Raw genomic sequence first — 270,048 nt, 5'->3', positions numbered from 1 at the left:
ATCATTAAATCTTACTGTATGGTCTCAGATGATGAAGCCAAAGGCCGTGTCCAAATTGCATGCTTTGAAGAGCTAGCTGGCTCCAACCTTATACCCAACACCATCCACTTGTTTGTGAATCCTCCCGAAGCCTGTTTGAATACCAAAACCATCAGCCCAAGTATTTACATCAAGTCTTAATCGTTGTGGCATAATTTTCACAGTTGACTGAATGCATTGTCCAGTGCCTGCAACCCTTTCTTCTACTACTTAATCATTTCCTCATCATCCTCGTACCTCACTGAATGTGAATCACCAAGTAAATCAAGCGTGAAATGTCGCATGATCTCTGGAAATTATGAAAATATGTACAGGATCACAAACATGCCTCTGATGAATGAAAATCTACTCGATTCTCCATCACTACTACTACTCACAATAGAATTTCGAGGACCGAGGCACTCATAAATCAACAGTTGTATCCATTGAGTGTTTAAACGCCATTCTCTCTCGACCCCCATCTCCACCATATGTGAGGCTGAACCCTAACTTTCCAACCTCGCCTGTTGACCCCCAGAAATGTCCATGGCAACCAAGGGGTTTTCAAATTTTTCTACAGCCATTGACCTCATTCACGGCCTTGTCCAAGCCCCCCTTCCTCCCCCACGCTGTAGAAGACCAATCAAAGATGGACACAGGGCCAACACTCACGAGTAGGAGATCATCAGCAATAAGGACTCTATCCTTAGGACGGCAGCATTTTAGGCGTACATGGTACCCTCACCCTGGGAGCCTTTCTCCCCCTCCCCTTCCTCTCTCGATACCCTAAAAAAGAAAACGACCCTTTCTCCCACAACAACACAATATCCTCATTTACTGACGCCCAATCCCCACGCATCTTCTTACCCTCTCTCCTTTAGCAGTCGGATATATTGGCTACAAAGCCTCGCAGAAATAAGCATTTTCAGCAGGAGGCATGAAGTCTCAACGTGACACAGTTAGTAGCATGGGCGTCCCCAGCAGGGGGAGGGGGAGAACGTGAGGGAGCAGCTGTTCCCCTCTAGAAGCAAAAGTAAATTTAGTTCAAAACATAATTTTTGAATAAGTTTTCTACACGTACAAGAAAAGTGATATCAGTATAAAACATGTACATAGTTAAAATGAATTTTTTTTTGAGCAAATAATGTAAACACTAAGAAAGTGCTGCAATAATTTTCTTGAAATCTTGGTTTCTTAACCTTTCCAGTGATATAACTTGAACGACGGTGGCTTGTGTAAACATGTACTGAAATGGACGCAAACATCGTGTGACAACAATAGACTAATGTTAAATGATGATAAAACCCGAGTGACATTGTTTCCTGTTAAGCACAGTCTCCAGGAGAATGAACTGCTGCAGTGCAAAAATGATAATTTTAATAATGTGGAATCCACTCTTGAGGTCCAGGTACTGTTAGAGTTTCTAATGCTCAGAAATATATTTGTTTTCCAAGTTTTCGGGGAAGAGATAGCTAATAGGTCGAAGGACTGACTTCTTGTAAACAGTAATTTTTAGTGTAGTTTATTTCAACGATACTTTGACCATTAATAGTAATAAAATGAACAAATTATTCCTACGGAGATTGTACAGCATTTTCATGAAGTATGTCTCACAGGTGTGTTTACACAAATCGTTTCACTGGACTCTGAGATTTTGCTATTTGTGAAAATTTGGTGCCTCTACTGATTGGGTACAATCCAGCATCACACCATCATGTGGACAACCTATCATAATCCTCCTACCCTTTGACTAGTCAGGAATGGGTGCCCCTTCCGGGAGCTATTTAGCATTATTCTCTCCAGTGCAGCTCAAGGGGTCAGTGAAACATGCAAGCCTTTCCACCCTAAAGAGGTCTCGGTAATAGAGTGTATTCATTAAAATTGTAGAAATACTGGTGCACTTTCCCTTTAAATGTATATGACAGTCATTTGAACTCAAAGAACCATCATCGGGAGCAAAACAATGTATTTATGCAAGAAGGTAGATAAAAATACAAATTCTTGGCTAACCTTCACAGTAGCAACTAGGTACTCGAAAATTTGAGTTGAGTGGAGTAGTTGATACTCGTCTTGAGTGCTTTGAGTGGCATTAAGAATGAGAGCAATTAAGAATGTCGAGTAGTTTCGGTTACAGAGTTGTCGATGTCAGTAGGTTCAGAAATCTGCCGTCAAGAAGTGCTATCATAAAACTCATGTAATAATATCGTATTTAAAGTCAATAAGTCATTCTAATGTTCAGCCGCACAAGTGTGTAGCAAAATGTAATTTTCTGCTGGCAACATTGCTGTAAATTGGAGAGTCACAACCTTCTGCCTGAAATTGTAAAACAATTGGTTTATCTGCATGAGAATTTGAGAGGATGAAATATTACCTGATTTATTTGTGTAAATGATGTTTATTACAATTGTGCCAATGCATTTACTCGGGGATCTTCCTAACAGTTTGGATACATATATTAATTAAATTAACAACATATTACTAGAGGTTAATTAAAGTCAATTGTACTAATATAACTGTTTAAGATGCATTTTTTTTCATTTGTATCCTTATTCTGACACAACTACCATCGACGTTCCTTATTATCTTTTGGAAAAATGATAATATGTTGGTGCATGCATTTAAGTATTGCCTAGCTCAGAAATTACCAGACTCGACTCGATACTCGCGAGTAGTTTTCAACTTGACTCGAGATCAAAAAGTACTACTCGCACATCCCTAATTCACAGGGGCCACGATTAGGGTCAAGTTTATTAGCCTAAAAAAGCTGTGTGTGCACACGTGTGACTGTAGAAGTATGGCTTCCTATTTTGGGGACTTGATATTTAATAACAATTGCATATCCTCTTTGAAAGTGCAATCTTACAAGCCGATAATACCTCTAGCAAAGATATCCCATGCCATCATGCCATCAATCTAGTCAACTTCCTATCTCAAGACTACCGGTTAATGCCTTTTGAATATCCATTAGCAGAAAAAATATCCTTGTACTTATCAATAAGAATGATAATTTTTTGTTGCGAATAGAAATTTAGGGCTGATGAAAACTACCAGTTTAAAATTTCTAAGTAGGCATTACCCTATATGGTTGAGAAACCTGGCTTTTTGTACCTTGAATAAAATTTAAATGTGTAACTCTACTTTCCTACTATTGAAGGATGATTTATGCTTATAAAGCCAAATACTAAAATATCACATATGTCCTAGACCTACATTATGTTGTGCATATATTATTGGCACATTAAAAATAAATATTTCTAACTTGTACAGCATAATTAAATACACGAAGCATAGTAATTGTTTGAAGTATTTTTACTGAAAATTTCCTTTTGTAGATAATTAAATGAACTTCCTTAAAGATGTGCATTGGAAAATTGGCATTAGTATGAGGCACCTTATGTAATTATGATGTATTTGGAGAAATCATCATTAAAATTTATTCCATATTGACAGGATGTTATTGATTTATTGAAATTACCACAGCAAGAATGCCTGTAGTCTCATAAAATGTACACTTTGAGCATTGAGACATGCAAGTATGTTCACAGGGATTAGCAAATTATCTTCGAATAATTGTATGTGTACTTATTTAGGTAATATGGCAGTACATACATGCTCTCCTGCCTTGTATGGCTAACAAGGAGTTATCTTATTCTCAACTGGCTGAAATTTATGCATGAATTTTGGAACTACTTTTGAAAAAATAGTAATTCACATGGGTCATAGATTTAGCTCGCCAATGCCATATGGTATATCCCTAATGCAATTGTCATTTAATTTTTCAGCCAAATTTGATGACTAGTTGTACTTGCAATGCTACCAGATTTACTATTAATAATTTTAACTCATTTTGTAAAGTATTTACAATGAGTTTTACATTCCTGCTCCAAATTTTATGAGCCTATGCATCATCTCCATTGAGATTCCCTACCATTAATCCTTTGCTAAGAAACAGGGCACTCCTATTTTTTTAGGCAAACTGAAAGGGAAAATAGTCATCACACTAAAATTATTTTCCCACAAACAGCAGAACAAGTTGGCGGCATATACACCGATAGAATGAGATTTTATCAACATACCATATTTTACTCTCCCAGTTACTCGATGATTCAACCCATGTTGGTTTGGATTGGTGAGGATAGACCTCTCCCCAGACTTAGTCATCTGCATTAGGCATCTAAATTCCACAGATTCTGGGCAGGGGGGCCAGTTCCTTTCCCAGGGCGACCTGGCGCTTCAAGGATCCTGATTTGGGGTGTCCCAAGGCTTCACTGGGAATTTAAACCCTCAACCCTTTGATCAGCAACCAAGCGCTCCATCCACTTGGTCACCACGCTTCTGTTGTTTTCAGCAACAACTTGAATGGCTTTGTCTCCCAAATACATTAATTCATCTCCAACAGTTTTCTCACCGGTGGCTCAAATCAGGTATTGCTTTAACAGTAGGTACATACTATAGGAAAAGCATTTTCTGAAATTTACAAATGATAAAGATAGTATACTTTGTAGTACTTAAAATATATTTGGGCCATGAAACAGGACATATTCGGAAGGACAATAAAATTTACTTGAGTCAATTCAAAAGGGGGATCCATCGGTGGAAGTAGAAAATATTCAATGAGATTGGGGAAGATGCACAGAGAAAAAATCTCCGGCTGTGGCACTGTGCGCACGATTTGCACTGCTTGTAGCATCATATGCTCAGCAGTCCAGCAACACCTTGTCCGGTAGTATACAAAATTATCCACAGGGAAGAATGACGCCTCGGTAGCTTAACTGGCTAAAGCACTCGACCGGAAATCGGGGGATCCAGGTTCGAGTCCCGGTCAAGGCGAATGATTTTTTCTCTGTGGATCTTTCGCATGATTGTGCATTGCCGTTGACTCCCGTATAAGTTATCACCGTGGCTAGTCCCGGTACATATACTTTAAACTAGAAATTGGGGACATTAAAGAGGAAGGAGATCTTGGCTAGAAAGTTTCTTCGGCACTGGTGTGATTCTCTGCATGATTCCTGATGTTAGTTTCTACGTGTTGTCTTGGACAACAATTTCAGTCCAAAAATGCTATAGCAGTAGATAAGAATGCTACGAGGGGGCTTTGAGGGCTTCAGGCCCCCCTGAAATGTCCAGTTTTCTCTTGTGACTACCCGCAATACGTCTGCTAAGGAGACCACTATCTCTGGCCACGTTTCCTCTGACACTCCAGTTTTTGATATAGATATGTTTCATGATGTCTGCCCATGTACAACGATGCATTTTAACTTTCAGCTTTATGCAAATGAAATACGTAGCTGACTTAATGCTTTTCCAATGCGTGCAAATTGACAATCAGTGTAGGCAACCCCCACATGCCTCGCAAGCATCCCCTAAAGCAGAGGTGAGCGAATCGTGGCCCGCCACAGAGTTTGTGACGGCCTGACACCAAATTTAAAAAAGTGATAGGGTACACTGATCTCATTAAATTGATTATATAATTAAATGTGCTAGCAGCTAGAAATCTAACCAATATAAAATTAACCAAATAAATAAGTAGATTAGAACTACCACTATTGTTTAATTTGTATTATACAGTTCATATTTTTTCTGAAATTAAATATAATGTTAACTGATGAATACAATCATTGTAAATGGTGCGGCCCTCCGATAATCCTCCGCTCATACAAAGTGGCCCTGGAGCCCATACAATTGCCTACCCCTGCCCTGAAGCAAACTTCTGACTAGCAGAGTACTCAGCAAAGGTGTTAAACAACCATAAATTATTGAAAAATCATAAAAATATTTATTTAAAAATCAGTGGTAATGTATTAAGTTGACAATGGACTCTTGCTAAGAAGAGGTCGTGGGATCGAGTCCAGTGGCCAGAGTAATGGCGGGGGACCTCTTGAGAAGGCTCCCAAATAACCAGGGGAATGAGAATACCTGGGTTACTCCTCCACAAAAAAAAACTCAGTACAGAGAGTGGTTTAAAATATTCTTACACAACTCACAGCATGGAAAACATTTTCTTTTTGTAGGTGCGAGAAGGAAAGGGTTAAGATATGTAAGGGTAGAGCTCACTTCTATCTAAGCCACTTGGTTGTGAATGTCACACACCAAGTCCTTTCTCTGGGCCACCTCCCTCTTCGAAGACTTTGCTTTGGGGGTGTGCAATGGCTTCACCCGGGATTTCAACCCAGGACCCCCATATCAGCAACCAAGCCCTTGGCCCATACGGCTACATGCTCCCACAAAGTCAACATATGCAAGCAAATACATAACCATGAGTATGCAGAGAGCTTGTGGGCAATCTGTCAATAGATTGGTATGTTGAGGTGGGGAGAGGCTACGATGATTTGGAGATGGGGTTCATTTGAGGGCATTCATTTATTAGGGATATATGTACTTAATATGTATTGTACTTCCCAAACATACCGGGGGAGTGGGAGGTTTGAACACCTCCCCCCCTTTTTAGATTTTTCCTTGATGCAAAAGCATTTCTTGAGCTCGGTGCCGAATGATGTTTTCAAATGATTCCTGCACTTCAAAAGATGAGCTGCTTTCCAATCTTCTGGGTTTTGCAAAATAACATAAAATTCCAAAAACAATTGTTGTAGACAAAACAAATTAATAGACTGTTCATCTTTTAAAACATCAACACTCAGTCATGTGGCCTGGCTTGCCTCTAGGTAGCCCTGGTCAAGGGACTTACCTCAGCAGTATCAATTTGAAGAATACAATTACAGTACTCAGCTATACATACTCAAGAGTCGTGTTGTTGTGGGTTTATGGTACATAGTGGCTAATAAAACTGGAAATTATTAGACACTAAGTAGTATTTATTAAACTTTGATTGGTAAACCTTCCAAAATTGGAGTTTTCAACTTCACAGAAGTTATAATTTTGGCATACAATCAAACTTGGCTATAACAATCCCACTCTTTTACCAGTTCCTAATTCATAACTTATGTAATAAGTAGTTAATACTTCACCGAAATGCATCAGGAGATATTTGTATTTTAATGAACTCGGTTCTCTGCTTGGAAATGTAATACTATTAAAATGTAGCCATGGTAAACTTCAAAAAAATGTTCATTGATTGTTCTTTGTGGTCCATGAAAACACTTTCATTACACTTTGGTCTATTGAACTTTAAAAAATTTATGGGGTAAAAAACTGGCTAAAGATGTAAGGATTTAAAAAATAGATAAATTATTTCAGTTGATTAGCATAGCCTAAGGTTAAGATAGCCGCAGGAGCCAGTAAAATGCTTCATAAAATCTGTGTGTCAGTCTCTTGACACACTATTTGTCAAGTCCTCATTTGTAAGCATTAAAATGTTGAAGTATCTCTATAATGGAGTTAATATTGGAATTATTCTGCTTGTACACTCATAGTTATAACCTACGAATACACTTTGAAGGGGATTTTTGAATTGTTATGAGCCACAAGGTCCCGTACATATAGAACATTAATCACATTTCATTCCACCTCTTTTTCATGGAAAGAGCTTCATCAAAGAGGTGCATTTTCCTGAACGTATAAGGTTGACTCAGGCCTGAACCTTTTCACATGTATTTGAGAATTTCTTGTCTAGGTATGCAGTCACTTTCAACAGGACCCAAACTCTTGCACCCAAGATTCGTATTTTGCTGCATCTTCTTTTGCCACTGAACAGCGACACCTGGCGATAGCTTCCTCAAAGTCTTTGTTTGTCACTGGCAGCTCAACTTCTTCTCTGCGCATATTCCGAATTTCTTCTGGAGTCATGCCTTCCACCTTTCGGCGCATGCTCATCAGCGCTGCATCCCTATTGGTGGTAAATGGCAAAATTAATTTTCAAAGCAAGATTCATCTCTTGCTCGAAGCATCAATTTTTAAATTAAATATTGCAGCCAAGAAAGCATATAGGAAATTGCAATTCACAATGGCCTCAGGGAGAATTTTGATTATAAATACTTTTTGAGCAGCTATCACAAGGAAGGAGTTGACAATCTTTCAAGTTACCACTGCATACATGCTGTTATGACAACGACAGTTTCACTCTGTATCCCATGAGTATCTTCAGACCTAACTGCCTGGATCACCAATTTTGTAGTCTTTTATGTGAGTTTATTCTTCCTGTGAGAGCCGTGATTGGTCCATATAATGCCTCACTGGTGTGGCAAAGAATTCTCTTCAAGTCCTCTATCTTCGAATGTTGTTTTACTTCTACTCATATTGGCATTACAGATGAAAAACACAATTTGAAGGCATTGGCTGCTGCAAAGACTTATGCGCTGCACCAATGATGCATTATATACAAAAATTTTGACCAATCACAGCTCCAGATCACAGAGGTACAAGAACTAAAATAAAAGGCAACAAAATTGGTGATCCAGGCACTTTGCCCTGAATTCATGCACATACTTAGAGTATACCGAGAGAATCTGTTGTAATCATACCAGAACATATGGGGTAATTGCTTGAAGGATGCCCAACCCATCGTTCAAGCCTATGCAGCGAAATAATTGAGAGTGATGGTAGAGGCTCACTGCTCAAAATAGTGATCCTTCTCATCATTGTTTTGCATATGAAATCTGCAAATATTTAATAATGCTGTAAAAAGCATAAGCTTTTCATTTAATCTCCAGTTGATGAGCAATTTTAGGGATAAATGTGACATGAGACCACCTTAAGAATTCACTGGTCAGTGCAGAACAATCATAATTCCCAAATAACTCACTTTCTAAACACCTCATCTTCATCTGAAGGATACTTGCATATAATTCATCATGCATATCCCATGAATGTGCTCTACAAGTTCTCATAAAATTATTAAACATGCATTTAATACACAGTAAATTGTAAAATTATCTAAGTTAATGATGGGGTTGATAATAATGGAATTGGGTGGGTGCAATGGCTATTGTATTGGCTTCCCACACTGTGGTGTCGGTAGAATGTTGACAGAACCTATTTCATAGATGTTATAAGGGTTGTGTGCCAAACTAGATGGAGTTGCTGGCATGCTCTGGTACTGGAATTACTTTTCATGAGACATCTAGCCTTTCACAAACTCTCAGTATGGTGTATTCTTTATTAAGACTGTTTGGTGTTGTGTATCTGTGTTTCAAAAATCTCCATGATTAGCCTGGAGAAATATCTCCTTTCCCTCGCGCTGACCTTGGCTTCTTTGAGATTCACTGAGTGGCCAAGTTCACTTCATGCATGATCTGTGTAGATCCCCTAAACATATTATTCTTGGTCACCCTTTTGTATCCTTGAGCAGTTTTTTTCATGACCAACACTTCTCTCTGACACAATATTTGCTGCCAGAGCATGGGGCTTGATGCACTCCATGGAGTTCTTGAGTTGGTCTAAGTTTTTCATGACATTCAATATTTAAAAAAAGACACATATGATCTTTTCTGAATTCAACTGAAGTGGTTTCTGTGCATTGATCTGTCGTCCAAGTACCAAGTCTTGACAATTCCTCTCAGGACGAGGGGTAGTAGTTCATTATTCGCTGTGGTGTGTGCTACTGAGCACACAGTCGACTAGAATTTTTAGTGATTCTCATCATCTGAGAGAAAACACAGTTTCGCACATGCTCATTCAACGTAAACTTTGAGCTGTGCATTAGACCCCACTGCCCCAAATACCAGCGGTGTTTCTCTCCACTCAAGGCAATAAAGATTTTCCTATAGGATCCATTTCACATGAATGGCTTAGTGCACTGCCAGTGCCCTCCATTGAGAAGGACCTCCACAGTGCCCGGCCCACGGAATGCTTTCATCGGGCCCGCACACTCGTTTCAAGTAGCGCACGATTCTCGCTCGTTTAACTCTGTGAGACGCCGCTTGGAGCATTGCAGCGCTGTACTGCTCGTCAAAGTCGCCTTCAACTGTTCGTAAATAAGAAATACGCCAGCGGATAATTCAATAGACGTTGGTAACGAATACTTAAGTCATCGGCAAATTTGCTATCTGGCCCTCGGGGCGATTCAGAACTTGGAATGTGGCCCTCGTGGCCTAGTAAATTGGAGACCTCTGGCCTTGGATATTCCTTACGTTTCAGGTTACGTTGTCCCTCTTTTCTCTTGATGCTTTTCAAGACTACATCTCTTCATTATCCATCCCAAACAACATCATACATCATTTTTTGAAAGATATCAATTCCATATCACCAAAGTCACAGTCACATATCTGTCCCTTAGGTGATAACATTAGATGTGTCAAACTTTGTCCAGTTAATATTTTTCATTGGTAGCAGCATATCAAATCAATTTTCATAAATTGATGGCAATATGATTTCTTCTTTTTGGCATTAAAGTGGTATCATCTAAGGTAAGTGACTCCTATTTTCGATTAATATGATATGACTGGAAAATATCACTTGGATGGTGAAAAAAGTTATCATTTTCAAAGTAAATGCCTTATTGCTTGCAGCATATTTTTCACTAATATGTGATACATGCATTAACAATGTTCGTTGTGTTTCTACTGAATCACAACCATCAAATGTTTCATTTCTTTTTGTAGTCTCAGTCACATAAATTTAATGTGTACAGTTGACTAATGTAGCTGCAAGAGAAATCTTCTGGCTTGGATGGTGGTGTGAAGCCTCTGCATTCACACATCTCTGTGCGTGTATTTGCTGTACATAGTGTCCCCTAGTCTCCCATTAGCTTTTCTGCTGACGTTGAGTTCCAGGAGAGGTCGATGTTTTTCCTTTTCAAACTCCACCGTGAATTAGACTTCGTGGTAATAAGAATTCAGGTTCCATATGAATCTGTCTAATTCAGTCATACCATGTTTGAAAATTATGATGGACATTTAAAGCCAATAATCAATAATTTATGCCTCTCTACAAACTTACGTTGTTAAGAAGATATCTATTTAATATGAGATTTAAAAATACCAAGAATTCTTACCGGCAAACATTGCTGATGTCTGACCCTGTATATCCTTCCAGCTTATTGGCCACTGCCTCCAGTTCCAGGCTTTCATCAACAGCCACACCTTCCAGGCAAAGCTTTAGCAATGCTATTCTGGATTCATCTATGTAAATCAGACAATTACTAATTAATAAAGAGGTAGTTGTCTCCATCACTTAGAAAATCATGTACATAAATGCACCATTGATTCACAGCAATCTCATTTAGTTCATTTTAGTATAAAATTAAGCTTTCAATTAGAAGGACTAATTTCACAGCCAGGTAGAGCCTTTGAATACCTCCATCTAAAATATCATTGGAAAACCATATCACTGCACCCCTAATGCGAGATTCACTAGCCAAAGACTAAGTGACGGGTGAGCTGTAACTATTGTGAGTGCTTTTCTTTCAATTGACCCCTTTATAATCTCACAATAATCATCATTTGCCCTCAGGGTTGCCTATCCCCCAAATGCTGATGCCACATTCCCTCCAGGAATTCCAAATTTTTTTCCCTTATGGCAACAGACCTCAATACTTCCACTCAGGAGATGACCAGATAAGGGCCACCCATACTACAGATAAGAAACGTACAAACTTGTTTTAGCCACCATGCTACACCTTTGTACCTATTGAATCCACAAGGGCGTACCCAGGATCAAAACTGGGGGGGGGGGGGGAACAAGTCATGGTTGTTCAAGTTGTAGGGAAGATTTAAGCATGGAAAAGGTGAATGAATTCAAAATTTTAAGGAAACTGCAACAGCTCTTTATTAGTTTTTAAAATTATTTGCGGGAAAAAGATATTATTATCCTTAAAGACGTTTGTGATTTTTGCTTATAGGGGGGGCAGCTGCCCTCTCCTGCCCCTCGCTGGGTACGCCCATTTGAATGCAGCTTGGTTTGAATTTCAAGAGAGAAAACTTGATTGAGGAATTTCGGTAGTAACAAACAGTAAATTTAAATTTCAGCAGCATATAAATGAAGTGTAGAGCTAAATTTAGGAATTGCATGGATTTGCTGTGTGCACCATTTGAAACCAATTTACCAGTATACATAGACAACCACACAGCATGCAATCCCTCCCGAAGCAAATATTCTGGCTACATGCTTGTGGGTGGCACCATGCATCATGGGTGGGCCTGATTACTCTTGTTTCACTGTGTGTTGACTAGCATTGGCCACCCCTCAAGACAGAAATAAAATTGAAATTTGTGGGAAAGCAATTTTTGTCATACTTTGGGCTGATGCACAGAGTGAACATAAAGTGAGATTAATTGGCTAGCAGTCTAGAAGTTTTGACAATCTTCGAACCCCAAATGAGGTTGTTCACTCACCCCCAAAATCCTAATTAATTCAAAGAATCTAGAACATGGAAGGGAAAGTTAAGTCATGACAGAAAAGAAATCTTGCCCAATTAGCCATTTTGTTGTAAGTTTAAAATTGGAAAACTTCTAAGTTGTCACATACTTTTCATAAGTTACTGATGTCATTTGAGTTTTGATTCATTCTTTTGTTCAGGGAGAACGGCAGATTGTGATAAGGAATAGCTCAGGCAAGAGTGCAAACATCAACAAAACATGCAAGGCCCATGAACGATGCTGAGGCATGACAACTCATGCATAAATTTGCGAGGTTATCAATTTATCTGCTTGCTATCTATTTATGTGTTGCTTTGGATTCTGCCTTTGCCTTATTAAAAATAATACAAATTTCAATTGTTGCGAGAATGTGAATTTCAGTAGTCAAGGTTTTGCCATAGTTCTGCACAAAATAGATGAGTATGCCTTACACTTGAGAATTTAGGGTAATATAAAGGGTTAAGGCGATTGATTTTTCATTTCAAATATCTCATGAAGTAAATGCCTGATGAAAAAAACAAAAATTATACATCTGTTAAATCTTAAAACTTAATTGCAATCATAAGTAAAGAAAAATTGGTGATGGGGTCGATAATCAATGATCATGAAATTGAAATCTATGCTGCTTCCTCCACCTGAAATCTTTTAAGTAATCTATGTTTTAGTTGCATATAGCATTACACCCATGTCTCGTATAGCGCAATTTCGATTAGCGCAATTTCGATATAGCGCAAATTCGTTCCTCGGGGAAACATTGCAACGCAGTGTAGCCTAATCAAAAATCTTAAACGCTCTCGTGATAAAACGCGTGAACTTGCGCTTAGTACACACGAAATTTCTATCATTTTACGCATATTCATATTATTGCTTGCCTCAAATCTTCTTTTTTGTTTATATATTATTCGAAATCCATTGCTGTGCAATGGCCAAAAGTATTACTCGTCATTGGGTCAAGATAGCCGGCCTACCGAAGTAATTTATCTCGTCTCCTTAACAGAATAATAATGAATAATTTAGATCGTTAATTAAGCGTGGGGCTAGTAGAAATGAGTTTTTTTCAGCAATACGGTTTGAGACGTATTTTTGCCGTCATAGGTAATCGGGCGATTGACTTCCAGGTGGAGAGTCTACGCTAAAGCCTTCAAGGTCATCGGTATTCACAGGGGAGAAATGGAGCGGTGGCCGAGTGGCGCATGAATAGCATCAACACATAAAAGGTTCCGCTATAGAGTCTCAAACACAATGGCTTTGTTCCCTCCCCGCAGTCGTATGCCTTCTACGTCTCAGGAATACAGTTCAGCAGTGGAAGGTGATATAGATAGAGCCATACAGAGTAAAAACCAAGAGAATATGACAAAAAAATAGGAATGCGTGTAGAAAATCAAGAATTTATCAAGAAAAACTATAAACCTAGAAGAGGAATTGAAAGAGGTCAATTGCTTTGAAAATGGAGAACGTCAAAGCGATATTGCTCGGAAGTTTAAACGCACGATGCCTTATTCTGAATAAAGACGAAGTTAAAACATCAGTGACCTCAGCCGCACCAACTTCAGCCAAGCGGTCTACACATACAGAAAGTTCATAGTGAATCAGTACAAAAAGACGAAAGTGGTAATCGCTCCGAGACATTTAGTGAAAGCTCCGGTTGGTTCCAGAATTGAAACGGCAACCAGGTATTTTCAGTGCGGCGACATCAGGTGAATCTGCAAGTGTTGATAGCGCAGTCACCGCAACATTTTCTGATGAACTCCAAGCTGTGATTGAAAGTGGCTCCTTTCCCCCTCAACCAGTTTTTAGTGTTGACGAGACGATATTGTTTTGGAAAAGAATGCAATTTCGTTCATTCATTTTCAGGGAAGGAAAACCTGGGTCAGGTTTCAAGGCATTTAAAGACTGTTTCACGTAGCTGCTATAATGACTCGGAGGACTTCAAATTAAAATGATTTATCATTCTTTAACTCCGCTAGCTATGAAATGGCATTCAAAGTAGCATTTTCCTGTCATTTCGATGATCGACAAAAGGGCCTGGGTGACATAATAGTTGTTTTTAGACAAGTTTGAAAAATCGTCAACTGCCGGCAACGCATTACGATCCCCTGAGATAGCAGATGTTAGCCCACCCGCACGACAGGAGGGAATTTAAAAAGCACGTAAGAATTTTTTTTAACGTGAATAAAAGTCTTCAAATGCGTGCATACCATCTTTAAAGATGTTTTAAACTATAAACATTTATATAAATAATGCTTTCTAAGGCTATTTATGGGAATATATATGTTTTAGAGGAAATTCAATACCCAAGACCTATGCTACCAGGAACGCATCCCTATCTTCCCAATGTTAAAACGCTCTCGTATAACGCAAATTCGTATAGCGCAAAGACCCCAAGGAACGCATCCCTTGCGCTATACGAGACATGGGTGTACTATAAAGATTTTGACCATTCCCTGCCAGGCTTCCCTTGAGTTACTATTGAATATTTGCCAAGAATTTTACCTAGCATTGTAATAAGATGCCAATTGGAGTCTCACTGAATAGCATTTGAAGTCGTGTGAGATGCCATATGGAGGCACCTGTCAGGGAATATGTCGATCAACTTGTAGACTTACCATCTGGCAGGGGAATGTAAATTCTCTTTTCAAATCTTCTGCGGAAAGCTTCATCAATATCCCACGGATGGTTTGTGGCAGCTAACACCATAATGGTCTTGCCATCCTCATTCCTGAGCGAAAGAGCAGAAATTATTTTCAAGAACTGAGCAAACAAAGCTTATCATGAACAAATATTAATTCAGCAGAGCTACTTAAATGAAAATAGGAGTACCCTCGACCAGTTATACAAGGGAGAATGGAGAGGGTGAGATAGATGGAGAGAAAAAAAAGGAAGTTCTAGAAATGGTGGGAGAAGAGAGAAGAGGGGAGACTTATAGATGAGATAGGAAGGAGACGGAGAGTTGGTGTAATTTGGATGGAGCGAAAGTTGAGCATGGATGGGATGCTAAAAATTACGTTAGTGGGAAGGATGTTGGGTAAGCAGGAAGGGGGGAGGGAAGATAATAGGAAGTATGGTTAAAAAGAAAGGGAAAAGGAAAGTTATTGTGAATTAAAGGGGAAAGCATAGTGCAAGAAGGGGATAGGCTATGGTGATTTGCTAAATCCACAATGTAAACCTAAACTAACGAGTAAAATACATTGATAATTAGTGATAGATGTGATGAAGTCCACTATAAAGCTAAAGCTAGACAAGATATCGATGGCTAAGTTCTAACAACACGTATCTCAAAAAGAGCAACTTTTCAGGAATGCAAAAAAATTATTATTATTTTTACTCATAACTGAAATTAAAAACCAAAAGTTCATAAATCTGAAAAAGAAGCATTCATTTTGAAACAAAGAGTTGTTTTTTGTTTGTATTTTATTTTTTAAATGTTATTACACTTTTAAGATACCTGTCTGAAACTGGCCAAATTTCAGGTACGTGTTGTTAGAACATAGCCATCGATTAAGGACATTTCTACAGCTAAAAAGATAATGAGTGATCTTACGTTTCTGAGTTAAGGCCATCCATCTGAATTAGAAGCTCAGCCTTGAATCGCCTAGATGCCTCGTGCTCCGAGTCTGATCCCCTTTGAGAGCACAGCGAATCAATTTCATCAATGAAGATGGTGCTGGGAGAGTATGAGCGGGCCTGTGGCAGAAAAAAAAACATTTGAATCAAAGCGCTGATATTTATCTAACACAATTTGAAGGCAGGGGCATGGGTGTATCTGCAATGGGTACCACAGCAACTTCACGTGATCTCTGCAAGGGACCTAACAGAAGCTTTGACACCCCAATTAATCTACGTTAATTTTTCTTGTATAAAGTGTGCGTTACGATTAGTTTTTTAAGTAAATTTCAAAGTTGGGAGGCAAAATTTGAAAAGTTTATTTAAAAATTTATTTTTTCAAAATTATAACATCACAACCAATGTTTCATTTTTTTAATTTGTTGCAGATTCTATCAACTTTATTATGCTGAAACTGCACACCAAATGATTTTCCTCATTATCAGAGATGATGCAAGAATTGTGTAACAAACGAACCAGCATAACTCATGGGTCTGGAGTGGGTGTTTTACTGTCATATCTACTACTGTAATGAAGTGATTACCTTAGAGCTTGCTCCATCTGAGGCCATTACAGAGGGAAAATTCTTAGTAAGTATAGCATTCAAATAATTGCGTACTACCGCCGAAAGGCAGCACCACCTGGAGGGAGATAGATGGAGGACCCTTGGCACCAGTAGGGTAACGGGACCCCAGGGATTTGGTGCCCTTACCCAAAAAGTAGTGTTCAGGAGTGCACGAGAGTCAGACCTGCCAGACCACATGTGAAGGTGTCATTGAACCTTCGGCCATCTGCTAATTCGCATATATTCCGAGTGCGAAAAGCTTCTATTTGTGTCCTAAATAAACGCATATGTTGTTATAATGAATGCAGTTATTTCGATTGACATGAGCCTCGATAACCCTTAAAAACACTAAAGTAAGCATGAATGATCTACCATCTGAGTTCTTAAAAAAAGACAAGGAAAAAATGCCTGATGAGCTGTATGGCGATGAAGTTCTGACAGGTGCTGAGAATGTGTGCCAAGTTGCCATGTTAGAGGTTACTGCCCAAGAATATGTTATGTCGTATTATGTACGAGAATAAGCAACAGTGACTAATATCTGTTAAAGATGGCAGATGACAATTTTGAAAAGAAATGAGAAATAAGTATAGGACATAGAAATCTTAATGCCAAAGAAAGATTAGCAATCAGAGATAAATGATTATAAATGCAAATTACCATTTCGAAGAGAAGTCTCACTAGTTTTTCGGACTCTCCTCGATATTTTGACGTTAATGTTGATGAGGAAACATTGAAGAAGGTTGTTCCACACTCTGTAGCCACAGCTTTTGCTAACATAGTCTTCCCAGTTCCCGGTGGGCCAACCATTAACACTCCTTTCCATGGTCTTCGAATACCCTAGAGAGAGAGAACACATCCTATTTTAGAAATGATTGTAAATAATTGTTCTGACCCTTAAGTCTGGCTTGGGAATAAATTCACAGACACACAAAAAGGAATAACATTCAGAAAAACCTCTTTACATCGCAATGGAGGGGACCAAAATTTGGGCAATTTGATGTATGGAGGTTCAACTATTGAGAGGTTTTAGTGATATGCACCATTTTTTCATATCCTTCGCAAATGAAAGGCACGACTGTCTTTTAAACCATTATATTTATGTATGTGTTTAAACAATTACATGCATGCATTTGGGAACATAAATTTATTATTTAATAATTACAGAAGGCGAGTGCTATCGCATGATTTTTACCATGATTCGAGAGAAAGCAATGTGATCTCTCTTAAATTCAACGGTTACTTAAAATGATTAGGATAGTTGGATAGCTTTTTTTATTTACTGTTAGGTATGCTCTCATATGGAACAAAATGGCCATAATTAATGATTAACTTGAAAATTACAGCATTTTAAAGGTGTATTTTAAAAAATAAGGGTGAAACATTTATCGCTGAAAATGTCATTCCATGTATGTAATTGCGGCTGCATTAATGGTCTCCAGTTGTCTCGGTATGATTTGCAGAGGTAGTTGGGCCATCTTGGGGGTATCTCCTTGGTATGATAAGTGGAGGTTTTACAAGATAAAGAGTATGAAGTATGGAGGTTTACGATGTAAAGAGGTTCACAGTATAGAGGTTTTACTGTATATTGTTGGGTGCTGATAAAGAGGAATGCATAGACTGTCCTAATATAAGAAGCAATAGTTTTCTTGTGTGTGGGCAATGACATTCACATTGACCAATAATTGGAATTTGTACCAGTATTGCAAATTTGAAGTGTTTAGTGGATGGAAGGAAAAGATTAGTGACAACGAAAAAATAAACAGTCCTCATTAAGCCATTCCCTTTAAGTAGATACTTAATAAATAAAAAAATGTGAAGGTTGGTCCCCAATTTTCATGAGTTGGTGGCATCACTAAAGTTCTGCCTCATCTGCACATTCAGGGAGAAAATTTCAAGTGAGGGAAGGAATTGATAAAAAATGTTTTAATGACACGAAATCATATGAGGCTCATACAAATGGTCTAGCAGTAGTATATTATGGGGGACTTGTTCTCCATGAGTTTATGATATCAACTTATCCGTGAATGGATTAAGGCCGTCAACATTGTGTTGTAGATGGCTGGAAAAGTAAGTGACAGTTGGAAAAATGGAAAAAAACATGGGTCTCTTTAATTTTAAACTTTATAAAATTTGCATTAAGGGAGCATTCAAGTATTTTGCAAGCATATTTTTGGCCATTTATGACCCCTTCGCCCCTGTGGTAAACAAAAATAAGCATTTGCTGAACCATAGGCAGATCCAGGGGGGGGGGGGGGGGGCACGGGGGCACGTGGCCCCCCCCCCCCCAGACCAAATATCCTAGATTTTTAATACGGTCCCATTATCATTGCGTTCGTTTTGTATGACGAGGTATCCTTGTGCCCCCCCCTGAACAAAATCCTGGATACGGCCTTGCTTGTGCCCCCCCAGAAAGAAATCCTGGATCCGCCCCTGTGCTGAACAATTCCCTTCACCCTACTTTCTTGCATGTGATTTTCGTGATATTTTATGTATACTTCATGCAATCAAAATAAAATATTCTACACCATATTTTAAGTGTACCTTAGAAATATCATGAGAGTGCTATGTATGACAAAACATACTATTAAAATCATTTAGTAAATATTGTTTATTTATGAATTATTATTATTACACGTCGTGATAAATCTTATTCGTGTGTTCTTTAGACGGTACAATGCACTCCAATTGATCGCTCTTCATTTCTTTGCAAAAGAATTCAACCTTCCCCATTAAATAGTCAATGCTGTGATCATGCCCCCCAAATTGTCAGCAAAAGTGAACCCCATTTACACTGTCACTGAATTGCTTCCCGTGGGATTTTGCTCTGAACTAGGTCCCACAGGATTTGGTTCTCAAAATAGTTCAGAGAACATATTGCCCCATTTTGATTACTGTTATACGTTTGGGACATTTTGCCAGTTTATTCCTTAATAACATGGAAGAAACAGCTCTTTGGGCTATAGCCAATGCTTCCATAGTGATTTCAGAAAGCTGCAAAGATCCGCAAAAAAATCATCGATGGTGGGTGGAGAATTTCTAATCACAGAGGACATCAAATGGGCATACTGTTCAATTTTCAAGTGATTAAAATATTGAAGATTTTTGACAATTTTTTTCTTTACTGCCGTAAGCAAATAATTTACAATCAGCTCAGTCCATGGACTGTCTCCATCATAAGTGGAACCCATCGTAAAGCAGGAGTCAACTGTGTATGAACTAGTCTTTATAGTAAATTATTTTTGTAAACTATTGTAAAATTGATGTCGCTAATTCCATGTACAAGGTCTTTGGATAAAAATGTTTATATGTAATTAAAAAAAAATAAAAGATTAAGCTCTCAGTTTGCAAATTGTGATCAGTGTGAGACATGACATTCTGCTAACCTTGAAGAAGTCTGGCATGAGGAGAGGCAGGACCATGGCCTCTTGCAGGATGGCCTTGGCCTCCCTGAGTCCGGCGACCCTCGTCCACGGGATGCCCGGACCCCTCTGCAGAATCTCCCTCTCCAACGCCTCCACCATGTGCGTCTCAAAGCCAGAGACAATGGGGTGCGGGCCCCCCCCTCCGCCCCCTCCTACCGGATGCGGCCCCCCCCCCTCCGTTCCGCTCCTCCTTCTCCTCCTCCCCCGCCACATCTGCTGAGCCTCCGAGCTTCTTGATGGCCGTCGGAGCACGGTGCAGCGTGGACCTGCCTTGCGCGCCATTTGATCCGTTCTTGCTCAAGGAGGTTTTTGGGAGTCGTTCGACAGATCGAGACTTGCGACTTCCTGCCATGCTGGGGTGAGAATGCGACCTGAGACAGCGAATCAACATCTAAAGCTCTACCATTAAAACAATTGAAATTTTACGTGTGGAAAAGTGCTTGCCAAATCAAACGTATGGTGGAGCCTCTCCCTAGAAGAATACATACATGCATGAATGAGAAATGTCTAAAGTCAGAGGTGCTTTGAGAACAACACTTTTTGTAGAAGGCAAAACTATCTTTACGGCATGAACAGGTTTCACTTTAATTAACAACATGCAGTAAATGCAGCACTCAATGTTCATCATCAATGCAGAGGCAAACGATGAACTTGCTAACAGAAACTAAACACATCAATATCAGGAGAGGATTGAGCTGTGATTGCAAATTTTCCATCAATTCTATTCATAAATATTCAATTTTTTTGGGTGATCCCTTAACATTTTATTTGCTTAAAAGTGTAACATCATTTCTTTCACCAATAAATAAGACAATTGTTCTTTCATTTTGATCAAAATATAAAATTCATTTATTGTTATTGATGAGCACTCAAAAAATTAAGTTTCTGGATTCAATTCTTAGATTTTATGCTTCTAAACTGGGGTAAGAAGCACAATGTTTACCATGCTAGAAATAATAGTGGTCAAAGCATGCAAATATTGTGTGACGAAAGCACAAAAAAATTTGAAGTCCATTGACTCATGGCAAAAATTAACACACACTCTAGAAATACAAAAGGGGGAGTGCAGAGAGGGAGAGTAATTAATATTTGAGCCACTCTGAGCATACTCCTCCCATTGATAGGTGAATGGCTGTAAAACTTTGTTTTCAATTCATAAATTTCACAGCCACTAAAACTTGTACTTCATACTGTGCAGTAGAAAGACATACAGCTCAAATTTCCCCCTTTATGTCAGGTGAACTGGTGGTAACTTTTGCAAAATTTATTCCGCACATACCTAGAGCGCGGGTTGAGCGAAGGCAGGGCAGGCTGTATTTCTGGGTCTCTTTTCCGTAATGAAGCTATCCACTTTTCTGACGTTGAGCTTTGGATATTTGTGCTAGTATTATTTTGATTGTTATTGGTTTGAACTTGCTTGTTGGCTACCTCCTCCCAATTCGTTTGGCCAACTTCACTTCGAGAAAGGACAACAATGACAAATGACGTGAGAGTTCTAGTAATGTGGCACATACAACACCATAATTATCATGAATTAGTGATTAAGTGAAAAGGCAGGAACCAACTCTAAAATATTTTAATCTTTCCATTAGAATGTCACACTCTTATGAGGTGGAGGCTACATTATTTTCAAAAACAAAGCATGAGTCATTACTATTATTATTGTTATTATTATTATTATTATTACAAGTGTAAGGGGATTCCCATGAATTAAATAAGCACACTTCATTTGGTAGGCTGCCACTCATCCAACATATTTCCAACATTTTAAACCAATGTCTGAATGTCAGGAAAAAATTCCCAAAATGTCCAACATTTAGAGATATTATGCTCTTTTAGAGGAAATTTGGTTCACAGGAAGATTCATGCTAAATAATAGTAAACCTCTTCCAATGGGCACAGCAAGAATTATGACTGTGGTATTTTGTGGGCACATGCTGGATAAGACTAACAATGAGTTGGAAAAAATTACACCAGTGAGGAATAGATCTGAATGTGGAGTACCTCAATCTTGGAACATGGGCAGAAGCAAAATTCACATTCATTTCATCGGGAAAAAAATCCCTTGAACAAGGAATATAATCACAGACCTTTGGCTTTCCCAAAATAATTTTTTTAATCATGGAAATCCCTCATTGGATCAGGTGCTTACCCAGCGTACCAACATCAAGAAGTTTTCTTGGGTTGTCCACTGGGTCAGGGATTCCATTTTGGCTGACGTTTCTATCCTTAGCTTGAGGATCTTTTTAAAAGCATTTTGATTTTCATCCCTTTTGGATTTGTCCGTCTGATAGAGGTGCTCTCATGGGTCAAGTGATTTACCATGGGTAAGAAGGAAGTATGTCAGGGAAGCCTCCTGATTGCTGACATTTTTCCGCCTATTTTCCAATCTCCTCTTCTTAACCTTTTCCCATTCTAAAGACGTAAATACACGTGTGGACGTTTCTTGACCCGGGAGACGAAAGCGGTATATTTCCGTCTGAGATTTTCGTGACCAAGAGAACGAAAGCCGTATATATACGTTTTCTAGCCCTCCCCCTTATATGACGGTCGCAGGCATACGACGTCTTTGTTTCCGGACCCAACACTGCAGGGTTTAGGCTTTACCCTCAGAATCCGGGAGCAGGTACCCTGACCCCTCCTCTTTTATTACCCCTCTTAGCAGTAAGGGACAGGGGTCATACAATTGTTTATCCAGTCAGTTTTCCAAATAAATATTTGTTCATTTCTCAAGAAAAATAAACTAAGAATTGAATTATTTGTCTTTTGAACAGTATTTGCAATTTTTAAACGAAATTCTACGACAAATATTAACTTATATATCTCGAGTTCTGTATAAAAATTGACATGGAAATTGTTGCTGAATTAAATGCGTTAATATTGACCTTAGAACTTCGTTTAAAATTTGACAATGCTCAGAAAAAAATGAGGAATTCAATTCAAAGTCTGCAATTTACGTGTAAGCAACAATTATCCATGTATACATATAAGCAATACATAAGTTGACTGCGAACCAATGCCGCAGGTATGGTGGTAAACCTGGAAAGGAGGGAGTGCACCAACTACTCTCGGAGTCCGAGATAATGCTGAGTCTCAGTGGGGGGGGTCGAAAAGGTTCCGCGAGCCCCTTCTTAACGAATGTCCTCCAAAAATGCTCCGTACCATGAGAAAGAAGAGTCTCTTGGGGCTCAGTACAGCAGTCAGGCTAAGACGAAAACTCCCCCGTCTCGAAAGGGTTAATGTTACCCAAATAGATGCCCTGTTAAAATGTCACCCAAATAGATGCCCTGATGCAGTGGACAACCAAGGAAAACTTCTTGAAGCAATCCCCCATTGTTTTGAACACAGTTCTTTCTATCTGACAAGTTTATTGGGGTAGGGTCAGAGGTATTAGTTGTGGCTGAAGCTGCATACCTTGGTGGTTAGCCTTGACGGGTGCATTTGTCGACTGTTTCTCGCTGCTGCCCTTGTGTGCCCGACTGCTCTTGTGGTAGTAGTGGTGGTGGTGATGGCCCTTGGTATTACTGCTCGCCTGTCGACTTGGCGATGGCCTGCGATGAGTGGCCGTGATCTTGGTGAAGGCAAACGGAGACGCAAATGAGTCAATGATGAGCGAGTCCATCATCCTGGCCATCTGGTGGAACTGCGGGTGAGGCGCAGCGGCGGCCACGGGGCTGTGCAAAAGAAGAGGAGAGTTGAAGCCTCATTCACGACACGTTAACAAGATGTAATGATGCAGCTGATAACTCAAAAAGAGTATCTGTTGGTTCAAAATAAATTAAAATGGCATAACTAGACTACATTAGGATCATTATAACAGATGAGTAGTGAAGTATTTAGGATAGCCATTAGCGGTAAAAAGCTCCAATTTCTCTGGAAAGTGAATGACAGAATGGAATAATGTGTTGTTTAGCATGAGAGATTAAAAATACTTTGAGCCCTCTAAAATTCATGCATGGCTTGGGTTGTGATTTTAGGAATATACCATTAATTGGTATAGTTCTTAATGCTTAAACCCTCCTTTAAAACAACTCAATAGCTGGAGAATGAGGACACAGATTGAAAAATTGATAAACGGAAATAACTTCATTTTAGTTAATATATCATAATCGGCAAATAAAAACTGTTGAACGAGCCAATCAGAAGACATTGAGAGTGTAGAATAAATAGTACAATTGGGGAAATACCCGAGGACATTATATCCCCAAGATGGTGACTGCACACAAATGATAGAACTGGTTTGAGAGGATGAATAGATGAGGAAAGGAAAAATTGAATAACTACATAATCAAACTGTAATTACATATTCAAAAAGTGCACCTATTGCATCACAACGATTTAAAGTGGGGTAAGAACTTGCCTTATGACAGGACAATTCAATCAGACACATCATGATGCGTGATGGTCATATGAAAATAACCATTGAAGGACAGGTGGAAGGGAGGAATGGCAGAGGAAGGCCATGAATGAAATACATACATATATGCAACAGTAGATGAAGGATGTAAATCAGAGAAATTAGTATGTAAGTCGTCTCCAAAGATTATCCGATTGGAAGATTGAGTGGAGAGCTACGTCAAAACAATCTTAGGATCATCGTCTACTGATGATGACATACCATTTGCCACTCTTATAGTCTGTTCACTTCCAAAAACTCAGTAAAAGTGAAATCCCTTACTTCCCAGCCCTACCACCAGAATTAGCGTGAGTATACCTCCTTCCTGATTGACCTGTTTTGGTTATGGATCACATGTGTAAAACTTATGCAAACTTTAAAGAGGCTGTATGTTTTTGCTGAATGACAATCAAATTTTCCAATTTTGACCTTGTAACCATTACGCAAGTCCATCCCCAAAATCAAACGCATTGAGCACATAGAACTAGTATATCTAGAATTTTCACAGCAGTAAGGTTTCAGGAACACACGAGCATTTTGAAGAATACACAGTTTCAACTTTCTTCCATTGCCACAAATTTCTTGCGTAAAGTCAGCCATGGAATCCTTTGATGAAGTAATGATACATAATAATAGCTAAAGAAGGACAATAATACTCAAGACCTATGAAGTAAGCAATAAAAATCACTAGAATACCGAACAACATGCATGGATACTCTCTCCATAGCTTGTGGAGGACGGTTCTTCAAGAAAGGTTAAAAACGTAAGCTGCAAGTCCATCTTTGCCTCCTGTCTACGGGGAATCGCTTCGATTGACAACCAGAGTAACTTTCATCTAAAGCAAGGACTTATTTGAATAGTAAAACATATAGACTAGTCTCCCAATGCCATGAGAGTGAAAAGCTCTTCATTTGCTTTTCACAGAGAAATAAATATATTTGAAATTAACAATGATAGTATAAATATATAATCTGTCATAGCATAAAATAATATATTGAATGAATAATTGATATGAATCGTTTGTATATTCTGTGGCGTTAACCATTTATAAGTAGTTCATTGCAGTTCATTTTGTCGTTGTTGTTTCCTGTGCTGCTGTGTTTTCGGACAGCTTGAAAAGAAACAGTGATTATTTTACATAATTTCTTTTGGTTCTTTCGGACCAATTTACACATGCATCGTACACCCTGTCATGAAAATGTCTCACGGCGAGATTTTGCAAAGAAAATGGCTATGAATTGTAGAAAATCACGAGACTTTGAATAGAATGTGCACCTCCTTTTCTGAAACAGCACTGGTAGTATGGAAAAATAAAAGCGTGATTAAGGGAATGTAGAAATTTAGCGCTATATTTATATCAAGGAAAAAAAACGCTTTTTATAATTAATGGAGTCGAAAACAAAAGCCAAACATCGCAATTCATTTGAAGAATTCAGTAGATGGAGGGGAAAGAGAAGTAACGAAGAAGAAAAAAATCTAATTCATTCAGCCTTTCTCTCGTACATTTGAAATAATGAAGACTTGAAAGTTGCAACCGGCTTTTCACGAGTCGGTGACATCATTAGAGTTCCGGTTTATAAAATTCTTCAGCGAGAACCTTCCATTGAAGGACTGAATTGCTCACAAGAGTATGAAAAACATCCAAACACGAGAGGCCCATCCATGGAAGAAGGAGTTGCCAAGAAGTGGTGACCCTCAGCAGGAATGCTTGACGTCATCAACTTATCTTCGAAAAGGATGAAGCCGCTGGTTTTTATTAGAAATAGGTCGAGGAGTAGGTGACGGATCAAGAAACGGGAAAATACCCGTCTCTTTATTATTCAAGCTCAATCAAAATCGACAGATTAGAAATAATTGATGAACGATCCCATTCAGTGCTTAATTTTTATTAAAACAAACATATAATAAATTAAAAAAGAGGGCTACTTTATTATTCATTAAAATATTTTCATATTGCTTTCTTAGAATATTACTCAACATAAATGTCGTCATATGTAAATAAAATACCTACATCATCCCTGAGAATTTACCACCATGCATGCCACACCTGAGTTGAACGAAGCCTAACTCTGAGGATGATAAGCACATTAAACTGTTCTGGACAGGATCGGAGGTGAATAAATATTAAGAAGCATGATCATTCATCGAGTAAAACGGCCTTAAAAAACATGCTTCATTTTCATTCGCATGATCATGCATATGATGGAGAACTCTCCGAATTTGCCATTTTACACGATGAAGGAGAAGGATTTGGTTCTTTCCCGGCGAATGCTGTTGATGAAATCTTCTCGGGAAATCAGCCGGGTGATGATGGCCGCGCGAAGGACATTCACGCGCATGATCATTCGAGTGACCTTGTGCAATTCTTTGTTTAGGAACTCGCACAAACGTATCAATGGGGAACATGCATGAAATTTGTTAATCATGCTGGTAAGTCTTACTGAATAGACAATTTTCTCACGAGTCCAAATATATGTACCAAAACTCTCCTTGTACCCCACAAACGTCATTAAACGCTAACTAAAAATGCTCGAATATCGCTCTAAGTCACGTGACATGAAACGCATTCTGACGTCATCGGACGGTACACCATACAATTCGCTGAGAGAGTGGAGCGGTGGAGCCTTATATGCAAGATATCCAAGTAAAAATAGCAATTATTTTCGCCAAATTTGCGTTTGAGCCCCTGAATAGACCGATTTTCTATGTACTTCCTCAGTCTGCCGTGTGTCAGTGTGCCGTGACGTCACGCTCCGATGGCGTCGTGTTTTCAAGCAGCCGATGAAGTTTAATTTTTAAAGACTCATAGCTCAGCTAAAAAACATTATTCATCCGCCAGACTTGGGGTGAGTAAATTTCAGTAAGGGACCTTCTTATTATAGTACTTTTAAAAAATTATGCATGTTCCCCATTGTTGCGATAATTTTACGTTCTAAGTTGAAGCAGCATTTGAACTTTTATAAAGAGAGAGGAATATAAACGATTTTAATTTCTCACGGTGAATTATATTGATGATTTTTTCTCGGGTTTTCGACCAGGTTAACTCATATAATAATATATATTATATGAGAGGAATATATTTTTACATTCCCCAGGTACTGTTAATATATCACTTCTGTCTTTAAAATTCAGTGTTCAGAGGGCTTGCGCTCATGTTTTCTCAATATTGAAGCAAGCTTACGTAAAATATTATTTAATTATTGCCCGAAGAATCATTCAGGTGAAGTCTCGTCGGAATTTAAACCGGATTAAATCAGTATATACCACCCTGCACTATCGCTCGGATGACTTATCTATCGTCACCAGGGCGAGTGAACAAGTTTGAATTAATTAAAACCGTTGAGATGTATCCATAAACAGTCACAATCAGGTTCCTCCTCATTGGCTGGGAAGATCTTGGAAATTTAAATAAAGAAGAAGAAGTTATATCGTATTTTATTTCCTTCAAAATGGAATTCCATGAATCGCTTTGTTTATAACTTATGCCAAACTACTGTCCTTCAGAAGAATTTTCAGCAATGGTGCAATAAATAGCATATCTTAGTCTAATATCCTGAACATGTTCTCCTATTCTGTTTTTTATGGTTCTCCCGTTTTGCCGAAAAAGGTGCGGTTATAAGTTTTACATGTGAACTAGTCAACTCCCTCAGTTTGTAGTTTTTCCCGGCCTTTCATGCTTGAACTAAGGAAATCTTTTGTTTTAAGCACCATCACTTAAGCAGGGTTTACAACAATGTACTATGAAAGTTACTTATTGCCGAAGTTATCACCCATGCGGAATCACCCCCGTATTATCAGATGAAGAGATTATAGCAAGGCATAGTAAACGCTCGTCCGCGGTCATCATGAATGCAGAGGCGTATGAAAGGGGGAGGGCTGGAGGCCCGGACCCGCCCACCTCGGAATGTGGTAAATTTTTAGTACACCAGCTCAGTTGCGGAAGTATAAAAATGTTGTTTTATGTTTCTATACAGGGGCGCCGACTTATAAAAAATATTGGGGGGGCCCATATCCGAGGTCTTGCCCCGGGAAGAGGTTAAATTCAAAGTGTGTTGCAGCACCGAATCACTATCATGATTCACACCACCTGATTTAGTTAACCTGCTTAACCTTATAATAATTTGTTTTAACACATTGTTGAATTTATTTTAAAAGGTAACTATTGTCAAACATGGGAAATAAAAATTACCAATATATTTTTGTGATTTCACAAAGCATAGTATAACCTAATTATTTTCTTGAAATATTGAGGGGGCTCCGCCCCCCCAAACGAATCTTTGAGGGGGCTCGGGCCCCCTCAGGCCCCATGGAGTCGGCGCCACTGTTTCTATAGTTTCAGTTTTCAACTTAAAAGTAAGAATTTGTTTACTGGATTAATTTTGTTTATAGTGAGTCTATGGTAGGTGTGCTGTTAAATGGGCCATAATCATAGGCGGATCTAGGGGCACGGGTTCCCCCCCCCCCCCCCCAGACCATTGAAAAATATAGAAGATTTTAATAAAGTCCCATTATCATTGCGTTCGTTTTGCATTACGAGGTATCCTTGTTCCCCCCCCACCCTCCAGAACAAAATCCTGGATACGGCCTTGCTTGTGCCACCCCAGAAAGAAATCCTGGATCCGCCCCTGGCCATAATATGAAAATTAAAACTAATAGTATGAGTGGCACGTTATTGCGTTCTATTTTTAAAAAATTCTGGTTCGTGTTGACGGTTTTTGATTATTCAGCCTTGATGAAGTTTAAAAGATAAAACGAAACGTTGCGGCGAGGCAAGTTTGTTGACCAAAACCTTAACAACTACGAAGGAGGATACATTTTCAGAGTTAAGCTGTCCATGGCTCACCGGTTACTGATATCGACGTACTCATTATCCATCGAATAGTTCTATTGCACATACTGAATTTTTTAATTTCACATTTATTTGTATATGAAATATCATGAGGTGTGTCCTCGTCTAAACTTAATTTTCTCAACCTCACATTGTTGTTGCCTTCCCCCCTGAAGAAATAATCCACTTCTGGTTATGATTCCATATGTATTCGTACAAGACAAGGATGACCAGAGTAAATTGCGCCATTAGGGTGAGAAGGAAGTGCTGAGAAAATCCCAGCGTCAACGTTAGCCTGTCCTTTATGAGGCTTTTTTATGAGGCGCCAATGAGATGACGGCTTAACTCCCGACGGACGGAGTGTTGCGCTTCAAGTGTCCACCACACAACACTCAAGTGGGGACGGGGCATTCTCCAAAAATTCTGTGCTGCCACCGGGATTTGAATCTGGGCCTAAGGGGTTCGAAGCCGAAACTCGTAGCCAACTACACCAACCTGATGCCCAGAGTGAATCAAGCGAGTAAAGCAAAAGCGCTGTAGGAACGTCCTCATACGTTGCGCGAACGTTTGCTCAACGATGCGAATTTCGAGACGTTGTCGCAACGCTTTGGCAGCGAATAGGGTCTGCAAGGATGAGTCAAGGGAGGAATGAAAGAGGGAGGAGACAGAAGCCCCCCCCCCTGCGTGGTAAGCAAGAAGAGCTCAACGCCACTGAGCTAATTGCACACCTGTCGACTGTCCTTTGAATCCGAGAAGTCTTTGAAGATGCTATCGCCACGCGATACATACTTATACGTGCAACCTCTGGAACTGCAGACATATACATACATTAACTAGTGCCTCGAAGAAATTGATACGGGCGCAAATAAACGCGCGAATTCCGAAATAATAAAAAAGCGCTATCGCATAGGTTTCTGCATTCATCAATCCGAAACAACACATGCGTCGAAATAGAAGCCTTAAAAAAAGAAGCCAATGACCTAACCGTTATATTTCCAGGACACGAATATTTGATCCAATCAATTGAATCGATAAACAGATATGACAGATACCTTTAAACACGCTTTAAAATATGGATGGATGCGCAACAATGAAAATCTAAAAATACAAGCGCGCTACAGCCATAGATATCCTATCAATACATGCAAATAATTGACTAATAAAATCAAATCTGATATTGTACATGAATGAAAAAGATATGGAACTGAAGTTAACGACTAGATACATACAACATCCAACAGTGGTATTTCACACACGCAGTAAAATTTGCGTCATTGGCAACATTTACAAAACTTTAACATGATTCAGTATTTGCGATAATGTAACTTGCAATATTAAATTTAGAATAATGTAGTATAATATTCATATTTACTAAAAAAATATTTCTGCAAAACATTAAATGGATAACAGTCCATTGCAAGCTCCATGCATCCAATATTTTCCTACCCATTTAACAGAATAAATCTTGAAGGAACGCAAAACATACGCTTTTATCAGATTTTTTATGGTATCAGTACTCTCAGCGGAGAAGAAATCTGGTGACCAAGAGGTAAAGTGTGTGAATTCAATTGGATGATCACTCACCGGAAGAAAGGGTCATTGAAGAATTCGTTGATAATAGCATTAAACGATGCCATTGTCACGAATGTATTCGCAAATGCTGGAACCCGTGTACACTGAAACACTTTTACAACACGTCCGACACTGATGGGAGGGTCACTTTGGCACCTGACGAGAATCGCAAAGCTCTCGAGTGAGGCAGCCGACCAACCAACGGCCGAAACAGAGCGACTGTGGCGGCGCCAGGCGGCGGCAGGAGCAACTCGAGCGACAATTGTGACGCGTACGCAATCAATAAACAAACGCGGTTTCTTTCGTCAAGCTGGCTCCGCACGACCACAAAGCCGCTTCATTTTGTCTCAGCGTATTGCGATGATTGACACATGAAATTTAAGATCGCTCTGTTGAGAGTAACCATATACAAACCCTTAGAGAGTTCAGACATTTGGTGGTGATTGAATGAAAGTAAGATCGCCAGGACTCTGGTGGTATCGGCGCAGACGCATTCAGAACGAGACGAGATTTATGGCATAGACAAATTTCCATGCGGATTGGATAAAACACTCGGGTTCCCAACCGGGTCAGATTTGGTTCGCAAGAGGTTTTGACGCGGGAAAAATCCACCAATCAGGTGGATTGGTGGATTTTTCCCGCGGATCCTTCTGGTGGAGCAAAATCTGACCCGGTTGGAAACCCCAAAGTGTTTCAACCAACTTACTCACTCGGTAATCCTTAAGTTTTTCGATGAGGAGTCGGGCATTCTCTTTAAAACGACGACTCATCTAGTTAGCGCAATGCTCCGTCTATAGAGAAGAGACAGCCATATTCTAAGTACGGAACCACATGTCCATGGTCTTCTAATACACTAGGAGATTGTTAAATGAAAATTTCTCCATGTTCATCCAATACATTTATCGGAGCCTATGCTCGATTCAACTTAGGGGGAATCAAGGATTTTTTTCTCTTGGTCACAAGGGTATGACAGGCAAACGATCTCCTCATACTTGAGATTAAATACAAGATAAAACAATTAATGTACGAAGTATTCACTTTATTTTCATATGAAAGTTATTAATGTGAAATTAAATGATTGAGGCTCCGTAATACACAGAACAAAGCAAACGTAATGATAACAACATAAAAAGTTTTGTCTATTTTTTAAGCGTCAGGGAGGATCAGGAAGCTGGACGTTTACGGAAATTCCATCGAAGATACTTCACTGCGTCAACAAAACGTCACCAATAGCAAATGAAGTGACTAATTGTTGTCGTATAGACACCATGGAAATACGCTATTGTGTAAAATAGCACCATTGTTGGAAACAAAATCTCCTCTAAAAATTTATACCACGGCACGCAGCCAGTAAAGACTTAACTCCGGGGAAAATGGTCCAGATATTCTCATTTGAGATTCTTCCATCATGAGTTTGGGGAAATGGTTACATGAAGTAAAAAAAAGATATCTAAATACCTTTTACCGAAGAAGTTACTAGTCAACATCTAAAACTCGAATGCTTGTGCCCTATTAATATTCAGCCAGTTTTAGGGAACTTTTAAAATATTCAAAATGCGGTCATACTTAAGTTTTTTAAACTAATTAAGTTAAACTTAGAAGTGACCAAACGTATTTTGCTCTTGGCGGTATTCACACAAAATTATTTTTGAAGGTATTTTCAAAGTGTAAAAATGAGCTGATTTCAAAGCGAATTGATTGAAGGATACTTTTATCACACTTTACTATTCCACATAACATCAGAATACCAGGTCACTACAGAAGACATACCCTAATTTTCAATTCACATCGATTTGAATGGTATAGGTATTTAAATTTGTTGAAAGGAAATTGTCGATTGAATAGCATAGGCCCAGAAGGCATTCTAACAAAAGAAGAATCTGCGTAAAGATGAGAATATCAGCATGGGGTTAATTAAACAAGTCTCTTTGTGTTACATACATAGAGCATATTTCTCTAAGGGGGGTGAGACATGGGCGCTGATGACAGCAGAGTGAAGAGTGGAAGCATTCGAAATGTGGTACATCCGGAGAATGATGAAGATTAAATGGATCGAACGAGTAAGTGATGAGGAAGTGCTAATAAGAGTAGGAGATAAATAGAAGCCTCCTAAAAACCTTAAGCAGAAGACAAGGGATAACTTAGCTGCCCACATTACGAGACATGATGGCCTGATGAAAACAATCGTGGAAGGACAGGAGGAAGGGAAGAAGGGCAAGGGACGGCCCCGAATGAGTTACATATGACTGATTAAAGGATGTAAAAGAGAATAAATACGAAAGAAAGTATCAGCAAATAGGAAAGTGCATTGGAGAGATGTGTTAAACCAATCTGACGATTCTTGACTTATACAATTATAATCTGAATTTGAATAAAATTATAGCATAGTAATTACTAGCACGTAATTAGAAGGAGAAAAATCTGAAATGAGATATTGCGACACTTTGAATTTAATTTCAAGCTGTGGGCTGTAGGTAGGCGTCCATAAGCAGTCGCATATCATGCATACCGTGGCCACGAGTCAGGAATTTGTGGTCATCAACCCCGCCCAGCTCCATACACTTCACAATGAAATTTTCATGAGTTTTTCAGAGAGTTTAGAGCGCGAGAAATGAGTTCTACGATCAATTCCACAACTAAGGAACAAAATTTTCATTTATTGAACTCAATTCCCATTCAATTACTACTTTTTGTGCATTAATTTGCGTTTTTGACATAAACAGTTAGTGCTACCTGAAATTGATTGTGCTCGAGTGAAAATATTTCGCAATTTCTTCTTTTCCTCCCCCATTCTCTTGTTTTAATTTCCAGTGAATAGACACGATAATTTGAACAAGAGTAAAATATCAGCGATAGCTCCATACCCAAGTAAAGCCAAGGAATTGCGCATTTGGCCATCTTGAGGGTGACGTCTAAAATTGCACTCCACGGGATATCGCGCAACTTTGATTTTTTGTCAGTTCATGAAATTCGGAAGAGATTGGTAGTCGGGGGATAAATTACTTGGATGCCATAAGACAATTTTCCACCTTAAAACTAAACATCCGTCATTCCAATTTTGGGAATCATCCCTTTTGAAATAAAACATGGGAGTCGGCCATATTTGTAAGGCCTGATAGTGGCTTCAGCGTGACGGTTCATAACGACTAGCATTCATTTTTTTTAGTTCAGTGAAATCGCACAACAGTCGATTTGATTGGAAAAAAACAGTCGATAAAGCACAATAAGAGCATGTTTTTACATTCGAGTTGCGAGTGAAAACTACTTCATCTACTTAAAAGGGAATCCTTGTTGACACCTTCACTTAAAGGATAATGTACTCACTATATAAAGGCTCTCAAAAACACTTTCAAATTTTGAATGACATGTATTTATATATTTAAAACTACTTCAGAAGATACCAACTTATGAACGCGTTAACTTTGTTTGAACTTACTAACGCGTATAATATCTTGAAAATTAAATGGGTAACCGGAAAATTCCATTCCACAGAGGAGAAATAAGTTCCATTGACTGGGATTCGAACCCGTATCTCTCGATTTTTAGTGGAATTCTACGAACCGACGAAATCCTCTCCGGTCACTAAATGTTCATCCCAATGGCTATGTTATTCATATTATTTTTCGATTCCGCTCTCCAAACATCAGAGCGCTCTCTTTCCTACCGAATTCCCTCGAGATCACTGAATTGATATACATACACAAATTATGTTATAATATTATTGATAATCCATAATTGGTCGAATTATTTCCATCCACTAGGAATACTAAATTATTCTACATAAAATAATGCAGCAGAAATTTAACTTTCAATTCCCCAATAACTAGGTTCCTTCGATCATATAATTCTGTGATTACAAATGTTGACAGTCATAGCGATACTCTTGCTGTTTTTAAGAAGACGAGTGCTAAACTATTAATGAAATAATATCCCGATCACAACCGCACATGTACAACAGAAGATGCACAATGTATCATGTAATAACCTTTAGTATGTACATATGAATAAATCTAATTTAATGTATGTACAACTTTAATTTTAATAACCTACTCTTGATATATTTTCATTGATATTGTTCTTATGATTTTATTTTTTTTCCAAATGGGCTTATTCCATGAATAAATATGATAATTATTACCATTATTATTAATTCACGGTTTTCTCTTGCCCAAACTCTCTTCCTTTGTTTGATCTTGATGTTTTCTATTCATAATGATCTACCCTATTTTATTAGTCTATCAGTAAACCAATGTAAAGACCTACATGCTGTTTTCGATGGTTGGATATACATTAGGGCGGATCGGAAAAATCGATTTTTTTCAAATCCATCTGGCCCAATGAAAAAAAGTTGTGGGACCGATCAAAAATAAGGCCTGAAAAATTTGAGACCTGTAGGTGAACCCCTGACCCTCGCTCAAATGCAATTTAGGGGGGGAAGGTCGAAATTCGTAAAATATAGTATTTTATGGTCATTTCCTATAGATTTTGCCGAGTTACTGCCCTTCTAGGGCAAATATTTTGTGCATTTTGACGTATCTGTCACCGTTTAGCCACAAAATGCCTAATTTGAGTCCGCGCCCGCGAAGAAAATATTCCAACGCCCACGCAGCGTCGCGGATACAAGAGCCGCAAGCCGATCCCCTCCCCTCCCCGCTCGCTTCTACCCCTCCCACGCCTCCAATACAGCAAAATTCATCCCGCGTATGCTGTTAGGAGGTCATTTATCTTTGATAATATAAATCGGAAGATGGTAGAAGGTAATGAAGGAAGCTTAGTGAGACGACTTGTCCCTTATTAGGCGCCTCGTCGGGGTTAAAAAAATCGATGTTACCAAATTTTAGAGAAGTGATGAAATATTTTTAGATCCGAGAACGCAGGAAAGGAGCCTACGGTCCATAAAAAGGCCTCTCGAGTGGCTATGAAGGTTTGCCAACTTCGGATATGCGCTCCAATTTCGGCTTTGTCCGACAGATGTGATTAAATGGATTTTGGGCGAAAGCCGCTCGCGTCCCCTCCCCGCAAGCTTCTCCCACGCGCCAAATGCACCAAAATTCACACCAAGTGCGTCTTACTTCGTTAGTGTAAATATTTAATGTTTCAGTATCGTCTGCGGTGGAACAATCTCGAGAGAATTTTTCAATTACCTGCTTTCCAATCTGTATTTCTTATGTCAGTGTCATTCCTCGTCTTTCGATGTTGTCAACAAAGTTTTGGTGAATTTCTTCACGGATCTCTCGTCCGTATCTATAATAAAAAGAAATATTTAACTTCAAATTTGAAAGTTCATCAATAGATTTTTGAAAATCCACAGCACTAAGGTCAGATGTAGCCGGAGGTACTGTGGTCTCTCTCCAATATGTCATCAGCGAGTAGTCCTTTAAGTTGATATTAAAATCCAGCTCTTTAAAAAATCTCGGATCGGCCGCCAAACGCATTCTTGCAACAACGCAAAATTCGGTCATTAGATTGCCCTCCCAATGTTTATACCGCAAATCTAAGTCAACTTAGTGCAATTAGCAAATAGACCTCTGTAAGGGATGAAATATGATTTGATGCTTTCCCGGCGAATGATGTGGGTAAACTCTTCTCGGGATTCAACGAAATTTATCCCTGATAATGAGCCCCAAGTCGGAGCTTGAAACGTTTGCCATTATGGAAAAATTAACCCGGTGGGAATCCCGAGAAGAGTTTACTCACATAGCAAGGGATGTTGGAATTATGCTTGTAGCATAGGGATGATGCCTCCTTTTTTGGGCGGTATTCACCATTGCATTCAAATCCTTTTTATTTTTGTGTATCTAATTTTCACTCGGAAAGGAATCGAGGATCGCAGATTTTATAACTTTTGCTAATCCTCCGACGGGGGAGGCAAACCCAAAAGTGGGACCCTGGTTCTTCAACTAACATCACACATTCCCCTCTAAACTTGGATTGATAAGTACTCTTGCCTTTTTTGTCAGACAAAAGTATAGTCTTCCACTTCATAAAAATGTAGCCGTTTGATGACACCCTTTCATACCTCTCTTTTCGTATTCACAATAATAAGCATCTTTTTCTGTCTACGTAAGTAATTCTTGCAAACTACCTTGGATGTTTCTTACGAAGTTATGATTTTTGCGTCAACTAAAGTTGCGGGGACGATCATTGGTTTCTTGGTTCTTGCATATACCTCTATCACACTTGGCAGACGCATTTTCCACGCAGAAGTTCCAGTTTGAGTTTAGTCCTGAATTTTTATTTGATGAGGAACGTAGAGATAAAAATCGGGTAATTTCTCTTCAGTTTAATTTTCTTCGGATGAATTGATGAAGAAAATTTTTGATACTTTTTTCCCACACAAGAATTGACGATGTCGACTCAACGCTCTCCGACGATTCTCTTTTTTTCCTAAGTTGTCGAGTTTCTTTAAGACTCAATCCAGCAGCCATCATCTTTAGTTTCATCCGCTGGTCTCTCAACATACTTCTTCATTGGGGGGAACATTATACTCCTTCTTGCACTTACACGCAAATATATCGCATAATTTCAAATGTTATTTCAAAAGTGCTTCAGGTTTGTACTTAAGCAATAACCCTACTTTTGGCCTGTTCGCATTTTCCGTAAGTTTTAGTACTTCCTGTTGTACCACTAAATCCATTTAGTGACACACATAATGGAAGGGAAGCGTCACCATAGTTCGCACACCTTTATAGCCACCCGAGAGGCCTTTTTATGGACCTTAGGCTCCTTTCCTGCGTTCTCGGATCTAAAAATATTTCATCACTTCTCTAAAATTTGGTAACATCGATTTTTTTAACCCCGACGAGGCGCCTAATAAGGGACAAGTCGTCTCACTAAGCTTCCTTCATTACCTTCTACCATCTTCCGATTTATATTATCAAAGATAAATGACCTCCTAGCAGCATACGCGGGATGAATTTTGCTGTATTGGAGGCGTGGGAGGGGTAGAAGCGAGCGGGGAGGGGAGGGGATCGGCTTGCGGCTCTTGTATCCGCGACGCTGCGTGGGCGTTGGAATATTTTCTTCGCGGGCGCGGACTCAAATTAGGCATTTTGTGGCTAAACGGTGACAGATACGTCAAAATGCACAAAATATTTGCCCTAGAAGGGCAGTAACTCGGCAAAATCTATAGGAAATGACCATAAAATACTATATTTTACGAATTTCGACCTTCCCCCCCTAAATTGCATTTGAGCGAGGGTCAGGGGTTCACCTACAGGTCTCAAATTTTTCAGGCCTTATTTTTGATCGGTCCCACAACTTTTTTTCATTGGGCCAGATGGATTTGAAAAAAATCGATTTTTCCGATCCGCCCTAATATACATTGATTAGTTAAGATTTTCACATGATTACGTAATTCATTCATATTATTATTATTCATATTATTATTATTCTCTCCCTGAGGATCTAAAACAGAAGGGCTCCATCCATGCATTTAAAAATAAATTATAATTGGATTTACTCCATGGAGAGCGAAAATAAACTCCTACGAAAAATATAGCCTACATATTCCGTGTGTAGTCAAATTTCAATCCTTGTTTACGCGTCATTTCTTTGTTATATGTGTATCAAACAACTTTATTGTTATTACTTGATATTTTCATGAACTATGTGCTTTGATGAGCCAATTATTGTAAATTGTGTTTTTGCTCCAAGGGTTTACCCAGAGCATGAATAAATATCTATTCTAGTCTAATTCAAGTTAGCTACATAATGAAACTACGTAGCCGATTTCATTCTCGAGCAGTGCTGGAGAAAGCACTCGATACAGCAAGAAGTAGATGTGCTGTCGCATTTATACATTTTTCCTTTGACCACAGAGCCTCCTAGAGGTCGCTTTATTTACGGCCACGAGTGGCTTGACCACTCATATGAGCCGGGTAAACAATACACCACTTGTACGTTGCGCTTGCTTGCGTCCATCGTTACTGCATTGCATATTACGCCGGAATCGAGTACCTTGGACGCGTTGAGTTGCACTCGAGAAAGAGTCGCTCATTTCCCGAACATCAACTCGACCCGAATCCGAGGCATTAACAAACGCTGCTGCTCTCAGACTGATTTCCCAGGAGATAAGAAAAACATTCGCGTCCTTGACAACGGAGTGTCTCCAATTACTGGGGCAAAAAATAGAAAGAAATCCGATATTTTGAAGGACTAGCGCAAAATGTCAGAGGGACTTTGCGTCATTTTGTACGCCGAGTTGTCGTTAAATCGAAAAATCTTTTTTAAAGATAGATAAATTTATCGGATGATAGAAAACCATGGTACGACATAAAGTTTTAATTAAAAAAACCTCACAGAAATTTCAGATTTTTGAAGGGCTAGCATGAAATGCCGTATGGGTTTAATGCGTCATTTCACGCGCAGAGCTCTCATTAAATTCGAGAAATCCTATTTTAAAAAATCTATAAACTTGAATGAAACTCAATTAAAAATCATTTATTGACACAATAACTGGAACAGAGGTCTATTCGTTATTTTTTATAGCGCCGCAACGATTTTTTGCGTAACGTAAGTGATTTAAGGACATTCTCAAATTCTCGAACCACAAATAACATAATGGGTTAGATTATGAAGGACTGGCGTAAAATGCTATAGGGCATTCATACGTCATTCTATACGCAGAGCTTTCGTTTAAATCGAGTAATCTTTTGTAAAAAAAAACATAGAATTACCAGATTCTTCCTAAAAAGTATATATAATATGACACAAAAACTCGAACAAGGCTCTATTTTTGAAAACATGATTATCAGGAGTGCGTTGGTTATGATTTCATCATTGAAATTCGAGCGATGGACGAAGTTGAAAAGAAAAATTTTAGAGAATAGCACAGGCGAAGAGAACACAAAGAAGAATCTACACACAGCTGTGGAAATAAACACAGCAATAAGGAAAATAATTATTATATACTACATCTGGAGTATGTTTCTATGCGGGAGCAGGATAAGAACGTTGACAGCAGCAGAAAAGTAAAGAGTGGAAGCTTTCGAAATGCCACCGAAGGATGATGAGGATCAAATAGATAGACCAGGTAGGCCATGAGGAAGTCCTTAGGAGACAAGGGAGAAATGAAAAACTCTTGGAAAACCCCAATTAAAGACGAGAAAACTCAATCGGATAAAAGATAGCCACGACGGTCCGATGAAGACAATCGCGGTAGGACAAGCGGGCGGGAAGAAAGGCAAAGAAAGTCAGATATAGTGAGTTCTATAAAACAAGCTACTAGGGATGTAAAAAAAGAAGAAATACGAAAATATGGAAAGAATAGCAGGCAGGGGAGCGGAGTAGGGAGCTTCGTCAGACCAATCTCTGCATTGATGACTCACGACGATGATCACCGCGAAACACGTTTTGACTGTCAAAAGGCTGAATCACACGATAATTTTATCCGTAATTTCCCAGTGATCACTATCGCGATCACTATAGTGATCACTCGCAAATGATCGTCGCCGGCAACTGTTTTTCGCGATCACTCTAATGATGAGGATTCCCATTACTATCTTTCATCACTCGTCCGGTCGCTTTTTCCGTCACTAAAATCCCTTATCAGCCAATCAGAACGCATTCCCGTACGGAGCGATTGCAGCGCAACGTTTGACAATCGTGGGAACGATATAGATAAACAAACACGCTAACTATATATTTTCGTGATGCGGGTCCCATGACAACGAGCTGTGATATCGGAAATGATGCGAAAAGCGACCGTGGGGAAAGAGGGACAGTGTGATTCAGAAAAGTGATCAGTGATCACTTTTCTGAATCACACTGTCCCTCTTTCCCTGATCACTCGAGCGATCACTTAAATTCCCGTCGCGAAAAGCGATCGCTTTAGTGATCATATTTCGCGACGAAAGAAAATGATCGTGTGATTCAGGCTTAAGTTGAATGTGCTAATGCAAAAAGTTTAAATACGAGCCAGTTTAATTCATAACATCACAATATATTCCCAAAAGACTTACGACACGATATAAAGGATTTAAAAGAGAGGAAATATGCAGATATGGATTGGTTACCTGACAAGAGAGGGAAATGGAGACATATGCGTCAAATCAGTGGCGGATACATATGGGGGGCGCGGGCCCCCACTTTGCGGGGCCACCCGTATTGCCAAATATAGCAGAACCACAATTGTAACTTTTTTACATCAAAAGATGGCATTGTCTTGAATATGTGTATAACCACTTTAATTAAAAATTTCTGAAGCTCTGCAAGTGACTTGATTATTTTTTATTACGATAAAAGTGAAGGTAACTCAATATATCTTTTTCGCCCCCCCCCCCTTGAGTTTTCTCTGTATCCACTACTGCGTCAAATCAATCTCTGAATTGCCCACCGTTAAGTGGTAGCGTTACGAACTAGAGTTAACCAACGCACGTTAGGGCGTTGGTTAAGTACTACTGCGGTAAGGACCTTGGTTTTGACCGAGACTGTAAACACGGGGCATGGAACGAGGAATCGCAACCCATCGTATTCCGTTGATCTCAATTGTCACAATAAAAAGACACCAATTAATAGCATTTAAACTAACATTGATTCCAAATTTCCGTAAATGTGGCAGGCGCAATTTAACTCTAAACTTTATAAGTTTACAGTTCAAAGTAGAAAGTTGACGTAGCGATGCATTTTTTTCACGATTTCAATGTTTAGCGCATTTTCACTTTGATCTCTAAACGATGGAATGCTGATATCCCCTCACAGAGAAAAGCAAAAAAAAACGCAGTATTTTTACGCGGAATAAGAGAAATTATCGTATGGGGTGGGTATACTCCGATCCTAATTCGAGCGATCCGAGCTTCACTGAGAAATTAGCTATAATTAAGGTTGTTAACCGAAATTTACATTCATGACGACGTGATCTATCAAATGCATAGCTTTTCAATGCTATTCGACGAGAGTACAAATACTCTAGGGCAAAAAATTAGAATGAATGGATGGCTCCACACTCACCACACTTCGAATATTTTTTTAAAACTTTATTTAAGTGATCCCAAGTCGTCACATAAATCTAGCTTCTAAGGGAGGGTTTGGGACCTCTTCTTTATAGCAGTTCCCTTACTCGAGTCTTCACAGTACAGCGCCACAGGTTCACAGCGGAGACGCGGCGAGACGATACGTTCCTGGTTGTCCTAGACGCGTCGGCGATGCCGTCAAATGGGGCCCTCGGCAGAGTTCGATGCACCCGCGGTGCATCCACATGGATACATTATTCAAACCCTCTTTCTCCCCTCCACATCGATAACGTGCGCCCCCGTAGTATGCACGACAGAAACAGTTGAAGGGGAGAGAGGGCGAAGGCGGCAGACGACGTCGTCTCCTCTTCTTCACCACGACACGCTCTCTAAATAGAGTGGACACTACTCCCCCCTCGCGGACAAAGGAAGAAAATTCAATGGGCGACACCAGGGGAGACATATGCCCCTGAGCTCTCTGCAACGCCTTCTTACATCGCTTATACATCTATTCAAAAGACGACCAAACAATTGTCAATACTTAAGATACATTATCGTGAATATTATACAGTTTCGTAGGATTCATTGGGTGCTTTCGACTAAAGCCAGGTTTACAGGTGAACTATCATAGGCATGAGGATTGTTTTTAGCTTTTAAGAAGTGCACTGCCTGGGCTTACGGCACACCTATCACATTCAACTATCGTAGTACTTCCTATTCATCTACGAGCGCTATCATACTTCCTTAATTGCTATAAATTTAATCTGCCTTTTTTATTAGAATGAGTTATCTCATTGACCTATAAATATATTTGCATGCCAATCATCCTTGGAGTATTGGACTCTTATTTTTTTTAATAAAAAAAACTCTTATTTGGAAAAGTTTCGCAATTTCATGAGACCATTATCAAGAGATGAAGTGAAAATACTACAGTGATTTGGTTTTATTAAAAATGCACAAGGACGAGGATGAAAATACGGAGTTGTTAAAAATTTACGAAATTCGTATTCCCTTACAAAAATCTTAATTTTCTCGGACTCTTTCACCCTCTCATTGCACTTTCGCAAACGTTAGTTCATTTTTGTCGTTCGGGAAATTTTTTTCGAAATTTTTAGGAAAAAGGAAAATTTTTATATGCGTACAAGAATTGCCATGAGAAAAAATTCCCCTGGACCGGGAATCGAACCACGGACCTTTGGCTTTTATATGCGTTATACTTTACAGATTGCCCAGTACTGATTTTACAAAACGCGGATGACCTGAGCTACATGCTTAGTAAACTCAGGATACGTATAAGCAGTATGAGCTCACTATCAACAATAAATAAAGTTCTTGGTTAATGAAACGAGTGCGTAAAGGGAGCAAACACAGCGCAGTAATTAGGATTGATATTGAATAAATACAGAAGTAAAGACCAAGTGATGAAAAACAGAATTACTTAGGATAGATGTATCACCAAAGCCCTAAATTTTGTCGCCAACATATTGGCAAAGAGTGATAGGAAAAATATATGAAACAATGGCAGAAAATGCGATAGAATACAGTGAATAGGCATGGGACATTAATGAAAACAAAAACAGAAACAGGCAATTGACGTCTCAAAAAGATTGCATGCGAAGGAGTCGCAGAAAGAGTACACTTGAGAAAGCTTGAAACGATACAATGATGATGATGATGGAATTGGAAAATGAATTAGAGTGTTGGCGATTCCCAGGATAGCCTTAACCAAGTAATCTCCTTTGTAAAAGAAAAACGCTTTTAATAAACTATAACCAATTTCACATGGAAGTTATAGTCAAGACAGAATTATTTCAAGGAGACTATAAATATGTAAAGGGCAATGGCAAGAAATCAGATGAAAATAAACAAAAAGAAGACTAAGATATGCAGCAAAAGAGAGGAGACTACGACAAGCATTGAACTAGGAGAACAAAATCTTCCAGAGGCGAGAGAGTTTTATCACTTATGAAGCAGAATAACCAACGATGGACGAAGAAATAACGAATAAGTCAGTGGAGTATCTCAGGCGAAGGGGGCATTCTACATAAAGAGAAATCTATATGCAGCCGAAATTTGAAACACAGTAGCAATTATATAATTTAACAGCGGGTACGCACGGAGCAATTATCTTCTCTCGTTCACCCCAAACATTAGAATGAATCGGTCTGACAGCGGTGGAAAGTGGGTTTTATGGTTTGGTGATAATGATGTGAGTGGAGCAAAGTGACCTTAGCTGTCGGCGCACCCAAACAAAACAATTCTAGGGGCCTCCTCTGCGCCTTGCCACATGCTCCCTTCCGCACCCCAATAACACACACCACGGCAGTAGATGAAGCGATACGAGAATAGGGAAGTTTCCTTCATCAAAGAATACGAAAGGTATTGATTTCGATTCGTAACCCACCATTAGTGTATTCATAATAGACAAATTATTTGGTTTACGAAATCCCAGTTTGTACGAATGGCAATGGTCAATTTTAACCGTATTTGAAAAAGGCTAGATTGGCGCCCATGCGATGACACTCACGTGACGTCACAGCGAGCTAGTTCCTATACGAGTAGATAGGAGTTTTACGTCGTCTGAGATTACCAATGCACGCATGAGACACAGACTTCAGGGAAACATCTCTTAATAATCACTTATTTAAACTGCCAATGATCCGAAAGTTTTCTTCGTTTGATAAGGTATTAATAATCCTTATTTAAGCCAAGCCTGCTTTATTTAAGAGTACCTGCTAGCAGGGTATTCCGCTACCTGCTAGCATCCTGGATCGCAGCGGCGCAAAATATCCTCGCCCCAAGGTCACCTCACACGGCGGCAGCGGGAACCAGAATGACGTCACGCGGGCTTTTCCCGGAATTAATACTTACCAGTCACGTTTTCGCGCGCTTGAATATTTACTCTTTTCATTTAATCGCGAAAAATAGATATCGTCAATTAAAAATCTAAAAACGTAAAATGCGTACTCCCGGAGTAATAATCTTTCGATTTAGGCAATAAAAAAATAATAGGAAACCACCCTATTAAATTTGTACCACTCCTAAACGCGCGCGATGGATTCCGGGTGGTGCATGGGGAAATAAACAACGAAACACGATGGGGTGCAACAATAGTGAAAGGGAGAGGAGAGGGGGAAGTGGGTGGTCGCGTGGTCTCAGCAGGTCGCGAGGTCACTCAACCTCCGCCAAACGATCGATGGACAAGCCGACACACTGGCCGCCGGGGGAGAGGTCTTCAGGGCTGAAGGGGGGTGGAGGGTGGGGGTGACTATGAAAGGAGGTATCGGGAGGGGTTGGGGATAAGCAACCAACCAATCAACACACACACACTAGCCAAACCAAATGCAAATAACCAGCGGTCCGAGAACGGACCTCAAAGTTGGAGGGAAAGAAACCTCGAGTCTACTTGCTCTTATGCCTCGCCAATGCGGCGGAATATTCGGCAGAGTGGACTCATCCCTGCGATTAATCGATCGACAAGTATCGCACGAGGAAAGCGCGTGAGCGAAGCTCCAAATGATGAGGAAAAATTATCATGCATACACTCATTCAACTGTGAAAATATAGGAGCATATGGACGATGGCCATTAGGAAGCGCCTTAAATGTAATCGAAATAACTCCACGTCTGTAATCCACTTTCAGACAGTGGCGGTTTGCCCATAAGGACTCTCGGACGCCGCCCCTCCCAAATATTTGAAAAAGTAAAAATAATAAATATCTATTAATTTATAATTATACATCTGACTAATCAAAGTGTTTTTTCAGTCCCATACATCGAAAGTGTTGGAAAAACACGAAAAGAAATAGCGCGAGAAGTTCGTATTTGTAGCCGTGGGGCGCTGGCCAGAACGTCCCAATCCATCCCCATGCAGTTATATGGAGAGTGGTAGTGGTGGGGGCCGCTGGTGCTATGACGCGTCTAACGTTGTGTCTTATGGAAGTCTTGGGACGTCGTCCGAAAATGCGCAGAGCGACGTGTGAGTTGACATCGCTGCGCAGGCCGGCGGGCGTATAATCTGGCGTCTACTTGGTGCTGCCACAGAAAAGGGACGTACGGAATCAGAATGATCACTGTACTGGGTGTAGTTATACGATTTTAATTTTTAATTACTGGTAGGTATTGCTACAGAAAATAAATTATCCCATTATGCTTGCGTTTTTTGGTGTTTGAATTCCGGAACACATAAAATCCAACCAGTTAAAGGCCGTATTGATGTAGGAAAACCATTCTTGAGTATTTGCCACAGTTCTATTATGATTACGGATTTCAAGAACCTTGGGGAAACTAATATTATAATGTTTAGGCCTGAACAATGTATTCATATCTTCCCGATGTTTAGAAATGCGGTACCTATTTTTCAGATAAATTTATCAAAAGACCTGCAGTATTAGAAAAAATCAGTTAACATTCCCCACTGATTTATAATTTAAGAAATAGGCGCGTGCGTGATAGGGTGAAGGATTAAACATGATTTAACCCGTAAAACGTGACTTTAAATAGAGTCATTCAATGACTGTCAAGAAGTGCCGCGTACAACGCACCTTTTGTGTGTAGGTTCATCATTTTTCTAGCCGTCCTTGTTTTTTTAGTTCATGTTCACCTAATTCCTCAGCGGCAGAGCGGTAGCTGTCTGACGGAAAATGTCCACTTCGGTCTGATTTAAGTGGCTTCGAAGAGTTCATATCAGTGCGGAGATCCTTACAACTCCTATCTGTGGCTCAGAGTCGTCGTCTTTTACGATCTAGAATTTATATTCTATTATATCATGGCAATGATTTCGAAGACATGGTTATTCCAAATGCGACCCGTTGGCGTCTCGTGTGTTTGCCACATATGAATCTTAGACTCAAGGAGATGGTCCGTGACGTCCTTGTTTGTTTGAATGCCTTTGCTGACCTTAAATTCGTCCGTCAGCTGAATCAGCATTAGTGGACCACGACTTCTATCTCCCTTGAGTCGTCCTTATAGTAACGGCAAGACTCTCGGAAGGAACGGAGTGAAAAGAGTTCAGACATCGTTTTCGAGGAGTTAACTGTGCGTAATTGAACGCATGCCCTTGCCATGCGTTCAATGGGAAAGAAATTGTTGTCCGGCGCTGATTTCAACGACCTTGTGATTGATCACTTTGCTGGACAAAAGGAAAGAAGGATGGACTTCTGCAATATAACTAAAGGCATGTGAGTATTTCAGATTATGTTAAAAATGTGTGAGAAATGTTTAATTATTGATTTTAAATCATACTGTATTCAAGAAACAACGCGAACACCGCCATCAAAGTGTACATCTGCAATAGCAAAGCGCGCGCATTCTAGTAGTGTTTTTTGCCTAGTGGAAGTCTGTGACACTCCCCTTCCTCCTCAGGTGTTACAAGTGTCATTGCTACCTAAATCATTGCAAATGTTGTATAGATTTGACAAATAACGCATTATGATTGCAAAGCGAACAACAGAAGTGTATTGCGGGCATATCCGCACGAAGAATGTAGGCGCTAAAACCTAAAGTTACGTATTTTCGTTTGTATTTGCATAATATCGCAGCAAATATATTTTTATTCTTCAAGATCATTGATCTGTATAATCGAGAGTCCGGACTAAGCCGATCCGTATGACCGAGAGTCTTCTGCATTTAGTATTTATTAATCAAGCTTTATTAGGAGAACTAGGTATTTTTGTTGAAAAAACGGAACATATGGCATCACAAAATTTAATTCCTAGATTGCCGTAAAAACTTAATAAAATACACGAAATAATAAAAAATTATGACCCCCCGGTGGAGTGCGCCCCCCCTAGCATTCGATTCACGAGCCGCCACTGCTTTCAGAGCGCAGTCATCTATCCGCTGCTCTACGAAAGAATAGAGAAACGCTTCTGTTAACATCTTAGCAATTATTTCTTCAGATTTTACCGTGAAAAAAGATGTTCTATGATATAAGACACGGCCTCAGGCGTTACTTTGTGGCACTGCTTCATCATAGAATAAAATAAAATTGCTTTGTTCTATTCCACACTTTATTTTAAATAGCACGTCCCGAGTTTCAGCATCTAATGTTCTATGAATGAATAATCAGGTTCATATCAACCTGATGATAGCATGAGACGCTGAAACCCGGGTCATGTTATTTAAAATAAAGTGTGGTATAAAACAAATTAATTGAATTTTCTTCTATGTTCTTTGATGTTAACATAAATAGCTCCCTTTCCTTCCACGGAGCAGCGAACCTTTCGAGCATGAAGTTGCGTTGACGAATGATAATCACCAGCCCTGATCGTCATTGGACCTCCAAAACGTCGCTAATTATGGAGTCTATTACCCGGCAGGAATCCATAGAAGCCTTTCTACAGTAGTTGACACGGCCAAGTATTACTCCCAAAATCAAAATATTTTCATGAGGAGCTTGACCTGAGCAACCACCGTTATAGTTGCGCAGCGTATGCGCAACTCGAAACAACTAGCTGAAAACTATGCCATGAGTAGATTATTAAGTTGCTAATGTAAACAGCGTGACGTCATTGGTCCCGTGGGACCATCTGCCTCAACGGTAAAGATATCGGACCATTGCATTAAGGGTTAAATGTGACTTAATCTTTCCCGGCTAATTATTTTTGTGAAGTCTTCTCGGGATTTCCACCGGTTTAAATAGTTGTATATCACCAACGTTTCTACGGCAGAATCCTCCACCGCCATTTAGAGAAACTCGAAACTTTTCATGATGATGATGATCAAAATATAAAATTGCGAGTAAGTGAAGAGTTTAGAGTAGATTCTGTAAAACTAATTTATTCACCGTGATGACGATCCCAAAACAAACTTCGGATCGCTGAGTGTATTTGATTCTATTTACTTTGCCGTTCCGACAGGTTCTGGGACAGACTTGCTAAGGAGGCCATTGAGATTCAGCTCAATAAAAATAAGTCTAATCTAGAAACAAGTTATAGAGTTAACAGTGCGTCGATTCCCATTTTAAGGAAAATGAAAAAACGACATAACTCACCTTTTTCCGAATTCCCAAGATCTTCCCGGCTATTCAGGAGTAACTTGATTGTTGTGACTGTTTACGGATGTATTTCAACGGTGTTTTACTAACCCACTTCCGCCCAAAAATTTCCGCTTGCGATTTTGAAGATATTTAGGTTTTTCGCTCCAACGTTCGTCTTTATAAAAATACACTCATCAAACAGTTTCTTCCGAATAACCCATGGCCACACTACTACACTGATCGGTAATGGTGTCAAAATTGAACGAGATCCATTTCATAACGGCATAAAAAAGGATTAAATCTTCGGAAAAAGCATTGTTTTGGATACGGGAAAGTTATGCTTATATTTTCAATGTCTTTCTATTTTTACGTCTATTAAAATTTGCGTCTTATTAACAGACAATAGGCGTCTATATTGGAATTCCGATTCGCACCTGTCCCTTCCAGCGAGTGAGATCACTTCTACCGGCTTCAAATATGAACTCATGCTCGCTTATAAGAAACATGAAGGTTTAAAAAACATTAAACAGCATATTTGTAACAATTTGAAAACAAAATGGTGAGAAAAATTTCATCAAGAGCCTCATTTGCCCAGAACGGTAACAATTTTCCACGTGATTACGATAGGCGAAGATGGGCTAATACAAAGCAATTCCCTCACCCCGATAAAGATGGACTAGTCGCACTTTTTCGAACGTTGGTGATATACAACGATTTAAACAGGTAAAAATACTTATAAGGCTTCACGAATATGTACTAAGGGTCATATCTGTTTTAAAGAATATGATCGAAGAGCTGATGGATCGCAAGGATCTAGTTTGATGATCGTACTCTCAATGTTCATGCATTACATGTACGCACTACGCGTCAACAAATTTCCCAAACAATGGACTGTCGCCAAATGTTCTCATTGACGATAATATTTGACTTCTTTATTGCTGTGTGATAAACCAATTTCCAAATCATGAACAAAATACAAATGAAGCTCTAAATTAGAACACCCTAGTGACTTATGCTCGCGGCTGAGCTTAAAGCCACCGAGTGCGTCCACCGGGTTGCGGATGGTGGGTCGACCTTTAGATATAGAGGTTAGCTGCGAGATAAGCGAGTTCTCTCGTCGAATAAGCAGTCGTGGACAAAAAGCGGCGGTGATCTGAGGGGGTATTGGGCTACCCTTGGGAAAGGTAGACTATTTAAATGATACCAAAACCTGTGAAGATACCGTGACTTGGCGATTGGGGGCCGCCAACAATTATGCCTCTCAACACCCGGGGAGAGGGTAGCAGCTCTTCCTCACATGTGCGAAGGTGGAGGCCATACTGGTCGGTACAGCAACACACATTCCACTACGGGCGTGGTAACATTTACTTTAACGGCTTTAGCACTGCGATGTGGAAGGCAAGGGGAAACCACCACATTATCATCCCGAGGAGTCGCAGCTACTCCACTCAATTTATATAATGACATGATGGAATTCTCTCGGGTAAAATATTCCGGAGGTAAACTAGTCCCCCATTCGGATCTCCGGGCGGGGACTACTCGAGAGGGTACATCGGTCAAAGGTGATAGAATGTTACGGATAGGAACATGGAACGTCAGATCACTTCGCACCTGCGGTAAGCTGGAGAACTTGAAGGTGGAGATGCGAAGAATGAACCTCGATGTATTAGGCATCAGCGAAATGAAATGGCCCCAGGAAGGAGACTTTTGGAGTGGAAGCTACAGAATGATACACACAGGATCGCTAAATGGTAATGCTGGAGTGGGCATAATGCTTAGAAAGAGCGCCGGGATGCGTGTTAAAAGCTACCTGCAGTTTAATGAAAGGATAGTAATGGTGAAAATAGATACTAAACCCGTAGCTACTGTAGTGATACAGGTTTACATGCCTACGTCAGATTATGAAGATGAAGAGGTAGAAGATGTCTACCAAGATATAGCGGAAGTTATCAAGCAGGTAAGAGGGGAAGAAAATCTTATTATTTTAGGTGACTGGAACGCCGTCGTCGGCGAAGGTCAAGATGGAATAATAACTGGGAAATATGGGTTAGGTAACCGAAATGAAAGAGGAGAAAGGCTACTTGAATTCTGCACGGAGCACAGACTAGTGGTTACCAACACTTTATTCAAAAATCCCCTGCGAAGAAGATACACGTGGAAGATGCGAGGAGACCTTAGAAGATTCCAAATCGACTACATTCTAGTGAAACAAAGATTCAGGAACCAGGTGAAGGACTGCAAAAGTTATCCAGGGGCAGATGTCGATAGTGACCATAATTTAGTTATGATGAAATGCCACCTTAAATTTAAAAAGTTGAAGAAAGCCGTGAAAAACATATGGCAGGTTGAAAAATTGAGGGAGGTTCAGCATCAACTGGCTTTTAAAGAGGCTGTAGAAAATAAAATAGGAGAGGATACGACCAAAAAACCAATGGAAGAGAGCTGGAAAACCATTAGAAGTGGGCTGCAGGCAGCAGCTGAGGAAGTTCTTGGTAAAAGAAGAGTCGTTATGAAAAAACCATGGATCACGCAGGAAGTATTAGATCTCATTGAAGAAAGAAGAAAATACAAGGCTGCCAAAACAGAGGAAGGACAGAATCGTTACAAGAGAATAAGGAATGAAATATGTCGTAAAGCGCGGAAGGCTAGAGAAATGTGGATGAAAAGTATTTGTGAAGACGTGCAAAACAATCTTAAGCACGGAAAAGTAGAGGCCGCCTATAGGATAGTGAGGAACCACTTTAAGGAAAGGGGCGTAAGATGTAATACCCTTAGGGACAAAAACGGAGAACTAATGATTGAAAACGAAGAAAAAGGGAAGAGATGGAAGGAATATCTGGAAGATTTGTACAATGGAAGCAACCTCAGAAGGAATGCTATCGAAAACGAGAGGGAAGTGGATGCCGATGACATGGGAACCCCAATTTTAAGATCGGAATTTGATGCGGCTGTAAGAGACCTCAGGATAAATAAAGCGTCTGGCATTGATGACATTCCTGCAGAACTAATTAAAAATTCAGGAGAGAAGACGTTGAACCAGCTATACAAAATCATTAGTGAAATGTATTCGACAGGTGAGATACCAGAGGACTTTGAGAGGAACATTATAATCCCTATCCCTAAGAAGAAAAGAGCGGAGAACTGCGAAGGTTTTAGGACCATTAGCCTGACTACACATGCGTCGAAGATACTGACGAAGATAGGCTTTCGAGGCGAGATTCATGTGTATTATAGGCTTTCGGGAGCAGCTGCGTATTGCGTTTGTCAAGCGAGCTTTTGCGGCCATCGCAGGGCGAATCATGGGGCGATGAATGAGCTTCATCTCCGCGCGATGATGCGCCCGGCAAAGGCCGCCAAAGCTCGCTTTACAAAGCGCTACACGCAGCTGCTCCGGAAAGCCTCCCATAAACACTAAGCGCAATTCGTAGAGCGTTGATTTACTGATTAAAGTGGTCTCGTGTTTAGCGGACGTCCATTAACTACGTGAGGTGATTTTTGTATCTTTTGATCCCCTATCGTTAGATTTGGCTCGACCGCCTCCCTTTTGAAAACGCACGTTAGATTGTTCAAAAAGCGTATTTTATGTGTAAATACGTTAATATACGCTTAATTGCGATGGATTTATTAAAAAAACAATTTGCTTAATTATTTTTATTTAAGATTAGTTATGACTAGTATTTAAGATTACTAAGATCGTAGCCTAGAATCAAATTTTACACTGTTTCTTGCGGAAAAAAATACGTGATACTTTACAGGTGTCCCCACGTGAGATTGAGTGAGAATCAGCTAGACCCCCTAACCCCCAAAAGCGCTTTACGTAATTAATGGATGTCCCCGTTAATCAACGGTGGATCGATTTTCAAACCCCGGGTGATATCTTCTCACATCCCCCAATAAAACCCTCGACATGCGAGATGGCCCAGAGAAAGGAACAGCCCCCCTTCCTTCAAATCAAGAATTACATGCAACTATGCCGTAGTCCAGGGTTAGGCTCGACCCTCACCTATCTTCCCAAACCAACCTTCGCACAGTGGGCGGAAATCGGAAAAGGCCGGACAAAATTACAAAATGGCTTTTTTTGAGTTATAAATTTGAAACTTCGCAGGTATTCTCAAAAATGATCGAAATTTATGGATATGTACTTCATTTGACATAGATACCACCCATTACTGAGATACAAAGGCTCAAACTTAAGCAAATTTCCATAAAAACGCCCGTCTTCAATTTTCTCTGAAAATCTTCCAAAGTAAGTAGATGGTGAAGTTATGGGTGGATTCTTGCGGAATAAAAAACCATATTAAATTTTCCGTAATCTTAAAGAATATCATCGATAAATTCTAACCGTGCAGTTAAAAAATGGCGGATACTGTTTTTCGACAAAGTTTCAAAGGTAGAGTTTCAAATGGGTTTTCGGCGGTCTTCTAAGCTCGTCGTCAAAGGCTCAAGTGTCTTTCACCCGAAGCCAGTGGCGGCTAGTGAGTCAAATGCTAGGGGGGGCGCACTCCACCGGGGGGTCATAATTTTTTAATATTTCGTGTATTTTATTAAGTTTTTACGGCAATCTAGGAATTGAATTCTGTGATGCCATACGTTCCGTTTTTTTCAACAAAAATACCTAGTTTTCCTAAAAAAGCTTGATTAATAAATACTAAATGCAGTAGACTCTCGGTCATACGGATCGGCTTAGTCCGGACTCTCGATGATACTGATCAATGATCTTGAAGAATAAAAATATATTTGCTGCGATATTTTGCAAATACAAACGAAAATACGTAACTTTTGGTTTTAGCGTCTACATTCTTCGTGCGGATATGCCCGCAATACACTTCTGTTGTTCGTTTTGCAATCATAATGCGTTATTTGTCAAATCTATACAACATTTGCAATGATTTAGGTAGCAATGACACTTGTAACACCTGAGGAGGAAGGAAAGTGTCACTGACTTCCACTAGGCAACAAACACTACTAGAATGCGCGCGCTTTGCTATTGCAGATGTAAACTTTGATGGCGGTGTTCGCGTTGCTTCTTGAATACAGTATGATTTAAAATCAACAATTAAACATTTCTCACACATTTTTAACAAAATATGAAATACTCACAGGCCTTTAGTTATATTGCAAAAGTCCATCCTTCTTTCATTTTGTCCAGCAAAATGATCAATTACACGTTCGTTGAAATCAGCGCTGAACAACAATTTCTTTCTGATTGAACACATGGCAAGGGCACTAGTCTATAAATAAACAAGGGACGACACAAAATAGGCCGACGAAAAATACGACCAAAAAGAACAAGGTTCCTGGACACAGAATTGGGACAATTTTTCCCTATATTTCCCTTAAAAAAACGAGCACTGTTGATTAATTCAAAATTGTCTTCTTGAATGTACACACAGCACTAAGAAACTTCTTAATCGGCAATTACGAACAATTAACTCCTCGAAAATGATGTCTGAACTCATTTCACTCCGTTCTTTCCGAGAGTCTTGCCGTTACTATAAGGACTACTCAAGGGAGATAGAAGTCGTGGTCCACTAATGCTGATTCAGCTGAGGGACGAATTTAAGGTCAGCAAAGGCATTCAAGCAAACAAAGGACGTCACGGACCATCTCCTTGAGTCTAAGATTCATATGTGGTAAACACACGAGACACCAACGGGTCGCATTTGGAATAACCGTGTCTTCGAAATCATTGCCATGATATAATAGAAAATAAGTTCTAGATCGTAAAAAAAGACGACTCGACTGAGCCACAGATGGGAGCTGTAAGGATTTCCGCACTGATATGAACTCTTCGAGGCCACTTAAATCAGACCCAAGTGGGCATTTTCCGTCAGACAGCTACCGCTCTGCCGCTGAGGAAGTAGGTGAACATGAACTAATACAACAAGGACGCCTAGAAAAATGATGAACCTACACACAAAAGGTGCATTGTACGCGGCACTTCATGACATTAATTGAATGACTCTATTTAAAGTCGCGCTTAACGATTTAAATCATATTTAATCCTTCACCCTATCACGCACGCAACTATTTCTTAAATTATAAATCAGTGGGGAATGTTAACTGATTTTTCCTAATACTGCAGGTCTTTTGATAAATTTATCTGAAAAATAGGTACCGCATTTCTAATCATCGGGAAGATATGAATACATAGTTAAGGGCTAAATATTATAATATTAGTTTCCCCAAGGTTCTTGAAATTCGTAATCATTACAGAACTGTGTCAAATACTCGAGAATAGTTTTCCTTCGTCAATACGGCCTTTAACTGGTTGGATTTTATGTGTTCCGGAATTCAAACACCAAAAAACGCAAGCATAATGGGATCATTTATTTACTGTAGCAATACCTACCAGTAATTAAAAATTAAAATAGTATAACTACACCCAGTACAGTGACCATTCTGATTCCGTAGGTCCCTTTTCTGTGGCAGCACCAAGTAGACGCCAGATTATACGCCCGCCGGCCTGCGCAGCGATGTCAACTCACTCGTCGCTCTGCGCATTTTCGGACGACGTCCCAAGACTTCCATAAGACACAACGTTAGGCGCGTCATAGCACCAGCGGCCCCCACCACTACCACTCTCCGTATAACTGCATGGGGATGGATTGGGACGTTCAAGCCACCGCCCCACGGCTACAAATACGAACTTCTCGCGCTATTTCTTTTCGTGTTTTTCCAACACTTTCGATGTATGGGACTGAAAAAACGCTTTGATTAATCAGATGTATAATTATAAATTAATGGATATTTATTTTTTTTACTTTTTCAAATATTTGGGAGGGGCGGCGTCCGAGAGTCCTTATGGGCAAACCGCCACTGCCCGAAGCTTCGGATGAAAGACACCTGAGCCTGAATCACTCGCTCAGTTTATCCACCCATATCGTGGATGGAAGTTCCGGATGTAAGTTCTCAGGGACAAAAAGAGTTGATCTATAATTTTCTGAATAACACGTTCATTCCCACCGTACCTCTTACCATCGCTTTTGCCTACTATTTCCACATTTACAACAGTAATTCATTTAAAATAAAAGCGTGGCATCAAAATCGTTGCTAGCGGGCGTGAATCCTGGTTGGCTGAAAGACGATGTTTTCAGCGATGTTTTCAGCGACGGATAATGGGATATGCCGTGTGATGAAAAAAGGGATTGGATTTCCATCCCTGGAGCCATTGCAGAAAATTATTTCGTGATATGGTCGTTTCTTCCTTCATTCTATCGCTATCGCTAGGAAGGGGCGGACAAATGATCGCGTGATACAGTCTTAAATTTAATTTTAAGCGAATAAGTATTTCACTCGTGAAAGTTTTTTTTAAAAACAATTTCACTGAAATGTTGAATCGAACATTTGTTTTCAATCATGCAGCGTCGGCAGGGCCCCTGTAATTCAAGCACACATTGATTTGCGATTATGCTCCAACCTCATCCATAACAAATGAATAGGGTGATTTCCTATAATTTTTGATTGCATAAATCGCAAGATTATTACTCCTGGAGTACGCATTTCACGCTTTCAGATTTTTAAATGTCGATATCTATTTTTCGCGATTAAATGAAAAGTGAAAATTTTCAGGTGCGCGAAAACGCGACGGCTAAGTATGAATGCCGGGAAAAGTCCGCGTGACGTCATTATGGTTCCCCATGACGACGTGTCAGGTGACCTTGGAACGAGGATGTGCACGCCGCTGCGATGCAGGCTACTAGCAGGTAGCAGAGTACCCTGCTAGCAGGTAGCGTTTGTATTAAATAAGGATTATTAATACCCTATCAAACGAAGGAAACTTTCCGACCTTAGGCAGTTTTAATGCGTGGTTATTAAGAGACGTTTCCCTCAGCTCTGTGCCTCATGCATGCATTGGTAATCTCAGACGATGTAAAACTCCCATCTACTCGTATAGAAACTAGGTCCCCGTGACGTCACGAGGAGTGGCATCGCATTGGCGCCAATCTGGCCTTTTTCAAATGAGGTTAAAATTGACCATTAACATTCGTCTAAACTGGGATTTTTGAAACCAAATGATTTGTATATTATGAATACACTAATGGTCGGTCGAATCACAATAAATACCTTACGTTTTCTTCGATGAAAGAAACTACCTAATTGTAAATCGTGTTGAAAATCGAATTGGGAACCATCTGAGCAGAGGGGGTCGGGATTTCCACAGGCTAATACAATATGGAAACGTGTTTACGTTATTCATTGAGATCCAATCAAGAACTACGTCATCTTCGCTCCTTTTGTCTCTCGATCATCTCTCTTTCCTCCCTCCCTTGCGAAGAAGTGGCCTTCCATTTCCCACCGAAATAGTTTCGATCGAAAGCGTTTAGATTGAGATGGTTTTCTTGTAACATTCATGCCGATAATCTTTGGGAATCGATTAGCTGATATACGTCACAGCTTAACTCTTTGTCCTTAGCGTCTGCGGATCAAACGTTAAGTTTTTGTATAATTTTAAACTATGAATTTGAGAATACACCAACAGAAGTTCCCCATGAAAAAATTTTGACTTAGCCGGGACTCGAACCCCGATCTCCTAATCTCCCGCATCAGGAGATCCGGGTTCGAATCCCGGCTAAGTCAAATATTTTTTAATGTCGAATTTCATCCGTTGGTGTATTTAACTTTGCATCCGTGCGCGTGACTGCGTACAAAGTCACTTTTTCCTGCAGTGCTATGAATTTGAGGTTCCAAAATGTTAGCTCAGAAACTATTGAAGGAGAGCGACGAGAATGTGAAACATTTAAAAGGTACTGCTACGAAGATAATTTCTAAGCACAAAATCCTCCTAGCTGTTAGGCGTGTGATGGGAATGTTTTTGGATGAAAAATTAAAATAAAGGTGCAGCTTCGCTCTCATCAGGCCACATATTGAATGGGCAGCGACCGTATGGGATCCGACGCAGAGAGAATTGATACGTGAGCTTAATAAAACATGAAGGAATCCTGCCAAAGGTCAAAAACTGCTTCGAGTGAACAGAGATTTATTGTTTCACAACTTTTACACGAATTAGGCTGGTGCCTCTAGAAACTCGGAGGCTATGTGCTATGCTTCACCTATGTTCAATACATCACTTTCGGGGTGATGCGGAGAAAATTTCTACGCCGATAAAATAAGAGAGATATTTTAAGGAACCGATAGGTTTGGTAACTCGTTCTTTTCCTGATCGATAAGGGTTTTCAATGATTGCTTGGTGGGACACAGTATTTACTCAAATATCTCTTCCGCGCATTATTTTCAATCCTACTTTAATTTTATATTTACCAATGACTGCTGATTTCCTAACACATATTTCCACACGCCCATTGAGGCGAATTGCGGGTTAGTACGTAGATGTACTCGTGTTGGTGGGTCGTGGATGCAAATAATTCACGCTGTTGACTATTGAGTCCTTTCCGTCGATCAAAAGAAAGAGCCAGTGGGAAGTAAAGAGGGAATACGAAACGAGAATACGGAGCGAACGAGCAAAAAATAAGTCTCCCATCATTGTCCCAAGCAAGCGTGTTTCGCCTGAAGCGCCATTCACGATGAATGCTCGCCGTGGCCAAAGGCGGAATGAGTGCAGGGGATGGCCGGATGCATTCGGAACTTTTTCACAGAAGATCCGAGGGAATTTTTCCCGCTGGGTCTCTTTAAAAAAATAAAAAACATCTGCCTGTCTCTCGGGCGAACACTGGATCCCGTTCACGAATACCATCACACAATGGATGATTCCGCCAGCTGGCCTCAAGATGTGTCGCAAATCCACCGCCCATTTAAATGGATTCAAAAAAGTTGACTTGTAACGTCACACTGCCGGGTAGATAGATCCGAATTTCACGGCCAAGCAAGCTATAATTAGGGCTGTAAATTAAAATTTACATTCATCAAGTTGTTGTCTATCGAATTATTACTTTTTTTAAATGCTATCCCCCACCAATGTGAATGGCAGTAGGGGACTCTACGGTTGGCCGCTATGTTATAACCATGAATACTACAAAAGAGGATCCTCAAGTCCGCCTCTTAATCTGTTGTCACCCACCGCGCATTTAAATGGGTATACAGAAGTCGCCACTAGCGTCGCTGACGAATAAATTGATCCGATATATACACGGGAAAATTAGAAATAATTAGGGAATGAATGGCTGTTTCTGGCGTGACTTTATGGAATCTCCTTGACATAACGAAAACTAAAGAAAACATGGAGTTGGATTAAGAAAAGGAATTACAAAGTTTTCTTTACTTTCCATTATTTATAATTAGGGGTTTCTGACTGAAATTTAGACTCCTGATGATGTAGTCTATCAAATTCATTACTCTTCAATGCTATTCCTCGCAATTACAAACATAATACTGGAAAATAGTGGAAAAAAGTGAATTGCATTACACTCGTCATTGCGTCGCGGACGTTTTTTAAAAACCGATTATGATGCGACTGGATAGGCAGCAGAAATTATCCTTCCATGGGGTGGAATTGGGTCTCCTCTATGCATTCATTCACCTTGGTTATGGTCAACAACGGCAGTTTTCCGAAATTTACGATACATAGAATTCATAACGTTTCACTGGTATTCCTGGCAAGTACAAATTTTCGATTGGAAATGTTGGGAATAAATGGATCGGCGCGCATTTATCGCTGCGCTATGGACATTTTAGAAAACCGATTCAGTTTCGCCTTGAAAATGAATCTTCTAATGGACGAACAGCGCCGCCTATATTTAAGTCCCTTGATTCCTCGCAAAGGGTGTTTCGCTCGTCATCCACCGCGAGCAGCGCCATTCACGACCAACGCTCGTCGAGACTAATCGACCAAAGGCGGAATTGCTCGCTCGACTGCATCGCACGCCCACCCCACTGCATTCGTATTTTTTTCACTAAAGATTCAAGGAAATTTTTCCCGCTGGGACTCTCGCTAAAAAAAACCATCTCCCTGCCACACGTGCGACGACTGAATCCCACCATTTACAACTTCATCGTGATCCAGGGAGTCTAATGGCCTTGAGCTACGACGCATTCAACGGAAGATGATGCAACTTCCCTCCAAGAAGCCACGTTAAGAGGAAGCATACTTTCCGCTTGAACGGTCCTTTTCGGTGACTGATGACTCGCCATAAACTCATACTGTTATTCTGAAAATTTCAGGGTGCACATATAAAATATATGCTGGTGAATATTTGACTCTTTCTCAACGAAATTTTACCTCTCATTCTATTTTCTCAGCTTTAATTTTTCAATATTTAAATCACCGAAAAATTATTACAGCGCTATTAATTAAACTGTGAATTTCACATATTTAATTTCACGCGACAGGTTTCGTAGCGGCGCTACTTCATTTGGTGCAGATACGAGAAATATCAACTCTCAAAAGAGAGGTCATGGAGGGGGAGGAGGATGATGTGGGGTAAGTTTGTAATAGAGATTGTAAGCTGATAGATTGCTCCCCTCCACCCAACTCAAGCCCGTATGGAAATTTCCAATTTATTGGCCAATAAATAGGCGCGCAATATTGTTTAAAATATTGGGCGTTACGTACAGTATGACACGTATCAATATTTACACCAATATTGGCCGAAGTAGTGCTCTAATGTCCCGCCAGAGAACGCCATTGTATTTCGATGATTTTACCATAAATACACTACACTCTATGCTATTCCTTTTGCCACCCTTATGACCTTGACGGTGGCCTTACTGGGTCAACGGTTGAATATTCGTAAATAAAAGTGTTATTTTCGGTTCTCTCGTGTCCGAAAACCTAAGAATTGACATATTGGTCAATGAAATTCACACTTTTGTCTATCTCGATTTTTTTAACATTGAAACCCCATAAGGCAAATTCAAATTTTTGGTTTGGACCCACTTTGTGAGGTCAAAAGGTCAAAATTGTAAAATTTTGCTTACACTCAACAAAACTTAGGACCTTTCCCCATAAGTGTGACAATTTTCATGAATATTGCTCCATGCAAAGTTACTAAAATTACTGGTCAAAAATGACACACGACCCTTGGGACAGTCTGTATGATAAAAATTCTTGCTATGGTCCTGTATCCCCAACCGCTTATTTTCCCTCAGCTCCCAATCGTAGCCTGAGCTGCATCCGGGCACAAAACACCGAGATTTACCCATGATATTTCGTAAATACTTACTGGTGGAGGAATACTAAAAAAAAAAACACCAAAATCGGTGAAATTCTCGGCTCACAGAGGATGATAACAGCCGCTCACTCATAAGCCGCCACTGACAACAAGCCAAATGAAAGGAATAGTAGTGTCGGTCGCGCCACAAGTGGCAAAAGTTGGAACTTGAATTAATGCGCGGGACCCGTGTTCAAATTATGACTGCTACTGCCACCTAGTGGGGCCTCCTTAGTAATGTAAACTCTATGGATTTTACGTTGCATAAGCATTCGTGTGATTTGTACGCTTCATTCAATTGTGAAACAACTTCTTTCGTCCACATTTTCGAGACTTCAGGCGACTTTTCGGAAAAAAACAATGTTTTACAGTCAAACCTGATGTGTTTTGCGAATAGCTTATTGCTTGTACCACTAAGGTATGTTCACTTTATCTTTGCGGGTGAGCTGGTGTGGCTTAACCGAGTTGGGGTGAGAGGAGGGAAAGTTTATCTACACGTGACTTTCCCTCTTCCAATCAGCAGACAGTAGGCGTGGCCTAGCACTTCGGAATTTCAGTCGCTCTCAGACCTCCGTCGTGTCAACTTCGTGAATCTGCTAGCTTTGTTGCCAAATCTCGCGCGTTCTCTTGGTGCTCTTCGATTCTTCCATTTAAATCCAACTTATAACTTACTGTCCCTTATTCTTCCACTTCAATCCTTTTCCATCGCCCTTCCAGAAAAATTTTATTCACCTTTTGCATTCCCATCAGCACCGACTCCCTCCCTCCACCTATTCCCTCTCAGTACTTTTCCGATCCCTTTATCACCAAACCCTAACCCTTTTCCTCAACTCCGTATTTACTTCTGGGTATTACCACCCATATAGTTTTGTATACCTCTGATTTAAAAAAGTAACATCCAAGCGTGTTTATTGAAGGCTCCGAAAGTGACTCCGAAAATTAAGGCACTGACGGGAGGGAAGACGAGGAGGTTGATTTATTAGCCACACCACACCAGCAATAAGATACAAAATAAATTATTTAATAAAATACCCGTCGTGCTACTTTTCTCCATTCTTTGTGGATCCTCATCCTCACGAATTCCCTTGCAATCCCCGTTTATCAGAATGTTACGCTTATGTATGCCTTTCACCAGCGGTCTCGCATTTAGCGGACAATATCCTGGCTTCTGAGATGGGATTATCCTCAATCCCCTCTAAATAAGTAGCTATACATTGTATGCATTGTTTCGCAGCCGGGCCCAAAATGTCTGTGGCCACGTATGAGTCACACCTTTTCAGTGGGACACTAGGGCGCCTGTGCACATTTGGCAACGTTAAGGTCGCTCCTGCTCTCTCTCTCTCGGTACTACCCCTTCCCCTTCAGCGCGGCCCCTCCCCCTTCAGCGAGGCCCTCCGATAGTGTCCGGGATCTCACGAAAGATGACCCGCAGAGATAAAATGAACAGATAATAGGAGTCAACATAACTGGCTTCTGATTGCAGATTGGCCGCGAGAAAATAAAACCTGTTCTAAATTACAAATTGGGCAAGAAATTGTGTCCAATATTGTGAAAAGGATATTGGGCTAGAAATTAGTGCGTGTCAGTTGGACCACAATCCAATATCCAATGAATTGGCCAATAAATTGGGAGGTGTCATATGGGCTTCAGCCTCAAACGTGCTTTCTTACGCGGTCAATATGAAGGGGTTTTCCCTAATGACTCTCCCCTTCAAAAATAAAATCGACAAACACTTTCAATTTTGGATACTCCAATAAAAATTAGGAAATTAAATACACGAAAATTTTCATACGAACTCAGAAATGCTTTCCGCTGATTATTTTGCCATGTGAAACACAAAAAAGTTGCAAAGCAGCTGGATATCCGAAAGACATAAATGGAAATTTCAATTAGCCGTTGTGAAAACCTCTTAAATGGTATATTCTATTCGATTGCCGGCCTCGGTGGCGGCGGGGTAAAGTCCTCGCCTGCCAAACCGAAGGTCGCGGGTTCGAATCCCGCCTGGGTAGGTTGCCCCTATCCAGGGCATGGTTGTGTGTGATAGTTGTTGTTTCATGTTATACCCTCCGATGTAAAAGGCCTTGTGAGCTGTTTTCGGGGCGATGGTAATAAATAAATAAATAAATAATTTATGCCCTGACGCTTTGGAAAAGTAATATGTTGGTCTTAGTATCAAATCCAAAATCACAGAAGGTTCATGAGGAGCTTTGCGCTTCCTGAGCCCTCCTATGAACTCGTTCAGAGACATGAGCGTCATACACTTATATCAAATATCATCATATCAAACGACTTACACTTGACTTTCCTTCGAAAGATCAAAATAAATGCTTTTAAGGGTTAGACATACGCAAAAAACAAACATTTGATTATGTGGGTTAAGAATAAATGATAAGAAATGGAAATATTTTCGAAGACGTAGCCATTTAAAAAGATGACTGCTGAGTGGCATTCATGTTTGGAGAGGTCAATTGAAGTCATTCAAAATGAGACGAACTTAGCTTTGGACGTAATTTTAAGCTATTTTGATTTATGGAATGGAGTCAAATCCTCTCAGTTCTTGCGCGTCTGTTATCTCGAAAGTGATTTATAAACAGGAAAACTTTGAAGTGAGCCATGCCAGGTGTTGCTGGGCAATCCTTCTGCCGTCACGTGACCTATGATGGTTTCATGTATGGGCATTTACTGCGACCTCTCCGATATTCACTTTAATCGCTACGGAAAAAATGCCCCTCTCCTAAGAATTGAATCACCGACCTTTGGCTCCATTCGATTGCTAAAAAAGTATTTTTCCCACGAGAATTAATGTGAATTTCACCACCGTATATTGGAGTTTTTGACCCCAAATGATGACCAAAAGTACTTGCCACAAAAGAAGGCTGATCTAATTGTAAGGTGTGATATTAGTTGTGATGTCATCAAAGTTTTATTATAAGTTAACAAACCAAAATAAAAAACTCAATCGTTTTCAGGTAATCCATTTCTTTAGTGTTTACTTAATTTTGGAACCATATCGGCATTAATTTATTCTTTTACCAAGATTACTTCCGCGAGTGACTTTTTGATGAACAATTTGATAGTAAGTGCTAAGTCTTCTCGGGATTTCCACGGTTTAATTCTTTGTAAATCACCAAAGTTTCTACGACTCGTCCATCGTCATCGGGGCGAATGAATAACTGTGACGACGTTGAAACGTTGGTATTATAAGACGAATTAAACCGGTGAAAATCCCGAGAAGACTCCACGGAAATAATTCACCGGGAAAGATTAACTTCACAATGTTATATTAAGTGATTGCAAATAATATTCACCAGTGCCACACGGCGCCGTAGTCGTGGTGCAGCGGCATGGCCATCTCCACTTCCACCCTCATTCCAGTCCGTGCAGATGGCTTCCTCTCGCCCATACAACTACTCGCCCTATCCTCGACACACACGCTCCTCCGCCGTTCACTGCAGCGCCGCACTGTGGCCGAAGATCCCGCAGTCTGACGGCAAAGACGTACGGCATTGGCCCATAACAGTGGTGACGTCGAAGCTACTACTTCTCAATACGCACGGATCGCCTGCTTCTATTCACGAACATCCACGTGCCAATACTGGCCACCGACCCTATTCTTATTCTTTGTTGAATACGATTGTTAACACCGCTTGCTGCATGGGCGCCGCAGGTGACCGATAGCGAAACTGCAGTTGCTTAAAATTTGAGCAAATAGTGCATCGTTTTGAGTTAAGTCCCAAAATATCACCATTACATGTGTACCCCTGTTTTTTCAGTTCAAGCTAGGCCATCTAGCGACACGAATTGAAGTAATTCTCTGCTTATGTTCATGACAATGGTATAAGGAGTAAACGATTAACCTACAAGTTCAAATTCGCCATTAGATATGGGTAGATATGGTAGAATTGAAGGAAAACTGGCGTCGTCTTTACCCTTCTCTCAAGAAAATACGGAAAAGGGACCACGACTTAACGGCTCACTCAACGGACACAGTGCTGTAATGGAGAGGCCCTCCAAACTATACCAAAGCAGGGAATCGGGCCGCCACTAAAACGTACCTGCCACCACCGAGGGTGGAAACCAGGTACCTCGGTATGGTAAGAAAAACACAACAGAAGAACTGGATCCCCAAAAATTGAGACTTAAACCAATTTGCGCAAACTTGATTCGTTGGATGGAAAGCACTCCCTAGGGGATTGAAGGCGAAGATGAGGCCATCATGTGGCCCGAGCACGTGCTGTGGCGCTGGTGGTGGTAAACAAACGGCGGTCGTATCTCGGATTTACGGCGGTTCCGCGATCGTCATTTGTCGGCGTTTGGCGCGTGAATGTGCGCGCGTTACGGACGGAATGGCCTAAAAGGGAATAAAGGAAGAATTTGAGAAGAGGGGATTGGTTGGTTGGTTGGAGGGCAAAGGACGCGAATCAGACGAGGGGGTGGGGCAGAGGGGAAGGCGATTCGAGGCATAAGAGGGGCTGTGGTCGATCTTATGGGAAGGGAAGCAGGCGCGAGGGGCTTATCAAGTTCCTCGGGCACGTATAGACCGAGGCGTGACGTATCAACGGAGAGGTTATAGCATCAAAATCAGTAAGAGATCCATTCCATCTGAGATGGTTCACCACAAATTACCACTTGCGCCAGGCACTTGGCCAGAAGTTTTATGGGGGTTACCTATACTGATATTTTCTTATTCACTCACACGCATTGAAAAACCATAAATTTAATGAAGATGTAAATACTTTCACATTGCCTTTTAGAGAGAAAAAATCTGTTTACTTTCAGAAAGATAGACTTTAACCTAAGGAAAAGACCATTAAAGGCGTATGTTTACAGTGTGACTTAATATGGGAGTGAAAAATTGACAATCGAAAGGGTGGAAGATGACATTTTGGTGGCTTTTGAGGCTTACTTAGTATTCTAGGAGAATGCTTAAGAACAATTGGGTAGTTCATGCAACGAATAAGGAGTTGTTCAGAAGAGCAGGAGAAATGAGAATCTTTATAAATAGCCCAAGAAAAAGAAGAACAAATATGATCGGATATACTAGTCTATTGGTAAGAGTCATTGAAGGGAATATAAAAAGAAGGAAAACCAGAGGAATGACGCCCTTGGACACCCAATCAGATAATGGGAGATACGAACAAAGCATTACATTGTCAGCTGAAGAGGATGGCCGAGAATAGGGAAGAATGGCGAGTTGCTATAAATCAGCCCATGGCTGCTAGCTGAAGAAGAAGAGGCTATAAATTTCTTTTATATAATATTGAAGATAAAGTCATCACTTCTTTTACCGAAACCGACGCAGTCATTAGGGCTTGATAGTTTTTACCTGAATGATTGCCTTATTTTAGCAAATATTTTCAACTTTTGGGCTACAGCATCGATATGTTTTTCCGAACTGAATTGGTGGAAAAAAATATGATACGTAACTTTACGCAACCTTTTGTAAAATTTAGAAGTAATATCATCTCACTAACTCTCCTTAATGCCTAGTATTCTTGATAGAATTAAAAAATATCCCACCGTCGTGATCGGCGAGATTATAAAGCCTCACACTGGCTGAAGAATCCAGTTATTTTTAATTTTTAAACGCCACAATCTATTCCAAATTTGGGGATAAAGATGTCCCAAAACTTGCCACCAATTGCGTAGGCAATTGAGGCAGCACGTAATAAAAAGACTAGAATGGTTCGGTGGCTCAAGGATTCGTGCTTGGCGGAGTTTTCGCACGCAAAAATCTGCATATCCCGAAATGGCTCCATATTTCAGAATGAAATCATACTCCCCACCAAGTTTTAAAAATTTGTCTGTAAGAGATGAATACAAAGTCTGATAAAAAATATTCGAAGAAAACGAAAATTTTAAAATGTGAAAATACAACGCAGGAAAATGCATCACCACCTCGAGCAGCCTTTCATATGTATTCTCTGGGCACAAGGTTAAAACAGAGATGTCAGCGCCATCAAGAGGAAAATTTTACCCTATTATGAGAAAAAGCTTTTTATTTTAGGTGAATTGCTGTAACCACCGCGTAATATCCAATATTTTTGCGGCCAAAAGAATGGCAGTGTAAATTGTACACTCCAAAACCTTTCATTTCATGATCTTGATCGATTGAATAAATTTTAGAGAGAAACTATTCGACTCCGGATGAATGGAAAGAATACGAAATCAACGCACCTATTAGTATGCCATTCATTCGTTTCAAGGTAGACGGGATTAATAACCATTTCAAAAAAAGCATGATACAATCATTTGATATTAACAAGGAAGGGATCTGCCAGTCATTTTATGTGCGAATGTTAGGAGGCAATGATTATTTTCAGTCAATAAACATTATTCACCTGTAGACTATTCTCTGGGGCAGATTCCCTCTTACTTAAGAGGTACCTAATTATTTTTTGTGCCACGGTGATATACACGTCTGTTAAAGGCATCAAATGTATGGTTACACCCTCGTCAAATTAACTTAGGAGATAGAAGACTTTGATGGCGATACTTTTTTTTTTTAATTAGGCCACATAAAAAAAGAAGTATTTTATTTTTCAAAAATACCATCGGGGCACCATTCTCCTCGCAGTGCTTCGCAGTCACAGTCCAAATGTACAGGACAAGCAATATAGCCGCCTGGAATAGCACTCGACCGGGAAATTTTAAGCCAGGCGTGAATTTGCGAAATAGTACAGACCGCTGAAAATATGCGTAAAATATTGTTTTAGCGCTGCAGACGTGACATTTGATCGCAAGCGCATACACTTGGCTCACGTGCGAAATTCGTTTTTCCCCCTCCCTTCATCCCTCCCCACCCTATCCTCCTTTGGGACCTTCGCCGGGAGGGTGGGGAGGGGTTTGAAGGGGTGGCCTAAAGTCCGCGCGAGGTCACAGAGTCGGTCGAGAGGGAAAGGCGATAGTGGGGCAGATAAGGAACCGTCGCGTGCACTAGAAGGGAAGGGATAGCCCTGCTCACTCTCAAGGATGAAACAAAACACATTCCGAATGCGTGCTGAGAAGGGAGCGAGAAATACTTGAGAGCACGATATCTGGGAGTTACGATCACTTCAAGTGTCGGGAACAGGGATAAAAGGAATTGTGCAGAGGGACTGCAAAGATGAGGCCTTGGTCCGTCCCGTAGAAGCTTAAGTTATACTGCATCTCAGGGGACATTTGATCGGTTTTCTAATATGATAACAGCGTAGCGATAAGTGCACAGCGATCTATTCATTCTCAATATTTCCAATCGATAATTTGTGACTACTAGGAATACCAGTGAGATGTTATGCATTCAATATATCATCTCGATTTAATATTTCGGTTGACTGCCAAAACTATGACTCACTTTCACCCTGAAATCCGGATCAGCAAAGTAGCGAATGATGTCTTTAGCAAACCCGTTTAAATGCGTTGTAGGTGACGACACATTTAGCGGCTGACTGGAGAGTCCTCTACAGCAATAATCGTTGTTATTAGTTATGTTCAATATTTTTTTATAATTTTTACTAAATTCCCCCAGTCTCACCTGAAAACACCGCAGTTTAAGTAATGCGTGACGAAATAGAGCGATTAAGCTAGAGTGATTTGCCCTCTTAGATTGAGTGTTGGGGAATGTGTGGTCATTAGTGGAAGTATGACCTTGGAAGCAGTGAAGTTCGAGGCCAAAGGGCATCGGGCACTCACATTTGGCGGAAAAAGCGAAAACCGCGAAAACTCATATTCAAGGAGGGATTTTGAAGTGAAGAAAATGGGGAGTCGTGAGATCCCAGAGAAAATGAACTGAAGTGGGCGATGTGAAGTGCAAATCTGACGCAGGTGCGCCGAGTCTAAGTCACTGTTTTAAATTCTTTCAATGGCCATTCACGTAGATCAGTACCTTTTGGAATAAATTCATAAAAAGATTAACCTTAGCAATTTTTAGTCGTGCAGTCGAGGCAGAGCCTGCCAAACACCACACATGTCATGCGATTCACTGCACGCATGTCGTCTCTTCGACAGGAAAAGAAAATTCACTCGGTATCTTCCACACTGATACTTGATTTTTGACGATGTTTTCCACACTTCATTATCATCACATCAGAGACATTACCAAGTTATGAACCTTGATAGTGAAAAGAAATATCACCGTGTATTTGTAGCAAGTGAATTTCCTCTCCTTATATCGTGGTTCCACAAAGTGAATCCGCAAACGTGATGAGGGAGTACACCTCCAGCGCGACCGGTCTTCTAAGATGACGGATGACTCGTCACTCTACCACCTTGGAATTTTCAGGTCAAATCAAACAAAGAAGACTAAGACACGAGTATGCAGCGAAGGAGAGGAGGATAGGACAAACATTGAAACAGGGAGAGGCGAAAGGGTTTTGTCACCCAGGGAGGCGAATTCACATGACTACTGCATTGATAGGTGCAGAAAAGACGAGTGGAATCGTTCGAAATGTGGTGCTACCGAAGAAATATGTTGATAAAATGGATCGACAATGTAAGTAATGAGGAATAATTAAAGAGGGTAGGAGAAGAGAGAAGTCTTTTAAAAACTTTAAGGGGAAGACGTGAAAACTTAGCTGGCCACATATCATAAGGCATGATGCCTGATGAAAACAATCGTAGAAGGACAGGTGAAAGGGAAGAAGGGAAAGGGACGACCCAGAATGAATTACTTTTTGATTTCCAATGAACGAGTTACTGATTCCTTTTTATATTATTGTATTGCGTACTTAAAAATTGAGACGGTGATCTTGTATTCGTTCAGGTATGTAGAGTTGACCCTCATAAAGATTTACCTATATTTCGCATTTCATAATTTTGCCTCCATATTTGCTCAGATACAAATAGTTTAAGTTCGTGATGCGAAAAAATGACGAAAAAAGCCTACTTTATACATCCTGATAATATCATGATGATACCGTAGTAACTTTAGTTTTAAGGGAGTAATTCGTCACGAGAAAAATATTAAATATGTTGTATGAGAGCAATGGGTCATCTTACGTCTACTGGAGTACCTTTTCCGTATTAAGTTTTCCATTAGAACTAAGTTTATCATAATGGAATCTTCAGGATGTATACAGTAGACCTTTTTCATCATATACCCAAACAACAGTGTAACAAAATTTTACCCCTGCGAAAATACATAGGTAAATAATCAAATATGAGATACAGTAAAATTTTTATGACGGTCAACTCTACACACTCTTATTTTTTAATGATCACAGCTTTAATTTTAAAATAATTAATACTCTATAAACGATGATGGAATGTGGATGATCCGAACCAAGAAAAAAACTACGAGAGGTAAATAAAGATCCAGACGTAGAAGCACAGATCAAAAGTAAAAGACTGAGGAGGGCAGGCCATGTATCGAAGAGAGAACAAACGACTCTGACGAAAGCTGCATCAGATGGATTACTAATGGGAGTGTGACCTTTGGAACGACCACGACTTCTCTGGAAGGAACAAATCGTAGAATAAGACATTGAGGGGAAGAGTTGGAGCAGAAGTCAAGTGGACGCAGGATCCAGAGAGAGGTGCTCTTGGCGAGGAAAAAAAATTCTGCGGTTAGATTGTAATTGGTGAAGTGATGAGGGAAAGTTTAAATAGATTCCTCGATACGAAAGTCAGGCGAACAATAACCACGTTCCTTAGCAACACTTGATCAATTATCGCTCAACGTAGCCTTGGTTATCTACTCACAATTACTGCGTTTTGCTGATATTATTGTTAGAATCTTTATAAAAAGTAAACATGAAAGTTTACCGTCATGATATTGGCAACTTTCCTTGGATACCTAGCGAGTTGCAGAACGAGAAATTGAAAAAGTGGAATAATTTTTTTTGAAGTGAAAGCTTCTTATGGCACGTTGAGCACTTTTATAGATGGGTAAAAGACATTGGACTCGCTTCACCGTCACCGCTACTAAATATATGAATAATTGTGTATATACACAGTTTATTCGCTATTTACGCAGTACTTGTGGAGGGGTACAAACCATTACACTCGAATCACTGTCATCACCACTATATATATGTAAAATTATTATATTCAGGAGAGTGTACTCGATACAAGAATAGAGAAGGTTAGTGCAATATAACTCAATTTCTTTTTATACGTTCAATGTGAATAGCTTATTCGAATGTTGTGCCATAAAATCAATTTGTAAATGTGAAGTGTTTACAATTTTATGTTGTAGAAATATAAAAAAGGAAACACGTGGAGAAAAATTTTTGAAGTAAAAACTTCTTATGTCGCGTTAGGCACTTCTTTTCAGATTGGTAAAAAAACTCTGAACTCGCGTGACCGTCGCCTCAAAATCGTCTCCGCCTCGCTGTGAACGAAGGAGAGGGAAATAAAGAGAGAAAGAGTTTTGAATTTGCTCGTTCCTCATGCATGAAAATATATTCTGAAGCAGAAAGGATCGCTACTTTTAGTGTTGGCAATAGTTAGTCGATTTTGTTCATAGCAATAGTTGTAAAAAATATTTTCTTGGATTTCGGCTAGTAACTTGGCTTTTCCGAGTTTATATTCCTAATTCAGTTAGTAGCATAGGCTTCTTGTACATTTTTAACATCAATCAACGTCCAAAATTAAAAAAAAAAAGTTTTCACTTCTAACGGAAGTCCCACGACTGCCATGTTTTTTTTTTTTTTATTCGGCCGAGTTAATCCACTAGAAGCTGCTCTAATTCGCAGTTGTTCCTTGCATACTATATAAATGCCTAAGATATTATAAACGCGAATCATCGGAGGAGGCCGTATTATTCCTGCGGCCGATCGTTAATTTATTTGACGGCCGCGTTGTTACAACGACAGATTTGACTGCTTTAAGAGACTACTACAGAATACCTGAGCAAAATGAATGACTCGCAAAGCCTCATTTAATGATAATACTTAGGGATTCATTTTAAGTTGGTATTACCGTCAATTTATTTCGCAGGATTTCAACTTTACGTACGTGTAAAAGAGCGACACAGATGTTATGATTTTACCGTAGCTCACCTTAGTGGGGTGTTCTTATAAGGAAAATCTAAATAAATTAGAATTAAAAATTGGTAAATACCAAATAAAAATGCTTTAATATGAGTAATTATAACTCAGAAACTACATACTACAAACAACAAATTCATCATCATCATCATTGGTCAACAATCCTAGGATTGGTTTGACGCAGCTCTCCACTCTAATCTCCTATCAGCTAATCTTTTCACTCCTACGTATTTCTTCTCTTTCACATCTCTCTTTACTTGTTCCATATATTTTGTTCGAGGTCTTCCTTTTCCATTCTTGCCTTCCACTTGTCCTTCGACGATTGTCTTCATCAGGCCATCATGTCTCAAGATGTGGCCTATAAGGTTGTTCCGTCTTCTTATTAAGGTTTTCATGAGGCTTCTCTTCTCTCCTACTCTTCTTGGGACTTCCTCGTTACTAACTCGGTCGATCCATTTGATTTTCATCATTCTTCTGTGGCACCACATTTCGAAGGCCTATATTATTATTAAGGCCTTTCGAAGGCCAAACAACAAATTATTCAGCTCAAATCAACCTACTTAAGATGAGATGGTAAATTGAGACATAGCTTTGATGGCCATATTATGCACTATTAATGGCTACAAAGTTTTGATACAATTCTCTGCATTTTTTTACCACTTTTGTTAAGGTTATCTTATATAAGAGTTGCGATCACAATGACTATATTTTTGCTGCAGAATAAAAGGCTACTCTGTATATGCTTGTGGTTAAAAAGTTGCTTAACCTTCTAAATGTGACAAGTTTTGAAAAATATAAAAAATTGGGAATTAAAGGGTCATTTATATAAATTTCAGAGACATCATAAACGTTAACCGTGAAAGGGGGCCGTAATATTCCTACGGTTAATCAGGAATTTATTTGACGGGCGCGTCGTAACAACAACATATTTGACGCCCATAAAAATGACATAATTGACCTTCAAATCAGAAATACAATCATAGTAAAATTATGCCTCTATAATTGAAGTTTTAACAATGGATACATTGAATTATCACCAACCACGATAACGCGTTACCATGGGGTAAGCGTAAAATATTTCGAGGTAGGTACTAACATTAGCCTTAAACAAACTTTAAACCTTAACTCTGGAAAGTTTTTCATTATCATTTGCAGCTCCATATCCTGTTGAGCAGAGTCAGGAACAAACAAGACCTTTTACCCATTTTCACCAAGGTATTACTAGTTTCCTCAGTCAACTACGAATATCAGCCATAAGCCGCTTTGCAATAGAACAACCACAACAGCCTATGAAAACTCCCTACCGCCGTCTGACGTCCAGCATCAAAAAAGTGAAGCTAAAAACAACGAAAGCGCAAAGAGCTAGGTAAGGCTAGTCAAAATATTCTGTACTCTATCGCGAAGAATTTTTGCAAGACCCTCCCCCTCTCCCACACGATAATACTCATCACCCCCAACTCTTGATCTTTCACGGACGTCCAATACTTTCACGGGCTCTCTATACATCCCTCCAATTGTTCTCCGACCGACTGTGGCCTCGTTTTTCGGCAAGAGGAAGCTATTTAAGGTACCCCGAGCCTTTCCAAGCCGATTAAGGGCTCTCCAACCCCTTCCCTTCTCCACTTCCTAAAATACACCCCCCCCCCCTCCCCACTCACTTCCACCCTCCCACTCCCATCTCCTTCATAACCTTTCGGGCCCTGAGAATTATTCACGGCAACTGACGTCACGCCGCTGACGTGAGATTTACCGATTCATTTCCGTGTAAACATATTTTAATGCCTTCGAAATATCTCCTGGCTGGGTCATTCTTCGTTTAATTATAACCAATCGCCCAGGAATTCCATCTGGGTGAATATATTGATTTTATATTATCAAGGTTTTTTTACATTAGCGTGAGAGTAATAATAAAATACCCATCATAATATCATCACTTACGTTTGGAAATGCGGGACTTTATTTCAAAATGCAGTTCAATCAAATTAAATTAAAAATTTTCCGAGAAACACAATTTAAAGTTGGTTTAAAATAATTTAAACTACTGATTTGAGTTCTCGTGTCAATTTTACAACCATGAAATTACGCATGCTTAAAAAGTGTAAAAAATTATGAAAACATTTAATAGGGATTGAAGAAAAAATGTAATAGGGATAAAATTGCATTCGCATACCTACATTACTGACTGCAATTAAACATATATTGGCATGAAAAATGTCTTACTCGTATCTAATCTATCGACTTACGGTTATGATTTGTAGGCATGAATTAGGCTATTGATAGAATATAATTAGAAAATTAAACTTGACTTATGTCACAAGAACTTTCGAAAGAAATTATATTTTTGAGGATTCGTAAGAAGTTTGTCAGCGCACCCAAAAGTTCATAAGCAACTCAGTCATTTCGTAATTTGGGTGACCGCCAGGAATCTTTGCATAGTAGCTGTTGTGCGAGGCGGGATATGCAATGAAAACTGCTATTGTGATATCCTATTGATCGAAGTGGTCAGAAATACCTAAATTTCGGTTACTTTAATCGCATACTAAATTCTTAAAACTGAGAATTTTCAATACGACAAGCAGATTACGAACTCTGACCTCAAATATATGATAAGAGGTTGACGCAGTAAATACCAAAAATATTTCAAGTGGCAAACGTTTCCTAATCCTTAATGTGACAGAGAGTTCATACCAATTAGTAATATTTCTTACTATTCCTTAAGTTAAAATATATCTAGCTATAATTATAGGAGCAATTTTTGTTAAGTTATAATGAATATACAATTAACTATAAATTAATTTTCATTGTCAGTTTGACTGCTTTCGAGAGTGAAAATTAAAAATATCCCTGACTTAATTACAAAGCAGCCGTTTATTGGGATTTTATGGAAACATTCAGCAAGGTTTACTATGAAATAAAAACAAGAAGTGACAGGAGAAATAAAGTCGAGTAGTGCACAGCCAACGCCTGCCCTTTCCTGCCCAGCCATGATGGCTGCAAAATCACGATTAATCGCCGCAACACCTAGCGGGTTTATTTAATTATATGTCTCAAGAGTTTATCATAGACCATTACTTAATATCCCTGATATTTCTCCCACCGGAATGAACCCTGAGAGAGCCTTATCCGACATCCACCAGAATCCGTCTGTTCCGTGTATTGCTTTGAAATACGTCCGCGGAGGAATAGCGAGAAAGTAGGGTTTATTTCTCCGATAGTAATACATTATACAAGACCTCCGTCTCCTATGCTACAATGTGGACATGAGACGTCAACACCTCCTTCGGTGAAACACAGTCTGAGATTCGCTTTAGATTAAGATGGCTTGGTGGTGTAACTGGTGGCATACCGGACCAGAGATCTGGGTTCGAATTCCATCTAAGCCAAATGATTTTTCATGGGGAATCTCATTCTTGGTGTAGTATTCTTAAACGTTGAATTTCACCATTCTTTATCGAAATTATTGGGAGTAATAAACGATTTAAGTTTTTCCTGGTGAATACTTCTGACAAATATTTCTCGGGTTTGCAACCAGGTTAAAGCTTTTATGTAAGCCGACGTTTCGGAAGACGACTTGTCTTCCATCCTCAAGGCTGTGTTACTTTATCGAAGTTCAATTTCACACTAAACTGGATCGACCGTTTACCGAGGACAACAATACGGCTCAGGTGTCGTCCTGTTGGCTGTAGGTCTTTTGAAATTCTTCACGTTCAACCCTTATGTTTTTCATACAGCTGATTACAGGTCTCCATGTAGTGTTTAGATGAAAGCCGGTGTCCCGATTGAAATTTTTGGGATTGAGGCGGATCTCTATTGCTTCCTTAACTACGCGGTCCCAGTGACGTTGAGCCTGGCAAAGGATTTTGGTGTCGTCCCATTTAATAGCATGGTCTTCATCAATGCTGTGTTCCGCCACTGCCGACTTTTTTGGTTGCGCTAATCTGAAAAATCTCCGGTGTTCTTTCAGCCTCGTCTCAATCGTTCGGCCTGTCTCCCCCACATACATTTTACCACATTCACAAGGTATTCCATAAACCCCTGGTGTCTTCAACCCAATCCGATCTTTCACCCTCACCAAGCGGTGCCTTAATTTAGGTGGTGGGAGATGGACAGTTTTGATATTATACCGTCGTAGAATGCGGTGGATCTTACCAGATATGGTTGACACATATGGGATTAAGGCTTTTGATAGCGGTTTTTCAGGCGGCTCATCCGGGCAACTCTTTTGTTTTATGTTGAATCTGCTTAGGGCCTTAAAAATCTCTTGTTTTCCATAGCCATTCCGTAGAAATGTTGTCTTAAGGTGGTCTAACTCGGCTGAGATGCTTGTATTATCTGATATTAACTTGGCTCTATGGACCAAGATAGATAATACAGCGGCCTTCTGCGATGGATGGTGGTGGCTCTGTCCGTTGAGATACAGGTCAGTATGCGTTGGCTTCCTATAAACGGAATGACCTAGGCTCCCATCTTCTTTCCTATGTATTAGGATGAAACGTCGGCTTACATAAAATCCTTAACCTGAATGCAAACCCGAGAAATATTTGTCATTGCGGAGTAAGCTTTACTGAAAAAGTTATGCAAACATGTCTCGCGAGGCTTAGGAATTTGCGCATAAAATAGCACTGACTGTAAAAAGGCGGCTCGCCCAACGTGCGCAATGGGGAGAAAAAATCGATGTCGTCATAGTTTTGCCGCGGAAAGCTTTAAAGGGTAGATGCGCTTCTACCCGTAAATTTTAAACAGCGGCGGTGACGTACGAAAGTCATGTTATACCATCAGGTGTCCTCGGTAATATTTAACTGGCCACCATAACTTTCGCCAAACGCGCCACAATATTAATTTTTATTCATTGTGGCGTACACATTAATTATGAAAGTTCATCAAGAAATCCATTCCGATATAGAAGAGCAAAATACCCATTACTATTAATTCGCAGATGTTATTTTTGTAGGACAAAAATTCAACGACAAAAACAACAAATATAGTCTACGTGTAATGATGTAGACTGCTTTCATCTGCTGGAGGTAGCCTGGAAATATGGAGTAAGATTTACGAGAAATATCTTCTTCAATTTATTTTACAATTGAGGTAGGATTTCTTCATCGAGAAATAGCAGGTGAGAGCATTTACTTAAATAAAAAACAAAGGAACCTGAGTTAACTATTGTAAGAAAGATGCATCAAATGAACTAGGCCTTTTTTGCGCGCAATATTATCTCATATCTAGGATATTGATGAAAAAAGTCTATCCAAGCACTAAAAAATAGAGGTTTAATGAAAGAGTTGTACCAGTTAGCTGTAGAAATGATTTTATAATGTTCATAAATGCACTGTAATGACTATTTTAACACTTTTCAATTAGACTTATTACACTAATTGCTAAGGGGTTGCTTTCTTGAGAAAATTTTCTATTTGTGAACCTGTGCTACGGTCATCTTAAGCATTCCTCAGAACTCTCTATCTAGGATTAATCCTATTTTAGGCATTCATTCAAGCTCAATTAATGAAATGAGACTTAGGATCATAATGAGTTAACATTTTTGACAGTAGAAATTAAATCTTAGAAAAGAAGGATGCATTAATTCGGGCATGAGACGACGATGGAGAAGTTACAAGCGAGAACACAGCAACATCACATGGGCCTCACATTGAACACATTAAAGAACGCATGATAATAAAATCTTCTCTATTGCACTGAAGGTATACTTCTAAATTTCTGCCGCTGTCTCAAAGTGAGCCTGACTATGATGGAGAATGACTCCCTCTCTTAACAGGGGGCAAGAGTTGAAGTATGTATTGTGTGCGTGGGATAGAGATAGGACGATCGTGGAGCCATGAAACTGCTACGGGCGCAAAGTAAGCGTAACGCAGATTATAAACAAAATAAGCTTGTATCCGCTAGAGACTCGGAGGCTGCGCGCTAGGCTTAAATCGCTAGAGCAATTGAGAATGGATATCTTTCAGAGCGACACGGAGAACATCGTCGTAGAACCCCACTGTATTTCCAGATCCAACAGAAACGATAAATTAAGAGAGGTATTTTGACGAACGGATAGGTATGGAAATTAATTTTCGAAATTTCTCACGACACGCTTGACGATTCCTATCTTCTTCCGGGCTCTGCCAAAAACATTTCTTTGGTGTGCTCCTCACGATAGGTTCGAGATGAATACGGTAATTATTGCGGCAAATAGCTCCACTTTGATGGGACTAGATGGATTCAACAGCATGGCTTCATAGACGTGATCCCCCATAAAGAGTCATAGGAGCGTGGCTACATGACATCAAATGAGAACGAGGAAATGAAAACAAGGCGAAATAAGACACTTTTTCACTGAAATCCCACGCTGTAACAAGCCAATACCATGCTACCCGTACCATCGCTCGTGCAAGAGCATTTTCTACCACAGTTAGCCCAAGGAGTGAGTGTTGTTTGTACGAATGTGTGTATGTGTGTGAGTGATATCTCAACCAAGGCAACCTTAGCGAGGCCCCCTCAACCCTCTCAAAGTTTTATTACAGTTGAGTGAGTGCTAGTGAAGGGTGTCCGATGGGAGGCCGGGGCTGGTCACTGCAGCCAATCCTCTCTTTCCAGAAAACCAACACACTGATTTGTCTCGCACCTGCGACGTGATCCCGAACGTCATGGCCATCAGAGAATGTTCTCCGTTTCATTTCACGCTCCAGAAAACCAATATTAGGCTTGAAACTCCTATGTTATGTAATTCAGTATTTAGTTGAGCTGAAAATATGCTAATTCAAATTGAAATGTGTAAATACCATAAGAGGTAGAGAACAAAATCTATATTATAGCCAAAGTGCTGATCTGGCGGTAAAAATAGCTTTATAACAACTGTCCTTTAAAATATGTCCTTATAAACACAAAAATTGATATAGACAAACTGAATCATCTTTCCTCATAAAAAATGTCCAAAAAACGAAATGGTACTACAACGATGTATTGGTAAGGTCAACTAGAATAGCATTAAGAGTCGCTCACTCCATTGCTGCCGAAGTATTGGGGAGCTAGCCAATTATATGATGGTAAATAATTCGCTCTGAAATGTTAGAAGAAATAGAAATATGGCCATTAAAGGTTAGAGAGAACAATCATTCAGGCATGAGATTGCGAGCCTATTTCTTCAGAATTATAGCCAAGAGAGGGTAGCGATGGCTAGTTAGTGAAATGCACCACGGAATGAAGCCGAAGCAGTTTCAATCATATAGTTTCAAATGCTATTTTTACGACCCCTTTTAACTAACTTATTGGCAATGGGAGAAGCAAGAAATACGCTAATGTGATAACCATTAGAATAGCCCAGGCGAAGAGAGAATTCCACTAAAAGAAAGATCTACTTACAGCGGGATTTAAACATTGAAAAAAAGAGAGAATTTATCAGTACTTATATTTGGAGTATGTTTATCTACGAAAGTGAGGCATTGGCAATGATGGCAGTGGAAACATCATAAGTGGAGGCCTTCGAAATGTGGTGCTACAGGAGAATGGCGAGGATCAAATTAATTGACAGAGTAAGAAATGAAGAAATCCTAAGAAGAGCTGGACAGAAGAGAAGCCTCATGTAAACACTGATAAGATGACGGAAAAAACCTTATGGGCCAAATAATAAGAAATGATGGCCTGATGAAGACAGTCGTAGAGGGACAAGTAGATAGCAAGAACAGAAACGGAAAACCTCAAACAAAATATATGGAATAGATGAAGAAGGATATGAGAGAAAAGAAATACGTATGCGTGAAAAAGATTAGCTGATAGGAGAATTGCGTGGAGAACTGCTTCAAACCAACCTTAGGACTGATGATCAGTGATGATGATGACTTAGGAATACAGCATCGCTAAGATATACCCAGCGTTGAGTCACCGTTCCTCCACAGATTGGCAATATCGCAAGAGACAAAGAAGTAAAATGTAGGGTTTTTGGGTTTGAGTTTGAGGCAATGTCCAGCTGTATGATGACCGTTCATATTTTATGTTCTCAAGTACAGCAATCGAGTTGATTACACTAACACTATTTACCGAGATACTGGTTATATCCAATATTTAAATTGCCTGACGATCCCTTACAATTCACAAATGTCTATGACCGATTAGCAAATGATCACCAATTAACGCAATGTTTTAGTTCTTCGTAATAAAATTTTCAAAAAACTTAGAAAGTTTTAAAAGCTGGCACAAATAAATTAAATAAATATATTTACATACTAATGAAAATACAGTGAACCTTCATTTGTTAAGCTATCATCAAAATCACATACGCATAATTTATAACCTCAATCATATAGTATTGGGATACAAAATACTAATAAGGTATCAAAAATATATAAAAGCATCAGCATATTGTCCAATCCTTATTTCTCCCTGACTTTTATGAGAATTCAGACTCCTTCAAACTGTCAAAAATCCCCCAACAGTTCCGTGGTTTCCGAGTCTCATCTAATGTATAGAGAATGACTGCGGATTTATTTATACAGTTAATAATTCTTTGGCAGGGATGTTTGCATTTTTTTCAATTTTTATATCAAACATGGAGAGAAGCTCATGTGATAAATGTGGCCAAACTGCTAAACTTTGATCGGAGAAGAGGAAGTAGGTAATTTGTAATATTTAAAACTTTCGTGAACGGCTGTGATATCTACATATATTTCAATGAGAAAATATTACCCTGGACCGGGAATCGAACCACGTACTTTTGGCTTTCCGGGCCACTGTGCAGACCGCTACGCTATCCAGGTTCCCGTGACAATTGTACCGAGGCTCATGGTACTAAGGTTCATGTCAAGGTCCATCTAGGATGGCATCGTGAGAAAGATAGGACTTCAGAGAAGCCACTGCCGGTTGAGAGCCTCTAACTTGCGCTGAAGCAATGTATAGCGACAATGTGTAATTTTGTGACGGAATTACTTTTAAAGAAAACTATGCAATAGGATATTTCGAAAAAATTGTAAAATACAAAATAATTGCTAAAATTCTTACTGTGCATAATCAAAAAACATTAATGAAGGTGATGTTCATGTACAGAAACAAACTTAATTATCGAAATACCTTCTAAATATGCCCAAAATTAACATGCGGCGGAATCACTCCCAGGTCAACCTCCTATGTGTACCTAATGATGTCAAACATCTTCAAAACTCTGTGAATCTAAGAATAATTTGAAAACTTTTAATAAGGCTCTGAACAATGTTTGAGTCATCACTTATGATAAGACAATATTATAACATTAATATTTTGAGGAAGTGGGCAGCATGATTTCATGGACGTGGTTCCCCGTGAGCTGCGATGAGAGCGTGACTTTACGACAGGAAATCCACGGTGAAATGAGAACAAGGTGAAAAGGACGAAAGAAACAGAGAGAGATCTTCGGGGACTCCGAGAGCCACACTTCCTATTTTTGTCGCAGTCATTAGCGCACGGCGAGAAGAAAGTTCTCGCTCCGATCTGTTTCAATATTGCAAATCAATATTTTTCGGTTAAATTTCAAATGTTATTCCATTCTTCTCTCTCTGGGTCATGTCGATTTCTTCCTGTTCCCCCGTGACGCAAGAGGTCCGGCCCAATCAACAAATATCGCAGCCAAAGTTCGCTCCGTTTTTTAGGGGTCACGTGATTTGGAAACGAAAAACACGCGTCTTATGTGAGGAGAACCAGGAAGTCTCAGTTTTGAATTCGCGGCTATCTCTCGCCGACTCGATTGTGGAGCGCCCTTATCTCTAGACACTTACAAACTCCCCTCCACCACACGATTTGGGAAACTGGAGCACCGCGGAAGTTTTACGCAAGCAAAGAGCGAATTTATCGACTGAGTTGAAGAGTAAGGGAAGAAATAACGAGGCCCTACTTCCTCATTAAAAAAAAACAAAAGACGCCTCTTAAACACCGATCACCTGGATCGATGCCAATGCAAATAACAATCGACCCGCGGAGTAATTTTATTCCGTGGAGATATTTATCACGCGCTTATGCCGTCCCTCCGAGCAGGTCCCCCCCGAATGCGGAAGCTAAGAGGAAAGTGAGTTCAAAGCATAAGGCACGTCTAAATGAAGACTGGCGATGACTCTCCGGGATTCCGTTGAAAATTTTTAAATTTCGCGGAATTGGAGAGCCTGATTGTTGATTGATCTCATTATATTGTTAAACATACCCCTGAAATATGAAAAAAAAATTTAACTGCATTTATTGTTTACTTTCTTGGCGGCAGCCGCGTTTTCATGAACTCGGCGATTTTAGTTTGTTAAACTAAATCGATCAAAGAATGATTGAAAAGCTAATCATGACCAGCAAATAAATGGTAAAAATATGTGAAATGTTAAAAAAGGCCAATTTTGAGTCTGCTATGGGTAACACAAGAACTTACGAGTGGTATACTAGGCGTTTCCAAGGCGACCGTAGAACCTAAAATGCGTTGGACGCCACAGCACATCAACAACCTATGAAAACGAGGAAAAAGTGAAAGAAATGGTTCTGAATATCTAATCTTATCTAATGTAATGGAGACTACTTCGAAGGCGACAGCATTAATGTGGAAGAGTAAATAAATATGAAAAAAACTAAAATTGAATTTATTTTCTGAACTCGCCTCATATTTCTCGAGTTGTTCAAGCCGAGAAGTCTAGGGTCTAATTCCCTTTCGCAGCTGAGTTGGTGACGTCACGGTGTCACGTCACCTCCTCTCAGCTACTCTTTGGCCTTGTGAATTCGCCTCCCCTAGATCGTTGTTGTTAACACCGTTGCGGCGTGCGATTTTCTCCCTCCATAAAAAGTTCACCCAGAACAAAAAAATGGACTAGTACATTAATGGCGTCACCCACTCATAATAAGTGGGCGGCAACTTCCACTTTTCCTTAATAGAATACGGCTGAATAAGTAAGAGTGTTTTTAATATAAGACACGGACTCAAGCGTTATATTTTGGAACTGCTTCATCATAGAATAAAATAAAATTACTTTGTTCTATTCCACACTTTATTTTAAATAGCACGACCAGGGTTTCAGCATCTCATGCTATCATCGCGTCGTGATGATAGTATGAGATGCAGAAACCCGGTTGTTCATAGCTTATCTTTCCCGCGCATCTACCGAGTTCTTGAAATTAATTGATTTAGGTTGTGACTGTTTGCTGCAGGGCATTCAAGCGACGAGTTATCCTTGAGAGTAGGCAATGTTAAACACAGTTCTGTAACAAAGGAGGACTACTTTCACGGGGTTCGTGTTCGTGCTCCGACCTGCTGGAGACCGGCTGAATTTCTCGATCGCCCGCGAGTCTCACTCATCCAGTATAAGGAACGCTTTCAGAATTTTACCCACGCCCTCTAACAGTGATTTTATTAATACCCGAAGTTTTTTTGCGAAGAAATTATCCTGTAATTAACAATCATAAAATATCCTACTTAAAAAGTAAAAAATTCACATTAAATGACATCATTCGGAGGAAAGGTACTTCACTTAGTTCCTCAAAATACTAATAGTTCAGATGGGTTAGTTGAAATTATTTCATTAGTTAGTCATTGGTTGAAACCCGGCCGTAGAAATTATTTCTTGATGTATTTATAAAACAGGCTTAGGTTTAATTTCTATAACTTGTGGACGCAAATCTTCAAGTGTTGAAAAGAGCACTATTCAATATGTTACACCTTAAACGGAAGTCTATAAAAACATAAGTCCAATTTAACTGGGGCATGAGAGGAAAGCATGCGAGGTGCAGTGGATTTCCTCGCTTGATTACAGTCTGCAGAAGCGTCGGTCACCTACTTAGCCGTCGCCGGACCCACGTCATTCAGTTGTTCCTCGCGTGGCAGCACTTCATATTCTCTCCGGAGTTTGGAGCGCTCGCCTCCCAAAAATTGTCAGACAGTTTGAACAGCAGCGCCACTAGCGGACGAATAAGCAACTTCTTGCCTGGCATCAAAGAGTTACCACCGAATCAATCTCTGTCTCTAGAGGTAATTTTGAACACACGAGAAACATTAATTCTAATAATTATGATAATTTCCACGTTTTACGGAATTACAATACAATTTTGAAATAAAAATACCTAATTTCAAAACTCATTGAAAAAATTGCGAATTCATTCTCCAAAGGGTGATTTTAAGTACTTATTCCTTGTAGCATTAAAATAAAAAGGCAAAGCCCTCACAACGTTGAGTGAATTAGAAAAAAATTTACAGCTTTTAATTCAGGAAGACGTTAGAAAGAAGCACACATCAGAAATCAAGATAATAGCTTTATTTAACTACTGGAAATAAAGACATGGAATATTCCAAATTGTAGTTACTTGGGTAGAAATATAGTATTACTTACAAGAAATTTTAATAGGAAATAGCCGCTGTAATTGAACATTTCGTCATTAATTTTCCATGAAAATACGCAACCAGAGAGGAAATAACGCAAGCTGAGTAACACACATAGACATTAACATTCATCCAAGTAATACGTCTTACAACTATTCTCAATTTATATTGGAAAATATAATTATTCTTTCATCATCATCATTAGTCAGCAATCCTAAGACTGGTTTGACGCATCTCTCCATTCTTCTCTCCTATCCGATAACCTTTTCATAGTTAAATACTACTCTTTTAGTGCGAAAAATCCACAGAGGAAAAATCATTCGCCTTGACCGGGATTCGAACCCGGATCCCTCGATTTCCGGCCGAGTGCTTTAGCCAGTTAAGCTACCGAGGCGTCATTCTCCCCTGTGGAAATTTGTGGACTTTACCGGACAAGGTGGCATGGACTGCTGAGCATATTATGCGACTAGCAGTCCAGGTCGTGCGCATGGCGCCACAGCCGGAGAGCAAAGCCCGAACTTTGAACACTAGAGGTGTTCGCTCTGGACTTATTTAAGTATACCGGGACTAGCCACGGTGATAACTTTTTACGGAGTCACCCGCAATGCACAAATAGTGCGAAAAATCCACAGAGGAAAAATCATTCGCCTTGACCGGGATTCGAACCCGGATCCCTCGATTTCCGGCCGAGTGCTTTAGCCAGTTAGGTAAATATACATTTATTTCAACTTTCAAGCAGCAAAGTACAATTCTCCACAACACACATTAATATCTTTCTTCTAACACTAATCAGTGTCCAGTGGTTCTTTTAACACAAATCAGTGTCCAGTGGTTCTTTTAACACAAATCAGTGTCCAGTGGTTCTTTTAACACAAATCAGCTTCCAGAAGCTGGCTCCTCTCCCGCCAGTGACGACGATGACACAGCATCCGCACCATCCTCCGCCAGTGCTTTGCGGAAGACAGAAGCGAGGAAAGAGCGCACCTCGGCTGGCGCACCATGCACCGAAATGCTATCAATGAAGCAGAGGAGTCCTTTCCCTACTGCCTTATGTTTTAATTTCAAAAAAATATATTTTGATATTAATGTGGAAAGTATTACATTCTTAAAATTGGGAAAGAGCTTAAAATTTAACATAATCAAGTTTTCATTCGTGATGGCACCACCACCAAAGGCATCCCAGGTACGATAAATGTTTCTAATGGCTCCCCACACTCTCCCACCATCACCGCAGCCGAGAATGTAATGAGGAGCGGAGTCAACCCGACCGCATGCGACGCAAGCAGAAGAATCGGCAAGCCTCATTCTCGACATCACCTCGCGCGTAGGAAGGAGGCGAGCAATAGTGTCAAACATGGCGCTCGCCGCCCCCGCGTCCCCCCGGCACGCAGCCCAGTTTCTCCATGGGTTAATGATAGAAGTGGGAGGATACTTCTCCCTCTCGATGAGCCTCCGGTAAACAGTCTTTACTACAAATGTTTCTCCTGTTCGCAGGCATTCCGTTATTTTTCGGCATTCCTGAATGCATCTCCTAAACGGCGTACTTTTAAAGCTGGCTTCCGTCCACGCGGAGTGGAGGAGACCCCGCCTGGCCTCATCAACCCCCCCCAAAATTTTGGTGGATACTTTCGAGAAAATAACATTGGCTTTTAAAGCAATATTCGTTAAGTTCAAACCACCTCTTGTCGGAGGGTTGTAAAGCTGTTGCCTTGGAGCCTTTCTCAAATAACCATACCAGAGGAAAGAATTAGTGTCCCTAACCATCTTTGCATGCACTTCTTTTGGCAAAGGCCATACATGAGCGAGGTACCAAATTTTTGGGAATATTACCTGATCGAGGAGGCGGACCCGAGCGGTGAGAGGGAGGGAGGGGAGCTTGTAGCGACCCGAACCCCCCGATACTGCGCCCCTAACCTCCCCCCAGTTCTTCTCAAGAGACTGTTTCACATCGGAGCCCCACCATAAACCTAGAATTTTTACAGGTGGGTTGCCTAATTCCCACACGTTAGAGGCTATATCACCCTTTAGAACTCTCAATTTTGATTTAGTTTTATTCATTTCTAAACCACCGGGAGCATAGGATTGAATTAAGTCATTGGCCAAGAGTAGTTGGCTTGGATGCCCAATGAATAAAGTCAAATCGTCAGCGTATACAATATTTGAATAAGTGATTCCTTGTCTAGCTATGCCAACTCCGGCAGCTTCAAGTGCCCTTGTAAGAGGGTCCATTGCGACGGCAAATAGAGCCATAGATAGGGGACATCCTTGCCTTACAGAATTCTTGATAAGAAATTCATGTGAAGTTTTCCAACCTATCCTTATGCATGCTTTTGCTTCATTGTATAGATTTTGAATTGCCCGAAGAAAGATGAGGGGGAAAGCCATTTTTTTAAGAATATATAAAATATATTCAATACGAATATAATCAAACGCTTTTGTAAAATCTACGGGTAAAATGGCAAAAAAATCTTCGGAAGGAGGAGACGGAGTCAAAAAAATATCCCGTAATAATACTGAAGCGTCTAGAATATTTCGTTTTTTCGAAACCGCGTACTGTGTTACAGATAATGTGGATTCCAGAGAATCCGTAAAACGAGATTTTAATATACGCGTAAAGATTTTATAGTCTGAATTCAATAAAGCAATAGGCCTGAAATCATTTAAGGACTGAGGCCGATTTACCTTTGGTAAAAGCGAGATAATGGCGGTACATTGACTTGAAGTCAGTGCCTCGCCTTGGCAGAAAATCTGGTTGAAAATAGCTAATAAAGTCGGGGTCAGAAGATCACCACAAATGGAGTAAAATTCATAAGATATACCATCTGTCCCTGGGGCCTTGCCTTTTGGGAGGAGGCGAAGAATTTCCTCTACCTCCTCTCCTCTTATCTCACCAGCAAGCAATTCAGCGTCTTGTGGCGAGAGGGTGGGTAAATTAGGAAACGGAGGGAGATCGTCTTCGTTCCAGACGCCGTATCGAGCAAATATTCTCTGAAAATGCCGTGAAGCAGTATCAAGGAGATCACCATCAGCGCATTCTGCCGGCGGTAAAGTGGTTGACATGTCTTTGCGGAGTCTGATCACCCTCCGGAGCTCAGAGAGTGTGAAAGGGCCCCACGTGTCAGGATTCAGTTCTCTCTGCCACCGACTTGGAGCGTAACGCTTCATTTCATGCATTAAAATGGTGTTTTTCAAAAGGGCTGTCTCCTCATAAAAATTTTTTGGACGGGGATTGAGATTTAGTAATTCTCTTAAGGCGGTTCGGTAGAACATGATTGTGGCATCCATGTCCCTCCGCCACTCATATGTTGAGCGTCGTAAAAAGGATTTAATCTTTGGTTTAAAAGTAAATTCCCACCAGGTTAGAGCATCGGTGCCCGGACGACGCATGGAGATAAGATCCGCCACCCGTCGCCGGACAGCGCAACGAAAACCCTCGTCTTGAAAGGGTCTAGTGTCCATCCTCCACATGGTTGTTTCAGGGCGGTGGGAGTGAGGGGTGGAAGGGAGCGAGAGGTCAAGAAGGAGGGCACAATGATCAGAAAGAGAAACCGGTATAGTATGAGTGGTGTAAGGGATTTGTTTAAGTAATCGGGAGAGAAATATAAAGTCAATGCGTGTTCTAGAACTTGGACCAACACGCGTGAAAGGGGCGGGGCCCAAAGTGCTGCGTAAAACAGCGTCAGTTGCACAAAGCGCATCAATTAGAAAAGATAAGGCTCGGCTCGGTCGGTATGAAATTCTTTGATTGTTGGATTCCGAGTCCTCCCTTCTATAAATTGCATTGAAATCTCCAGTTAAAATTGCTTTCCCAGTGAAAGAAGTCACGTAAGGTAAAACAGTTTCCGAATAAAATGTTTCCCTGTCTACTCTATTTCTCTCACCCGGCGGCGCATATATGTTGATAATATTAATTTCGCCATAAATAGTTAGGCTAGTTATCCTACCTGAGGCGTGAAATCGTACATTAGAGACTGGGATACCTTTCTTTACGAGTATAGTGGTGCCCGCACGCGACCCTCCGCAATTTGCAAAGGCTCGATAAATAGAATTAGGCCAAATGATTCCCTCTGTTGTTTCTTGAAGGCAGACGACATCTGCCCCGTAATTTCTAAAAAGTGCCAAAAACAGGTTAATCTTAAGTGGGCTAGAGGACCCGGCAATATTTAAAGAAAACAGGATCATGATTGAAGTAGTGGGATAGGGCTTAACTTGAGTCTTTCCTCTTAGATGCTCCACCGTGGCTCTTCTTCCTGTGTCCGCCCCTTTGTTTACCCGGTCGACTGCCCCGGCGTTGAGACCCCCGGACTGCCATGACCGGTTGCCAGTCGTCGTCCTTGGCATCCAAATGGCTGGACTGGTTATCAGATGACTCTCCGTCTTCGTCACTCTCTGATTGTGGAAGCGATAAGGTGAAGGTGCTGGGGATTACCTCCATGAGGCGAGGGGAGGGAAGGGAGAGAGTTTCAGGGGAAACTTTTGACTCGGAGACGGACCCAGCCGTCAGCAGTGATGTTTCTTTGACGTCGCAGGTAGGAGGTTTCGGAGTCAGGGAGGTGATATGTGCGAGGGCCTCGGGGGGTAAACACTCCGTATCCATAGCCGCAGAAACATCCCCTTCCCCGATTGCACTCTCGTCTTCACCAGTCAAAATAGCTCTCGTTTCCTCTCTCTTTCCCTGCTTAGGCGTCACCTCCTCTCGCCTTCGCTGATGTTCTATCTCCTCTGCGACCTTCACTATGGGATTCTCCATGTCCTCGGTGCTTCCGGCGATGAAAGTGTCAACTGCAGTTCTCTCAGTCTTCCCTTTTTTCTTAGGAGTTTCCTCTTCTCCACTCGAATGGCGGCGTGCTTTTTCTTGATGGCCAAGGGTGTTTAGTAGAGGTGGGAGGGGTGGGGATAATGGCGGGGGCGGTGGTCGGGGGATGGTAGGGGAGGCTCCAGGGTATATCCCTCCTTGGGAGATACGCTGCTCAGGGGCGGTCGCGGACTGCGTGGTTCCTTCGAGTCCAAGAGGAGTGAGGCCACACTCCTCATCCACGGCCTCGCTCAATTCGACTGTTTCTCCTGAGGTCGCCTGGGCGTAGCTCCTACTAGCGTAATTACGTGGGCACAAACGTCTTTCATGACCCTCCTCTCCACAACGGGCACAGGTTCTTCGTTGTCCGTCATAAATAATTATGGCTCTATTCCCTGCTATATTTACATAGCTAGGTATATTTTTCTCAACCACCATTCGGGCAATTCTCGTGCCGGTTAGTACGCCGAACAACTGATTTCCTGACCACTTGTCGTCTGACATTCTTATAACTTTCCCATAGCGGGATAAATGATCACGGATGTCCTCTTTACTAACCTCAGGTGGTAGACATGAAATTTTCACATTCACTGGGGAGCCGGAGGTCCTTTCTAAAGTTATGTATCCCCTTTTCGTGTCCTCAGATGGGAAGGGGAGACGTTTCGGGTGTTTCTCGATAATTTTTTCCACAAGGCTTTCATTCGTCAGCTTCGCGAAGATGTCCTTCCGGTTCAAGCCAAACTGGATGGCAACGACATCCTCTGCCGCGAGGCCCAACAATCGAATAAACGAGTGGACTTCGAGCGGCGTTGCGTTTTTCACTTCTTCTTCTAGTTGAATCAGTAAGGTATTAATCCTTTGCACCGCCATTTTAGGTGAACGGGAGGATCAATACAAAGGGATATGGAGATATAGGGGTCAGGGGTCACTTAGTTCTCGGAACCGCATACAGACCACTAAATTAACACCGGTGGAACAGCTAAAAAAGTAAATTAACGGCCGCATAGCGGCCGCTAACTAAGTCAGACAACTAGAAAACTGCCTCTCCACCTATGCAAGATTTCACTTCACACACACGAAAAATAAACACGGGACTTCGTCGTCCCAACTCCCGGCAAGGAGAGGCTTCTCCGGCCGGCAAAAATTCAGCCTTGGGGCTCACTCGCAGCGATCGAGAAACACGTCCGCTCAGTTAAGCTACCGAGGCGTCATTCTCCCCTGTGGAAATTTGTGGACTTTACCGGACAAGGTGGCATGGACTGCTGAGCATATTATGCGACTAGCAGTCCAGGTCGTGCGCATGGCGGTGGATTTTTCGCACTATTTGTGCATTGCGGGTGACTCCGTAAAAAGTTATCACCGTGGCTAGTCCCGGTATACTTAAATAACCACTCTTTTATATCCTTTATAGCCTGTACTATGTAACTCATTCGGGGCCGTCCCTTGCCCTTCTTCCCTTCCATCTGTTCCTCTACGATGGTTTTTTTCAGGCCATCATGACTGATTATGTGGAGAACTAAGTTGTCCCTTCTTCTGCTTAAGGTTTTTAGGAGATTTCTCTTTTCTCCCACTCTTGTTAGTACTTCTTTATTACTTACACGGTCGGTCCATTTTATTTTTATCATTCTTCGATAGCACCGCATTTCGAATGCTTCCACTCTTGACTTCTCCGCTGCTATCAACGCCCAAGCCTCGCTTCCATAGAAAAACATACACCATATGCAGCATCTCATGAATTGCTTCTCTAAATGATACATTAAACCTGTGAAGATGCCGTGACTTGTTGACGCGAGGCCGCCAACAATTATGCCTCACATCACCCAGGGGAGAGGGCACCAGCTCTGCTTCATATGAGTGAAGATCACCATCACTCATTTCCCTTCAGGCGTGGTAAAATATACTTTAACGGCTGTAGTACTGCAATGTGGAAGGCAAGGGGAAACCACCACATTATTATCTCGACGAGTCACTTCAACTTAAAAAAATATAGTTTCATATCGTTGACAATTTAAAAAAAACGGTACGTAAAATGGGTATTTGTATAATATGTGAAACATAAACCTTAATTAGCATAATTGTTTACAATCAGAAACACATTTAGTGAACTTTTCGATAATAAATCATCACTTTGACTGTTGGTAACACAGGACATAGTCGAAAAACCTATTATAAGGCCGTCATTCTGTGACATAAGGTTATTACCAAACGCCTACAGTAACTTGCGGATAAATGAAAAAAATTACGAATCTCTTCTTTTCCTTAATTTAAGAAATTAAACTTTGGATCTGCTTTAATTACTTTTCTAATGCGCTACTTAGAGCTGGCAGTTCACGGCAAAACCTATTTCGGCGACTGAGATAGGATTTTCTCACTCGTTTATAGCACGGAGTTAAGAAAGAAAATCACTCAGGGCACAGAATGTCGCCCTTAAAACCCTGGCTGACCTCAAAACCCCTCGGAAGCCTAGTTTCACTACGATTTTGCGAAAAAATCATTATCACGGAGAGGAGCTCGTGTCTACTGCTATAGAATTCCATGGACTCGAGTAATGATTTTAGTCCTCGCCAGCGAACATCCTAGTTTCATCAAGGAAATAGATTTTTAATATAGGAAGTAATAGGTAAAACTAAAGGAAAGAAATTAATTTACATCAAGAAGTCCAGAGTTAATGAAGTTTTTTTCAGTATTCCGCCCAATTCATCAAACGGAGGAGTGAAAAAAGAAGCTCACATATTTTTGGATACGATAATAGATTGAATTTTAATTTGAAAAACTAGAAGATTTATGTGAAGCATTATCTTTAACCTTACTGTGCTTAAAATAATGATATTTCATTGAGTACTCCCAAAATCCACCAGCAATATAAATGGAAAATAATTATCTTCCAAATATTTCATTCATTGTCATCTGCCTTCCACATTTTTCATTTGAGCTCCAGAGTTGAGAGAGTGTATGCGAATATCTTTTCATCTGACTTCATTTGTTTAACTTGACTGCCCCGAAAACTACGACTCTAAGCGGGGGAATTAAATGGTAGCGTAGGATGATCACAAACGCCCTTGCCCTGGATCACACACTAGATAAATGATGATTGGCACATGGATGCAAAAGCCGTAATTTTACTTGTAAATTTTTAGTACGAGGGCCGTTCAATAAGTCTTCAGAAAAAAGCTATAAAAACAAATTATATTGTTTTTTTAAATGTTTTTCATTCTAGTTTCCTTTCAGCTCTATACATTTTTGTTAGTATTTTTCGAAACATTTTAAGCCCTTCAAAAATGAAAATTTCGGGATATCCTTAAAATATGCATTAGTTTGGTTGATGATCTCCTCTTTAGACGTAAACCTTTGTCCATGAAGCCATTTTTTTAAGTTTTGAGGTAATAAAAAGTTGGTCTGACTGTTGAAATTGTGACAACCGTGCATTGTCATGTTGAAGAAAGAACATTTTCTGTTTCAAATAAGGACACTTCTCTTGATTTCTACTATTAAGAGGTCCAATAACGATATATAACACTCTCCTGTTATCGTTTTTCCCTTATCAAAGTAATCGATGTAGATTGTTCCGTACACATCCCAAAATATCGCTGGCATGATCAGACCGATCCATTTCACCATCTTTGACTGCTTTGGAGCCCGTTCAATCCTAAAATTTCTAATTTTAACCTGTTATTTTGTCTCTGTATGTAGTGACGAAACCATATTTCATAAAATATTTTGTATCGATGCGGAAAATCAACATAATTGCAAAGGAAAAGCGCCAAAACAGTTTCTGAGATAACCAAATTAATGAATTTATTCTCCACCGTGAGAAAACACGGCAGCGATCTTTTTCTCAGTTGCAAGAACTCTGCAAGAAGAAGAATTTTGCAAGAACATTTGGGTATGAAAAAAATATCAAGGCCGAGATTTTTTCACACCCAAATAAATGTTCTTGCAAAATTAAAGCCATTGGACATTGCGATATGGCTGTGACCTTAACTATATCGCGCACCTTGATCCGTCTATCACTGAAAATCATGTCTTGGATTTTGCCAACTATTTTGGGGATAGACACTTAAACAGCGCATCCGGAACGATTTTAATTTTTTTTGGACGCACGGCCTAGTTGAAATTCACTAATCCAATATTAATAATTGCAAAAACAAAAGTAAATGTGACATGAACTTACTCAACTCAGCTTTGATTGCCATTTGTGTTAAACCCTTTCAAAAATAAGTGTTTGATCACCGCACGAAACTCCCTTTTATCCATCTTTACAAACAAATGAAAGTTTTTCACTACAATCGATAACAGCGAGGAAAGTATGGGATGGATATAGCTGAAACTTAAACAGCTGACTAGTCACGAGGGCTGCTTTCTGGTTAACATACATTTTTGATACTATGAGAACAATTTTTCGGAGATTCTAAGGACTAATTGTACGACCCTCATATTGATGAATAATCTTGATAGAGGTCCCAAGCCTCGGAAGTATTGAAGAAATGTATGTGAGTTATGTGGGAAGTTTGTAAGGCGTTAGTGTCCAGAGGATATTGAATGGATGATGTTTGAACAAAGGCTTGAACGCACCCAAAAGCTGCTTCGTCAACTATCACCCGCCTCCTCCCCCCCCCAGTAATTAGGTAAACGTAGATGAAAGTGGAAAGATGGATGCAAAGAAGCATTGGCCGAGGCAGGGAGAGGCGGCGACGAAGCATGTTTGCTGATTGGTGGACTGGAGTGGGCGATGGCGCAATTGGAGGACGATTATATAGACAGAGAGAAATTGGAGCCCTCACCTCTCGTCAAAGAAACACGTAATATGAAAGCTGTATAATATAATTTACGCTACATACGTCAACACATGGCTACAATATTACTTCAGTTACTGTTTATAGCGATTAAGTTGAGATTTAAATTTATGATTTTTACTCTAGTTTATATCCAAAAGGTACATAACTTTCACAAAGTTCGTGAGGAATTGGGCTATATTTAAAAAAAACGCTAGCTTGATAAATTTTTAGCGCTATTTTATTAAGTTTATAGAGAGCATAGGCTCAGAATTAACATTATTAATTGAACAAAAATTTCTTTGATTTGTTCCTTTAACTTCACTAATAGTGTGCCTATGGGATGCTGAAGCATGGAAAAGAAATCGAAAACTTGTATTTAAAGCGAAAAAGGACCAGGCAAGGTTTATTTAATATTGACCAATACCTCAAGAACTTAAGAAAAGGAATATGAGTAAAGAACTGGCTATTAAAACTGAAATTCCGAATACATTTATAATTATCATGCATTATTTTGAATGTATCACAGTAGAAAGTAGAGTAGACGTTTTTAAACATTTATGTTTCTCATTATTATTTCTAGTTTCTATTTAAAATTTGCGACAATTCCTCATAAAGTTTTGAGGTACATTTTTCAACTTTTACCATAAGATTAATGCTGACCCACTTTGTGCACCCGGAAATTTTCAAGATGATTGCACAAGTTTGAAGCGAGTGATCGGTCTGTGACACAACACTGATCAAGAGGGAGGACATGGAGATAGGCCACGTGCCTCAACTGTCTCCCTCAAATGACTCAACCACACCTCCTTCCATCGCCGTGAATTGGTGAACTCCAACCGATAACCTAGCAACGTGTTCAACCCGTTGAAATAAGTGGACCATAATGATTTTGAAGTTTGGAATAAACTATTTAAAAAGAATCGATCGAGCCTCGACACAAAGTTTAGCTCGGCGGGCGTATGCCAAGGGAATGGGACATCTTGGCACGGCCAAAGTTTCCCTATTTCACCGCAATATTTATTCACAACGATTACGCATTTTGAGTAATGCGGACGATTTAATAAGAATAAGAAGAGAAGAAAGTCTCTTGAAAACTTTTGGAAGAAGACGGGACAGCTGAATAGGGCCCTGTCTTAAGACAAAGTTGTCCTAAACCCTAATCCATCACCAAACGTGGGCCCATGCCGTAAGTAGCCTCCAAATAACTCCGTTTAAATATATTCTGCGTCAGGTTAAGAGGAAGAGTCATTAACACACAAATTTGCTTCCACCCACGGATTGAAAAGAAACGAAAAACTAAAACCGAAAGTTTTATGGCACCGCCTAGAGGGTATCCACTTGGACGATTCAAAAAGCACCAACCCAACCCAACCAAAACCCAATACTAACTATACATCATAATGTATAAAGCCCACATTCGCCCCTCTCTCTACACAGAATAGCATCACATCGCGACCATCTCCACTCGTTTCTCCCGTCTTGGACTTTGCCGTGAATACCAAAAATTAAAGGATGACAGACTCCGCACTTCGCCGTGATATTTTTACCGAACCTTGTTTCGACGATTCGAAATTTACAAGCTTTTCTTTGAACTCTTTAGCCATTAACTACTATAAATAGAGTAAAAATTTATAATGATAAAGCCAGACGGAAGGAATATGCCCATGATGAACTCCACACTTAGCTGTTACAAGATAGAATCGGGTTTATCAAGTATTTTCTCTTACTCTGCAATAGAAAAATGGCACTGCTACCGGAACCTGGGAGAGTTTGGCATTAATTTAGTGCAGAGTCTCACTATGCAGTGTAGAATTTGATAACGATAAGATAGATAATAATAGCTTTTGATTAAATTAGGGTTACAAAATATCCTAAAAATGATGAGCTCACGTGAAAAATAATGCTAAATTATGTTTCAGAGAAAAATATGCCTGATTATGTGACTTAATTGGAGCAAAACACACTCAAAACAATGAAAAAACTCATAATGGTAAAAATATCCATTTTCCGACTCCGATCCGAAAAAAAAACGTTGTCGGACGAATAAAAATTCGTTATTTCTATGACATAGGTTATCTAAAATACAATTTTGAGAATTAAATTTGCATTTACTTGAATAGCGGACCTTATGAGATTGTATTATTTTTATCCAAGTCCTTCTAATTATCAAAACTCAGGAAAAATGTGTTTTAAAAAGGTTTTTTTTGACGCCCTTTATGGAAGGATTTAATTCCCATGATGTACTCCACACTTAACTGTTACAAGGTAGTATCGGGTTGAGACAACTCTAGGCCATTGTTTTCTAGAGTATTTTCTCTTACTCTTCCATGAAATAGAAAAATGGCACTGCTGCCGGAACCTGGGAGAGTTTGGCATTAATTTAGTGCGGAGTCTCACTATGCAGTATTGAATTTGATAACGATTTGTACATTCCACAGATTTTATCCGCACATCCCTTCAAAATATCGAGTGTGGGTCATCGCTTTGGATGATTAAAAATCATTCTTTGTCAACGCTTCGAAATGTAATGAATTCCAACTTCACGGCAACATAGAAAGGATCAGAATAGGAGGGTATGTTGTACATATTGACTAATAGAGGTCTCTTTTGGTGGTTCCCAGAAACATGATGCTAATGCTTTATAAAGTCCATTATTATATTGAATCCACTTACTGTAAGTATTGGAGGATTCATCCAAATATGAAGTCGCAAATATGATGTACCCATGTAACAAATTCTAAGGTAACAAATTATCCTTCTTGATCTATCCTACTATGCGGTTCAGTCATTGAAACCGCGGTTGGTGTTGAATAAAAATCTGCAGAACTCACTAAGTATCACCAAATTCAATATATAATATTTCCACCAATTGACACCTGAAGGAGTTACTTTCATCAAAAAGTAGTGTTTGAGTAATCGTGAATGTTTTAAAAATCTAATATGAAATATAGGCCAAAACTTATGCGACGGATGAGTAAAGAATTACAATTGCTTACAGATGACAGATGCAATAAAACTGTGAGATAGACGGCGTTTCAAGAGAAAGTGTCCTCTAATTCCGTCTGATTTGGGGTCGTTAATGTGCTACTGGGTTACCGAATCCCGAATCGGTTAGTAAAAATAATGAGTGTAGCATAATCATCGTTTTATTCATTAAGAATGTTCAAAACTATAAAATGAAATCACTCAAGGATTCTTTCGATGAGTAAGTACATAATACAATAATTATAATAGTAATTTATGACTTTTCGTCATTCATTTACATAATAATTCATAGCATACAATAAGCATCAGCTGTAATAGAATGAAATTAGGCACCACACAAGTGCACACTTTTGATGAGGTTCCCACCCGATAAATACTATGGCAACACACACAAACAAAAATATGGGAACATCAAGGAGAGTTAACGCACTAAAAGTTCATTGGTACAAAAAATATCAAATTTATTGCATATAACCATGAAATAGAAATGATTATGACAAAAGATTTTATGGATGTTTAAATTGCTTGTCAAATCAATCCCTAGCCATAAGAATAAAAAAACGTTTTCAATATTGTACTGCAAGAACAGAAATTTTCCGAGAAACCTGGATTCATATCTTATCTCTCTTATTTACTTCGGGAGTTACATTGGGCAGGATGGCATTAGAATGGAGTGAGTGTTTACCCCTCTTAGTGCCACGGGCCGATATATCGACTTTTGCCACACGGGCGAAAAGTGCCACGAGCCGATATATCGGCCCTTGCGTTGATCGGATTTAAATTCATTATAAATGAACGCATTTTTTAGCCCTAATCCAATGTATTCTAAATAAATCATTGACTTCTAAATAATTCATTTTTAGTAAATTTAAAAGTATTACATTGATATTTAATGTACTTCATATTGGTTTTATTTATAAAGTGCAACAAAATTCTAAAATTTAACGTTTGAAATTTTTGCTTACATCACCAAAGTGCGGTGGCACTTAAGAGGGCCAAAGTAATTCATTGGTTATAAATGAAGAGAACAGTGGTAGTGGCACGGCGTTTCACCCCATCGCCACCCCGTCTGGCTCGGAGTCTTGAGTCGGCGATGGGAGGGTGGTTTGCAGCGGCCAGAGGTCAGCGACACGAGAGGATGAGGGGGAGGGTGCAGAAGGCAGGGGGTGCAGAAGGCAGGGTGTGGGGCGGAAGGGGGTTGGGGGGCAGTGCAACGATCGCCCCTTTGGTGCCAATGTCTGGTGCTCCCCCCCTAGTAGTACTGAGTCACGCTCATAGGGGGCCAAGGGGGCGGGTGTCCAATGGGGGTGTTTCGAGAGGGTGAGAACTAAAGCGTGCCGTTCCGCAACGCCACGACAGCCAAGTCCAAGGCGTGTGGCACGGAGTGACTTAAATCAGCCCCGAAAACATAAATTTTCAGACTAGAAATTTAAGTTTTCGCGTTAGTTCCAAAGCGAGAGTTAAAGTCTCTAGTAGATATTAAAGCAACTTTTGAATGATGCCTCGCAATTCTCTGTATAAATGAATGTTGCAACCTTTTAGAAATTAGAAGGTTGAATGAAATGAATGTGGGATGGAGTGACTGGTTCACCGAGTTATTTAAAGTTTCCGATTAGGAAAGAAAAACTTTAATCGAATATTACAGTTTAATTCTTTGAAAGTTTAATGTGTAAGCAGCATCAATAAAATCCATTTAATTAACTGAGTTACCATTGTTTATAAACAACAAGATTGAAATAAATACGATTAATGATGTGAAAAGCTTTGACACTATAAAGGTTGATTTTTTTATCAAATTTACGGCAAATCTTTCGGATAAGTAAATATTCTGACACTTTTCAAGAAAAATGCTAAAAATGAAGAAAAATAGCATGCAGACAACTATCAAGTTCAAAAATCCTTTATGAGAAAAGAAACTAATTTTTTAACTGATGCGCAGTTTTCCATGCTACTTTATAATCATTTTAATTGAAAATGCGAACTTCACAACTTAAGTAATCTAAAGTAATCTTAACTTAAGAAACTTAAACTTAACTTCATAAGTAATCTATTTTAAAATGCATCAGTGGTGACCACGGCAGATAGTTCTCCAAGCATCTAAAACCTTTTCTGTTTCTCATTTGCTGTAAGGAAGTATTAATCAATGCATATAATTCTTAATATTTGAAAATTCTACAAATTTGTTTTTAAATTGATAGATTTTTACCGTGGATTAACTAAATCTCTCACTTAATCAACACGAAAACGAAAAGAAGTCGCCATGTCACCAAAATACTCGATATACCCTTTATTGCCTTTAATGATCGTCTACGGTTAAAAAAATTGTTTTCATTATAATTGCTACATACCACTACATAACGCGATGTGGTAGTTGAGTCACGGCAAGGGAGGGGGCGGGTCGGGTGGCGTAGTGTCGATCGGGGTGGAGTCTGAGTCGTGCCACGCCAGTCACGTCCAAGACGTGTTCCACCTTCCAATGTGAAGTGCCTGTGCCAACGCCACAGCCGACGGTTTTATTCGTCGACGATATTTAAAATGCACCACCATGCTACTGCTCAACTTAATAAGCTATAAGAGCAACAGTTAACCTATTTATGCCGAATATGTGGACGCATACTGCAAGTTATAATATTAATAACAAAAATAATTTTAAATCCTCATGATGCAAAATATTGCATGAAATATTTATAAACAAAGACTTGGCATTGAACACCCTTTGAGACTGTCACCTCGCTTTAGCGTTGCCGACTCACTCATTAACAAACAATCCCAAATCTCAAATTTTAATTTGGTCTTTGCTGCATCATTTTTTTTCTCTTCTTTTTAAACTTTCTTTTTACACTTTCTTTTTTTTCTTTTACTTTTCTTTTTCTTTTACACTTTTTTTCTTCTTTTTCTTCTTTTTACACTTTCACCCAAATGCAGGTGTGCAAAAGCAAAAACAAAACATGGACGCATGAAACACAGAAACATATAGTGCCCAAAATGAAAATTAAGTTTACAAAGTCTAAGCAAACATTAAAATGTATCATCACTACGTAGTTATGACAACATTTCTATTTCAAGAAAGAAGAGGAACGTCAAGCCACTTGCATTGTCCTCGGAATTCCCAGGTTGAAACTCACTCGAAGCAGAGGCATAGGAATCCGCATAAATTAGTCACCGCTGCCGCCGTCAAGGAGAAAACGAAGGAAAAGAAGGCGAATGCAACTCACCATGAGCTACGGACGCGACAACGTTAAAAGGCACGTTACTCACAGTAGGTTTAACGGGTTGAATCTCCGGTTTCGAATTAGTTTCAGGTCGAAGATAATGAAATGAATAAATGCTAAAAGGAATGGCAACTATGAAAATGTGTGGAGAAGCGGTGAATGAAGAAACGCCGTTAAAAGTTTTGTATTAAGGATTTAAATCAACTAACGACCTAATTTACTTAGAGGTAACAACATTTAGCAGTAATAGAGAATAAAATGAATTCTACGGGAGCCCTAAACAAGCTGTTAGCAGTAAATTACTTAGTGAGAAAAACAAAATTAGGATCTATAAGACTATGCTATACCTCTCTATGGCTTCGAAGTGTGGTCATCAGCAAAGTCAGAAAAAAGGCTCAAAACCTTTGATAACCAAGTACTAAGGAAAATATTGGATCTCTATATGAAGGCGGAGTTTGGAGAGTATGGAAGAATAGAGAACTGTGAGATATATATGGTGCGCTGGATATGATTAAAACAATGAAAAGTAAACGTTTTCAAATATTTGGTCTTACTAACGAGATCTTATTATTCATCAATTTACCTACGAGTTAAATTCAATCAGATCGTCACGTCATCGTCATGAAATCTCCACAAAAGGGAAAAATATATCATACCAGTGAAACTAAAAGTATTCGTTCTTTTCATGAGAATGATTTCTACTCCCAGTTGATATCAACGGATTCTCCCCATAATACTTCTATGGCTGGGCCACATATTGAGATAGTAATACAACAAAATGATAACACAGGTTTTGAATGGTATGCTCAATCGTAGAAGACTTCTAGCAAGACCAAGACTATTTTGGAGAGACCAAGAGAGTACAAGAAGCAAGAAGACTTATAAATGACGGAAGAAAGAGAAGAATAAAGTCGGTGCAATAATATGTCGCCGTGACGCATATGAGGATAGAATAATTAACAAGGACAAAGTGGTCATCTACTTGACACTCAGACTACTGAAACTGCACTGTACTTCCAGGTCTGTAATTAAGAGAGACACTGTAGAGATAAGTCTTTGAACGAGTTTATCTAGGAATCCTTTTTTCGTCATAAGAGCTATCACTCCTCAGGTAGGGTTCTAGTATGAAATGAACCGAGTACAGAAGCGGATACAGAAAAAACTCGAGGGGGGGGGGGCGCAAAAGATATCTTGAGTTACTTTTACTTTTATTCTAATATAAAATAATCAAGTCACATGCAGAGTTTAAGAAATTTTTAATTAAATTTATTACACACACCAACAAGACAATTCTTTGACAATTCTCAACAAAAAATATCTTATGATATAAAAAGTTATGATTGTGGTTCTGTAATTTTTGGCAATACGGGCGGGCCCACAAAGGGAGGGGGGAGCCTCCTGCGCCCCCCATCTGTATCCGCCACTGGCCGAGTAGAAAATTACTAAGTGACCCCCTTCCGCCTTAAGGAATGGAGATGAATTGGAGAGAGAGAGCTCAAAAAGAGCAAGAATAGGACGATGCAATGGAAGTAATGTTTCGATCAATGCTATTCTGAGGCAGTGCTCATTTTGCTGTGACCAGAGGCACTGCATGGATCCCCTTGTGTGACAACGGGGGAGGGGAGTGAAGAGGGGGAGGGTAATGTTGATGGCGATTTCACAGCCAACAACAAAGACGGCCTAGGAACATAGGACGAAGCGATAGAATATCAACTCACGAAATTAAATAGGTCAAATAAAAGATGGAAAAATACGAATATTGCGTGAACGTTAAAATGATCATTGAGAGAAATATGCCCATCATAAAAAATGCAAAATCTGCCATTGCCTTCCCTTTCTTAAGTGTCACGATGCAGTAGTTTATTTAATTCCTGCCGCGTGTACGGCGGTGACATTCACATCAATTTCCTAGAGAAAAAGTCCCTTGGACCGGGAATCGAACCACGGACCTTTGGCGGAAATCTCCAGGGGAAAAAAATTAAAAAAACTGGATAGCGTAGTGGTCTGGGCAGTGGCCCGTGGTTCGATTCCCGGTCCATGTGAAAGATTCCTCTAGGCAGTTAACGTGAATATCATGAAGGAGTTCCATCATATTTCGCCCGACTTTATTACATTTTTAGAGGGGTGTTATGGTGAGTGGATGAGTAGCTTTGAAATCCGCCGCAGTGGGTAAAGGGAGTTATGGGGGTTAGGGGGTGTGCCAATTTTTGATAAAACACAATGTCCCTGGAAGATAATAAGGGGGTTGTGCAGACGTTTCTATACGCCTTTTTTAAAATCACATATAATTGAGATTGTGGTTGGTAATTTTCACAGTTAAGTGAATGAAAAAAACGAATTTTCTTATTTTTCCACCTAAATAGCTTCTACGATCATTATGTTGTACATATTTGTGCTTGTAAGGTAAAAATTAATATTTTTCTATTTCCAATAACAGTGTCTTTGAAAGGTAACCGTTGATGGGGAATATTATTTCCGTGCATTTGACCCTGTGTTGACATGTGACGCCATACATGTACATGTCGATGATATTAACTGATGATAAGGGATTTTCTTGTTTACTTTAACATGCCCCGTCTTTTTTTCAATCCCCATAGAATGTCGACGGGTAGCCACGCGAGCATAGTAAACATGTACAAGAGAAAAGCATCTAAATCTACATAATACCCTGCCAGCCACCTCTAACGTGTTTGGCAGGGGGTGATCGATCACTAGCATACAAAAAGATCCCAACAAGAACATCTACGTAAAAATGAAACGCCTTATTAAAATACGTGCACAGTCATGCAAAGACAAAAATTGACAATTGCTAGTAAGTCAATGTGAGGTTAGCACAATATAAAAATAAAAACATGCAATTATTCGTCCACGCGAGTGACGCCATTGATTGTATTAATCTAGACACCGTTGCTATCCTTAATAGTACGAGGGAATAATGACATTTTAAATATCTCCCCCCGTATTGCATGAGAGGGGGTTGGGTACTCACTCGATGACTGGCGGTAGGAAAGATGCTGTGGATGTGGTGGTCGTGGTGGTGAGGTGCGTGGCTGGCCACATCACCCCCTCCACCCTCCTCAGCACCACGCTCTCCCCGTGGGTCCTGGCCATCTTCTTGGCGCTGGGGCCCTCCGCCGGTGGGCCCTCGGACCCTTTGGGGCCCTCCTCCTTGCGGGCCGGGGCTTTCGGACGCACCAGCGGCGGGAGGCGACAGTTGACGGGGTCCGACGCGTACAGGGGCTCCCAGGGCCAATCGGGAACCATCCACGCGACGGGCACCAAGCACCCGACCGCACCAACGAGATGAGCCGATCAAGAGAACCACGCACTCTTTGGTTCCCAATGCACCCTCCACACCCAGAGTCGGAGTCCTTCTGAGCACCAAAACTTTTCAGAACTGAACGGATGGCTCAAGGAGACACTTTAAGAGCAATGGCTATCATATATATTCATTCCAAAATATCGTTTTTAATGTACCGTCAGATCCTTTAGTCACCCACTACTTGACAAGCCCAGTCAAGTAGCCCACCTGGAAATATTTCACAACTTTCTGGTAGCTATTGTACGTCACAGTCAAATCACTCCACTAGTATGAAGAGTACCTTTCAGAAAATACCAATGGTCGAGGAGCCATCTACCGTCGAAGAGGGGAACCAAAATCAGTCAAACGAAAATACTTCACCTCAATGTTTTCATAGTACAAACAGGTTTTTTTAATCCGCCCTCCACGCAACAAGTCCAGTTCAATAGCACTGCAAAAGTCCGTCCACCGCTTTCTGGGAATCAGCACACCGTTATGTTACGTGTGCGACGCCGTCTCGGAGATCTCGAGGATCTTATAGAGATACATAGTGAGGCCGTGTGGCCATCCACCTTCGGAGAGTTATTTTAACTCTGAAAACACTACGGATATTAAGAGAACCTTTGAGAGATGTTACCTGTGAACGGAGATCCATTTGTATTTCAATGAGACGAAGCGAGGAAAGATGAAGCACTCGTAAATATTTCACTTTGCTCTTTTATTCTTATCACCTCGGATGTATAACTTCTTCAAAGCCGATACCATCAGCCACTTGAACTCGAAGAACAACTGCGGATAGAACCTTCCCAGGAGATGTATCTAGCGCGGTACTAAAATAGTTCGATCGTCCAGGTCACCGCTCTAGGTTCTAGGGCGAAAGCGCGCTCGGAGCAAAAGCGACTGGAGGGGAACCAAGCGGTTGTGCACCTGAGTGTCGGGTCGAATTGGTCCGCGAGGGCCGTATCCCGCGCACTACAATGGGGCGGGAGGACTGATGGTGTTCAGTCGAGTCGGGCGATAGAATGGAAGTGAGGAGAAGTGTTCTACACGTCGGCTAGTGTTCCGTTCGACTGATGCATTCGACGGTGGAGGGGAGGGGCAGTTGTGACCCACTGAGTGGTGTGAGGGAGCAGGAGGGGGAAGGAGGGAGGAGAGGGGTGGGGGGAGAGTAGGGGAAGGTGTATCGGGGATACCGGGAGGGGGGCTCTTTTAACTTGAGAGGACCTCCAACTCCTCGTGTCTTTTTTACACGATATTTCTTAACTTGCTTCGTCTCTTTGTCTGCTACATCGGTGGAACCTTGTGAATGACTTTGAATCAAATTCCCATTTTTAGTCGGATCGGCTTGAAATTTTGCACACCAGCTTGATCCTAAGGAAAATACAATATTCAATAATCGGACATTTGAAATTTAGTTCCGTTTTTCTCGAATGACTTAACCAAATTTCTACATGGAAAATTAGTTTTTCATTTTCTCAATAGACGGCGATATTTATAAATTTTGGCATACATTTCTATAAAAGCTCTAGTTTAATCGATTGCATGGTTTTATCACTAAAAAAGTAGAAATTATGGTTTGTACCGTTAGTGGTTGTAAGTTTTATGTTTAGCCTCAGTAGTTGACGAATGTGAGGGCAAACATTTAGTTCCTTAATTATGAATGAATTTTTGAATTGAAAATGAAATTGCATTCGGAAATTTGCATTTTTATTCTCAAATTTCCGGTATGACTTGACAAGGCATATAAAACACTGATGTCTACTGCTAAAATATACATGACACTCAGACAAAAACCTAATAAAATGTTTTAATGTGTCTATGATGGCAAGACATTTTTTCAGTATCATTCGTTGAAAGTTTTTGAGTTAACAGGAAGAGATGGCGCTTTACGACAAGTTTACTGCTATCTGGAAGACGCGTTTCGATCCTTAAGTTATTCTTAAGTACATGATTTATATTTTTTAAATGCTTTGACAAGTCATACCGTCAATTAATGAACAAAGTTGCGGAAGTATTTGCTTGCTTTGGATCGCGTTGTCGCCACCCTACCTGCTAATAGATCCCGCCGTCGCGTAACCCTAGCAACCCCACTCCCCCCGCTAACACCTTTGGGTTCCCCTCCCCTTCTCACCTCACCCCACCGATTACCCACGTGCTCTCTCTCTCTCTCTCTCACTCCACGACGCGAAATCACATCTGACCTCCATTCACAGCGAAACTGGGTCACTGGATCGGATGGTGGGGTGGGGGAGTTCCCGCGCATTGCTCTGCGTTTTTGTTTCTCCGGGCGAAGGATTAAAAAGGAAGGAGTATGGGTTTGCTCTTTCAAGGCGATCTTAACTTTTGTTCCTTTATTTATTTATTAAAGGAAAAATCAATGTAAATAGACGCAAGGTCATGCTGTGCCGTCATTGAACAAATAAAAAAAGATAGACCTCTCGACAAATAGCGGAATTAGCTGGGTTTTTGAGCGTTAGCTACTATTTCTTCCATCCGATAGAAGAGTAAGGAATAAAATAACGGTTATCAAGCAGGCGCTTCTCCTCCGTTAAGGGTACTTCTCGAAAGCTATCTTATTTGGTTTTTTTTACAGTTCCACATGGCCTTGCGCCTATTTGCATCGATTTCAGATATATAAATAAAAACAGAACAGCAAATATTGCCCTGCAATCGCTATTTCTGACTAGTTGGCTAGGTCTCGCCAGGTACATTCATTTTTATAATTTTTGCAATAAAAGCGCCACATAAACTTGCGTCCATTTGCAGAGATATTCATCGAACCAATGTATAAATATAAAATACTTAAGAAATAAAATAATGACTTGGAAGAGCTCCGCTCCCCCGTTTGGCTCCGGGAAACACAAGGGCTGCGTGGGGTCTATCGTGGAAAAAACAGTGTTGAAGTAGCCGGGTTGATGCGATGACGAGAATTGGCTATCTGTCCAGAGGGTCACGGGTCAAATCCTGATGCTGGGCAAGATTTTTCAGAGGAAGTTTATAATACACAGCCCTGTCTGTCCAAATAACTGTCTTAAAAATAATTTTTGTTCGTGGTTTCACTACAAAAGAAAAGAATTTCGTTTTTTTACCAACTGTTATCCATGTTTCTCCACTATGTACATCTAAGTATCCATGAAGATCATTCACTAAAAAATAGATTCGTAGGGTGAGTCTATGTTACGTTAAACGACCTAACTTTGAGCCAAAGGCGAATCATTAGTCCCCTATTCATGAGTCAGGGCTTTTTATGAATAAAAAGAATAAGTAATTAATAAAAGAACTTGTTCTACTATAGTAACAACGTAGCATTAACCGCAAAACATAATTTAGTATTACGCGGGATTCAAAGATAAGATATTAATGCTCTAAACTTATTGCTATCGGAGAATTGAGGATAAATAACATATAAATAAAATACCATCATTATCTAGCAAATTTTGAACTGCGAAAAATGTACCCTTTTCACTTAATATATCAGTGCGAACGATTTCCCCTGAATTTCATGACGAACACCGAATTTTATTTATAAAAGCTTTTATTATTTGGTTTTTTAAAAGTTCAAGCAAGGAAAAAATTTCCCCTCCGGTCCGTTTGAATGGATGCTGTTGTGCGAAAACACCTTTCACCCTCTCCAGCCAAACCCTTTCACCTCGTCACGGGAAATCGACTGCGTGGCAAAGTCACGCGCGTGCGTGAACAAACGACCAAGGGGGTGTCTCGCTATCATTGCGTGCAAAACCCGTGACTCGCTCACGGATACAACCCCAGCAATCGTGCCTCTCTTCGATCGATTCGATTATACGCTCGATACAATAATGCTGGAATAAACATGTGTATTTCCAAAGAATTTTTATTTCTATATAATTATTAGATCTTTTGTTGGTCAGGCGACTATATCGTTTTCAATCCCGAAGGATTGGTTGGCGACAGTCCTGCGACTATCTCTATCCCCTGTCAAACTCTTCATTTCGGAAAATCCTCCGCATCCTATGTACTCTATTATTTGTAAAAAATACTCCAATCTCGATAAAACAAAGCAGCTGTGATAAAATGTTGACCCATCTGTCCATAAGCAAGAATGAGACATCGGTTCGCACTTCCCCCGTAATTTTTAATATACATACATCGCGGATTCCACCATTGAAATATAAGAGCAAGGCTTTGGGTGTCAATATCCGCGGAGAAAGAAATACTATACTGCGATACACTGAAAATATAGTAATCATAGCCGAGAAAGATAATGACATGAAGAAGACTGATCAATTTGAGAAGGACGATGGCTAGGCAGCTGAAAATTAATTAGAATAAGATATTAATACGTAGCCAAAGAGATACTAGGATAAACATGAAAATTAGAAAAGCAAAAGCTTGATGAAATAATGGAGTTTTTTCGCCCAGGAAGCCGAATTGGTAATTACCAACGATGGACAAATAAGAAATAAATACTCAATATAGTTCCGAAGGCGAAGCGGGAATTCTGCATAAAGATACATTTTTACATACCACCGAGAATGAAAGCATAGAAGTGAGGATATAATTTGCCAGCGGCTACATAGGAAGCATTTTTCTCTATGGAAGCGATCCTTGGACGTCGGTAGCAGAAAAGAAGTGATAAATGGAAGCATTCGAAATGTGGTGCTACCGAGGAATGATGAAGATAAGATGGATCAACCGATAAAGTAATGAGGAGGTGCTAAGAAGAGTGGGAGAAAATAGAAGCTAATAGTTTTAGTGTTCATAATTATAGCGTTGATTTCAGACACCACATGGTTTGCTTGGTCAATATTTACTACCAAACATTTAACTTTAGTTACTCTTTCAAAGGTAAAATACTAATGTAGGAACTATTTTAGTAACCATTGAAATAATAATAATACTAATATAGTTAACACAATGATTTTCAATTCAAAATTAGCAGTCCATATTACTTAATACGAACTGATGATTTCTATTAATATCAGCAGCATATTTACTAATGCAAAGTACTTAAATTATCATAAATTACATCAACGTCAACGACAGCATTATTAAATTGACTGTCCGGACGCTTAAATCGGCGGCGATTCAAGTGGCGGTGGCTGGTGGGAAGGCGTTGAACAGCGCACGGCATGCCATCGCTCAGGATTTTTCCCCCAGCTTGGACTATTGCTTGAGGGAACCCTGAATCCCTAATCGGAATCCTTGCTCCCGTTCGACGAAGGTTAACCCGCGAGCGTTATTTCTGCACGGGACCTCTCCTTGTCCCCTCGTCCAAGGCTCTCAAGGGGAGGAATCCTATTGCCCGCAATGCATACGCTTAAATGGCCACATTAAGATGGCTGTCGAGGTGCGGCCTCTTAATTACTTTCCCAATATTTCGGAATGACGCGAGCACCTCGATTTATTTACCCGAAACTTTCAAGGCGAAAGTAACAGTTTTAAGCCAGTAATGTGTCACAAAAAGACTGTTTTAGAGGGAGTAATGCGATGCCTTAAGTCCAATATTTCAATACCTTCCGAAATATTTAAATAAATAAAAGATCGTAGCACTTTTCCACAAGATTTTTAAATGCGTACCACGCGTTTCGGCTCACTGAGCCATCATCTGGTACAAGAAAAAAAATCTTGTGGAAAAGTGCCACGATCTTTTATTTATTGAAATATGTCTAACTTCCACCAATTGAAGACTGACTCTGTTGATCCTTCCGAAATGATGATTGATTTACATACGCATTAGTCAGAAGTAGCAGAAACAATGGCCTAGATTTTCATGCGTAATCGTGGTTGCAGCAACCCCAGCATAAGGTTTAAATGATTTGAATGTAAAGTGCACGTCAGGGGTTTATAAAAAGGGTAGGCTCAAGGCCAGACCCACTCCCTCCCCCTGAAATCCGAATAAAAATAAAACTTTTAGTGTCGCAAACTGAATTTGTTCAATAAAACAAAAGCGAACGTTTGGCCGCGGAGTGCAATGATACTTCGTCATAGAAATTATTTCTCACACATATACTTCCACACACTCTATGTATGTATTTCATATTGCCCATATGTGAAATGCTATGGCGCAAACTTGTGGGAGAAAGCCGAGAGGAATTACAGACGCTATAATGAGAATTAGCAGAAACAATTGCCCAGACTCATTTCAGATATGTAGTGGTGGTTGCGATAACTCCAGAATAAAGTCTAAATTATTTTAAACTTTTCCTCTGGGAAGGTTACTAATGGATATAATTATATGGGGTAAAATTACCTCGCTATGGATATTTTGCTATTTTATAGCCCTTAACTAGTACAAATCTGCGTGATAGATATCGGATATTGAGTACCTCCAGTTTTTAGGGCTTGCTCTCAAATTAACTGAGCGAGGAGGGCTGAGAAGTAAGGAGTTACATGCCTACTGAGCTCTTGGAAGTGAATACGCTATCTAACAAACTATCGTTGAAGGACAGGTGGAAGGGAAGAATGGTATATGTGAACCACGACAGAGGAAATTATGAAGGATGATTAGCAGGAGAATTATATAAGTCTCCAAAGATTAGATCATAAGAGAACTGAGTGCAGCGCTACGTCAAATCAAGGTAACGATAGATGACTCTTGATGATCACGTAAAATTTTCTGCTCTTAATATTCCTTTTACTTCCAAAAACTCAGTAGAAATTTTAGCACTTACTTCCCAGCCCTCCTGGTAGAATTAACGTAAGTAGGTCCTTCTTGACCGATCTTTTTCGGTGACAAAATAAATGCGTACAAATTACGCTATAATCTGGAAACTTTTAAGGCTCATAAATTAGACGATTTTCAAAATTTTCTTGTGCCTCAAATATTAAAAACTAATACGAAAAATATTTTGCGAGTTCACTAGCTGGAACTTGATCATGACTATATAGATATATTGAAAACTTTTTTTAAATTTCACGCAGCTTTATAAATTACAGCCAAGACCGATTTTCACCCGCCTGTATCATTATCAAAAGGTAATAAGATGTGGATTATCACGAGGGAATACGTCGTGCTTAAGGTTGTGTGAAGTTCACAAAGTTTTGAATGATTAATTTACCCATTAAAATGACACATGAGAAAATAATTAAAGGATAAGAGGTAGAATTGTCAAATTTGAGGTACAGGCATATTTTGAAAACGGTCCACTCTATATACCCTGAACATTTCAAGGTGATAGTGTAAGTTCGAATGATTCGTCGCCAAGAAAAACCTGCCTAGCGGCCTATTAAGATGGCCAAGTAGATACTGGTGTGATTTATAAATAACTTTTCCGCAATTCCGAAAAAATCAAAATAACGCGATTTATTTAAACGAAGATTATCACCAGGCGATTGAATTAAAGCACAAATTTCGTTTTGTATTGTCGCCCCGTGAAGAACCAAAATTATACGCAGAGAAGAAATGTATTATTAGCCAGTAAGTGTACATTTTATTGAAAACGTCTATTTTATGACAATGAAATGTATTGCACTCATAAATGTGTAGCTGATATTAAGAAAAATTAGCATCTTATATGCATCTAAGAAGTGGTCTAAATAAAATAAAATATGTAAGACGCGTTCTTCGTAACAAGGAAATAATTAGCATATAATAATATTATTCTGAGGAATTTTACATGGATAAGAGAGTAACTTACCACTCTTTTGTCTATTCATTCCCCAGTGACTCAGGAAGCGCGAAGCAACACACAAGCTAACCAGGACAACAGCCAGAATTAACGCTAGAGCCAGCAACTTTCTGAATGGAGGCTTTCAATGGTCGATAAATATAAAAAATAAGGTATGGGGCTATAAAACTGTTGGATATACCTACATCGAGGGGTAATTTGCTCCATGCATATCTACGAGTAACCTTCTTCGTGAACATGGTTCAACTCATTTCAATTGTATCCTGAGGTTACCGCAACCAACATCACGTACCTAAACATCTGGGCCTGCGTTCTGCAAATTCTTCTGCGTAAAGAATGAATCAGTGGCGAATATAGCTCCTCATTTAGATCCATAATGGGGAATGCACACAAATCTCTCACAAAAAAACACCTGCCATTCACTTCATGTCAATGGACGACTTTTGGTATTTAAGAAATTGAAGTGAAAATTAAATAACAATATATAACGAGTGATATCCATTGAAATGTGTCATTATGTAGCTCAAAAATGATTTCGCTATTTTTATTGACATCTGGATAGATTATCGCTCCTTATTTCCTTGGTTTGGTAAAACATCGCCGAAATCGAGGCCACTTTTCGCGTGCACTGACGAGGAATCGCCGAGAAATTTCCACCCACTGCTGGAGGTAAGATTCAAGATAAGACAAAATGGGGTCACTTTTTCGCATCTCAGCTTTCCAAAATCCATAATGTATCCACGCGCATTTACTATTTGGAATGACGTAATCTGAAGCAGGCATAATGACTACTTGGGATACGCATTATCCCATTCACTCCTTATGCTTCCATTTTCATGACATATCGCGCAAAGCAGCGACCATTACACAATGCAATATATCTTTCATGATAAAATTTAAAAGCTCATGCAAGAGACACGTCTCATGTAAGTATGGCTGGCTGGGAGCCGCTAGAGACTCAGAGGCTAAGCGATAGGCTTCGATTGCTTGAGCAATTGAGAATAGATATCTTTCAGAGCAACACAGAGAAAATGAAAGTAGAACCCCAATTTACTTTCAGGTACAACGATAAAAATAAATTAATTGACTAATTCTTCCCTACGGATAGGTATAGGGAGGAGTAGATATTTTTTCCCTGAACAATGAAGGACTTTAATAGATGCTAGGTGGGACTCCTTCACGCGAATCTCCTTTTCTTTTTATTTTAAATCGGCTGGTGTCCTAAAACCCACGCCACACATCTATTGAGGCGCCTTGAGGGGTAGTATGTAGATGAGATTGCAGCTGAAAAATTTATTTAAACTAATAACAGCATTGATATCAGCATCGTCGATAGAAATAAACTATGAAGAATAACACATAAGTAGAAAATATCTAGTATAAATTGAATATTACCATGGCTGGAGTTCAATTATTTTATGTTTGGGAACACCGCTTCAATTTTTCAAGTTTCAACTATGAAGTTTCTTCGAAAATTATGGAAAACCATTTCAACTGACAATGAGACATTTTTTCAAGTGTTTTAAATTTTATTTTTACCTTAAACCCTGGCCGCCGTAACTGGAAAGAAGTAGGCAACTGTCGTAAAATTGTGACAATCGAAGAAATTGGGATAAAAAGTCCCTCCGCTAACAGTCGTTGAGAATACAGCATGAAGACCAATACAAATAAATCTATAACGTTTATCATCAAAGTCTGGCTGAACTTAGAACCTAACTTCTGCTTCATGAACTGAGTGAGGTTAATGAACTTGTAATAAGAAATTAGAGATGATCCCTTCGTTGATAAACACTTCAAACACTGAAATAGGGTTCTCATAGCCATAGACGGAGCGCCTAGGTTATCGTAACGCGAACCTGGTAGACAGAAACACGTAAACCTACCTACCACGTTATAGAATAAGCCTAACTTTGAAATTCCTGGAAAAGTATTCTCAGAGTATAGGGTAGTTTCCTTCATCAAAGAAAACGAACGGCATTGATTGCGATTCGTTACCCACTATTAGTGTGTTCATAATATACAAATTATTTTGTTTTAAAAATCCCAGTTTCGACGAATGGCAATGGCCAATTTTAACCGCATTTGAAAAAGGCCTGATTGGCGCCCATGCGATGCCACTCCACGTGACGTCACAGGGACCTATATTCTATACTAGGAGTTTTACATCGCCTGAGATTACCAATGCATGCATGATGCACAGAGCTCAGATAAACATCTCTTAATAATCACCTATTAAAGTTACCTATGGGCGGACAGTTTCCTTCGTTTGATAGGGTATTAATAATCCTTATTTAAGCCTATGGCTACCTGCTAGCAGGGTACTCGGCTATCTGCTAGCAGCCTGCATCGCAGCACCTCACCCCAAGGTCACCTCACACTGCGGCAGCGGGAACAAGAATGACGTCACACGGTCTTTTCCCAGCATTCATACTTAGCCGTCGCGTTTTTGCGCGCTTTAAATTTTTCAGTTTTCATTTACTGGCGAAAGAGATATCATCATTTAAAAATCTAAAAGCGTGAAAAGCTTACTCTAGGAGTACTATCTCATCTTTCGATTGAGGCAATAAAAAAATAATAGGAAACCACCCTATTATCACGAATTATTCAAACGTCAATTTTACCCGAGGTCATCTTCGGGGTATGAGAAGTATCATTGAAGGTTTATCCCAACAAAGAGACAAATAAGAGGAGACTTCGGTCCATTCTATAGAAGCTTGTTTTTTTGCCACTAGGGAGCATTTTAATCGGTTTTCAAATCTGTGCACAGGGCTGTGATTATGTGAGAACGATCCATTTAGCCTCGATATTTGTAAATTAGTACTTAAACTCGTGAAAAATAACACTTAAACGTTAAGAATTAGACACATCACATCATGAGGAACACGAATCTCGGTCAACAACCCTAATATATGCTCATTACTCCGTGAAATTCGGATCGGTCTGCCCGTCAGCGACGCGAGTGGCGATTTTTGTGAACACATTTAAATGCTCGTACCGTGATAACATGTCTGATGGCCTAATGGAGATTCTCTAAAACAATACTCATGATAGAAACCCTGAAATACAATTTTCGTGGCCAGAAATAGTCGAATCGTCTAGGAAATCGGGTCGAGCGTAAAGTAAAAATAAATAAATACCTGCAACCCTGACTTTATTGGAAAGGTATTCTCAGAGTTAAAATAAGATGTTATTCAATACGTCAATTTCACAGAAGGTTATCCATGACGTAAGCATAAAGATTGAAGTTTGGAGCATTAAAATGTAACTGTGTCAACCAAGAATCCTTAGTCATTTCTCCCCCCTGTCGTAAGATTCCTCACCCTCCGGGAATTCCCCAGCTGGAGTCCCAAGGGCAACTCCCCCGCCCCAGTCATTCCTAATTCATTCCAACTCAACTCCTCCTCACATTCAGGGAAAGACCATGAAACACAGTTCTGCATTCAACAGCGATGCATTCTCAGAATCATTCCAAACCGCTAACTACGGGTTGCAGCTTTCGCAGACAATTGAATAATTTTTTGCAAAAAACAATCAAAGATAGTAACAACATACATACTTCCCTGAAGCATGTGAAACTCTGGCTATTTACCAATAATAATAATATTAGAGGGGATATGTCAAAGAAGTATTTTCAAACAATATTCCATTTTTTCAATGTTGTTAATTTGATTTCAATTCAACTGTTTTTATTGAGTGGATCTTTATTGTATGTATTACTTACGTATCAAAAGTTTATCTGGAGAATTGATTTGAATGTGTTCCTTCGCTTCCACCCGAAATAGCTTCTATTTATAAAGACAATCCGCTAGGTGGATGGGAAAGAAAAGGTTCGACGACAAATATTCTCATCCATATATGCAGGGTTGTGTCGGGCTTAAACTGAATTAAATTATAACGAATTGGTAAAATTTAAAGTTACTGAAATTTTCAGAAAATAATTCAGTTTTACTACAAGACCAGTTTCAACGCATTCTTCGTTTCCTTCAGGCGTACTAACGCAACTACGCAATGAATTGAAATCGGCCGTGAAGTGAAATGAAAGAGTTTGTGGAAAATTGCCTGTCACTTTTATTTTACTTATTTGCCAAATTCGTACCCATTCAGCCCATGTCTCGTACGCTTAAAATATAAAAACAACGCGAAAGACGTCGTTCACGTTTCATGAGTTGGTGGCGTAATTATAGTTACGGTTCATCAAGTCGTTCAGGGAGAACCGCTCATTGATGCGAGAAATTTTTCACTACAGTGAACAGAAAATCTTCAATAATAATTGTTATAAAGCCACATTTTAGAAGACAATTTCAACGGATGACTTTCACCATTGATTACATATGCATTGCATTGGATGTACTTGTATCATATCACGTCTCAGATGCCTCGAAATGTCGTAGATTTTGTGTCTTGTCACCATATGCATTTGATCCTGAAATACGCCTGCTTTTTAGGAAAAAAATTAAACTTCAGGACATTGGCGATAGAAGCTAAGAGTATTCGACTTCTAAAATACTCCCTGTTGTATATTCTTCGTATTAAGTTACTAGTATTAGAATTATAGATATTCTCAACGCATACCCTACTAGCTATACCTGAATAGATTCCTAAAATAATTTGTCACTATGCAAGATCAAAGCAAATTGCCTTCAACAATAAGCATTTTCAACATTGTGGCTGAAATTGGGTGGCTAGATTCTTGGTCATAGGTGTCACGGGGCTAGTAAAGGGTGGATAGCGGGAAGTCGTCATGAGAGAAAAAAATTAGGGAGGGGGGAGGAGATGAAATTGTCACTATGACTTTACAATTATTGAAGATCTAAGTACTGTTTATCGCAGGTATAGGTAAAAGCAGTTTCGCTCTTGTCTGTTCGAATGAACGTTTACGCCTTTTCGTGACGGATAATTTCTATTTCGAAATGGAAAAAATGCATAAATCTGGATGAAAACAAAACATTCAGAGAAATCAAAGTGTGTAGAAAAACTGAATCAAAGATTTGACTGCAGCATTCCTTTCTCAGCCCAATGAGATAAATTATCTCTCGATAATAATAATAATAGTAATAACGCATACGTTGCTAGAAATATCTGAACAGATTCCCAAAAAATTTGTTACTTTACCAGCTCAAACCAAGTTGCTTTCAACGATGAGTATTTTTAGCATTGTGGCTGAAAAAAGGTTGTAAGGTTCTCGGTCATAGGTGCCCCTGCTCTAGGTCAAGGTGAAAACGTACTGTTCGAAGGTCCTTGAAGGATTATTGGCTCCTCCATTGAATTCTCTCTCTCTCAGAGACTCAAAAAACTTGCGTTCAAGGTTCTCTTTTGACGGGAAGTAGTTCAAGGCGGTGCGTCGTACCCTGAACAGAGGCCACACAAGGGAAGTCCTTGGCAGAGGAGTCAATATTCACGGCGAAAAGAGAAAGAGAGAGAAAGTGGCCCAAGGTCGACTCTCCACGCAATGGATCCGTCAAAATATCTTCGATCCACCAAACACACGTTGTTGGCAACAAGAAAGTTTTCCAAAGACTATTTCTGTAAATTCACTCTCGTGCGTCAAGTTCACAAAAAAATAATGGCAGAGCAAACAAAATTAACTCTTGCCTTCAGGGGTATCTCCCACTGACACGGTTCCGACACTTTGTGTCATTATCCAGGGCCAAGTATAGCCTCGTAATAACCTCTTCTTACAACTTTTAGCAACTCCATTTCATTAACAGAGTTTAATAGAGGCTTGTATCTTGATAATGACACAAGTGGTCGAATCCGGGTCGGTCAACATTAAAATTGTGTGGAAATTCACTACCTACTGGTATGCTATGGTATTTGGAAGAGGCGAAGGACAGCTGAGGTAATTTGCGCCATGAGGGAAGGGTGGAGAGAAACCCGGCGTCGACATTAGCCTTTCTCTTAAAGAAAGACACTAAGGGGACAATTACTTAACGTCCCATCTGACGGACGAAGTGTTGGTCTTGAAATGTCCTCCACACAACACTCAAGCAGGGATCGGGCAGAGCCCTACCCTCCCCTAAGCAAACCAGCTTTAGGGTTGAATCACTGAATGAGTGAGAGGGTAAACGAAATTAAGCCAGCCGTGACTTGAGGGGCTCTGAAGCTAGACGGCCCATCTTTTACTCGGTAAATGCAGAAGTTTTCTTTAATATGGTTTTCTCAAGGTTGGAAGCTTTCGAAATGCGGTGTTACAAAAAAGCCTTGAAGATCAAATGTGGTAGAAGACGGACAACTTAATTGGCTACGTCATGAGAAACAGGCACGTAGCCATAGGGGGACTCGGGGCCTTCTGCCCTCCCCCCCAAATTTATTCCATTGAGGCGACTACCAGAGATATGCGGAGTCAGTGGCGCAGCGAGGGCGGGGGGGTTTGGGTTTAAATTTTTTTAGCGAGGGTCCTTCACCTCCGTCTCTTCTTTGGTTTTGGTGGCAGGTGCTCCTCTCTGCCTGTGGAAGAGCATGGCCGCTTGTAGCGGTCATGTGTGGACGGCTTTTCGGTACCGCGGATGTCCTTGATAGAAGATTCTTCGGCTTTTCCGAAGTAGTCTTTTGCCATCGTCTTGAAATGATCCTCGATCGGCTCGATGGCAGTGAGGGTTTACAGGAATATTTTATACATTTTTGAATATTGTTACGTACTTCATAGCTTATATTGTGTAATACATTTTAAGCTTTGTTCCTAAAGGAATCGTTGTACCTTGTTTAAGGCATAAATATGATAGAAAAGAACTAATTACTTTAATTAAGGGTAAACAAAAAGAGGACGTTATGCCATGGGCGTGGAAGTAATGCTAAAAAAATACAACAAGGAAATTTAGCTTCACCACTCGCCAATAAAGGTACCTTCTCTAAAACACTGATTACCACATCAAAACCACTATTTACTAATAGAGAAAATGCTGTAACTACCTTCGCTGATTACAGGAATATGAAATGTGACGACACAAAGAGAAATTTGACTTGGGAATTTATTGATAGAAGTACATTTCTCCCGTTGATTATTTTTATTGACTTCCTATCAATTCCTATTATTCCAATATCCTATCAATTTTTATTAATTTTATACAGTGACTCCTTAGAAAATTACAGTCAATTTAATATTTCCAGTAAAAAAAAATTCTGCTTTCCGGAGTTCTTGGTCACAAAGATAACACGGCGGGATACAGCTATAACAACAGAATGGATGCTGTGGCAATGATGAGGGTGCGTACGTTAAGCCTCAATCACACCATTATTTTTTTCGTCATATCACTCCTATGATGGCGGAAAAATTACCATTTCACGCAATCATTATCCGCGATAGCTACAGGGATGGAAAACATCCCTTTTTCTATCACTCGGCTATGTCCCTTTTTTCCGTCGCTGAAACCAACGCTGGCACCATCCTTCAGCCAATCAGAACGTATGACCGCTAAAAGTGATTGTAACGCCAGGCTTGATTTTTAATTCAATGAAATTTGTAAACACGAAAAGTTACGGAATAAGCGATGGAAAAAAGGATGGTGGGAATCAGTGACGCAGCGCGGGGGGGGGGGGGGAATTTGGGGGATTAAACCCCCCCCCCCCCCCAATATCTCAGATAAATTTTTAAGTTTAATCAATTTTACTTAATTTGATTGATATTACTAATAGAATAGTGTAATGATTAATAAAATATCCCTCAGAAAGCCGTAAAACTCCCCATTTTGAACCATTTATCTTTCCGCAAAATTCCGCAATTTATTAATCTCGCATCTACCGTTTATCCTGGTGGGTATTCCATGCCCCCACACACCTCGGTATTTGTTGCACCTAAAACCCCCCCCCCCCAGCCGTAATTCCTTGCTGCGCCCCCCGTGGGAATGTTCGTGTGAGTCAGAAAATGATGGGTCTAGCGATCAATCTTTTGGTCAATGAAAACCTATCGCTGTAACTATCACTCTGAAGAACGGAAAAAAATGACTGTGTGATTCAGGCTTGAGCTAATATCAACTAAGAAATGAAGGAAAAGAACATGCGGAGTTAGTGAAAGGTCAGTAGTTGAAGATAAGGGTGGAACGTGGATTCAAGAGATCTCAAATTAAATCGGGTAATGAATAGCAGGAAGAGGAGTGGCCACAGCAACACAAATAAACAAGAACCACTCACTTCTCGTGGTCTTCCCTTACCCTAACATACCCTCACCCTAAACCAATCGTATCATCCATTATTGGCTTTTAAAAAATTTGTACCATAATATATAAGAAAGAGATGAATAAAATTGGGTTGGGGAGATGGTTCCCATCCCATGGGTCCGAGTTCAAATCCTGAAAGAGGCAAAGGTCTTCATAAGACCTGCCTAGAGATAAACGTAACCCCCAGAAACCCCCTCCAAGAGACCCCTGCGTGAGTGTGAATCAGGCTTGCAGGAGGGCCACTGAATGCTGCACATGTGAGCACTTTATGGGCTGCATTCCGTCTGTTAAGCCATGGTGCCATTCGTTAAGAGCAGACCAAAGCCAATGCCTGGTTTCTCTGCACCTTTCCTTCCCTCACGGCCTCAAAAGACCTCAGCTGTCAATCACCTTCCCCAAATATCATACCATCAAAATCACGGTCGCTGTTTACAAATATTTAGCGTGGAACTAACAAAGTGAATATAATTTCTGTGTGTCAGTGTTAGACAAAGTTAAGCTAGAAACCTTGTGGCGAGTCAAACAGCAAATACGACGTGCCGACGCTGATCAATGAGGCGAAGCTGGTCAACACGGCTAGGCTGCCACATTGAACCAAAACCCGAAGTTCCAGGGTATATAAGACCGGCAGAGAAGGCACTGCGAGAGGCAGAACTATAAAGGAAGTGCCAGCAGAACACTGCGCCCACCTCAAAGTAACTCGATTTTGTAAAATAAAAATCGTACATTGAAGCAGTATATTGTTTTTGCAACATCACCTACCAGCGAACTACAACCTCACGCAGACAGGGGAGAAAGACTGATGCATAATCCCTCCAACCGTCTCTATATATATGTACTCCCTCCCCGAGTGAATCTCCCCGAAAACTTTTTTCTGGCCATCACCGTTGTTTACGCAGATCCGTACATCAAGGCAAAAAGAAATTCAGTAAAACAGGTAACCTCACTTTTTATCATAATGATTGCCATTCACAAAGGATTTTTAATTCTGTACATGTTCCTAGGATAAATATCCTTAAAACTACCACTATATAAAACTAAAAATCTGAAGAGGATATTTAAAATAAACATGGCAAATCCTTCTCCTGATGAATTAAAAACAAAATCTATTGCTAGGCAATGAATTTTATTTGTCACAAGTCCAAGTTCTCCGTGAGAAGTAAATGACAGGAGTTCACACAATTTCACATGTTGCAATTCTGATTATCCACATAAGATATGCAATATGTGTACTTATCTACAGGAATATGTAAAGCAAACAGTTTGAGAATATTTAAAATTAAAAAAGTCATGGTTACGGCCCTTCACAGAATGTAATACAACCACCATTCAAGAAAAACATGTCTTGTACCTCCAATACGGGAGCTTTGAACAAAAACAAAGAAAGAATACTATACACAATCCCTCATCATAGTCAGACTTTGCACTGTCAAATCCCCAGTACACACATCATGCGGAGAATGTGGTTCCCTTGTACTGAGCTCAGAAGAGAGTACACAGAACCAACTTCTTTGAGACCGAAAAGTGTCATACAAACTATTATTTGAAGTTTTATTCTATTGATAGAAATATTACAGATTTATCGTCTATGCATCACACACGTTATCACTTTGGAATGTCAGTCCTCTGAAACTAAATCACAACATCTGTACCCTGAGTGGAATGAAAACCCAATTTCTTTGGGGTATCTTGGTTACACATAGCACAGACTACACACGGAAATGCAAGTGAAGAACAGACAGATATATGACACAGGTAAAGGGTCATGCAATCATAGATCTTAAACAATTCCACGTTTGGTGGACACAATTCAAGTGAAACAGTGAAATGTTTGTTTACATTGAGATACAAGAGAAAAATTACAACCCTGTTAGATCTTTAATGCACACAGATTTATTGTTAGTTAAAAAATGGTAGTGTGGTTTACAATACTGCACAAATACATATGTTCAATTCATGTTTGAACCAACAGGGCTGGTTCCAAATGTTATAAATTTGTAGACAAGGATATTTTCTATTCACTAGCACTACTCTTGGTTAAATTAGATCCCATAGTCAGTGATAGAGGTAGGTTGTAACATGTTAAGGGATGAAACATGACAGATAAAACCTTTTTCACCATCAAATGGTATTGCTGCAGCTCAAATCACATTGAAAACCAGAGTAAGTCACATACCTGGGGGGCTAGTGAGCAATTTTCTTCTCATTACACCAGAATACCATTATAAAGACTTCAAACATCTGGATGCAGGGCTCCGGAATTAAGGGGTCACACTAACCTCGGCAGATAGCATGATAGTTATTGGTCCTTTGCTTTTCCATTAGCACTTCACCCAACACCGCATTTATAATTCAAGGGTACAATAACGGATAAACAAATGCATGTTTTGAGTCTGTTGACAGTGTCGAGCAAATGTCAGAGAAAAATCTCTAAATATCCGTAAGCATTTAAAATAATGAAACTTATTGAAGTAATGTATGCTATTTACATTTGAATAAGAAGGACCTTTATTTGCAGCAATTACATCATATCTTCATTTTCTTGGGCAAAATTAATGCATAAACTCATCTTTACCTTTGAACACATTGAAATATTTCATTGCACAACGGCTAAGTAACGGAATGGGAAATTGTGATGGTCTTCAACGATGCTTATCACCAAAGGTAGTGTGACCACCATTAGAACCAGTCCCTCCACACTATTGTTTTTGATGGATCACACGATAACATATTTCCCCTGCATGAACTCATATCATCCTAAAAATACACTCTAAACACATCTCATTTAGAACCATGCTAAGGTAAAAGTTGAATTTACAAATTATAGCATCTTTTAGAAATGATTATCACATAATGAAATAGTAAATGTTAGCAAAAGATGAATGGACGGAATAATACACAGTAAATCCTTGATTTAAGTCATATGTTGACTAATTCATCATTAAGAAATACATTTTAAGTTTGAAAACTCCAAAATGTTGACTACATAACTATGGATCTACATTTTTTTCAACATTTAATTGGACTAAGTCCTTCAGCCAACCCAGCACAGTTTAATGTATTCATTACCTTTATAAAGTTTGCACCTACACTCAAGAGCATCTCCCAGATAACATCCCATCCATATTCTCATCAATGTCTGCTGTGATTGAAAAGCAAAAACTTGGGAATTCCACATAATTTGTTATAAATTATGTAGTCTTTGCTTTTCAATCACAATGATAGCATATTCAACGAAGTCACGCCTCAGAAAATACATTAATCAACTTTCCAATTCCAAAATGTTGCAATAATCAACACCACCAACCTCAAGCAAGATTTCATTCCACCATTATGGAAAAGATGTTGTTCCTTATCTTCACGGCAACGAAATCCTACAAAAATTTTCCATTCATAGCTGACTAAATTATTTTTGAGCATTTATTAAAAGTCTTTTCCAACGGGTATTAATCAAAATGTTAGTATATCTCTAATTCATAAAGATTCAGTGACCTCCTACACTGATATGTGGTATTATGTATGATACGTTTGAAAAGTGAGGCAAAATGGTGCTACTAAGACTGGAACATATGGGACATGAATTATCCTTACATTACCTGAGAGGAAGTAATGGATCCAGGATAGAGGCAAGGGGGGCCTATGTATGGGGTGAACTTCCAGAAGTATTGCAGGTCCAAACAAAAATTGCCATTCCATCTAGTGTAAATTGGATGTCCAAGGGGGGGCTATAGTGCCCCCCCCATAGATCCACCACCGGTGAGAGGTAGTGCAAGCGTAAGGTCAATGCACAAAAATAACCGAGCATAAGGTGACTTAGAATACACTAACTTGATTTAAACGCTGCGATCATCTGCTGCGATGAAAATATCCAAAGACAGGAAATCCAAATGGGAATTTAAGTAGGAAGAAAGTATCTCGAGAACCAGTACTTTGACTGTCCTTGGCATTGACGGCATATGTACTTTGTGGTCATGTGTTCCACGAGAGAAAGGTAGGGAGGGAAGTAAGGTGAGAGACCCGTTTTTGGCTTTTGTCTACTCTCAGCAAAAGGCATCAAGGAGACCACGGCTCAACGTCCCATCCGACAGACAACAGAGTGAGTGAGTGCTGTGCTGAAAACAAACCCTCCTCAGAGAGCACTCCAGCAGGGATTGGGCAGCCTCTGAAAATTCTCTGCTATCCCCAGGATTTGAACCCGGGTCCACAGGGTGGAGAGATTCCAACACACCACACTAACCAAATCCACTTCAGCAATGAGGAGGAGAGTAGGGGTAGTTAACCTGCCGAGGGCAAGGCTGACGTCATGAGTTTGATTCCCATCCCACAGTTGTGCGATGACAACACATTATACACGTATCCATTAAAAATATTGAGAGTAGGTCATCAGTTTGGGCGATTAAAAAATAATTCTTAGCCAACATTTCGGGAATATCGGCAAAGAATGATTTCTAATTGCCCAAACTGACGAGCCAAGCCAAGCCGAGTTTTCTTTTATATCTGTCGTCCAATCTCCCCCACACTGACGAGCAACACTCAATACTGTTAATGGACATATAGATCAAGAGGTTGAGAAGGCAGATAGAGTACAAAACATTATATGTAGATGGGTCGTGTGTCTTTGAAGGGTTGGGCGCGTTGATGTCAGAAGTCGGACAGGGGAAAATTCTCAAAGGCTTGAGAATGACCACGAATGGAAAATTCCCAGAATTCCCTCTGATTTCTATCCACTGATGTGTATTTGCAAAGTTTTCCAACTGTGTGGATTATCCTGCTGTTTATGATTCCTAGTTCTTTATTCAACATCTTATACATATTTTACAGAACTTTCATTGGCATTTGGATTTTCTGTCTTCAGAGTCATTCACTCGATCCAAGCAGCTCAACTTGGTTATTCCAGTCTCCTGCTATTTTGCATATTATCATTTTGAGTGCAAACATTCAATGGCTTGAGCTGGAAGTATGCCAGATATTTTATCATACCACCGTCAAGGCAATTGAGACTGGAACTGGGTAATTAGCTTTTCAAAACAATCCCATTACAGGCCCCTGTCAATCCGAGAAGGCGAAGGCTTTTATCCTATGCTGTGCTTTCCTTGAGCAAATATTACTTTTAGGAGATAAGGCATATATTTAAAGCACCTACCAAAATACAAGGTAAATTGTTGAAAATATTTTGCTTGAGCTCTACTTACTAATGATAGGTATTTGACCAAAACCCATTAAACTTCCACAATATAAGCCCTTCGCATTGGATTCATTGCTACCTGCATGTGATGTTAAACTTGAAATTTATTCGCAAAATATATAAATAAATTCTTTGTAATTTTATCAATGAAAAACTGGTTGGAATTAGATTTCTTACACAATGCTAAGGTCTTGAAAGTAGGTCAACACTAACTAATTGGTGCAACACATAAGTCAAAAAAGATTGATACAAGTGCACCACTACTGAGCAATGATTCACCAATTCACCAAGAGATGTGAATTTTGCATCAGCACTCACTTCAAGTCGAGTGTTGGACATCATAGCCCAGGGGGTAGAGTACTAGGCTGCAGAACGAAGGGTCCCTGGTTCAAACCCCAGCCAGCCAGAAATTTGCTTTGAGCAAGCTTGGGTTGTTACGGGTTGCCTATACTGACACATGATACAAATTTGCACGCAATGGAAAAGCATTACTGCAATATACAGTAAGTGCTCAACGTACGACCAAGATGCGTTCAGAGACCTTGATCGTAAATTTAAATCCCTAAGGTAACGAAAAGAGTAGTTATCCTGCAGAAAGCAACACCACATTGCAATTTGGCGTGTACTCATTCATGATAGTGACGAACTGATCTTGCTGCGTGTGCAACGAGGCTAGAGCCGAGAAAATTTTGTTTCCCTCGGAAAGGAAAAACACATGAAATGCTGAACCGTTCCTGATTCACTTCACAATGGATTGATTGATTCTGATTGTGCAAACTGTGCCCCATGTACCAGTTCCTGTACGCCACATCGCATCGCATTGGCCAACTCCTAAGGCACCACATTTGAAATTTCCCGCACACTTCAATTCTTTAAATGTTTGTACCTCTGAAAGTTTGTAAGTCGAATGTTTGTAAGTTGAGGACATAGTGTATTCCGTTTGCATGATGCCGAAAGTTAAAATTCATTAGTAGCTTCTGGTCGACATTATGAAATGTAACTCTATAGAAAAATTGAGTGTCAGGGGATAGATAGCCTGAGCACTGAGCTAGCGGTCTCCTTTAGCAGATGAATAAGAGGGAGTAGCCACGGGGGAATAAAATATGGGGGGGTCAAAGACATCCTCACCCCCTGATGAAGCCATCATACTCTCCTGCAATAAGTTTTGGAAGAGGGAGGTGGCCCATGCAGAGAAATTGGCTATTAACGTATGAAATTCATAAGCCTGTGGCTTAGACCATGGTGAGCTCTATCCAAACCTATCCAAACCAACCGTCAGGCTGAATCCATTTCTCACTTTAAAATGCCAAGTGACCCCATATATTATGTTTGCATGCAGGTCTTCGTTTCACATGAGCTGACCTACGAGAAGAAATTATTGAAAAAGTACTGATCACGCCAATTTCTTATGAAAATTGGAAAATTACATGGAATTTTCAAACAATGCCAAAATTGATTCTCTCAAAATACACCAGACATAAGCCAAGGAGTTACTGTATTTTCCACTGTGTTATGTAGTATCTGAGCAGTGCACTACACATTAAGGCATTATCACGGTATCACAACACCAAAAAATGGTATTAATTGTACAATTTCTACTTCCTGTATCTGCTCCTTACTTATGTATGAAATGATTTGAAAAAAATCGGTATACCTGTATCACATCACATTTTCATTTCCCAATAAATGCTCCTCTACAAAATGTGAAGACTATTTCCATGCAGACCTCAGAGATGAGGAAATGAAAAACCATTTTCGATTTTTAAGAAATATAAATAAAGCAAATACGACAGGGGTGTGCAATACACGCAAGAAAATTTGGTAATATTGTGATTTAGAAATTATTTTGTATAGCATTACTTTTTACAACAGCTAAATCAGTCATACCTCGAGGAATAATGGCCTGATAAAGACAGTCAGAGAGGGAAAAATGTACGGCAGGGAAACCCTTTATTAAAATATACGAAACAGATAATGATGAAGGATGTGAAAGAGAAGAAGTACTCATGAGTGAAAATATTAGCTGATTTTAGAACTGAAAGGAGAGCTGCGTCAACTAGAGTGGAAAGCACTTCAATGTGATTTAAAGAGGAAGTGATGATGAGGATAATTTGGACCTTTAAAATGTAACTGTGATCATGTCTCAACATTCGTAAGTATATAATGGGTGCAGAGACAGTGATAAGAGAAGATGACATGATTTTTCGACACTAATTCCAACAGCAATTGAAACAACTATGTCAAATGCATTGAAAAAGGTGATCAAGTGTCAATATTGAAGTAAGTGGTGATTTTGTGGACTGACATATAGATGTATTTAGAAAATTTTGGTGAAAATCATGCAGTATCAAACGAGCACCGGGGAAATTATTTAAAGTACATAATCTGAGAGAGAAAACATAATTCTATGGGATAGTAAGCGTGAGTGTGAAGAACACAAGAATTAGTTATCATATACGAGGTGGTTTTAGAGACTGTCTATTGCTGAAAATGATGAAATTCATGGCAGTGCCACCATTAGAACTACACTACACTGAAACCTTATTGTGCTCAATAAATAGGGACACTTTTACTATGACAGCAATCCTATGAGCCATGAACTTTTCCTAAATGACATTTGATATGATCCACTAATTTTATACAACCTATTACACGAATCCTAGTAAACAGCAAATTGCATTGTTTACAGCATTGAGTTGTATGACTGACTGTAGGCAAAATATAACCTGTTCTAATTTTGTTCAGACAAGTTCACATTCTGACATTCATGGTTTGAACAAAATATTTCAATATGTAAAAAGGCTGTTAGAGAAAAAGATTAAATGTTCATGAGACTTGAATAGAAATTTGGAAAAAAATATCCGTAGGCAGCAGTAATTGCTATGGGATGATCAATTTTTAAAAATATTTTTTAATTTTACTAGGCCTGATTAGCATCTGTACGTCTGAAAATTTGCCAGGCATGAAATACAAACTACACGTGACACATGCTCCCACAAAGAATGGTATTGCTGAACCTTTTCCAATACAAAATAAATTATGACCTAAGTGACTATTGAGTACAAAAATATCACCACCAAACTGTGAAAATTCCCATATATTTCCTCAGGAAAGAGCTAACTATTTTGGGAATAAACATGATTTAGGAAAGATTACTTCCTTCTTTTGACGATTGAGAAGGGATTGTACTGCATGGGATGAGCCAGTGATAAAGCAATACACACTAATATGTACTCCTTAGTGGCAAACATTTTGCACAAAATATTTTCCACTTTGCACACCCCTGATAAATAACCTCACCTTTGGATTAAAAACATTAGCTAATGTTCCCTGACAAACCAGTACCGACTATTTTCATGTACACATATAAATATTCACATATATAAATTAATACAAACTAATTAAGTAGCAATATTGCAGAGAGGCAAAACACATTATTCAGCAGATAATACATTAAATCAAGCAACATGGCCAATTTTCTGAACACGAGATCTTACATAAACGGGTACGGAAGAGGCTTGCAACCGCTGCTTACCTTCCACATTTGGAAAAATAAAGTGTAAAACAATCTCACTCAATCTTTGATTCTTTTCACAATCAATCAAAGAATACCTATATAAGCTTTGCATAAAATAGTTTGATTGCATGTGCAATTAGCAAAACTGCACTTACTCAAAGAGCAAAAAGGCACTAATGTTATAAAACACAAAGCGTAGCAATCTGAGCACATAAAATATCTGCCAGACAGAAACACCTCCATTGCACTCAGCAAATGTCTTCACAAAAAAGCACCATCTACTTTAGTTACCTTGTCTAAGCTTCTTAAGCATTCACGATGAGCGGTGAAGTATAACACCAAAACTTAAAGACGTAACTAAGTATTTAGAGTAAAGCGATTCATAAAAGAGAAACTTTTTTTGCTTTCTAAACACTGTGAATTCTGTGTATGTTATTACATATTAATTTTTTGATTTACCTGTGGATATGAGAAATACTGAACAAAAATTTCACCAACACTAATTGGCATACGAAGCAAAAATAAATATTGCCATGTGCCAATCCAATCAGAAAACATGACCTTCATCTGCAGTAATAGAACGTCCACCCAAAAGGCCTCAATACATACAATGAGCGAGCAGAGTTTAAGGTAGCAAAATTCTTCAGAATTAAAAATATCACATATGAATAGCCATTACCTAACCTCCTCAATTAGTGTTAGCGTTACCCCATTAATTTTCTGTTAACTTTTAAGATTCGGCAAAAATCTTCCAAATAAAAGGTTTCTTTCTATCATGTGGACCCAAATTCCTGCATCCACGTGCGATACTTATCCAAATCCTCTCTGGACACGCTCTTGTTGCATTTTGATATTGCTTCTTCAAAGTCCCTCATCGTGACGGGGAGATCCAGTTCTTCTTTAGGCAACTGCTTTATCTGGTCAGGCCTCAGGCCAGCAATTTTCCTCCTCATGGACATCATAGAAGCATCCCTGAATCAAAAGACAAGTAAAGATACTTGCATCAGCAATTCTTAAGGCCGTTTTACACAGTACACGGAATTGCGCAGGTTAGAGCTGCATTAATTTCTAAAATGGCGTGGAATTGCGCGAATGCATGAACGACATTAGAACAGGGGCTATTTTGCTGTCTCACGTCCACGCATTCTTGCATGTGTTCTAGCAATTCACCACTTTGCACGATGCAATTTTGATAGCGCCTTCGCACATACGTCAGATTGCGCAATTCCGTGTACCGTGTAAAACGGCCTTTAAAGCATTTTTTTTATTCTAATCACCATCATCACTGGTAAACAATCTTAAGATTAGTTCAACACCACTATTCACTCATTTCTTCTCTCAGCTAATTGTTTCACACCTACGCATTTCTTCTCTTTCACATCCTACTTTACCTGCCTCATACATTTTATTCGAGGCCTTCCTATTTCGTTCCTACAATCTACTGAGTTGAAAGTTTTATCAAATTATCTCTTAATGGCATTTTGGCTACCATATATCTCACCTCTCACTGTAGGCTAGGCTGTGCCAGTCAGGCAATTTCAAAGAACGGAATGATGGTAAGCTGTGCAGTAGCATTTTGCAATATCTTCTGCCACACCTAAAGATATCTAATGGCTTTGGCATGAACTTTCTGATGCAAATTCATGACATACAAAGATGACAAAATAAAAAAGAAATACACAGACTTCCTATAAATTTAAAATCAATCAATAACAGTGCTTCTGAGCACTTCATTATGTTAAAAAAAAATATTTGACTATTAATGTGGGAGGAAAAGTTGCTACTGGACATTTAATGCCATGAAAAAAGCACATCAGTGAATATTTCACCTCTCGTAACACCAAATGACTGGAGTTAAGGCAGATGGTTTCCGTTGCCACTTCCAATATCTTTGGCAAGTAAATGATCTAGCTGTCTCCTTGGCCACAGCCACAAACACAAGCTTCTTGTCAATTGATGAAATCACCAAATGGGGCTTCCAACATAGCTAGTTATTCTACACCAAAACTTACCGGCAAACATTTGTGATATCTGCTCCAGAGTAACCCTTCAACTTGGCGGCTATTTCAGCAAGATTCACGTCTGGATCCATTTTCACTTCCCTCAGGTTTATCTTCAATAAAGCTTCCCTTCCTTCACCTATACAATAACAATTTAATAGGCATTTAGAATCAAAAGATTGATATTAAAAACCATCAAAATTTTTCATCAATACAAATACATCTAAATAGCAAAAGGAAATGAAGAACTATTAAAATCTAACAAATACTTCACAAGTGAAAAAATAGTACTGGTCAAAAGAATCACACCAACAAGGCCTCAAAATTCACTCACTATTAGGCAACGGAATGTATATTCTTTTCTCGAGTCTTCTTCGAAGAGCTTCATCTATGTCCCATGGGAAATTGGTGGCTGCCAACACCATCACAACTTTACCAACGTCCTCACTACAAGAAAGGGGTTAAAAAGAAAACAAGTTAAGATAATGACTATACGCGAGGAAACAAACTCATTATTAAGAAAAACTGCAAGTGGTAAATTTCCAACATTCACTAAAACACGACATTGTTATTTTTAAAAGAACTTGGTAGATGGAAGAGGAAGATAAAATACAGTGAAAACAAATCTTCCTCATTCAGACATTCCCTCATAATCATCAGACGTCAACAATCCTAATATCGGTTTGACACAGCTTTCCAGTCAATTCACCTTTCAGCTAATCTGTTCAAGCCTAAGTATTTTTTCTCTTTCACATCTCTCTTCAGTTGTTCCATTAGTTTTATTCGTGGTCTTCCTTTACCGTTCTTGCCATCTACTTGTCCCTTGACAATTGTCTTCATCCAGCTATCATGACTCAAGATATGGCCAATTAGGTTGTTACATCTTCTTAACAAGGTTTTCCCAGAGCTTCTCTTCTCTCCTGATCTTCTTAGGACTCACTCATTACTGTAATCACTACGAAGGACATGATTTTTTTAAATTCCCTTGTGTTTTACCTGTCGTGGAAGGTTGGGAAGATGTACTTACAACCAGTGTCTCAACCCCACTGTTCATGCTTTCCTTGTTAAGAAGATAGCTACTCATGTTTACCAGATCCTTCCTCAAATCCTTTTCTGACTCAACTATATATTATCAGCAAATCAAAGCATTTTTTCTCCATTGTGATTTCATTGATGGCTTGATGTAAACGTTGAAAATTACAGGAGACAAAGCATAGCTTTTCCCATGTTCCTGTCCTTAACATTCCATCACATTTGGATGTACCCTCTTGAGTAGTAACAGCTCAGAGATTCAAATACAGTGAGTCCTCGTTTAACGTTGTTGATTCGTTCCTGAAAAACTCGACGTTAAGCGAAACAACGTTAAACGATGCAGTGTTTTCCATCAGAAACAATGTAAAAAATTTAAATTGGTTCCTAACAATCCATTTCTTCGTAAAAAATCCAGAATTTCCCGGGCGAGAATCCAAGGAGGCTAATTATCGGAGCCATAACTTTAAGCAGACTTCGTGATCAATCGGGAGACACCTGAATCAAGCCAAAATGAAAAAAATCTGAATCTGACACTCGGAAGCACGAGGATGAAGGGCGAGTCAATTTTCGTGATGATATGAATTCTTTAACCCGGCGGAAATTGCGAGAAACATTCATTACCGATTATTCACTTCAGCATGATAACGATTCATTCGAAACGAAACGAATTTTCATAACGAAAAGGTTGGGAAGAAGGCATTATTAAATGAAATATAAAAACTAAAAAGAAAGTATTTTAATGGCGAAACATCGATATTTTCAGTAACAGAAGAAATTTTAATTGTAAAAACTCGACCTGCAAACCTAAAACTCGACCGATCTCTCCAGCAGTTGCACCTTCTTCAATTCTTTTAATAATACCAAGTTTTTGTTCTAATATCGCCGTTTTTTCTTCACGTCTGAAGAACCACCAGGATAGCCACTCTTCTTCGTGGACATTTTTTTCCGTTGGCATCAGAAAAATATACGGATAATGGGTAAATGAGGCGATAATTATTAGCTCAGATGCATATTTAACATACGCTACCCACGCCAACCTTTTCTGTCGAACGAAAATTACCAATCGCATTTACACGCATTAATATAGTAATATTTACTATACATCAGATGCGCTTGCGTCCTAATCGCCATTCATTTTTTTTTCGTCGCGCATAATTTGAACAAAGTTATCGCGAAGCAATAACGACGTTAAATGATCAAGGGTTTCAATTTTTGGACAACGTTATCGTGAAACAACGTTAAACGGGACGACGTTAAACGAGGACACACTGTAGTGGATAATAATGAGATGGTTTTCCCAAGCCTTCCACATTGCAGTAATACAACCATTAAAGTGAAATTGCATCGCTATACTCATCGATACCATCTCCACCTCCGTATAATTGAAGATGATCTGCAGCCCTCTCCCCTAGGTGATGAGAGGCATTATTGCTGGCGGCCTTCAGTCATCTAATCACAGCATCTTAATTGGCTTTGGTATCATTTGTATGGCCAACCTTAACCAAGGATAGACCAATACTCCCTCAGATAGCCTTCACTTTTTGCCCATGACTGCTTAATCGATGAGTCAACCCACTTTTCTTGCAGCTAACCTCTGTATCTAAAAGTCTACCCACCATCCGCAACCCAGTAGACACATCCCGTGGCTTTAAGATTAGCTAGCAATCAGCTATTCCCTTGTAAGTATAATAATAAAAAAATAATAGAAAATCATGTAACCAGCAAGGATTTTTTCCCAGAAAAAGCAACTGAAAATGAAAGTGCAGCTCTTAGACAAATTTTCTTCCGCGTCAGCTTTGTTCATGGACAACAGTTTCGCTGGCTATCCTGGCAGCGTCTTCAGGTCGAAGGTGTCAGCTGCCGGTGTCTGCCTCGCTTATATACCATCGGCTGGATGGGGGCTGCTCTGTGATTGGCTGTCTGACTGGGCGCTTCTCTCTGATTGGCTCTCTCTTTGATGACTCTTTTCCAGGCGCTGTGAAGGAAGTATCCATCTTCTCTATTGAAATTCAACGGTGTTTTTTTAATTTCTATTGCTTCCCTAATTTGTCTTGGGAAGTATCGGCACTCCTTAACTAAAAGTTTCTTTTCCTCAAATTTGATGTCGTGGCCAGGTTCCTACCATGCTTGTTCCACGATGGTAGAGTTGAAACTGTTTGTTCTTGGTCGCCCTTTGATGTTCTTTAATCCTTACATGCATGGAGCAGCAAGTTTCCCCTATGTAGGATTTTCTGCAGGAGCAAGGCACCTTGTATACCCCCTCATATAGTTCTTGCGGAATGATGTCCCTTATCTTGGTCACACAATTATATCTAATAATAATAATAATAATAATAATATGTTTTATTTGCCCAAAAGACCAAGGTACATTTGCACAGGTATAAGGCACGTCCATCAAAAACATCACAAGCATAAAATAAGTGTACATATATATCACATATAATAAAACACTCATAACAAAGAAAGGAAAAAAAAATCACGTATAACATTCCATCAAGCCCTTAGCTCATGTAATATTCTTCCAAAGAGTAATATGAACCTGAAAGAAGGAACCTTTTTAATTGTATTTTGAAAGCATTAAATTTTTTAATATTTTTTAAATCAGCAGGGAGTTTATTATAAAGTCGTACCCCCATTTCCCTCGGGCCCAGTTTGTTTAAGTTTGTTCTTGTAGTAGTGTAATGTATGTCATGCTTGCATCTTGTGTGATGGGGGTGATGGTCACTATTAAGGGGAAAGCTTATGATATTAGATTTGATGTACAGCACAGTAATCATGATATAAATGCAAGGCAGAGGCAGAAGGCCTAGCTCCTTGAATAGGGGTCTGCATGAGTATCTGGATGGTTTCTGGGCTATTATTCTTACAGCCTTTTTCTGAAGTCTGAAAATGCGTAATGAGTTGATATGAGAGGAGCCCCAAAAAATTATACTGTGTCAGATATGGGAATAAAACTCCCCATAGTACAGAGTAAGGAGTGTATCCCTTCTTACTGAACTACTGAGTTGTCTTAGTAGGTAACATGTGGAACTTAGTTTATGACTCAAGAGATCAGTATGTTGGTTCCAAGAAAGATTTGAACTCAAACATACACCCAGAAACTGAAGAGAAGACACTTGCTCAATTGATTTGTGATTACTCTTAATAAGTAGGCTTGATGAGAGATTTTTCGTTTTGGAGAAATGAATCAATTTGCTTTTTTCAGCGTTTACAATTAAATGGTTTTCATTGGCCCACTTACCAAGTATTTCCGTAACTTGCCTAGCTTTATCAATTAGGTAGCTACGTGAAGAGGAGGAGATGATCACATTTGTGTCATCCGCGTATAGGATTGGTGTAATATTATCTGTGTATGATAAAGTTGTAGGTAAATCATTAATGTATATCAAGAATAGAAAAGGTCCAAGAATAGACCCTTGTGGGACACCCATTGAGGATGAACAAATACTAGAGGTATGTTTAGTGCCATCGATCAAAAGATTTACCGTCTGAGATCGATTGTGAAGGTACGATGCAATCCAGTTGAGAGGTGTGCCTCTGATGCCCATACTATCTAGTTTGCACAAGAGCAGCTTATGATTCACAAGGTCAAATGCCTTGGAGAAGTCAAAGAAAAGCCCCAAAGTTTCACGTTTGTTATCAATGGAAAGTAGTATATTGTCGATTGCTCGATAAATTGCAGAAGTGGTAGACTTACCTTGAAGAAAACCATGTTGGTCTTTGGAAAAGAGGTTAAATTTGTCCATGTAGGATATTAATTGAGTGTACATGACTCTCTCAAAAATTTTGGAAAATGTATTCTGTAGTGAAATCGGCCTATAGTTATTGAGGTCATCAATGCTGCCCTTATTTTTGTAGAGAGGAATTATTCTTGACCTTTTTAGTGGTGTTGGGAAAATGCCCAGTTTCAGTGATTCATTCACTAAGTGTATTAGAGGTAACTTTATGATATCAAAACAGGATAATATCACTTTCCCAGTTATTTCATCTGGCCCAGTACTTTCTTTGCGGTTTAGTTTGGTAATGATTGACTTGAGATCAGATTCTCTGCAGGGACTGGTAAAGAATGACATAGTAGTGGTGAATGACGGTCTGAAAGGATTATTGGATGAGGTTGAGCTAGGAGTTTTGGAGAAATGTTGATTGAAAAGATCAGCAAGGGCAGTGTAATTTATTTGAGCGCCTGTTGTAGTGTCCTTCATTTTCGGTAGAGAGTGATTTTTAAGATTTCCTTTGGCAGCATTTATAATTTTCCAGGCAGTTTTTGTTTTGTTGGTTGCATTAAATAATGTATTGTCATTAAACGTCCTTTTTGCAGTTACAATTAATTTCCTATACCATATTTTCATTTCCTTGTAATGTGCCTTACAATCCTCATTACCAGATGCTTTTGATTCAATTGCGAGGTTTTTAAGGACTTTCGAGTAAAATTGAATATCCTTGGTGACCCAGGATTTACGTTTACAGTAATTCTGGATTTTCTTGGTTTCTAGCGGAAAAGCCACATCAAAGTGATATTGGATATTTTTTTCAAGATGGCGTCCGATAGACAGGACTGTTTTTCCTGCTCCGAAATAATATCCGATTGTCAAGTATATATTAAGTGTGACTTTGGTTGTAACGCTGTATTTCATGCTACTTGCGTTGGAATTACAAAAACAACTGTTAATTCAGTTCTTAACAACGCAAATCTTCTTTACCGATGTAAAAAATGTGTAGCGCTGCCCACTCCGCCATGTGACTCGATCGAAAAAATTCAATCACGACAAGAAGACATTTATGGCTTAATTCTTGACTTGCAATCTAAGTTAATTAATTGTACAAAACTGATCGAATCTCAAAAAAGTGAGATAAATTCATTAAAGCAGGATCTGAGCATAATGCGTATCAGTGATGCTCGTGATAGTGTTAGTGATGCTCGTGTTATTGCTGCAACGCCAGCCCAAGTTCGTGGCGATGGTACCTCAGGAACATGCAACGTACGTGAAAGTGTCCCTACTGTGTCCGGTGCTCCCAAGCCTCCTTTCCCAATGATTCGGGTGGATTATAATTCCGCTCCCGGTGAATTAAGTGATAAAAATAGTATGACAACGTTGAAATCGTCGAAAAAAGTGTCTTTTGCTAACATTGCTGCTCGGCCTGATAAGAGCACCACGGAGGTTGTTCATCGAGTGAAAGTCCCCAATAACGTAGTGAACTCCCTGCAAGATGATGCTGACGGCTTCATCTTTCAAAAATCATCGAAACGCAGGAGAAAATTCCGCACGATCGTCGGAACGAACTCGAACTGTGCCATTGCAGGCGTTCCCCGGAAAACACATTGGCATGTCTGGAGATTCAGCCCTGACTTCACGGTAATTTCATTAAAGAAGTTTATCACGGACAGGATATCCATATCCGATCGTGATTTAGAAATTGAGAAACTTGATGTAAAGAATGGCGAATACGCATCTTTCCGGGTATCTGTGAGTGCTGACGTTGGTAAATCTTTTCTGAGTCCAGATTTTTGGCCTAACTATGTGTCGATCAAGAGTTTTTTTTTTCGGAAAGATCGCGTAAACCTCCCTCAAGGATAGTTCAATCAGATCTGATCGTTCTACACCTTAATGTGCAATGTTTACGAAATAAACTTCTAGAACTTGAAGTACTGGTCAATGAACTTAAACCAGATGTTATTTGCTTGAATGAACACTGGCTGAAGTCTGATGAATTAAAATCAATGTGTCTCTCAGGGTATCGAATTGTTACTGCCTACTGTAGGTCTAAGTTAAAAAATGGTGGAGTTATGATTTATGCTCATGAATCCATTGATATTTATCCTGTAAATGCCCCCATTTTGAACGAAGACCAAATCTTTGAGAGTTGTGTGACCGGCGTCACTAAGAATAACAAATGTTATGTAATTGCTTCTATTTATAGATCTCCTCAAAGTGCCTTTAACGATTTTATTGTCAAATTTAATGTTTTCCTTGAGATGCTGCTTAAAGCACCGGAGCCTTCCAATATCATTATTGCAGGTGATTTCAACTGTGACTTGCTTCAAGATTCAAGGGATCGAACTGACTTTCTCAATTTAATCACCAGCTTCAGTATTCAAATAACTAACTTCAAACCAACAAGAATAACTCAATCATCACAAACACTTATAGATAATATCCTCACAAATATTGATCTCAATGCCACAAAAACTGTTGTGGTAGAAACTGACATCTCTGATCATTTTCCCATTCTCACTACAGTATCAATCAAAACTCATTCTACACACAAAGTGATCAATAAAAGAAATTTCAGTGATCACAATGTCGCATATTTTCAATACATTCTTCAAGCTCAGGATTGGTCTGATGTATATCGTGCTAGTTCCTTTGAAAAAAGCTTTCATGCTTTTTACACTACCTATCTGGTGACCACGTCATGTTTTTTTAATATTCTAGCAATCCTTTCTGACGTTCCAGCAATGAAAGAGATGGTGACGTATAGTAAAGTATAGTGATGTAAGCTATATGTCAACATCCCTTTCATTGCTGGAATATACATGGCAAATTAACAAACTGACGTGGAAGAAAACCCTGAAGAAATGCAGAGATCAGACCATCGCCGAGGAAACCTATGTTCTAACCTTAGACAAATTGTTTATCTGCCTTGTTTATTAACCCGCCTAACTCTCAAATTCCTCGAGATCTGAGTGACATCGGTGGCCAGCATCAAGGGGGAGGAGATTGTTCACACATGCTAGTTTTGGAGTGACGCAGTATATGCAGTAGCCAATAGACTTGAAAAAACTAATTACCTTACGCATGTTAGTGTAAAAATTTTGGTGCACATAGAAAACAAGAAGAGTGCGTAAGCTCAGTTTAGATAACCTGAATAAGCTGGTATGAGGTCCAGTGAAAAAGTGATGGAAGGGAAAAAATTAATGAGGCATGACCACAGAAAAACAAATATGTGGCCGACTCTTACCTATTGCTACTGATGCCATCCATCTGCACTAACAGTTCTGATTTCACCCTGCGGGACGCTTCGTGTTCAGACTCGGAGCCTCTTCGTGAGCACAAGGAGTCGATTTCATCGATAAATATGGTGCTGGGAGCGTAAAAACGGGCCTGAAAGATTTTAAAATCATAGCGTTAAATTAAAGCATGCGAAAGAAGACAAAACAAACTATGACCAACATCCACTGAAGTTTAAAATCCAGAATGCTTACAATTCAATGCATATTTTTATTCTTTTATGTTTTTAAGAAGTGCTATTTTAATGCTACTATTGTGATTTGGATTCAGTCACAGTATTAATTATTATATTTTTTTCCAGTACTGGTAAAATGAAGTTAAAAATTTCTCTTTCACCTTACTACCTTAAGACGAGAGAAAAGTACAAACATCTCAGACACTTCAAAGGAGCTGAGATATTTCATTTCATATGCTATTGAGCTAGCACTCAGGCAAAATAAGAGTGAGTGGTTTTTATAATACTATTATTTTAATCAGCAAAGAGAGAAGTCCACAAAGATAATACCACCAACTTGCCATTTCAAAGAGGAGTCGGACCAATTTCTCAGACTCTCCGCGATACTTGGAGGTCAGAGTGGAAGAGGAGACGTTGAAGAATGTGGTGCCACATTCCGTGGCCACGGCTTTGGCCAGCATCGTTTTGCCCGTGCCAGGGGGGCCCACCATCAACACACCTTTCCACGGCCTCCTTATGCCCTGGTTCAAATGAGACGGACACATTGCATTACATAGCGTACACAGTGATACTTGGAAGGTATATTTGGAGAAGGCAGCTGACAACTGAGGTCGACACCAAGAGAGGCTGGAGAAGCACAAGCATTTATGCGAGCCTAATCCTATAGAATAGCTTAAAATAATATCCAACAATATTTGAGACTCAAATCACAGGAATCAATGATGGCAATTTCTAAGATGGCCACCAAAGTATGGAAAATTAAAATTTAAAAAATGGTATTCGTGGATGAGAGAACTTCAGCATTAATTCTGGAAGATAATACAATCCCAGTTAAGGCTCCTTTCAGCCTTTTACTAAATTATGAGTTACTGGCGATTTCAAGCAAATACAGAAGAAGCCCGGTTTTACGAGTACATACTGCATTTTATGAGAATCACGTTTTTGCGAGGGATAGTCTTTATACCGCCAAATGGCCTATGTTTTAAATGTAAAATAAATTGGATTTAGTGAGGTCAAATAGTTACGTCCACTGTGTACGCTTGGTTTTACAACAGATATTTCTCTGGAAAAGACCACTAATGGAATCTGTACTATTCAAGTGATTTTGCCAACAAAGGTCTGCAGGGCTGTCCATAAATGGAGCGATGTTAAAGACGAAAGCTGACTTCACTTCCAATGGGGAGAAATATCTTCGACCACCGAATCATGCCATATTTCAGTGACCCTTTCGGCAAATTTTCCAACTGACGTAATGATTAAACATTCGAAAACTCGACAAAACTGATATTGTCGGCATGATGTATTCGCAAAATTATCCACAAACGTCCACCGCATACCAAACATATTGATTGAGACTAGTTATACTGTTTTTACAGCTTAATTCGGCGATCAAAACATACAAGAACGGGAATAAAATCACCGAAACTGGGGATTTAATATTTTATAAAATTGAAGATCCTTTCATTAAATTTAGAAGAAGAAGTTTCTTTGTTTAAATATGTTGATACTGAACTAGATTGTGCCTGACAGACTCTACGCTGTTTTACTTCATTAAATTCCACGGAAACAAAAGAAAAACTGTAAATACGAACGATTATTGGACTTTGGTCGGTTTATTCAACACCTTCATAGCTTCAAAAAGATTATTCAACAGTATGAGAGTTTACCTTGAAGAAATCAGGCATCCACATGGGCAGAACCACAGCTTCCTCCAGCAGTCTCTTTGCTTCATGGAGATCGGCAATGTCATCCCAGTGAATGTTGGGGTCCTTCTGCACAATGTCCCGTTCTAATGGAAACAAGAAATGTAACCATAAACAAACAAATGCAGTCAATCAATGAGGAAGAGTATTCACGTGAACCAACAAGTTGCAGGGAAAATAAATATCCATTGGTGTGTAATTTACTAAAATGTGCCTGTTTAATATATTTCACTTCAAAAAACGCCAAAAAAATTAGTGACATTGCATTTTATACATTCAATTTCGGTTCTTAAGGCCTGGTTACACGGTACATGAGAATGTACAAGAAAATGTGAGAATGTCTGAATCTCAGAATGAACGCGAAAATGCACCGTGTAACCACGCAAAATGTAAGAATGTATGAATTTCTGAACGCCTGCTCTAATTTCATTCAGACAATCATACAATTTGAGCTCAGAGTCACCTGGTAGCAGAATACGAAAACGACACATTCATTTCATCTGGCTTGTATAGGCGACTTCTTTGTTTACGTACGGCCCCGATAGTTATTTCGATTTGATATGATCTTGCTTGACTAGGATATCTGATTGGATATAGGTAGCGAAAGAATGGAACACAAGAAAAGGGGATGGGTAAAATGAAGGATCAGATGGAAAGGCGCTGAATGTATGAACAGCGAGAATTGTCCAAGATTGAGATATAAATGATCGTGAAAAGGTCATAAAAAGCATGTGATAGGCAAAGAAATAAGATTCAAGTACTATATACGCTGTATTTACTCAAGTTCCTGTTTTTGAATCGAGACCGACTGCAAAGTGAGTCGAAATTTTAGGTGTTGCGTTGACATGCAGCGAACGTTATGGGCATCGCAGTAATAAATATTGAATTTACCTTGCCAAAAGCCTCATATTTCTCGTATATTCCTGTAGCGTGCGCCGATTCACAGGAGAAGGATGGAGAGAAATCACGACACACTCGCTTTCAAGTCTAAAATTCAACTGCCTTTATTATGTCCTGTTTATTATATCACAAGGCTTAAGGGCACGAGAAATTTTGAAAATGTGCTTTTATTATGGAACACTACTATCCAACAAAATTTTAACGATATCGGCGAAAGACACTTTGAGAATATTCCTTGTTAGGGGCTCCTTGTGACGAGAGGCCGGCCGCCCATTACATTCCTTATTTTTCACCGTGGTTTAATCGTAATCAGTATTTATTCTCGTAAACAGCCACTTTCCTTATAATTTGATCCTACAATGGGTAGAATGATAGGTACATTTATAGAGTTGTTTACAAAGTGAAATAAGTAACTTGATAAAATCCTGCGGTAACCCTGATTTAATAGTGTACTTACGTTGAGGATATCCCGTTGACAATATAGATAATGTATTTGACTCCATTCTGCGGATCATCAACCTCTCATTACTCTTATTTTTGTCCCTTCGAACACAAGCAAAAAACTTCTCCAGCGAGTAAATAGAGGTACTAGACGTCGGGGCACTTTATATGGTTTTATGGGATACACTATTTATATGGTTTTCACACGTTTTTCTATTGAAGGTCCATGCTACAATATACTTACTGCATTAAGCAAATGTTGTAGGTGTGTAACGTAGATCAAAATCTGCAATTAACTTATTTTAATTTAATCTTTCCAAAGCCCCCCAAACAATCGCCTTTATTTATTTCAACAACGCCTTGGCAACCCAATATATTCACAATCCGAAGTTTGACGTTAAAGCGGCAATTATATTCGCCAAATTTGCGTTTGAGTCCCTAAATAGACAGTTTTTCTATCCACTTCCTCAGTCTGTCATCAGTGGATTCCAGGCCGTGATGTAACGCGCGCACGCTCCGTCACGTGTTTTCAAACAGTCGATGAAGATTATTTTTAATGACTCATATCTCAGCTATAAAACATTATTCATCCGCGAAATTTTCGGCAAGTACATTTGAGGTAAGGATCTTATTATTCTAGTACTTTTAAAAACGTTTGCATGTTCCCCATTGGTTTATATTTGAAGTTGAAATAATTTGTTGCGCATTAAAAAATGTACGAAAAAATGTCCGAAAAAATGTACCGTGTAACCACCTACTCGTGCATCTTGTCCATGAGAATGTACAAGAATCTGTTCAGAAAACCATTCAGAAAAATGTACAGATTCTTGTACATTCCAATGTACCGTGTAACCAGGCCTTTACAGAATATGAACAATTTACATCTAATCCACAAAATGTAAGTTAAACAAAAGTTGCAAAAAATTACAGGATTGAAATTAGATACATTAAACCATCACCAGTGAAGCAGAGCTATAACATACTTACTCCAAGACAGAAAAATAAGAAATAATTAGTAATTTTCAGCTCTTAGATACAGCAGTGACCATTTATGAGAAAAACATCTAACCGAACGATTCCAAAAACAACTTACCCAGCATATCAACAAGATCCCTATCATAGCCAGATGGATCAAATCTCTTCTCTTCCTCCACTAGTTCCTCCTTCTCCTTGTCACTTTTTTCCTGGAATTAACATTAGAATGGACAATTAGCTACACATTCACATACAGCAAACTCCCAATAGTCTGGGGTAATGACTGGGAGAGGCAATGCGAATTACCAGAATACACAGATAATCCAAACTTTCATTTCAGTCCTTGCAATTGTAATTCTCTTCCCCAGTTACTGTAATGTGAATAATTTACGAAAATCAAACATTATATTATTATTTATGCACATTGTCTTTTATTAAAGATTTCTTCAAGGGCTCATGGAGGGGTTTCTTCACACAATTGTGGATCTTTTTAGTGGTGATAATGCCAATGTACTCATATTCCCACAGTCCCAGCAAACTGTCAACGCAGGCAAACACCTGATAGAGACTCATGTGATTTCAACTACCTATTTTCTGCTTTCACTTCCACTACTCCCTCCCAGGCATGCAGCTAGAATTTAAGGCTAGGGGGGAGAGGGGGGGGGGGGGGGAGCATTTTAGGTGCAACTAATTCTGAGGGGTTTGGAATGTGGGAGGTATGGGTGCCCTCACCCCCGAAAACTTTTACGGCTTATCTGAGGGATATTTTATTAATCCTTACACTATTCTTTAAGTAATATTTATCTAAAATGGATTACACTTAAAAATTTCTCTGAGTTCTGGGGGGGGTTTATCCTCCAAAACCACTGCTCCTTGCCCCATCTTATTTGACCTCGACTGGTCGTGGGGTAAACATACCAGAGTGCGACATAATCTCCGAAGGCTGTATTCAATTGCACAAAGGCCGTGGCAATAATTGCTCATTTGAGATATGAAAAATACATATAAAGATTATAGATAACATTATCTTAATTAAAAATTGGTTATTCAATGAAGACATTTTCTAAAATTTATTGCAAGCTTTTTTTTAATGTCCATACCCTTCTGCAATACCAGAGCAGACATACAAGTACACTTGAAACATTCCTTAACAGCAAGGTAAGAAAATAATTATGTTTTACAGAGGGAATTCCAATGCAAATAATACACCTTGCTTATGCTTGCATTAAAATGCAATAATCCAAATGCTTTTGTGCCCGATTTCATTTTTCTTAAGATCGTTAAAAGCATCAAAGGTGGGTAAAACTCCCACATGGGTAACATGCAACACAGATAATCTGCGCATGGATAATTGGTAGTTTACAATAAGTTTCAGTACGAGAGCTCCCACAAAAACAACAATTCAGAAATCAGGCTACTGGTAGTGAAGGCTGCTGATCTACCCAGTGGAGCACCCAAACAGCCTTCACTGATAGCATACGCCTTCGAGAAAGCATCAGATTATCTTTAATCAGGTTACCACATGTCATGCAGCTATGAATACACTTTCAATTCTCAACCCCCTCTCCCTTGGATGGGTGAAGACTTTTTCTCCTTCCCCATGATGCCTTGTCAGATGAATAACCAGTTTCAGAGATGCTGATCCCTGATTGAATTGGCTTTAGGACATACACCTGGCATGAATTCAGGGCATCCACGTTTTAGTACTGGCCATCTATTTCTCATCTATAGAATCAATAACAAAATGTGCTCAAGGGCCATTCCATGAAAATAGGTAACTTTTGGAAATAAAAATATTTTTTTATATTTAACTTATTATGTCATTATTGTCTTCTTATAAGGCTATATTATGAGTATTTACTAATTATTTCAGTCAAATATACTTAAATATGTGGGTAACATAGGTTCAAAGTCGTCTCTTCATCAGCTGTTCAAAAATTACCATTTTCATAGGTTGTGTTGCCATATCAATGCCTGAGTAAATGCTATTTTTATTTGTCTTGGTAATTATAATGTCAAAATATAGTACCATATAAGAGTTTCTATCACTAAGTTATAATAATTTTGCAGTAACATAATGGTAAAACACAGTGTTTAAAAATACATTGTTTCTTTGTCCCGTACGTAACAAAAAATAGATGACTTTCTTTTTTCGCCAAGTTTCTTGACAGACAGCTACTCAAAATATGATTTTCTAAACAGGTTTTGTGTCAAAATAAATGATTCTATTGTTAAAAAAATACTAATTGAATTTAAACATACCCTAATGTTCAATTTCTTTCTGTCCCGTACGTAACGTTACGTACGGGACATTACACAAAATTATGTGCAATACACATAAAAATGAATTCACTATGTCATATCATTCCTTAATGTTTCTTGTACATTTGGAAGTTGTAATTAGTGCAAACTCTAAATCAGAAAATGAAGCCAAGACGGGCCGGGCACATTTAGGCCAGAAAAGTCTTGGTTCACGGTAATTGAAACTTAAAATAGTGCTCTGGGCTCTCAAAGTTGGGGAGTTTTGCATCGGTTAGTAGACGGGCCAGGTATTATGTTTATGTCATAAAATTACAAAGTGGAAGAGGACTAGGTGCTGTGGTTGAAAGTATGCATTGTAGTAAACAGAAGAACAAGTGAAATTTTAGGTGCATAGAGGGAGGGTAAAGAAGGTTAGTAAAAGTAAGGTGAATGAAAAGGTAAAACATGGTTGTTTAACTCCTATGTTTTATTTGATTTTGTCACCCCCCAATTCTTCAAGACAGGAAGTAGGAACTTAGTTTCTTTTGCCTCATTGTGTGGTAGACCTCAGATGTGAAATCACTGGGATAGTTGTTCTCGATTAGATGTTTGGTGATTCTAGAATATACAGTCGCCTTAAGCCAGCATGTCATACATGTTTCAGTGTGCGAGTGATTATAGCACATGTTATTTTTGTGACTGATTACTACGAGGGGATCAAGGTCAGAAAATAATCTATGTGGGCTACATGAAGTATTTTTATTTAAGTAAGTTTACATAAGCACCACAGAGTAATGCCTGAAACTTTTAAGATTAGAAATTTAAATGCTTTTTTAAAGCTTTTTCAGAATTTAAATGGTGGTGGAAAAACCTAAGTCAACTGCTGCTGCTAGAGGAAAGAACATGCGTGTTAGTCTCAAAGCAAATGATCGTGATCGGTTCTTAAAAAGAGAAAGGAAGACAATAAATTAATTAAGAAAAAAAGCAGAGAGAAAATATTACCGACAAAGAAAAAGTATGAAAGGGAAAAAACGACAGTGAAGAGCAGGCAAACTTAAGCTAAAAAATCCAGCTCACATCAGTTCTCCTGAATGCAATTCTGGAGAATTGACTGAATGTCAAGAGACTAGTGAGGATGAAAATGATGCTCTATTCAATCTGCCAAGGATTTTGCAGCAGTCGCTTTTAAAAATTGTTCAAAGACAAGTTGTATTGTATTGTTGTTCAACGTTTTTTCAAGGTATTTTCAAGGAGTAGATTATAAAAATGATACCATCATCGAAGTGAAGCCTTGGGACAAAGTTAAAGCAGCACCAGATATCCTTAACTTTCACGTGATATGCAACAAGAATGTTTTTCAGGACAGAAACATGTTAAAGATATCAACTTGAATTTAGACCTATTTGTTGAAGTGAAGACAGAATTTAGAGGTCAGTGGGTTTTAGTGCAATATAATGGCAATTTATTTTGAGGCGAAATCACAGAAATTGTCTCAGAGAAGCAACTGTGAGTTACAGTCATGGTACCCAGTGGCACAGTGAGAGGGGGGGGTTTGGGGGATAAACCCCCTCCCCAAAGAGCTCAGATAAATTTTTAAGTTTAATCTAATTTAGTTAATTGGGTTAACATTGCTTAAAGATTAGTGTAAGGATTAATAAAATATCCCTCAGAAAGCCGTAAAACTCCCATTTTGAACCATTTATCTTAAAAATTTTCTGGGGAAGGGCCCCCCCAGATCCCTACTATTAGTTGTGCCTAAAACCCCCTCTAGCCTTAATCCCTAGCTGCACCCCCGATTGTGCCCACCGGTCCTCCAAGGCATTATAAATGGCCAATGCCGCCCGATTGTATCGTATACAATAAAGAGAGAGGTGATTAAAGCAGAATCTCCTCCTACAGTGATGAACAACAAAAAAACCATATAAATTTAACATTAAAGATCTTAAAATATGAACTCTAGTATCTTTCTCGTTGTCTTTTTTATTAATACCATGGTAACAAGATTTTAGTAGTTGCATAATATTTTAATATAATAATTGTATTATGACTAAGCTAAGCTAATTGATAAAGAGAATAATGCTTACAAAACATATGATCTTCTTCTATTGTAATTGGCTTAACAACCTTTTCTGATAAGTATGTTTTTGACCATGTCAACTATGCCTGTTTTCAATAACTTTTAACCTGAAGTGTACAATGTCCCGTACGTAACACCCTTGTCCCGTACGTAACAAAAGGTAAAAAAATTGTAACTCAGTTTAAAAAAATTTGTTGATAGTGTTAAACATATATACCTAAAGCATCCTTATTAAGGTATATGAAAAAAATAGCACAGCATTATGAAAATTCTAATTGAGCTGAAATATCATTTTTCTTAACATGAGCCAAACAAGTAACAAGACCCAGCTCGTCCTGCACGTAACACGCACTTATTTTTTCTTGCAACAGTTACAACAAAGTGTTAAAGCCAAAACTATAGCTTGAAAAATAGTTTAGGCCTACACCTAACAATTTATAGCTGTTTCAATGAAATACAGAAAATATTAAGAGCAGAAAAAATATTTTAAAGTTGTAAAAATTAGTACAAATGTCCCGTACTTAACGGTGGAATGGCCCTCAATTGTATTAGGCTCAACTATGTAGTAGAGTTCTAAGTTAATACTCAAAAATGAAAAGGAGACTTTGTTGATTTCCACTGATTTATTTCATCCGTACGACATGTTTCGAACCATAGAGGTCTTTATCAATTTGAATGTAATAATTGATAATATCGTATCAATTTGATGATGACCTCTATGGTTCGAAACATGTCATATGGATGAAATAAATCAGTGGAAATCAACAAAGTCCTCTTTTAATTTTCGAACAAAATGTGCAATTGTGAGTGACTTTGAGAGGGCATGCCACTGGCTACTTCCTCTCTATTCCCTTGAAAAACAATCTTCCACTGCCCACCTTGTTCTCGTCTTTCTTTCCGTCTTCCTTCTTGCTGCCTCCCCCCTTTCCCCTCTCCTCCCTCTTGGGGGCAGCACCGTCCGTCTTCCGTCCACCAGCGGCCGTCGAAGGCCCCCCTCCGCCTGGCCTCTGCCCCCCTCGGCCAGCACCCCTTCCCGCCCCTCCGCCCCCTCGACCCCCAGACTCTCCCTTCTTCTGCCCACCTCGCAATGGGCGGATGGCAGGAGTTGCCCTGCTCAACACAAAAAGGAATAAACATGCATTAAGTCCATTGTAAATCACACAAGCAATGCTGATGCCATTGCCATGGCACTGTTATTAGGCAATTTTCACCGTCCACTGCATGAAAATTAAAATTAAATCCTACATATCTCCAGGTGAATTGATATTTTTTCAGGGTGCCATCCAGTCCCAAATATAAGCATCTTTGGATAAATATTGCTCACAGGGATGGCAATCAAAACGAAATGAAAATATTTCGTTTCGACTCAGAGGGAAACAAAAATATGTGATGTAGCTTTCACTTCTTCCCTGCACAAAATTGTAATCACAGATTTTAGCTTCAAACCGGGACGAAACTTTACTCCCGAGAAGAAAAACGAAACTAATTGAAACTCTGCAGCTCTTGCCATTCGTTAAGTTTTGGCCCTAGAATTTGAGAGGAGGGGGAAGAGAGGGAATAATTTGATCCATTCATTATCTTCTACATCATACGGCTGTATCTATTTCTAAATCAGGCATGCAACAGTTCAAATCAGAGGGGGGGTTATTTTTCCACTTCACATTCATGCAATTAATAGCTTTTCACAAAGCATCTTAAAATGCTCAATCGTGCATGCTTCAGGTGGAACAATTACTTGCCACATGTAGAATGGCCTTAATAGAGGGAGGAATTTTGTTTTCAAGATGACTAATATGGAGTGCAAGGATCCTGAAAAATGGAAAAAAAAATACAAAAAAGTATCTTACTTATGTTCCACAGGCGTGGGTGCAGGCCAAATGTCAGGGTCCCTTGGGGGTGGAGGGGGCCACACATCAGGGTCCCGATATGAGGACGAGAAGACATTACTATGCGAGGGCATTCCCCAAGAGGAAGGATCTCTCATCGGTTCTTCGAAAGACAGGCCGCTTAAACCAGGACCTGTTACACCCATAAATTCATTAATTACAAATGATACTTATAATAGTACCATAAACCACTTACATCAAATTCATAGCTCATGATCACATACGTATTGCAATTCTTAGAAAAATTTTATAAAAAGGCATTCCAAAAAGGTAACATGCAAAACTTAATATTAAGATACAAAGTATGCCTCTCGCTCTTATATTAAGAAAATCAGTGGGCATGTGACTCGATGGCAAATCAAATAAACGATAAACACATACCTAGAGGCCTGTCGACATGTGAATCGCCCTTAAATAATTGAAGTGTCGATGTAATAGCCTTCACTCGCTCGTATTCTTGAACAATTTGCTGCTGTACCTGCAAGGGATTTTGGACGTAACAACTAGCCACTTAGATGGAGAGACATAGTGTTTACCACAGACATACCTGTTGCCATTTTGCTCTTCTTGTGGGATCGACTATAGTGGAAAGAAGTCGATGAATCTGTTGAACAACGCCCTGATAATAAACACCTGCGCTTTCGTAGTTGCCCATCAAAGCCATTTCACGGCCTAGTTTGGTGTTCTCACAGATCTCATTAATTGACACAGCCATTACGATCATCCCTGTTGAGTTACTGATCAAATGCAAAATTTCACTACCATACAAGCAAGTCTAAATCATGTTATCATAATATGATCATTTTGGTTAATCAACGAAGGCAAAATGTTTACTCTATTTCGTTAATCGAAGACTACGTGTATTACGAATCTGAGAAAAGTTCAATACCAGACAAACATACCTTAGACGAAAGGCAAAACAGATAAATACCGTAAACAACACAATCACATGTTTGGTAATCTGACATACATTCGTTATCCCATTTTTTAAAGATTATTGTGAATTTTTCGTGAGCTCAATTGATGTAGATATGTACCACAACTGCGATCAAAATGACGTCACAAATATGTAGTCATATCCGCCATGTTAGAATACCTGTACTTTCTATTTTGTATCGGAATAGATATTTCTAATATCTTGCAGATACTTCAGTACAAAAATAAAAAGCAACTATGATTTTAAATTTTATATGGCCCATTCGTTCAGGAAGGTCAATACAATGGAAGCTGTCTCTTCGAATTCCTCCCTCTTACGACTTCAAACATGGCGACGGAATCCCTATCTGAAACAAGGAAAAACAACTAAAGGCCAATCTAATGTATTTTGGAAAGCGAAGCTAGCGCATATAGATGGCAGCACTTGCTGTTGACAATAGGGTTGTTCAAGCCTATCAAAACGGTCTAAAAAAACGAATGTATATCACTTCTGATGTAATTTCATTTTGATTGGGATGAATGACAGATGCGTTGAAAAAGTAATGATGGAATTATTAGCAATCAAAATTCGAACAATTTTAAACGCCGCCAAAAACGGTCGGCCATCTTGAAATAGAGGTGATGACGACACAAGCCTGTACGGCTGGCCTGTACCCTCGATCGCTCGATGCCAAGCTGAGTACTCTGCATGCCGACTGGACATTTGCCAAGGTTACTCCTTATTTTGAAATGCCCTATGTTGTGCATGAAGCTTCCGGATGGATCAAGGCGACATGAAATCCATTCTTCAAGTTAGGCAGGCAACGTATGTAGCGTTGACAGGAATTGAAAGTTTTGTATAGCTGCATTTGCTAGGAAACTACGTGCAGTGAACTTTCATTGTGCTTCTAGTGCAAGTGAACACAATTTGTGCCCTTAATGTACCCCTAAGTGAATGATTGCATATAGACGATGAAGTAAAGAGTGAAGTGAGTTGTGAATGTAACTGCTTCGACGAAATTATTTATTTCTTCCATGCTAGTTCAATCAACCCTATACATTTCGATCTAAGGTATCTAACTATTGCCTAGGGGATATTTTTCATATTTGAGCTAGTTGTGCTTTAGGGATACATCGAACGCATATTAATTTTCAATCGTTTGTTCGCTTCTAAGTTCCGTTTGATTTTATTACCTATTCATTTTGAGCATTCACGAGTGTTTACATTTCACGAATTTCGTTGCGCTGTTGTTTGTTTTTGTTTTGGTCATATTTTGGTTACGGTAAGAGTACGGGTAAGAGTAATAGTGAAATTCGAAGTTTTTTGATGTTACAATAACCGGTTTAGCTATTTGTTTCAGCCTATTCATTTCATTGTCCTCGAAATGTCAATGTGAAATAACGTAAACTGATTCTAAGTCGTTAGTGAGAAGTGAGGTGTGGAGAATCTTTCGAACTTCAAGGAGTGCAAATTCTTTTAGCGTGTGCATAGTGATTGGAAAACCGATTATCATGTTTTATTAGTGTTTTATATTTATTGTGAGTCAAGTTTTTCATTGAATCAGTTGATTCGGAATATATTCGAATAATTCGTATCAAAAAGACAACTCGTGAAATGTGTACGTTGTAGTGCTATTTATGATATGATGAGCAATAAATATGTACAAGTAAGGGTAATTTTGCTTATTATTACTCTTATGAAAGGATAAATTTGGATTTTCTTTAAACATTGATCTGGCGGCAGACGCTGGAGATCTTGAAAAAAAGTGGAATAACCCTGCTGAGCCACTTAAACAACACTGCAGTAGGGCATCTACAGGCTTGTGACGTCACACATCAATTCAAGATGGAAGTAGGGCTTTTTGGCGTAACGTAAAATTTGTCACTGTTTAAAGCCTTCTCTAAACATGTACAATTAAGAAAATAGCATAATATTATTGTCATTGCTCCTTCTGAAGCACGATCTTTCGATTTCTTAAATTAAAAAAATATGGTGAACAACCCTATTGCTGAGAGACTGATGGCCTTGGGCAGCACAATTCAGTGCAGATTCAGTATTATATTACCGTGCAGTCCTGTATGCTGAATGTGTCGCTGCTAATACTGCTATTTATGGTGTTCTCATGCTGAAATGATGTTGGTCTATAGAGGAATATATTGAAATGTTTGTTGGTAGAGTTTGCTGTTGGAAGATTCTAAGCATGAACATACATATGATTCTAAGGGTGGCCTTCTGTAGGCCCATCATCATAACCCTCCCCTTGGTTCCTAACCAACCAAGGATTCTAATCCTTGCAGGGTTCCTGCTCATACACCTTGCCATTTAATCGGGATTTATCGGGTTAGATTATTGAAGAAGATAGCAAGTGACGAACTAATTTGAAACCAATCACACCCATCAGCGATTAGGCAAAGATTTTTTTCTAAGTCCGAGGTAAACAAATAAATGTTGTCTAATTTGATAATTCCCATTGAGCTGAATAAGTGATGAATTAGAAATAAAAATCCGGAAACTGATTTCCGAGTCCCTGGTCCATGAACATGTTAATAATGTATGCTCATCGTCGTTGTACGCCGATACACAATATAATTTTCAATATGTATTTTCCAGCTCTTTGTTTCACATCACACTTGGATAAGTGCTCACTAATTCCCATTTTAATTTACCCATGACAGTAAGGCCCAACATCATAGACTTTTTTATTTTCTCTGACTTTTGCTTCGTATCGGTATGGAAACTAAAACCGGACAGGAATGTGATTTCTATCGTTGAACCTCGAGATATTACCATTACTAAAGATTTCAAATACTAAATGTCTTAGATTGATATCAATTACGGAAGCGTCGTTGAAAAACGTTGAAATTTAATTAAATATGACATTACTTTCTTCTTGCACTTTCAAAAATGGGAAAACCGGCAACGTTCAAATTCCGGAAATACTGAGGTCAAGCTAATGTGGAATTAAATCGATTATTTTAATTTTATCCTAAAAGTACTTAATTTCCGCTATTTTATGATTAATTAAAATTAAATTTATTTTAAAATTCAATTCTTGTCGCAAGCTGAAATCGAAATACTTTTGGTTCCACCTATTTCACCAACTCGAAGCACAAGCTACCCTCCATCGCAATGAGCGAAGCTGAGGAAGCGATCATCAAGCAAGGTAAACATGTTTGGTACATTTGTTGAACGAGCAGAATTTTGCTCATCACTTGTGTTGCTCACAATTCATCGTAACATTTTGAAATCTTTATCATTTTTATTTAGAAGGGAGACCGTACGTGACTGTGTTCGTGAGCGACTCGGAAGTAATAGCTGATGAAAATGAAGAGGCACAGGTTATGGACTCGCGGCAAATCATTGTTCATTCTGATGATAGTGTAGCTGTCGAAGATTACAATAATGAACATGATTATAATGATATTCGTTGTGTACTAGCGCAGGAGAGTGATAAATTCGAAGGAACTGAAAATGAAGATTTATCCAGTGAGTGATTGAATTTGTTAATTTCAAATTCTTTTTTTATTTTGTGGTTACTAAGAATGATACCTCCTTAACTATGCGTAGATAATTTGTGGAATTCTAAACTATTACTGGAATGTGCAGAGAATTCAGCTCTAGAGGATTAAAGGAGTTTTCAGCTCTGTCAGCATCATTATAGGTTTGATGTTAACACTGCCAAATGTTATTTTTAATTCTCTAACTTTAAAATCTTAGTGTGATTTCGTAAATAATTTGATAATTCCATGAATACTCCTCACATTCTGGCGACGAGTACTTTATTTTATGAGTCCCTTATTTAAATTTGTTTAGTTGCTAACCAACCTCAATGGTAACCAATTGTAAATGCTCTTGCGTGTGTGGAAAAACCTTTGTTACCTATGTCCAGTCTGCTAATTGGTACTCAGTTCTAATAACATTGAAATGTCATTTAATTTTTTGCCAGCTACCCAATTGTATAATCAATGAAAGTATTCTCCATAGTTTCAATAAGGCTGTTAAGCCTGTGTTATTTCAAGCTTAAGTGCTGACTAGCTTGAGACTAATCTTGTAGTGCAATACAGTACTTTTTACACCTCTGCCATCTGAAATTTTGGCTGCTTAAAGAGAGTGAAGAAGCTAATTTTTCTACCGTGGAACAGTAATAATACTGTATAGGTATGAGCAGACAGCTAGAGAGTTGGATTCTCACTTAATGAGCGTGGGTTCAAATCTTGGCAGAGGTTTTTCAGAGGTTGCCCAGTGGGTGTTGTGTGGAGGATACTTCAAGTGCTATCACTTTGTTTGTTGGATAGGACATGAATCTGTGGTCCCCACGGATCCTTTCATTTGCATTGGGCTGGTGCCATTAGGGTTTCTTGCTGAACTGGCCAGAGTGAGCTGATTGGAAGCATTATTTATTACATTTTATCCATATTATTTTGAAATTGCACCATTATCAATCCTTAGATTGGTTTAATGCAGCTCTCATACTGAACTGTTGTCATATCAGCTAAAATTTTAACACCTACATAATTATTCTGCTTTACATCCTTCATAATCTGTTTTGTGTATCTCAGCGAGGCCTGTTTCTTCCCTTCTATCAGTCCAACTGTAAGTAATTTTCATTAGAACGTCATTTCTCATTATGTAGCTGATGGTATTATCCTGTCTTTCACCCAAAGTTTTCCCAAGACTTCTCTCCCACTCTTTTTCAAATTTCTGCATGCGATGCGTACCGTCACAAGAAAAGATTTGACAAAAGTTGTTAAAAGTGAAAATAACCAAATTGCAGTTGGGATTTATTTTTAAGTCACATTTAATATCACCCAGAAAAAAAACATGTGCAATACTTGAGAGATAGGGTTGGGGGCGAATCTTGTAGTCTCCCTGTTGGAACTTGCTCCTGGTTGCTCGTGTCGTCTAGGCAGCCAGGGAAGAGGAAGAGAGCCTTCAATAGGGAAAAAAGTCCACACAGCAGAGGAGAACTTATCGTCGCTTGGCTGGGATTGGAGAATAGCATCACTTCGGCGTAAGATTGGCTGGGAAGGCTCCTTTGGCAGTGGCATTAAGGAAAGTTTATGTCAGCAGCCAAAAAAAAAGGCTGCCATCTCAAACCGCTGTAACTCAACAGCCATTTTCTGCCCAAAAACGTGACCATGACTGAAAAAACATGCTTGTTAGACTTTGAATGTCTTGATAGGTGGACTTAGAATCTTGCAATCTGTTTGAATCACTACAAAGTTTAACATGAAACTATGGCCTTTTTTAGCTCATGCAGTACTCTTATGATCTGTCTGCTTAATCATTGTGTTGCATCACATTTCAAAAATTTCCATTTGTGCTATTATCTGGAGGAAAATTTCTGGAATATTCTTCACATAGAATATTCTTCCATTTCTTTAGGAGCAGCAAACGGCTTTCCAGGTTTCGCTAGAGCGCACCCTCTTTGACTTTTAATTTGCCTGAGAGTATTTATGTACCCTCCTGTCCTACTCCTGTTCCTTCCTCCCCTCCTCCAATAGAGCTCAGCAGATTGACTCCTAAATGGATTGGCACCACTGCTGTTGGGCACCTCACGCACGTGTATTTAACATGTGTATTCTCTACTGCTTTCATCATCCATGACTCATTACTCTAAAGAATTACTTAGGAATGTGTTTTGTAGTTGGCCAACCCTGGTGGAAGCCAATTGCAAAATTCTCTCACCTAATATGCAGAGAACAATACTAGTTTCCAATCTCCAGTGTGTGATAGTTAATGAGGCTTGGTGTGACTGACTAGCAGGCCATGCTCCAGAGATGGGTGAAGTAGTGGAGATGATTCTTTCATATTGTTTTGTAATTTTTGTGTTGAAATGAATATTTCCAAATTACTGCACGTAACTCCATATGCAATCACACCCATTGGTGCAGAGTTATGTGCTCCTGGGAAGAAATTTGTCACAAAAAGATAATTTGGTTTGGCCAGGATTCAAATCAGGATCTCTGATTGTCGTTGAGGTGTGTCACCAGTTTTGGCTTCTGGCTTGGTGGTATTTAACTGATGGCATAATTGACTGGGAGCCAGGAGATCCATGTTAGAATCCTGGATAAGCCGGACGATATTTTCATTGTGAATTTCACCCTTAGTGTAAATAAATAAGACTATTTTATTCATCCTCTGTATTTCTTTTAATAGCTCATTGTGATTGCAGGTGATACCAGCCGAACTCTTTGGACACGCAACAATGTCAAACTCCTCATCAACGAGTATAAAGCTCTCAAGAATGAATTCCAAGATCCTCGGAGAAAGCAGAAGGACTTGTGGGCAATCGTATCGGCACGACTCAGTGAGAAGATCGCTAAGGAAACTGGAGAGAGCAACGCATGGATGTCTAGCCAGGTGACGTGGGATGCTTGCGATCGCAAGTGGAGGAATCTAAAACACACGTTCAGGACCATACACCACAACCAGTGGCGCTCCTTCCGAAGCCGATCCCGGTGGGAATTTTACACTCCTCTGTTGGACGTCTTCGGAAACACAATGGAGACCCCTCGGGATCGACCCGTCGTCAAACCTGAGAAGACCCGGTATGTTGTCGTCCATCCGCCGAATTTACAGTCAGGAGGAGGGAGGGCGATCATGATCCCATCACTTAAAAAGCACGCTCACCTTGTGCGATCAGGGAGGCCTGTCGAGATATCACCACGTCCCCCGGTCATATCTGCGGAAGACGTGGGCTCTAACGAAGACTCTGTGTTCCTCGAAGAAGTGAAGGGCTCCCCAGGTTTCATGGTGATGAAGTCATCAAAGGTGGCTCCCTCGGAGACACCCGTGAAGAAACAAGTGAAACTGTCACATGTAGTTCAAGGTCAGGTTAAAATCAGTGAGTCCAAAGCCAAAGCATTGTTGGCCATACAAAAAGACAGTGAAACGGTTCCAAAGTGCTCGACCAGCAAATCCAAAGAGGAAGTGGAAATGATTGATGAAAAGACGGTGGACAGGTTGGATGCCTCTACCTCGAAAGGAGCCACAGATGTCTCTAGTTCTCCGCCTGCATGGTTTGTCAATTTCTTGAAGGAATACCAGGAAGAAGAGAGGAAAAGGAGGGAGTCGTTGAAGAAAGCTCATGAGGAATTGTTGCGAGTTGAAGAGCGGAAGGTGAGAGCTCTGGAGAATATCCTGAGTAAGATAGTGTCGGGGCAGGCATCAAATCCAGAAAAGCCCTCAGATAGTCAAACCTGCTCAGAAAATCCACCTTGATTACATCTCATAGAATGTATGTGTATTTAATTTTGTCTCTCCAAGTATTTTTTTATTGAATTTGATTTAAAATATATATTTCTCATTTCAAATAGAGTTCTTTTTAAACCCTCAGCTTTATTCGATGGATCGATAAACTCTGTGCAGGAAAATTTGCCAAGGTGGCCAGAGCCTTTTTTTCTGCGGGAAGGGGTCGAGCAGGGATAGGCCCTTGTAATTCTTTCCTGATACTTTTCCCGAGGAAAGGACCCCATCCACCAATTGATGGATTTGTGGAGTATGGAATAATTTGCAGAGATTATTTCATCTGCTCAAGTCTAGAAAACGAATATTATATGAAGTTTATTCATACTACTCTTGTTTAATTTGATTCCAAACACTAAGGAAATCAGTTGATAGTTACCCACTTGGTTTAAACCTTTCTATGCATCCAATTTCTCACACCCTGTCCCTGCAGAGCTCATTGAGAGGATAAGAAAAGGACCGGCTAGTGACTGTCAGGAATTGAATTCAATGGCTAACTAGTGAGTGAGGAACTAGTTAGAGTATGATGGGAGGGTTGATACTGGTACCATTCGTGGAAGAAAAGGCTTCAGCCGTTAAGATAGAGGGGGCCGAAGATAGCTGGTAAGAAGAGAGGGTAGATTTTTTTCAAGCAGTCATCCATACACTCGTGCTTATGTTTCCCACAGCCGAAGAATGAATTAAGCAGACATTTAAAATTTGCTTTTAGGCTTGGTTTTACTTTAGATAGTTGTTGATGAGTGATAGATGTCATAATGGCATGATTCAGCTCTTCCAGTGGTAGAAGTAAGGAAGCCATTCACCCTTTTCAATATCTACTGATACATACATATTAGCTGTACAGGGATGCTGACTTGCAAAAAATATTGGGGGGGCCCAAACCAGGGATCTTGCCCCGGGAAATTTTATAAGTAGTGAGTTTTAAGTTTTTTAAGCATTTTAGAAGAGTCATATGATCAAAATTAGAACCCTGATAACTGGAATCTCGATATTCGGGCACTCCAGGGAAAATCGACAAGCCTGACACATTTTTTCCTTGCACCCATAATGAATTTTTTAGGGGGCTCAGGCCCCATGGAGTCGGTGCCACTGTAGCTGTAATGCCTTAAGTTTTCTTCATCATTATGATACTGCCTAGTTAATCACCAGGTTCATAAACTAATCCATTATCCTAACCCTCTCTGGGAATTGAGGCAACAGGGAATCCAGCCACTTAGTTAGAGAAGTTAAGCTCCCAGTCTATCTATCACAGCCCTGCCTTGTCACATTGCCCCCGGTGCATACCATGTTCATGATGGCAGTCATACTGGCTACAATCAAAACATCCATTTCCTAATGGTAATAATATCAACTTGCTCAATCAAGAAGAAGTGCTATGAATTTTTATGGTCTATGATAGGTGCTTCCTGCTGTGTAAACTCAATGACAATCATGATGGCCTGTGGTAACATGCTATTATAAATCCTTTAATATGGTATTCGTCGTGAAAATTATCTGAATTCTATCCTTGGCTGCTACCAACTTGTATATAAATAAAATAGCATTCTAGACATCACCCAAAACCCTTTTACAACAACATAACTGTTAGGCATTGTTTTTTCATTCATTCATAGTGCTGCAATCCTAAGATTGCTACCCAGCAGCCTTCCATTTCCCCAGCTATGAAGTTCTTTTACCTCCCAGACTGAGGTCCTTCTTCCCCATCTCCTTCTTGGTCTATCCTAGATACTCATCCCATGATCTTCCTCTGGGGACACATCACTTCCCTTCATTATTTTTACCACATAACTGCTGTATCTCATTTGGTGGCCTATCTACCATGTTTGGTTTGGTAAGGGTCGTTTAGTCTCTTATTTTTCTTCTACATACATCCTCGTTCTTCACCCAATCCATCCATTTTACCTTCAGCATGCTTCTTTCATTTCATTCATGCTCCTCAAACATCAGGTTTTAAGGCCTCTGTACTCTTCCAATAACTTCGTCCAATGTCCAAGCTCCCTAAGCAAAGAGTGCCGCTGCCCACATCTCACGTGCTGTTTCCTGGTGTCCAGTCTTACACTCTTCGAGTATAGTAGCAGCCTCTTTGCCGTGATCGCCACCTTAGCTCAGGCTATTCGAAAATGTCAGCCAAGGGAAGAAAAAAATATTGACTGTCATTTGTAAAGAATTTTATTAGCCAAAGAAATGTTGCATCAGCTGTCTTTTTAACAAGTATTGTACAATTGAAATATGTATGACATGATCCAAATGAGACATTACCTCCAGTAATCTCTTTTCCATTTTCTCACCTAACTTCAATTACTAAGTACCAATTTGCCATCCTATTGGTGACAATTATCACAGGGACTAGCATAGAAACTCCCACAATACACAGTGATTGGAAGCCACAATGTGGTTATCCTCATGCAGATAACTGAATCTCAAATACATAATACATTTCTAAGTCACCACGTTCGTCATTGCGCTACTCATTTTGTTTCCAGATGCTCATCCAAGCATAGCGTTAAAAAGATGTATCCCTTCCTCTCGACCGGACGTGCTTTGTCAATTTTGATGACATATTTCTAGAGAACATAAATCATCATCCTGAAGTTTTCTGATAACATGGAGACTTCTTTTGTCAACAATGGGTGCATTCAGGGTTATTGAGCACTCAGCTAGTAAGTGGCCTGCAATCCAACGTATTCTCAGCCACCCTGAATGGAAAAGTTGGAAGTTAGTGCCACAAGGGGAATTTTGATCACCTAGCAACACACGATTGGACACCAGCAACGAACATTTGAACTTGTCCCATTCATCAACGAGTGCTCAGGCAAGGAGTAGCCAAAAATACCATGTAGCAGAGAAATAACTGAGCTGTTATGGATTGGTTGCTTGCAGGGGGAATTTCCACACCTGTAGTGCTCGTGCTCTCTGCGCTCACTCACCCTGATTGTGCTCATTGTTGTTTCTCAAACATATAATAATTGCATCAAAGAAATTTCAGAGGTGAAATTTGAGATACTTAAAGGCAAATGTTGACCAGGGACTACTATGCATAAAGTGGAAATTTAGAAATGGCGGCATGAGTTTAAGAGAGAATTCTGTGACCAAAAAAGACAAATTGAGCAGAAGGTATGCACCCTATTATATATGTGAATGTCCATCATGGCCATAACCAGAAAAATATGCTTTGGGAAGGGGATACATTTCAAGGGGGTTTCTCTGAAAGGGGTTCACTCAGGAATGTCCTCCCGCTGCAAACATTTCAGAGGGGGGCTTAACCACCCAATAAAGCCTTGATTTCTGTATTTAATTCCACTAATAAGAGGCATTACTGCAAATAACTGACATTTGTGAAGTATCTTCTAAAGTGAAATGATTAGACTAATAGTTTTTTAAGATGAATAACCGATTTGTTGAAAATTATCACTTATATTGGACCACCAATTGCACTGGCATGAAGAATTAACATATGTAATCACCTTAATATTGCACATAAATCCACCTCGTTCACATTTCATTGGTATTTAATTATGCGTAAGTTGGAAAAATTAATTCATGCTTACAGGATAAATTGATCACTCTCAATTTCAGTAGTATCAGAAAAATAGGTATCATCTCTAACAAGTGAACTGTGTGGCCTCATTCAATCATTCCTACATCTATAGTCAGGGGTGTTAGAAGCTAATGGGGCAGTTGTCAGCATATTTGAACCCTCCAGAAGGTAAACATATGCTCATTTACCTAAGCACATTGATACAGTATTCTTGGGATGGTCATGCATCTATAGTGCTTAACATTTCAATATCATTACCTAAATTGAATTTTTGCTAATCATGTGCACTTCTTAAAATAGGTAAGTATATAACAAATGAGTTAATATTTTCATGGTCAGCAGAAATAGCAGTTAACATTCTATAATATTTTAATTAGAAATTAATCGACATTTTTATTACTTAACTGCTTAATCAAAATTATCATATGTGCCATAACATCATCATACCTCTACTATAGCCAAGTTTGACCCGCCTGCATATCAAACTCTCCTCAAAAACCAATGCATTTACAACCCATGAGTATTTAAAAAAATAATCCATACATCTCAGTTCAGCTAAATTCAGTGTACCAATTTTGTGGTACAGGCACCTTGCAAAACACATCATCCAAAAAGAAAGCCACAACCTGGTGAACTGAAATTTGACCTGCAATATTGGAAGATATACATATTTCACTCTCTTTCATTCCTAATGGATATAATTTCTTTCCAATCTTCAATTTAGTTTGACCCTTGTTCATGGAGAACCCTACATTTTTATTGTGCTCTTCATTGCGATATTTGAAATCTCCAAAATCGCATCATTCAAGTCTCAAGCCCCTAAGCCTCGCAGGGTTCAACACTTCTCAGTCCTCACTTTCATTACTGCGTTCACAGAAAATAACACTGGTAGCCATTTATACTTAAGCATTGTTACTTTCTGAGTTTCAAACAATACTAGAGCACAAAATTATGTTGAGAGTAAAAGACCTTAGAACACCGACTAGAAACTTCAAACCAATTGCAATGAATTTAAATGCCTGGTTGCATGGCACATTAACACATGCAAATTAATGTCTAAATGCATGAATGCCAAAATCCTTAGTGCAACCACTCAACTTGTGCTAACGCATGAAAGGAAGAGAAAATCAGTTCAAGTTTGATTCACACATTTCAATACTCCCACTGCAAAAACGCTCAACAATCGCCCACTGAATCAAATCCGCTCATCTAGTAGCCCAACAACACAAATCCCCTCGGCTGGAAGCAGCGGGAGCACAAATGCTCACCTCTGACTTAGAGAATAGGAGATGAGCGATTATGCTCCGGCTAATGCCATCTGAGCGGATTCGTATTGTTGGGCTACTAGATGAGCGGATTTGATTCAGTGGGCGATTGTTGAGCGTTTTTCAAGTGGTGGTATCGATTTGCATATGTTCTTTTACGGTCCACCAAAATCATTCATGCATTCACTCATCAATTAACTCATTTGTGTTGATGTACTATGTAACCAGGCCTTACAGGCTACTAGATCTTAAAAGGTCCGTTTTATTAACCCTACATCGAATTTTTCTCAACTCACTGAAACTAAATCTGAGGTAAGTTAAGGCACTTATTAATATCAGCACATATGGGTTTGATATTGTGGGAGGTATTCATAATAGAAATACATCTGCAATTTACCACAAATTTATTCACCAAACAACGTGTTACAACTTGCCAAGTCATGCAGCTGATGACAGCTTTTGTGTTAAAACTCATTGTGTGGTCAATAAATTTGTGGAAACGCACAACAGTTTTTTTCCTATGCGCTTATTTGTATTAAACTCTTGAATTTTTTAAACTCTAATATATATTTTCAAGTGTACATAACAGTAATCTAATAGAAACTAATGAGATTTTTCTGAAATGATGTAGAAAAATCAATGTGTGCATTTGAATGAAATCTCTACTGATTGTGAGCTATTTGTATCTCCTAACTACTCTGCAGTGGTAGTAGTGAAAGGCGAAATTGTTAATTGACTATCGACTTCCTCTGTTCATCACAGCTTCAGCTCCAACCATCATAGCAAAATAAATCCTTTCTGACAGAGCATTTAACAAAGGTAACCAGTGACATGTAACAGTATGAAGCTGCCTACATACATAAAAATGATCAACATTTCATTTCCTCCATTTTTCTACCATGTGGGAAACTACGCTTATGAAACATCACAGCATCTCCTGAAGATCACGAAAAGACTGCTGGACTACCATGGCTGATCTGTGCACGCAATGGTGATTAGTAAGTGTAAATGACAGGCTGAATCCAGGTTTTTATCGAATATGAATCCTCTAATCTATCTAATTCAAACCCTTCGTTTTAATGATCTGAATCTTAATGCCATGCCTAATCCTCTTTTAAAGCATTAATTGTAAACCTAGTATGTATGAGAAATTTTCTTATGAAGCTGCCTTTCTTACGAAATCTCTATTTCAATCTAGTCAAATTTGAATCTTATATGTAATAATATAATTTTCTGCCACTAGCGTATAGAATAAATGGTATAAAAATCTGTACTTCATGGATGCAATTGTATTTCGAATCCATAGTTTCAATAGAATTTGAAAATTTTTTTGAATCTGTTCCTTATCTCTAAATAAAAAATAATTTCCTTGGATTCGGAGATGAAAGGACAAGATAAAGAACAGGAAGACGGATAAATAGAATGTGAATCTCTCCTTTCCCTTGGTCTACAACTTTGTAGAGCAGTTAAAGCATTAGTATTCCAATGTCTATCGAAGGTTAACTGGAGGGAGCAATAGTAATTGTAGGTAGTGTAACATGATGTCAATTTAAAGCACAGTTAGAATGGGCATGGGAAACTGTTGAGGTTCTCAACTCAAAGACTTTGAGGACTTGGCGACAAGTCTTTTGAAAAAAAAACTAGAGTTTTGAATGAAACTCCCAACATTCTTCATGTACTCAAAGACAAAATGCCTCAACAAAGTTTAAAGTTATGGAATCAAAAGTGCCTATGATACGTGATACGATAAGAAAATTATTTTTTTAAATAGGAGATTCCGGAAAATATTGAGGGTAGGCAACGCCCAAGCAGGGAGGAGAGAAACAATGCGAACTTAGATTTAGAGGATGCTTCTGTACGGAAGTGAGGCATGAACGATTTTCAGCAGCGGAGAAACCAAGGGTGGAGGCCTTTGAAATGTGGTGCAACAGAATAATGAGGACCAAATGGATCGACTGAGTAGCCCAAAGACTGAAGTTCTAAGAAGGGTAGGAGACAAGAGAAGCCTCAGGAAAACCTTGATAAGGAGGCAGAATATCGCAATCAGTCCTATCTTGAGACATGATGGCCTGAAAGAGACAAATGCCTAGGGAAAAGTAGATGGCTAGAATGGAAGACCTCGATTAAAATATATGGAGCAGGTAAAGAGGGATGTGAAAGAGAAGAAATATGTTGGTGTGAAAAGATTGGCTCATACAAGAGAGAGAAGATTTGCATCACACTAATCTTAGGATTGCAAATGATTGTTGATCACTGACGAAACAAATATAGAAACTGCCTCAAGTTTCTTTTTTCTTAAACATGACGGAACACAGCTTAAGAGAAACAACTACACGCAAGAACTGAGCTCAGCTCAACAAGATGGATGACGCCCCCAGTACATGTCGGGGAAGCAAGGCCTTTGGGTTCATCAAAGAGCTCTGGGGTGTTTCTTCCTCTTCTTTAGCCGAGAAAGGTTATAGCTATAGCGAACATTAAGTACCCACAAGAAGATAAAACAAAAATTGTAGCAAGAGGTGCTATTTCTGTGCTAACTTGAGTTAAGGAATGCTAATATTATCAGAGTAACCTACCTGGTATAAAAATATTAGGGGAAACGACAAAAACAGTAGACCAAGGACGTTAAGAGGTAAACAGATTGAAATAGAATAAATACACAGAGTGGAGATGTGCATAGATACTTTGTTGTTCCTCGTAAAAAATTATATTGCCTGGGATTTGTTGAGAATGTACATCGATGAGAATTGGGTCTTGAAACAAAGTTTTTGATGAGGAATAACTAAATATGTGCGTATTATTTACATTGCAAAGCAATACCAAAAAGTATGCTAAGCCTCATAAAAACATTGCCTATTAGCAGCCTTCTGAAATCCATTCTGTCACCTAAACTGTGCTACAAAACTTAATCTGATTCATTCCAATACATATGTGCTAACTAATTTCATAGTACATATTAATCATGCAAATTCATCAAGTGGATGATTGCATCCCTAACATCTGATAACAAGATTGAAAATATTTATATTCTTCACTATTATGTAATTGGCATTATTTTGCAGGGTGCAATTATCATTAGCTAAAAGAATAAATTCATCTGAAAGGAAACTTTTATGATGTCAATGCTTAACATTGAAAAACATTAATCGGTCCTCAGTTAATATGCATTACCTACCTGGCCTCCTGTAAGTGTAGGTAAAGTCTATGGCAAAACTTGCTATATTAATCTCCATTAGTTAGTGAAATTGCAACTATGTAGCTCCTTAACTAGTACATATGCAAAAAATATCCCCGAATTTTAAGGGGAACATCTACGGGAGTATCTCATCAAAATTTAAAAAGACAAAAATACCAATCAATGACATGACATTGCCCAGAGCAGTTCAACCTTAGCAATTTCCCTTGTATCACAGCTTCTTGAGAATTTTCAGCTGGCTCACATTGTATAATCAATTCTCACTTCAAACAACTAAATATCACATAGCTCTTCAAGCTCAAATATAATCGACAAGTTTTATAAAAACTTCTGACACATTCAAGCTAAAGCAATACATAAGTGTCATAAACATTTCAAATTTCAACAGAGGTCTGAAAAAAATAGTGGTGTAACTAGATGTCGCTGTAGGATCTTTTTGAGGAAGAGGGGCAATCTAAATATACGAACAGCAAGCTGAGAGTTTTAATGACAGACCTGGGGAGGGATTTGTAGTAGCCAGTGGCACGACAATTGCTGTACTCAGTTCCAAATATCTAATGCCATTGGAGGTGGGGGGGGGGGGGGGTGTCACAATTACTGGAAAGTTACATGCTGAGATATTTTTCCTCTTGACAACATGCCCACTAGACTCACGAAGTTAACACAGCAAAGGTCTGAGAATTACTGAATTTCCAACTCCTTACACCACGCCATCACCTTCCGTTTGATCGGTTGTGGGAAAGTCACACACCGAGAAACAGTGGCAGATCCAGGATTTCTTTCTGGGGGGGGCACAAGCAAGACCGTGTCCAGGATTTTGCACTGGGGGGGGCACAAGGATACCTGGTAATACAAAGCGAACGCAATGATAATGGGAATTTATTAAAATCTTACATATTTTTTAAGGTTCTGGCTATGCCGAGAAATGTTCCCTTCCCTCACCCCCACTTGTTCTAGCCGCATCCGCAAAGATATTTGGAATGAGTAGAGGGATAAGGAGACCTCAGGTAGGACGGGAAGGGCTCCACATCCACCCTTGGCACTCAATAAATGCTCTTATGGTACAAAGAAGCTTTGTCAACATATGAATACAGACATAATTGAGATTTTACATTCACATATGCATCTGACCGAGGTATTGCTAGCACTGCCAGGTTTAGTGTGCAACCAACTTAGAACATAGCAACAACACAGTAGCTCTTCAGTTTTTCAGACAGTACATGCTTGTAAAATTATGGGAGGTAAGTTTAAATGCCTTAAAGACGAAGAGAACACTTCTAGCGGCAAATTTGATTGTTGCCGCTTCGTTGATTTTCACCACCATTTGATTCAGTTTGATGTCTTGGCTATATTTTAATGTTCATTTTAACTTTTTCATCAGTAGAAAGTTTACCTTTAAGTATTTACTTAAAACTGATTCCTTAAGGGATATTTTTCCATCATGGTTGGTGGGACCTCACTCACCGTCAAGACTGTCCTCTTGACTTCAAAAACCCAAATTGAAAGCTTTACACATGCCAAATGATAAATTCCCCAAAGCAATCCCAATACTTATTTACATAATGAAATGGTAACATGAATATGCCCAGGAAGTGTTTTCAGAGAGATGGTGGAGACTTTTGATGAACACCGTTAAATATTTGCTGCTTTACTTTGTGGAACCATGAAGTAAGAATAGAAAATTCACCGTATCCATTCCACACTGATGCATGTAGGTCTTCAGTTGTTTCAGAACATGCAGGCTTATCATAAGGATAGTTGAAAAGCTTCAAAAAGCAAGTCAAAATTGATAGCTGTAGTGCTTTAAAAAGTATAAGAGTATCAATATATGTATGTACTGATATAGTAGTGTGACAAAAGGACAAAATATGTACTATACGAGCTTCAGGATGTCGTGTTCATGTGGCAATACGTACATTGGAGAGGCAAGCAGAGCCTTGAAAATGCACCCGCAAGAGGAGAAGAGAGCTTCTGAGAAAAAGCAGTTCAGCCTCCCTGCTATTGCAGAGCTTGGAGTGGACTTGACTACAGCATTATCTTCAAGGTGGCGAAAATCGTACATGGAGAGAAATGCCCAAGTTGATACAAGAGGCTATCGAGATTGCTATGATGCAGAACAACATGTACCGAGAGGAGCGGTAATCTCTCCACCAATTATGGAACAGATGCAACCAATCAGCAAACAGACAAAAAATGCAGCATAAAATAACTACACAAAGACAGAAAAACCTACGACCTGAAAACATGAGGATGATCACAGTCGAAACTGTAGTCTACGGCCCATCTGGAAGCAGTGCAACACGAAGAATGGAGAATCAGAATTAGAGTATGTACAGATAACATGCCAGTGTGGAATGCATAAAGAGAAATTTCTTTTCCTACTTGTGATGAGACCTGAAAAGCACTTTAAAAAGCATGCAGAATACTTCACAGACAGTTCCTGGACACTTAGCACCAAGTTCAGCCACATTGGTCATTTTGTGACAACACTGTAACATAGAGTACATATTCTGTACCGAGACCTGTGGCAATCGTAAGGCAGTCATGGCTATGGTGCCATAAGGTGGACAGATGGAATGTAGGTAACTAACTGGATCCAATGGAGATACACAGTGAGTGACCTTAGCAGAGCATGGGGTGAAAGTGTTTGTGTAAGCTCACAACAACATCATGCATTCACAAAACCCTTGACTGGAAGACAAGTCAAGACAAATTGATGGTTAAGAGTATGTACCCTGTTACTTTAAGCCATTTAGCAACAAATTCCGTTCTGAAACTCAAGGACAATACTGGGATATCCTCAAGCTGCAAGCACTAACGCAGCATTATCTGTTCCTTCAGTACAATCAAAAATATTGATTTATTCTCACATGAACATCACATAAAAGCTTGTCGTTAAACTGCCTCGTTGTATTTACCCAGCTTTAAATTTCAAAGACTTAAAAAGTCTTTCAGTGTTATCGAAAATTAACAGCATCATTTTCAATCCCAATTTGACAATCATGCACATTCCATCTTAGGTGTAATCCAATCTCGTTATTTTGATGTGTAAGCATTTTTCTCGTTGTTGATAGCAAATTGGAAACCATTGATATCGCAGCAAACCTTCCATGCTCCAGCAATTATGTATTGTGCAGCACTTCAAGTAAGTATGTACCATGAAAATTATCATCTCATGGATGCATCCAGCCCTTTTTCGAATGATCCATGAGAGTGTTGCCTTGATGTAGAGAGCATCGTTAAGTAAGCTGCAGTGAAGGCTCAATGCAGCACCGCGTTCATAAGGATATGTTTTATGAAACCTTTTGCAAAACAACCACTTAACTGGTCATTTTGCTAAGGATTTACATTTGCGGGCGACGTGAGCTGCTGAAGTTCCACATCGTCTTGGGGAGATCCTAAAATGGAAATATTGAAGAGCATTAAAGCATATCGGACAGAAGAAGTTGACATTTTCACCCGACCCTGACATATTTTTAGTACACCAAGTTAAAAGTCAGTCAAGGCTTGAAGAGAGTTAAAAATGTACCACAGCATGCATAGCAGTTTTTGAGTAAAGATAAAGGGAATAGAAGAAGCGAAATAACTTAAAACATAGTGCAGTGTAACACCTCCCGTTAACTATTGCTTAGGCAGTGCAAACTGTCACAAACAAAACAAGTTAGAGAAATACGATCCCACCAAGATCTTCACATGCAACTCCACTTTATCTGCAGCTCAAAGAGAAAACATTGCTAGAAGAGGAAAAAATCTATTTTTTCATTATGAATAATCACTTTCATAGGGTGTAGATTATTTTTTATATTTACCCTATTTATTGACCTTTTTCACTAATAATAATGCAAATTATCTATTGTTCACTAAAAAGGATGCTTGAATGGATGAACTATGGTAGCAAAATACAAATATGCAGATGATCCATCCTAAAAGTTCAATACATTTGACTCCTACAATCCAGAAAAAATCCTGGTGCGAGATCTTTATGCAGTTTATTTGGCCAGGTAGTAACAGATAATGAGATATGCAGTGAAGAATTTCCAATGAACACAAGGCTGTCTTGGTGACCAAATGTCTTGATGCTGAGGTACATATGCACTATTTTACCAACGAATTTTCCTTTGAGAAAACTTTGCACTCAGTGAGACTACTGAAAAAATGACTTATACTGATGTGGGACTGAAGAAACTGCTGTCCTCTTGTAATGAGCTTAAGAAATAGCATAAAAACTGAGGTTGTGCTAACGGTTGGAGAGTATGATACAAAGAATAGTCTCAGTGCCACGAACTTAATCTTGAAAAAAGTTAAATTATTATTCCTTTGGTACTATGGGCCATATTTTGTTTTACCTAAATCAAACTTAGAACTTAAGAAAATATATTTTTATGACAGTCCTTGACTGGTATAAAAGTTCTAATTGTATTGTACATATTCCATAGAATACATATATTTTAGAATTCTCGGATAGGAATTATTTTAAAAATACTACAAAATAAATAAATACTAAAATTAAACAAATTTTTATTTAAAACAAAATTTCTTCTCATTTTGGTTCGACTTAGCAAATTCCCTCACATACATCACAGACCCCACAGTGATGCCACCACAGCACCTAAAAACCAGCAAAATTCCAAATCTGCCTGCAAGTCAGGATGGTGGCACATTTGGGATGCTCAACAGCAAGACAAAAAGTCAATTTCTGGCTGTGAAAGATTGTAAATTAAATATAAATGACCATGTTCGAAATCATAATTTTAATGACTGGTTACGATTTTTATGAGTGGCAGCAATTTCCTTCCCAAATGAGAATCTTAAAAGCAGAACATACTGCGCAAAATAAGGCAGAGGACTTATATATTTACATCTTGAAAAACACAAATTGATTGCATTGATTGAAACACTTGCATTTCACTTCACTTCACACAAAAAATATCTCCTTCATCAAACTAGCTAAATGAATTAAATAATATATATATATAAATATACATAAAATTTTCATGAAGTTCAAAATGTTGAATAGTTATTACACAGAAGCACGCCTTACGCTCATAAAACACACGCAACAATAACTTAGGGTACAGAATCACATGATTGAGGAATACGAGAAGCGACGAAAGCCCCAGAGCAACCTCTCCTCACTGGCAGACTTATGCACCCAATAGAGTCCAGCTTCTAAACAAGTGATTCCTTAAATAAAACAATTGAACAGAAGAGAAATATATATCAATTACATTGAAAGATAAAAAGGCAAAAATGATAATACCAAAATGTTCTGGATTGACAGAAAAATATCTGGTCACCTGAAACAAAATTAACAGATAAGCATAGATATGTTTTTAAGCAAAGGGCACAAAAGCAGCCCTGAAAACCCAAATAATCTGGTAAAAAATGTAAATTTAAATCATAAAAACCAAAATAAAAATTATGGCAAAAAGTTTCTCTGAAAAAAATTGAATTTGTTTACCAAAACTCAAATACATAACTTTATACATACATATTTGTAAAAGGAAAAATTGGCCAAGAAAACAACAAATGCGTAATAAAATGGAACCAAGTCAACCACCCATTCACCTATTCTGGGAATTTAAGAAATCATTTGAGGCAATGTACTTTGAGGATAAATTTCTTACATTCATAATTAAACCATTTTTTTAATAATAAAAAATTTGTAATCTTCAAACCGACCCTGTTCTCAAAACAACTGAGTACCATCATTTGGTTAACACTTTTATTGGCTGGTGGAGTACTTATACGAGTTATATCGTAGTTAAAGGTGGAAAGGGCAGAAAAGAGATTTGCTGGGGTGGTATAAGCTCCGTCAACAGATGGTAATTTTTACAATAAAGAACTAGAGCTATCAATTGATATTACAATATAAAAATCTAATAGGGCCAGTGTAGAAAATGAAAAATGCAGATTTTTAATTAAGTAGGTTTTGTTTAATATGAATATACTTCAAGTATAAGGGACAGATCATTTCCATTACATGGTTCTCTGTACTGCCATTTCTTGGTCTATGGAACTGATAATTTAACGAGAACCAATTGCATAAAGTCGGTATTTGAAACTGACACAGAGTGATGGTGAGGATTTGAATTAGGTGCCCAAGCCTCAAATGCTCCTCAATGTACTCAAGGCCATGACCAGTGCCTTGCGCGAGATTTTTCTATTTTTTTTTTGCATCCACAGCTTAAAATGCCATATTTTAAACAAGCATTATGAATCAGCAATTCTTTAAAACTTCTCTACATGTTCAATTATGGTGATGCAATGTCACCAGATGGCATGGCTATACCGGCATGTTTTGTAGTGCCTTTCTAAGAATGTTGGTAACAAGATATTTTTGTTTGCCATAGACAATAGTTTACAGTGAATGCCTGCTCAGTACTGCAACCAATACATATGTACATCTGTGATCAAAAAATAGATTACCCCAGATCGGGTAAATATGTTAATTTCTCTGAAAAAAAAACTTTATTTGATACTAATTAAGTAATGAAGATGCTAAGTTTTATTTAGTAAGCTCCCTGGTTTTTTTTACCTCTTGAGTGACATTATTGTCATTCAATTGTTGTGGTTGTACGCTGAAACTTTCCATGCATTCAGAAAATAAAAGTCCATCGTAGGAACTTGGAACCGATAGGTAAGAAGCGGACCAGTGACGAGAACCAGAAAAATTTAAGAACTGACTCATCCTTAAAATCGAGGAACATGTTTAACACATTGGCAGATACATATGGGGGGTGCAGGGGGCACGTACCCCCCTTCCAGGACTGCCCGCATTGCCTCACATTGCATAACTACAATTGTAACTCTTTCATATCCTAAGATGGCATTGTTGTGTATATGTATGCGCATAATCATTTTTGATAAAACTTTCTTAAACTTCGCATATGACTTGATTATTTTTTATAACGATAAAAATGAAGGTAACTCAAGATATCTTTTGCACCCCCACCCCCCCTTGAGTATTTTCTGTATCCCGTACTGTTTTACTATCGCGAACTGGCAAAAAAAAAGCTCTCAATGAGTCCTGGAAGCACTCTAAAATAACAGAATAACTGGATAAATAGTAATATTTTGTTTGTTTTACGTAAATTATGAATATGACAAGACATTTAAGTGAAAGTTTGGGTTATCCATGTTTTCCAATTATTCGTGCCGTCTCTCCCCATCGTTAATTAGCCATTAGGATAATCGGGAGTGTACTGTAAATGAAATATAAAATGTGAATAGCAACATTTTAGAGAATAGATTTAAATATTGCATCCAATACACGTACATCTATACCTGAGAATTAGAACACGATGTAAATGCAATATATGTAGCATCTGTACCATTTACGAAGAAAATCTTAAGATAGATCAATAGGAAATATAATACTAAGGAATAAAATCTGTTGAGTAATGAAATAAAATCAATATGCTTAAAAATAACTATCACCATATATTTAATCATCCACAAAACTGTAGGCTGTATTAATATGTTAGAAAATTATTGTTAGAAATTAAGAACTGAACTAATAAGAAGAGTGGGGTGATAAATATTTCAGTTATAAATAAATATGGTACACAAAGGAATTCATGCAATTCTAGAAAAAGTAACATTAACATTTTTTTTAAGGAATTTGACACACGGGAATGTTACTTGGCCTTTTGTTACTGAAAAAATGCCTATTATAACAGTGGCTCTTGGATTAATTAGCTAAAACAGCACTCAGTTGGTGAAATAAACATCTGAGTAACACATACATACCTATGTTATCTGGTTTTCTGTTGTTTGCACATCCAATGCCATCAGCTTTCTCATCACTTTTGAGATCTCCACCTTTACCTTCAACATCTAGGCTGTTTATATTTCCATTTGGTAAAGGCGTATCCGTTTCAGGGGATTTGACAAATCGGATGAGCAAGAGAACCATTGCTCCTATTATAGGTGGTATTCCAGCCAGCAGAAAAGGGACTGTATAGGATCCCGTATGATCAAATATTGCTCCTGAAAAACAGATTGAGAGAGTTATAAGCAGGCTTTATAGATATGTTGAGATTGGCTACTTTCTCTGCACTCAGAATACATATGTATTAACAATATAATAAGTTCTATTTTAACTGTCAATCAACCACATATCTGATGTATTATATATTAGTAATGGCTTTATCTGTTTGGATCCACAAATCATATTGATCTTAATAGCTACCATCATCATTTTATTGGTTGCAAGCTATGTATGTATATATCAGTCCATGAGCACTAGAGCATCCTTGAGATGAGCGTACGCATATGTACCTGCAATCGGAGGTCCAGCTGTGAGCGGAATGGAGCACAGCCCCAGGAGAAATCCAATGGCTTGCGTTGCGCCCGCTGCCCCGCAAAGGTCAAATGCTATGGGGCCGAGAATACTGATGAAGCAGCCATCAAACAACCCCATCACAAGGGCTATTGCGATCAGTATATTAAAACTATTTGTGGCTACGATGAGCATGGTCATCACACCAATTGAGAGGAATGAAATCTGTGGAAAAAAATGGAAAGGACAGTCAGAGTTCAGCATTTTAGGTACACTACAAAGAATGAATTTCACACAGAATTCCATTTTAACACAATTGGGAAAAAGTAATACATATATTTTAATATAATGATAGGTCAATTTCAATTAATTTTAAAACATATCATTGAAAAGAACTAGAAAAGACTGAATATGATATAACAAAAGAAATTGGGATTTTTAAGTAATAAATAAAGTATGAATAGACTCATCTTAATTTCTTCCCATTGGGATAACAAAATGCAATCAACCTTAATTTCCCCAATTCAATTTCATAACATCTTGCTGCAATCAATTAGACAGCAAACCATAGTAGCTTTTGAAATAATTATTTTGAACTCTTGCTGTTCTACTGATAACAAGGTTAGGTACAATTTAACAATAAAGTTCAACCTCCCCAAATGATGGACTTCTAGTAATTGCTGCAGGCAACAGGGAATGTCTATTTTCTCCCCAATGAGCTCCAGCAATGGACACGCAATGCTTTGTCAAATGCTACATTTACTGCACTTGTAAAATGGGCCGTAATTGTCCAGACAGCAGTCCCATCTGAATAGAGGACACCTCTATATAGCGGACAATTTTTCAGGTCATATATATGTTTGCTACATATGGAGGTGTTAGATTACTAATTCTTTGGCTTGCAAGTCAGCTCATCATTTATTTTATAGTTTAAAGAAGAATTTATGGAGATGAGGACATCCTTCTGTCTGCCACTTCATTTCCCCCTCCCAAGGACAGCACTTAATTCTTGGTTTTTGTGCCCTAAACAACAATGATCAATGAGAACTAAGCCAAAGCAGTGCAGCGATGTGGCAGTGAATGGATTTATTTGTGGTGACTAACAATGAGTGCGTCGTACCTGCTGGAGCATGATGCGATTCACTTTGGGCATATCAGCAATTTTTCCAAACACCAATCGCCCTACGCCAGACGTAACACCAATGCACATCACCAAGATTTTTCCATCGCTTTCCGGGAAATTAATATCAACAAATTTAACCTGTAAAAAAGGTAAGCTGCGTTATCCGAACGAATGTTTAGATAAACAAGAACATTTCCAGTTTATATATTAAGCCGACAACGAGAAAAAAATTACTTTTTCAATGACTCACCATATGCACATAAGGTACAAAATATCCAAAGAGTGCAGATGGAATTGCTATTGCCCATATCACATATTTCTTCCTCTTCCATATATCAAAATTAATGCCTAATATACGCTTACTCTTCTCAATTTTCAATTCATGCATAACTTCAGCCTGAGGAGAAAAATAAACATAATTCAATGTCAACAGAATTCACTTAAAACAAACTTCATTTATTAAGAGTACAAACAATGATGGACTCCAAACTCAAACATGCATTAACTATGGGAAGTAATTAAAGGAAAATAATGCTTTTAATTGAGAGTGAACAGAGAGGTGAGGGATGAAGATGACTCCCTCCACCAAATTTTAAATGACATAATAAATTTCACATTCTGCAGTAATAAGGTAACGAGTCAATGGTTTAACATCCTCCCAAAATATAATCATTGGTATACCTCACCAAAAAATCAAAGGAGCTCTAAGTGAATAAAAATCTTCTAATCAAAATGAAACTACAAGTTTAAGTATAGCGGGACTATCCACTGTGATAACTTTTACGGAGTCACCCGCAATGCACAAATTGTGCAAATAATCCAAAGAGAAAAAATCATTCGCCTTGAAAGTGATCCCAGTCCAAGCGAATGATTTTTCTCTCTTTGGTTTTTTGGCACAATCAAACTACGATTTTCTTTTCTCCAATAGTGCTCCGATAATAGCCAACGTCTCACTAAATTCCAATGAACATTTCAACATTATTCCATGAAAAGTCAACCAATGTCTGCCTTTCTTTTTTCATTTAAAACTCTCGTTCATTTACAATCCAGGGCAGATTGGTCAAATTTCTGAGGAGTTACCTTCCTAATGACTGGTTCCATAACTTCACTCAAGTTATAGTATGCAATTTTAGTATGATCAAAAATATTTTAAAATTAGGCTTATTGCAAATTATTTTGGTGTCGATTATTTATAGCTGCCCTTAATTATTAATTAATGATTAGTCCCTTAGCTATTGATTAAAGAATAATCCCTTGTTTATTTCAAATGGTTTTTGAAAAAAAAAATTTTTTTGCCACAAGTTCAGCCAGTCGACACGAAGAAACAATGGAAAGCTGACCTCGTTCACGGATGGATGCATGGGAGACGATTCAGCCGACACGACGCCGTTCCTCGTGTGGCCGGCATCGACTGGGATCTTGGGTGGATGCCTGAAGCACATTGCACAAATAGGGATGAGGGCAGCAAGGCCAGCCAAGGCCCTCAGCGTGGTCTCAACGTCAGTCTTGACTATCAGCTGGTCCAGGACGGGCGGGAGGACGATGGTGAAGACGGAGCTGCCAGCCGTCACAATGCCATTGGCCAATCCCAGCCGCCGATTGAAGTGCAGGGGAAGGACGCCGAGGGAAGGCGTGTACGCCAGTGAAGAGCCAACCCCAAACAGAACTCCGTACGTCAGGTACAAGGCCTCAACCTGCAGAATAAAAGCGATGCCTCTCTGTCTTCAAGTGGCCCAGGAGGCCTTCAAGGGGTGCAGCACACCCCAACATTTTTCCAATTTGACACAAAATATTGGGCATCATAAATGCGCCTAAATAAAAATGCCAAACAAAAAATTCATCAAAAGAAAAACTCAATGATAGGTGTTTTTTCCCCTAAGATCCTGTTATTTTGTTAACTAACCACTTTCATTTCAAGGAACAACTTAAATTGAAACTTTATTCAAGGAAACGCAGACTAGCCAGTGGTGTCACATTACAGAGTCAACCACAAATACATATATGTGCGTACGTGGCCCAAAAATCCACAGAGGAGAGATCATTTTCCTTGATGGAGGTACAAACAGTAAGAAAGAAAGATAGCAAATAATGGGCACATGTTTTTCCTTTGCGGCTTTTTTCTTTTGCTCCCCTATGTCATGTTTACTATGCTGGGCCCCTGACCTCTTTGTATATTTAAGAAGAAAAAGAAATCTGACAGACTAAATTATGCGCAATGCATCCCTCAGGGACCCACGTCAACCTACCTTCAAAAAACTGATTTCTTTCCCACTTCCTTGGATGCATAAGCTTTGTGTAACTGTCTAAAGAATACTTAATATCAGCAATTATGCCACCAATGACGGTGAGCACAACAATAATACAAGAATTTGTAATAATCTTCATCAATATTTTGTTAGAACTAGAAATTCTAGTTATGCCCCTCAATGAACATTTTATTGTATATAAACACCGGTAAAATATTATATGCAACATAAAATATCCATATTTAGATAGGGATACCAACTTAAAAAAAATATTGGGGGGCCCAAACCGGGGATCTTGCCACGGGAAATTTTATAAGTGGTGAGTTTGAAGTTTTTTAAGCATTTTAGAAGAGTCATATGATCAACAGTAGAACCCTGATAACTCGAATCTCAATATCTGGAAACTCCGGGGAAAATCGACAAGCCTGACACATTTTTTCCTCGCACCCATAACTAATTTTTGAGGGGGCTCGGGCCCCCTCAGGCCCCATGGAGTCGGCGCCACTGCATTTAGATATAAAATGTGGGTATTCGTTAGGATTCTATTATATCACTCAATTGACAAATTTCCTTAAATGCAATTCATGAAGTGTATTAATTTTAGTAAAATTGACATGCTTTACATCATCTCCAGGCAAATAAAAAATTTTATCGTTAGTGCATTATTGGAAGAGCTTTTTGCATGTTGAAACTTACTATGTATATAATTAGTGTGCCAGTTGTTTTCATGAATCTTCTGTTTGTTTATGGGCTGGCACCCAGGAGGTGGCTAAGAGATATACGTCAATGTTTAAAATATAATAATAATAATAATATAACATTTTCATCGGTTCTTGAGGATACGTTTTGTACAAGTATGGAACACGTCATTATGCGTATTTACAGGCAGCAATATAGGGGAGTAGGGTTTCTAATTGTAATGCGTGCTGCAAGTTGATTAAAGTAATTAAAAAAGTCTTTTGATTGGTCACTCACACTGTGCGACAAGAAGGACGACGCCATCATGCCGATGGCAGCCAGGCAGCCTCCAAACACAGCCGTGGGCCGGATGCCAAAGCGGTCAGTCAGCACGCCGGCCACAGGGGAGAGGGCGAACGTGCATCCAATGGTCAGGGAACCCACCAACGCTGCCAGCACCAGAGTACGCTGTGGTTATTCCTGAGATTCACAACCCAGCCTCCAGTGAAACTCATGCTCACTGGCATCGATTTGAGAGCCATTTACGATTGTCTTTCCCTTCTAAGGGCAAATGTCTGACAAAGGGCACTTTAACGTAATGGAGCATGAATTATTATTACCTTTACTTTACACAATAATAGAAATCTAATTGGAAGAAAAACTTAATTTGAACTGATCCATAAAAGGTGAAATAAAGAATTAACGATCAGCTTTAATTTTAATAATATGAAAATTATATAGGAAAAACATAGAGGTCCAATGCACTCCATAAATATTTTGATTCGATTATTCAAATATCTTAGGCTGGGTGAATTTCTTACATTCTAACACAATTTCATTTACTACATACATGCTTAGAAATAACCAAAGGATATTATAAACCATATTATACTAATACAAACACATATTCAAATTAAAATACGGCTACTTCGATTCATTTCCAAGTTCCCACGAGTGTTTCAATTCTCCCAGCATGCAATGCATTCGGGGAAATTCAGAAGTGATCAGAGAATTCAGGCAAAATACGAGGGAGGGAAATTTTGGGGGATGGCAGCCACCCCTTGCCACCCCTAATCTTGAATATGGTGATCTCAGAGTACTATAGGCAAGTTGCTCATTGGCAAGTTATCCCTTAGACTAACATGCTATTGGGAGAACACCAAATATGACAACAACCAAGTCAATGAATCAAATGTGTGGTGCTATATAATGCATTCCTACACTTCACTGATGATCACACTCGAATTCCTGCATCTTTCCCACACTTCAACCACTAATCCTGTATCACACGATCATTTTTTCTACCTCACGGAGCAGCAGCAGATCCAGCATAGGGACAAGGGGGTAGGGAGCAAGGGGGTAGGGAACAAGGGGGAGTCTCCTCTCCTGTATATATTCAACAACTGAAAAAAATTACCTTATTATAGGGGTAGGTATGATCAGCCCCTCTCTGGATCCGCCACTGCCACCGAGAAATAGCTCCAGCAATAGGTTTTCAGGGACCAAAATAGTGATCGCTTGTTGACCCATCATTTTGTGAATCACACGCTTATTCCCACCTTCCCTTTTTCCAACGCTTATTCTCTCACTTTCAATATTTACAAAATTCGTTCAAATATAAGCCAATCGAGGCGTCACAATCACTGTTAGCGCCCATGCGTGGTGATTGGCTAAAGGACAGTACTGGCGATGGTTTCAGCGACAAAATTGGGGACGTGCCGAGAGATGGAGAATGGGATGGGATTCCATCCCTGGAGACATCAAGGAAGATGATTGCATGGAACGGTCTTTTTTCCGCTATCATTGGAGAAATCGCTGGAGCTATCGCTGAAAAGGGACTCTTAAACCTAAAGCACAGATAGTAGATCTTGCACTGCAGGCCAGTACCAACATTTCAGCATCAAATTCACATGGATGGCAGAATTTTTAGGAGCTTAAAGATATGACAGAAGCAAGGTAAGCCATCAAGACAACCCAATTTCAACCACGGGGCACTGCTCAAATACAAATAATCGCAGAAAAATAGCGTATTTTTTCAGGAGAGATGAGAAAAGCTAAAAATTTTCACAGTAAAATTTTTCCCACAAGGAGTTTTCGAGAAAATGGAATCGCCAAGTGGCATCCTGAAACGTTGCGACCCGCATTGCAGATATGGCAATCGACTGCTCTGTATTTGCCGCCAAGGGAACTACACGCAGGAGGCCCAATTCATACGACGAATTTCTTCCTTTAATTGATGCTTATTTGATTGAAAATTTCAGAAGCGCCAGTTGATATTGATGGGGAGTTCGGAGAGGATGAACTCCCTCAATCTCTCCTCAATAGGGTAGTTTCATTCCTTCCTCAAAGAAATCCTTCATCAAAGAAAACGAACGGCATTGATTGCGATTCGTTACCCACTATTAGTGTGTTCATAATATACAAATTATTTGGATTTAGAAATCCCAGTTTAGACGAATGGTAATGGTCAATTTTAACCTCATTTGAAAAAGGCCAGATTGGGGCCCATGCGATGCCACTCCACGTGACGTCACAGGGACCTAGTTTCTATACGAGTAGATAGGAGTTTTACATCGTCTGATATTACCAATGCATGCATGAGGCACAGAGAAACATCTCTTAATAATCACCCATTAAAACTGCATACGGTCGGAAAGTTTCCTTCGTTTGATAAGGTATTAATAATCCTTATTTAAGCCAAGCGCTACCAGCTAGCAGGGTACTCTGCTACCTGCTAGCATCCTGCGTCGTAGCGGCGCTCATTGCCTCGCCCCAAGGTCACCTCACATGGCGGCAGCGGGAACAAGAATGACGTCACACGGGCTCTTCCCAGCATTCATACTTAGCCGTCGCGTTTTCGCGCGCTTGAAATTTTTCACTTTTCATTTAATCGCGAAAAATAGATCTCGTCGTTTAAAAATCTAAAAGCGTGAAATGCGTACTCCAGGAGCAATAATCTTTCGATTTGGGAAATAAAAAAAATAGGAGACCATCCTACTGGAGAATGTGAAGGTTTCCATTTTATTTAGAATCGCAGCAATGGATGGGGCTCTTCCCGTGTAGATATCTCTGGAAATGGTGCCAATAAACATTCCATCCACACACTCAGTGACACGGTTTCATTACGTAACCAAAATTTACGGAGATGAAAATCCATTCATTTCCTTTGACTTCCGCGTCGCCTTTCATTTCAGACCCAGGCATCCACGGCAAAAAAAATCTTAAGAGACGCAGAATGCGTCGTGAATGGCCTTAAATTAACTTGAAAATATTTACGATTGAATTGCAGCTCTTCTAATACACTTTAGTAGGCTTTTCACCAATGGCATTCATTAGTATATGTACCTAGATTCTCAAAATTGAAAAGGTGGAATCTGCACATTTCCATTGTATATGCGACCCTATATTATTTAACAATTTAAAAAAAATAAGAATCAATTATATACGCGTAAACTTTTACATGCCGTCCTTGCTCAGTTGAAGTTGGATTGCGGATTAATTTGTGGGGAGAACTTCGATACCTCCACTGCGTAAACGCTCAACAATCGCCCAATGAATCAAATCCGCTCATCTAGTACCACTAGGGGTACAAGGTGAGCGAATTTGATTCGGTGGCCGATTGTTGAGCGTTTATGCAGTGGAGGTGTCGAATTATTACAATGCTATTCGGTAGTATTCTGCCGATTAAGGTAGGTTTACATGGAGTAATAAAGAAGTGATCTGGGAGCCTCCCTTTCCTTCCAGCACTGCCTTCTTTAATTCACTGTAAGGCCTACTCTCTTTCCATCTATATCTAAAATGCCTATTCTTTTCCTTCCCCTCCCTCGTTTCCCTAACATTCTACCCTCCAACACCATTTTCAACATCCCCTCCCCGCCAAGTATTCGCTCCATCCATACCTTCTGTCTCCTCCAAATCTCATCTAAAAGCAGCCTCTCCTCGACAACCACATCCAGCACTTCGTCGTTCCTTTTCCTCTCCGTCCATTACACCCTCTCCATTCTTCAACAGCTGCTATTATATTACAAGAAAAGAGATTGATTTTCCGTAGGAGCATACTCCTCCCCTTCCCACTAGAGTTCTTCCTCTAAGAAATACGTACTACTATAACGCCCTGACTAACGTTATCATATCCATAAATTCCTCGACTTTTCCCTCGAGTTTTCCATAATTTTAAAATTCCACGACAATTCCCCCGATATTTTCCCGGTTTTTCCTTAAGCTCACCACAGAAATCACAATGTATACGGTATTGAAATAATTTTATGTGATAAGCGGCAATTCGCCTAAAAATATGGAGGCACACATTATGTTTACTTGACGTAGAGGCTACTATGTCCGAATGTCTAATGAGTGTAGGCATATTATAAATACACATAACTTTGCTCATGCATATTAATGACCTATAGATGTTTCGCAGGTCTTTTTTGCTCATGGGATACACAAATACTCAACTTGTAGTTTTTTTTAAGTTTTTTTTCATGAACTCACCGCATTTGTACCATTGGTGCTCTAGAGGGTATTTTAACCAGAGCAAATAACTACTCTCATTAATATTCTCGCAATCGCATTTTCGTAGAGCTGGCGCCTGAGATTATGCGGATATTCTGTTTCATTTCGTGGATTATACCGTCAACTGTCACGGCACGAGACGCAGAGGCTCCAATGAACGCTCCCAAAGCTAGCTCCACAGCAACACCGGATGTTTTCGCTACCATGGTAACGGGAGTTTCGCAGTTTGATCGCTTTTTGACAGAATGGTGACACAGAATTGAAAGGAAATAAATGAAAGACACAAGTTAGTGCTGCATTGCGTTACTATACCTATCTACCACTTAATGAATAGAAACGACTTAAAAATGGAAACCGCAATGAAATGATAGTTCTGATTCCCATAGCGTAAGTAGTTTGTATATATGGATTTCAGCACGAGCATTTTTTTTTATTATTTTGCACACGATATTTCGTTTGACATGCACTGATAATTATCTTTTAATTTTGATCCCTATTTTCTCTTTTACATCCCTAATATTTTATTCTACACATTTAATTCGAGAAAAGCAACGCAGTGGGCGCCACGTTAGGGACGAGTGAACAATGCGAGTATTTAACCCCGTCTCGGAGTGAACCGCGGAAACAATACTTCGCTGCACTCGCAGACTGTGACGGGAGGGTGGGAAGATACACCGACGTCATCCCCAGACGGGGGGGTTCACGCTTTGCCCACGCACCGCCCTTTTGAGAGAAATTAGGGTGGAACCGAGGCTACGGATGGCGGACCAGCGGGATGCTGAATGGAAACACACAAACGGCCGAGTTAGCAAAAAGTCCATCGCATACTTTGTGGCAGACGGATCTTTTCGTAACATCGAAGCAGGGGCGATCTGCTGGCAGGTCGGCGATAGCCGAATGCCCACCAGCTTAGGGGGGCCCCTACAACAATCGCGTCGATTTTGAAACACATATATGAAAGGCGTAATAAAGAAGACTCAGATTACTTGAACTATCTCACCAAGAATTTTTTGCAATTATAGAATTATACGTTTTCATCAGCTGCTTTATTTACAACATACTCATTGTAAAGGGACCATATAAAGAAATAATTAAAATAAAGATGTTAGAAAGTTGAATGAGAACCTGATTTATTTGAAAGCGTTATTAGAAAAGGTTATTTTAGACGTTTCTTTGCTTTCGGCGCAGTTTCAAAGAAAATATTCACTAAATAGATAATAGAACCATTATACACCAGTAATTTTTATAAACTGAGAATTTCTCATTTATTACAGAATTTTTCTCATAAAATTGCTATTTTATTTATTAAATTTTATCTTTTTTAAGAGCCAGGATAGCGTCAAAATCCATTTCCTAGCACGGAATTTCCCAGAATTTTCCGCATCCCCCTCGGTAAGGAGCCCCACTGTCGAGCACCCCTCCCCCCCCAACCACCCTAGACCACCCCTTCATCTGCGAGTGGGAGAATTCGGTCGTTGAAGTCACTCGGTAGAATGGGGCGGAAATTTCGCGACTGAACGGTTATTTACTCGTATTCTAACAACACCTCTCGCTGCAGACTTCGCCATGGTTCCTTCGGATATAGACGCGCGCATAGCGTAATTCACTTTAGTTGTAAAAACGAGCCCAGTCGTGTATGCATGGGAAAACCCCAAAAATCCCGCTCCATCCCATGTTTACTCATTACTAAGACGAGTACGTCATCTAAAATGCCTATTTATCCTTTTCATCGGGTAATTTATGTATACCGGGACTAGGTGATAACTTCACGCAGTCACCCGCTATACACAAATTGTGCGAAAAATCCACAGAAAAAAAAATCATTCGCTTTGACCGGGATAGTCCTTTTAATCGGGTTAGCAATTTGAAGACGCCATAAGTAAAAATTAATTGAAAATGTTTGATTGTCAAAGTGTAGAAAAGGTAAGACATGTTAAAGATTTCGTATTCTCATTTGACATTACAAATATTGGCGCCAGTATGGTGCCGGTTTTGTTTGGAGAGTTTACATTTTTACGCTTCAAATGTTCATTTGATGCCCAAGTCTATGTTTTATTTAAACTATATTAAACATGATTATGGCAAACATGCGCCATTATATATAAATAAATAAATATGTGAGAAATATAATAAATATTGCGCCGAACTTGATTTGTTTCAAGAAAGAAACAAATTTTGAAAGCTCAGATGTTATTGTTGGATTATATTGATACATTATAATGAATGGGACTATATATCCACGCGTATACTTATATACTTTGTATGAATTGAGTTTTCTATATAAAACTATAAAACCAATAAAAAATAATTAAGTACACCAAGGGTCATTAAAGACGAAATTAAGGCAATTTTTATTACCTACAAATGTTTATTGAACCTGCTAATGCCTTGTTCTGCTGATATTGTCTAATTAACGGCCTAAAAAGGCATTCAGCCATTATTTTAAGGGCCTATTTTGAAATTTTTAGTGTCAATATAGGCTACTCTTTTTTATTATACTATATTTTGGAGCCTAAACGCCTTCGTCTTACTTACAACCTACGCCAACACATAAATCACGATTTTTCGAGGAGCTTAACTCAAGGCTGTTTCCTCATCATTTGACAATTTCATCCCTACGATGGAATCATCACTCTGCAAAGGTGCGGTCGAAGTTAAAACGTCCTCGAGGGAGGTCTTCATCCAGCCGCCTATCCTTGGGTCCTAGATTTTATCGATTTATAAATCTCACAGCTAAATCCGAGGCTAGGAAAGCGTCCTTGGCTACCAACTCAGCTCAAAAAAGCCTTTCCAACGCACTCATGAGTAAAGAAGCTGGACCTCCGACGTCACCTCGTTGACGATGCGCAGATTTCACTTTCAATTTACGCAAAGTTGTAGCCTCAAAGCAAGAACGAACTACAGCGGACAAGACGACTGCGCCGTTACCAGCATTGTTGATGCCAAAACTGAATCCCGCGACTTTAGTATTACAAAGCTGAAAATTAACATGTTGACCGCCACGCCTTGCTGATCTGACAAAATGAATACCTACTTAGCCTACCTAAGGGCTAGGTTGGACATTCGTGGTATTCCCCCTGTAAATTTTGTTGCTTGAATACTGTTTTATTTTAATGTTGTGAGGGAGTTGTTAATGGAAGGGGAGGGGGATTGTTGAGGAGAAAAGGGGAAGTTGCTCGAAGGAGTGAGATATATAAAATAAAACTGTAATTTGAAGAAAACAAAGAGGTTTTTGGAAATAACAATCGTCTACTGTTGCTATTATTAAAATAAGACATTGCAATATTTTCACTGAGTTTTATGCTTACACAACGCGTTCCGTATTTACAAACAACATTATCTGATATTATCAGTGGAAATATTGCAATGTCTTATTTAAATAATATTAAGAACTTCCACAATATCGTGTCCAACATCATACAATACATGTCTATTGTTGCGTTGGAAATGTCTCTCTCTGCTGCCGCTGCTGCTGCCACCTGCTGGTTTTACGTGGGCGCTGCGGTGGCGACATGTATCCCGCCAGAAGAAGCAGCTATATAGCTCTTCCCGCTGTCCTTGGCTTCGCTCGAGGAGGACATTCTGAAGAGTGTCTCGGGCACAAACAAAGCTGCGGTGGGAATGACGCCGTTGTGTCCAGACCCCTTGTCGACCTTGCCTCCCTTGGGAATCGACCACGGGTCGATTCTTCCGCGAAACACACGCGAAAACACTTCTGGCGAAAGTTTGTCCCTTGAGTGCGCAGAATAGGGGGGCGGGAAAGAGTGGGAAGGAAGGAGGGGTTGGGGGGATGGGAACTAACTCAACACCGAAATCTAAGCAATTGAATCTGGCACGTGTGCCAGAAAATTGCTCGTGAGGTTTGCGGGTTGCATATTTATGTGCATTAACTTGCCTCGTTGCTTAGATATTTTTGTTTGTGTGTGCTGCCACGTGCATCGAATGGCAACCCCGCCATGAGGTGGTGCCTAATTACATTCCATTACAGCTGATGACTATTGTATGAATAATATAAATCAATGAAATAAAGTCATGTTCAGTATTATTATATAAAAGATATAATATATTTTATTGAAACATTTTGTAGTCAATTCGCACGCATTGGAAAACACTACATTTCAATATTCCAGTAAAATATCTATTTACTATATAATGCTGATAGTTAAATTCAGGGGCGCAGCTAGGAATTAAGGCTGGGAGGGGTTTTAGGCGCAACTAATACTGTGGTGCCGAGGGGTGTGGAAGGATACCCGCCAGGATAAGCGGGAGATACGGGGAGCCGCTCCCCAGGAACATTTTAGGATAAACAGTGAGTTTTACGGCCTTCTGAGGGATATTTTATGAACCCTAACACTATTCTATAAGTAATATTAATGCAATTAATTAAATTTCCGGCCTCGGTGGCGGCGGGGTAGTGTCCTCGCCTGCCAAACAAGAGGTCGCGGGTTCGAGTCCCGCCGGGGTGGATTTCCCCAACACAGGGCATGGTTGTTTGTGTACGTGCAATTGTTAAATTTGTTGAATACCACGATGTAAAATGGCCGATATGAGCTGTGTTCGGTGGTTTGTGAATAAAATAAAATAAAAAATGGATTTAACTTAAAAACTTCTCTGGGGGGAGTTTTATCCCCCGAAACCCCCCTCTCGCTGCGCCAATAGTTAAATTCACCTTTCGATATTGGTCGAAATTATGAAATAAAACTTGTACATCGAAAACTGGAGTGTCGGAGGATAGGGGCCCCTAGGCTGTCAATCCCCTTAGCGAGCACATGTATTGCGGGTCGTCGCCACCAGGGAATATTTTGGGACGTGGCTGAAGCTCCCAATGTATCCTTCAGTAGGTCCAAACCTGGCTACACTACTGAATGGGATGCTAATATCCCCGAATTGAGCCAAAATATTGCGCATATCACCATGCTGACGAGGTCCTCCAGAATAGGGTAGTTTCCTTCACCAAAGAAAACGAAACGCATTGATTGCGATTCGTTACCCACCATTAGTGTATTCATATTATACAAATTATTTGGTTTTAGAAATACCGGTTTAGACGAATGGCAACGGCCAATTTTAACCTCATTTGAAAAAGGCCAGATTGGCACCAATGCGATTCCTCTCCACGTGACGTCACAGGGACCTAGTTTCTATACGAGTAGATAGGAGTTTTATATCGTCTGAGATTACCAATGCATGCATGAGACACAGAGCTCAGGGAAACATGTCTTAATAATCACCTATTAAAACTGGCTAAGGTCGGAAAGTTTTCTCCGTTTGATAAGGTATTAATAAACCTTTTTTAAGCCAAGCGCTACCTGCGTCGTATCAGCGCTCAAAGCCTCGCCCTAAAGACACCTCACTTGCGGAAGCGGGAACCAGAATGACGTCACACGGGCTTTTCCTAGCATTCATACTTAGCCGTCGCGTTGAAAATTTTCACTTTTCATTTAATCGCGAAAAATAGGTATCATTTAAAAATCTAAAAGCGTGAAATACGTACTCCAGGAGTAATACTCTTTCGATTTAGGCAATAAAAAAATAATAGGAAAACACCCTATTCCGCTCCATTTAAATTCATTGGGAAATCGTGCAACTTTGAATATTTTTCTCAGCTTATATAATTCTAAAGAGTTAACAAATTGGAGGATAGATTACTAGGGTCTTTCGCACCTCAACTTCGGGAATTCTCCCATTTAAAATCTGTACATGTGAGTCGATCATGTTCGGCAGGCCCGGACGGGCTTCAACTGCTCCCGTGCGCGCTTTGTAGCGACCACAATTCCATTGTTTTAAGGCCGTATTACACGGTACACGGATTTGCGCAATCTGACGTAAGTGCGAAGGCACTATCAAAATTGCGTCGAGTGAAGCGGTGAATTGCTAGAACACATGCGAGAATGCGTGGATGCGAGACCACAAAATAGCCCCTGTTCTAATTTTGTTCATGCATTAGCGCAATTCCACGCCATTTTAGAAATAAATGCAGCTCTAACCTGCGCAATTCAGTGCCCCGTGTAAAACGGCCTTTAGAGTTGGCTGTGAGCACATGGCCAGCAGATACCAACGAATAACTCAAGCCAAGAATATGGTGACCCAATATCACAATGATATTAATATTTCGTAATCACTTTTCTCTTACGACAAAATCAATATTTTAAAAGAAGTCAAAATATTCTACACTCTTAGACCTCACTCAGCGATTCATCCTGAAGGTTGGTTTGGATAGGTAAGGTAAGAGATCACCCCGAACTAAGCCATACGCGTTTGGTTCACTTATTAAGGTTTGAGGGGCCTTTCCCAGAGCCTCCCCGTACTTCGAAGATTTTCGTTTGGGGGTGTCTGGAGGCTCAACCGGGATTTGAACCCAGGATCAGCAGCCACGCGCTCTAGCCACTGAGCTACAGCGCTCCCCAACATCGTCATAATATTCGATGCAAAAGCTCTCGACTTTCAAATGCGATTTCCAGAATATATGTATCCCACTTTTTTCCCATCCACAGTCTGAGGAGCATACTTTGAATTTTTCATGAAAATGAAATTAGCTCCGTTTCTCGGGTGGAGATTCCTTCAATTTCATCCGCAGCTTGGAGCCGGAGCCCTCGGTTGCCATTCCAGAGGTTTAGACTGCGAACGAAATGGCTGTCTAATCAAGAAATTTCCTTCCCAAACCAGGAATCACCAGATTCTACGTTGCCCCTGCCATAAATAAGCTCAACTGTTGAGAACTACATCTCTGGACTGATTTACGATAGTCTCACGAAGTAAACGAGCAACTGCACTTAGGAGGGGCGAACACATTTTCTCGCTGCACTTGCGGTTGAGATAAGATGGCACGCCACGCTTGCAGCTGCTAAAGATTATGCACGATCCGCGAGATATCTGAGGAACCAACTTGTAAATCACAGCTTGGGATTAAAGCGACGGAGAGAATGCAAGTCTGGTTATAAATGCCATTGCGGTAGGCAATGATCGAGCCATGCGATAAAAGATGAGAGTAGTATACAGCTGGTTTAAGTAAAATATATTGTAACCTAATTAATCAAAAGTGATGCAAATGTAATAAAATATAAATATTGTAGCATTACAGCTAACAAACCATGAAAACAACTACATAGTAGGTGCATCAAGTTTCTTTAATAGTTTTTAAAATTTCACATTCATTTTTTAAAATATTTTATTAGATATTTTTCCACTTTAAAATAAATGCTGTATGCTTGACCACCATTTTATTAATCGTACCTCTCATTTTTCATACAATTAGCCTTGGCAATGGAATAGCAATTTTCGAAACGTCGACAAATACTTTTTTTATTAATAAAAACGACCTAAACAGCAAAATTTTATTAAAATATAAATAAGAGGCCAAGAAAATAATATATAGTATACATAATTAAATAAAAATATATTGCACCGGTAAACTGCCAGAATTTCGACACAAACCTTTCACATAATGAGACGTTCTTGGTTACTAAGCTACCGCCATTGAAGTATTCGTCGGGATTTCTCTTTTCTATCTCAAGCGATTTCATTAAGTTTTCATACTATACTGTAAATTGTAATTTAGAGTAGAATATAGTAAAATGATTTAAAACTCATTATTATTTTTTATAATTAAACTAATGAAAACTGATACATAGCCTTAGCAACCTTAATCTTGAAAGCTTAGCGACGTTGTTAGCAACTGCTTAGTAACGACAAACATATCATCGCATGAATGGTAGGTGCCAAGATTCCAAGTTATTTCTTGTTAATTTACAACTACATAGCTTTATATTTAGTTATTAATAAACCCTACATAATTGTGAGATACGATCATTGTGGTCAATAACTAAACTCATTCTACTTAGTAATTCCTACACATATTAATTATATATAAAGAGACTAATCGTACTTCTTATCGTGGATCGGAGGCGCGCGTCTTTGACCTCAGGTTCTGTGATGCAAAAATATCGATCATCCCATACTTAGGGCATTTCCAAAAGAACCAGTATTCTAGTGAAATTGCTAATGCGTCCACTTGATGACGAAGGACGGAGATACTGAACGAATGAACCCGAATGAAGTTCGTAACGAATCCTACATCATATCAAATAAACACTAAAAATCAAGTAAAACTTGATTTCTGGAAAATTGGAAAACGGTCTTTTTCTTCCGTGTTGCCAATTTTCTGGAAAGCGCTCTTAACATTTTTTTCGTGAATTATTACGCGGGTTGGGGCATGTATCATAGTCCTTATAGATTGTGATTTTGATTTCACAATATCCGAGGAACACCCATAAGTGAGTAGTGTCGGACACCGGACATTCCGGAATGGCATGTCTTGCACCACAGCGATAGGCGTCGAATATCAGAACGTGTTCCCGGCCGCGGGTCTGTCCGCATTCCTCAACACCACCGCCGCCGACACCACCCCCAAAAGCAGCACTCCCTCGCGATTTCCCCACTTGACCACATCGCAGAGGGAAGGACGATATATATATACATCGGTAATATTATTTTTTTGATCCAGTTGCACCAACCAGTATTTAAAATCAATCAGAACCTTGTAGAATGTGTTGGTACACATATATGGCAATTTCAATTGGCAATTTCAAAGTTAATTTCTCTGACGAATATTTCTCGGGTTTGCAGCCAGGTTAATGCTTTTATACAAGCCGACGTTTCGGGAGACGACTTGTCTCCCATCCTCAAGGCTGTGTTAATTTACGGAAGTCCAATTTCAGTGTCAGAAGTATTCACCAGGAAAAATTAAATTCTCTGTGTTACCATGTGCATTGTTGTTTTGTTGATTTAAAAAAAATATAAATTTCAGTGTAGGTGAATCTTTACAACGGAGAATACATGTTCTTCTAAGACTGAAGTAACAAATTAATTTCCATCCTGCCTGAAAAAAATCAACCCACTACAACAGAATGCTTCCCAACGGAACTGACAAGGCATTGTAAAACGGGAATCACTCTAATGTGCCACTCTGGAAATTTTACTTTTAATATTTCATTTGCGTACAAAAGAATTCTTTATACATTTTTTATTTTAATATTGTAAAAATCGTTCATGCCTTCTTGTATTAATCTATTGTAGCCATTACTCCTAGCCCTGATGAATACATAAGAAAGTATCGGAAAATTCGGCAAACATTTTCGAATTTCATTTCCCTGCCCTACACTCCCCGACTATATTAATTACTATATAAATTGAGATGATGAAAAAGAAATTGATTAATGGGATCTATATTTATGGATCTTTACCTATTTGAGCTTCTCTTCAAATTCATGTACATGTTTTAGAGTAATTTTCTTTTCGTCACATTTTTTCCATTCCTTCCGTCGTAGCAATTAATATCTATGACTTTAGTGAGAACTTTTTGATAGAAATTTATAAAATACCTAGTGAGCTGAAAACACAGCAAAAAAATACGCAGATTCCCTAGAATAATAATTGTAGAATTACTATGTTTGGGAGACAGAACAACTAGCGATGGAAGAAGAAAGATATTATCAGCACAGTTATCAATTAGTGGTCCCGTCGAACAGTTCGCGCTCTTATAAATCAATATTTATATGCATATTAGAAAATGTGCACATTTTTTCGGACAGACGATTCATTGATAAAATGGATTTATTATCCTTATTTCGGTTAGAATGTTTTCTTGTCATGATTGGCTGAATACCTTTTCTTCAATGTTAATACGTGGCAACTTCCTACTAATGAACTTTTCGGTTAATAATAATAATAATTACACATAATGTTTTACTTAAAAAAGAGACTGAATGATTGCTTAAAAATAAGAATCAAAGGGAAATAGTCCCCAGCATACTTATTTGGCCAGGAACCGTCACGGCGAACCTACAATTTCCAAGAGCTCCCGATAACTCGGAAATTATTCGACTAACTGGAAAAATACCTGTCTGTTTACTTCTCCCAACACGAGGGGTCTATTTAAAGATATAAGATGGGATAAACTGAGAGGCGATTTCCTTGGCGACGCGTGGCGAATACGAAATGAGGTGGGAGGGGGAATAATGAAATGCGTGGATCCTGGGAGGAATTTTCGGACTCGATTGAAATACCGCGCGACCTTGGGATCAACTTCTCCTGGATTCCTCCCCATTGGGATGTGGCGCCACCGGTACTAAAATTAAGGCGGGAAACGAAGGAGATGGAACTTTGGCTCCGAGATGTATTTCGATTTTCATCTGTTTGAAATTAGTACCTTAGACCATATAAGAACTAGACCCGCCATTCCCCACCCCTACCCATGTCTCGCCGTGTGGCCAACATCTCCCCTCCGCTCCCTTCCTTCCCCACCCACTTTTAAAGGGGCGTGACGTCACGGTTGGGACGCTCATCGTCGTAGCGCATGGCTACGAATGGGGATTCACTGTATCACTGCGGTATTTTGACCATTTTCTTCGTGATTTTTCAATTAAAAGTACTAATATTTATTGCGTTATGTACGAGAAGTATTCTCTCAGCCATGGTTGGATTGGTGAACTTACAATTAATGAACAGTGGCCTTTTTCGGCATTGGCAGCGACGAAAAAATATTATGGCAGTAAAATGAAGACAAAGCCCTTTGTAAACTTCCGCAGATTTTTTTCTTATCTCGTTAGCGATCTAGCATCATTCGGAACATCGTTATAAAAAAATGAAATCTTGCACAAAAGCTGTAAACGGGGGGAATTTTAGAGAGGAAAAGGGTCATGGTGTAAAGAATTTGCCGGTCATCCACGAAGTAACGCGGCAACGCCTTCGCATATAGTAATTTTTAAACGGTCAATTATGCGATGCAAATTGAACTGCGCGCTAGCGCTACTAAAAAGGGATGTCAACAAATCAGCATTCATATTATTTAGGTAAGTAATTTAGTTATTTCCTAAATGCATAATTTTTTACTTAGCAGAAAGCTCACGTGTTATTTATATTTTGCGATGGTGGAAAAAGGTCTAGCGCCGGCTTTGCAAGTGACACCTAAGATTTACGTACGCTACGGGAAATTCTGGGAATAAATAATACCTATTAACATATTTATAATTATAAAGAAAGAGAGGATTGGATTAAAATAATTTTAAAAATAAATTTGCTTTCTAACAATCAATTATATTTAATATATTGAATAACTTATTAAATATATTCATGTAATGTTGTACGTATGTACTTACAGAGTTTTCAATTTAATTTTTTTAAACAATGTACGACATAATTTAATTTTTTATATTCTTGTCACAATAAGTAAGAAAAGAGGATGCGGATTCAACGATCATCTAAGAAATGAATCTCATTTTGTTAAAAAATCCAGAAGCGATTATATACTCTCTCAAATGTGTGAAATGTAACGGATAATTTTCTATTTTTCACGGCAGTATAATATTTCGAAGCACTTGGAGACGCAAGAGCATAAAAGATATATAAATACTGCTGCATCTTCCTCCAAAATACAGAAATTTTTAGTAAAAACAATTTATGGAGACGAAAAAAAGAAACTAGCATTAGCAGAAGGATGTCTTTCAATGCTATTTTTCATAGTCATTCCTTCAGATCTAAGGCATGTACATCACAAGTTATCAAATTGGTTTTGCAGCGCACATGATACATAACGCCGCGCCGTTAAAACATATGCTGTTTTTTTTGCCCTCAGATGTGAAAAATATTGTCATTAAAATATATTTCTATTTCTACATTACACTGTGCGTCTTTAAATGCTGAAAGAATTTTGTGAAACTGCGGAAGTCGCATGTATAAGAAAATACTTGGTTACTGTAAAACGCGCTAGTTACCTCTTTCGTCAGCTGTAGACAGAATTTTTAAATTATACCACACCATGAATTCCTACTTTCTATATCAGGCTTAATGTCCTAGAGTTGTAGAAGAGGGTTTTGAAAAAGAATCCTCAAATTTAGCTAGAGTTTAAAAACAATCAATCACCTTTTTTTAAAATGCTATTGAAGTTATTGAGGGTGATAAAATTTTGGTAATCGAAGTAGCGAATGAAGTTTAAAATATCTGAATCAAAAGCTGTCAGGAAGTCAAAGCGGTCGACTAAAATCTCTATGACCTTTGACCCCCATTACGACTTTCGGAGGTCAAAATAAGTTGCTGTATGGATGAATGAACTGCGTAACCGACTTTGGCACCCTTCAAAACCTATGGTTTGACACGTTGGTTGTCATGATGGCCAGACATTTAACTCTATGACCTTTTAGACCTCGGTGGTCAAAAAAATCAACAATACGGATCTATTAACTGAAAAATCGACTTTGGCACCCTTCAAAACATATGGTTCGAAACCTGGGTGTCACGATGGCCGGACGTTTACCTCTATGGTATTTGACCTCCGTATTAACCTTGGAGGTCGATTAGTGAATAATACGGGTATTTGGACAATACCAATGACTTGGGTGCCCTATAAAATCCATGGATCGACACCTTTGTTGGTATGCTATTCTTTTTGCCACCCTTATGACCTAGACGGTGACCTTACTGGGTCAACGGTTGAATTTTCATAAATAAAAGTGTAATTTCCGGGTTTCTCTGGTCCAAAAACCTAAGAATTGACATCTTGGTCAATGAAATTCAGACTTTTTCTATCTCGACTTTTTAAACATTTAAACCCCATAAGGAAAATTCAAAAATATTGTTTGGACCCACATTGTGAGGTCAAAAGGTCAAAATTGTAAAATATTGCTTACACTCAAAAAAAACTTAGGACCTTTACCCATATGTGTGCCAATTTTCATGAATATTGCTCCATGCAAAGTTACTAAAATTACATTCTTAATAAATGTATTTAATACGATCGCTTCTCGCTTCATCTTGATTTATTTAGCTTTCTGCGCAGATTCAAGGCTATAAAATGCCTTAGTTCATCGTAAAAATATGTTTATTAAGTGTATAATCATTTTGCGTGCCCAATATCGTCACTTTTCAGCGTATGAGCGTTAAAATATCTCAAGCGCGCATACGGAATATCGTCTGCAGTCCCAACCGTGACGTCACGATCCCTCATCCCACTCACTTCCCCGCCGTGCGATGTTGGCCACAGCGTTCCGCCCGAACGGCAGGTCTACTTACTTAAATGGTCTAAGATTAGTACGCATTTTTTGTGTGCGTACTTATTGTGATACAATGATGGCACCTAATACTTTGTAGTACCTACTCTATATTTCTATACAGTATTTAGCATACTTAAAGCTGATTAGTGTTTTGGAGTTTAGGTATTTAAGAATAAAAATCAACATTTTTAGCCTACGTTTCGGCTTATTTTTATACCTACATTGGACTTTTTTTTGCAATGAATATGATTTGTTGATTAATCGCAAAAAGCCCCGATGAAGGTATAAAAATGTACTGAAACATTGGCCAAAAATTTTTCATTTAATTCCTAAAGACCTAAACTCCAAGATACTGATCAACGCTAAAAAAAATTGAGTCCAAGAGAAAGAAAAAAAGTCAATTTATTAACATAGTTATTAAGTAATCGCTACTGATGGCACAAGAGACGTTTTATCCAATACATTACCATGTCGTTGAAAGAAAAACGTCGACCGGAATTTTTTAAATGTACGATTTTTATTTTTTCCCTATGATACAATAATGATTTGATATTTTAATTGATAGAAAATTGAACCGTAATATAAGCCGGTCGAATATTATTAATAATGATTCTTTGTGTTTCTCGTACTCGGCCATAAGAATACTTTGTTAATATTCTATTCTAGTAATAATTGGTAAAATTTCGTTTTAAATGACACCAATGCTTTCCTCAGTGCGTAAGTATTTTAAATGAAAGAGAACATTATAAGCGATGACATTTTTGAAAACCCATTATAACGCGCCCAAAATGACAATAAGAATCAAGCTTCAAGCTTGTGCGGAGATGTGATTGGAGCGAACAGCCACATGCATTACGTGTTAACGACCTGTGTTTTTTTTATTAAAATTTATCGATGGCCTCATTAAGAGGTCCTTGAACAAGTGAAATGTAACTATGTCGGCCAGCAGCATTTGACTGAAGGCACGAAATCGGTCAATTTCGATCAATTGATTAATTACACGCGATATAAGCGAAAGCTCGTCAGCAGTGGCGTGTGTTGCAAGCATGTATATTAAATACGAAATCTCACGAGGATAAATGAGGTTTAGAATGTGGAAAGCTTCAATCGGAGACGGCGGGATCTGCACCTTAAATAAGAGTTTGCTTATCGAGTCTGGTGACACATATTCCTAAATAGATTCTCAGAGTATTCCACGAGTTATGAAAACTTATATTGGAGGGTAATCAAAAAAATTACTATTAACCACGCAAGATGCGACTATCATATTAATCAGCCTCATTAAATTCTTCGAAAAGGCGTTCTCATTTCGTCCTGAAAGAACATCTCATTCAATGTTATACAAAATCCTACGAGGGAAATTCTAAGGAGTAAAAAAATGTCAGCAACTTATCTGTAACGAGAAGCATATTGTGGTGTGGCATCCAAGCGATCTGGTCTGGCATTGTGAGGAGGAAACCGACAGCTGAGGTCATTCGAGGGAAGGGTATGGAAGGATGGGTGGAGAGAAACCCGGCGCAGGCATTAGACAACCTTCAGCGAATGGCGCAAGGGGACCACGGCTTTGCGTCAGCCGGACGTGCTGCTATATTTAAATTGCGCTCCACAAAACACTCAAGCAGGTGTAGGGATTTCGGTGAAAATCTCAGATACCGCTGCGAATTGAACCCGGACCCACAGAGTGGTAAGCCAATTCAAGCCACTACAGCCACCCGATAAAATTTAAGGCAATCCTGAACTTCAAATTCCTTCATGGTACGCTAATGATAATGAGATTAGTCATATCCACCACATCCCCACATGCAGATAATTCACTATCGCAGGGGGCCTCCTCGTTCCGTGGTTTCCCGGCATGCAGCGGAACTTCATGAGTCAGACACAAGATCAGCGGGTCTTATGGAAGCGAAATAAAACGGGAGTCTCTTACAGCCACGGTTAGCCCTGAAACCTTAAAAAAAATACTTGAAAATTGGAGAAAATTGACAAGCTAGCAATGAAATATTCACGTAAATTCTTATCTCCTACATCTTTCAATTATTTTGGCCGCATTTTTAGCTCCGATTCTCTGGAATCGACTGAATTAAAAATGCTCTCATCGCGCCAATTGTAGCGGAAATAGGTCTGGACGTTGACAGCAGCAGAGGAGTTCAGGGTGAAGCATTTGAAATGTGGTGCTCCCGAAGAACAACGAAGAAAAAATGGATCGACCGAATAAGTAATGAGGAAATGCTAAAAAGAGTGGGAGAATAGGATAAAAGAAAGAGGTTCTAAAAACCGTAAGGACAATATAGTTCGCCACATTATGAGGTATAATGGCCTGATGAAGATAATCACTTAAGTTGTTATTAATTACGAATTATTTATGAAGGGCAGATAATAAAATATTTAAGAAAGAAAAAATATGTCGCTATGAAAACGCTAGTCGCTGTGAATGTGAATGAAGCTGTGGGGTGCATGTGGGTTGCGTGATATTCTGATCAATGTCAAGAAAGTTATTGCGACGTTGCGATTAATGTTACTAGTATTTTATGAGATAGCTACCTAGAACTATGTTCTCTCAAATTATTTTTTTATGAAATAAATTTTTAATATATATTATGTATGACGTCAGTTTGTGTAATACATGTGAAATCAGGCAAATTGTAAAAAAAATGGAATTGGTACCTTAAAACAAATGTTTATTTTACTAGTGTCGTGTAAATTTGACACTATTCCGATATTCAATCCAAATATTCAATGTTAAGTTTGGTTGTACCGTAGTTTATTGAAAATAAAGAACAGAACAGCGGAGAGAACAGTGGGATAAAGAGCTACGTCGAACCAATATCAGAATTGCTGACTTATGACGATAAAGATGATATATTTTTCAGTTAATTTTCTGCTATAAGACGATGATAGTTTTTTATCCAGTTGATGCCAGAGAAGTGGAGCTAAAAATCGGTCAAAATAATTGGAAGAGATAAGAGATAAGAATGTACGTGAATATTTCATTGCTAGCTTGTCAATTTTCTCCAATTTTTCAAACCAAACATCCGTGTCACGAATATTAAAAAAGAGGATCCTCATGTTGGCCTCTAAATGTGCTGCCACCCACCGCGCCTTTAAATGGGTTTACAGAAGTCGCCTCTCGCGTCGCTGACGGACAAATTGACTCGAGTTACACGGGGAGATAAGGTATAATAGGGTGGTTTCCTATTATTTTTTTACTGCCTAAATCGAAAGATTAATACTCCTGGAGTACGCATTTCGTGGTTTTATATTTCTAAACGACGATATCTATTTTTCGCGATTAAATGAAAAGTGAAAATTTTCAGGCGCGCGAAAACGCGACGGCTAAGAATGAATGCTGGGAAAAGCCCGTGTGACGTCATTCTGGTTCCCGCTGTCGCCTTGACCTTGTGACCTTGGGGCGAGGATGTGTGCTCCGCTGCGATACAGGCTGCTAGCAGGTAGCAGAGTACCCTGCTAGCTGGTAGCGCTTGGCTTAAATAATGATTATTAATACCTTATTAAACGAAGGAAACTTAACTACCATAGCCAGTTCTAAACGGTGATTATTAAGATATGTTTCCCTGAGCTCTGTGCCTCATGCATGCATTGGTAATCTCAGACAATGTAAAACTCCTATCTAATCGTATAAAATCTAAGTCCCTGTGACGTCACTTGGAGTGGCATCGCATGGGCGCCAATCTGGCCATTTTCAAACGAGGTTGAAATTGACCATTGCCATTCGTCTAAACTGGGATTTCTAAAACCAAATAATTTGTATATTTTTTGGTTTTAGAAATTATGGTGGGTAACGAATCGCAATTAATGATTTCTTTCGTTTTCTTTGATGAAGGAAACTACCCTATTAGGGATATTAAACGAATTTACGCACAAGAGACAACAGAAACTAGCCTTCAATTTGAATGGGATTGGGCCTCCTCTATGCAGTCCACTTAATCGGTGTCACGCCAACGTCATATGGTTCCAATATCGGACGAATCGCCTGGATACTGCGCAGCTGAGACGGCAGTTTTTCTTTCATTTACTCCATCCATCGCTTTTATTTTCTTTGTCCCTATCGCCTCCTCTCGCGATGCCACTCGAGGTCCGCTCACAGAAGCAAAAAAACGTCTCGACGTTTTCGCGTTTTTATTCCCCCCCACTCCATCCAACTTTCTCCAAAGCGGAAACCACGCGGGGAGGACGGGGGTGGAGGACAGGGGGTGGATGCATCTTTCCGCGCACAGTAGCAGACAGTTGACACGAGTCCCAGAGTACCAGGAGAGCATCCCACGACACAATGTCCGTCGTACACCAGCCACGCAAACGAACGAGAAAAAGAGGGCAGATGCGGAAAATAGAGAGGCGAACACAAAAGTTGTGAATTCGATATCAAAAAAGGCGGTGAGAAGCCAAGGAGTACAAGCGATTTCTTTTCCGATCATAGTTAGGTACAGTGGCGGATACATATTATGGGGGGACAGGGGGCGCGCGCCCCCCTTGCCGGGCTGCCTGGATTGCCGAACATTGCAGAACCACAATTGTAACTTTTTATATCAAAACATTACATTGTCTTGTATATGCGTATATCAGTTCAAATGAAACCATCTTAAATTTTGCATGTAACTTGATTATTTTTCATTATTATTTCATAAGTACAGGTAGCTCAAAATATCTTTTGCGCCCCCCTTGAGTTTTTTCTGTATCCGTTACTGGTTAGGTAAGTACAGATATTAGGTAAAGAAAACGAACGAGATCAAGTAGATATTTATTTCTCAACTGGATTTCAGCACAAAACAGAGACTCACTCGTATCCCTTGGCCACCAAGTTTTTGTATATTTTTTCAATAATTTCAGTAGCTAACTATAAAAAAGAATCACTAGTACCACTAGGCTTCTCGCCATCTCATATATCATCCCAAATATTATAAATTTCGGTCGATTGCCCCATTAATAGCCAATTTGCCATAATCCATATTCAGATCGCTCCAATGTCAGCGAGGCGACGCATTTCGATGGGAGAGGGGCGACAACGAATTCAACGATCGACAGGGGAGGCCTCAATTGTAATAATCGTAGTTTTTGGACCGAAAGAGAGGTAGGTCCAACTATTTTTTGCGTTAGGATTTTAGATTGCTTCAGCAATCGGGAGCATATTTTCCAGAGCGACACGGAGAACATCATATCAGAACCCCATTATATTTCCAGGTCCGACATAAACGATAAATCAAGAGAGATATTTTGCCAAACGGCTAAATATAGGAATTCGCTTTCACCCGAACAATGAAGGTCTTTAATACTTTCTAGGCGGAACTTCGTTAGAACATTTTTTTTTCTTAATTTTGACGGCTAATGTCCTAACACCCCCTGCCACACACCTATCGGTACGGCTCGGAGGGCAGTATGTAAATATGTCTGTAATCACTACGAAGGCTTCGCATACTCACCTTTTCAGATCTGCTTAAATACTTAAAAACCAAAGTATCGAATACTAATGACTCCAGATTACGACAATAGGATACATACTTATAATAATCGAGAGCACGAAGTCCCATCGCTAATCCGTAGCCGATACTGAAACATACCGGTATTATTTGTAATCGATACTGGAAATAAATAGTTACGCCCGCCCATTGGCTCAGCGAGGGAGGGGGGTTTTGGGGGATAAACCCCCCCAGAGCTCTGAGAAATTTTATTAAGTTTAATCCATTTTACTTAATATATTAGTTTTACTTATATAACAGTGATAGGATTAATCAAATATCTCTAATAAAGCGGTAAAACTCGTCATTTTGAACCATTAATCTTAAAGTTTTCTGGAGGAGGGCCCCCGCAACTCCTGCTTACCCTGGTGGGTATGCAATATCCCCACACCCCTAAGTATTAATTGCGCTTAAAACCCTCCCTTAGTCGTATGCCCGTATGGCACTTTCCAATTTATTGGCCAATAAATAAGCGCGCAATATTGTTTAAAATATTGGGCGTTACGTACAGTATGACACGTATCAATATTTACACCAATATTGGCCGAAGTAGTGCTCTAATGTCCCGCCAGAGAACGCCATTGTATTTCGATGATTTTACGTTGCATAAGCATTCGTGTGATTTGTGCGCTTCATTCAATAGTGAAACAACTTTTTTCGTCCACACTTTAGAAATTTGAAGCGAATTTTCGGAACAAAATCAATGTTTTACAGCCAAACCTGATGCGTTTTGCGAAGAGCTTCTTGTTTTCGCCACTAGGATTCAACATAACTGACTTTTGATTGGAGATTGGCCGCGCGAAAATAGAAACTGTTCTAAATTACAAATTGGGCAATGAATTGTGTCCTATATTGTGAAAAGAATATTGGGCTAGAAATTGGTGCGTGTCAGTTGGACCACAATCCGATATCCAATGAATTGGCCAATAAATTGGGAAGTGTCATACGGGCTTTAATTCTTAGCTGCGCCCCTGTGCCCACCTGTAGACTGAAATCTAGCGTAGAAATGACGCATGGAGGAGGCGATTGCGTGCGTTTATGAATACGCGCTAGAGCGCATGCGTGAAGTGGAGTAAAGAGGCGGGAGGCCCAAGATAGCCTGGCCATGCGGGAATAGAATCGCGCATCTCCTGGGAAGAACGGGGCGCAACGGATTTCCAAAACTGTTCCGGATGCTTCCATCAACTTACATTGTAGTAAAGTCAACATGGCGGAAATTTCTACTTTGACGAGAATCGCCTCCGGATATCTTTTAAATACTCCAATGCTACGCATGCGATACATTTCTATTGCGATTCATTCGAAATGCTTGCCATCGAGTGTATGCATCAGAGTACAATTGCATTGAACAGTTCTTCTAATTTAGTCCCAATTTTTTAAATTGAGTATTGTACTAACGAGGAATTACCTTCGTGCGTCACGAATTTCATATAGGTACCGTTTGGAACATAAATTTAGGTTAAACGCCTAAATTAGCATGATTTAGTTTATTGATAAAAAATAAATGGATAAGTAAGGAAATTATTATACACGGTCGTTCCGCAATCATTTAACCAGAGAAAACTAGCTTTTATCCCCAAATGAATTCTACACTTAATGTCATGATCTTGATTATAAATTTCGGTAAGCAGCCCCAACTACTGCACTTTTCCCGCGCATTTCAGATCACTCAGCGCCGCCAGTGGCGACTTTTGTAAGCCCACATAAATTCGCGGCGAGCGACAATAAGTCATCTTCTTCCATATTGTAACAATCGCGGTTTTCGGACTGCAAGATCTAGAGGAGAACTGACGCACAAACGGAATTCCGCGGGTTGATGAAAGCTCGCCACGGCGCATGCGCGGGCGGACGAAGAGCACATGGCGGAAGGCCGAAGATAGCTCGGCCGGAAGGAGGAGGAAGGGATGGAATGGCTAAGGGATGAGGCGTATCTCTTGAGTGAAGCATCGGGGGGGGGGGGGGGATGCTTGGAGGAGTGTATTTGCGGAGGGAGTGACAAATAGAGAGAGAGGTGGGGTCGGGGAGGCTGTCTGGCGCCCGCAGGAAAGGAAGCTCCGATTCCGACCACGTGTTCCACCTCACCATCGCCCAAGTTGAGACCTCACGCACGGAGAGAGTGAAGACCTTTTCAAAGATTCGATTCGCGATACCCGAGGCAGAGGATTGGGGAGTTTACATGCTCGCATTCTGGGCGAGTTTACTTGATCGAAGCAAATGAGCGGCATCATTCCGCTTATTAGCGCGAAGACTTGAATTTGTCCCAAAATCCGACTCCCCAGATGCTTTGATGCCGAGCTATACCTCGATTCTCCTCAGCTTTGATCGCTCATAAAATGCCTGGGACAATTGTTGCAATTATTTTTGCACAATTATTGCACGGACCAGAGGCGCAGGGAGGGGGGGGGGGTTTGGGGATAACCCCCCCCCTCCCCAGAGCTCAGAGAAATGTTTAAGTTTAATCCATTTTTCTTAATTGGATTGATATCATCAATAGAATAGTGTAAGGATAAATAAAATATCCCTCAGAAAGCCGTAAAACTCACCATTTTCAACCATTTAGCTTAAAATTCCGCAATTTATTAATCTCGCACCTACCGCTTATCCTGATGGGTATATCATACCCACACACACCCTGGTATTAGTTTCACATAAACCCCCCCCCCCCCCTCAGCCTAAATTCCTAGCTGCGCCCCTGGCACGGACGACCTATGCCCAAAAGAGGCCATGCATTTTATTGATAATATTCCCTTAATCGTATATCTAATCAGCTATTGCGTTGATAATATTAAAATTATCCTAGGCCGTGGATTGAGGAGTTTAATAGCTCGATTTCCACGGGAATTGATGGTATCGAATGCATTTCAATTCTACATCTAACCTCGTTAAACAATTTGACAAGCGAAAAAAAAGATGTAGGTGAAAATTTTCAAATACTCGCTGTGTATTCGAGGCATATCTGAAGTGCTCTTTTGACTGACAATGAGTAGAAGGCTGAGTCGTCGATCGAGTAAAATCTTAAAATAGGCCAAAAATCCGTTAAACGAAAGACCGAATCGTGTGATTTCACTTGCGACTTTGGGTCAGGGATTAAATGACCTCATTACATACATCATTTGAAAGAAGTTAAATAGTGTGTGAGAGGCTGTTTTTACATTTCCTCTCTTACTATCTGTCTTTTCATGTCACTGTCACCCAGCTCAATTGAAAAACGTTTATCTGAACACTGGGTTAGTGACGTAGTTAAAATGACGCAAAACTCTTACAAATTTTCACAGATGTCGTTAGTGGCTTTCTTAAAAAAATCATCGTTAATTTCAACTTTAATAAAATATCACACACCTCTGAGATCCGCTGATAACTTTCGTCATTACTTAGGAGCACGAGATGGTCATTTGCCAAATCGTAGGCTTACGAAATTAGGTGTTACGTAAGGCCAGATTACGAGATGTTACGAATACGAAGATTCCATTTACGCTACGGGGAATCATTTACGAAATGGCCACTTGCCACCTGATTTGATTGGTGCGCGCCAACCACGTGGCTGTGACATGGTTGGCAAAACAGGTGTGCTTGGATACGGACAGACGCGAAGCAGCATGCCGAGGGACAAATATCAAGTTTTCAAAGTGCGCCGCTTATTGTTTCAAATATTAAATAGTTCTATAAACAATTTCATACTCCCATTCCTGGAAGTTTATCATATCCCCTTTTGATTAAAGGATTAATTTGGTATTAAAATTTTTATTACAATCACGACACGTTTTTACCGTCGCTTAAAATACTACTAAAACGTTACTAAGTGTCCTGATAGCAATACAAAATATTTAGTGGAGGGATAAAGCAATTATTCAACATGAAAAATTAAAAGGTTCCTCACCGATCGCCATTTATATTATTTTTGTGATATTTTCATCGATCCTGTCGCACTCGCACCACCGAATCGCACTAATCCACACGGGATAAAGAAACCTTACATCCTAAGCCCCGATGCATTTGTCACTCTTTGCTCTCACTTGGCATCGCCAACTTAATGCGATACGCACTGGGAAAGTAAGCACCGTTGAGCTCCAGCACTCATCCATCCATTTTCACTTTCCTTCTTACTTATGTTAGTCCTTGACATTTCGCTAATACCGTTACACTTCACTTCTTGTTCTTCAACTTTGCTGCTATTTTTTTGAAATGTTTAAAATATATCTTTTGCTTTTGCTCTCTTGTTTATATTTCATAAGCATGGAAACTTGAGGTTTAGGCCCTTTTAAATCAGAAAAACATTTTTCCCGGCGTCTCGGAAATTTATTTTCCATTTCAAGGCTTATTACTCGAAAAGATGAAAGGTACAATAAAAAATAAAAAAGCTGTTCAAGCATTAAAAATTAACTGTACAGTGCAAAAATATCTAACAAACATTTTAACTAATACATTCTTTTTGCCTACTGCTCATTCTATTAAGTATGCGATTTACTTACGGAATACGAATACGCTCCACATTTAGAAATTAAGAGCGAAAAAGTCGAAATTTTCTGCATCGACCAGCATTTTTAAAATATTTACAGATTTAAAATTTAAAAAATAACTAATATATTTAATTTTTTAATGTTTTTATATCTTAAATCAATTATTTAAATGTTATATTGAATATTTTCCACTGTGCAGTTAATTTTTTATGATTGACCAGCTTTTGTATTGATCAAGCATCTCATCTTTTCATATAATAAGCGCTGAAAGTGGAAAATAAGTTTTCAGAGCAAAGGCACACATGTGTTTTCATTTAAAATGCCCTAAACTTTAAGATTTTATAAAAATGATAAATAGGATAGTCGAACCTCTCTGTCAGTGGTTTTCGCTCTGTTTTCCAAATGAGGAACGTCAAGCGTTCGGAAATTCTTTCGAAATCATCAATTCATCACCACAACTGGATATTTCGTCAGAATTAAATTTTCTAAAGTTCGGTAAAATTCATGAGAAAAAAGAGAGGAATGCTTTCTTGGTGTGTTCATTGAACCGCTTGACAACAACCATCAAGTCCAAGATTTTGTCAACAGCTCGTTGGATGGCGATTTCAGAGGGAATGCAAGAACGAAACGGGTGCGCAGAAATCAAAAGACGACACCAACAATGAGAATATCTGTCAATGGCCATGGAGACTGAAAACAAAAACACTCATAAAAAGATTTCATTTAAATCTTGATGATTATATTTTCACAACTGCATTAAACTTTCTGTTTCAGAATGGCTATGGAGTTAAGGTCGTGGGTATCATAAAAAAACATTCAACGTATTGCAAACTTTTCGTTCTTTAATCGAACACCACCAGGGTTTAAGTTTCAAAAAGTTGTATCCAGTTTCGGAAACTGAAGCCCTGATGATGTTCGCATCAAAGAAGTAAACGGTAACGGAAAATTGAATGTTCTGTTTATTTAACAGTACCTACGACCAAAATTCCATAATCTTTCCGAAACATTAAAAAAGGGTCAATAATAACAAGACATAAAATATACTGGAAATAAAGTTTTAAATATAAATAAATAACATGAAAACAAACGCCATTGTCGCAGAAAGCCAATGGGGACCACTGGCTTCATCACGTGATTTTGTCCATTGATTATTCTACTAAGTTGGCCTACGAAACATTAATATGCTACGTATTCCGAACTATAGAGTGAAAATTCGAAATTCGGCCAGCATTCATTCCTTCAATTTTAGCCAATTCACGACGTTTCCATGGATCAAGCCATCATTACGCCCACGAATATCACGATGGAGGGTCCACCAGCATGCCACTAGTACATGTGCTGCCACCCATCCCGCATTGAATTGCGTTTACAAATGTCGCCACTCATATCGCTGGCAGAAAGAGCGATCCGAATGGCACACAAAAATATACTACTACATATTAAGACTATAAACCGAAATTTACATTCGTGATGATTTGATCTATCGCATTCATAATACTTAAATACTGTTTCTCCCGTTCGCTAATATTATAGAGTAAATATTAAGAATAAATAAATCGCTCCCGCCCAATCTTCGCGCTGTAGGCATTTCTGGACACCGATTACAATGCGTTCAAAAGTGGAAATGCAATATCTTCTATGGGACGGACTGGGGCCTCCCAAATGCAGTAGCCTCGATCTACGAGGTGTCGTGCAAGGCACCACCAGATTGTGTGGCACCGGGTGATTCCACACCAGGTATCCTAGCCTCAATCAGACCCGCGAACGTTCGCTGGACACGGGCCAAGCACTCAAAGCGACGACTCGCGGTCTGACTACTAGAAACTAGGAGAGTGCTAAGGACACGAACATCAGTGGCGCAGCGAGGGGGAGGCGGGTTTGGGGGATAAACCACGACCACCGAGAGACAAGGCCTGAGCGCTGATGCCTTCTAATTGTCTGACGTCACGAGCCGTAGGTTATCAACCACGCCTTCCGACAATACTTGCAGTTGTTTATATTTATAAGCCATTGCGGTGAAAATGGTGATTGGGTTGTTTAACGCTAAGTTATTTGGAGTTTGAAAGCTTTTGCGATGGTTTTGTGGGCAACAGTATTGAATATAAGTGTTCAAGAAATGGTGTACTAGTTTTGTGTGCCTCTGTGCAAAGGAAAATACACGGAGGAAACGAAAGTGTGCGTTTTCAAATTTCCTATGGACGAAGAGACGAAGAGGAAACGAACCTTGCCATTCCAAGAAAAGACTTCCAGCTGACGAAATATTCCAAGGTGAGTTTTTATCTTTTTCTTTCTATTTGGAAGGCGTGATTATTCAGGGAAATGTTAGTATAATGCATTGTTGTTACATATGTAAATGTTGATCGTCATTAAAAGTGAATTAAAAAGATATTTGATACAAGCATTGACCGGTAGACGAATTGTTATTGGCTTCTTGAAACAATTCTACTCTCGAGTGTATTTGCAGGTTGATTTCAATATTATTTGCGTTATAGCTTGAATAATTAATGGTTTTAATTATTTCACAGTACTTAAATGTCTTTGAAATTCTCGCATATCAATGCTAAATAAAATACGGCGCTTATCCTCGTGTTCTAAGGTGCGGTTATTAAGAAGAACTTTATTTTTTGAGGGTGTTATGAATAGTTTTTGCTATTAGTTAATTGTGGAAACATGTGAAACACTCGGGGTGAATAAATGGGATACCTACTTGTGTAATAAATATGACCCATGCCTACGATGGCATTTTACATTATTTGTATGTTTACGCATGCAGGGGGTAGTATTACTGTTTTGGAAAAGAAGATTTTTTTGCATTAAGTAGTTCTTACATAGGAAATATGTACTAACTAATCGTGTTAATCTGAGAACGATTGTGTAGAGAGTGAAATCTTAAAGTCTTCGAGAGTATTAAATGAATGATTCTTCAGTAGTTAATAAATTATGGAAACATGTGAAACGCTCGGGATGAATAAATGGGCTACCAACAAGCGAGATAAATAAGGCCCATGTCTAAGTTGGTATTTCAGATCAAATATTGTTAATCTAACTACCATTGTGTGCAAAGCGAATTATTTAAGTCTTGTTTACTACACCCTTAAGGTAAACGAAGGTATTCCTCACTTGAAATACAGTTGATTTTCCGTCTACCAATAAAATTATCTCTATTTTTAAGGCATGTATCCGGCATTTTCTGTTTGAAGATGTGCTTCATTAAAGCTCCTACTTCGATGAGAAGTCAGGAAAACTGCTGGATGTACCATTGAACAGCACAAAACTGAGGGATTGTGCCATGCCAAGGATCTTCCCTGATTGCCCTGGGTACCTTACCACTTCAGAGCAGACCAGGGATGCGCCATCAATGAGGGAACAGTGTCTTGAAAGTGCGACTGTGGAAGCTGCTTTAGCTGATAGTTTGAAAACTCAGGAAGCATATAAGGCTTAGAAAAAGCTAGAAACTCAGAAAGCTCTTTCGGTGGAGCGTAAATTCTCTGGTGAAGATGAATAAGTATTCAGCATTTTGGGATGTGATCGTGAAGCCGTGTGCTATAATATTAAAGCATTTGGAAGAGTGCGCACCACCTCTTATTACTTACTCATTATATAAATTCATAATAATATCAAAGTATACCACTGAAAAAGGGAATTAAAAGCAATAGGCAAATTCACTCCACTTTTTCAAGCCTCTTTCATGTATGAAAAGTACCTATGATGTGTTGGATAGAATTTTAAAACTCCACAAATAATGTAAATATTTATAGCGATATTGTAGCTTTATTGGAAGAATGCAAAATTAAAGACTCTGTAAATTAATCTTCGAATAACTTTATCAAACCACAAATGTCCCTTGTTCCAGAAAAAAAGGTAAGTAGGTTCAAGAAAAGAAGGCAAGTAAGGTGCATCTGTGACATATTTATATTTTCTGCAATATTTTGTCAGTATCTCCTGAAGTTCATAAATTTGTTCTCAATTCTGTTAATTTGGTTTTCCCACATCCAGTTACTATCAAAAGGCTCTGCTCTTCTTTTAAAGTTGGTCCAATTAATGAGCATGGATTTCTATCTTACGTAAAGCACCGAGTATCTCATTACAGAGCCACTAGCGTTATATCACCCATATGAAGGATGACGTTCATTTGAAACCCCTTCTTGACTACAAGGGCTGATGTATAGTAGAACCTGCATAACTCCAGCAGTTTAGCTTCTAGTGCTCATGTGTTCGCGGTAGAGAACTTTCTATATTCATTTAAAGATTTTGTCCATATTTTGCCTGTGAGTACTCTGTCAGGCTGCGTTCTAAAAGATATTCTGAAGAAAGTCATCATTGGTCTCGAAAAAGTTGGTCTGGATGTGGTTTGCGTTATAAGTGAAAACAAATCCATCAACAGGAAGGCAGTATCTCTCTTCACCAATCCATCAAGGCTGAGTTAGTTTATCCACATCATTCTCATCATACTTGACCATTACTCTAAAGGCTTGACTCTGTCCATATGTTTAAATGTATTCACAACAACTGGATCAATAGGAAAACTATTATTTTCCCAACTGAATGCATTATATGCTACATTTCTGTGTTATCAGGTAGGACATGGTATTTTTCCATTCAAAATAATTTCCCCAGGTACTTTAAAGTAGCAAATCCTAGTCACCGTTTCTTAAAAGGTTACAATTCACCCCATTAAGTGCATAAATTGCCATGAAATTATGGTTTGCAGATAGGTCTAATCAAAACAATCCCTATGTAATTTAACAGAAGCACAATCTAGTTTTATCCTAATCTTGCGCATGTGTAAGAACATAACTTTTTTATTTCATCATCGTTTAATGCAGCGATGCTGAAAAAATAGAAGCCCCGTGAAGGATGTAAAAATCCTATGACTTCTATGTTATAAGTACCGCTGATGCGTAAAAAATGTTTTAGTGAATATAAGACTTTTAATTATATTCTCGAGGTTTCGAATGCATTTGGAAGCAAGCTGTTTCTCTTCAAAGAAGATTTTTCGGCGAAGGCGTTGGTCTATTCGAAACAATTATGTTTCCCGAGGTAGGGATTTACTCTTAACATCATTTAAATGTAAGTACATATGATATTATATAAGGAAAATTGTAGCCGGAGAAATGTCTGTTCACATATCGTTTGGTTTTCTTACGCATTCCCCACCAATCGGCGCTATCAATGGCAGTCTTCGCTACTCCCTCCGTCCGCCTACGACTCGTGACGTCACAATTCAGCGCTCAGGCCTTGTCTCTCGGTGGTCGTGGATAAACCCCCCCAGAACTGAGAGAAATTTTTGAGTTTAACCCATTTTACTTAATTTGATTGATTTTACTAATAGAATAGGGTAAGGATGAATAAAATATCCCTCAGAAAGCCGTAAAACTCACCATCTTAAAAATTCCGCAAATTTATTAATCTCCCACCTACCGCTTATCCTGGAGGGTATTCTATACCCCAAACACCCCGGTATTAGTTGCACCTAAATCCCCCAGCCTTAATTCCTAGCTGCGCCCATGACGAACATGATACCATACAAATGAAACTACGAGTTAGTAATAGAAGAAACGAAAAGTTGGCTAAGTAACTGAGACAATCATGAGTGATAGCATGCCAAGAAATGCACGCACATAGCTAGTATTGGCAATCACAGTACGTTACTAACCATACCTGAAGAGCCTATTTTCCCGAGTCGGAGTCAAGCTATCCTAAAGTTAAACCATCACACGTATTATAGTCGTTTATTGTAAGCGGACAAAACGACATCTTAATGTTACTAGTTATGCAGCCTATTTCCCTAATCTCATCCGTGTGATCTAACTCTAACGAGATAAAAGCAGATCATCCAACTTTAAGCTCAAACCTGACACCGTTTCGACCACCATCCGTCCTTGCACATAGAGAGTGACCTTGGTGGTGAGGGCTTCGAAAGTGATACCGACGCAAGCATCGCAGCAGCGGAACAGCGGCTGTTATCAATGGCAGGGATTTCCTTCCAGGAAGTACTGTTGGCTCCGTAACAAGCTACAACAAGTGCCTGAACACTGGCGGAAAATATGCAACGGACACTATGACAGAGCTCCCAAAGTATGTCAGTTTTTCAACAGTTCTCACATAAAGAAATTAGAAGATGAAAATGAAATTAGACTTTTCACCGTTAGTTCAGCATATTCATTTCGTAAAATACGGCCTAATAAATAGAATAGGTAATTAACGTTTACATGAATTATGCAAGACGAATGAATAGACTGTCAAACTTGGGTTATCTCGTATCTCCCTGAACGAACTGATGAACCAGACCTTAAAGGACGTCACCAACTCATCGACAATGGGCGGAATTTAACACGTTTTTTTTAATTTAAATTAATGGAGAGAATGGCTGAACGAGGAAGCTTACATTTTCGTCGTGACTAATTTTCCTTTCCATCATACGAATTCCTCAAATGCATTTGGTGTAAGGTCCGCTATAAACGATTCGAATGGAATTATTCGAATCTACTAAATAACACACACATCTACATACTACAAACCTGAAGTGGCCTCAATAGGCGTGTGGCGGGGGATGTTAGAACACCATGCCTTAACAAAAAAAGATAACCCCGCAGATAACGAAATTCGCTTAGCTTTTTATTGTTGGGGAAAGAAGAATTCCTATATAAAGCTATTCGACAAAATATCTCTCTTAATTTATCGCTTCTGTCGGACCTGGAAATATTGTGGGGTTCTAATATGATGTTCTCCGGGTTACTTTCAAAGATATCTATTCTCACTCGCTCAAGCAATCTACAAATTGTGTGCAGCCTCCGAGTCTCCAGCGGCTCCCAGCCCAATTCGCTTGACATCTGGGTAACGCTTTCTGTACGTCTGTAGCATTAGTTGACGAATCACGCAGCTTTAATTTAACTTTATTGAAGTACGTAAAATGGAACGGAAATCAAATCCATTCTCAGATGTGCGTTACAAATGCTCGAGTCAGAGTCGACAGAATCAAGGCAGGTCATTCCTCCGGAAGCAATGCGACGGAGCCGATCGCCTTTTCTCTTCCTCGAACAGAATGGCCACCTCTCCGCTTTCGACCCGTGGCTGAACTTGGCCTCTTTGCTTCTCATTACGATCGAAATATCACTGCGCTGTGACCCACAGCGTCCAACGCACCAACCAATCACTCATAACCACTCACTCACAGAGGGCCCAAAACAAGTCCCACCACCGGCTGTATGGAAACGGAGAGAGGGGACATCGGCTCAACGCGTTTCTACGGGAACAGGAAGAATAAATAAAATGCATCAACCCTTTATGACCCAGTATTTACAAATACCAAAATAGAATTCGATCATTTTTCGTGAAATTTTCTCAGGTTTTCCACCGGGCGAGTTTCTTGCAGGCCGACGTTTCAATGGCTGCCTATACCATCATCCTCAGGGCATGGCAATCCGAAAATGGCCCATTATAATAGAGCGTTGGAAGGAACCCTTTTCGGATCGTCAAGGACTGGGGATGATGGAAGAGGCAGACATCGAAACGTCGGCCGACAAGCAGTTCATCCGGTGGAAAACCCGAGAAAATTTTATCAGTATCATCCGTCGGGAGAGGACAAAATCATATCTGATCGTTTTTATTTAAAAAATGTATACACTTTCAGATCAATCATAAAATAAATGCAGCTACACATTTCAGAATTAGATTTTACAATAACTCGCAGTCTAGATTCATCTTTAATGGAGCTGAAAATTAACACACTGTTTAAATGACGGATCTACGAATTTGGTGTTGCTTAGGAGTAACACTGGGTTAGTAAGGTTTAAACATAAATCTCACGATCATTTTTTTCTAGCGATAAAAGTATTTAGCGATAGCTCGAGTGATCGTTCTAATGGTTTCAAAAAAATGACCGCGATCATTTTCCACGATGGCTGCAGGAATGGAAATCTCATCCCTTTTTCATCAAATCACTCGGCATGCCCGATTCTCCGCCGCTGAAGACATCGCTCTTGGAAACCCTCATTTTCCTACTAACGGTAACAGGAAAGCCAGAGCTACAAGCCTAAGAGTCAAACCAGCTCAAGGTATTTCCTTCATACAGTACTTTGGATGACAGCTGTAAGTTTCAAAGAAGTAATGCGTCACGACAGAAGCCTTGAGGGCGGGAGTGTTCCATCACATTAACCACGTCACGTACGCAGGACTCGTATAAATGGTTTTCAATTGAGCCGGATGACAGCGAAATGGAAAGACAGATAAGAGGGGAAATTGTACAAAGAGCCTCTCACTTACTCCTTTCAAGTGAAATATGTAATGAGGTCATTTGAGCTCTCTGACCCAAAATCGCAATTTATAATCATACGATTCGTTTGATCGTATTGCTGATGCTGGGCGTATTTTAAGATTTTCCTGGATCAACGACTCAATCCCATACTCGATCAAAAGACCACTTCTACACCGTGAGTTTTTTGAAAAAGTTACACCTCTTTTCGCTGGCCAAATATTTTTAAAAACTATTTTCTGAAAATTATTATTTAACGATGTTACATCTAGAACTGAATTACAATCGATCCCCGTAGAATTCGAGGAAGTAAACTCCTCAATCCATTGCCTCGAACAATTTCAATATTATCAGTGGCTTAAGTCATTGGATAAATGAATAAGGGAATGTTAGCTACAAAACGAATGACTTCTATTGGGCGTAGGTCGTCCGCTAAATAATTGCAATAATTGTCCGAGACATTGCGTGAGTGATCAAAGGGGAGGAGAACCGAGGAATGGCTCGATATCAAAACATCTGGACATCCGGATTATGAGGTAAATTTAAGTATTAATAAGCAATAGGGTGGTTTCCTATTATTATTTTATTGCCTAAATCGAAAGATTATTACTCCTGGAGTACGTATTTCACGCTTTTAGATTTTTAAATGACGCTATCAATTTTTCGCGATTAAATGAAAAGTGAAAATTTTCAAGCGCTCGAAAACGCGACGGCTAAGTAGGAATGCTGGGAAAACTCCGTGTGACGTCATTCTGGTTCCCGCTGCCGCAAGTGAGGTGACCTTGGGGCAAAGCTTTGAGCGCTGATACGACGCAGGATGCTAGCAGGTAGCAGAGTACCCTGCTACCAGGTAGCGCTTGGCTTAAATAAGGATTATTAATACCTTATCAAACGAAGTAAACTTTCCGACCTTAGGCAGTTTTAATAGGTGATTATTAAGACATGTTTCCCTGAGCTCTGTGTCTCATGCATGCATTGGTAATCTCAGACGATATAAAACTCCTATCTACTCGTATAGAAACTAGGTCCCTGTGACGTCACGTGGAGTGGCATCGCATGAGCGCCAATCTGGCCTTTTTCAAATGCGGTTAAAATTGACCATTGCCATTCGTCTAAACCGGTATTTCTAAAACCATATAATTTGTATATTATGAATACACTAATGGTGGGTAACGAATCATAATCAATGCCTTTCGTTTTCTTTGATGAAGGCAACTACCCTATAGCGCTAATAAGCAAAGCGGTGCTGCTCAGAAACTAGGAACCACTAAAGAATTTGACGAAATTGGCATGTTACAAAATTCTATTGTTCTCCTGCAACTGTACACGCGTGAAATAGCGTTGAAAAAGACGGTTTTAAGGAAAAATCCTAGGCCTCCATTCACAAGATACGAATTATACGATATTTACTTCCAACTTTCTCCAATACACAAACACTCCGTTTCTATGAGAAATATACTTTATATTTATCTCAGTTTACATAATACTTTTATTTTATTTTTATCTCAGTTTCTGGCAAACATCAAACAAATCTTGAACGAGACGTCTCACAAAGTCCCCACCACGGAACTTGTAATAAGGGGGTAGAATAGTTAATTCCATCGACATGTTACACATCTGGGGTGCTTCATTCAGCACAGCCATGGTTGATGGAAAAGTATGTTTATGATATGACGAGTACCACATTTACGCAGAATTTCAACATTAAGTGGTGGTAAATCACGGGATACGAAAAACGCTGAAAATGGAATTCATGAAGAAATTAATTCCAACTCTAGAGAATTTGGAAGTTCCCCACTTAACTCGTATATAACGGATTTTGAATTTTTTATCTTAGAAAAAATATTAGAAATCTCAAAATATCTTAGAAATTAAAATACTGCGTGGGAAAAGAGAAAAAAAATTATTCCTGAAAGGAATGCAGACATTTTAACTTCCTTCGGTGAATGAAATGGATTGAAAAACGTTTTGGATAATTAAGCAATTGTTTCCTCCAATATACCTACTCAGCGACACAACTCAGTAATAATTAATAAGTCGGTAATTTTTAAAATTATAATCAGTAACATTCACATTCTTTTAGAATAATGAATAATATGTAATATCTGTAAGCAATAGAGTCCCTTTTCTTCTTTGATAAGTGGATATTTCGACCTATTAATATGAACAAGAGTTTTCAAGACCGCCACTGAATCTCAGTAAACAGTTTAAATATTCGAAAATATATATAATATTACATAATAGACCTTGCAAGGATTTAATATAGGAATTACTAACCATTGACAAGTTTTACCTTTGCATGAATGTGCACGCATTATTTTTAAATATTTGATCTCATACTTTTTACGACCGTGAGGGAGAGCATGTGTGAATCTGTTGCATGCTGGTAATTGATAATCCCCCGCCAAAAACCCTAGATGTGGTTCGCAGGGTATTATGTGGATGTAGATAAAACCCACATTCACCTCTATACATGAGAAAATGTACTTTAGTCCTGAAAAAAAGCGCTCCCCAGACTAATGTGCGGCGCCGCGGCCTAAGCTAACAAGAGTGCTGCCACTCCATCCATCGGGTCGTGTCCCATTTCGAGGAGCTTCCATCTCAGCTCACTGGGGGGTTTTCGCCTATTCTCCTCCCCGTAGACGATCGCTTAAGTCAATCGAAAAACCGGAAACTTAAATTGGGGTCAACCCAACCTGCTAACTTATATTGAGGTTATGATTTCCAGCCTCGAGACTTATCCACTTGAGCAAATTAGTAGCTCAGCTTAATTATTCGTTGATCGCCGTTCGTTCAAATCGATAGCTATCATCGTTCGCAGGACGAGGAGGAAGCTCAAAGGGAAAATTAACGAGGGGATCCCCAGCCAATGGATGACCTCGGACGTTTCCCCCTCCTCACTGGTGACATTCACTCCCCCTCCCCCCCATCGGGGGTGAATCTCCGACATGTCTCCGCATTTGAGTTCGTCTCCAAGACAGCGATCCAGGCTTATCAACAAGCGGACGGGGGGAGGACATGCAAGCTAAATTGAACCTTTAAGAAAACCTGAAAGAAGTGGCCATTTGAGGTTTTATTTTTACCGTGACCCTTACACAATATTTTATCAGTATTTTCCCCAAAACGACAAACACTATATTTCAGCAACATTTTTCTCGCACTTAGACAAGATTCTCGAAAAGAATCGGTATGAAATTCCGATTTTAAAATTCAATTGCCGTAAAAAATAGCCAACCAACCAATATTCAACCTACGAAGTGATGTGAATTTTTATCGTAATTGTTAACGAGTGAGGAATACTATAATATTGCCAGAACGAAACAAATAACTGCAATTAAGCTACGCATTCCTTGTACTTACACAAGTATGGCCAAAAGAACCAGTAAAAAATGCCTTTAAAATTCAATTTTAAAATATCTTTTTATTCAGGACGTCAGTAGATGAGGTATAATTACAGGAAAATTAGTAGCTGTACTTAATTATTCCTTAATCAGCAAAGGAATCAACTCCTATCGTCGAGGAGGAAGCATTAAAAGAGAAATTGAACGATGTCATCTCCAGCCGAGTGTTGACCCCTCCTCACTGGTGATATTCCACCGCGGGGGTCAGTATCCGACATGTCGCATCATTCGAAGTCGTCTCCAAGAAGCAATGAGGGCTTGTCAACAAGCGGATGGATAGGGGATGTCCACCCAATCGAATTTCTTGAAAAAAAAACAAACGACAACCACCCACCGCATTACGGAACACGACTCGATCATACTCTGCAGTACATATCCAGCCGCGAGGTCTCTCAGTTTGTTCGATCGGTCAATTGGATTGAGAGCAGCCACGGAAGAAAGGAATTAACTCAATTAGGCCACCGGACAACACTACCGCAGGAGCTATCGGGAGTGGACGCTGTCAAACAGCGGGTGGAAAGATCGAATTATCCACACGAGTTGCTCAGCTCCCCCCTGCCAAAACCAACACAGCATCCTTCACGAATAATCATCGAAGCAGACGAAGAGCAACCAATATATTTTATTCGTGTGATTGGAGCCACAGATACAGTTCTAGGGTGGCGGCGGGGTTAATTCTTCGGCTGCCGTTCCGTGGACGCAGCGAGTAGAATGATGGCATTAGCCTCGCGATTTAGATAGTTTCCGATTCTCCACCCATCTAATTGCATCCTTCAATATCGACGGAGTAAAGAAAACATTGTTCACACGCCCAAGTGAAGACTGCAGTAGCTGTGTACTTCAGTAGCAGTAAACTTCAGTATTAGTAAACTAGTAGCTGAAAACTCCCATCTCGAAAATATTAAAATGTTACAATAGAGAGAATACCGGGGAATACTATTGAATTTAAGATAATGGCATATGCTCGCTGGTGTCTAATTCAAGACCGGTGATATGATGTAACGAAATATCAGTAATCTAATTACTTGTAACGATTACATCTTTGGTAGGTTTTACTTGTAATCGATACATTGAACACATTGAACAGGGAAGTACATGAATGAAGGGGAGGCTGCCAGAATGCTTCATGAGTACTCCATGCACACCAACCCAAATGGCTAGAATATTTTAATGATAATAATGATAGCATTAATAATAATAAATCAATGCATTGAAAAAATTAATTTCTATGAGTAATATACTCTAAAGTTCGCATCTTCGTCGGTTTTGAACAAAAGTTACATTTTCGGAACCAAGAGTGGGAATTTGAATTCCACGAACTCTAAGCGAAAGGCAGTTCGAGTTGCATAAAACTCATCCACAAATGTAAATTTTTGGTACGGTACATATTTATTTATTCCTAAATTTTCTAAACCAAACATTTTAATTATTGTTACATGAAATGGCATCCAATACATAATAATTAAAATGCTGTGAAAGCGACTCTTATTTCGCGGGAAAATAAGCTATAATCTGGGATGTCAAACGAAATTTATATTCTCGAAGATGTGTTCTACCAAAGTCATGACAATTTTCAATGCTATTCCTCGCAATTCTAATAGCACAATGCAAAATATTGGGAAAAAAAGTTGATCGCACAGTAAGAAAAGCCGCGCTGCGGTCATTTTTGGAAACAGATAAAAAAGCGACCGAAGTTGCAGCAGAAGTCAACCTCCTATTGGTCTATGTAGTCTCCGTAGCCTGGGGTAAGAGTCCCCCCCCCCCCCCATTTCGGATTAGGGAAGCCGCGCACAGGGGCTGGGCATGCTTCCTGCCTCAGACGATGCCTAGAGAGGACACGGGGTGGGGGAGATTCCCCTTCCCTCTAAATATAGCGGCCTTCACTGGCTCCCAGGGGTGTGCGTGGAGAAGATGCTATTTAATCGAATGAGGGGAGCTGCTCATAGACCTTGAATTGAGCAGAAAACGCCGCCTTCCGCAGCGGAAGACAAAATGAAGTACGTGCTGGCGAAAAATCGGCCACGCTCAAAACCACCGATATTAAAGAATTCTCAAGCACACGTCTAGATTGATTGATGTCTTAAGGGGTCCTCCAACTATCCCTGCACACGGTGTCAACATAATGGCGATAGATGAAGTGAGAACGAAATGAAGTGAAAAGAGTACTTCTTGACGGCGTTAGCTCAAATTTTGTTAAGTGACGTCAGGTGTCCCACAAGGAAGCGTAATAGGCATCCTTTTTTATTATATGCATAAATGACCTCTTCTACCGATTTAGCAAAGAAATAAATTTATTTGGCGACGACGCTGTCATCTATCGCGAAATTAGTGATCACTCTGACTTTGAAAATCTATCATCGGATTGAAATAACGCTCATGTGTGGGGTCAAAGGCGAGGGCTAGAAATTCATCTGAGCAAATGCACGCCGGCACATTTCTTGCGTAGGTCGTCCACTGGCCCCAATGTTGTGGATGGTGTCAACGTAAGGGCTACGGATAAATTTAAGTACCTGGGAATCAAAATAAATTCTAACGTATCGTGGGGAACACATATAAGAAATAATAGTGGTAGAACACTGAAATCTCGAAGGATTCGTCAAGAGTGCCGTGGGAGGATAATCGCATGAAAATGTATAAGAGAGGTGCTATTTCGCACTCGTCCGGCCACACATTGAATGTGCAGCGAGCATATGAGAAAGACTTAATCCGTTAACTTCATAAAATACAAATTAAACCCGTAAGGTCCTGCTAAACTTGCTACGGACGTACAGAAAGAGTTACACGAATGTTACACGAATTAGGCTGGGAGCCGCGATAGTCTCGGAGGCTGCGCGTTAGGCTTACAATTATTTTGCTTGATCAATAGAGAATATTCATCTTTATTTATGAGTGACACGGAGAACATAATCTTAGAGCCCTACTGTATTTCCAGGTCCGACAGAAGCGATAAATTGAAGAGGGACAATTTTGCCGAAAGGACACTTATGGGAATTTGTTTTTCCCACGAATAATATGGGACTTTAAAAAAATGCAAGGCGGGACTTCGTCAGAGAAATGTCACTCGTATTGAGGCGGCTTGAGGGGCAGTGCGTAGATGTGCTGTCACCCACCATGACCTCCCTTTATTTCAATAACAGACTGCACACCGAGAGGTTGCCGGGTTCGACTACCGTGTTGAACATTTTTATAAATATGAACTCTTGGTCGTTAAGGCCCTTTTATGTGAAACACTTGTGTGCCAAAGTTTTAGAAATTTATTTTCCAGATTCAAAGTTTATCATGTGAAAATATGTGAGGTAAAAGAAATAAGAAAGCTGCTCAAGCATTGAATATTAATTTTACGATGCAAAAATATCCAATAAATCATTTAAACTTATAGATTTTTAATATAAAAGGGAAACTAAGAAAATATAAGCAAACAACTACATGAAAGGCAGGTCACAAAGTTTATTAGATTTTTTAAATATCTTAAATCTGTTACTTTAAAGTTTAAATGTTTCACTGAGTATATTAGCATTGTAAAATTAATTTTAACAATTGGTCAGGTTTTTTATTTATCACAGGCCTACTTAAATTTTTCTGGAACCATTCATCCTACGGTTGGTATTGCTTAACTTAGCAAGACGGTAGTCTTGGTTTTACACGAGAAAACTTTCTAAGAAACCGCATTTTATGCTACTTGAGAAACAGGTAATTGCTGACAGCGGATTACCCCATAAGCTCTGAAAAGATAGAGTTGAAGTCCTGTTCACATCAAGCTAACTTGGCCTTACTGACTTATTACGAACCAGACTAATTAACGCCATATTTGTTCAATAAAAGCCAGAACCATGCAATTAACGTAAACTATCTGAATAGAAACAGCAATATTCCTCGCTACTTGATAATTTCAAGAGTAATGTCAGCTTTTCTTTACTTACGATCATCCTAAGTTGAATTCCACCCTTTCGACAAATGTAGGAAAATTTCAACCGATTTCCTTGGTGTTTTGTGTCGAATAAAACGAAATATTACAACCAAACTTCACATAATTCTTGTATTTTTTTTTAGATTTTGGATGATGAAATAATCTCCCCAAATTATTCCATATTCCACAAATCCATCATCATTTTCCATGGGGGGGACCCCACTCACAATTGGTGTCTAAAATCAAATTCAATAAAAAATACTTGGGGGCACAACTTTAGATATTTTATGAAATGTGATCAAGGTGGATTTTCTGGGCAGGTTTCACTATCGGAGGGCTTTCCTGGATTTGATGCCTGCCCCGACGCTATCTTACTCAGCATATTCTCCAGAGCTTTAACCTCACGCTCTTCAACTCGCAAAAATTCCTCGTGACGTGGAAGACTTGTGATCTAGCAACCACAGAACTCCTCCTGGCATCTTTCACGCTGAGACAACAGCGAATTATCCACACGAATTATCCTTCTTCCTTGACACGTTTAGGCCTGAATCGTAAAATCCTCCCTCCCCCCCCCCCAACCTCCTTTGCCGCGTCCCCCACCCCCTTCTCCCACCCTTTGGCGACGCACGCTCGCCAACCCCTTCCCAAACCTGCCCCCCCCCCCACCCCCACCCCCTTCCTCCGGATCTCCGTTCATTCATGAAATTTGTGCGCAAAGGACGAGCCAAGAAGAGGTGATGACGGGAAACGGATTGTACAACAGCTGGCGTGAGTGTGTGGAGGGGTGTGGCAATCAGGTCGTTTACTCGACGTGATACCCAAGCACTTCATCTTATTCAGTCGGTTTGAAACATACATCTCGACTCAGACGATATTATTTGATACGATGCTCGACGTATTTCATCGACGCTCATTCTTTGGTTCAATATTTGACTCAACCTTTGATGATACAAAAAAATTAGGTGCTAAGCGTAAATGTATGGGGTGAATTATTTGTTTGATATTGATTCATTAAAAAAAAACGAAATTTCGGATAAATTCAATTGCCAAATTAACAGTGACACCAATTTTATAACATTATTATTGATAACTTTAGGCTTCACTGCGCGAGACCCTTCCTTTATGGAAAATTAACGACTAACGTTTTGCACGGTTCACTTATGACGTTTGAAACGCACGCTCCAGGATATTAGTATACAGCTACTCCTGAAGACGTACTAACCTTGATCATGAAAAGTAAAAAAAATGAAGAATGTCTTCACTCCAGCTCTTCACTCCGCTCTCCATTCAGCTAACTTTCTCATATTTACGTATTAATTCTCCATTATATCCTTATTACCCTGTTATAGGTAACTATGTTGGGGATAGCGATTGCAATGCGGCCATGGTTTTAGAATAGCTGCTTCGGGATGCTCACGCGACGAGGCTTGTGGCGGTAGTAGTTCAGAGCAAGTCCCTAATGAGTTGTCATGGAAACGTTTCCATGCCTCGAACATTATTTTGCCCTAACAACGCATTTACGGTTTACGTGATATAAGGAATATTTATTGCGGGGTCGGAGCAATATAATCATAAACATAAATATTAAAAATTAAAGGATGGCAGACTCCGCTAATAGCCGTTATACTTTTGCTGAAGCCGGCCGCGGCACGGCGCCACCAGTCCACGTGAGGCTAATATCCGACGAATTCTAAGTAAAGTTACGGAGTTGCGTAATATTTTAACTTACAAAAGAAGATAAATACGGCTAAAATAAGTTCACGTCCATTAACAATACAACCTAATCACCATTAATTAAACTCATCACCAAAGCCAAACCAACTCATCACAAACATTAAATCAATGACCATCCATTCGAACATATATACATTATAATAACAGTATAATAACAGTATAATAACAGTTAGTTATTCGTTGAATAAAACAATTTAAAAAATGGATACATTAAAATATCACCGATGAAGATAATATGTTCCCATGCGTTAAGCGTCGGATACTTAGTAGAACTAACATTAGCCTAGAACAAACTTTTAGCCTTCACTCCGGAAAGGTTGCCCTTTTTCTTTGCATCTCCAAAGCCCGAGGAGCATCTAGGGTCAAAACAAAATATTTTACCCATATATCACCTAGATATTACTGAATTCCCCTGTCAACTACAAATATATGCAATAAGCCGCCACGAAATTCAAGAATCGCAGTAGTCTCGGGTTGCTCCATACACCCATCCGATGTGCAGATTCAAAAAAGTGAATCTAAAAACAATGAAAGCGCAACGAGCTGGTCGGGGCCGATCCTGAGTGAGTGAGAAGGACGAAAGCGACAGTGGCGACCTTGGTCGGCTGCGCACCGCAAACGCAAATTCTTGAGCACGCTCGCTCGAATGCGGTTGTCGCCGCGACACCATTCCGCAAACAAACACAGCGACAGCTGCGAAAACACATCCCATCGCGAGGCAACGTCCCAGTCCGTGGAAACAGACATCCCGAAGAATCAAGTACAAACGAAGGCTTCCATGCGATATAATATTATAACAACGCTGGAGTGAGACCTCAGGGGTAGCTTTGGGGGCTTAAGCCTCTCCCTCCACCCCCCCGAAACTTTACCCTAGAGGCGACTACCCGCGTCACATCATCTGAGGAGACCACGGCTACATCTACATAATACCCCGCATGCTACCTAAAAGGCGTTTGGCAGGGGGTGTTAGGACACCAGCCGTTTACAGCTAAAAAAATGAAGGGCTCTAACGAGGTTGGGACTAGCGTTTATTATAGTCCTTTATGGTTCGGGGGAAAAACGAATTCCCATATCAATCCGTTCGGCAAAACATCTCTCTTAATTTATCGTTTCTATCGGACCTGAAAATATAGTGTGGCTTTAATATTATGTTCTCTGTGTCGCTCTTAAAGATATCCATTCTAAATTTTTCAAGCAATCTAAGCCTAGCACGCAGCCTCCGAGTCTCCAACGGCTCCCAGCCTAATTCGCTTAACATCTGCGTAACGCTGTCTGTACGCCCGTAACAGTTTTTGACGAAACGCGCAGCCGTCCTTAGTATTTTATTCAGTTCGCGGATAAAGCCTTTCTGCACCGGATCCCATACGCTCGCAGCATATTCAAGGTGCGGTCGGACGAGAGCGAAATAGCACCTTTCTTTTACTTTGTCATCCGAAAATCTTCCCACAATACGCTTGACGAATCTTAATTTCTTCAGGGCTATGCCGCAAAGGGCTACATGTCCTTTGACACCATTTATCGATACAGTTACATCTAATGCATAGAAAGAGTTTTGGTACCTAGTAAGCCGAATTACCAACGATGAACTAAGCAAGAAATGAATAGTTAGTAGAATAACTTAGGCGAGGAGGGCTTTCCATGAAAATAAGAATCTACTTACAGCTGAGAATAAAAGTATATAGGTAAGGAAACAATTCATCAGATGCTACATATGGAGTATGTTTCTGTATGGGAGCGAGGCTTTGACGTTGACAGCAGCAGAGAAGTCAAGAGTGGAAGCATTCGAAATGTGGTGCTACCGAAGAATGATGAAGATGAAATGGATCGACCTTCGTAATAACGAAGTGCTGAGAAGAGTGGGAGACAAGAAAAGTCTTACAAACACATTAATTTGAAGACGACTTAGTTGGCCAAATTATGAGACATAAGGAAAGTAAATAAATAAAAAATACTACGAAGACAGTAAAAATCTGACTTTACAGGGATAAACTGACATTTTTAATTAACACAATTGAAACATCAAAGAGAAAGAAAAGTGTTAGAATAACAACTCCTTCCACTACGGAAATTATCATTTCACTTGAAGAAAACGCCGCAAACATCGATTTCCTTGTCCGTGCATATATAACGCAAAACGGATGGGAGATCCTGGTTACGAAGTAAACAACAGACTTCACTGTTTTCCGTTAAAACGAGCAGCGCGAATTTTCAATCCGCTCAAGAACTACAAAGCATATTCATACGCTTCAACCTCTCCCTTCAAGTTTCGCAATAAACAAGCCATCCGCCAAAATAGCGATTCTTCGTAACCACGCAATTCTCTGATAAGTTTGCACAGCACGTAACGTGCATTTCACCGTCATGAAGCACACACGTCTCGACTTATACGCTGTGTTTTCGAAGTGAGAAAGAAATAGCAGTAGACAGGCGGAGAGAGCATTCTACAAAAGGAAGAATCGACTCACAGCTGAGAGTAGGAGGAGAAAACAATTCATTGGATGCTACATATGGACCGTGATTTCGTATCGGAGCGAAACTTGGACTTTGACATCAGCAGCGAGTTCCAGAATGGAAACGTTCTAAATGAGGTACTGCCTTGGAATGGTGAAGAGGATCGACCGAGTGAGGAAGCCATTGAGATAAGACTGAATAAAAATACTTTCAATCGAGAAATTAGCAATACGTAGAATCCAATTTTAAAGAAAATAAACATGATAGAACTCCTTTTGATCCGAAATACGTCGATCTTAATGACCGATAAGGAGTAGCCTGATTGTTTTGACTGTTTATAGTTACATCTCAACGGTTTTTGTTCTACCAAACTTCTTCATTAACCCTGATGATGACGGACGAGTCGTCCGTTGAAACGTCGGTGATGTACAGCAATTTAAGCCAATGGAAATCCCGAAAAGACTTCACGCCAACAATCAAGTGCTACAGATGGAGCATGTTTCTCTATGAAAGCGAGGCTTGAATGCTGACAGCAGCAGAGAAGTCAAGAGTGGAAGAATTCTTAATGTGGTACTACCGAAGAATTTATGAAGATCAAATGGATCGACCGAGTAAGAATTGAGGAAGTTCTAAGAGTAGTCGGAGAGAAGAGAATTTTTATAAAAAAAACCTTAAGCAGAAGACGGGACATCTTAGTTGGGCAAATAATGAGGCACGATGGCCTGATGAAGACAATCGTAGAAGGACGGGTGGAAGGGAAGAAGGGCAATGGACGGCCCCGAATGAGTTACATAGGACAAAGGGTTATAAAGGATGTGAAAGAGAAGAAATACGTCGCTATGAAGAGGCTAGCGGATAGGAGAGAGGAATGGAGAGCTGTCTCAATCCAATATTTGTAATGTTGACTTATGGTGATGATGATTTGCAGAAAATATGACGCCAACGAGATAATATCTCACCCGTTGAAGCACAAAACAGGCTCTCGTTTCACTAAAAAATAACTTAACCAGCCTGATATAACATGAATATATTAAGTAACCCTCCCGCAAAGAGGAAAATTAAGCGTAACGATTGACACAGCTAGAACGCTAGTTAATTTATAAAATACACTTTTCCTGTCCTGCGCATAGTAACGACATTTGAAATATATAGATTACCCAAAAGGATTGCCTACACGTTAAGTGTGATGATTTTTTTCGCCGAAATAGCCCCTATTGGAAAAAAATCCGATCAGCCGATTCCATTGAAATCAATTCAATTTCCCAATTACCAATTGAATTTCTACCAATTCAATTGAATATCCAAAAATTTACTTTAATTCCCAAATATTCACTTGAATTCCCAAATATTCAATTGAATGCAAAAAATTTCAATGAAATTCACCCGCAAGATCTGCGCTGGAATTCATTATTACGATAATCACAAACTACCTATGACGGCTATTTACTCAATTAATCTGCTACCATTAATTTATAACGCAAACTAAAACTACTATCCCGGCTTTTGTGCACGTTAAATCCTTACTTCTAATTAATTATCATTTATCTGGCATTTAAAATCTAATCTTCAATCACGCAATCAATGCTTGATCGGAAAAGGAGGACACAAGGTCACTATTATAAGGAGTGTTTTCACAACAAAGATGACAATTCAGAAAAGAGGGTAAACAAACATACATGGTGCCTGCAGATCCTTGTTCACCATTACTTAACTTGGCGTAACTCTGGAATTAAAAACTCAAAAAGAACATCTTTTGATTCAAAACACACAATTTAAAATAGCGCAACCCGGATTGGCATTGCCTAGAGAAGCTCAGAAGTAACTATTTTGACTATCCGTTTAAATATAGAAAATAGGACTAATTTTCATACCCGTACTGAGCGATCGAAATACCGAGAAAGTTTAAATTTTCAAGTAAGGGTCCCATTTTCTGAATAGTATTTATTAAACATTGAATGGTAGATCAAAGAACAGCTAATCTGTTGTTCTAATGTTGCTACCCCTGACGCGGCGATACAACCGTAATTCTAGACTGCATGCTGCCCAACACTAGCTCTCTCACTGAAAGTGACCAACCCCCAAAAAAAGTCGACGAAATATAACGAGGCGGAACAAGTTTCCGGGTTTTCCCTGATAGCTCCTAGTAACAGGAAACAAATTCAAAACGGAAGATGAGGTCCTTCCGGATGCCAGTGTCGTAAAAATCTTAACCAATAGCTCGTGAAGTGTGAAAGGGAAATTTATATTTGAAATATAATTTACCATTGGAATTAATGAGAATCTGATGCATTACGAAATAAACCACAGACATTCCTCCGGGCAGGTCAATTTCAAAATTATGTAAAAACGTGTTAGCATCATACAAGGCCGAAAAATTAAACTGCGTAATTCTGAGATAGTTCAACACAATATTTCTCATGTGACTTCAATTCTCATTCATTGATAATTAATCTATCGTTTTTTAAGATGGCATTTTAACGCCACTCTCACGATATAACATTTCCTATGGCGTATAATGCTAACTATTTGCAACATAATCAGGTATGGATAAATGTACGTCAGAGGTTTAGCAAATCACTACTTTCAGAGGTTTAGCAAATCACTACTCCCTATCTCGATAACATATTGTCGCCAGAAATAGACTTGTTTACCATTTTTATCGCTTCTTCAAATGGAATTTCAAAAACAAACAAGTACACATTTCAGTTTTTTGAACTCTTGTCTATCTCTAAGGTTATCGGCAGCAAACTATTTAGAGGAGGGAAAGAGACATTTTATATACCTTCCAAATAAGTAAATGCAAAAGTTTCCACTGGATCATCAATATTTCACCAATCCCAGTAAGTATCTTAAATAATAATACTGCATCGATTTCTACGACGGATTAATAGTTATGAAACACAACGAAATCCAAATAAGATTCCCTAGTAATTAATTTAAAAAAATATTTCCTTAACTTGAACTGAAGTGTAAGTAAATTCAATTTGATACAATCTAGTAATTAATTTAAGCTTTCGAGCAACAAAATCCTTCATTGAGCCTTGATCATAGCAGTTTTCCTTGAATGAATGCCATGTATTTTTAAGCCATACCTCTAAACTATTTAACACACTGGCTGCGAGGAATGGTAACCCAAATATTTAGATTATTTTTAATGAGTAGGTAACTAGGGTACATGCGTGAACACATTCACCATCAATATTGCTCCGTGTAATCACACGAAAATTGCACGGATGCATGCCCGAGAAATGGCCCCTGCTCTAATGTCGTGCATCTATCCATGCGATAATACTTCCAGCCTCTTACTTGCACGGGTAAATGCATCGTGTGAACTCCCCTTTCCGCTCGAATCTAAGGGTAGAACGATATCTGTTTACTTTTTGACTAAACGGGGAAAACATTGGACAGCGATGAAAAGTTTGAAGAATGATCAATCGTTCACATTGCTTCCTTTCCTTTGAATCATTTCCCATAGGTCGCACAATACCTTTCCTCGACAGATGCGTTCGCTGCGTTATCTCCAGAGAGAGTCCTTTCACCCCAACCAACACATTCCAAAACACTGCATCACAGAAATCTTCCACTCATTTCATACGACCAAACCGCATCACAGAGGCTCCGATTCGCCAAGAGTGTTGTGGAAGATTTTCGGATGAAAAGGTATAAAAAAGAGGGGCTATTTCGCACTCGTCCGACCACACTATGAATGTGCAGCAAACATATGGGATCCGGTGAGGAAATACTCAATCCTTGAACATGAAATTCATACAAAGGAAGGACCCGCGATTCGTCAAAAACTGGTACGGACGTACCGAAAGAGTTACATAGATATTAAACGAATTAGGTTGGGAACCGCTAGAGACTCGGGAGGCTACGCGCGAAGCTTAGATTATTGCTTGAGCGGTTGAGAATGGATATCATTAAGAGCGACACGGAGAACATCATATTAGAACCCTACTATATTTCCAGGTACCACAAAAGTGATAAATTAAGAGAGATATTTAGCCGAACGGATTGGTATGGGATATCGTTTTTCCCAATTGAACAATAAAGGACTTCAAAAAATCACTTGGTAGAATGTTGTCAGTGCCTTTCCTTTTTTTATTCGTTTACGGCTGGCGTCCTAACACCCCGTGCCAAACGCTTTCGTAGGCGGCTTGCAGTGTACTACGTACATGTGTTTGTGTATATCTCTGGGGCAGAAGTACTGCAATTACTGGCAGTCTCTCCGAATAAATATAAGAGCCAAGGTTTATGCGTAGTAATAGCCATAAGATGGGACAATATTCAAACCCCTTACTTCATATTACTATAGCAATTGGGCAAAGTTATCAAATTAATTACTTATCATTACATTTCATTCCAATCAAGATACTTTTCTGATTCTTGACTTTTAAGTTTGTCAAAAATAACATTTCAAATAAAATGTACACTAACGCTGCTGTCGGAATTGGCCAATCAGACCTATCATCACATCCATCTGGTCTGGTACATTATAATTTCCTTTTCAATCATATTATAATTACTTTTCAATCGCAAGCACAGAAGAATAAAATCGCAACGGAGTTTGTTTGTCAAAACATTCTCCTCTTGTGAGTCCTCGTTGTGATTTCTTTACCTCTTTACCATTTTCTCAAATTAAATATTTTTACTTTGAGATACAGCAAAATGTTCACAACGATTTACTTTATTCACCCTGAAGATTTCTATAAGACAGCATACGTTTTAAACTAGAAAAACCATCACCAAAACATTTGATAGTGACGTCATCAACTTATCTGCGAAAGTACTATTATGTGCATCGATTATTCGACGTAAATAGATGGATATTATGTAACCGATGGATTAAAAAACGGAAAACTAGCTATTCTCTTTATTTTTCCAGCTCTTTATCTGATCGACAATGAAATAAATAATTCTTGAACGATTCCATTCGAGTGACAGGCAAATGTTGCTCTTGGTCCACTCTATATAAACGGGCTGATCTTGTTTCTCATTGCTGCGTCGTTTTACCACGTTCATCAGAATCAAATAGGCACTGCACTATGCACAATAGTTAGTGATTGAGTTTTTCTTTAAATTAATGTTATTTGTTGAATTATTTCACTATTTTGTGTTTAGAACTTAATTGCATTATAATGAATGTAACGATTTAAGACAAATTTATTGATTAAGAGTGTAAATGATTTTTTGTAAAAAGGCTAAAGATTGGTTGTTAACACATCATGATATACATTTTCTTTTTTAAGTGAGTGTGTGTATACATATATGTATTATGAATTAAATATTACATTTTTGTCTAAAAAAGCTATATTTTTGGCCTAAAAAGTTACACTTTTTGTATTTTCTCGTATGCAATTATTTTCCTGCCATTGCACTTAAATTTTCTTCGCATGATATGTTTTTTGTCACGTTACATATTTAACGACACATTTATAATATATATATATATATATAAAATAATAATTTTTGTGACTAGCAATGCAGTTAAATATAAGGATGGTATATTCGACACTGGTGATATTCATTGGAGTTACTTTAAGCTCCTTCATTTATTACGTTACCAAAGTTTTACCATTTTAGAAATTTGGAGCAATGAATTCATTATTTTTATTTCGAGTTTGTTATGAAGTTTATGTCCCGAAGGACATACGGTCATGGGGCAATGATGCTATTCTATGAGTCATTATAAACTGCAAATATTAACATGACATCATACGTTTCAGGCCAGTTATACACGTTACCCATATACACCGGTAGAGCGGGAGGCATGCTCTGAAAAATGTATTTTTTTTATTTAGCTCGTGTCTTTAGGATTTCATTCCAGAGCGCGCTGTCTGTCGTCTGTCGGTCGAAGGCGCCGTGCGGTGCCCACCCCACCTGGCGAGGGAGCAACCGTCGGGCTCCAGTGCTGACCTCGCCGCCGTGAAGGTCAACCGAGGTCCGGGAACACAAGTCAAACGACTTTGTCCAAAACCAAACATCTTATCGGAGGAGAAGATCATCGGGGGCGTGTGTGATTCCATTCCTCGAATTCAAACAGCGCAAGAAAGAGTAGGGGAAGACCAAGCCGAATCTCGTCGGGGAGCTACCATAACTTCAAACCTATCGCGGAAAGGTGAGTCGTGAGTATATAATAATATTTGTGGCAGAGCCACGGAGGGGCTGGAATGCGTGTAGTGGGACCGTTTTCGGATGAAAAAATTTGCAATGAAATGTCAATCTTTAGGCCATAACTGAAAGACATACGAAGCAGCGGCGCCGACACGCCCGAGCCCCCTCAAAAATTCGTTATGGGTGTGAGGAAAAAATATCTGTGGCTTGTCGATTTTCCCCGGAGTGTCCAGATATCGAGATTCGAGTTATCAGGGTTCTAATGTTGATCATATGACTCTTTTAAAATGCTTAAAAAACTTAAAACTCACTACTTATAAAATTTCCCGGGGCAAGATCCCCGTTTTGAGCCCCACCAATATTTTTTGTAAGTCGGCATCCCTGATACGAAGTACATACATACCATGAATACTGAAAGTAAACTTCATGGCATTAAAGACCCGAGATTCTTAATAGTATTATATATTTCAAACAATGTTTAATATTAATGGAATTAAGAAATATAATAGTTTTTTATCCCTCACTATGTTGCTGATTTTTGTAATTGCCGCAGTCATTGTTTACCGGCTGCTCCAATAGGGTGGTTTCCTATTATTTTTTATTGCCTAAATCGAAAGATTATTACTCCTGGAGTACGTATTTCACGCTTTTAGATTTTTGAATGACGATATCTATTTTCCGCGATTAAATGAAAAGTGAAAAATTTCAAGCGCGCGAAAACGCGACGCGTAAGTAGGAATGATGGGAAAAAGTCCGTGCGACTCATTTCTGGTTCCCCCTCCCGCCTGGTGAGGTGACCTTGATCGAGGCTGTGAACGCTGATAGGACGCAGGATGCTAGCGGGTAGCTGAGTACCTTGCTGGCTGGTAGCGCTTGGCTTAAAAAAGGTTTATTAATACCTTATTAAACGAAGAAAACTTTCCGACCTTAGCCAGTTTTAATAGGTGATTATTAAGACATGTTTCCCTGCGCTCTGTGCCTCATGCATGCATTGGTAATCTCAGACGATGTATAACTCCTATCCTCTCGTGTATAAACTAGGTCCCTGTGACGTCACGTGGAGTGGAATCGCTTGGGCGCCAATCTGGCCTTTTTCAAATGAGGATAAAATTTGGCCCTTGCCATTCGTCTAAACCGGTATTTCAAAAACCAAATAATTTGTGTATTATGAATACACTAATGGTGGGTAACGAATCGCAATCAATGCCTTTCGTTTTCTTTGATGAAGGAAACTACCCTATTGTGGTCATAGAGTCCTCTACCGTCAACATTAGTTTTTACATTTTCTGTCCTATCTTCACTCTTTTTGTAATCAGAACGTCTGCATCATATTGCAGCTGGTAGCGATGAAGCCAGGTCAAACAAACCTTGAGCAAGAGCAAATATGCAATTTAGAATACGCAGGGAACATGTGGGAACAGGTGCAGAAAAACTTAATCCGTGAACTACCTAAATGGAATCCAAAGAAAAGCTGAGAAATTCCGTAAAAATAGCTTAAATTTCTTTATATAATCGATATAATATATAAATGAGAGACATATTTTGCCGAGCGGATAGGTATATGAATTCGTTTTCCCCCCAAACAATAAAGGGCTTAAATAATTCCTCGGCAGGACTCAGTCAGTACGCGCATTTCAATTATTTTTTTCCTTTTCTCTTCTTTTTTTGTCAACGGCCGGTTTTCTAACACCCCCCGCCAGTCGCCTATTGAGGCGGCTTGCGCGGTGGTAGGTAGATATAAATCTAAATTTCTGAAACACCATTACTGATTAAAAACTTGAGCTGCGCGTGAGAGCTAGTTCCAACTACCTCCGTACGACAACTAGTTCTCGTTCTGACGTTAGTAAGCCGGTAACCAGAGCGTTTTCATTAATCCACTGGTAATTAAAAAATAAAAGTCAATTTACTTTATTTATTATCTCAAACATGTTCCCCAGCGACTCACAAATTGTAACACCAATATCTTTATCCCAAGCTTTATGGTTTAAAAGAAACAAAGCATATGCTATTCACCCTTTAGAACCTTTGCTGAATTTTAATTTATAGCTAACTATAATTGGCTAATAATCGGAGGTTAAAAGCATTTGTTTCGAAGCGGGGACCGAGCAAGTGGGCACCAATTTCGATCACGTTGCGATTCGATTTATTGGCCTCGCGTCCTTGCCGGTCGACTCCACGGTGGAGCATTCGGCCGCAAGAGAGCCGCCTTCTCGGGGCATTCATCACGACGAAATATTTACGATGGTCCAGCTTCACACCTCACACTTAAGTCCTTGAAGTCCACGGCCAACTACTCCCAAGTTTATCGACTGAGATGAGGCAGGCTAAGTCAGCCCCAAAAGAGGACCAAAGGGTATGGAATTCCTTCCACTCTGAAGACAAGGATTGGATGAGTGAGGTGGAAATCGAGTCTAAAACAGCTGCGGGAAAGGAAGTTTCCAGCAAGAAGAAAAAGGTTTCATACAGCAATATAGACTTAGAACTGAGGAATACACTAGTGAAATATTATGGGTAGAGTGTTGTGTTGCATGGACGCGAAACGTGGACCTTTGGGAGGAAGAGGTAAGGCATAGGATCAACGATACTGAGATGTGGATGTGGAAGGAGGATAGCGAAGTGTAGTGGCGTGCACTCATATGAAGCAATGCTTCAGTAACTAAAAGTACTCGCATTATATGTGGAAATTTTGGAATAGATACAATACGGCTTGCTGGGAAACGCGCGGTCATTGCCTCTCCTCTCCATTCGTAAGCCGCGATAGTTCGCCGAGGCTTTGACGACAGCCAATAGAAAGCCAACTGAAGCAGAGGGTAGCAGATGCTACACCTAGGCCCTAGCCACAGCATGAGATTTTTCCCATGGCTTGAAAGAGACGATAGTTTATTTCGTTTCAAAATGCACTAATGTTTCAGTTGAAGTTTGCGCAGTTACCCCTTTTAAAATCTATGCCTTGGATTCGGGCTGCAACAGGCTTCTGCCTGATTGCAACTGCTCCCCAGCACAGCGTTGCTTAGCGACCAGAATTCCATTGTTTCTAGTTCCGTGATGTGCACACAGCGTAGATTACCGTCGTCGTTGTTTGTTCAAGCGAAAGAGGAAAGAATCGAGACATCGAACGAACACACACTGAACGATGAAAACAATGTGTCACACCCGATGCGAGTCACGTGACAACAGACCGATCGCAAATCACTGAACTCAAAACAATGGAATGCCGGTCGCTAGGAACCACAGTGCACGACAGCAGTGGAAACCATGCTGAAGCTCATATTCCGACACTCCAAAAATGGCCGACTCCCATGCAATTTCGATTGGGAAAAAATGTCCAAAAGTGGAAGGTGGGATAGTGAATTTGGAGGCCTTTGGGAGAGCAGGCAAGGACTCTCTAAGATTAGGATGAAATTTAAGGAATTTCCACCCGAGAAATGGATGAATTTTAATTTTCAGGAAAAATTCAAAGTATGCTTATCCGACTGTCGATGGGAAAAAGTGGTAGGACTCACCTCAAACTAAGCCATTGGCGTGTGAATGATACCAAGTTAGAGAAGGGGAGCATCCGTGGGCCACCTCGCCCTTCGAGGATTTATAAAGAGGAATTTAAAGCCCTCAACCGGAATATGAATTCGGTCACAGCTCGGCAACCACACTGCCAGTATTTAGCCACGTTCTTATGATAGTACGCCGACTCTTCTTTGCAATACCAGATATTGCTCCTCTGAAGTCACCGAAAGCGGGTTGGGGACATCCATGTTAAGTAGCTCACACACATTCCCATCACAAATAAAAATATCGAGAATAGGGTCAAGCAATTCTTAATTTATTTTTTCGGCGAAAGGGGGCAAAACAAAAACATTCTAATCTCATTGCGTAGCGCGCACATTCGTTTGATTTCTCTTTATTCACGCCGTCCAACGGCGACAGTCCGCTCTCCATAATCTCCGCTTGGGCTCCGCCCCATTCAATCACCACGGACGGACGTGGACTACTTTCATCGAACAAAAACCCGTTACATTATCGCGAATCCCTCGGCAATAAATCGTCGATTTAACGTCGCGTCTAAAAATCTCGTGATTCCTCCAACAAGAAGTAATTGGAACATAAGCTAATAGATGACGCAGCAATTGTCATCATATCGAGTCCTAATTTCAATCTCTAGGATGTAATGCACGACCCAATTACGCCATTTGAACGCCATTTAAAAATGGGCTATTTGACCGCCATTGGAATGCGCTATTTGACCGCCAACGGCATCAACTACTTACAATTCGCCTCACTATCATCCTATAGTTGCGTAATTCGGGGTATGAACGGATTCAGAGCTCATACCTATCTCCCTTTCTACTACTCTTTTTTGCCAACATATAATTTTAACAAGTTAAGCCATCATTTTCAAATTTCTTGAGTAGTGTATAGTGTAGCCCTGGCAGTCGCGTAGCTAAAAATTCGCAACTGGGGAGGTGGGGGGGAAGGAGCTTTGGCGGAATTCGGATTGCTTACAATGATATTATGATGTCGATTTGCATATTATTGGCAAACATTACGAAATTTAACGAGTGTCATGGGATACATTCCCCTGGGCTGGTAAAGGTCTCCGGGTAGTCGCCACAAGGGAATTAAATGTTAGCTTATGTGTCTGACCCCTATTTAACATCTTAGAATGTAAGGATGAGTACAGGGCAGATGTCGTCAATGCTTTGGTCCCAACATCCCTCGAGCGTCTCAATGGTAATGTGGTATTGAGTCAAGTGATATTTCAACATGCTTTTATTTCATATAGACATGTGCCTATTTTTTCTCCGCCCTCATTGATGAGTGAATTTCTCAGGTGACATGATACACATGATGGGTACACGTGTTTACCGAAGACGGCACCCACAATCAACTAATACTTACTCTAAGCTAACATTAGCATGTACTTGAAATTTGAAAATTTTTCCAAATCTCAGATTCAATTTTTTAATATTCGATACACAGGCAAATTTTAAAAAGGTGTATTTTACACACTGTTAATGATAGTTTAAATTACGTGTCCAAACAAGACATAACACCACTGGTAGAGAATGAGCGATTTCTCTGAGGAGATTCACCTTAAGACGCTCGGCACAAGTATTTCGGTTCAAATTCTGCAGCAAATTCATTGAAAATATCTGAACCACTTCATTCTTACTCGCAGTTAATATATTCATTAAAAGGCAATTAAAATGCAAGAGAGAAGATATTTTGGCAGATTTATTAAAAAAAAACTCCGATATGAAAGAAACAGAAGGAATGCTACGGGAATTCAAGGAGAAAATCATTCAATGCCGGGAGATTCGACAGAAGAGAACAAGAAAAATTTTATAACTATGAGCCAGACGGTATATGAATTGAAGATGTTGATAAGGACCATAAGATTCATGAGACCAGAACCCAAAGCATATCAGAATAAGAAAAAGACCAACAAGGTAAAAATTGGAGAATGACTTCAATTGCATTATTTAACCTTTGATTACGTATAACATAAACTATTCTGCCAGTTGAGTTATATTTACATGGAGAGTTTTGGCAATTACTTTCGCCTGTCTCCCCACCTTCTCTTTAATTCACAATAAGGCCTACTCCATTTCATTTTGTTTAAAAATCCTATTCTTCTTTCCTCTCCCTCGTCCATCCAACATTCTACCCTCTAACACTGTTTTCGACATCCCCTCCCCGCTAATTACTCGCTCCATCCACACCTTCTGTCTCCTCCGTATCTCATGTAAAAGCTGCCTCTCCTCACCCACCATGTCCAGCACTTCGTAGTTCCTCTTTCTCCTCTCCATCCACTCCGCCTTCTCCAAACCCACATCTCGAACGCCTCCTTTCTTTCCTAGTCCTCCTTCCTCAGTGTACACGTTTCCGCTCCGTTAAGGAGTACCTACACTCCAGATCAGACCCTTCACTAACCTTTCCTTAATACTCTTTTGGCCGGTTTGCAGGAAATATTGCAATCAAGTCTCCGAATGACGATATGTTACCTCAATGGGCAGAAGTAACGGACTCTATAATTTGTTAAATGCGTACTAATCCTATATTGCTTATCTCCGGCTCACAATATTTTCTTTTTCGTCAAATTCGATTATACTCGACTTGGAGACGGAATAGTGTTGAGAGTACAATCTAGATGACTCTGTAAATAACAGGTTAAATACCCCACCTACGACACTAGAACGGAGTCACACCTTCTCTCCTCCCATTCTCCGAGGTTCGATATCGCTTTACGACACATGACTGGACCACGACTGCATCCACGGAGTGCGGTGAGGGGCCAGCCACGAAGAAGACCACCAGAGAACCTCTCCTCCCGCGGCGGCGGAGCGGCCAGACGACCACGGTGTGCGTTTCGCTTTTGTTTTCTTTACATTCCGCGCGCGCGGATGCATGCGGAGGACACTGGAAACGTCTTGGACGCCGTCCAATCCCTCCTCCTCTCCTTATTCAAAGGCAGAAGCGGCCTCGCGTGTGCCGTGACGTATAAATGAGACAAAGGCATACCTGGGCCACACCAACCCTCGGCTAAAAATGGCACCATCGCAGTATTCCACACGTCCGTCACGCGTGCCTACATTGCGGATCGAGTCGCGAAGATTAGAGCATTAAATGGACAACGCAAACCACTAAGGAGGCTACGAAAAGACTCCTCCGCTAAGACTCACAGTAGTTTCCCACAAAATGGAGTTTACTTCACATTAACAATAGCGGTCGATACAAAATGAATATTAAAGTTCACATGGATGGACAATAATTATACTTACATTACTGACATTACCTTAGACCTTACCTTACCTTACCTTAGACTTATATCAACTATCTTAAGATATTTGGATAATTTTTGACCGGTGCCATCAATAGCATTAGAGCGATTGGATTGTATGGATATAATGCCACGTCGATATATCTTCTTAAAGAAACAATATTGTCAGCATTTACTGATAAACATAAATTATACGTACATTATATACTTTTTCTTTCCGCAGCTATGAAACTAACACTACAGGATGCATGTATCGTATGTATCGAACATAATTTCAATTGTAATAACTGGATTCGTTTGCTTTAACTTTTATCTGATGTCATTCCTTAATATGTTTCAATTTTTTCATTTTCCATTTGAGTTTCCGTCTCATACCTAATTTAATAAAAAAAGTTATCAGCGAATAAAGCGTATCCAGCGTAATTTGATTCGATATTTCTCGTAATATTAATGATCAAATGTAGTGGCCAATACGACATCAGTTGCCCTTCATCAAAATAATTTTCTGAAAATTTCATTCACCTAGGTCAAACGGTTAGGTAGGTTCTAATCGTATTCCCTAAAAAAATGGCGACATTGAATTTACGCGTGCATGATATTTTTCGGAATTTAATTTTATATTTACCAACAGGAATACTATAATTCCAGGGTATACCTTGTACAGAATGTTCTAACTTAAGTTATAGTATTAGATAACCTAACAAATCCTGTATGTTCGCGAATTCAAGATGCAATTTTTTTAAGTTCGGAAACAGCCGTATTAGTACGAAGTCCGATTTCCGGTAATGCCGACGATAATATCCTTATTCCATGTAATAAGATAAAATATTACGCCGAAATCACGCTATCAGTAAAGATTTCAGTGGTCACTCAAGTGGTATTTGAAAACTCACACACTCCCTTCGGTGGTATTTTTTTCTTTTTCTATTTATCTTTCGCCAGAGTCGTGTTGTACGTTAAAGAAAGATTTGTTTTATTCAGTTCAAATATAATTATAGCATTATGTATATATTATGAAACATCCTTACACCATTAGAGCAATGCATGTAAACATGTTGGTAACCTAAAAACAGAAAATGGGTAATGTGTCCCTTTCATTACTTAAGTATTTAAGAAGCTTTCTGGGAGCCTCCTTTTCCTTCAAGAACTTTCTTCTTCAATTCATAATAAGGCCTACTCCCTCTCATTCTATCAAAAAAATCCCATTCTCTTCCTTCCTCTCCTTCGATTACCTAAAATTCTACCCTCTAACACTGTTTTTAACATCCCCCCTCCCCGCTAAGTACTCCCTCCATCCATACCTTAATTCTGTCTCTTCCGTATCTCATCTAGAAGCTGCCTCTCCTCACCCACCATATCAAGCACTTCGACGTTCCTCTCCGTCCATTTCACCCTCTCCATTCTTCGCCACACCCACATCTCGAATGCCTCCACTCTTCTCTCGTCCTCCTTCCTAAGCGTCCATGTTTCCACTCCGGAGAGAGCTACACTCCAGATCAAACTCTTCACCAGCATCTTCCTTAAACTCTAAAAGAACGATTCCCGGTGCAGAGGATATTTTGCCATGTATTTCATTTTTACTGTTATAAGTAGGTTGTAAATATTTGCGAGACAACGTTTGTGAGCAAATGCTACTGCAGACAACTCCGAATAAATGCAACCGATTAAGGCGTGATATGGTGGAATATTCATTTCATAATAAAATAAAATATAATTACTCATATTAAAATAAAATTTCCCATAAAAATAAAATAAAATTGCACTTTTCCACAATAATTTTAATTCGTACGACATGTTTCGAATCTCAGAGACATCACCTGGCACAAGTCGTCAAAGTTCACGAGAGCATCAGATTTACTCGTTTGAGGAAGAGGTGGGGGAGGTACTTGACAAGTTTGAGAAAAGGGGTGGGAAACAGAAGTACAGTGGGGAGGCAATGAGAAAAAAGACTATCAAGGAGATACGGAAAAACCACGGGTAGGAGGAGGAGTCTAGTAATAGTTGTTGAAGTACCACACCTGTAACTTATAATCTTAAACAGCTCTGGTTTAATCGATTACAAGATACTGCAATAAAAAGGTAAAAATAAAAATGAAATAAAAAAGATTTAAAAAACAAACTTTTTCCAAGAGCCTAATAGGTGATTAAGAATCGGCACATACTTAATATTAATATCTGAACATAATCGGAACCCACACTTCATTCTCCAACTGGTGGAAAGCTTACTTATTACTTTTTAGTGCATTTTATGCATTAAAAAAAAAAAAACTATTTTTAAATATATTATATTATATTTCAACGCCGTGTGGCAATTTAGGTCATTAATAAGAACAAAAAGGAACAAAATTTCGAATTTATTATTATCGACCATTGTATTGTAATCAGAAGCAAGCAAATGTACATTATTTCAAGCCGACCCGACATTAGAAATTGGGTTGAAACTCAATTACAAGATTCCATGTATGAAACAGTCAAACAGACGAAGAAATTTAAGAAAAAACGTGTAAGAAGCAGAGACGGATAAACATGGGAGGATAAAAATGGGAGGCGCCCCCCCCCCCCCCCACCACTTGAAAGACCATCCGCATTGCCCAACATTGCAGAACCACAATTGTAACTTTTGATATCATAAAATGGAATTCCCTTATATGAAATGTGTATACTTAATCAGTTTAAATAAACCTTTCTTAAACTTTGCACATGACTTGATAATTTTTTATTGCGATAAAATTAAAGGCAGCTCAAGATATCTTTTGCGCCCCTGAGAGTTTTTTTTTCTGTGTCCGCTACTGGTAAGAACCAGGGTAAGGGGAAGGTCAAGAGGGAGGTAGGGGAGAAGATTAGAAAGAGCAGCGCGAAAAAAATGCACACGTCATAGGAAATGAAAAGTTAGGAGTTGTAGGTAGCCAGGTACGGAGGAGTTTATCTATTTAGTGCATCATTCAAAAACAGCTAAAACGGTTTTACATTGAATGGTGAACATAAAATCTGCAGCTTTAACCAATAAAAACTATTTTAAAAAACTATAAAAATGATAAAAAAAGAAGAAAAAAAGATTAAGAAGATAGCTTTTCTAAGCTGCCTCTTGTCTTGAGTTAAGGGAAGAGGTCTCCTTAAGGGTAAATGAGACAGGAGTAAGGATGCAATTGGCAGATAAGAGTTCGGGGATAGCGTTGAGTCAACTTCGATGAGTAAGCAATGCTTCAGTCTTGTTTTCATCCCTGGAGACTGAACATCTAAGAGAAATGCGATTCACTCAACAGGGCAGAATGTTCGAGTCGTATCAACATGAGCAGATAGATGTTCACTGGCAGAGCAACTTCTCTCTCTCTCTCTCTCTCTCTCTGATTACAGCGACCCGCGCGGATCGAGGGTCGGACGAGATAAACTCCATCCAGAGTGGATCCAAGCGCAGACCCAAAAAATTCAAGGCCAACGGATACGAAGTTCAGCGGAAAAAAACCTCATAGCATACAAGGCGACCGACGATTTTGGCGAATACTTCAACAGCAAGTGAGAAGTCAGGAGTGGAAGCACAGTGGAAGGTGATGCTATCGAAGACTAATGAAAAGATAAAATAGATCGATCGAGTAAGCAATGAGGAAGTGCTAAGAAGAGTGGGAGAAAATAATTAAAAAATCTCAAGAAGAAGACGGGATAACATAGTTGGCCACATTATGAGGCAATATAGCCTGATGAAGACAATCGGTGGAAGGGAAGATGGGCAAGGGACGGTCCCGAATGAGTTAGTTACATAGGACAAGTTATAAAGGACGTAAAAGAGAAGAAATACGTATTCATGAGAAGACTGGCGGATATGAGAGAGGAATGGAAAGCTGCGTCGATTCAATCTTAGGATTGTTGACTAATGATGATGACGACTTTTCTTCAAGAAAACCTTATGAACAAATCTTTAAAATAAACCTAGACCCTATAACAGATATATTGCTTCACAGATTGGGCTGAAAAAAAATTGGCAAAATCTAAAAAAACTTTTTTTAAAGCGAGGAAGTCGAAACTGCGAATGAATATTCCCAAATGACTTGTTCATAATTGGGTCGTATTTATATTTTTCCCTTCTCCCGCAAGTTAACAATGCACATAGAGTCAAACTCGAGAAAACTTTGCGGAAAACGCACTCCATCTACATTTTCAGTAAATCACCATTTTTAGCCTCTTGCTTTCACTTAAAGAATTTTTAATGGAAAAACCATTATAAGACCATTTTATATAATATACTAATACATTTAGGTGTTTGATAAAATATTTAAAAAATTCTTTTCTTTACGATAAAGTCTCCTTCCTTACGAAATGTGTTTAATAGGTCACCTATCTTCGTTCACTTAAGCAAGTTAAAATAGAATTTTTATTTTATTTCAACGCAAACAGAGGTTTTTTTTTAATAGCCGCGGTGAGTCCCTGTCTTGGTAAACCGCCAATCTAACCGTAGGCATCGTATAATGACCTTTACATTGATTGAAATCCTAACAATGCACACCAATGCACAAGTAAGAACACCCAGAGACACAATATACAAAGGATCTTACACAGGCGGGACTCGGACCCGCACCCTGGGAATTAGCAAGTGAGGACTTCACTCCACCACTACCGAAGCCGGCCAAATAATAACAATAATAATTTTATTTTATCACTCCACACACAAATTACCTGACAATTGAGTAAGTTTAGGTAGCCGCGAAGGATAACCTGTTTGAGGCTACCATCCAAAATAATAATACATTATACTTTACATATAGTGCAGCTCATTTTGTGTTACCTTGGTAATCTATGCTAACAAAGCTTAAGTGCGTACATGAACAGTAACAACTGAAGTAGTATTTATAATTCATTTTCATCAATATTTTATAACAATATTTTTTCTACACTTTCTTTAGTGAGAAGCCAAGAATATGCATTTTGCAAAAACTTTTCCAAATACTTTGAAATAAAGCATGACTGGGGTAACAAATGAAAAAACTTTGGTCCTACATGCAAAAAACATCTTTTAAACAAAGTCAAATTTGGTTGTGGTAAGGGCACACATATTGTACGCTGGGTGAAGGGAAAAGGAAGGGACTGAAATATTTTGGAGTTGCCACTTCAGCATAAAAACATCGTAGGACCTTATAAATATAAAGATGCCTCAACGAAAGAAAACGCAAATGAAGAAAAAGTGGGAAGGATCTTTCAAATCTGTCCTTTTTCAAAATAATATGCACATACAATTCTTTTTTGTAAAAAAACGGCAGGTTTCAAGTAGTTAAAATATGCGCCACCCCAACAAAAAAATACCATAGCTTTATCTGGAAAGATTGGAAGTCACCGAGGATACACGAACTCCCGATCTTTCTTTATCAAAAGTTACTTATTACTGCCCTGAGGACGATGGAAGTGTGTTCCATTAAAACGTCAAAAATTTAATTACTTGGCCAGTATCCCGAGAATCATTTATTGATATGAAAAAAAACAAATTCTTATATTTTCTGTTTACCAGAGTAATTCAAATGCAAGTACGATTGTTTACGGATGGCAAAGTGTTTATACACAAACGGATAGGAAAGGAATTAGTCCGTTGCGTGGATGGAACCCACTGCCCTACTGCGCGTTAAGTCTATGAGCTCCAATTCCGCCAGTATCCGCGAACCATGACTAGACTGCATTCGAAGTGGGCCAGGGAATTATATAATCGGAGGAGTTGAAAGGGCGGCACGATTCCTAGGGCAAGGGTGAAGGATAAGCCGAAGAAGAAAGAGCGATAGGCGGCCAATGCGAGAATCGCAAATCTCAAATACGGCGACGAAGGCTTTGACGATGAGATGGTCCCGCAATCGAATTGGGAAAAAAGTATCACGAGTGTTGAGTGATCACAGGATTAGGAACAAGATCAAGGGGTACTTAGAACCTCTAAGAACCAAACCACAAACATTTGAAGCGTGATAACTATGGGAGCGTCGGAAATAAATTAAAAACTCTGAAACACATTTATGGATAGAAATTTTTACAACAAAAAAATATCAATTTCTCCTAATTTACGACTGCAAAAATTGAAAATAAACAAACTCCAAACGTCTAGACGCCGATAATTAATGCAACGCCGTCGGTCAAGGTGAGCCAAACAATGGACGGTTCATACGACTCTACTTCTTAGTTACTATTATTTGGAAATCTAGATCACCTTGAATATTTATTGATAAGTAATTTAAAGTATGTAAAGCCGTTGTGAGTCGAGCACTGACATATCATAGAGAGACGTAGACTGCCAAGAAAGCCCACGAAAAGAAAATGGAATTGGCGGAGATGAGAATGCTGAGATCGATGAAAGGAACGGAAAAAAGGCGAGAGATAGGATGAGACAATAGGGACTAGGGGACATCCATTAATTACGTGAGGCGTTTGGGGGGAGGGGGGAGGAGAGGGTTCAGCCGATTCTCACCCATTCTTACGTGAGGGACAGGGGGGGGGGGTATTTTTTTTCGCAAGAAACCGAATTAAAATGCGATCTTAATAATCTTAAATATTAGTCTTAACTGATCTTAAATAAAAATAATCAAACAAATTGTTTTTTCATAAGTCCAACGCAATTAAGCATAGATTAACGTAAATACGCAGAATAAAACGCATTTTTAACTATTTCACGTGAGATAAGAGGAAGCGGGTCGAGTGAAATCTCTCGATTACTCACCAAGGGGTGAGGTTCAAAAATCGCCAAAATCGCCTCACGTGGCGATTTTGGCGATTTTTGGGAGTATAAGCGTATTTATTTAGAATTTGTATTTATGGCGTATAAGGGAGTATATAGTAATACATGTAGTAAATAAGGGGTATGCCAGGGGTGGTCGAGATTATTTAGGAGGGTGCAAGAGGGAAGGGTGCAATGGTTCGATCGTATAGATATTTTGAGAATGGATGAGGAGAGTGTGGGGAACAGAATTGGAAATTTAGAATGTAGGAGGGAAGAAGAGAAAGGGGGAAAGACCGACGAGAAGATTGTGCTGAGAGAATGATTTGAGGGAGAAGGATTTGATTGAGAGAGATGGATGTCCGCGATATTAGAGTGACTTGGGAGCGAATAGAAAAGTGGCCCCTAACAGAAATTAAGCTAAAGAGAAAGAAGAAGAGAAAGATTCGCGAAGAGGAGGAAGTTGCGCGATGGCTGTGTAAAACGCCCGTCAATAATACAAATGGAGAATCTGCACATTTTTTTGCAACAACTGCAAAAAAATACATTTCAGGCATAAAAACTTCATCCAAAACCTTTAAACTCTTCACTCAGCAATAATAACTTTATGAAGTCCTATTGCAGATCTTGTACTGAAACCAACGTTCGCCAACTTCCTCTTACAGGAATGTGAGTAAACCTTTCCCACAGCTGCTCGCCACTACAAGGTTCGTGTGCATACGCTTATTGATACAGTCATGTTATTTAGTGCTATGGACAGTAAACAAAGTTTTGCAATCGTTAAAATTACATTATCAATAGTCCTGTTAGCTTAAGATACCAAATCAAGATGAGTAAGGATAGCTCGAAGGAAAACTGCTTCGTGCCATTGAGCAAAAGTTCAATAAAAAGATATTTTCGTTATTCCTTTTTTTTAAATAGTATTCATACTGTCAATAAAAATAATAATAGCAAATATAAATAAAGCCCACTAAAACAGAGGCTGAGGGGTCAGAGAACGTTTTAGGACTTCCAAGAGCGTTTCGAAAAAAATGCGACTTTAATGGCTAAAATTATTTACACCATGCAACAAATGAAGCGTAACAGCAGGATTAATTTTCTTAAGACAGTCAAATTTTCGAAGATGAAACACTCATCGCCCATCGTCTGGCCATTGCAAATACACCATTGTTCCACCGAAAAACGATGTAGTCGTCAATTTTGGGAACAGTTCGAGATCTTTCTTTTCCTTCACTGTAAAGACTTTGGTATGATAAAAATGCGTCTCCGGGTAAAAAAGTTTAAAAAATTACAGAATAAAATTTCACTAATTCCTATTCCTTTAAATTAAATTAATGATTAATAATTTAATACTAATTTAAAACAATAATTAAACATTGAATTAATGAGTAATTAACTAAATTAATGACTGTAAATACACACGATACTTTCCACAAACAGAACCCATATTTGAAATTAGCGTTCGCGATATGTTGGCCACGCATGGTTGACAGAAATTTATTTACAATTATTACTATGCAATATTAATTATTTTATAATAATTTTGTGGAATAATATTTTCTGTGCTCAAGGGGACTCATAGTCCCAGAACAATTAAGACAAGTTTCAAATCAATTCGATTACTCTCCTGCTACGTCATCAGTAAATTATAACTACCTGCGTTATAACTTATAAAAATTGCTAACTATACATTGTGCTGAGTACTCAGTATATACATTTCCGAGTTGTTTAGACTTTTGTTTGAGATTTGTGATTTTCCAGTGTTTAGTACAACGTCATCACAAAAATGACGGACGGGAATCGAACCCACCCCTCTAAGTCCGGCCCTCGGCTAGCAACTACCTGGAGTGACCCTTATAAAGCATAATTTGGCAATTCTATTGGCTTCATTTCGGTCTCTTCAACTGCTGACGATTTATAAGCGCGGACGGAAATAATTTCCTCACCTATGTCTCCCGGAAACACTTCTGTCTCCTCTGAACACATTACATAATTGCGTCCACTTGAGTCTCAAGTGGCTCATAACCCACGCCTTTACGTAACACGTGTTGATTGCTCAGTACTCAGGATGAAACGAAGCGAGATATAATGGTATCCAGGGGTGCAATCCATTTCCCTCTCATGCACTGTCCAAATAGTTGAGTTGCTCTACCTGCTCAAGTTTTTGCCGACCTACTTTTATCTTCAGTCTCACATTCTTCGAGGGTTAAATTTACACTTTCGGTGGCGCCCGTAATTACCACCTCCCACGCAAATGACACAATTTGAGGAAAAAACAGTGTACGCAGCAGAGAGATATAATAGAATAAGTACACATTTTAAAAATTAGAGCCCGTCACTTTTGCTCATTCCAGAATTAAGAAATCTACCGTCCCCATAAAAATAACGAGAAACTTTTTTTATTTAAAAAGTGGTATGATCATTGCCGATCATTAAAAAAATAAAAGTATACTTAATATTTACAATTGCTCATCTTTTTCAGCTCGTGAGATGCGTCGTGCGCCTCGTACATGAAAATACGCTGTATAAGGGTCTCAATACTAAATGAACACGAAGGAATTGCTTTGGTTGGGTGAGGGTAGAGCTCAACCTGGAATAGGCACATGCATGTGAACTAGACACATTCAGGGTAGCTTTATAAATTATCAATCAGCACTGCCGTGGGTTCTTATTATACGAGTTCTATTGAATTATACGGTCATCATATGTTCGCGGTCACCTCACATGATCCACGTGTCAATGACTACTCCCTTGATCATAGCCTTATCGTAGACACACCCCATGGCTCCCCTGCTCTGAATAGAAAAAATATGCTGATTTTATGTCCATCAATGTATGTGCAATATGCAGGCTTCAATGGCGGTAGGTCAGAATAATGAGCAGCGATAACATTATGTAAAATGTGCCAACATTTTAGTCTCTGGCATAACAAGTTGGCCGTCGTCAAGCTGCGACTAAGATGCGGAGATACCAACCCATTAAAACAAAAAAATTCCGCCAGAAATGTGAAGCGCTTTTCTCCAAAACAGAAAGCTGAGAACCAATCCAAAGTTTGTGCATAATCTTTGAAATATCTCTATAGGAAAGATACCACGGAACTTTGGAAAGAACAGCACAGTTCCCATTTCGCAAAAAATAGGTCAGAGATGTATAAAAAGACAATAAATACATACGCGTCCTGGCGTTGCCCATAAAGAGAACAGAGAAGATGAAACGCATGTTCACTGCAGCTTCAGAAATAAATACAAGTCTTTCGACAGTGTACACGGGAATTCAATGCTTGAGAGTAGTAGGAATAAATTGGTGAACCCAGCAGAAAAACAACGCTTTACAATGATGATCAGTTCCAGATGAATGACCTTTCAACGAACTTTGCATGGATACGTGCGTATTTTGTGTAGCATATTTTTGTACGAGTTAGTATTTCGGGTTTTTTCATTAATGATGACACGTAATTATCGAATGGAAAAAGGTTGATTCTTACGCGCACGTCACAATAAGCACTTTACATAGGTTTTTAGTAAGTATATAGTATAGCATAGGGTAAGTAGCTACTTACCCTATGGTAATACTGGCGATAGTTATATCTTGAGTCACTCGGTCCCATACAAAACAAGATAAATTCAGCACAATATGAAAGAAATAAGATCAAAACACAAGTCAAGATTGCAGTGAATGACATCGGCATCAACAGCTTCGATCTGCAACAATTTTGTGCGTGGACTTACGTCCTCCATTTGAAATAAGCTTCCGTGAGAAATTTCTAAAGCCTTCCATCAATTGCATTGTATTTCAGCAACAAAGTCTGCTTCTATAGGTCGCTGGAGCAGACGATAACTCCAGCTAACATTAAGATGAACCACATATGAGAAAACCTAATCTTTAATCAAGCGACACAAAATAACAGCTTGGCAGTAGAATATATTAATCTGTTCATCGAGTCTATACAGAAATTAAAATTTCCATATTTATGCAATAAAAATATTTAAGGCACTATCTCTTAAAATTATTTAAATAGATTATTGGCCACATTTCCACTCCAGAATTAGGTGTGTGGTAATTTTCAGTGTAATTTCATGAATAGTGACTGCATAATTACACTTCTTGAAAAAGGGAAATTAAATCAATGATTGACCGGAAAGATCAAGGTAATTTTTATAAAAAGGATGAATTTTATAATTTTTATCCAAACTACCTATATCTTTCCGTCCGCTCAGGAGTTACTCGATTGTTGCAGCCAGTTTTAACTGTTTCTAGTTACATCTCAACTTATTCAGTTCAGTCAAACTTGTTCCATCACCCCGATGGAGGTGGCCGAGTCGTACGCTGAAACATTGATGAATTACAGCGGATAAAACTGATGGAGGCCTCGCGCAGTTTAATAGCCGCTAGGTGACCCATGCGAAAATTTCGCCCCTTCACGCCATCAGGGAATAAGTATGTTTAAGGAAACGGTGTGATTGGGTTTTAAATGGAGAAGAATGCGTATCATAAAGTACTTTCTTTACACTTGTTTTCTAGGAAAAATGTACAAAACATATGAATACAATACAGGCAAGAGAGGCCAGTAGGAATAATCATGACGTATGTCACTGAATAATATGTTGCTGTTTTATTTACACACATTATCTTTTAAGCTGCTCACACACGATGTCTCTTTTAGAGAGCGTTTAACTTTCTTCATACTTCTTAGATTATATTTTTAATATTTTTGCCTGCTTATGTTACGTTTCTTTGGTTTAGTTATGGATTTAACGGGTTTTTATATACCTTTTTTTTAAGATTATGGTAAAAAATGTGTGGAGTCAGTATATGTACTTATAGTGAGTAATTGGCGTGGAAAAATCGAAACTTTTAAGTCAAATTAATGGGCAAATAGTGAATTTGGAAATTGAGATTGTATTTATCTTCAGAAGCCGATTCTTCAACGTTAATTTGATACCTCATTTATCTCTGTAGGTGCAGTATTAACGAAGAATATACGGAATGACAGAAAAAGACCTTACTTTAAAAACATATGAGATTGTTGGCGATGAAATTTAACATTTTCAATTAACTTGTTTATTTTTAATTGATTCATATGTCGCCACGGTATTTTATTTTACCCCTCATTCAAAAAGGATGATTTTTTCCGGAATTATGAATACGCAATCGCAAGTCGAAGTTAAATCATTTTGGTCTCGAATCGTTTGCAAATAAAACACCGAAAAACTTCGCCTTGACATTCGGAGAGAATTTCATAATTATTTTCATTTTATAGAGGGAAGAGATTAGGACGTATATGAATGAGCGAACGCCAAAGATTGCGCATCAATGCCTTCCATTATTCGCCTTTGCCTCTCTTTCGCGTTTTATCCATTTTTATTTCCCAATTCCGTCACCACGAATAACAGGAAGGACCGGTCCAAAATTTTCCTTTCACTTTTGGAAATGAACTGTACTCAGATTTCTCTCAAAGTTTATCAAAATTTTCGGTGTCTCTTCCAAAGTCCGATCTATCACGGCCTAACTACGTGACTCCAGCCGTTATCCTCTTAAGTTTCAGCCCTCAATTAAAAACAAACTTCGCTGAAAAGTAAAAAATTATTCCATTTCAATTTCTTTGGCCTAATATACCTCGGAGGAGATGGTCATCTTAGAGAGATATTTCTTTCTTGACCTTCGAAATAACAAATACTTTCTCAATCACTATTTCAATAATAAAATAATAAAGCTAACCTAAAACATAATTTTCCATGATCGTCAAAATTTTCGATGGATAGGAAATATTTAAATCAAGCAAATCCTTCATCTGAGTATTGCGCATTATTCCCGACTGATTGGCCATATTTATCCATCATTTCATTCAAACTTGATTTAAAAAATTATGCTCACTCAATGATTCAACCCTAAGGTTGGTTTGGTTAAGCGAGGATAGAGCTCACCCCGACCTAAGCACACGCGTGTAAAATTCAGACATTCTGGTTAGAGGTGCCAGTTCCTTTCCCTGCACCTCCCTAGTATTTCGAGGCTTTTTGTTTGGGTTTGTCCGAAGGCTTACCCTGGGATTTGAACCCAGGACACTACTCCATCACGCTCCCCTAAAAATATTAGGTTATTATTATAGAATTTATACGATCATTATATAAATCAATATTTACCGGAATGTCAAGAATATCAACATTTTAACTCTGATAAAATAAGGTATGGTATTTGGAGGAGGCGACCGACAGCTGAGGTCATTTGCGCCATGAGGGAAGGGTATGGAAGGAAGGGTGGAGAGAAACCCGGCGTCGGCATCAGCCTCCTCTTAACGAAAGGTGCCAAGGGGACCACGGCTTAACGTCCCATCCGACGGACGGAGAGCTATTGTTTTACATTAATTAATTTAAAGTGATGTACTTCTGTAAATTAATCTTTGTGCTTCATTAAAGAAGCTTTGAACTAGCATCAACAATACGATTGCGCAATCTCACCCATTTTGACATTAATTGCTTCAGACAATTATAATCGCACTATCTCGTCCAACCTTAATTATTTAATGTCCTTTAAAATCCAGAGTATTAAATAAAATGTCGAAAACGCTCGATATCCACGAAATACTGTTTCCATCGCAACTGCAAAGTGCACCCAACAGAATGTTTTCGTTGCCATAGCACAGTAACTAAGGAGTAGCGACCCCATGTTTAAGGGGAAAAATGTTTCATATTGTCTCCCCTACCACCTCCTGAAGAATATTGTAGATTCCTCCTGAAACACTCCATTCTAGTAAATGCATGGTGTCCAAACATCCCCCGCCACACACCCTTTGAGGCAGCTAGCGGGGTTGTATTTACATGTAGTTCTTCAGAGGAACGATAGATGGTGCCCAGTCCACGCTAATATTTTATTATAAATGTCTCAAAGCAGTAAACCTACCTTTCATCGTGCGCTAAATTTAAATTTAAATCTATTTTTTTCCGTAGAGCAGCGTGAAGGAGGAACCGAGAAGAGAAAATCGCAAGGAAAAACCACTGCCTGCAGGCGACACAGAGCGACTCGGAAGTTGATGGCCAATATCTCTATGCAGAACGGCAATAAAATATATAGATGGCTAAATGGTACCACTTAACGTCGGCTAGAATTCCCAAGTGTCGACTTCTTGAGCGACTTTTATGCCGCCCTAGTAAGAAGACTCTCTCCGTGTTGTCGCCACGTGCCTGCGTCAACAGAGACGCGAGTGTTTTTTTATATTTTTTTTTAATGCTGCGGAAGCGACGAGCGTTCACTGACCACTGAAAATATTTACGACCAAGGGCTGAGTCAGTGGGAACAGACAAAAACAGTGCGTATCAGCCGAAGATGGAAGTCTTCCTCTCAGTGGCCCGTTAGCGTCAAGAGAAAGGATTCGCCCTCATGTAGTCCATCCCAGTTTATTTAATGTTTACACGTTTATAAAATATTTCCATTGGCGGTTTCCAAAACAAGGTTTAATAATCACGTGCGAGGAAGATTAATAAGGAAAATACAAGGAGATAAAAGAATATTTCAACTAGACTATAAAGCGAACCAGAGGTTTGGGAACCAGATAAAAGACTGCAAAAGCCACCCCGGGGAAGATATCGACAGTGAACAAAATCTAAATGCGATATAATGCCATCTGAAATCTTATAAAATTAAGGAAATCGATAAAGAAGTCTGGGAAATCAGAGAATCTAAAACAGCTTAAAAATCAACATGCATTTCAAAAAGTAGTTGATAGCAACATTTGATTATTCCAGGCTGAAAAATAAGTAAAGGATACCAACTTACAGCTGGAAAAACAAGCGTAAAAATGATAAATTAAGTGTGATATTTGTGGAACGGATAGGTATTGGAATTCATTTTTATCCCAGCAATGAAGGACCTTAACCTCTTCCAATTCGATTAATATTCTGAATATCGTGCTCCTATTCTCTATTAATTTTTTTCTGTGGTTCTCTTTCAAATGGTACGTAATGAAATGGTATTTTGTAATTTGTAATAAACGTAGAACCGTGAAATAGAATGTGATTATTAAACATGGAGAACACAGCTATCGCTACTCGAATAAAATCATTTTAACCCTTCCAATGCATCATGTTTCATTAAATACGAATTATTTATGCATACTATGTATGTTATAACATTTTTAAGCTTTCAAAATAATTATATTGTTCCTCTAAATAGTGCTGAAATTATGAAAATCCGATGACGAGATGCACTCGTCATTGCGCTTTGGTTTGGCGTCGAGAGTTCATGACGAGATAGACTCGTCATTACAGCGCATACAGGGTTAATAAATGATTGGTGGAACTTAGTTAATGCATTTCCATTTTATTTGTTAACGGCTGGGGTACTCACACCCCCCGCCACTCACCTATGGAGACGGCTTGCAGTGTAGCATGTGTAGATGTGGGTATTATAACCTCACGCCAAGTGCTCCCTGCAGGTGATTTATTGCAATTTTATTTTGTACGAATCGGCCTTATGTATGCTGTGCCTTTAGGAATTTGGAAACGCGACTGTCTCCACGCCCCCGCACGCCCAAAGTGTCGAACTGAATCGCCCTCCGCCAGGCGATTGTTTTATTAATAGACGCAAGGCCTTTGGCACGTGAGTCACTCAACGGCCACAACACTCGCGTGTCTCCCCCGCGAGGCGTTTCGGATTACGAGGAGCAGGAGCTCTTCCTGCATCGCACGAACCTTCACTTTCACATCTGCATTAGGGCATGCCACGAGGGAGCTACTGAGGAGAAAACAAACACAAATATTTTAAATCGCAACAAATCCATACTGACAAGTACTGTGAGTAGAGGTTTATCGTTTATGGTAGGTGGCATAAAACAGTTAATTAGGTTTTATTTTATAAAAATTAGGTTATCACGTAAATGGACAGAAAAAAATATCACAGGGTAGGTCGACACATTGACAACGTTAGTAATCGTCTAAAAGTAAAAGATTTTATCCTTGAAAGAGTAAGTGAAATCAAATATTTGGGAGAAAATGTTGACCAAGCAAAGCAAGAGGTGACTGAAAGCAACACTAGAATAACAAATGTTACTGGGCTTTACGAAGGCTCATAGAGAACAAAATACTCTCAAGAAAAACCTAATTAAGGGTGTAAAAAACGATTACTCGTTTTAGCTCGCTAGGGGGGCTCTGCCCTCCCAGATCCCCACGAATCTGGTCACTCTGAGAGTCTTACAACTTTTGTTCAGCCCTATGACGCAACACCGCATCTCCCTCAATTTGAGGTAATAATTCACGAAACAGTGAAATTGCACGATTTGGCCAAATTCAAAAGTGCTCCGATCGGTCTCAAATGAAGGGCAAGGAACGACCCAGAATGAGTTACAAGGCACAGTTTATAAAGGAGTAGAGATACGTCGCCATGAAAAGGCTATCAGATTGGAGAAAGGAATGGAGAGCTGCGTCAAGCCAATCTAAGGATTGTTGCAGCATTGAATAATAGCCTAGGCAACCCATCCATCATCCAGAAGCAAATCTCTGACTAGGTGCCTGGATCTATATTGACATAATACTGGTGTCCAACGAGTCAAATGGCTTATGATTGTTGAATTATTGATGATGACATTTCACCTTGGGTTAGAATTATTTTATCCATTTTTAATACTGTAGTTACCAAACGATAAAAAACGTTTACTTTTTCCGAAAAAGTACTTTTTCAAATTATTACGCCAAAAAAACACAAATTTAAGTTTGCTTTTGAATTTTTTTCCATGACGTAAGCAATCATTTTTTTTCAAAAATTATAAAAAAATTATTGAAATAATCAATGAAATTAATGTTGATTTTTCCGTGATTTTAAAAATAATTTTTTCCTAAAATAACGACTGCATAGCTTTGAAATTTTAATTGGTAAATTCAAATAAATAAGTGCAGCGTGACCTATTTTTATACATAGGCTAAGACATCATCAGATATACATTATCACAGCCAGATTCGTTCATGTCATTTGCGATGAAAAGGGTAAAAAAACAGGTCGACCACAAAATACGTTAAAAGGCGGCAAATGCGTTAACGGGATAAATTTCCGGATTCGGAATGAGCCAGGATCGATCGCTATGTACCATGGCTATGCAACGAAGACTACGCACCCTTTGTAACCACAAAAAAAGACAAAAAAAACCTTGAAAACATTTTGTCTTGCGGAGAACAAGCGAGAGGGTAAACAAACATGTTTACCCCGGCTAATGGCCGCTGTGTACTCGGCGGGGGTCAAATGGAAAAGGGCGAGGCCCAATTGACACACGACGACGAAGAAGACGCGAGCGCCACGGCGGAGAAACATTGCACGATAAAAAAAACGCTCCGAAAGAGGGGATTGGATCTCCGGCAAAATACTTCTTCATTGATGACGAATAAAGAATATTAAGAATGCGCATCTCTTAAAAACGCTCGGTATTATATTTTGCTTCGTAAGGTATTGCCTATTAAAAACTTCAATCATATACGTAAACAGATATGCCCATTAATAGAAACAGTTTAGCATTGAGCGAGTTGGTACCGACCCCATATGAAAATGTATACAAGAGCATTATCGACTACTGGTCATAGGGACTAAATTGAAATGGCAAAAGCCTATATAAAACGTGATGAATCTGATGGGCTTGACAGGTTGACAACGACAACAGAATTTTTATTTCGATCAGAAATTTCAATGCATTCCAATCAATACTCACGTATCTAGAACATTTCATACTACTCGAGATGTCTTAAACCAGAAACGAGGAACCAGTCGTCTAGAACGCTAAAACGAGACCATTCGAGACGGTCTATCAACAGTTGTTCAACATATCTAGAATCGAGTTGTTCGGCCTTTCATACTGTTGTAGAAATGACGAGTCCCAAGTGAGTAATGGTGGATACCGGATAGGGCTTGGGATAGGGCACATCCCAAACGTACGAGTCATCCAGCGATCATCGCCAAGTTAATGACTTGGGGACAATGGGTAATATTGGAAATTCGATGCTCAAATTTTTTCTATTTACAATGACGCTAACTTGATTGTTGGGGATTTTGAAAAGGCCCTTAGCCATCTTGGATGGTAAGCATATTGCAGTTTTCACAATGCAGAGAGTAAGCCTTTAACAAAATTTAACCGTATCGACAGCATACAAATTCACTTCCGAAATTTAATGTGGCCAAATTTCATAATTGATGGTAAATTTCAACAAATGTCCACTTTGCTTATTTCTAAATCTTAGAAAGTAAACTCCCACCACCTCAACACATCAAGGATGACGGCAAAAAAATTTAATTACGTATTCACTGGGACACATGCTTCTCATTCATTCCAATAAATGACTATTATAATACTCGCAGAGGCACTAATAGGCAATTTAGGATCTAACGCAAAAAAAACTTCAAACACGCCAATGTTTGTTACGCCCGCGATATTGAAGTGATTAATGATATTGAGTAGACGACTTCTTACAGGATAATAGTGACCAATAATGGGGCCGAACTGTTCCCCAGCCGTTTCATTAGTAATGTAGGAGAGGTGGGTTGGCCTACCCCAACACAGACCCGGATGATGGAGACGCGACCTCGGCAATCGGCAGCCAATTGAAGGAGCCGGAGTTGTCTTGTAAGATCGACACCATTCCCACGCCACGGAAAAATGCGAAGGACGATATGCGCATTGGCCAAGTCTCCAAATGAGAACGATTCGAACGACAAAAAGACAAGAACGAAATCAACTAATTAATTGTTAACTGGTTGGATAACTATTACTTATACCACTTCCTGTTTCTAAATAAAGACGCCCGGATTTCGATGAATAATTATCATCACCATCAGGCGTGAATTATTATGTATTTATCTTCTAATTGTAACCTTAGTTAAGAAACAAAGGAAGTGATGAATTTTAAAACGGACGCCAAAATGGAGCAAAGGATGGGTAAATATATTTAAACAAAGCTACGTTAACGGTACGTTACAAAATTCATCTCTTCTTCCGATTATTCAAGAAAACCGGGTCGCTTTATTTAAAAAAAAAAGTAGAGATAATAGTTATCCAACCAAGAAACCTTAAAAAGACAAGAACGGTCAATAATTGGGTCGGTCACTCAAAACCGAGATAGCAATTAATTTTAAGGGTTTTTTCGATAATGCGAGCAATGATGTTAATTTAATTCTTACTTTACTTGAAAATCGGGCATAGTGATCCTCTATCACACTTTTCCATCTGTCTCCAACGCACGAGACATCTGGTGGTCATCGACGCGTTAAAGTCTACGGTGCTATCAGTCCCACCACGCTCCTGGCACTTTCATTTATTTAGTTTCAATGCTAATACGTAAATAATGGCTGTGTCAGATGGCCATTTATGTTCATCGCACGGGGGTTAAAATATGCATTTACATCACATTGACTGGTTAAAATCAATAAAATTCACACCAAACACATAATTACAGGAAAAATTAGGCCTCAAGACATGAATTTTTAACTATGGATATGATATTGATAATTCAATTAAATGATATTCCCACCAGTAAAGTGGCTAACAAGACACAGTGTTTATACATTAGTAGTAGTATCGCGAATGATGGGAATACTCCGATGGAAATCACCCAAGGCTAAATAGCAGTGATAGGGGCAGCATTTTCCAATTAACGAAGCGCACTTTCAGAACAAAACTTAGCCAACTCAGAATATCAGTCAGAAACTTAAGTCCCGCAATTGTCATACTAAGATGGCGTAACTCTGTCCACGCTAAAAACTCGGAAACAGCGCCTCCAGTTATTCACAACCGTCTCGTGGACGAAACCGAATGACCAGGCTCCTCAGCGTTACCACCCGTGGGATATGATACAAATCAGAGTCGAGGAAATGCTTGCGAAAACTGTGTGGGGCGTCGCTGACCCTTGGCTGACCGGGGTCAGGCATTTGGTCTGGCATTGACCTTCGTCACTATCGCCGTCCGCGACGGAAAAGATCAACGGCCGAAAGACGCGACTGTCACCACGACAACTGCCTCATACCATGCTGCACACCCGGAAACACAACAATCGCAGATGACTTCCGCCTCCCGCGGCACACGTGATCCAAAGGGCGCCGCCGCGATGATTGGCGGAATGCCCGCCCCAGCGGTGGACCGCATCCGACACCAACATGTCACACACACACACACTGTCCATTTGATCAGGATTTTGCTCGTCCGGGCAAGATCACGAGTCGCAATGTATCACTAACGGTCTTTCATCTACGCCTACACACTGCGAAGTTAGCTGCCTCGATAGGCGCGTGGCGGGGGATGTTAGGACACCAGCCGTTGGCAAATAAAAAGGGAATGTGCTCTAACGAAGTTAGGTCTAGCATTTATAAAAGTCCTTCATTGCTCGGGTAAAAGCGAATTCCCAAACCTAGCCATTCGGATAAGCATCTCTCTTCATTTATCGTTTATGCTGGACCTGGAAATATAGTGGGGTTCTAAAGGCTGCTTCATACGGTGAATTTTCATTCGAATGGTCTTTCGCATGAAAATTCAAGCATGTTCTAATGAAAACGCACATGTAAAGGAAGCATTCCGTCGTCTGCGACTTCCAAAACAAATCATGTGGCCAGAAACGGTCGGAGATTTCGTTAGAATAGAAATACATTGTCGATAGTCGCACCAGTACGCATCATTTATGCGCAGAAAATTCGCCGAAATCATTCACCGTGTAAAGCGGTACCGGCGAATGAATTTCATTCGAATGATCATTCGAAATATCATCTCTGAGAGATATTTATTCTCAATTGCTCAAGCAACTTAAGCCTACCAGTCTCTATCGTCTCCCTCTTCCAATCCGCTTAATGTCTGTGTTACACTTTCTGTACGTCCGTTGCACTATTCGGCGTATCGCGAAGCTTTCCTTTGTAGTATAAGTGTTACGGTTGGCACATTGGTCAACATAGGTAGTAGCACTCGCTCAGCTATCCTTTGTATTTTACTGAGTTCACGGATTGAGTCTCCCTGTGATGGATCCCATACGCTCGCTTCATATTCCAGGTGTGGCCGCACGAGAGCGAAATAGCACCTCTCTTTTATTTCATCATCCGAAAATCATTCCACAACACTCTTGACGATTCCTAACTTCATCTCCTTTCGTCACGCATTATCTGCTTGTTATTATATGATACTCAAATTTCTAGGATGAACCTCGTCATCACTGTGTCTTTCAAAGTGAAACAAGATGCTATGTAACCCTCACCAGGGTACACCTTGAATGCGCTGTGAACATCTGAATCCAGAGAAAGTATCCTGTCGATGCCGCAACCACCATTACACGCCTCAAAATCTTGACGCTGTAATTCTGCGTGAGGCTGATTTTTCGCATATATGAGACCTACAGCATTAGAATAGTTATACCACAAAAAGTAATTACTCTGGAGTACTTTAAATCAATTTAGACGATATCATTATCCACCATAAGCAATCACAGTTATTTTTCAGTAAATCGGTTATGACTGCAGTAACATGTTGACATGTGAATGTTGATCCCCGAAATCCACGAGGGAGGTCGATCGGTACAGATCCAAACAATCGTATCCAAAACAATCTTATTTCATGAATGCCTTTACGGAAAACGACGTTCTTGCGTGGGATAGAAAGGATGGCATCCAAGTTATGGTGAAAGTTTCCTTGGAAAACCAAGATATAGAAGCCCGGAGCTTTATGGGTACCGCTTTTATGACGTCATTCAATAAGTCGTAGGTACCTAGTTGGCTACTTAAGCCTTTCTCTGGCCTTAATTACTGAACAACTCCACGAACACAAATTGTTACTCCCTACAGAATGTTTTTACTTCGAATCAAGATTGTGCGACATCTGGAACACCTAAAAGAGCACTAACTCGATATATTTCGATAGCACCGGTACCTAGCCGATGACATCAGGGTGACTAAACCTAGAAAAGAATACAAGACGGAAATCATGGCAAAGAGGCCGCAAATGGTTAGTTTAAAGCGTAAGCGAGGTACATCATTGAAAAGCTGTGCATAAAATAAATCACATCGTAAAAAATGTAAAGTTCGGTTGACAGCACTAATTGTAGCTAATACCTAATTTCCCCGTGCAATTCAGATCGTATTGCTGGTTAGGGACGTGAGTGGTGACCATAGAAAACACATGAAACTCCGCGGTTGGTGACAATAAAGAAGGAAGTCGACTGACGAATTCCCTTTGGTAATATTCGTGGCTCAAACACATTCCGATTCGCCGCGCGAATCTAGTGACGACGGAAACTCCATCTAATAAACCCACGATCCGTAAGCTGCTCCAGAAAATTAGAACGTAACGGGAAATGGAAAGGAGAAAAACCACGTCTTACACCCGAGTATGTAATTATTTTTAAAGAGAAAATGAGGCCGTTTACGTAGACTCTGAATCGCGATTGACCTAATGGGATCCGTGGATGGACACGAAAATGGATGTTGGGCGAATTCATTTATATACACTTATAAGAGTAGCCTCTCTCACGCGCGCAAACAGAATTAAAACACGATAATAAATTTATTTTTCACCATCCCCGTCTACTAGGCCTACTGAGTATGAATCTTTTTAAACCTCATAGGAATCTGGCGCATTAATAGGCCAAATAAAAAGATTACTCTCATCTATCTCTAAAAGAACATAGAACGTTTCGCCCACTACGAGTAATATCTTCATAATTTGATGAAATCTGTCAAACATTATTTCAGAATAAGACATTCATCTCTTGTGATCAAAATTTCAATTTTCAGATAGCAGCAGTTTTCAGATAATTTCCAATATAAATGTTCAATAAATTAATGATTTACTAAAATATTTCATTTTTCGGGAAAAAACGAAGCCTTATACATATCCGTTCTGAAAACATCTCTCTTATTAATTCATTTCTGCCGCACCCGCGAATGAAGTGCTGTTCCATGATGATTATCCCTGAATAATGACATATAATATTATCGAAGTTAATATTTCTTTCCTGAACGAGGTATTAAGAAATTTCAGAAGTATAGTCTACTTCATCCTAATTACTTTCTTTTAAATATGATATCCACCAACCATTTTATATTCTCATGAAATATACATTATAACCATATAAACTCATGAAATATACATAATATCCACGCGATGCCTTAGTTGTGAAGATTTGCATTTTATAAACAAGGTAATAAATTCACACGTCTCCACCCTCGTAAGGCCACGTTTTCCCATGATATCGTCGTACCACAGTAAACAAATAATTTACTACTTCTAATCGCCTGAGATTTTTGGCGTTATTGTACGCGAATGCTTCTCTGGACCACAGAATTTAACTGCGATTTTTTTGTTTACTTCATCCATGACTTCTATAAAAACAATCAATAATTACATATTTATATTACACCAAAAGCCGCCTCAAAAGGCGTGTGGAGGGGGGTGTTAGGACACCAGTCGTTGAGTAGAGAAGAAGTCATTGCTAGAAATATTTGACCACTGAATCCCATCTATTATTTGATTAAGTCGTATATTGTCCTGGGGAAAGCCGAATCCCAACGCCTGTCCATTCGGCAAAATATCTCTCCTATCCTATCAATTCTGTCGCATTAGAAATATGGCGAAGTCCTAAGTTTATGGTCGCTCTTAAATATACTACTTCTTAATTTCTCAAGCATTATTAGCCTACCACGCAGGAAACTAGAAATCAGTCTATCTATCAATAGACACAGACGGTTCTCTGGAATATCAAAGCTGCCATTCCTAAAAATGATGACGTCCGAGAGCCATCATTTGAGCTGTCATCGACGCCATCCCCGATCTTGTACGTGAAAAATGATCTTGTTATTTATGCTTAACATTCTACTTAACTCTATCAGCGAAATCTCATCTCATTTTTCTCCTTTACTTTTGTAAATTTCTTCAAAACTAGCGTCATCTCTTACACTCAAAAGAGTTCTAACGTGTCATTCAGAGTAAACCTCAGATCTAGATACTATGAAACTTTCCAAAGGTATTGAATAAGCATTATCCTACGCACCACCATTCCAGATACCGTTCCAGTTTCTATCAATAGAGACAGAGGGATCGGAGGACGCCACCGATATTTTCTTTGCATCAAATATTTACTTAACTTCTTTTTTGAGTTACGGCCTGTCCGTATCGCGGTGCTTCCGAAGCCCTCGTCTCTGGCATCCACCCCGTCGATAACAACTGAGGTGCGACAAGGGAAACTGAGCAAGCCTCAAACGGACACTATATATTCCTCTCACATTTTTCCCTCTCTGTTTCTTCACCCTCATTACTGCCATAGGCGAGGCGTGATAGCCTTGTAGGTAAAGAACCTGGCTTCTGATCGTGAGTTCCCCGTTTCAAATCCCGGGTGATAAAGCCTTTGAACACCCCAAAACAAATCTCTCGAAGTGCGAAGGCCCTCGGATAAGTTGAATCGGCCCCCCCGCCCCGAATGTGTGACCATCACACGCCCGTGGGCTACACCTGGGTGAGCTCTACTCTCCTTTAATCGAACCAACCTTCGGGAGATGGGGGGCCAGCCAGCGAGTTTTACGTTAATGTCGATAAATGTCAATGCAGGCAACCCGAAGGCGACCCATGCTCCTCCTCCCCGAAAATTTCTGGATACGTGCCTGGTATAAGCCTCGTTCTTAACCTCCCTCAACCAGACGTAGGTATCTAAGGAGTTGATTACTTGTGAGACGTTCTACCAGCTCACAACAACTTCATGTGGCGTAACTCGACTTGAAACAGTCACCAGCTAAGATGTGTGGTAACGTGGATAATTCAGGGGAGAGCTCTATCCTCACCCATTAACCCTTTTACTGACACCGGGCCGATGCATTGGCCCTCGCTGGTTAAGCGAAAACTGCCAGGGGCCGAAATTATTTCACTTTTTTTTCATGACTGTGGCCTTTTTCACGGCTGTAATTTATGCAAACCCCCATAATCTACCTATGGTTATAAGATATTAAGAATTGGGAAAAAATCTAGACGTATTAAATAAAATTAAGTAGCTGAAAATTGTTTAAATCAGAAATGTTGCTAATTCCGGAAAATAGTCTTGGTAGTCTTCGTACATCCCACATGAAATGGGCTGGCAGTAATAGGGTTAAAAATCAGCCTCCGGTTTGAATGATTTGGTGAGTGATGCCGATCATCGTCCCGTTCCTCACCGCATTCGTTCTGAAAGTGACTGCATTGAGACTCCGTTTGCCTTCCAACGCACTAAACGCTTAACATGTGCGAGAGCCCACACGACCACAAAAAGGTTCGCGAGGAGGGACGAACGTATTTGGAGGTGGTGGCAGAGAGCAGGCTGGAAGTCGTGAAGTCTCGCTCCGAATACATATACGGGAGGATGCGAGAGAAACAAGGTGAGGATAGAGACAGGGGAGAGGGGGCGGTAACAAACGGAGGAGGGAGATAAGGATTTCGGACGAGTAGTCGCAGCGTGAGAACAGGCCAAAAGTGTGTGTGCACGTTTCAGCGTGGCTGTTTCCAGCATAGAGGTCTTGGAACACGATTTCCAGCGCCTTACACCCCCTTGTAGGCCACACTCACGCCGAATCTTCGATGATTGATATCAGCCATGAAAGACACTTCGTCACTTCCATAATTTATTTAAAAATTACCACCGGTTTCAGCTGTTACGCCATTATCAACTACATAAATCCATGCTCTTGATAATGGCGTAACAGCCGAAACTGGTTTAAATTTTAAAATAAATTGTGGAAGTAACGAAGTGTCTTTCATGGCAGATATGGAGGCCTTCCACCACGTACCAGCTTCAAGTTTAGATTTAATTCGGTGATAGAAGACTTTACACTCGGCGACAATCCACAACCTTAAGAATATTTGTTACAATATAAGAAAATATTTATGGAATTAATCGCAAATTTATACTCAAAATTGTACACTTTTAAGTATTAACTATGTCTTCCGACCTAAGTCGTTTAACAAAACCGTTTGTATCGTTCAGCATGCTCCAAATCAACGAATTTATGATATCTCATTAAAAAGGAAATAGTAAAGGCACCTCGAAAATTTATGACTGAGAAGAACATTTTCTAGATGATTCACAAGGAAGAAGAAGTCTTCCCAATTTCAGCCAGTCTCCCGCAAAGTTTAAAATAAGAAATTTCGAAGGTCGCCGCCCACGCACCATGAGTCAGTGACGTCACTAAAGCCGCAGTTCATTAACTCGTTCAGGGAGAGAAAACAATCTATCAAAAGTGCGTAAACAACTAAAATTCCATAGAGTAACGATTGGTAGAGGTAAACGTAACCTTCCGTAAACACGTGTTCCCATCATATGTATCAAATGACGCAGGATTAAGCGATAGAATAAATTTATTGGATCACTCTAGTGACTTGATTCGTAAAGATCGAATCTCTGAAAAAAATAGCGACTTTTCCCATCTCTGGTCAGCATATGGAATCATCAGCCAACCGCTGGGCCCGCTTTGTAAGGTGGGAGGGCAAACAAGTCAACCGGTTGCTGGGCGACGCGTACATCGAGGGTTGATGGCCCCGCCCCCCCCACGATCGCAGAAGAAGAAAGCAGACAGTTGAAGGCGTACACCCGATTTGCTTAGCGAAGAATTTTGGGGAGGGGTGGAATGGAATCAGCCGACTTGGATACGGAATAAGACATGCAGCCAAGTGGACGGATCGCGGGAGAAAATTCGCAACGAAAGAAAGTGTAACGATCGAAAAGTAATAGAAGCGATTGGACCCTTGCCTTGAAGTAAAAATACAATTGCGACACCGCACAAATAATACAACTACAGCACGAAGAATGCAAGCAGAACGCATTTTTCGAGGATTTTTTTCACCTAACACGAAGGTGCGACAGGGGAAAAAATTGATATGGATATATTCCATATTGCAGTGGTAAATTCATAAACGCATTAATGTTTAAGACTTCATACCATTGGTTGTTTCAGGCGAGATTTTATGGAATGTACTAATCATAATGAAAATGAAAAATCTTTACTTTTCCTTATGTTGTGGAATTATTTTTACGTTACTTTTCCTTATATAAGACTTCATACGATGATAAAAACAAATATTAGAAGCTGTAGCGAACTTTTATTCCTGGGATTAAAAGACTATACTAGAAGAAAAACAAAAAATAAAATTTCCACGTTTTTTTCCCAATATCAGCACTAAAATCAAAAGTGAATACGAATCACCGCATCCAATCCAAATAATGTCGTTAAAAAAATATAAAGTTAGCCAGAGCAGACGTTGGACTACTACGATAAGGGAAACTATGACTGACTTCGAACTCGCTTTCCTCCGAGTTGGCGTACGTCAAATAATTCGTACTTTTTAATTAAAAGTTAATCTAAATTTTCCACAAACACATTTCACGTCCGGTTTCAACATATTTTGTACCATCTTCAGCTCACCAGCTTCCAATTCAATTAATATAATATTCAGATCACTTGAAGATAATTCTATGCCGAGGATCCAATTATTGGGAGGGAATATCTGAAGAGGCAATTGAACTCCGATTGGAAAACCGAAATTTCAATAGAGACAGCGGGTACGCGCTAGGCAACAATAGAGGGCCATTGCTGAAAACTATTAAGTGATTGGAGGACGAAAATCGGTGCCGACCAATGGGAAGAGACAACAACTACGATACAAGTATAAATACAGGCCACGGCCATGGCACCAGCATAATCCTCAAAATACAAAACTCAAAATTTCTTTTTGAAAACACAGTTTTAAAAGATTAAAAAACGAAAAGGACTTTAATCTAAACCAAAAAAATACAAAATGCTATTTCAGCAACGAAAATACAAAAAATAGTTAAGCCAATTCTTAATTGTTCCAGCCTTTTTTTAAATTTTGCTTTCCTAGATTTAGTTGCTCAGTTTACAAAAAGTAAATTAGATATCAAGCTTCTCCTTCTCACAAACAACACAATACACATGTGACGCAACCATACGTCATTTTTATCTTATTTTTTTGTTATCACATTGGTAGTGGTGGCTTACTTGGCTATCGGTACAATCTTTCAAGTGCCTTCGGCGCATCATTCAGTCTGCTCGGTTGGCACCGGCATCATTCCCTCACGACGGAAACGTGTTGCACCTCGAAACGTTGCAGAAAATGAACAACACTCTTGCCCGGCTGCAAACCCGAGAAACTCTCATTCAAAACATAAGAACTTTCTTTCAAATTAAAATTCTTTGCAGCGATTGTTCATTTGGTGGGGATACACGTAAGACGAAAGGTACATTTCTGGGGTTTAAACCACCCCCGCCCCAATAACATGCTGCAGCCAAGCACCTATCTATCTTCATATGATATGGACCTATCACATCCGGTTGGAAACGCGAGAAAAGATTCTACCGTCATCATAGCTTATCAATGTGTTGGAACTGTTTCACCATGACTTTTGCAAGAATTTCAATTTCCCAATTTGGAAAAACAAATTAATTACACGACTATCAATGCGTCTAATCTAATCTAGATTCGATACACTGACACTCGAAAATGATAGTGTATCGAATCTAGTAGTGTCATTCAATTGTAATGAAAATGTGGAAAATTCAATTCTAACAACAGCACATACTCCGAATTTGGCTCCGGTGAACTCATACGAACTGTTTTCCAATCGACACGTTCTGCAGAGGCTGTCCTTTGGAGTGGGTGCACTTGACATCGCATCCTCCAAACATTTCTTGGGGGGGGGGGGGGGGCAGGGGTGCAAAAGGAACCCTTCGATCTTGCGCTGTTCGCTGCGACTCTATACCACACCAACCATAAGTCATTTTTATGTGAAGATTACATTCGATGAACTTCATCATTTCAATGTCTGTTTTTTTCCGGCGAACAGTGACAATGAAGATTTATCGGGTTTCACACCGGGTAAGGTCCTCCGTATCTCCTTCCGACGTTTCAGTGTGCAACTCGTTTTTCGTCCTCGGCGATTCAGGAATCCGATGGATTAGGAATGACAATGGATTCCTGAATCCCTGAGGACTATGACCGAATTGCACATCGAAACGTCGAAAGGATTTATGGATCACCTTACCCGGGGTGAAAAAACCCGAGAAATCTTCCTTGTTCATTATTTCAAGTCTGTAAATTATATAAATTCGGGGGGAGGACGGGGGTTTAACCCTTCCACCCCGGCTGTCTACGGACTTGCACCACATCAGCCTAATAATCCATATGAAGTTAAAAATCACCACGTTGAAAGCCCGAGAAGAAGACCGAGATTCCCAAACATTCCAGCGGTTTGAATCCGTCAACCTGATGCGGCCTCCCACCACATCAACCTTAACCTTATCGAGTTTTCCACCCTGAATAAAATCCGAGATGAATTTGTTTTAATGGAGCCGCGGTGGGAAATAGTACTAGGGGTGAGAACCTAAGGGGTCCAAGTGATTATTTTTCTGAACAGAGTATGGAACAGAAATTAGGCTAAGAAAACAAACGAGATCACCCAGATATTTAGTTGTGGATTTGACTTTCCATTCGATGTCTGCACAGATCAGAGACTCATTCGTATCCCTTGGCAACCATGTTTTTGTGTATTTCTTCTATCAACGTTTTTACCTAACTCCGTTAAGAAAAAATCACACGTACCCTATGGCTTCTCATCCCCTCGTATAGAAACTTTCTTTCCACTCACATGCTTTGCAGAGGGTGTTCATTCGTTGGGGGTGCTGCCAAGACCGCATTTCGCAAATATTTCAGGGGAGGGAGGGGGAGTAATAAACAACGATCCACAACCCTTAGCACTCTGCGGCTGAGCACAACACAAACCAAATCCCAATTCAAAGCTTCACCAAAGTAAATGAGTCGACGCGCAATCTCCCCGAATACTCGAAACAATCTGGGGTAAAACGTGAATTTAATCGGAAAAACTGAAAAAATTAAACAGGCAAAAGCTATAACTTCTGAATCCTGGGTAGCATCTTTATTTAAAATTTATTGGGGTATATTCTTCAAATTTATTTAAAAAGGAAATAATAAAGAAGAATATCGGTGGCGGCGGGTTACAGTTCTCGCCCGCCAAGTGGCCGCAAGTTCGAGTCCCGCCTGGGTAGGTTGCTCCCATCTAGGGCATGGTTGTTTGCGGTAGTCTATTTTCATTTGTAGTAGCCCCCTCCCCGATGTAAAGGCCTGACACTGCTGTTTTCGGGGTGATGAATATTAATTATTTTTTACGTGGGCGAGGGGTGCTCTTACGCACAACTGGAACCCACGCGAAAAAAAACTCAAAACACGATCTGAAAACCTGAAAGAACATTTTATGGTAAGAAGAAAGTTTGAAGATAGCATAGCGACTTTCTTCCAACTCACAAAGAGGGTGGTATTGGGAGAGTGGACCACCCCTCGGTTGCAGCGGCCGATTGCCTCACGAACACAGTCCGTATGGAGCGTAACTGCTGTTGGAACACCAAAGAAGACTTTACTCATTACTGAAGTCACTATGGTCCATGTGGTTGAACTGTTCCGCCATGGACTATTTAATGAACTGCGATTTTCCACTTTCTTCAAAAGCACGACTAGACGAGTCAGGGACTCCAAAGTCATACATATTATTTGTAGAACCTAGTGGGCTAATTAAATTTGAAATAAAGCGGAGAATTGCAATTCATTCCACTCCCAATTCATTCCCTGGGTAAATGACGCGGAAGAACCGCCTCCCGACTCACATGCTTTGGACGATGCATCCCCGACGCCCTCCGCCTCCAATTTCGCCTGCAGGACCGCGTAGATGACGCTGTACGAATTCATCACGCCGAACACAATGCCGTTGGTGAGGAAGCTGGCCACGAGTACCACCCAGGCCCTCGTGCCCCCGTCCATCGGGGGCTGGCGCCGCACCGGAAGGGCGCGCTGGGGACGCGGGGAGTCCACTGAGGCCTTCACCACCGCGGGGGCGCCGGCAGCCGGCGACCCCAGGGGTCGCTTGTCGTCTTCCTTGGCCGCCGCGTCCGACGAGGAATCCACTGCGTCCACATTCTCCCGAGAGCCACGCGCTCCTCCTGCCATTTGGGAGGGATATTTGTTAAGAAGGGCTTGCGATGCACCTCCGTCAAGACGGTATACTATAAGGCCTTCCCCGCGAGAACCTGACCGCCGCGAGCCCCGCTAAAAAAAGGTCTATCTCTTAGACCTTCCCGATCTCGACTCTCCACTGCTACATGTGCCACACTCTCTCGACTTGGGTTGTATCTCCCTCTCTCATAGCCTCGTCTCGAAGGAACGGAGTCGCGAGAGTCGCGGAGTGGATATGGTTGGAAGGCAGGGGGTGGGGGGAGAGCAGAAAAAGAAGCAGCCCGATCGCGGAGTGGTGAGGGAAAGGCGGGGGACGGGTGTGTTTTTAAATAAAAAATAAACGAGGAAAGCAGCCGGCGAGGCTTTTCGCCTAGCACGAGTCTTAATTAAGGTTGCGGTGCCCATGTTTTCAAACATTCTGATGTTTAGGTAGCATGAAATGTGGCCCAACAACTTCGAATGAGAGTATATGTAATTCCTCAGCGATAATCGTGCCCTAAACCACCTGATACCAAATTATTGCAATAAATTCAAGGTATAACGAATGACTCAACGACAATCTACGATCATCCATGGATCTAATCGACATCGGATAAGTTTCCCCATCGAATATAGGGCAACGTCAAGAAATTGTAAGACATTGAGGGAAATTTAAAACCAAATAATTCAGCTAAAAATTACAATTGACTGATAGGAAGAGGCTACAACAGCATAACACGTAAACAGGTTGCTTTTCAACAGCAGAATCCTTTAAGCTTCTAGAAATAATAACGCAAATAAAATTATGGACGGAGTATATAACGCAGAGCCATTTCTTAATGATGACAATTGTTTTTCGACTGATCGTCGTTCACACCATTTGCCCTTGATTGAATTATAAACCTAAAAATCAACTAATTGAGCACGGGTTTACTTCAGAACGAATAAAAACTACTCTAAACTGTTTATACAAACGGATTTAAAGCATAACAAGCCCAAGCACCACTAAAATCCACATAGATTATGAGTAGCTGATAACCTTCGGGTATACCTAGCAGTCGGCAAATTGCAACGTACAAAAAATAGCAATTGTCATTCAATTGAACAAACAAGAAATATACCTTACCCTCAGGAGAGAAGATTCGTAGCTCATTACGTCCAATACTTTAAGATAACATCCCACAGTCTTTCATTTCAATTCTCTCCGTCGACGGCAACCACAAATCCCTTTCATATTTCATTAGCACCACGCATTTCGCTCAGCCTTTCCCAATTCATCGTATATGGTAATAGAAACATCTCCCAGAGTCCCAAAGTTACTGCCGCGATTACTAAATAGTACTCACAATGGCCGTAGTAGCGCTAACATCTAACGTACCTCTTAGGTGATCCTCCTCGATGAATTTCCGGGTATTCGACGAAAATTTCTTCATCACTTGATAAATTTCAGTATTGTGTGCATTTAAATAAAAATAATTTATTTTAATTTTTCATCACCACAATGATCTCGGCCCTATTCTTGATGTTCATCGCGAAATCCACATGAAAGTTTATTGTTCAGCTATCACTCAAATACCCCAAATTTGCCTATTTTAAAACAAGAGAAATCAGTTAACCGCTCCATTTTTACGTTGAAAGCACTACGGAGCAACTTTTATATAAAACTCCACAACTTAAAGTTATTTCATACTTGTAAATATCGACCTGACGTTCAAATAACATTCTGGAAAATTATGATTTTGGGTGTGTGTTGATTTCTTCATGTTGCTAAGTAAATTGAACACAATATGGCAGCAGAAAAGGGTTATTAAATCAAATAATTTTGTTTTCCATCATAATTTATTTACAATTCTTGATATCAAACCCGGGTTTTGAGTGTTGAAAAAATTTATTGATGTTTACTTGGCTTCAAATATTTGAAAAAAAATATGTTACTGGCTCAGTTTTTTCGTTCAAAAAAGGTGGATTCCACTATGGTTTTTAAAGCTCATTCTGCATCTGTAAAGCTTCTGATTCAGGTACTGACAAATGAGAAATTTTTATGAGAAATTTTTAAACTTCATGCCTCTTGCGGTTGTTGATATCCCGTCAGCACCCAAAGTTTTTTTTTAAATCACATATCTTTCACTTTTATAAAATATGTTACATATGAGCTCAACAAAATGAACACAATTCAACCTGACTGAATAATAGAGAAAATCTTCTACTAAGTATGTGCACCGAAATGTACGCCAAAATTCACATATTAAATGCATTGCAGGAGTATTGGCCCAGCGCTGCCATATGGCATCCGTGGGCATTGACAGATAGGAACAGTAATTAGTTTCGTACCTGTAACATGATCCCTAATGCTACGACCGTTGGAGACTACTTTTCTGTTTCACTTAACAAAATACTTACTCATTTGGAGGGGATTGAGGTAGGCCCTGTCATAGAGGTCTATAAAATGGTCATCTACCATGCTGAATCCAGAACCATTGGTGAAAGGCATACCTATGCAAAATATAGTGTCATGAATACGGAGTGAGGGGATTTCATTAGGATAAATATGAAGAGATGCATGTCTCATGTAAATGGAAAAAAAGATAAAGGAGTTATAGGTAACCAGTTGGGGTTGGGTGGAGGAAGTAAGGAGCCACTGGAGACTACTTTTCTGTTTCACTATTGAGGTCGACATATGGCTCACCTTGACAGTTCTATTGCATTATGTCTTTGCACCAGACCTAAAATACCTGTTGCCAGTCATTATTCATTTGCTTTCTTTGACAAGCAAGGGGGGCTATGAACATTTGGATATGTTATGTTCACCCCAGCTTTCTGTCAGAGGGGTCCCTATCATCAGCAAAGCC

General features: G+C 39.4%; 4 protein-coding genes across 7 annotated transcripts; 1 reads left to right on the top strand and 3 right to left on the bottom strand.

Annotated features, from left to right (window-relative positions):
* Positions 1-6,809: 6,809 nt before the first annotated feature.
* Positions 6,810-104,105, bottom strand: LOC124169521 (katanin p60 ATPase-containing subunit A1-like). The gene is made up of 10 exons (XM_046548153.1): positions 102,720-104,105; positions 23,274-23,533; positions 21,139-21,310; positions 20,045-20,230; positions 19,821-19,995; positions 17,095-17,274; positions 15,811-15,953; positions 14,876-14,988; positions 10,907-11,033; positions 6,810-7,801 (listed from the first exon to the last, which is right to left on the bottom strand). Exons 1-10 carry the CDS (start codon positions 102,992-102,994, stop codon positions 7,603-7,605), a joined length of 1,830 nt encoding a protein of 609 aa, XP_046404109.1. The 5' UTR covers positions 102,995-104,105; the 3' UTR covers positions 6,810-7,602.
* Positions 104,106-119,900: 15,795 nt separating this feature from the next.
* Positions 119,901-149,248, bottom strand: LOC124169844 (katanin p60 ATPase-containing subunit A-like 1). Its single transcript, XM_046548637.1, has 12 exons — positions 148,836-149,248; positions 148,481-148,670; positions 148,315-148,411; positions 147,895-148,066; positions 146,926-147,157; positions 141,848-141,938; positions 139,378-139,499; positions 138,052-138,231; positions 137,486-137,628; positions 129,828-129,940; positions 129,506-129,632; positions 119,901-128,465 (listed from the first exon to the last, which is right to left on the bottom strand). Exons 2-12 carry the CDS (start codon positions 148,655-148,657, stop codon positions 128,267-128,269), a joined length of 1,653 nt encoding a protein of 550 aa, XP_046404593.1. The 5' UTR covers positions 148,658-148,670; positions 148,836-149,248; the 3' UTR covers positions 119,901-128,266.
* Positions 149,249-151,910: 2,662 nt separating this feature from the next.
* Positions 151,911-156,165, top strand: LOC124169332. The gene is made up of 3 exons (XM_046547915.1): positions 151,911-152,012; positions 152,117-152,335; positions 155,025-156,165. The coding sequence occupies exons 1-3, from the start codon at positions 151,979-151,981 to the stop codon at positions 156,071-156,073; spliced, it is 1,302 nt and encodes a 433-aa protein (XP_046403871.1). The 5' UTR covers positions 151,911-151,978; the 3' UTR covers positions 156,074-156,165.
* An 8,984-nt stretch (positions 156,166-165,149) lies between these two features.
* LOC124169746 (monocarboxylate transporter 10) lies at positions 165,150-268,960 on the bottom strand. Of its 4 annotated transcripts, XM_046548443.1 has the most exons (10): positions 268,890-268,960; positions 268,578-268,786; positions 266,875-267,207; positions 176,722-176,873; positions 174,841-175,194; positions 173,751-173,897; positions 173,498-173,638; positions 172,377-172,602; positions 171,846-172,085; positions 168,595-169,277 (listed from the first exon to the last, which is right to left on the bottom strand). In XM_046548443.1, the coding sequence occupies exons 2-10, from the start codon at positions 268,630-268,632 to the stop codon at positions 169,174-169,176; spliced, it is 1,752 nt and encodes a 583-aa protein (XP_046404399.1). In that variant the 5' UTR covers positions 268,633-268,786; positions 268,890-268,960; the 3' UTR covers positions 168,595-169,173. The 4 variants fall into 4 exon arrangements, with proteins under 4 accessions (XP_046404401.1, XP_046404399.1, XP_046404398.1 ...); XM_046548445.1 differs by lacking the exon at positions 168,595-169,277 and adding an exon at positions 165,150-167,491 and having other exon boundaries at positions 268,578-268,946; XM_046548442.1 differs by having other exon boundaries at positions 268,578-268,946.
* Positions 268,961-270,048: the final 1,088 nt, after the last annotated feature.

The sequence above is a fragment of the Ischnura elegans genome, chromosome 12 (assembly GCF_921293095.1).
Source record: "Ischnura elegans chromosome 12, ioIscEleg1.1, whole genome shotgun sequence".
Taxonomy (NCBI): Eukaryota; Metazoa; Arthropoda; class Insecta; order Odonata; family Coenagrionidae; genus Ischnura; species Ischnura elegans.
This window is presented reverse-complemented; position numbering and strand designations above follow the sequence as displayed.

Excerpts from the sequence above, each read along its gene's own strand:
- LOC124169332 (XM_046547915.1), top strand. The coding sequence starts at position 151,979 with ATGAGCGAAGCTGAGGAAGCGATCATCAAGCAAG. Across the intron at positions 152,013-152,116 it reads GGAAGCGATCATCAAGCAAG|AAGGGAGACCGTACGTGACT; the intron begins GTAAACATGTTT and ends ATTTTTATTTAG. Across the intron at positions 152,336-155,024 it reads TGAAAATGAAGATTTATCCA|GTGATACCAGCCGAACTCTT; the intron begins GTGAGTGATTGA and ends TTGTGATTGCAG.
- LOC124169746 (XM_046548443.1), bottom strand. The coding sequence starts at position 268,632 with ATGAAGAAATTTTCGTCGAATACCCGGAAATTCATCGAGGAGGATCAC. Across the intron at positions 173,639-173,750 it reads TTGTACCTTATGTGCATATG|GTTAAATTTGTTGATATTAA; the intron begins GTGAGTCATTGA and ends CCTTTTTTACAG. Across the intron at positions 169,278-171,845 it reads CAGAAAACCAGATAACATAG|GAATCACTTGTTTAGAAGCT; the intron begins GTATGTATGTGT and ends GTTTTATTTAAG.
- LOC124169521 (XM_046548153.1), bottom strand. The coding sequence starts at position 102,994 with ATGGTTCCCGATTGGCCCTGGGAGCCCCTGTACGCGTCGGACCCCGTC. Across the intron at positions 11,034-14,875 it reads TTACATTCCCCTGCCAGATG|ATGAATCCAGAATAGCATTG; the intron begins GTAAGTCTACAA and ends TGATTTACATAG. Across the intron at positions 7,802-10,906 it reads GACATCAGCAATGTTTGCCG|GGATGCAGCGCTGATGAGCA; the intron begins GTAAGAATTCTT and ends TACCACCAATAG.
- LOC124169844 (XM_046548637.1), bottom strand. The coding sequence starts at position 148,657 with ATGATCGTAATGGCTGTGTCAATTAATGAGATCTGTGAGAACACCAAA. Across the intron at positions 148,067-148,314 it reads ACATGTCGACAGGCCTCTAG|GTCCTGGTTTAAGCGGCCTG; the intron begins GTATGTGTTTAT and ends TGGGTGTAACAG. Across the intron at positions 128,466-129,505 it reads GATATCACAAATGTTTGCCG|GGATGCTTCTATGATGTCCA; the intron begins GTAAGTTTTGGT and ends CTTTTGATTCAG.